The sequence below is a fragment of the Mirounga angustirostris genome, unplaced genomic scaffold (genome assembly GCF_029215605.1).
Source record: "Mirounga angustirostris isolate CCGP_5_RB_7025 unplaced genomic scaffold, mMirAng1.0.hap1 SCAF_4, whole genome shotgun sequence".
NCBI classification, from domain to species: domain Eukaryota; kingdom Metazoa; phylum Chordata; class Mammalia; order Carnivora; family Phocidae; genus Mirounga; species Mirounga angustirostris.
In genome coordinates this window covers 112332491-112620848 of record NW_026991712.1, presented here as the reverse complement: position 1 = coordinate 112620848, position 288358 = coordinate 112332491, and the positions used below count along the sequence as shown (strand labels likewise).

At 42.9% G+C, this 288358-nt stretch overlaps 3 protein-coding genes and 2 long non-coding RNA genes across 13 annotated transcripts; 1 reads left to right on the top strand and 4 right to left on the bottom strand.

Annotated features, from left to right (window-relative positions):
• Positions 1 to 15379: 15379 nt before the first annotated feature.
• Positions 15380 to 118549, top strand: FNBP1L (formin binding protein 1 like). Of its 3 annotated transcripts, XM_045897170.3 has the most exons (16): positions 15380 to 15625; positions 62728 to 62843; positions 83460 to 83513; positions 84738 to 84885; positions 85632 to 85694; positions 91119 to 91223; positions 94714 to 94842; positions 96650 to 96796; positions 98949 to 99152; positions 100539 to 100697; positions 105259 to 105273; positions 107786 to 107895; positions 110420 to 110552; positions 110912 to 111006; positions 112879 to 113027; positions 114844 to 118549. In XM_045897170.3, exons 1-16 carry the CDS (start codon positions 15602 to 15604, stop codon positions 115020 to 115022), a joined length of 1830 nt encoding a protein of 609 aa, XP_045753126.1. In that variant the 5' UTR covers positions 15380 to 15601; the 3' UTR covers positions 115023 to 118549. The 3 variants fall into 3 exon arrangements, with proteins under 3 accessions (XP_045753126.1, XP_045753124.1, XP_045753125.1); XM_045897169.3 differs by lacking the exons at positions 100539 to 100697; positions 105259 to 105273 and having other exon boundaries at positions 15383 to 15625; positions 114844 to 115002; positions 116263 to 118549; XM_045897168.3 differs by lacking the exons at positions 100539 to 100697; positions 105259 to 105273 and having other exon boundaries at positions 15382 to 15625.
• LOC135364151 (heterogeneous nuclear ribonucleoprotein A1-like) lies at positions 48359 to 49636 on the bottom strand. Its single transcript, XM_064588797.1, has one exon. It carries the CDS (start codon positions 49557 to 49559, stop codon positions 48597 to 48599), a length of 963 nt encoding a protein of 320 aa, XP_064444867.1. The 5' UTR covers positions 49560 to 49636; the 3' UTR covers positions 48359 to 48596.
• Positions 118550 to 128873: 10324 nt separating the features above from the next.
• Positions 128874 to 259770, bottom strand: BCAR3 (BCAR3 adaptor protein, NSP family member). Of its 7 annotated transcripts, none has more exons than XM_045897163.3 (12): positions 259640 to 259770; positions 231361 to 231691; positions 203539 to 203578; positions 159316 to 159444; positions 156231 to 156673; positions 152977 to 153080; positions 151266 to 151918; positions 146057 to 146172; positions 142350 to 142521; positions 139519 to 139630; positions 133062 to 133274; positions 128880 to 129547 (listed from the first exon to the last, which is right to left on the bottom strand). In XM_045897163.3, exons 2-12 carry the CDS (start codon positions 231675 to 231677, stop codon positions 129369 to 129371), a joined length of 2478 nt encoding a protein of 825 aa, XP_045753119.1. In that variant the 5' UTR covers positions 231678 to 231691; positions 259640 to 259770; the 3' UTR covers positions 128880 to 129368. The 7 variants fall into 7 exon arrangements, with proteins under 7 accessions (XP_064444864.1, XP_064444866.1, XP_045753120.1 ...); XM_045897162.3 differs by lacking the exon at positions 259640 to 259770 and adding an exon at positions 239380 to 239641 and having other exon boundaries at positions 128881 to 129547; XM_045897164.3 differs by lacking the exons at positions 159316 to 159444; positions 259640 to 259770 and adding an exon at positions 239380 to 239642 and having other exon boundaries at positions 128878 to 129547.
• On the bottom strand, positions 158241 to 159309 carry LOC135364149 (uncharacterized). The gene is made up of 2 exons (XR_010410846.1): positions 159162 to 159309; positions 158241 to 158454 (listed from the first exon to the last, which is right to left on the bottom strand). It is a non-coding gene; the product is annotated as an uncharacterized LOC135364149 (long non-coding RNA).
• Positions 224121 to 231058, bottom strand: LOC135364150 (uncharacterized). The gene is made up of 2 exons (XR_010410847.1): positions 225145 to 231058; positions 224121 to 224891 (listed from the first exon to the last, which is right to left on the bottom strand). It is a non-coding gene; the product is annotated as an uncharacterized LOC135364150 (long non-coding RNA).
• Positions 259771 to 288358: the final 28588 nt, after the last annotated feature.

The window sequence follows — 288358 nt, the reverse complement described above, 5'->3', positions numbered from 1 at the left end:
GAAATAAATCTAATGAAAGATGTTGAAAGCTGATAAAGATAAAACATGGCTAAGAGAAATTAAGGAAGACCTAAATAAATGGGGAGATATAGCCTATTTATGGATCAAAGACTCAATATTGTTAAGATGGCAATTCTCCCCTTATAGACTCAATACAAGCCCAATAAAAAAGGTCAACAAAATTGTTTTTGTAGAAATTGAGAAGCTGATTCTAAAATGTATATGAAAATAAAAAGAATCTAAAACAGTCAAAACAACTTTGAAAAAGAATAAAGTTGGGGAGGATTTACACTACTTAATTTCCAGCCTTATAAAGCTACAGTAATCAAGTTGCTATGGTATTGGTATAAATATAGATAATAGGATAGAGAGTTTGTAATTAGAGCCAAACATAATATGGTCAATTGATTTTCACAAAGGATTAATGCAATTCACTGGGGAAAGGGTAATCTTTCAAACAAATGATGCTGAAATAATTGGATAGCCATATGTGACAAAATGAACCTCACATTCTAGACATGCTATACACGGTTATGTCACACTGTATACACACTATATACAAAAATTAACTCAAAATGAATCATAGAATTAAACATAAGAGCTAACACTTTAGGAGTGCCTGGATGGTGCAGTCAGTTAAGCATCGACTCTTGGTTTCAGCTCGGGTCATGATCTCAGGGTCATGAGATCAAGTCCCATGTCAGGCTCTGCTCAGCTTGGCGTCTGCTTGGGACTCTCTCTCCCTCTCCCTTTGCCCTTCCCCCTGCTTGCTATCTCTCTAAATAAGTAAATAAATAGCTAACACTTTAAAATTTCTAAAAGCAAACATAGGAGAAAATCTTCATGACTTTGGGTTTGGCAAATATTTCTTAAATAGGGCACAAAAAGCAAAAAGACAAAAACCCTACTGTATTAATTATTTGCTATTATGTAAGAATTACCTCCAATCTTAGTGATTTAAAACAATACACATTATGACTTTTGTGGGTCAGGAATCCAGGCATGACTTAGCTGAGCCTTCTACTTCAGAGTCTCTCATAAGACTACAATAAAGCTGTCCTTGTGGCTGTGGTCTCATCTGAAGGCCCATCTGGGTAAGGATTCACTTTCAAGCTCACTGATACGGTTGTTGTCAGGATTCAGTTTCTCAAGGGTTGTTGGAAAAGTCTTAGTTCCTTGCTGGCTATTGGCCAGAGGCCAACCTCAGGCTACATGGACTTCTCAATAGGGCAGTCCACAACAGAGCACCCTGTTTCATCAAAGAATGAGAAAAAAGCCAGAGAGAGGCTACATGCAAGAAGGAAGTCATGGAGTTTTGTAGCAGAATCTTGAAAGTGACGTTCCATCACTTTCCCCACAAGCTTTTCATTAGAAATAAATCACTAGGTCCAGCTCACACTCAAGAGGAGGGTATTACACAAATGCCAGAAGATGGAGATCATTAGAACCCATTTCAGAAACTGACTATCATAAAGAACAAATTGGATTTTACAAAAATTAAGAAATTTTGCTCTTCAAGAGACACTCTCATGGACTGGGAAAAAAATTGCAAAACATATATCCAATAAAGAATTGGTATCTAAAATATATAAAGAACACATACAACTCAATAAAAAGAAGATAAACCAATTTTTTAAAATAGGCAAGAGAGATTTTAATTGTTACTTCACCAAAAAAGATATATGGATGGCAAATAAGTACATGACATAATGATCAACATCATTGTTCATCAGGGAAATGCAAACTTAAAATGCAATGAGATACGACCATATACCCACTAGAATGTTAAAAGTAGGAAGACCGATCATACTAAGTATCAGTGAACATGTGAAGCACTTGGAACTCTCATACACTGCCTGTGGGAACTTAAAATGGGACAATTTCTTTTGAAAACAATTGGGAATTTCTTAAAAAGTTTATCATAGACCTACTATATGACCTAGCAATTATATTCTATTACATTATTTCTATTGCTGCTGTAACAATTTATCACAAACTCAGTGACTTAAAACTATATACATTTATAATCTTACAGTCTTGGAGGTCAAAAGTCTAAAGTCACTCTCACTGGGCTAACTCAAGGTGTTGGCAGGTCTGGTTCCTTCTGGAGGCTCCAGGGGAGAATTAGTTTCTTTGCCTTCTAGCTTCTTCCTTGGCTCATGATCCCATCCTCCATCCTTAAAGCCAACAGCAGAGACTCTTTTCCCAATTTCTCTCTCTGTTCTCTGCTCCACCATCACTTCATCTTCTGTCTGACTAACTCTACTGCCTACCTCTGGTAAAGATGTTTGTGATTACATTGGGCTTACTTGGATAATCAGGATGATTTCCTCATTTTAAATTCCTTAACTTAATCACATCTTCAAAGTAACTTTTGCCATGTAAGGTAACATATTCACAGGTTCTGGGGATTAGGACATGAACATCTTTGGCAAGTCATTATTCAGCCTGCCAAACCCTTCTAGGTAATCACTACAAAGAAAAAAATGAAAGCATATATTCACACACAAACTTTTACATAAATGTTCATAGCAGCTTTATTAGTAATATTTACAAGTAGTTTATTTGTAAAACAAAAAACCTGTCAGTCAACATAAATGGATAAACAAATTGTAGTATACCCACACAATAGAACAGCACTCAACAATAAAGAGGAATTAACAATATATATAGCAACAATATAGATGAATTCAAAATAATTGCAGAGTAAAAGGAGTATGACAGTAAAGAGTACCTACATCATGATTCCGTTTATGGAAAACTCTAGACAATACAAATTTATTTATAATAATCAGAAGCAAATGAATGGATGCCTAAGGACAGAGCAGAATAGAGGGAGGAGAGTTTGGATTACAAAGGGTCATGAGGGAACTTTTAGAGGTGATGGATATATTTATTAACTTGATTGTTGTAATGGTTATATATATATCCCCTTTAAAATGTACAGTTTATAATATTCCATTATACCTCAATAAAACTTAATATAAGCAAACAAAAAACCAATTTATTACTTCTACTTGGATTAAACATAGTATAAGGGGTTGGGGCATTTTGCTAGAGGTGAAACTGTGCTCATCTTGGTTTCTTAGTAATCAAACTGGGTTTGATCAGGAGCAGGGTGCTGAAGAGATATAACCAAAGCTTCCTCTTTTCCAATTTCTCTCTATTTTTCCGTTTTCCATGGAAGTTGTTGAAATACACCAAAAGGGTGGTAGTTATCTTAAGGCTTCTTTAAGAAGACTCTGCCTAGGGAAATTCTTTGCTTTCAAAAATATCTAGTTAATACTTGAGGTTCAAAAGTGCTTATTCTCCCTAGAATTCTCACAGAAGCATTCTCTACCTTTTTCTTCTAGTCATAGCTTTTATCACAGTACATGTCAGATGAATAGTAACATGCCACATAGGCCTCTGCTTTCAAAATCCAACTGAAAAGCTAGAGTGCAAGTAGGATGCTTTAAGCAGTACATTAATCCAAGGTTTTGTACTGAGCACTGCTTATATTCAAAGAACTGAATTACTCATATTTAGTCTATTTCTCCTTTTGGATTTTCATGGTAACAGAAATACATGTTGTACTGCTGCCTGATGTTTGCTGTACTAAGTGGGCTGTAATCTGTAAGGACTATACAGTCTGGCCAAGAGACAGAATAAAAATTATAATAGGGTCATGAAGTTCTTACACAAAGAAATGGAAAATTCAGTTTTATTTCAGATTTAACAATCTTAAATGAATGTCATAATATTTACATCATGTCCTAATATCTGCATGTCCTAATATCACACCTAAATATTTACATCATGTCCAAATATTTGCCTAATATTTGCAGGTAATAAATTGCACAGAAAAGCAGGCCAGCAAACTGTAGCCGAAGTCAATGTTCTTTTGCTCACTGCAGGGACAGGTTTTTTGTTTCTATATAATGCAGCATTCTCGCCATTAGATGGCAGTCAAAACTAATGTAATGATTAAACTCCCCTTCCTTACGTTTAATGATTTGCGTATGTGTAAGTTAACGTTGCTCGGTGGACAAGTTTCTGAAAAGTTCAGTGAAAATTGTAAGACATTGTAAATGATCCAGCATTCCTTTTGGAAAGCAGAATTATTTTGCAAGGTAAATAAGTATCCCCTTAAAGAGATCAGCTTTTTTCTTTTAAAAATTAACTTTCTAAAAATTGATATGTAACACATATACAAAATGCACAAATCTAAGTACCTCCAGTTTGAAGATCATCACAAAGTGAAAACACCTGTATAAACATCCCCCATCTAAAGTGAAAGAACATTACCAGCATCTCAAAAGACCCTCTCGTTCTTCCTCCTAATCATCACCCTCTTCCTTCTCCCCAGAGATAAACATTACCCTGACTTCTGACATTATAATTTAGGTTTTCCTGTTTTGAGAAATTTTATGAGTATAATTATGTATTATAGATTCTTTGTGTCTGGCTTCTTTCACTTAATATTTTTGTTATGTTTGCTTATAGATATACTTCATTCTTTTTCTTTCTGGTAATGTATTTTATTATATGAATATACCTCTATTTATCCATTCTACTATTGAAGGAAATTTGGAGTGTTTCCAGCGTTTAGCTGAATAATTGCTGCTATGAACATCCTTGTACATGCCTTTTGGCCTGCATGTGAATGTATTCATTTTGAATATATATCTAGGAGTAGAAATTTTGTGTCATATAGTATGTCAAATTGCCAAATCGTTCCTCAAAGTTGTAGCAATTCACATTTCCACAGTGTGTGAGAATTTCCATTGTTCCGTTTTTCACCGACACTTGGTATTGTCAATCTTTCAAATTTTAGCCATTCTGATAGACATGTAGTAGTATTTCCTGGGTTTTTTTAATGTGTTCTCTGATATCTAATATGACTAAACACTTTATTTTATTTTATTTTATTTATTTGACAGAGAGAGACACAGCGAGAGAGGGAACACAAGCAGGGGGAGTGGGAGAGGGAGAAGCAGGCTTCCTGCGGAGCAGGGAGCCTGATGCGGGGCTGGATCCCAGGACCCTGGGATCACGACCTGAGCCGAAGGCAGTCGCTTAACAACTGAGCCACCCAGGCACCCCACGACTAAACACTTTTTAATACATCTGTAGACTATTTGAATATTTTTTTTTCTTGAGTAATCTCTACACCCAACATGGGGCTCAAACTCATGACCCCAAGATTCAAGAGTCAGATGCTCTACCAACTGAGCCAATCAGGCACCTGTGAATATTTTATGTGAAGTGCTTATCCATGTATTTTGCCAAATTTTTTATCATGCGGTTTATCTTATTGTTTTGTGGTTCTTCTCATATTCTCGATATGAGTCCTATGTTAGATTTATGTATTTCTAATATAGTTCTCCTGTTCTGGGCTTGTTTTTGCATTCCCTCAAAAGCACTTTTTGATAAATACTAATGAACACTAATTTGCTAATTTTTTCCTTTATGGCTAGTGTTTTTTTGTATCCCATTTAACACATTTCTGCCTATATCACATCAGAAGATAATCTCTTATGATATGTTCTAGAAGCTTCACTATATTAATTTTCACAGTTAGAGCTAAAATCTACCTGGGATTGAATTTTTATGTATTACATGAGTTAGAGGTCAAGATTTATTCCATACGGGTATCCATACGGGTATTCCATACAGGTATCCAGTTGATTGAGCACCATTTGATAAAGTGACTATAGCTTTCCTACTCTTCAGTGCCAACATGGGTGTTTTATGTTCAGATTTTTAAAAGCTATATCAGGTTTGTTTAAAGTAGAACATATCCATATTTAGCAAAGTTCATCATTCGGTAGAGTTTTTCTGGAAAAAGAAAGTCATTAAAAAACCCCATTCAGGGCGCCTGGGTGGCTCAGTTGGTTAAGCGACTGCCTTCGGCTCAGGTCATGATCCTGGAGTCCCGGGATCGAGTCCCGCATCGGGCTCCCTGCTCGGCAGGGAGTCTGCTTCTCCCTCTGACCCTCCTCCCTCTCATGCTCTCTGTCTCTCATTCTCTCTCTCGCAAATAAATAAAATCTTAAAAAAATAAATAAATAAATAAATAAAATAAAAAACCCCATTCAAATCCTTTAATATGTAGACGGTGGCATGGTTTTGACAAAACCTAAACACATTTGATTATAATAGGGGATAATTTCATCATTATCCAAAAGGTATTGAATTATCTGAGAGTTTAAAACTCTCCTTCTTGAGGGAATTTAAAGTAAAAGATAAACAAATTGCTTGAAGTAAAGCAGATTATATAGGCTTAGAGATGATCCTGGTGACACTTTAAAATCTATTAATCAACCTCAAATCTGCCTTGTGACTGATCTGATCCAAACCTAGGAAGGTGTTACCATCAAGCTGGGGAAACACGAACACATCAAACGGTTAGAAAACAAACACAATAATATAAAATCAAATGTTTCATCTTTTACCTCTTCATAGTTGGCTTGGTAAAAGATGAAAAAAAACCCAAATGAACCATGAATACTGTTCCCAGAAATTCAAAAGATTTGTAATTTAAAAAATTTGTTTGGTTTTAAATAAGAGGTGTTGTATTCTAAAATTATTTCTGTACTTTATAACTTTTATACTTGAATGTAGATTAACTTGTTTACTACTTCTTGAAGTTTATGATTGTATATTTTCACAGAAGGCCTTATCTGGCTGTCTTTCTATTTAAGTCTTGCCAAATTATCTCTTGTACTTGAATACATTAAAATGTGTTGTTTGATTAATTATATCATATATCTGCAAGTATAATTCTTTAGGAAAACAACAAAATAGAAAAAGATAAAATGTTTAGAAGTTTGGGAGTCATAATTGAATTGACTTTCTCCATACTTCAAAAAAAGTCTTAAGCTCACTTCCCTTTTGTAGATTATTCACTCTATAATAAACACTTAGGAATGCCTAGGTGGCTCAGTTGGTTAAGCGTCTGCCTTTGGCTCAGGTCATGATCCCAGGGTCCTGGGATCCAGCTCCGCATCAGGCTCCCTGCTCAGTGTGGAGCCTGCTTCTCCCTCTCCCACTCCCCTTGCTTGTGTTCCCTCTCTTGCTGTGTCTCTCTCTGTTAAATAAATAAATAAAATCTTAAAAAAAAACCCAAAACATTGTTTTATAAATAATTTTCAGTTTAAAATTTCTTTTGAATCACATTTTAATTCTAGTTTATTGGCAATTTGGAAGCAAATAAGAATGGGATATAGGCATTTGATGTAGAAGAATCTGAAAATCCTAGAAATATGATTTACTTACATCTATTGTCAACCTTAAAGCTCTGTAGAAAGTGAATTTTGTTTTATTTTTTGAGAACCTTTCATTGTCATTTATTAAATATTAATTGAGTACCTATTCTGTGACAGGAATAGTCTTGAGCTCAGAGGAGACAGACAAGTTAAAGACTTATTTGAATTATCTGTTTAGATGTAGGTACCGAGAACAATAAGAACATACCAAGGAGCACCAAAAACAATGTCAGGAAAGGAAAGAAGAGGGAAAGGAAGATTCACAAAAGGCTTCTCAGTCCCATCACATGTGAGGTGAGTCTTCGAGAATGTGCGTTACCCAGATGGAGAGGAACACGTGCACCAAGGCATGATAGGGTACCCAGTAGTGGAACCACCCAGTAGTGGAACTAAGTGCATTTGGATATGGCTGGAGTTTAGGAGTGAGGGCAGAATGGTGGGAGACAGGGGGTGAGAGAGTCTGAAGCCATGTCATGAAGGTTCTTGCATGCTGACAAAATTCACAGTTCTGTAATATTTCTTTTTATTAAAAATGGCTTTTTATTAAAAAAGGATTTTAATATGATCATCTGGATCCTTGTAGCCAACAAAATATTTAGTATTATCAGGGAAAATTTTGGATCGCCCTCTTCCAAAGAATAAGTGAAATAGCCGTAATGACCTCAGAAAGTACCCAGTTTGGAGGCTGGAGAAGAATCTCCAAGAAGCCCCAGGACTACTCTCAATGGAAGAACACCAGGCACCCTTTTCTACAATATGGGTTTATAGTAATGGCTAGAGTTGTGTTTGTGAATGACATCAAATGCTTTGCATAAACTGTAATGCAGTCTTGTAACTTGTGGCAGTCCTTTCCTCTGAACACAATGGACCAGAAATAGAACACTAAAAATGGGAAGTAAAGTTTTTCCCCTCAGATTATATATTTGCTCATGAAAAAATTCTTTGCTGCCAATTTTGCTGAAATGGAGAGGAAGCATGAGTGGAGAAGAGACACCTCAGGAGAACACCTCAGGCAGTGCTCTGGCACACTCAGCTGGGGGCAACAGATTGAATCCTGAAGAATTGTAGTCAGTCCACGAACACTGACGGACGTTTTTTGGGTAATGGGTAGGATGAGGTAAATTGTGAACAGGTGGGACTGTCTCTTTGCACCAGGCTGGGCAAACGCCTACCATGCCAGGAAGAGTTTCTGGGAGTGGCAGGTCCTTGCTACTCCTGGCCTCACCCACTAGGAGTGCAGAGAAGGCAGGTTACTTAATAGATGTATAAGCAACTGGCTCAATTACCCGCATTGCGTACTCTAGGGGCCAAAAACATTAATTAGGAGTCCATTTTCCTGAGCCTTCAACTTAAACACTGAGCAGTTTCCTGTCTCCCCACCCCTGAGTGTGGACTGGTTTGATTCACTCCCTATCAGTTCTAGACCGAATCTCTCCAGCGTAGCTTGAGGTGAGTCATTCATTTTCTGGGTCTTTCCTGAGAGGTATAAAGGATGGTATTTGTGTGAGTGTGGAGTGTGTATGTTCGTGTTTGTTCTTTTTTTGGCAAATGCCATAGAACAGTATGTGCGTGATTTTGATAAATAATCAGGTGCGCCTGGGTGGTGCAGTTGGTTAAGAGTGGGCCTTTGGCTCAGGTCATGGATCCTGGGGATCAAGCCCGGCGTTGGGTCCCTGCTCACTGGGGAGCCTGCTTCTCCCTCTCCCTCTGCACATCCCCCACTCTGGCTCGTGCTCTTTTTCTCGCGCTCTGTTTCAAATAAATAAATAAAATCTTAAAAAAAATAATCAAAATACGTTGTGGAATTTAAAAATAGCAGACACAACTACATACAAATATCATGGCCCAACCACTGGAAATTTAGAAATCCTGACTTAACAGGCTTCAAGTAAGCCCTAGCCACCGTTATTTTTTAATTCTAAACTCTATTTTTAAATAGGTAAAACATGGGCAATGTAATAAAATTAAGTGGAAATTGTGCAAAAGAAGAGTGGTGAAAAGTGAGACTTCTCACTCCAGTCTCCCCTTTTTCCCCCTACAGAGGAAACCCCTCCCTCCAGTTTCTTATGTGTCCTTTCGGAGGTATTCTGTGCATATAAACACACAGCAAAAAGTTCCTTTCTTTATTAAACAAAAGTGATAGTATCTTCTGCCCACTGTTCCGAACCTTCTAAGGCACACAGTTTTCAAAACTCTCTAAGAAGCAAATTCTTCATGAAAAGCCACAGATAAAAGGTATGTCTCTGTTCTCAAGAAATGCTACAGACACATGTATTAAAAATCTGTTTTTAAAAAAAGATTTTATTTATTTATTTGTGAGAGAGAGTACACAAGCAGGAGGAGCAGAAGGCAGAAGCAGGCTCCCCGCTGAGCAAGGAGCCCGAGGCTGCGGGGCTGGATCCCGGGACCCTGGGATCGTGACTGAGCCAAAGGCAGACGCTTAACCAAGTGAGTCGCCCAGGCATCCCTAAAAATCTTTTACAGCCAATTTTAGGTGTTTACCAACTCCCTCAGACCCATGGCCAAAATTCATGGTTAAGAGTTTCTTATTTCTGGTGTTTAAGATTATCCTGAATACTTAGTGTTGCCAGATAAAATACAGGATGTTCAGTTGAATTCAAATTTCAAATTTCAGACAGACAACAAATAAATAAATTTTAGTATAAGTATGTCCCATTTAATATTAGCTATATCAGAAATTCAAATTTAACTGGGAGTCCTGTATTTTTATTTGCTAAATCTGGCAACCCTACAGAAAATTTTGATTTATAGGAAGCTACTCCAACTAATTCTCTCTAGAACGCCCTGTATTAGAGATGACCTAGATTATAGCTATACCACCAGGCTCTAAAGGATAAAGTCAAATTCTAAGAGTTTAACCAGAAATTGGTTATCTGTTGGCTTATTTCAAAATAAGTGGCTTTAACTTGCTGCTTTATTTAAGGGATTGTTGCAATGCAATGGTCATTAAAATAAAAACTTACATTGAGTTTACATATAGTAGTTTATCTTACTTTCAAAGACCTTAAGATATCTAAAATCTGGGCTATTTTGGTCCTTAAAATGAGCACTAAAATTTTAGCTAATTGGGTTTGGACAGGATGAAGAGAATCAGCCTAGAGGTAAGTTTTCATTGTTGATTATTTAAATCATCTTTATTATCAACAAAAATAATATTAAGCATTGACTCATAGGTAGCATAATATCCTGACATGGAGGATGCAAAATTGTTACGTATGACTTTTTAGTAAATCAATAACATGTTATAGTAAATATCAAATGACAAAGACTTAACAAACATTAGAATCCGAATAGGTAAACAGTAGAAACAAGGATTACCATGATAGGTAGGATTCTGTTACACAGGAAATGAAGGAAAAATTATGTTAGAACCTGGTATCCCAAATGCATCTGAATGGAGTCAATAAAATTAAAATTAATCATTGCATTTCAGAATTGTTCTCCTTGGTAGTTAAATTTTCACTTCCTTCAATGTTAACCTGTACAGGATTTCAACAGTGGTGTTGCTGATGTTTAACGATTCCTTCTTCAAGGGAAAAGACAGCCCTGATTTGTAGCATTCGCCAATTCCATGGTGGAAACACTTTCACTATGACTGCTATCGAGTTAACATTTTTAACAATCTGTTTGCAGAACTCCTGAAAACTTAACAATTGGCTCTTGTGAGCCTGTAAAGGCTGGGTTTATTTCTATAAGTGCCTATGGTACACCCGACTGGATTTCATAAAAAGAAAATAGAGAACGAGGTGTTCTTTTTTGTTAATTGATGTGTGTGTTTTTAAATTTGTCAACACAGGCAAAATCCCCACAAAAAACAGACAAACAAACAAAAACAAATGAATGCTTTAAGAGTTTAATTAATGGAAATTTTGAATGGATTTGGGAAGGTGCAATAATCACCTGAAGAAAACTCTATGTAACTTTTGTTCTACTAGGTCTGCTGACTCTAAAGAGAATTTTATCTAAATAAATACCTAAATGCTTTTAAAGTCACATGGTTCTATAATAACCAGTGGGAAAGAATCAGTCATCACAGAAAATTGGCAATGAGTTATCTCTTTAAACAAATTTATTCCATTTGATTCACATAAGATTTTCTGTCTTCTGTTTTTTCACTTTTTTTGTTAAGTTTCATTAGAGCAATTATATAAAATGCTTCAAATAGATTCAGTAACGGACAGCAGAATCCCCAGAGACAAAATAGTAGGTGGTTTTCTTTCTTTCTTTTTCTTCAGTGAGCCACTTTTAAACTATCCCCTTAAAGTTTTGAATTTCTTCCAACTCTTGGTTAGGAAAATTGGCAGTGCAGAAAAGCAGTGATGACTATTAACTCCTCAGTGCCATTCTTCACTTGGCTGGCATGGATCTGTATTCTGGCATGATCCCGTTTCTGCTGTGGTGCTCCATTCGAAGCATTAAAATGGAGGTGCCAAGTACATCGTCTTGGTATTCCTCCTAAAATAGTGTTAGCTTGATTGTTCTGGCCTACCTATGTTGATAATGATTCTATCTGTGGACACTTGCTATAATTTTAATACATAATCTCAAGATACTTAAATGGCAAGAAAGGAGTTGCTATTGTTTATACTATAGATTTCCTTTCAATAGTGGGAATTCTTTATGATTGGTAACTGTATATCGGTGGAACATTGATACATGTATCTTGAGAAAAGCTTTCCATATTCGAGGTGTTTAGATATAAAGTTTTATTTTTTTCTTTGAAGACACTTTACATTACTAACTTTATTTTCTTTTTAAAGATTTTATTTATTTATTTGACAGAGAGAGACACAGCGAGAGAGGGAACACAAGCAGGGGGAGTGGGAGAGGGAGAAGCACGCTTCCTGCCGAGCAGGAAGCCCGATGTGGGGTTTGATCCCAGGACCCCGGGAGCATGCCCTGAGCTGAAGGCAGACGCTTAACCGACTGAGCCACCCAAGTGCCCCATTCATTACTAACTTTATATATGGAATACTTTTGCAAAAATTTAGTTTTAAGACAAGAGATTGGTTTATGGTTGAAGGTTGATGTATTTGGGCTAGTAAATTATTCTATATTCCAGAATGCAGCAGTGAACAGTTATCTTTTATAATCTGACTTAATAAGGGAATTCATGCAGGGAAAATTTGAAACTGGAAAGGGCATTAGCTAAATGTTTATAACCAAGAGACTGTACAAGGAACTTACATTCGAATTAATACAAGATAAAAACATGCAAAAGAAAATATAACACTTCAATCGCTTATCATAGAGCAGAATTCAAATATATGCCTGAAGAGAAAATGGATTCAATAAAAATTATTTTCCATAATTAATAAAAAGTGTAATAATTTTTAAAATTGCTAATGAGTCTGTGTAATTTGAGCTCTTTCAAATTTACTCAGTAGAGTGGCTGCATTGTAAAACTATGTGGAGAAAGCTAAAATGATATTATTTCCTCAATTCCTTCTTAGTGTTGATTACCTTATAAAATATGTAAAAGAAACAGAAACTCTTTGGTAATGGATTATCAAAATAGGTCAAGTAGCAAAAAGGTATAAGATAATTGGTTTGACGGAATTTTGTATCCCTTAATGATGCAAAATATGACTTGGAGGTAGTAGCATCGGAAATAATAGATTGCTGTTATACTAAAGTGATTTTGCTTTCAAGATGCAAAGTCATGTTTTATCTTTTTTAGAGAGAAAAGCGATGTTTGAACTGCTCACAAAGTGCCTTGTCATGGGTCCATAAAGAATAAATCATATATATATATGAATAATTTAAAACCCAGTGGATTCTGATTATGTAAAAAATCAACATTCTTGGGTGCTTGGGTGGCTCAGTCGGTTAAATGTTCGACTCTTGATTTCAGCCCAGGTCATGATCTCAGGGTCCTGAGATCCAGGCGGCAGGCTCTGTGCTGAGCATAGAGCCTGCTTAAGTTTCTCTCTCTTCCTCTCCCTCTGCTCTTCCGCCCACCCCCTGCCCGCCCTGCCCCCACACTCTCTTTCAAAAAAAAAAAAAATCAACATTTTTTTTTTTTTAAAGATTTTATTTATTTGAGAGAGAGAGAACACATGAGCGGATAGGGTCAGAGGATGAAGCAGACTCCCTGCCAAGCAGGGAGCCCGATGCGGGACTCGATCCAGGGACTCCAGGATCATGACCTGAGCCGAAGGCAGTCGCTTAACCAACTGAGCCACCCAGGCGCCCCTCAACATTTTTAAGAACTACCATGCTAATAATATATATTTGTGTGTGACTATATTTGTGTGTGTAAAGCACCTCTGGATGTTTGTTAGCTAAAATGTGCCTATACTATTTTAGAGATTGGTTATAGAAAGGAATACTTTGGAAGCTGATTCATCTTTATTATTTCTATAGCATAATATAACACAGAACATACTCTTTTGTTGTGATAGTTTTCACTTTTTAATCATTTTTGCCTAAAGACTTTGAAGTAAATAGTGAATTTTAATATAAAATTTTGCAAGTTACAAATACTTATCAAGATTATCAAGTTAAGTTGGTGATATGAATTATATTTAAATTTTATAGCAATGTAGGATAACAGAAATTTTCCCTGAATTTGTTGGCCAAAAATTAACTTTTTGAAGAGAAATGAATTGTTCTAAGTGTGGAGTTCTGTTCAGAAACTTCGGGAGAAGAAAAATGTTCATCTAGGAGATAAGACTTCATGTTCATTTGGGAAATTGTGTAAACAGTGTGGTTAAGGATAATCTTCAATGTGAATGGCAGATTATTTTATTTTTTAAAGGGAAAGCATGAAATTTTGGCTTCAATTATGCTCCACATGTCTTAACTTTTATGACAATACTTAGATACGGTAAACCTTAGTATTGGAATGGTTCTGAATAATGAGACATCCATTTAATAAATATACTTTCCATTACTAATCTTACTTGTAATTGCTAAATGCATTCATGATGTCTAGGGAGTTAAGAGAGAGAGGAGAAATTTCCTTTCAATAGTGGAAATTGACAGGACTGAAGGACTGAAGGACTGAAGCAGAAGAGATTAGGGCACCAGAGCAGGCCGTATAAGGGGAGGAGTTTCAAATGCTGACACTCCGGTTTGGAGAACTTCTTATGTTCAGCTGTCATAACAGAGGAGTACTGTGCTAGTGACTGGACTGGAGTGTGTGTGTGTTTGGGAGACAAGCAATTAACGTAAAGCATATGTTAGGAGTTGCTAAGTGTATCTGGTATCTAATAGTACCCGCCAAACCGGCTGATTGCAGTTAATGATTGCTCAGAAAGGCCGGGAAGTAACTCCACAGAGGAAAAAGGAAATGGTGGACCGGCCTCCAAGATTCCCATATTCTGAGTGAGAGGTGTCTGAAGTTCCAATAGGCTCTTTGCACTACCGGAGAGGAATCTGGTCCGCGTCCAGCCCCCACAGACCAGGTACCCATTCCTCCGCTGGGGCAACCTACCGCTGGGGCAAGCTCGGTTCTCGTTTCCTGCAGGTGACAGCTCGGCTCACATTGGTCCGCGTCTTCCATCTCTTGTTACGGCAACATCCCAAAATGAATGCTGAAAGATCTGCCTCTTTTTATGATTTCCTTACAGAACTTATAAAATTAAAATGTTTTATTAAAAATAGAATCGGGGCACGTTGCATTCACATTTGACGTTCAACGACTACACATTTTGGTTATTCCCAATCACCTTACCAATCAAGACTTTAAAAAAAATAAACACAAATCTCCGACTACGTAAACCCAAGGATTTGTTAAGAGGCATCTGCCAGGATTTCGCCCAGGTGGAGGACGCAAAAGGCAGGAAGGGAGGGTGACTGGAGTTGGCTCATCTAAGGGGTCTAAGGGGTCTCAGGGCAGAGAAGGGTGGTGGGCGTCTTTCCCTTCTCTCCCTTTCCACCTTGGAGACAGCGATGCGAGTGGCGGCGGCGGTGGGATTGTCCGAGACCCAACGGGCAAGCGGGAAGAGACCTAGCAGGTGAACCAGCGGGGTGGGAGACCCTTCCGCGAGGGAACGCGCCCGCGGAGGCCCAGCGAGAGCGGGTCCGCCGCGATCCCAGGGTGCACCGCGCCCCGCCCCCTCCCCTCTCCGCGTCCCGCCTCCCCTCAGCCCGGGCCCCCTCCCTGCCGGCTCTGGGAGGCGGGGACGCGGCGTCGGCGGCGGCTTCTCCAGTCGCGTCTTTCTCACTCACTGGGGAGCCCGGCGGTGGCGGCACCTTCGGAGGCAGAGCGGCGGAGCTCCGAGCCCGTCGGCCAGCCAGTGGGAGGTCGGACAGACTGAGGGCAGATCCGACAGACGGACGGACAGCGGAGCGGCCGGACGCCCCGAGTCGCCTCAAGTTCCGCCATGAGCTGGGGCACAGAGCTGTGGGTGAGTCCGGGTGAGGGGCGGCCCGCGAGGGGCGCGGGCCGGGCAGGCGCCGCTGACCGTCGGCGGCCAGAGCGCTTTGGGTCATCCCCGCCTCTGGCGCCAGGGGAGGGCGGGGGTTCCACTCTTCTTTGTGTGCAGACCCCTCTTCCCTCTCGGCCGGGGTTGAGTGGGCTGCTGGTCTGCGCTCCCGCCTCTGCCGCCGCGGCCGGGCTGAGGGCAGCGCCGTGGACGGCGGGGAGGAGCGGCCCGCGGGGCTCCCGCGTCCGCCGCCATCCTTTCCCTTTCCCTGTCTCCTTCGTCTTCACTTTCCGGACGCCTGGCTCGTTGCCGGGCCGCGCTCCTCTCCCTTTGTATCTCTTCGCCCGGAGGCGGGGGAGGGGGTCCATTGTCCCGAAGGGGCGCTGTTCGCGGGCGGGGAGGGGGCCCGCTGTGGCCCCCAGCCCGGGCGAGGGTCCCCGGGGCGAGGGCGTCGCCGGGCCAGGACGGCGCGGGGAGCCTCGAGGCGCCGCCCACCGCCCTCGCCCCAGGTAGGGGGAGCCTGGCGGCTTTGTTCCGAGCCCGGCCTCCGGCCAGGCAGGCCCAGCCCACAAACCCATTTCCCTCTCCCAGTCTGTGTGCCCCGAATCCGCGCGTGGCCTCGGGGACTCCGGCTGGGCTATCCCCGGCTGCTACCTTGGGCTGGGGGGGAGGGGGGCTGGCTTTTGGAATCTGAATTAAATTGATGGATCGACGGGGAAGCCAATTTTGCCGAAAGGAGCGTAGGGCTTCCCGATGGCTTTACTTCCCCTTCCGCCGTTCTTTATTCCCACTCGTTCTCCCTGTTTTCTCTTTCCTCCTTGCCTTTCTTGGGCGCTGAAGGTTTGAGACAATGCCCAGTGTTTGGCCAAGGTGCGGGTGGACTGAAATAGGTCGGAGAATTTGCTCGCGACGCGGCTAAACAAGGGTGGAGGTGTGGAGCGTAGTGATTTCTCAGGTGCAGCCGAGGGACCCGGGGAGTGGGGGCGCTGTCCCGAGAGCTGCCGGGCTTCAGCCACTCCCCTTTTTATCCCACCTGTGCACGTTTTCCGTGCCTTTTGTTAACGAGGGTCTAGTGAAACCACTGCAGAGAAAGGGGAGAAAGAACTTTTTTATCTCGGTAGGAGCATGTAGGATGCGAATGAAGGTAGATTGGTTAATTGAAGGGCAAAATGTTTTCTTCGGTTATTTTTCACCTCTTAACCACAGATTGGGAATCTTAGAACTGAAAGAGACTTTAGAATTCATCTAGGAGAACACTTAGCCAGCCCAGGAATCTCCTGCAACATTCCGGACAAGTGTTTGCCCAGTCTGTAAACACACCACCCAAGAGAAAATACCTCAGACATTCGTTTCTTAGTTAGCATTAATTGTTCTTACATTAGAGAGGATTATGTAGTAAATGAATTATATAAAATTTAACCCTTTACTTTAGATTCTCAGGCATTATTGGTCTTTTCCCTTTGATTTTGTACATTTTATAATTGATTATAGTGTGTCGTCAATTAAAGTAGATGGATGTAGTTTTATTTTCCATTTTTATAATTAGAAAACATATTTTTTACACACTTAAATGATCCACGTTTCAGAGGAAGCAAAAATGTACTCAGAATATTTTTTTAAAGTACACATAGGAAGAGTAGAGTAATATTTAGATTTAACTTTTAGATTTAAAAAGCACTTTCTATCATACTACAGAAAAACAGTTTGAAGGAGAAACAGTATTTTAGTGAAGATTAAAATGCGATTTTTAAAAGTTTTTTTAAGTTATAATTTATAGTGCATTCAGAAGTGATCAGCAATCCCACAATGTCTCCCGTAATTTGGTTAGTTACTTTCAGCATTTGAATAGTTTCTCAGCAGTTTGGAAAGGTAAACTGTAGAAGAGATGGGAATTTCTGTTAACTAAAAAATGTTTGGTAGCGCTTTGGAAATTATGAAAAAAGCTTTTAAATTAAGTTTCCTCTTAAAATTTAATGCACCATGTTTCAAACTTTTTAGTGGTTTTAGGATTTGAGGGAGAGATTTATTAGAAACTAAATGATAGAGAATCAACCAGTATCATCTGGATGCTTAAACCTTAGGTAAGTAGAAGTTGTTGTAGCGGGCTATTAGGACCAGAAGAGACCTTAGAAAAATTTGATTGGACTTCCTGTTTTTACTGTTCTGTTTTGAATAAGGATATTGTGCTTCCAGTGGATTGTAACAAACACCTATACTGTGCTCTTATCATTGAGGAATTTGAGGTTGGGAGAATTCTCTTGAAATTCTGAGTTTAGAAACCAGTTCTATTATTTCATGTTTAGGATCACATTACTATCCCAAAGGTTTAATTATTGGAACATGTTGTTACAAAAATATGAATGCAGTTATGCACTCAAGCTTAAGTTTTTTCCTTATATTCTTTGGAGTTTCATTGCTATTTTAATGCTTCTTAAGTCTTATGTTAAATTTGAAAATAATAGAGAACCACTTTAGTACTGACTCTGGGGGACAGAACTAATAGTGATAGGCTAAGTCTGTTATGTCAGACTTTGTTGTGTGTGGTTGTGAGGGGATATGAATTAACTGGTACTAGATTTGAGCTGTGCTTCAAGGTATTTCAAGGGTTCCAGATGAGCATTTAAGTAAGCATTGAATGTATGCTAGAGACTTGGTTCTGTGTTCTGGGTAATATCAAACAAAGAGATGACAGTGTCTTCATTTCTTCAGGCTGCAACATAATTATAAGATAGCATCTTAAGTGTTGTTTTTTTTTTTTTTATTATCACAGGAAGAATGGTTGGATCAAAAGGAGTCCAAGTATGAATCAATGATTTCACAAATCAGATTTTGTAATTATTAGCTCTTTTTACAAGGAAGAAAATTAGAGTTGGAGAAGTTATATGTTTAGTCAATAAGTTTTATTTATTACGAGATACTTTTTTGGTGTTTGAGGTGCCAAATTTTGCCAGGAAAAAAAAAATGTGTATTGATTGTGAATGTGTATATAGATATGAAAAAAATATGGCTGAGCACGTTATATTCATATCATGATTTATTCAGAAATTTGCTCCCCAAGGGAAATGAAGTGACTCTTCTGGAAGTTAGAAGGTAGCTTCCAATATCTGACTTAATTTATTAGGTCTTATAAACCTTTTTTATTTATTTATTTAAAAAATTTTTTTAAATTTTTAAAGATTTTATTTATTTATTTGACAGAGAGAGACACAGCGAGAGAGGGAACACAAGCAGGGGGAGTGGGAGAGGGAGAAGCAGGTTTCCCGCTGAGCAGGGAGCCCAGTGTGGGGCTCGATCCCAGGACCCTGGGATCATGACCTGAGCCGAAGGCAGACGCTTAACAACTGAGCCACCCAGGTGCCCCCGATAAACCTTTTTTATGCCTTAGTTTCCTGGTCTATGTGATTTTTGGCTCTTAATTTTAAGAGTATATAATTTAAAAGCCATTGTTATTTTCATTAAATTATTAAGTGCATTTGACAAAGCTCGTTCCCTTTTTTTTTTTTTAAGATTTTATTTATTTATTTGAGAGAGAGAGAGTACAAGCAGGGAGAGGGGCAGAGAGAAAAGCACACTCCCTGCTGAGCGGGGAGCCCTACTCAGGGTTCGATCCCGGGACTCTAGTCTCATGACTTGAGCTGAAGGTAGATGCTCCAACTGACTGAGTCACCCAGGCATCCTGCTCATGCTCTTGATTCAGTGGATACCCCCAGTCTTAACCCTTAATGCTTCTTTATCTTTGTCCTTATAGCATTTATTTAATATCTGTGCTGTAAGTGTACTAGACTTTTGAGTCTTGGGAGTATAGAACTGGATTAATCTCTGTTTTCACTGACTAAAACGATGCCTATAGCTGATCACGCATGTTTTGCCCAATTGAATTCATAGTTCATTACCTAGAATATTGATTACTGATTAAAAAGTGCATCCTGGAGGATGGTCTTTATGGTTCTGAAGGCCTTTGTAGGTGATGATGGATTAAGTGGTCTAGATAACAGTTCAAGAATGTCTAAATAAGTTGAAACCAAGATTATGAAGTTAAGGTTTAGTGTTTGGGTTAAACACTTGTACAGTTGGGGAAGAACTGACCTAAAGGTAGTTCTTTTGACTTTACCTGACTTATAGCTCTGTGATGTGACTGTAAAAATAGCTGGTGAAATAAATCTTAGACCACATTAATAGATTTGTCTAGAAGACAGCAGTGTAATTCCATTGTAGTCCATAGTGGTTAGACTATCTCTGTAATATTGACTTGAGCATTACTTCACATTTTTTAGAAAATCCATGTAGAGGAGATTGACAGTGAAGACTCCTTGTTAATTAAAGTTAATGGTATTGCTTTTTTCAAAGGCCATGAAATTGCTGTAGGAATTTAGTTTAAACAATAAAGTAATTATTGAGTGTCTGTTATGGGGAAGCACTGTGAATGTATGGTGAAATTTATGAAGGTTTGTAATATGGTCCTGCTACGAGGAAACTTAGAGTCATTTTGAGGTGATATTCTTTCCTAACTCCAAAATACTCCTCTATGTTGGTATCACTGTCCCGAAGGTCTTCAGTTGACCAGTCCCTCTGAACCCCCCTTTTTTTCAGAGTACACATTCTGGATAACATCTTTCTTATGGAACTACCACCTTATGTTACAGTTATTTCTTGTACATTCAAACCTTTGGAAAATAGTCATGGTATAAATATTTGTATCTTATGTTCCATTTTGTTGATAGGAATTGTTGTGTTCAATATTGTATTACAGCTATTGTTCTTAGTTAAGGAGGCTGAGTTAATCAAGACACCTGTTTATGCCTCCATTCTATCCTGACTGTATTAAGGTGGAAGCTGGAGAATGGCCTCTAACCAATATCTCTCCTCTGCATTTGCTGCTTCCTTAAACCACTCAGTTCCACTCCCCTTCCCTGCCTTTATTTTGGAACACTTAAGCTATTTCTCCTTCCCCCAGTCTGTAATTGTGAGTTTGGCTGGATACTTACAAGCCTATTTTACGGGGGAGTCTGGGTGGCTCAGTCAGTTGAGCGTCTGCCTTGGCTCAGGTTGTGGTCCTGGGAACAGTATACACGGGACTCCTTGCTCAGCGGGGAGTCTGCTTTTCTCTCTCCCTCTGCTCCTTCCCCTGCTCGTGCTCTCTCTCTCAAATAAATGAATAAAATCCTTAAAAAATTTTTTTACCAACTTTTTCCTATCCAAGAGCCCCTATTTGCAGGCAGAAAATAAGAGAATAGGGCGCCTGGGTGGCTCAGTCGTTAAGTGTCTGCCTTCGGCTCAGGTCATCATCCCGGGGTCCTGGGATTGAGCCCCACAACGGGCTCCCTGCTCCGAGGGAAACCTGCTTCTCCCTTTCCCACTCCCTTTCTTGTGTTCCTGCTCTCGCTAACTCTGTCAAATAAATAAAATCTTTAAAAAAAAAAAAAAAAGAAAAGAATAGTAATGATTTATAATTATGGCACTTGTAGGTGCTGTCTTATTTATTAGTCTTCAGTCCTTAAACATTTTTAGCTCAAGCAGAAAAGAAAAATTCTGTTTGGGGAACATAGTCCTACCTACAGCATATTAAAAACTTGTGGGAAAAGATTATATAAAGGTTTTGTTTTATAGGAAACAAAAGCTGTTGCATGTATTAGTCCAGGCTTTGTAAATCAGATCTAACATAAAGATACTTGGCGTGCGCTTTGGAATAAGGAAGATTTTGCATATAGGTGCCTAAGTTCCTAGAGGGCAGAGATCATGTCTTATTAATTGCTTAATCATTGTCTGATTCATTGCTGTATTTTCCCTTGTCAGCACACCGCCTGGCATAGAGCCTGATGCTACTCGGATCTTTAGTAACTGTTTGCTGGATTGACCTGAGTGTAGTGGTTAGGTTTGGCTTGAATTTTGAGTATGGGATGGCTGAAAGTAGTGATGCAGGGTAGATTGGGACCAGGCTAAGAGGTTGATTTGGCTGAATGCTTGATTTACATTTTTTTTTTTAAGATTTTATTTATTTATTTGAAAGAGACACAGAGAGAGAGGAAACACAAGCAGGGGGAACGGGAGAGGGAGAAGCAGGCTTCCCGCTGAGCAGGGAGCCCGATGTGGGGCTGGATCCCAGGACCCTGAGATCATGACCCGAGCTGAAGACAGTCGCTTAACTGACTGAGCCACCCAGGCGCCCCTTGATTTACATTTATGAACACACACACACACACACAGGTATTATTTATTTATTAGCATATAATAAACTTGATTTTTAGACCATTTAAAAATCCACAGAAGGAAGTTGTAGTTTGTGTTAGTAGAAGGGATTATTTCTTCCTTCTGAATGCTTTAGTGGCAGGAGGAAGAATCCCCCTGGGTTTTAAAAGATGAAAGTTTATTGATTTTATCACCTCTGCAAGAATATTTGAAGGGTTTTCGTTCTTTTAACAATGTGTTATTGGTATTTTTTAAATTGGTATTTTTTAATATTGGTATTTTTTAAATATATGTTACTTCTGCAGTTTGTTATTTATTGGTCTTTTTTAAATATATGTTACTTCTGCAATTTGTTTATACTGTTTTTCCTTATATATGAGTTAGTGTTTTTACTTCTATATCAGTTTAGTTCCAGTGCTTTTTCTGAGGCTGAGAGGTGTTCATTGGGAAATGTAGTAAGTTTTGATCCTCCCAGTTTTGCTCTAATTAATAGCTTCATGAGCTGATCATGCACTAATTTTCTCATATAACAAAAATATTTTGAGGTATCACCTTTAATTGATGGCAGAATGATAGATGCTTTAAAATTGAAAATTGTGCTTAAAAATAATCTGTTGATACAGTTAATTTTAATATTGTCACCTGTGCTTTTAAGCATTTTCCTTTTTTTTCTTATAATAAGTTTATTCTGTGATTACTTTTACAGGATTTTCATTGACTAGTTCTTTAAAACCACCTCTTTTACACCATAGGGAGCTGCTGTAAGGCATTGTAAGATGATGTCTGACTGCTTTTTGTAATGTGGGATTTAGCATTTAGAATTTGGATAGAGCCCAAGAGAAAGAAATCTAGAACAATAAGAATAAAAGTTTTTGTAAAATGTCCCTATTGCATCCAAATTAGTTATTGATATTTGGGGCTTAGGAGCAATTTTTCCTTAAGTTCTTGATGGAAAACTAATCATCAGACTTTCACGATGCCTCATGAAATATGTGAAGTATTACTATTACATATTTCTTGTAGTTTGAAAAAATATAAATGTTTATATAGAGTCAAATTTTCCTGTTTTTTTTTTTTCCACACCATTATTTTGTTGTTTCCAGAGTGAAAGTCATCTGTTTTGTTCCTGCTGTAGCCCTGCTGTATACCTAATTTGTTCAGAAGGAATGGGCATATAATAGGCACTGAATTATTTGTTGAATGAGGAAATCAATGAATTGCTATAACTCATATCATCAGATGTTTTGCATACTAAGGGTATTTAGGCTTTTCCCCCCAGCATGTATATTTCTTTTATCTTTAACTTTAGGGATCCTTTGTTTTTAAGTAGATTCCACACCCAGTGTGGGACCTGAACTCATGACTCCCAGATCAAGAGTTGATGCTCTACCGACTAAGCCAGCCAGGTGCCCCTTTAGGGATCCTTTTTATAATCTGGAAATATAACTGATTGTGCCTATTCATATGAAATTTTTTTCTTTTAGGTCTGGAATTCTCATTTCCTTGATTGAGTACAAATGATTATTTTTTAGTGATGGCATATCTTATGACCCTTTGGATTCTAAAGGTTTTTTTTTATTATTTGAGAGAAAGAGCAGGAGAGAGAGCGAGCACAAGTGAGAGGCAGAGGGAGAAGCAAACTCCCTGCTGAGCAGGGAGCCCCGATGTAGTGTTCAATCCCAGGACCCTGGGATCATGACCTGAGCCGAAGGCAGGCACTTAACTGACAGAGCCACCCAGGCGCCCCGAACCTTTGGATTCTAAAAATGGGAACAGTTAACATTCTCATGTAAATTATCTGAGCCTTAATGAATTGGGAAAACATAAAAGATTGGTTTTTAGTGAGTACAAGTGTTGATTCTGAGAGATTTTTGACAATATTAGTGGTGGTTAGTTGAGATTTTTTTTCCATTAGAAATTATAAAATTCTGGGCGCCTGGGTGGCTCAGTTGGTTAAGCGACTGCCTTCAGCTCAGGTCATGATCCTGGAGTCCCGGGATCGAGTCCCGCATCGGGCTCCCTGCTCGGCGGGGAGCCTGCTTCTGCCTGTGACCCTCCCCCCCTCATGTGCTCTCTCTCTCATTCTCTCTGTCTCAAATAAATAAATAAAATCTTTAAAAAAAAAAAAAAGAAATTATAAAAGTCAAAATTATTGAAACAGCTATGGTAAATAGCTTTTGAATAAATACAAACTATAACTTTTGAGTCAATTTTCTATACTTAGATCACGAACTAAATAACATCTTTTACTGTTTGCCAAGCCTGAATATAATCAACATTTGTTAACTTTTTGAGTCAACATTTGTTAACTTCTTTTACCTTCATTTTTTTTAAGTTTCATTAAGATATAACATTCATACATTAAAGTGTACAGATCTTACATGTACAACATTAAGATTTAAAAAAAAAAAAAAAAACACACTTCTGTAATTCCCACTAAGATGAAGATACAGAAGTTGCCTTCATGCCATTCCCAGTAAGTATCTGCCCAAAAGTAACCACTATTCTGACTTGTATTGCCTTTGATTATTTTGTAGGTTTTTTAAACTTCACATGAATATTATCATGCATTGTATATTCTTTTTCGTCTGTCTTCTTTCATTTAACATGTTTTATGTGAGAATCATCCTTTATGTTTACTTTGTGGTATCCCATGTTATGTATAGGATTTGTATTTTCTTTTTCTGTGTGCCTGGGGTCACTCATAGTCTAGGACCACCTTAAACCAAGTTCAGGGCTTGAAATTCCTTTGTATGGTTGTTGGGTTTTGATTTCTGTCCCTATATCTTGTGCTATGTTATCAAAACAAAGATCCTGTTTTTCAGGATTGGCAAACATCCTCAGGGAAAAAGTATCTTATATGCTTTTTTTTTTTCTTCCCTTTTTGGGTTCTCATTTTTTGCTTGTGACTTTGTAATTCCTTGTTATCTTGGCTTGTCTTTGATGCTTTACATTTTTGAAATATATTTTATCCATATTTCAAAGTTGTTACCCAGTAGAATAGTGATAGGTGATCCAAAAAACCTAGCTTGCTACTACTGGAAACTGAAAATTGTGACACTGAGTTTTTAATTATTTTGCTATTGTATTTTTAATTTCTAAGAGCTGTTTTTTGTTTGTTTTCTCAGTGTACTTCTTTTTTTCTTTTTTAAAGATTTTTTATTATTTGACAGAGAGAGACACAGAGAGGGAACACAAGCAGGGGGAGTGGGAGAGGAAGAGGCAGGCTTCCCACTGAGCAGGGATCCTGACCCTTAAAGACTGAGCCACCCACCCAGCCGCCCACCCCCCCTTTTCTTCTTATTAAAATGTTTGTTTATTCATGAGAGTCAGAGAGAGAGAGAGGCAGAGGGAGAAGCAGGCTCCCCGCCTAGCAGGAAGTCCAATGCGGGACTGAATCCCAGGACCCTGGGATCATGACCTGAGCCGAAGGCAGACACTTAACCATCTGAGCCACCCAGGCGCCCTTTTTTTTTCTTTTTTAAAGTAGTTTCCATGCCCAGTGTGGATCCCAGTGTGGGGCTTGAACTCATGACCCTGAGATCAAGAGTTGAGCTGAAATCAAGAGTCGGACGCTTGGGCGCCTGGGTGGCTCAGTTGGTTAAGCGACTGCCTTTGGCTCAGGTCATGATCCTGGAGTCCCGGGATCGAGTCCCGCATCGGGCTCCCTGCTCGGCGGGGAGTCTGCTTCGTCCTCTGACCCTATCCCCTCTCATGTGTTCTCTCTCTCTCATTCTCTCTCTCTCAAGTAAATAAATAAAATCTTTAAAAAAAAAAAAAAAAGAGTCGGATGCTTAACCGACTGAGACACCCAGTTTTCTGAATGTACTTTTAACATAGCATCCTCCACTTACCTTCTCTTAGGTCTTTGTGTATACCAAAAATAGGTTTTTTGTTTTATTGTGTTTAGTTTTCTTACCCTTGCATAATATTTGTAGCCTCTAAGTTGCTTTGTTTCCCTTTTTGCTAGTTTTGGTTCTTGTTTTTTATGTTAGAGACTTTCTTGAAATATTTTGTGACCCCAGGATCCTGGAAAGATGTCTGCTAAGATTAGGGCATACTGAGGGGCTCCTGGGTGGCTCAGTCGTTAAGCGTCTGCCTTCGGCTCAGGTCATGATCCTGGGGTCCTGGGATCGAGCCCCACATCAGGCTCCCTGCTCGGCAGGAAGCCTGCTTCTCCCTCTCCCACTCCCCCTGCTTGTGTTCCTTCTCTCACTGTGTCTCTCTCTGTCAAATAAATAAATAAAATCTTAAAAAAAAAAAAAAAGATTAGGGCATACTGACTTTTGATATGCCCTACCTATAAGTTTAGGGTTTGGGCCATTTGAAGTTTTTGATCCCTTTAAGGGTTTTTGCTTAATAGTTCCCCCTGGGATTGTTCAGATCTTCTACCTCCTTTCCAGTCCTATTGTGAAAGCTCAGGAGGTGTATACTGTAGTCTTTCTTTTGAAGTCACACTTATCACTGCTGTTTATGGTGCTGGGGGCTACAACTTGGTTTTTTTTTTTTTTTTTTTTTTAACAGGTGCTTAAACAAATAGTTTGTCTTATACAATAAGGTATTGGGTAGGCAGTCACTGGCTTGGATTTAGAACTTAGCACTTTCAGGACTGTTTTAGACTTTCCCTCAGTTGCAAGTTCCAGCTCCAACCATCTTGTCTGTATTTAAGGACAAAAAAAGAAAAAAAAGGAAAGTAAGAAAAAGAAAGAGTAACAACATCAAATATGTCTGCCTCTTTGTCAGGAAGGCAAAAGCTTTCCCAATGTTTCTACAACAAACTTCCCCTTAGGTCTCACTATCCAAAGCTGGGCACATTGCCACCTGAACAAGAGTAGGTTTCTTTAGAAAGGAAGAAAGGGAATAAGTATAAGGTACCCCAAAATAGAGAATTTATGGTGTCCTCAGGGAATTAATGACTGCTTTGTAGAGGCAAACACACACATGCATATTTATTTATTTATGGATATTTGAATAATAGCAAGAGGGTTAAGAAAAGGCAGTAATACAAGTGATGAAGCAGATATTTTAGAGTTGAGGTCTTTCAGGGTCTAACATGGCCCACCATCATTTTAAGAGCTTGATGGTAAAGGGCTTTTGTGTCTTACCTGGAATTTATAGCCCACCTTTTGTTTGCCATACTGTGCCATGTTGATATCACCTGCCAGAATAGATGGGTGTTTTGCATAATGGTCAGAATTGATGGTCAGGGCTTGTGGAAGTTTACCTAACCTCAGGCTGAGTGAAGGAAGTTCCGAACTGCAGGGACTGAGGAAGGGGTAGTGAAAAAGAAGTCCAGAAGTTTATTTTGTGAGGAGAAAGTTTTCCTGGATGTTGGAAACAATAAAGATCTCCTGTAATGACCCAGGTCTCTTAGTCATGTAGATATAATACCAAGCTATAAAATTGACTCCAGGAAGTAAGAGGCCATCAGCCTGGAGTTACTGGCACTTGCTTTTCTATTGATACATCAGAATGGTACATTTCTTACAAATAATGAATATTAGTATATTATTATTAACTAAAATCCAAAGTTTATTCAGATTTCCTTAGTTTTTACCTAATGTCTTTCTGTTCCATGTTACATTTAATTTTCATGTCTCCTTAGGCACTTCTTGTCTGCCATTTTTTCAGACTTGTTCTTGACCTTGAGAATTTAGAGGAGTATTGGTCAGGTATATTGTGGGGTGCCTCTACTGGAATTTGTTTGATGTTTTTATTTGTGATTGGACTGGGGTTACGTGTTTTGGGGAGAATGATCAAGTGCCATTTTCATCACATCATTTCAAAGGTACATACTATCAATAGGATTTATTACTGTTTGATTTTGCTCACTTGGCTGAAGTAGTGTTTGTCATATTTCTTCCCTGTAAAGTTATTTTTTCCCCTTTTTCTATACTGTACTCTCTGGAAGGAAGTCACTGTTGTAGCCCACACTTAAAGAGAAAGGGGTTATGCTCCCTTTTTTTATGATTGGAGTAGCTACATAATTTATTGGAATTCTGCATGGAAAATTTATCTCTTCTCCCCCATTTATTAATTTACTCATTCATTTATAGCAGTATGGACTCAAGGATATAATCCAATGCTGCTTCATTTATTTTGCTCAGATTGTTCCAGCTTTGGCCATTGTGAGTGCTTTCAGTTGGCTGCTGTGCCCCTGTAACACATCTCCATCAGTAAGGACTTTTTAAAAGAAAAAGATTTATTTATTTGAGAGAGAGAGAGAGAGCGCGCATGAGCAGGAGGAAGGACAGAGGGAGAGGGAGATAGGGAAAGCAGACTACCCACTGACAGGGAACTCGACATGAGGCTCGATCTCAGGGTCCTGGAATTGGATGCTCAACCAACTGAGCCACGCTGGCACCCCAATAAGGACTTTTTTAAAGAACAACTTTACTTCCTTGGACTATAAGATGGTCCAGGCTCATCTTGCATATTTTCTGTCCCAGTCCTAGAATTAGCCATTTCTACAAAGGGCCCTGGTTCCTTTTATTGGAGAATGGTATTAGAGACCAAGATACAGGTGGTAGATGTGCTTGCTACTGCAGTTTTATTCTTTTAGTCTCTCTCAGCTGATAAAACAAAGAAATACATGTGTAGGTGCACTGTATCTATAAATAATTCTATACGTCATAATATGTGTCTATATTAAATTAAATATTTAATGATGTCTCCAACAGTAATCCATTTGTATATGTATCCTCCTAGCCTCTTCTTGCTTCTCTGTAAATTCCCACTTGGGACAACTCCCTTTGGTTGCCATCCATTTGCTTAATTGTTCCTTTTCAGTATAGCTGTAGTATAGCAATATCAGAGTTATTAACCTGTAGCCCTGTGGGGAACAACTTTATCAACTAGAGTACAGTGCTTATATGCAGTTCCTTTTCCCCCTAGTTCTACAGACTCTTAATTCTTAGTTACTTACGTCAGCACCATTTACTCCCCCCAGCCCCCTCAGTGAACTTGTTTCATACATTTATAATACAGTTAGATTTTTTTTTTTTTTTAATCTCAGTCTGCATTCTTTCTTGGGATCCTCTGACTTTCTCAATGATTTTTTAAAAAATTTTATAGATAGGGGCACCTGGCTTGCTCACTTGGTTAAGCTATCCTGTTGATTTCAGCTCAGGTCATGATCTCAGGGTTGTGAGATTGAGCCCCATTTGGGGCTCCAGGCTGGACATGGAGCCTGCTTAAGATTCTCTCTCTCCCTCTCCCCTTGCTCCCACCAGTACCTCCCCTGCTCGAAGTCTCTCTCTCAAAAAATAAAATAAAATAAAAAATTGCATACACTAAGGCTATGACTAATAGACTAAGGCTCGTTCCTTGTGCTGTGAATTCTGTAGGCTTTGACAAAGGTATAATGTTATGTATCCAACATTCCAAGATCATATAAATAATGGTTTCACCTCTTAAAAATCCCCTGTGGCCTATCTCACCCCTGTTAGGATAGCTACTGTGAAAACAACAACAAAAAAAACAAGTGTTGGTGAGGATGTGAAGAACTTAGAACCTTGTGCACTATAGGTGGGAATGTAAAATGGTGCAGCTACTGTGAAAGACAGTATGGTGGTTCCTCAAAAATTAACCATGGAATTACCGTATAATCCCGCAATTCCATTTCTGAGTATATACCAAAAGAATTGAAAGCAGGGTCTTTTTTGTTTGTTTTAAAGTAAGTTCTACATCCAAAGTGGGGCTTGAACTCAAGACACTGAGATCACAAGTTGCATGCTCTACCTACTGAGCGAGTCAGGCGGTCTGAAACCAGGATCTTGAGAGAGATTTGTACACCCACGTTTATAGCATTATTCACAGTAGCTAGAGAGTAGCAGTCCAGGTATTGATCAACAGATAAATGGATAAGCAAAATGGTGTGTAGATACAATGGAATGTTATTAAGCTTTAAAAAAGAAGGAAATGCTGACCTTTGCTGCTGAAATGGATGAACCTTGAGGACATTATGGTAAGTGAAATAAGCCACAAAAAGAAAATACTGTATGATTCCACTTCTATGAGGTACCTAGAGTAGTCACATTCATAGAGACAGAACATAGAATGGTGGTTGCTGGGGCAGAGGGGAGGAGGGAATGAGCAGTTATTGTTTAATGGGTATAATTTTAGTTTTGAAGATGAAAAGAATTCTGCTGATAGATGGTGATGAATGTATTTAACACTGAATTGTACAGTTAAAAATGATTAAGATGGGGGTGCCTGGGTGTCTCGTTAAGTATCTGCCTTTGGCTCAGGTCATGATCCTGGGGTCCTGGGTTCGAGTTCCGCATTGGGCTCCCTGCTCCGCAGGAAGCCTGCTTCTCCCTCTCCCACTCCCCCTGCTTGTGTTCCCTCTCTCGCTGTGTCTCTCTCTGTCAAATAAATAATAAAATAAAATCTTTAAAAAAAAATGATTAAGATGGTAAATTTTATCTTATGTATATTTTTACTCCCCTCCACCAAAAAAAAAAAAAACCCTCCCATGTGCTGTTACCTGTTCATCCCTCCCTACTCAACTGATGATTTTTTTTAGTAGACTTCTTTTTTTTCTCTTATTTATTTATTTATTTTTTAATTCTTATGTTAATCCCCATACATTACATCATTAGTTTTAGATGAAGTGTTCCATGATTCATTGTTTGTGCACAACACCCAGTGCTCCATGCAGAACGTGCCCTCCTCAATACCCACCACCAGGCTAACCCATCCTCCCACCCCCCTTCCCTCTAAAACCCCATTTGTTTTTCAGAGTCCACCGTCTCTCATGGTTCGAGTAGACTTCTTTTTAAATTAGCAGTTTTAGGTTCTCAGCCAAATAGAGCGTAAGGTAGAGATTTCCCATATGTCTCTTGCCCCCAGGTATGCATAGCTTCCTCCAGTATCAGCATCTTCCACCAGAGTGGTACATTTGCCACAGTTGATGGACCTACATTTACAGATCATTATTACCCAAATCCATAGTTTACATGAGGGTTCACTCTTGATATTGCACATTCTATGGATTTAGGCAAATGTATAATGACATAGCCACCATTCGGATATCATACAGAGTAATTTCACTGCTCTAAAAGTCCTTTGTGCTCCACCTATTAACTCTTCCTCCTTTCTAACCTCTGACTACTGATCTTTCTTTGAACTTTTCATCACCCTTAAAGCCAGTACCCATTAGGAGTAACTATTTCTCTCTTGTCCGCAAACTCAAGGGACCTTTAGGAAACCTTTAGGACCTTTAGGAAACCACTAATCTACTCTCTTTCACTAAGCATTTGCTTATTCTGGACATTTCATATAGATGGAATCATACAACATGTGGTCATTTGTAACTGGAATTTTTCAATAAGCATAACGTTTTCAAGGCTTATCTATGTTACAGCATATATAATTAAAATTCACTTTTTTCGGGCGCCTGGGTGGCTCAGATGTTAAGCGTCTGCCTTTGGCTCAGGTCATGATCCCGGTGTCCTGGGATGGAGACCCACATTGGGCTCCCTGCTCAGCGGAGAACCTGCTTCTCTCTCTCCCTCTGCCTGCCGCTCTACTTATGCTCTCTAGCTCTCTGTCAAATAAATAAATAAAATCTTTAAAAAAAAAAAACACTTTTGCATTACTCATGTATTCCTAAAGGAGGACCCAAGTGTAAATGTTAGCTATGCTCTCTTTTATGTTTAAGAAACTTTTCAGCTAAGTGGCACTCCACTTGGCTTTCTTCCTTTAGCTCTGACCATGATGGCAGTGCTTGTCATTGTCAAGTAGAAACTTGATGTTGTTCGATCTCAGTAGTTTCGGCTATGAAAGGCAAGGAAAGGTGGGGTCTAGGAGATACTTAAAAATAATGAAAACTTGGGGCACCTGGGTGGCTCAGTTGGTTAAGCAGCTGCCTTCAGCTTGGGTCATGATCCCAGGGTCCTGGGATCGAGCCCCGCACTGGGCTCCCTGCTCAGCGGAGAGCCTGCTTCTCCCTCTCCCTCTGCCTGCCACTCTGCCTACTTGTGCTATCTCTCTGTCAAATAGATAAATAAAAGATATCTTTAAAAAAAAAAAAAAGAAAGAAAAAAAAATAATGAAAACTTCCGTATAATTCATACATGACCTTTTGAATTTTGAATTTTACTGCAGAATTTAGTTAATGTCTGGAACTAAGATAACTTTGTTCTTCAGATCTATTCTAAGAAGACTAACGGCAATATTCTTTTTTAGTGATGCGAGGTAACAAATGCTGCAGTAGTGTTTATTTACTTATTCTTTTGCAGATATAACGTTAGTTGTTAACTGAAGTCACATTTTTGTTTTTCTTAGTATTTTGACTATATTATCTAGGTCGAGTACCTAGATATGTTTTTTTGTTTTGTTTTCCTTTTTTCTTTTCCTCTATCCTAATTGTTTCTTGGTTAGGTAAAATGTTGATCTGTTTCTGCATTCCACTTCTGATAGTCCAGAGGATATTCTTTATTTTGTGGATTTCATACACTTGAACAACAACAGTTCCTCTCTAGTTTCACTCAGCTTTTGATTATTTGGCCAGTTTGTCCTGGAGATCTGATTTATTAAGTTGTGGGGGTGTAGGTTGGTCAGCCATCTGGAGTTTTATAAAACTTTACTGGTGATTGTGGCTCTTACCCTGGCTGAGAAACATTGTTAATTAGCAGACCTTAAAACTAACTTGGTGACCATTAGAATCATCTTGGGAATTTAAAGGCAGTAACAAGAAAACAAACTCCCAAGCTCTACTCTAACCTCCTTGATCAGAATCTGAAATATCTTTCTCCTTTAAAAGCAACCAGAGCTCCCTGGAGAAATAGCTAATTCCAGGGCTGGGGCAGGGAAAGTACAAGATGAGCCTGAACTACATTGTTCTACAGGTAAGGAAGTGCTCAAAGTATGGTGAGGACATGTCAAACAGATCCCAGCTTAAAGGAGCTCCCACTGGCCAAATAATGGGACAATTTAAAAATCAAAATAAATAGGGACGCCTGGGTGGCTCAGTTATTAAGCGTCTGCCTTCGGCTCAGGTCATGATCCCAGCGGCCTGGGATTGAGCCCCGCATCGGGCTCTCTGCTCAGCGGGAAGCCTGCTTCTCCCCCTGCTTGTGTTCCCTCTCTCTCTTTCTCTCTGTCAAATAAATAAATAAAATCTTAAAAAAAAAAAAAATCAAACTAAATAATGATGTTTTGAATGATAATCTATGGAATAAAATGGGAACCCATGAATACTGACAAAAATAAATGAATACATTGAAAGTTTGATGAAAAAGATAATCATAGTTTCACAGTTAATCACAAAGGGAAAAAGAGTACTTTACACTGGAGAGGCTTGGTAGTTATCACCTTAATCAAGTGATCAGTTAGCATCACCAGTAATGGGACTAATTGAAGTCCTGTGCCACCTGATTGAAGGCAGTGAGGAGACTGCATCATTTCCTGTGAAAGATGCTTAATCTGAATCATGGGGAAAGATCAAACAAACTCAGAATTGATGGTCATTATACAAAATAACTGGCTTGAAACCTTCAAAAGTGTCAAAGTCATTAAAGATAAGAAAAGAACTAAGGAACTGTTACAGATTGAAGAACACTGAAGGAACATGACAATATTGTCACATATCATTAATTTTTTTTTTTTAAGATTTTATTTATTTATTTGAGAGAGAGAATGAGAGAGAGCAGGGTCAGAGGGAGAAGCAGACTCCCTGCAGAGCAGGGAGCCCGATGCGGGACTCGATCCAGGGACTGCAGGATCATGACCTGAGCTGAAGGCAGTCGCTTACCCAACTGAGCCACCCAGGCGCCCGTCACATATCATTCTAGACTTGGTCCTATTGTTCTAAAGGACATTGTTGGACCAATTGACAAAACTTGAATGAGGTCTGAGAATTATATGGGAGTATTGCATCATTAACTATCTGATTTTGATGGCTATATTTTCATGTAGGAGAATTTCCATGTTTGTAGAAAATACATAGTAATGGATTTGGGTGTGAGAAAAAAAAGTAAATGGGAGGTGCGAGAAGTAGAAACAGCAAGTACACAAACAGCTCTTTGGAGGAATTTGCTAAGAAAAGAAAAATAAAGTGGGACTAGGTAGGGGAATGGAGTAACCGACTTTCTTGGTTTTTGTCTTTTTTTTTAAACATGGATATTAATGGGATGTATGTTTATGATGAATAGGAAAGATCTAGAGGATTGGGGAATTGATAATGTGGAAGAGGGTACAATTTTAGAATGTACTTAAGTAAGAAATGGCATGGGGTCCATGCACAAATGAAGGAATTGATCTTAGGAGCAGTGACCAAAAGAGCAGAGAAGAAGGTAGAGCACAGGCAGATAGTTTAATAATGTGAAGATGAGGTAATTATAGATTGCTTCAATTTTCCTAGTGAAAATAGAATCTAAATTAGTAGTTGAGAATGAGGAAAGATGGCATTGGAGGTTTCATGAGCAAGAGGAAGTGGCAAATTGTGAAGAGTAGGAGAGTGAACAGACCAGGAAAATGTAGGATTAAAGGTCACCCCTGAAGGCCCTCCTGAGTTTTGTGGTCAAAAATTTAAAAGTGAGACCAAGTAATATGGATGGCTGTTTTTCTCCAGCTTTGTTCAGCTGACATGATATAGGCCTATGGAGGAATTAGACAACTGTATGTAACCAGGATTGGATTTTATCAGAAGTACAACAAAGCAGGAGAAGGGCAAAGGAACTGAGGATGCTTGCAAGGGAATGATTACTGTGATAGACCAAATAAGACTATTTAACATTGACCCTCTCCCCATTGATGTTTTATTATTCATTTAGTACATTGAAGAATGTTTGGGAATCCAAAGAGTTCAGTTCAAATACTGAGTAAATTTAAAAGATTTTACTGGCTTTTTTCCAACAGTTCATGAGTCAGGCAGAATCCAGTCTAGCAGATAGAAAAGGACCTCCGAGGAGCTGTACAAAATGAGACTTTTATAGGCAGAAGGGAGCAGGAACAAGGAAGTTAGCATATTGGTTATTGCAAGGTTACTTTCCTTTAGGGGATGACGGGTCTGTCAGGAAGATTATCTAACTAATGCTGATCAGGTGACTCCTGATCAGTTTAAGATTTCATTTCTGGGAGAGCCAAAACTAATTAAGTCTCAGTTTGGTTATGTGTGACTTAGCATAAGCAAATCCATTTTGAGCTGTCTTGTTTTTAACATCCCCTGTTGCCTTTATCCTGAGGCAGAAACATTAAATGGTATATCTCTGGATATGTTACAATTTTGAAATTGTTGAATTCTCAGATTCTGTTTCCTTGTACTAAAAATGTTTATCATGGAGATAAACATCTCCCTTACTACTGGTTTTCATTATTTAATGAACATTTCCAATTCTAAGTTTTGGCTGCTGTCATCTTCTCTTTAACATCTGACCCAGAATCTCATCACCCCCATTTTTCCGTTCTTTAAAGTTTAATTTAAAACTCTCTTGGCTTTTTCTCATTTATGTGTGTTTTAAACCTGTGAGGGCTCATAAAGGGGACACCCTGTTTCTCTCATGTGTCCTTTGCACCCAGGTCACTTTAGAGCATTCACTGCTGTTCTCTTACGAGTTTTCATATAATTTCTGGGTTTCCAATCTTAAGATTACTAGCATATCTTCTAGAAGAAGCATGGACTAGGTTTCTCAAACTTGGCTCTATTGACATTTGGGCTGGATAATTTTTTGTTGAGGCAGAGTAGGAGCTGTCCTGTGTACCATAAGAGGTTTAACAGCATCCCTGGCCTCTCCCCACAGGATACCAATAGCAATTCCCCCTCCCGCTTCTCAGCATTGAGACATCCAAAAATATCTCCAGACATTGTCAAATGTTCCCTGGGTTGGGAGGGGTTGAAATTGACCCCAACTGTCAAATGTCCCTGGATGGGGAGGGGTTGAAATTGACCCCAGTTGAGAACCATATTGTGGACTGTTGAACTTTTTTTTTTTTTTTTAAGTACGCTCCGTGCCCAGCATGGAGCCCACTGTGGGGCTTGAACTCAAGACTCTGAGATCAAGACCTGAGCTGATATCAAGAGTCTGACGTTTAATAGACTGAACCACCCATGCACTCTGTAGATTGTTGAACGTTTAATAAAGATTGTTCATCTACCTTCAAGTCTGGCATAAATCTAACCTGTATATAATAATTTAGATTTTCAGAAAAAGTGGGATATAAGCTTAAGTTTTGTAAACTTTAAATCATTTTAAGTGAACTGGATGAATATATCTTTAATATGATAGCAGGACATCGATAGATTTTTACTGAGCTGAAATAAATGAAAACAACTTATTCTCAAAGAAATTCGCTAGTGAGTTCTTCTTAAAGCAATTAATTTGTCCATTTAGTTTTTATAATTTAAAAAACTCTGAATTTCTTCAAAGAAATTGCATATACGGGGGCACCTGGGTGGCTCAGTTGGTTAACTGTCTGCCTTCTGCTTAAATTATCCCAGAGTCCTGGGATCAAGTTCCGAATCGAATTGGGCTCCTTGCTCAGCAGGGAGCCTGCTTCTCCCTCTGCCTGCCACTCCCCCTGCTTATGCTCTCTCTCTCTGACAGATAAATAAATAAAATCTTAAAAAAAAAAAAACAAGAAAAATATCCAAATTATAAAAAAAAGAAATTGCATATACATACACATGTATAATGACTGAGCAATAGTCTTTCTTAATGACCCTGAATGCATCTTTTCTATGTTCAGTATAAAGCCACAAGATGGGTCAACATTCAGTATTAACTGATACTTGCTATTAAGAGATAAAGTTTCTACGTAGTCTTTATATTTAATTTTTATAGCGTCTATGTATTATACCTTGACATTAGCAAGAATAAAAATAAGAGTAGAAAAATGTAACTCAATTTGCTTATAGTTAAAAAATTTGACTAACATAAACTCAAATACTAGTCTGTAAAGAAAGCATTCTATTTTTACATATATATTTATATATGTATATTTATATATACATATATAAATTTTTAAAAAAAATTTATGTAGTCACAACATAATGAAGATCACTGATCTAATCTATAATCTATATTTAATCCTAAGGAAGGACAGTCATTCCTTCTCAAAACTTTATGCCATAGATGACAACACATAAAAAGTTAAAAGTCAAAAGATTCTCAAGTCCATTGAGGACTTGCATTTTGGCATATCCAATAAAACGCTTACAGGTGTTCACGGCCATGTTAGCTTGCTTTGCCCACTATTAATCTCATCTGGTAGAATGTTTAAATTGACCTGAAGTTGGAGCACATGCCACCTTTTTTAAAAAAAAAAAAATCAGTTTGCTTAAAATGAGATCAGGAGTTTTGATGTATTGAGTGTTTGATAGAACTTAATTGTTATATCATTGTGTATATGATAACTTCATGAGAATTAAAATAATATCCTTAGTTAAAAAGAAGTCAAAAAGTGGGGTGCCTGGGTGGCTCAGTTGTTTAAGCATCCTACTCTTGATTTCGGCTCAGGTCATGATCTCAGGGTTGTGAGATGGAGCTCTGCATTGCTTCTGGCTCTGGGCTCAGCGGGCACTCCGCTTCCCCTTTCTCTCCCTCCTCCCCTCCGCCTGGCTTGTGTACTCTCTCTCTCTCTCTCAAATAAATAAATAAATAAATAAATAAATAAATAAATAAATATTTTGAAAAAAGTCAGAAAGGTCTGTAAAACTGGAATCAGTACTTGTTCCAAATTAGTCAAAGCAACATATTGAACACTTACCATATATGTTTTACACATACCCATTTACTTTTTTTTTTTTTTTAAGATTTTATTTATTTATTTGACAGAGAGAGACACAATGAGAGAAGGAACACAGGCAGGGGGAGTGGGAGAGGGAAAAGCAGGCTTCCCGCGGAGCAGGGAGACCGATGTGGGACTCGATCCCAGGGCCCTGGGATCACGACCTGAGCCGAAGGCAGGTGCTCAACGACTGAGCCACCCAGGCGCCCATACCCATTTACTTTTAATAAAAACCGTAAGAGGTAGGTAGTATTATTATTCCCTACTTTACAGATAAGGAAAATGAGACACAGAGACTCAGTAGTTTGAACAATGTGCAAAAGCCAGTAAGAGGTGGGATTGGGACTCAAATCCAGATGGTCTGGCTTCAGGATCTGAATTCTAGAGACTGCTCTGCTATTCTGTGTCCTACACATACTGCTGGTGGCAAATGTTCCATCTTGGATTAACTTTCATCTGCCAGCCAGGTCTCCCAAAATGAATTGGTATATACTGAAAAAAATTCACATTAATATAGACATCAGTTGAAGAAAAATGTTTGGAAAGTAAACCTGATATAAAAACTTAGTGTTAACTGTATTGCAGAGTCACTTATTAGGGTCTTACAAAATTATAAACAATTTTGTTCTTTTCTACAACTCTTGATAACTGAGAAAGATCTGTGTATTATTTACTTTTATTGTGAATGTTTTTTTCCACAAGGAAAAGGTCCTTGTTCTGAACTCATGAGTGTGATATATTAAACCTGTTACCCTATCTTGTTTTAAATTGTGTACATTTCCCAGAATCTCAAAACCTTTTCCAAGTGTGGAAGAAAAATACAGTTTAAAAAAATGTTTTTTGTGTTTTTTTTTAAAGATTTTATTTATTTGACAGAGAGAGCACAAGCAGAGGGAGGGAGAAGGAGAAGCAGGCTCCCCGCTGAGCAAGGAGTCCGATGCGGGACTCGATCCCAGGACCCTGGGATCATGACCCGGGCCGAAGGCAGCCACTTAACTGACTGAGCCACCCAGGCGTCCCTAAAAAAATGTTTTAAAGTAAAAATTGACTTTACTCAGTGCATATATATTGAACATTTCCTATGCATAAACACTGTGTCAAGCACTTTCTTAGTTAATCCTTAGGGAGCTTAAAATCACAGGGCTTAAAACAAATGACATTTTCCAAACTTGGGATTTGCTGAGATGGTAACTCTAAGTAACAATACTATATGCCACGGTGGTCCCAGTGAAAAACCTGTATTTTTGCCTTAGTTTCTTCTTGGTTATTTTGCCTGCGTTGAGTGTTTTAATCCCCCTGGAGAACCATGGCCCTACTACCCTTTCCTAGTTCCTGCCAACACTCTAGCTCCTGGCATACTATTGTTTTTAGTACACCTCACCCACTGAGGTAAGTCAGATGTACTCTTCTTAGTACATCTGCCATATAAACATAACTGAATTCCAAGCAGCACTTCCACCGACTTCCCAAAGGATTTCTTCCTGGAGCTTTTGTTGCCTGCATCAACCAGATTGGACGTAACTGTTATGAAGTACTGCCTAAATTATACTTGTTTATGAAGCACTTGGCTGGCTCAGTTGGTGAAGCATGCGTCCCTTGGTCTCGGGGTTGTAGGTTTGAGTCCCAAGTTGGGTGTTGAGATTACTTAAAAATAAAATCTTTTTTTTTTTTAATTTAAATTTTACTTAGCATATAGTGCAATATTGGTTTTCTGGAGTAAAAATAAAATCTTAAAAAAAATTGTACTTATTTATATATATTTTGGACCGATGTTCCCAAATCCAACTGTACATCAAAATTCCTGGGTACGTAACTCCAGAGATTGATTCAGTAGTTCTGGGGTTGAGTCCCGGGATTCGTTATTTTTAAAACTCCCTAGGTGCTTCTTAACTAATGATCATGTTTGGGAATCTTTGCTTTGGACTGTTGATTCTCAAATGCTGGTCTCACAACAAACATTTCACAAATAATTGCATAAAATGAGAAAAATAATACATGATGATTTTTTTAAAAATATAAGTTGCTAATACTAATTTAAAGGACTCTTACTCTGAAATTATATTTTCTTTTGGGGGATTGTATTAAATTATTTCTTTTATAAAATGATGGTAAGTGAAGGCAGTAATTTATGGATTTTATTTTTTAAAGTAAAGACATAAAACAAACACAGTGTTGACAGTCTTTTGTCATTTCCCAAATCTAATCTGAAATTGTAGTGGTCCATGAAATTCAAAAGTCCAGGAACCCCATGTCTTAGACTACTCAACTGCCAGGTCAGGTAACAAACCCAGGCAGTTTATCCAGGGGCCATTTCCCCCAGTTTGCCTTGGCTGTTCACTCTTCCTGCTTTGTACCCCAGATAGCCTCAGAACTATTCCCCATGCTTTATAACTTGGAAACTTGGAAGTGTCTCTACAGTGGGAACCTCATGTTAAAAAATTTAATATGAATAGGTCCTTAACATTTTTTTATTGATAACAGTGATCATTAGACTGTGAGATATATGAATTTTTAGTAATTAAAAAATTTAAATTTAAAAACAGAAATGCAGTCAGCTATATTTATAGGAAAGTGAGAGAGTCAATACTTGATTATAGAGTTGACTATTACCAAGAATTACAGTATTAGGTTTAGGGCCCGAATCCATGCTAAGATTTGGATATTGTACCTTTCAGCTTTTAGCAGTTTTATGAAGGAGAATGAACTTCCCAAGTCAGGTGGACACAACATTACACAGAATTTAGCCATTCAGAAATTCCTGGGGAGTGCTGAGATTTATATAGCAATTTTGAAAAATCCCAGAAATAGTATTTCTTCTTATGGGAAGTTTAATTTTGACTCAGGTTTTCTCTAATTCATACAGTCACATTGACAGGAAATAATTGATGATTCAGACACATACTGAGGTTTGCTTTCCAAAAGGCAGCCATTGAATCATCAAAATTTGTAACTCTTCTAAATCTCTTCATTTCACACTTCCCTAAAGTATGCAGTTCTTCACAGTTTATGATTTTACTGAACTCGGGACAATTTAGCAAGGAGAAATGAGTAAACCTTTATTAGCCATAATACCAATAATACTCATGCACATCGTACCAGCCTGAGTCTGAATACAAATACAAATCATTAATGCTTTTGTCTTTTCTGCAGTGTCAAATGGAAAGGCTCCCAACTTTGTACCCCTCACAAACCGCTCAACTTCTGAGAACCCATTCCTCTCTATACAAAATAAGGATAATACCACTGACTTCATAGGTTTGTGGGTTAAATGAGAATGCACATAAAATTCCTCCATGCTTTGGGGGCACTGGAGTGTACATCCCTTGAAGTATCTTTATACATCCTCACTCATGAACCCCGGGGGCCCTACAAGTCGGGTCTCTCAGGATCTTTTAATTCTAAATCCTCCTAATTTATTTTATTTATTTATTTTTAAAGATTTTATTTATTTATTTGACAGAGCGCACAAGCAGGGGTAGCAGCAGGGAGAGGGAGAAGCAGGCTCTCCACTGAGCAGGGAGCCCGACATAGGGCCCGATCCCAGGACCCTGGGATCATGACCTGAGCCAAAGGCAGATGTCCAATTGACTGAGCCACCCAGGTGCCCCCAAATGCTTCTAATTTAAAGAAGCAGCTTATTAAATCTCTTCAAGTTTCTATGTAATAAAGTTTCCAGACTGTATTTCACGTCTTCCAAGAGCAAACAGTGGTTTAAGGTAGAACTGTGAAAAAAAAAATCATAATGCTGATGATCACTTCTTCTGATGCCTGTTATTAATAATCTTACCTGTGTTACCATAGAATCACTCCCAAATAAATGCTATAGTAGAAGAGGTACATAACCAATAAGTAGCTGAAGCTTCCACTCTTTTGTTGTAGGTGTCTCTCCATATTGTAGAACAGACTTCTTAATTTCTATATAAGCAGTTAGATAGGCCTCAGTTTAAGTAGGCCTATATAAGAGATTTTGGCTAAAAATCTCCGATAGTCACTTGCTGAATACTACTCTCTGAATATTTTAGTGACCGCACGCTTTAGACCCAATCTTCAGCACTACCAACCTGTCAATAGTCATTTGGTATTAATACCATCAGAAAGGAAGACAGTATTGACAGCTGAAATGATTAAGAATTTTTAAGAGGAAAATTCAGGAAACTAATGGACCATTAATTATGGGATAAAATAACAATTCTCAAAAAAACTTAATCAATTTAATAAGTCATACAAGCCTGTAACTGTGTTCTGTGCTTAAATGAAGGCATAGTAAAACTCAAGAGAAATTGAGATTCAAAACAGATTTTACCTCTGAGCTGGGAATACAACAAAAAGTAGCAGACTGCTGTCCATTTATAATATCTTTTTAGCACTTTATTGTATTTCCTTGCCACCTGTGAATAAACAGTCTAATTCTGAATAACTGTTGGTCATTTTCCTCAATCCTTTTCGGAAGTAGAGAAATAAATTGAAAGAAAAAAAAAGGGAAAGTATTTGTATGTAAAATTTCAGTCTATTCCATTTGAATACAAATCTACCAGAAAAACAAGAGTGCTAACCTGAAAGTTTTTTGTTTGCCTTATTTCCAACTTTTCTTAGCTGCTAATCCTCTTTTAATTGTTATTCTAAATATATGATTTAATTTACATTAACAAGTACAAGTCATTCCTCTTCTGTTGACAGTCATTTTGCTGTAGACATTAAAAGTCTAGGTAAGAATTTTAATAGTTCCTCTTTAAATTTATCTCATAGATATAATACTTGTTAGTACATCTTCATGTGCAGTATAAGGTTTACTCCAGTGCTCTTTTAGGAGTAAAAAAGGATCAATCTTAATAGGAAGTTTTTTTTAAAAAGTCTGAAGTTATATTCACTCAGAGTACTATGCACAGTGATGGGTATATGGGAATGAAAGCTAGTATTAACTACCCCACCTGCTCATAAGCCAGTTTTTTTGAGGTTGAAGTAAGAATCCTATAGAATCAATATGAAAAGGGCAAGGTGGCCATGTAAATTTAAAGTGGTATTAATAGTACCTATTTTATGTTAACATGCAAGAGAATTCATTTACTTGACCATTTACCTTTTACTCAGTGCCTACCAGCAATAATATAATTGCATTACATACAAGAAAGAATAAATAGCTAAGTCATGTATGTTTTCTGAATATTCCTGCTTTTGGATCTTAGAGACTCTTCTGAGTAGGTTAATGGACACTACTTTTGTACCATATAAAAATTTACTTTAATATTAACAATTATAATTTCTTGATTCTACGGATTAAGATTTTCTCATACTATTTAGAAAATAAGCCATAAAAGTTCAGTCTGGGCCAGTTCTGCTTCTTCCAAATATAATAGAGCATATATAGATATAGCTAAATTATTTCAGTACTTAAACCATAATTATATGCTAAGAATAGTATGAAGTCACTCTTTGGAGTTATTCCCATGAATATACCAACAACTAAGTAATTCTTCAGATTAGATTAGGGCCGGGAAGCCCATTTGCTCTCTAAATAATATAGTCTTTGAGCATTTACTTAATTAAGTGTACTTTTTTTTTTTTTAAGATTTATTTATTTTAGAGAGAGTGTGGGGGTGGGGGCAGAGGGAGAGGGAGAGAGAGACTCTCAAGGAGATTATCCTCTGAGTGAGGAGCCCTATACAGAGCTGATGTGGCTTGATCTTGTGACCTGAGATCATGACCGAGCCGAAATCAAGAATCAGTCGCTCAATGAACTGAGCCATCCAGGTGCCCCCTAAGTGTACTAATTTGAAGGAAGAAAACAGGAACAACTAAAACATCTGTATCCTTAATTCAGCTGTTACTCAGCTCTATTCCCTTGGACAAATAGCATAATCTTGGCTTCAGTTTTCTCATCTGTAAATAGAGAGGCTGACCTTTGATATCCCTTCTAGACATATGATCTGTGATTAGATTTCATACTTAAATTGTGCTCACAATTTTAGATTTAAGAGTCTGAAATGGGGAAAAGGGAAAGAGGCTAGGATAAAAAGGAAAATGAACTCAGGGGGAAGAAAGCCAAGAAATCAGAGATTATGCAAAGGGATGCTTAGTACTGTTCTGGAGAATGTTCATATTAAAAATTTGACTCTACCTTTTGTTAATCATGTTCTTTGGTCTGAGGACAGAGGAGTAAATGTCTGCTCCAGGGGATTGATACTGTATTATTGGTGTGAGGGTAGAGGAACATTGGCAGGAAGTTGTCCAGGATAGAAGGTAGCAGGGACAAGGATGAAAGTTGATGACCAGAGAATTTGAGCCAGGGCAAAAGAGTATAACATAAAACTAGATTTAAAGTAGTTAATCCTGGGGCACTGGGTGGCTCAGTTGGTTAAGCGTCTGCCTTCAGCTCAGGTCATGATCCCAGGATCCTGGGATCGAGCCCCACATTGGGCTGACTGCTCGGTGGGGAGTCCACTTCTCCCTCTTCCTCTACTGTTCCCTCTGCTTGTGCTCTCTCTGTCAAATAAATAAATAAAATCTTTAAAAAAAAAAAAAGTAGGTAATCCTATTCTGTAATCTCAGCTTTACCCTTAAGTAACCACTGAATGACCCTGAGCTCAAGTTTGAGATTTGGGAAGCAGAGCAGTGCTAAACAAGAGGCTAATGTGAAGCAAGTGAAAATCAGGAGGATCCTCAAATTACAAAGAACTGTGAAATGAGAGGGACGGACAGGTGGGAAGATGGATCATCAATATAGATGCTATGGTATTGTCAGAAATTGTAAAATTAAAGAAGATATTAGATAATTTACAGGTGTAGTCCTTGCTTTGAACATTGTTTCATAGAACAGATATGTCCTGATAGTATGTAAATTTATTTTGGATCAGTAGAATCATTTTAAAGGTATTTTAAAAATTTATTTTAAAGGTCTACAGAGGGGGCGCCTGGGTGGCTCAGTTGGTTAAGCGACTGCCTTCGGCTCAGGTCATGATCCCACGGTCCTGGGATCGGGTCCCGCATCGGGCTCCCTGCTCTGCGGGGAGCCTGCTTCTCCCGCTCCCACTCCCCCTGCTTGTGTTCCCTCTCTCTCTGTGTCTCTCTCTGTCAAATAAATAAATAAAATCTTTAAAAAATAAAAATAAAAAATAAAAAAAATAAAAAAAAATAAAGGTCTACAGAGAACAGTTATCTTGTAATTTAAGTGTCTTGTAAACATGGCATTTATATGTTGAGTTTGCTTAAAGACATAAAACCTGTATGTTGATGCACGTTCAGATATACAAATCTGACCACTGAAAATTAACCATCACTGCAGTATTTAATTATTCTGAGTATTATTCTGAAAATACTAGCCAATGAAGTTAAAGAGAAATTGTGATTATTTAATTATTAACTCTCCTTCCCACTAAATATATATTTTTTTTTTACAAGATTTTTTTTTTTTAAGATTTTATTTATTTATTTGACAGAGAGAGACACAGCGAGAGAGGGAATACAAGCAGGGGGAGTGGAAGAGGGAGAAGCAGGCTTCCCGCTGAGCAGGGAGCCCGATGCGGGGCTCGATCCCAGGACCCTGGGATCATGACCTGAGCTGAAGGCAGACGCTTAACGACTGAGCCACCCAGGCGCCCCCACTAAATATTTTTGCTCACATTATGTCCCTACTGCCAAGCTCAGCACTCTTTCACTTGTTGAATAAATGAATAATAATAGACACCAGTGCCAAGCACTGTGTTGAATGCTTTATATCGTTTAATGTTCTCACTTTGGAGTCCTGTAATTACACCAGTTTTATAGTTGTGGAACCTGAGGCTCAGGAGTCAAGAGCTACTAAATAATACTAGTGTATGTGGGGGGTATGTGGGTGGCTCAGCCCATTAAGTGTCTGACTTTGGCTCAGGTCATTATCTTGGGGTCCTGGGATCCAACCCTGTGTGGAGCCCCGCATTGGGCTTCGCACTCATCTGGGAGCCTGCTTGTCCCTCTCCCTCTGCCCACCCCCCCAACTCATGCACGCGCACTCTCTCTCTCACTCTCTCAAATAGTAAAATCTTAAAAAAAAAGAACAACAAAAAACCCCCTAGTCTAGGTGGGAGATACAAAGAATTATAAATAGATCCTGCACTTAGAGCTTGTAGTCTACTGAAAGCTGAATAAATGCTTTAAGTGAACGCAGGAAACATTAGTAGTCTGCATAGTTACTGAAGTATTGATGTTTGGTCTGATATATCATGTGCTATTTTAATGTATTGATGTGCCACTATTTTTGTTAGTATAATACAATTATTTTGGAATCTAAAAAATCTGAATCATTTGCATCTTGAGATGTAACCGGGTAGTTATATATGTACTCCACATTAGAATTTCAGATTAAACAAAGGTCAGAGTTCTATAATTACATAATTTTCAAGAGGAAAACAAAAATCATTGATAAAGCATAACTCTGTAGCAAGAATAATTGTAATTTAATTCAGAGAATATGAGCATGAAAGTACAAAAAATGATGTATAGATAAATGTGTTGGAACCTCCATCTCTACATGATGAAACTAAAGGAGATAAAGACCAATCTACAAATTTTTTTTGAAGTAAAAGCTATAACTTTCTAACAGTAAAAACGATTTTAGTTCCTGTTAAAAGACAGTTCAAAAGATTTTCTCAAAAGCTATTCATGAGATGAGATTACTTGAAGATTAAAGCATCATAGGAAAATATGTGGTGGTAGCTTGTAGCTATCTCCTCACTGCTCTCTTCAGGCAGAAAGTGTATCAGCAGCTGGAAAACTGCATAAAAATATGCACAACAAAAAAATGTTATTGGCTCTTTCAATGAAAGATTACTTTTAAAAAGTCAAATGAAATTTTATTTTCAGGTGTCATAAGTGATCATCAATGTATGTACTGTTCAGTTTATTTTAGAATATTTTTATTAAATGTGCTAGTTTATGTTAAAAATAACTATGTGTTTTACATTGTTTTGTAAATTTATATTTATGAAAAGTTGCCATTTTGTGATGTTTAGTGTTGTATTTATAAAAATGTATTTGTAGTCTATATTTTAATTTTTTAAAAAAGATTTTAGAGAGAGAGCATACGCATGCAGGGAAGAGGGGTAGAGGGTGGAAAGGGAGAGGGAAAGAATCTCAAGCAGACAATGCATGGAGTGGTATGTGGGCCTTGATCTCACTACCTTTATCCAACTGAGCTACCCAGGTGCCCCCATAGTCTATATTTTAAATGCTTTAGTTTCACTGATTTTTGTTTCACCTGTTTTTTTTTTTTTTAAGGAGTTACTAAATTGTGAACACTTCAAAATACTGGTATTAAAACTGATGTTTCTATGGTAAATGAAGTAAATGCCAAAATAAATAAATACTGGTATTAAAATTGGTATTTTAGTATTAAATAAATTCTGAAAATATTTTTGTAGTAGAAACTACATATTCATTGCATACATTCTTTTGCATGTTGGGTATATTGTGCAATAAAAAGAAAAATATAGAATTGAAAAAAATGCACTGCATAGGCTGTACCTTAGATTTGGGTATTCAGAGAAAAGAGGAATTTTGTGTATTTATTTTATTTTATTTTTCATTTCTTGGTTTTTTTTTTTAAAGTTTATTATTTTTTTGGTAATCTCTATACCCAGTGTGGGGCTCAGACTCACAACCAAGAGATCAAGAGTCACATGCTCTTCTGAATTTGGTTATTTTAGAAGTATATAGATTAAGGTCTTTAAAATTTTGTGACTTTTCTGAAAATATTGTATATCAAGTTTTGTATGTGCCGTTCTCTAGAAATTTATAGCTTATAATGGTGTACTGAATGGTGACTAACATAACATAATTAAAAAAAAAAATTGTAGCTTAAAAAAACCCTTCGAGTGTGACTTACCAAAGAATCACATCATTTGCTTCCTTTGTGCACATAGTGAACTATTCAGAAGTTAACCGGATGTTTTTCTTTCTAATGGCCACTTTTTAATTTTTTAAATTTTAATTCTGATATAATTAACATACAGTGGCATATTATTTTCAGGTATGCAGTGTAGTGATTCAACAATTCTATACGTTACTCAGTGCACATCATGATGAGCTCATTATCAGGGAGCTTCACCTATTTCACCCATTTCCTTCCCCTACCTCCCCTCTGGTAACCATCAGTTCTCTATATTAAAGAGTCTGGTTTTTTGTTTGTGTCTCTTTTTCTTTGTTCATTTGTTTTGTTTCTTAAATTCCATGTATGAGTAAAATCATACAGTATTTGTCTTTTACTGACATATCATTTGGCATTATACCTTCTAAATTCATCCATGTTGTTGCAGATGGCAAAATTTCATTCTTTTTTAAGACTGAATAATATTCCAGTGTGTGGGTGGGTGGGTGGGTGTGTGCGCGCACGTGCGTGCGTATCACATCTTCTTTATCCTTTCATCTATCAGTGGATAGTTGGGCTGCTTCCATAATTTGGCTATTGCAAATAATGCTGCAATAAACATAAGGGTGCATGTATCTTTTCAAATTAGTGTTTTTGTATTCTTTGGGTAAATACCCAAAGTGGAATTACTGGATCATATGGTAATTCTATCTTTAATTTTTTGAGGAACCTCCATACAGTTTTTCACAGTGGCTGTACTGGTTTGCATTCCCACCAGTGGTGTACTAGGGTTCCTTTTTCTCCACGTCCTCACCAACACTTGTTTTTGTGTTTTGATTTTAGCCATTTTTTTTTTTTTAAAGACACATTTATTCAGCGTCATGATCAGACTATTACATTTAGCAATCAACAGCATGGGTGCAAAAAAAAAAAAATATACATTAAAACCCTTTGTTGGAATGCTTTACACTTTCCACAGAACAGAAACTAAAATAACCTGTTATACAATTAGTCACAAATACAGTCCTCGAGTTTTTTGCCCATACACATGAGTATTGTCTAAAACATGTCTTCTTTGTAGCAGCTAGGCCCTGCCACCACTGTGCTTGGCTGAGTTCACAAATCTGTTGTAACCTGTAGCTTCCCTGTCACTTCTCTGGCTCTCCTCTCCTGCTAAGCTTTGTTTCCTGGCAGTAATTAAAACCTTCTGCCACTGCCATAGCTACTGCTGCTGCTGGAACCACCATAGCCACCTTGGTTTCGTGGTTTGGCAAAGTATTGGCCTCCACCACCATAGGGGCCAGAGCTTCTGCCTCCAAAATTTCCTCCTTTCATGGGTCCAAAATTTGAGGATTGATTGTTGTAATTGCCAAAATCATTATAGCTTCCGCCACCTCCAAAGTTGCTTCCATCATTACCAAATCCGTTATAGCCATCCCCACTGCCACCATATCCACCACCACCTCGACTGCCACCAAAGCCACCTCGACCACTGAAGTTCCCTCCACGACCAAAGTTGTCATTCCCACCAAAACCACCTCCACGACCACCACCAAAGTTTCCAGAACCCCTTCGACCTCTTTGGCTGGATGAAGCACTAGCCATCTCTTGCTTAGATAGGGCTTTCCTTACTTCACAGTTGTGGCCATTCACAGTATGGTATTTTTGAATGACAATCTTGTCTACAGAGTCATGGTCATCAAATGTTACAAAAGCAAAACCTCTCTTTTTGCCACTGCCCCGGTCGGTCATGATCTCGATCACTTCAATCTTCCCATACTGTTCAAAATAATCTCTTAGATGATGTTCTTCAGTGTCTTCTTTAATGCCACCAACAAAAATCTTTTTCACAGTTAAGTGGGCACCAGGTCTTTGAGAATCTTCTCTTGAGACAGCCCTCTTTGGTTCCACAACTCTCCCATCCACCTTGTGTGGCCTTGCGTTCATGGCTGCATCCACCTCCTCCACAGTGGCATACGTGACAAAGCCAAAGCCTCTGGAGCGCTTGGTGTTTGGATCTCTCATTACCACACAGTCCGTAAGCATTCCCCATTGCTCAAAATGGCTCCTCAAACTCTCATCGGTTGTTTCAAAGCTCAAACCTCCGATGAAGAGCTTCCGCAGCTGTTCAGGCTCTTTGGGAGACTCTGACTTAGACATGACGGCGGTGGGAGGGGAGACTTTAACGATGCTTACTCGGCGGCGTCCACGGGCAGAAAGGAGTAATCTAACGAACGTATCTGATTTTAGCCATTTTGATAGGTGTGAGGTGATATCTCATTTGTGGCTTTGATTTGCATTTCCCTGGTGATTGCCGTTGAGCATCTTTTCATGTGTCTGTTGGCCATCTGGACGTCTTCTTTGGAGAAATGTCTGTTCATGTCTTCTGCCTATTTTTAGTTGGATTATTTGATTTTTTGGTGTTATGTAAGTTCTCTATATATTTTTGGATACAAACTCTGTCAGATACATCATTTGCAAATATCTTTTCCCATTCAGTAGGTTGCCTTTTAGTTTCCTTGATTGTTTCCTTCACTGTGCAGAAGCTTTTTATTTTGATATAGTCCCAATAGTATATTTTTAATTTTGTTTCCCTCACCTCAGAAGACATATCTAGAAAGAAGTTGCTGTGGCCAGTGTCAGAGAAATTTTTGCTTGTGCTCTCTTCAAGGATTTTTATGGTTTCAGGTCTCACATTTAGGTCTTTATTCCATTTTGAGTTTATATTTGTGTATGGTGGAAGTAAGTGGTCCAGTTTCATTCTTTTGCATGTAGCTAACCAGTTTTTCCAACACCATTTGTTGAAGAGGCTTTTTCCTGTTGCATATTCTTGCCACCTCCTAAAGATTAATTGACATTATATAATTGTGGGTATATTACTGGGCTCTCTGTTCTGTTATCTGTTTTTGTGCCAGTACCATACTGTTTGATTACTACAGCTTTGTAATATAACTTGAAGTCTGAAATTTTGATACTTCAGTTTTGTTCTTTTTCAAAATTGCTTTGGCTGTTCAGGGTCTTTTGTGGTTCCATACAAATTTTAGAATTATTTGTTACAGCTCTGTGAAAAAAGCTGTTGGTATTTTGATAGGGATTGCATTAATGGACATTTTAACATTATTGTATTAAAGGCATTATTATAAAGCATGGAATATTTTTCCATTTGTGTCATCTTCAATTTTTTTCATCAGTGTTTTATAATTTCCAGAGTACAGGTCTTTTACCTCCCTGGTTAAGCTTATTCCTAGGTTTTTTGTTATTTTTGGTGCAACTGTAAATGGAAAATTTTTTTTGTTGTTTTTTCTGCTGCTTCATTATTAGTGTATAGAAATTAATGGATTTGTGTATATTTTGTATATTGAGACCTTAATGAATTCATTTTTCAGTTCTAATAGGTTTTTGGTGGAGTCTTTAGGGTTTTTTATATGCGGTATCCTGTCATCTGCAAATGTTGACAGTTTTACTTTTTCCTTACCAATATGGTTGTCTTTTATTCTTTTTTCTTGTCTGATTGCTGTGGCTAGGACTTCCAGTACTATGTTGAATAAAAGTGGTGAGAGTGGACATCTATGTCTTGTTCCTGATCTTAGGGGAAAAACCCTCAGTTTTTCACCATCAAGTATGATATTAGCTGTGGGTTTTTCATATATGGCCTTTATTATATTGAGATATGTTCTCTCTAAACCTACTTTGTTGAGGGTTTTTATCATGAATGGGTATTGTACTTTGTCAAATGTTTTTTCTGCATCTACTGAGATGATCGTATGTTTTTTTCCCTTTATTCTGATGTGAATGTATCATGTTGATTGGTTTGCAAATACTGAACCACCCTTGCACCCCAGGAAATAAATTGCACTTGATCGTGGTGAATGATTTTTTAAATATATTTGTTGGATTTGGTTTGGTAATAGTTTGTTGACGTTTTTTGCATCTATCTTCATCAGAGATACTGGCCCATAGTTCTCTTTTTTTGATAGTGTCTTTATCTGGTTTTGTTATCAGGGTAATGCTGTCTTCATAGAATAAATTTGGAAGGTTTCCTTCCTCTTCTATTTTTTGGAATAGTTTGAGAAGAACAGGTATTAACTCTTCTTTAAATGTTTGTTAGAATTTACCTGTGAAACCATCTGGTCCTGGACTTTTGTTGGTTGGGAGTTTTTTGATTACCAGTTCAATTTCATTGGTGGTAATTGTTCTGTTCAAATTTTTTGTTTCTTCCTGATTTAGTTTTGGGAGGTTATATGTTTCTGGGAATTTATCCATTTTTTTCTAGCTTGTCTAATTTGTTGGCATAAATTTTTAATAATATTCTCTTATAATCCTTTGTGTTGTTATTTCTTCTCTTTCATTTCTGATTCTGTGTTGTGTATAATTTGAGTTCTTTCTCTTTTTTTTTTTCTTTGATGAGTCTGGCAAAAGATTTATCTATTTTGTTGATCTTTTCAGAGAACCAGCTCCTGGTTTCATTGATCTGTTTGTTCTTTCAGTTACTATATCATTTATTCCTTTTCTAATCTTTATTATTTCTTTCCTTTTACTGGTTTTAGATTTTTTTTTTTTTTAAGATTTTATTTATTTATTTGCGAGAGAGAGAATGAGAGACAGAGAGCATGAGAGGGAGGAGGGTCAGAGGGAGAAGCAGACTCCCTGCCGAGCAGGGAGCCCGATGCGGGACTCGATCCCAGGACTCCAGGATCATGACCTGAGCCGAAGGCAGTCGCTTAACCAACTGAGCCACCCAGGCGCCCTTACTGGTTTTAGATTTTGTTTGTTCTTCATTGTCTAGCTCCTTTAGGTGTAAGGTTAGGTTGTTTGAGATTTTTCTCTTTTTTTTTTTTTTTTTGAGATTTTTCTCACTTCTTGAGGTAGGCCTGTATTGCTCTAAATTTTCCTCTTAGAACAGCTTTTGCAGCATCCCAAAGATTTGGAATGTTGTGTTTTCATTTTCATTTGTCTCCATGTATTTTTTTATTTCCTCCTGATAATTTGGTTGACCCATTCATTGTTTAGTAGCATGTTATTCAACCTATCTATATTTGTGTTCTTTCCAGATTTTTTCTTATGGTCGATAGCTAGTTTCATAGCATTGTGTTTGGAAGAGATGCATGGTATGACTTCAGTCTTTTTGAATTCAGGATCATGTCTTACCATATATCTTCATGAGGACCACTTCTGTTGAATTCCAGGTAAAGGTGTTTAACTGCCTATTCAACATATCTTGGATGTCTAAGGATATCACAAACTTAACTGCCTAAAACCAAAACTTTTGTCTTCCCCTTGACCAGACTTGTTTACTTAATTGCCTGTTTAGTTCAAAGCAAATTTATCCTTCTAGGTCATGGTGCTCAAAATTGATGTCTCTCTTTCACAACCCACACTGAAAACGTCAGAAAATTTTGTTGCCACTGCCTTCAGAATATATCCAAAATCTTACCACTTTTCATTCTGCTCTTCTACCCTGGTCCAAGCTAACCTGATCTCTGGTATGGATTATTGCAGTAGCCTTCTCCAAGTCTCCCTTGCCCAGAATAATTTTTTTTTTTTTTTTTTTAATCAACATAGAAGCCAGAGTGATCTGTTTAATAATCTGAGTCAGGGTGCCTGGGTGGCTCAGTTGGTTAAGCGACTGCCTTCAGCTCAGGTCATGATCCTGGAGTCCCGGGATCGAGTCCCGCATCGGGGTCCCTGCTCGGCAGGGAGTCTGCTTTGTCCTCTGACCCTATCCCCTCTCAGGTGTTCTCTCTCTCTCATTCTCTCTCTCTCAAATAAATAAATAAAATCTTTAAAAAAAAAAATAATCTGAGTCAGGTCATGTTAGGCTTATGCTCAAGAACCTCCAGTGTGTTTTCATCTCAATCAGTGTTAAAGCCAATGTCCTTATGGTGGAAGATAAGGCTTGTGCAGTCTCCATACACTTCCCATTTTAACTTCTACGCTTCCCTCTGTTCATTCATCTGTGGCTTGCTTATTCAACTTCTTACTCTTCCTGGAATACATCAAGCATATGCAGGCTCAGGATCTTAAACATTTTAACAACTACACCTGAAATCGCACTCATTTTTCAGGTAGGCTGAAACACTAAGGCTGTGGATGGTTATCCAAAGTAGTAAGCAGGAGGGCAGAATAAAAGCACATAGGTGTTCATGGTAAAAATAGAGTTGGAGAATGAGGAATTATCTTCTGATTGTGTCTTTTATTCAGGTAGGAAGCAAGGTTATTGGCTGAGAGTGAAATGGATAGAAAGTGGTGTGAATTTAAACTGAAAGAGGGTATAAGATAGTTGGCTGGGATAATGGGATGGGGAATGGGTTCAGGCTAAGTAGTATTTAAGCCTTTTGGGTTGATAAGCACACATTTCAAAGTGTGACCAGTCAGTATGTTGGTTGGTTGGTTCTTCTGCCTGTCTGTCCTTCCTTCCTTCCCCCCCCCCCCCACCTTTTTCCAGCAGCATGAGGAAGGGTTGGTAAAGAGTTAAGTATAAAACCAGGGTTGAAATTTGACAAAGCAAGAGAGGGCAAAGACAGTATAGGCTATTTGCATGGAGTGATTACAGTGATGGCTTATGGAATCCAAGCTGTGTCAAGATGGAAATGCAGACAGGAGGGGGATGAGCAATAGAAGTAATTTGTCAGGATCAGTGGATTGAGGTCTCTGTGGGGTCAAAAGTTACTCTCCCTGGGGCACCTGGCTGGCTCAGTCAGTAGAACATGTGATTCTTGATTTCTGGGTTATGAGTTCAAGCCCCATGTTGGGTGTAGAGCTTACTTTAAAAAAAAGTTACTGGCCTTGGGGTACTGGAGTTTGTGAGTTGGCAGACAGGGTTAGCCATCTGAGAATGAGAGTCTTGAAATTTATTGGAGGAGGAGATGTAGTTATTGCTCATAACAATGGGGATGACCATTGGAATGAGTTGCTGAGATAGAGTGGAAGAGAAAGTCATGAGAAGAAAAGTAAAGTAATGTGCTGTAGGGATTGGAAATATTATCTGTATAGATTTTGAAGTCACTGAGAGCCTAATTTAAAATTTAATTGAAAATTAAAACGTAGGGCGCCTGGGTGGCTCAGTTGGTTAAGTGACTGCCTTCGGCTCAGGTCATGATCCTGGAGTCCCGGGATCGAGTCCCGCATCGGGCTCCCTGCTCAGCGGGGAGTCTGCTTCTCCCTCTGACCCTCCTCCCTCTCATGCTCTCTGTCTCTCATTCTCTCTGTCTCAAATAAATAAATAAAATCTTTAAAAAAAAAAAAAGAAAGAAAATTAAAACGTAATAGGTAAGTTTTCCAAATATACAAGTTTTTAATCTATTTTTTAAAGAACGGGGGCACCTGGGTGGTAGCTCAATCGGTTGAGTGGCTAACTCTTGATTTCGGCTTAGGTCATGATCTTGGGGTCCTGGGATTGAGCCCTGCATCAGGCTCCTTGCTCAATGGGGAGTCTGCATGAGGATTTTCTCTCTCTCCCCCTCTCCCTTTCCCCACCACTTGCTCTCTCTCACTCAAATAAATCTTTAAAAAAAAAACAAAAAACCACAAGGAAACAAATCCAAATAATTATTTAATTTAAAATTAAAATATCCCTGTTTACTTTGGGGGTAGATGTTGTTGACTCTGAATTACAAATTGATTTTTTAGCTCCGTGAGACTTAAAGTTTCCAGTTTCGTATGAATCCAAGAATGAGAAAAGTCAGTTGTGTTAGATCTTAAAAATGTTTTTGGTAGTACTTTGGTATTCAGAAGTGCTGGAGAAACTTTGGCAGAAAACCAGAGCTATAGAGTAAGCCCAAACTAGGACAGCAAAGTCATTATTCTGGTTTTTAGTGAAGAAAGTTTTTTTTGTTTTTTTTGTTTTTTTTATAAATAGTGTGACCCTTGGTGCTTTACCAAAAGTACTTTACTGGGACTTCATTTGGATGCAAGGCTGTGTCAAAGTAATTAGAAAAACAAGGATTGAATATAAAATAGTGACTTCTGAAAAAAATTACATTTTGTGATACATAAAATACTTATTTTTAAATTGCATTAAAGATATAATTTTATAGATAAAAGTAAGGTGACTGAGTAAATTTAGTATTTATTATCACACATCACTATACAGTAGAACCAGTAGAACCTTGGAGCAACATGTAATTCATTTGATTTATGCTGAATAGTGTGGACATTTAGTTGGTGTTGATGCCAACTTTAATTTAGAATGTTTTCCTTGTGTTCCCAAATGAAAAGGTAAAATAACTTTAAACATTTTACAGAATTAAAAAACAATACCTGAAGGAAACAGAAAGTAATAGCTTTCTTGAATTTAAATATAGGATAACATTTAATTAGGGCATACCACTGAGGGGAGAGAGCACATTTCACAGAAGCTGTGTAAGAACGAATGTGTTGGAAAAGGAAGTGAGGGGTTAATGAAGGCAAGGAAATGGAAGAAGTTGGACTCTGCTAGTAATCTAGAGTAAATCCATAGAAATAAGAGCAATGCTAGAGGTAGGAAGAATGGGGGAGTAAAGATAAATTGCCTGTTTTGATAACTGAATATTATTTATTTGTAATCCATAGGTGGTTTCAGAATACTGCTTAATTTCACTTCTTTGGCTTGTTTTGAGCATTTCCTGACATTTTCCACTATATAGTCCAAGGTATTTGCTGGCATGGACTGGGGAAAAATGTGATCTCGGGCTTTGAAACTAAAGGGATTAGAGGGTTTTACCTATGAATACATAAGGCTTTATGATTGATTCTTATTTTTTGACTTAAGAGTTTTCTGCTTTATTTTGTGTTAGTAAAAAATTAGCATTCCTCGATGTCCAGCCATGTTCTCTCATGCTTTTGGAGTTGTTCTGACCACTAATGATGTGACTGCTCAAAAAGGCTGAACAACTTACCAGGGATCTTGTAAAGAGGGTTTAAATAGTCAATGTGTGTTTGTGTTAGGCAGTTTCTAACTTTGAGATTTTTTAATTTGTTCCTTTCATGGTGCTCAAAGCTCCCCAGTGACCCAGAAATTTTTTTCAAACCATCTATTTCTTTCCTGGTGAAAGAAATGCATCATTTTTAGTAATAATATTCATAACAGTTACTCATTTGGTTATTAAGAATGTAAGACTGGCAATGATTTTAGAAGATAATCTTTCTAGCCCCATCCCATTTTGATTGCTAGCCAGCTATGGGCAAATCACTTAAGCATTCTGGGCACCAGTTTTTATATTTGTTTGGAGTCTACGATATTTATACTGTTTTTAAATGTATTGTAATTAATATATCTAGTTGAAAACCCAGATAGGTTATTCAATGGATTAAATAAAATTTATCTTTAAAATAAAGTGTTTCTTCTGCATTTTAAGTGTCATAACATTAAATCTATATTTGACATAAATTCTTTTTTACAGTTTGTGGATTGACAAGGCAAAAAATCATTCATAATGTGGGTATATATGTAAAAGTACTTAAAATTTTCTATTTTAAGACTTCTGTTTTTCAGAGGTACTTTTTTTCAATTCAGATTTTTTTCCCCAAAGTAGTTATTAAAACAGAGAACTTTGTTTCACTTTCAAACATGTGTATCTTGCCTTATCCTGCCTTTTAATGCTGATTGGTATGTTTTTTTAGCTGGCCTTTATTTGGGATCTATTTACTTAATAGGTATATGAAAATCTTAAACATAATTAACTCAATTATTTGGCTGTCTAATTTTTTACTTGTACAGTTGTCCAGTGATATTTTTGAATATTTAAAAAATAAGAGATGAAAAATTTTATCAGAAGAGATTTTATAGGTTGTAACTTAACCTTCAGTAGCTGAAAAATAAAATTTTACTATACTTTCTTAATATTCTGATTGGGCTTTAATACTTTTGTTACGGCGACCAACTCTAAAAATACCTTTTGGTGAGTTAATGTATATAGTCCAAGATTCTGTTCAGTGGAATTATAACATAAATTATTTTGAGTATTGGGGCACCTGGGTGGCTCAGTTGTTAAGCGTCTGCCTTCAGCTCAGGTTGTGATCCCCGGGGTCCTGGGATCGAGCCCCACTCGGGCTCCCTGCTCGGCGGGAAGCCTGCTTCTCCCTCTCCCACTCCCCCTGCTTGTGTTCCCTCTCTCGCTGTGTCTCTCTCTGTCAAATAAATAAATAAAATCTTAAAAAAAAAAAATTATTTTGAGTATTGGAGGAAATAGGAATGACACTTTTTAAACAGTTTGACATAGGTCTTAGATATGAAGTTCTTTAGATTTAATTTTTCTTTGAGAATCCTGAAAGAGCTTGAAAGAGACCTGGGGGGTATGTAAATTTGGACCAGTATTCTTAATTTAATTTGGAAGGTGATTAACTAAAATAGAAAAGTAGAATTCTATGTGGATACAAGAGAAGGTAAAGATCACAAAAAGCAGTAAGACCACATAGTAGATTAAGGAGGACTTGATATAGGTCAGATGATAATGCATAATTTAAAGCAAGGGTCTTCAAAGTAGAGCATACAAGATGATCCACTGAGATAAGGAGAAAAGAGCTTAGAATTTTTACTTATATATGTTATCTAAAAAAGAAGAACTAGGGGCTAGCCCAACTAGGGTGGCTCAGTCGTTAAGCGTCTGCCTTTGGCTCAGGTTATGGTCCTAGGGTCCTGGGATCGAGCCCCGCATCGGGCTCCCTGCTCGGCGGGAAGCCTGCTTCTCCCTCTCCCACTCCCCCTGCTTGTGTTCCCTCTCTCGCTGTGTCTCTCTCTGTCAAATAAATAGATAAAACCTTAAAAAAAAAATGAAAAAGAACTGTAACACTTTACTAGTATTTATTTTTATTTTTTATTTAAAGATTTTATTTATTCATTTGACAGAGACACAGCGAGAGAGGGAACACAAGCAGGGGGAGTGGGAGAGGGAGAAGCAGGCTTCCCACGGAGCAGGGAGCCCGATGCAGGGCTCGATCCCAGGACCCTTTGACCAAGGCCCCCCTGAAGATTTAATCTTAATAGTAAATGATTTGAACAGTGTTTTATGAAGAAATCATACAATCAGTGATACAGCAGTGCACTGACTGGAATTTTAAAAAGGAAATGGGGATATGGTTGCAATTTATTCACTTCATCATTTATTGATAAGCAAAAAAAGTGAAGCCAGAAGTTCACAGGATATTACAGCATATTTTTATTATGGTCATTTATAAAAATGGTCATTATTTATAAAAATAATGTCTTTATAATACAGTAGATAGACTTTTTACAGTATCTTCAAATGAAATGGGGAGGGACCACTGAAAATCTTTGTTTCACACAGGTTTGTTATTCATCTCCTGGGTGTTTCAAATTTGTTGACCATTTCTTTTTTTTTTTTTTTTTTAAGATTTTATTTATTTATTAGAAAGAGTGAGTGAGAGAAAGAGAGCACAAGCAGGGGGGAGGGGCAGAGGGGAGACGGATAAACAGACTCATCCCTGAGCAGGGAGCCTGATGTGGGACTTGATCCCAGGGCCCTGGGGTCATGGCCTGAGCCGAAGGCAGACGCTTAACCGACTGAGTCACCCAGGCGCCCCTGACCATTTCTTTAATAAGTGGTGGTTAGTAATACGCTTTCTTAGCAAGTATTTTTGAGAAAATTTAATCTGTTCCTTCAAGATAAGGAACATTTTAATAATGAGTGAATAGCTACTTTGCTAAAGAAGTTTGAACTGTGGAGAAAGCATTTTGATGATGAATGTTTGGGAATGCTTCCATCATTATATAACTTTGTTGCTGAAAATGATGTGTGTACCTGCAAATATTCTATCTGTAGTACCAATAGGTGTGTGTGTGTGTGTGTAGAAAATAAGAGAGATTGGTTTATAAGAATTCAGTCACATGATTTTAAAGGTTTGGCAAGTCCAAACTCTGCAAGAAAGGCCCGGGGAAGAGTTCCAGTTGCAGTTCTAGCCCAAAGGCAGTGTGCTGGCAGTATCCCTTCTTGCAGGATAAAGGTCAGTCTTTGTTCTGTTAAGGCCTTCAACTGATTGGATGAGACCCACCCACATTACAGAGGGTAATCTGTTGTATTATAAATTCACCAATTTAAATATTAATCTCATCTAAAAAATGCCTTCACAGAAACATCCAGGATAATATTTGACCAAATATATGGGCAATGTGGCCTAGCCAAATTGACACACAAAATTACATCACAGTTTCAGTGGAGTTTGAACTTACATGTTAAAAATACAAAGATGCAGTGCTTTCTGATTAGTTTGTAAAAATAACAGACTAACATCAAGAACGTTTATTAGCCAAATTTTAACACAAACCGTTGCATATTAGTGAATGAGATTGAAAAAGGATTTGGAAAGTATTGTCAGTAGTGAATTTTTTTCCACTTAGATCTTTAGATCTTTGTGAGGTGTCTTTTGTTTCTACAACTATGACAGCCACTAAAAACTAAATGTCGCAGTTTGGAACCAAGGGTTTAGATTTCTTTGCCATTAATTTTTTTTTTTTTTTTTTAAGATTTATTTTAGAGAGAGAGAATGCATGTGAGTGCATGTGTGGGCAAGTGGGGTGAGGGCAAAGGGGGAGGGAGAGGGACAAGCAGACTCTTCACTGAGCTTGGAGCCTCACTCAGGGCTTGATCTCACAACCTGAGATACTGACCTGAGCTGAAATCAAGAATCCAGTTGAGCCACCCAGGTGCCCTGCCATTAAGTATTATACCAAGATTTTAGAAATAATGAAGCATATTTAATTCATTGATCTCACTAAAATTGTTAATATTTTAAAAAGTCATGGCCCAATGACTTTTGTTTGTTAAATAAGTTTAAAAAACTATTTAAAACTAATATTTACCTCATTTTCATTTTTTAAGATTTCTATTTTTATGGATTTCACAATTACATAATTTAATAGTATAGTCTATGTAATTTATAAATAAACATATAATGGGGATATTTGTTTAGATTTTTTACTCATAAGGGTCTGTAATTTTAAAAAACTGAAGATTTTATCTAGAAGATAAAGAGCTATTAATGTAAAATTTGATGAAGAAGCTGGTGGGAAGAAGCCTTTAAAGCATTTTGGGAAAATGAAGGGTGATTGCTTTAGCTTCAGACTTGTCCTTTTTGGGGGAACGTATTTCGTTGAGAGTTTTACAGTTTGAAAGGGAATTTAATTTATACTAGGAAATATTAATAATATGCCAGTTAAGTTCACTGGGCAGTGCATTCTCTTGCTGTTTTCAAGTCTACTTTAGAAGCCAAATGATAATGAAAAAGTTGTGTGAAAGAATAGAATTACAGTAGTAATACCAAACTGTGATAACCAGATGAATTCTATTTCTGCTGTTTAGGTAGAATTTACCTTTACAAGTAGAATTTTAAAATGATTTAAGGTAGGGAAAGGGATAAAGGCAAAGACTTGGAGATGATTTATTTGTAAATAACGAATCCTGTTAAACTATGGGTGATTTAGAAAAAACAATTAGGTAATAGAAAGGGATGATTTTTGAACATTTTATCAACATTATAGACTTTTGTTATGGGAGAGGGAGAAAGCACCAAGTTATTCATCAATCTGGAGATTATTCTTGAAGGATAGGAAATGATGGTTTCTTAGGCAACAGGTAGAAAGGGGTATCATTTGAGGATTGAAAGAGTTCTTCAGGACAGTGATCATGTTTACTGCATTGTAGAACACTTAGTAGCATCATCATAACCCTCTTGAGGTGTGTGTCGGGACTCCCATTTTAAGATGGACAAAGTTTAGAGAACTTTGGTAACTTACCCACATCTGGGCAGAATTTGAACCCAGGTGTATTTGATTTTATTTAGCTTCATTGGGTGCCTGCTACGGTGCCAGGCATGGTATTTACGCCTTCGGAGTTCAGAGTTGAATAATACATCGTTTCTGCCCTCAATAGAGTATGGCAAGTAAATAAGATAGTAATTTTTTAACTTCTGCACAGCAAAGGAAACAGTCAACAAAACTAAAATGCAACCTACGGAATGGGAGCAGATACTTGTAAATGACATATCCCATAAACGGTTAGTATACAAAATAGATGAAGAACTTAGAAATCTCAACACCCCAAAAATGAATAATCCAATGAAAAAAATGGGCAAAAGACGTGAATAGATATTTTTCCAAAGAAGAACTACAGATGGCTAACAGACACATGAAAAGTTGCTTAAAATCACTGATTATCAGGGAAATGCAAATCAAAACTATGGTTATCACCTCATACCGTCAGAATGGCTAAAATCAACAACACAAGAAACAACAGGTGTTGGCGAGGATGTGGAGAAAAGGGAACCTGGAACCCTCTTGCAGTGTTGGTGGGAATGCAAACTGGTGCAGACACTGTGGAAAACAGTATGGAGGTTCCTCAAAAAGTTAAAAATAGAACTATTCTATGATCCAGCCATCACACTACTAGGTATTTACCCAAAGAATACAAAAATACTAATTCAGAAGGATACATGCAACCTGATGTTTATAGCAGCATTATCTACAATAGCCAAATTATGGAAACAGCCCAAGTGTCCATTGATTGATAAATGGGTAAAGAAGATGTGTGTGTATATATATATATATACACACACACACACACACACGAAGCCATAAAAAAGAATGAAATCTTGTCATTTGCAACAACCAGAGAGTATTCTAAGTGAAATAAGTCAGAGAAAGACAGATATCATATGATTTCATTCATATGTGGAATTTAAGAAACAAAACAAGCAAAGGGGGAAAAGGGAGAGAGAGGCAAACCTAGAAACAGACTCTTAACCACAGAGAACAAACTGATGTGTTCCAAAAGGGAGGTGAGTGGGGGATGGGTGAAACAGATGATGAGGATTAAGGAGTGCACTTGTGAAGAGGCACTGTGTGATGTATGGAAGTGTTGAATCACTGTACTGTAGAACTGAAACTAATAATTACATTGTGTGTTAACTAATTGGAATTTAAATAAAAACTTAAAAGATAGTAACTTTTGGGAGCCTTGGAGACCCAGACAGTCTGAGAATTTAGGGCCATTTTCTGGAAGCCATAGTGCCTGAACTAAATCTCAAAGGAGGAGTAAGAGAAAATTGTAAAAAGGTGACCAGGGGAGGGTGTTGCATCCAGGGGAAACCACATATGTAAGGCATTTAGACATAAAGTAGTGTGAATTATGCTAACGAGATTAGCATTCTAAGAAATTTAGCATTTATAACGTATTTCTCTGTAGATCTTAAAGGATGAAATGGGTAGAGACCAGAAGAGCCTGGATTTTTTTCCTTTTTTACCTCATTGCCTGTCTGAATAAATATCAGAAGCTGATGAAAATATTTGTGGATAAAATTTTAGACTTTTCAATGTGTTTTTACCTTCTTTTTCTAGGATCAGTTCGACAGCTTAGACAAGCATACACAATGGGGAATTGACTTCTTGGAAAGATACGCCAAATTTGTTAAGGAGAGGATAGAAATTGAACAGAACTATGCGAAACAATTGAGGTAAGTTTAAGTTTTTTCAGTTTTCAGAAATGAAATTACATTTTTAAGTAGTTGAGTATTAGATAAATGTAAATTCTGTGGGTTTTTTTGGGTCAGAATTAGATTGAATTAGGTAACTGATTTTTTAAGTGATCAATTTAATTATTAAATCATTGCTAGTACCACAAGGAATATTGGCTAGCTAGATCATGAACAGACATCATTCCAGAAACATCTTAAAATCCTAAAATCAGGAAGCAAAATGCTAGGAAAAAGAAATACCTGAGTAATACAGTTTTTCCCTGTAACTTTTTTGCTTTAGTAATCTTTCGAAAGCATTGACGATTTCTTCGGTTTCTCAGATCTTCAGCGTTTCTATAACTTGGAAATCCAAGTGTGTTGAGCTGCATTTCTGTCAAAAATCAGATATATTTCACTGATGAAAGTGATGTTGGAGTAGGTGTTAGAAGATAATAGTTTTAAAGGGAAAATTTTAGCCTTAAAACAAATGGAATTTATCTTAAGATTTTGTTCAAGTGGAAAATCATTGTTAGACTACAATTTGACAGTTTTTGCTAGAACTTAATAAAAATGGTGCTTGAGGGGCAGAGAGAGAGAGAATCTCAAGCCAGCTTCGCACTGAGTGTGGAGCCTGACACATCTTGATCTCACAACCCTGAGGTCAGGGCCTGAGCCGAAACTAAGAGTCATCGCTTAACCAGCTGTGCCACCCAGGTGCCCCAAGTTTCCAAGTTTTTCAGTGGAAGTGAGAAGAAGAAATAGAGACAATGCAGTGATGGCAGTATGAAGTGACAATAAAGGAAAAGTTTAACATTATAAAAAATGGATGAAAACAATGTTTCCAACCTAAAAGTACTTTGTCAGTAAGGGTGTGATGAAAAATACTATAGAATATGCAGTTTAAACAAATCAGGTGTAGCAGGATAAACTTAAAAGGCTATTCAGTCCCTCAGTGTAAAAAAAGCAAGTTGTAGAACTGAATGTACAGCAAGATCTCCTTCTTGTTCACTCAAGTTTGTGTATACAGTTATATATAAAAATTGTATGTATTCTGAAGAGATCTAGAATACACCCCAAATTATTTTACAGTGGTTATCCCTGGGGGATGGGAGTGAGGGGTTGGTAAGGGAGGAAACTTAAAACACTTTTACTTAGACTTTTGAATTACTGAAGGTTTTTCAATGATTGTATATTATTTTTATAGTTTAAAACACTTGTTTTTTTTTTTAAGATTTTATTTATTTATTTGAGACAGAGAGAATGAGAGACAGAGAGCATGAGAGGGAGGAGGGTCAGAGGGAGAAGCAGACTCCCCGCTGAGCAGGGAGCCCGATGCGGGACTCGATTCCGGGACTCCAGGATCATGACCTGAGCCGAAGGCAGTCGCTTAACCAACTGAGCCACCCAGGTGCCCCTAAAACACTTGTTCTTAAGCAAAGAAGATGATATACTTCAAAAGAAAATTCTGTCACAAATTATAAAATAAAAATTGGTAATTTATAAGGTGAACTTCAGCAATCTGAAGTTTTTTTTTTTTTTAAGATTTTATTAATTTTTTGACAGAGAGAGACACAGTGAGAGGGAACACAAGCAGGGGAAGTGGGAGAGGGAGAAGCAGGCCTCCCGCTGAGCAGGGAGCCCGATGCGGGGCTCCATCCCAGGACTGTGGGACCATGACCTGAGCCAAAGGCCACGCTTAACAACTGAGCCACCCAGGTGCCCCAGTCTGAAGTATTTTAACTATCTAGAATGTCTCTGGACTCAAAGGTTTCAGGAAGGCCAAGATTGAACTAGAGTAACATAACTAATCAAATCGCAGATTTCTTTGCCTGTTTTGTGACTGATAATAACCATTATAATTTTCACTTACTTGTCAAAATTGATTTGAATACCACTTCATTGAAGCAAGGATGACTAGAACACACAATTACATGATATAGAAAATATAATTTTGTAGTGAGAAAGTAGGCTTTTTTTAATGTATAGATGCTCTCGATCAGTGATTTGCATCTTTCTTCTGTCCCAGCACACTAAATAAATTTGGCACATTTCCATTTTAACAGTGGCTCTCCAATGTAGTGATTTTCAACAAAGGCAGGATTATTGGAAGGTGTTGAGAAATTCCAGTAAGGAAGAATTGGGAGGAGGCACGTATAGCATGAAACCACTACTCCCTTCCCTCCCTCTACATTGAGATTTGTTCCTTTGGCTGAATACTTAGTAAATGATTGAATTATCAACTGCTCTTTATAGTATCTGTTTATCCAAAGGGAACAAGTTTGCGTTGTTTATTTCCTTTTCTTTAATGGGAAAAATTCTTTTGGTTAACTCCCTCCTGTTTTTGCTACTACAGAAGACAGTATCTTTCCTAGTGAGGCAGCCTTTTTTTTCCCTCCTAAATAATAACTATATTCAGAATGTTACACATTGACATTTTAGATATGTTGTAAGATTAAAATTTGTCAGTCTTTAGTACCTTCAGTTTATTCTTTTTTTCCCCTTCTTTTGTCTGTTTTGATGGTTCTGGTTTAACTTTATTTTGATTTTTGGTATTGATTGATTTTGGTAGTGGCTTGAGGATGGGAATAAATAGATAATAAAGCATCTATTCAGTCATGTTTGGAGACAGATAATTGAAATCATGTCCATTTTAATTGATGGTATATAATGACTTCAGGTTACTTGGTAAAATGCTTTTTGGTTTGCAGGCATAAAAAACTGAAATTGGTCATTCTTTTAATAAACTTACACTATTTGAATGGCAGAGATTGAAATTAGTAAAAGAAGCTGAAGTGATAGGTATGCATCATTTTATATTATTTATTTATTTTGTAAGATTTATTTATTTGAGAGAGAGAGGGCGCAGGGAGCAGGGGCAGAGAGAGACAGTTCCAAACAGACTCCACATTGAGTGTGGAGCCTGATGCAGAGATTGATCCCAGGACCCTGAGATCACAACCTGAGCTGAAACCAAGAGTTGGATGCTTAACCGATTGTGCCACCCAGGTGCCCCATTTTACTTTTTCCTAGTAAAGATAATCACAGTATTAAGTTCCATCATAGAGATTGCTCTGTGAAATTATATTCCCCTACTTCCACCCCAGACCATTCCCTTTTGGTTCAAATGTGGCAGTGTGGTATACCGGAAGAGAAATAGACTGGACGACAGAAGCCTAATAGCTACTTTTATTTTAACCAGAACAGAAATCTCCAAATTCCTTTTGATCTTATGTTCTGTACCAATGCCAAGCCTGGCTCTAGAAGGATAGCTGGTCCTTCTAGAGCTGAGTGACTATAACTTGAATGAATAAATAATTGAATGATCTGTATTTCAGTTTAGTTTAGAAATTAGGATCTCTGGGAGCTCCTGGGTGGCTCAGTCCGTTAAGTGGCTGCCTTCAGCTCAGGTTGTAATCCCAGGGTTCTGAGAATGAGCCCCACTTCGGGCTCCCTGCTCAGCAAGAAATCTGCTTCACCCTCACCCTCTACTGCTCCCCCTGCTTTGTGCGCTCTCTGTCAAATAAATAAATCTTAAAAAAAAAAAAAATAGAAATTAGGATCTCTGGACATATGCTGAACCTTTGACAAAGTACTGCTTTTTATCCATACTAGAGTTTTTGTCATGTACATCATTGTGATGAGGTTGTTCTACTGAGAGCTGTCCCAAATATTTAGGGTAGGTTTATATACCGAATAATCCATATAAAACCAGTTTTTATTTTCTAATTAGTCTTTACTTTCTCATGCCTCTTTATCAGAATTTTCTGTTTCTTTGTCACTTTGTTTAGTTTCACAAGAATCCAGGGAGCTCTTCTTAGTACTGATTTTTCTTTTTTTAAGATTTTATTTATTTATTTGACAGAGAGACACAGTGAGAGAGGGAACACAAGCAGGGGGAGTGGGAGAGGGAGAAGCAGGCTTACCACCAAGCAGGGAGCCTGATGTAGGGCTCCATCCCAGGACCCTAGGATCATGACCTGAGCTGAAGGCAGACGCTTAATGACTGAGTCACTCAGGCGCCCCTTCTTAGTACTGATTTGATGAAAGTGGAGGTTACTTTAATTTTTATTATTTTTCTGGATTTATTTATTTATTTTAGAGAGAATGTGTGCAGCGGGGGGGTGGCGGGGCAGATGGAGAGAGACTCTCAAGCAGACTCCTCCCCGCTGAGCACTGAGCCCTAGCGGGGCTTAGTCTCATGACCCTGGGATCATGACCTGAGTCGAACCAAGAGTCCACACTTAACTGACTGAGCCACCCAGGTGCCCCTAAAGTAGAGATTACTTTTATTCTTTGGTTAGCTGTTGTTCAACTCTCTACAGCTTTGGTCTCCTGAGTTTTTGATCAGCTGCTTAATGTAGTAAACCCTATTAGTGCCATCTGGATAGAGGCAGGAAGAACTATTCCCCATATTTTGGGGTTTAGATGAACTTTCTTCATAGAATTAGATCCTGTGGAAATTCTTTCATTCCTGTCAATCCCCAGTAGTCACTGAGCTTGCCTGAATACATATATCTATGTGTCATGTATTGGATGATTTATTGGCTAAATAATTGTCTTCTTAATTCTAGAATATCATCACCTACTTACTAAAATGTAAACTTCATGGGGTGCCTGGGTGGCTCAGTTGGTGAAGTGTCTGTCTTTGACTCAGGTCATGATCCCAGGGTCCTGGGATTGAGCCCAGCCTCAGGCTCCCTACTCAGTGGGGACCCTGCTTCTCCCTCTCCCTCTGCTGTTCCGTCCTGCCTTTGCTCTCTCTCTCTCTCTCTCAAATAAATAAATACAATCTTAAAAAATAAATAAATAAAATGTAAACTTTACAAAGGAAAGAGATTTTTGTTTGTTATGTGTGTTGCTTATTCCTATTCTAGAACAGTGCATGGCACATAGCAAGCACTTTTTTGTATTTATTGAACACTTACATAGCATTTAATGTCTCGGTACTGTTCTAGTGCTTTTACACATACTAATATGTTTTGTTTTCATAAAAACCCAGTGAGATGTCAGTATTATTTTAAAGATTAGGAAACTGAGTTACAGAGAGGTGAAGAAAGTTAGCTGGATTCAGACTAGCTGCAGAGTCTGGGCTCTTGCTAGTACATCATGCTGCTTCAGTATAGGGAGAATGAATAATTCTCTATTGAGGATTTTTTTCCCTATCACCAGTGCCTAGTACCACTGAGACATCTTTGGGTCTTGAGTATTTTACTAGAGACAATAATAAATTGTTTAAAAACTATATAACATAGTATTTACAACTAACATATCTGTTTATAATGTTACAGTTAACAGAAATTTGATTAAAATGTAAATTAAATTATTATGTACTTCATAAATTTAGGTCTAGTTGTATGTTTTCCATAAAGATAAGAATAGGTTGGGGAAAAGAAGGTTAACACCTTAGAAGTCCTTCTTCCTTTTAAGAAAATTTTTTTCATTAAGGAGAAAAAACCTTTCAAGAAGCCCTATTTATTTTCATTTCCTTCTTGAGAAATTAAGAATACTTTTGGGGGTCCTGGGATTGAGCCCCTCGTCTGCTGGGCTCCCTGCTCCCCAGGGAGTCTGCTTCTCCCTCTCCCTCTCCCTCTGCCCCTCTACCCGACTGTGCTTTCTCTCTTGCTCTCTCTCTCTCTCTTTAAAATAAATAAAAATCTTTAAAGAAAAGAATACTTTTGGGTGTTTTTTCAACTTCATGTAGAAAGTGTTTCTTTATGAGAATTTAAGATAAATTCTTTTTACTTTTATTGTTCTCATAACCTATTGTAAATTGGTGTGAGGGATAGTATAATGTTACTTTAGTTCTCTCTGATTCTTGCCTTTAATATTTTCCTTAACTCTGTTAGCTCTTTTCTCCTGATGACTTAGAGAGCAAACACCATGACAGCAGGAGAACCTTTTCTTTAATGTCACGTAACTATGTTTTCTTGATATGTTTGGATTGGACTTCATGTAGTTATCATTAGCATATTTTAGCTTTTTGATGTTTTGTTTTTTGATTATTGGCATTTTTCTCCTGTCCTTCTTTGTACTTTTTGTGAGCCATTAGAGCTCTATTTTTTTTTTTTTTTAAAGATTTTATTTATTTATTTGACAGAGAGAGACACCGTGAGAGAGGGAACACAAGCAGGGCGAGTAGGAGAGGGAGAAGCAGGCTTCCCGCTGAGCTGGGAGCCCGATGCGGGGCTCGATCCCAGGACCCTGGGATCATGACCTGAGCCGAAGGCAGACGCTTAACGACTGAGCCACCCAGGCGCCCCCATAGAGCTCTATTTTTTATCTCATTTCATGCTGTTATACCTAAAATGCTGCTGCCTGCCCCCAGCCCTCCTAACTTAATTATCATAACACCAAACTACTAACCTCCATTTTTAACAACTGGATTGAGTGTCCATTTCAGTATATATATGCTGCTGTCTTATTTAATCTTCACAAGAGTTTGATGATATTTGTTACCATTGTATTTTTAAGACCTGTAAAGTATTTTCCCTATAGTAAACATCCAACAGTAAACTGTTGAGGAAGAATTCAGTCAATGTGGAATGATTCATTTAACTAGTAAAGAAACTCAGGCTCATCACCTTAATGAGAATCACAAACCCTGATCCTGATTTTTCTGTTAAAATGTTTTAGATTTTTTTTTTTTTTGGATTAAATGATGAAGCAGAACCTAACAAGTAAAACACAAAGCTCTTAGGAAAGAAAACTCAAATCAGTATTAAATATTTTGATAGTAAACTTGCCAATGAAAAGGATTTAAAGACCTCATTATTGTTTAAACAACTACAAAAATAACTTGATAATGGTGTTGGCTGTGTAGATCACTTCATTAATCTCTTGGCTCTTTCATAATGCCTTGAGTAGTTTCATTTCTGAATTATTTTTTTAACCATTTGAATTGTGTAGCAGTGATTAAAATGAGGTAAAATGTTTATTTCATTATTCTGTTTGTATAAAATATAGGTAAATCAGACCGATTTAGCTGCTTATTTGAATCTGGGCTTTGAAGATGGTATATAGTTGTCTTTTAAGAATCTAATATTTAGAAGGGTCATTTTAAGTGTACATTAGAGGTGCCTGAAGTATATTCATACCATTATGCAACCAATCTCCAGAATTTACTCATCTTGAAAAACTAAAATGCTATACCTAATTAACAGCAACTCCCCATTTTCTCCTTCTCCCAGCCCCTGCAATTCTACTTAATGTTTCTGTGAATTTGACTACTCTAGGTACCTCGTAAGTAAAATAGAGTGTTTCTTTTTTTGCAACTGACTTGTTTCACTTAGCATAATATAAGGGTAATACATGTTGGAACATATTCAGAACTTCCTTTTTTAAGGCTAAATATTATTCCGTTGTATGTGTATACCACATTTTGTGTATCTCTATCTGTTAATGGACATTTGGGTCTACCTTTTGGCTGTTATGAATAATGATGCTATGAACATGTGTGTACAGATATTTGTTTGAGTTCCTGCTTTGAATTCTTTTGAGTGTATTCCTAGAATAGGAATTGCTGGGTCATATGGTAAATCTGTGTTTAATTTTTTGAAGAACCATCATACTGTTTTCCTCAGTGGCTGTGAACTGTTTTACATTCCCACCAGCAGTGCCCAAGGGTTCAATTTCTTCACCTTCTTGCCAACACTTGTTATTTTTGTGTTTTTGTTTTTTTGTTTTTTAAGTGGTCTCCTCGCGCAGCATCAAAACCAATGCGGGGCTTGAACTCACGACTCCTGAGATCAAGACCAGAGCTGCTGAAATCAAGAGTCAGGTGCTGAACCAACTGAGCCACCCCTTTGTTTTTGTTTTTGGTAACAGCCCTCTTAATGGGTGTAAGAGATCTTGCTGTGGTTCTGATTTGCATTTCTCTAATGATCAGTGATATTGAGTATTTTTTCATACGCTTGAGGGCCATTTTTGTATCTTTGAGGAAATGCTATTCAAGTTCTTTGTCCAATTTTTAAATCAAATTATTTGCTCTTTTTGTTACCGAATTTTAGGTGTTTGAATATATTTTCTGGATTTTAACCCCTTATCAGATACATGAGTTGTAAATTCTTTCCATTCCATTGGTTGGTTGTCTTTTCATTCTGTTGATTGTGACCTTGGATGCACAAGTTTTACATTTTGATGTCCACTTTACTTTTTTTTCATTGCTTGTGCTTTTGGTGTCATATCTAAGAAATCATTGCCAAATCCAGTGTCATGAAGCTTTCCCCCTATCTTTTTAAGAGTTTTGTAGTGTTAGCTCTTATGTTTAGGTCTTTGATCCATTTTGAGTTAGTCTTTGTGGTGGAAGGTAAGGGTATACAGCTTTACTCTTCCGTACATGGATATCTTTTCTGTTTAATTTTAACACTATATGAGAAAAGATTGGTGGCTGTAAGTGGTGGAAAACCCAGTTTGAATGATAAGTATAATGGCAATAATAACATTTATAGGTTGGAGACTGTAGTTATAATCAAGGTGCTCATAAGTTAGTTACCTTGTAATTGCTAAATTCCATGGATATTTTTAGTACCAGTGTTTTTACATCTCTGTGATGAATTCACGATTTCTTCTTAGAACTTAAAAAAAAACATCTTCAGTGATAGGCTTTTTTGGGTTGTCCGAGTTATCTCTCTTAGGGGTTGGAAAACTTTTCTTTATAAAGTGCCAGATAATAATTTTGGCTTTCGGCACCATATGTCACAACTATTCAGCTTTGCTGCTGTTGTTCATCTCTGCTGTTGTCGTGCAAAAGCAGCCTTAAACAATACATAGATGAATGAGTGTGGTGTGTCCAGTAAAACTTTATTTATGAAAACAGGCAGCTGGGTGGGCCATAATTTGTTTACCTCTGATCTACCTGATTGTTAATCCTTATTGCTCTTCTCACGCAGTTTGTCTTTCCTTCTTAAATGTGTATTTCTAGATTATTTTTAGCTACCTTCTCGTTTCGTACTTTTTGGGTAGCCTCATTCTCATTCATTATTGTTTTAACTGTCTTAGGTGTTGGAACAGATTTGAGGTGGGGTTTGGTGTTGTCCTCCCCCCTCCCTTTTTATAAAGGGGGTGCAGGGCAGAGGGAGAGGGAGAGAATCCTAATCAGGCTCCGTGCCCAGCACGGAGCTGACCCAGGGCTGATCTCACAACTGAGATCATGATCTGAGCCGAATCAAGAGTCAGACGCTGTACTGACTGAGCCACCCACGCACTTCTGGCGTTGTCCTTTATTAGCTATTTGACCATGTCTTAGTCCTGTAGAATAGGGCTAATAATACCTGCTTGTAAGTTTGCTGTAAGTATAAGATTATAGAGTGCTTAGCATAGAGATTGGTAAATAGTATTGTGGGTGACAAATGGTAGCTCTTGTTTTTGTTATTGTCCTGTTACGTGTTAACTGTCACATCTGTATCTAGATCCCAGAAGTTTCTTTAGTGTTCCAGTTTTTACTACATTTCTCTGTTGGACATTTTTATTCAGCTCTTCTGTAGTGTCAGTTAAGAGGCATTCCTCTTCAAGTAAGAGTCTTAACCACATAACAAGAAGTTTGGAAATGGGATTCTAGAGCTTAGTGATGTCAGCGGCATTGTGAATTTCTTGATCTTGGTTGCAAGATGTGGTAGTAGTTTCAGTCATCCTATCCTCACACATCTGTATCCAGAGCAGTAGCAAAGTGTGAAGAAGGGACTTCTTCTGGGGTAATTTTTTCCTTTTTATTATTAAAAAAGTTAAAAAGTTAGGAAATAGAATCTCTAGGACTTGAACACCCTAAGGTGTTCACCTTGATAAAGTGTAGGGTGATTGCCAGATTTTTGGCTGAAATGTCTAGGTTGATGGTAGTACCATTAATATAAGAAAAGAATAAGGTTTATAAAGAGAATAAATTCCATTTTAGACTTGTATTTGATGTACCTGTGGCAGATGGACTGCTGTCCTGTAGCCAGTCCTCCTATAACAGCTTTATTGAGGTATCATTTACATACCATTAAATTCACCCTTTTAAAGTATACAATTCATTGGCTTTTAGTATACTCACAGTTTAGTATACAGTTTAGTATACTCATCACCATTATTTAATTTTAAAACATTTTTATCATAAAAAGAAACGCCTGTACCTATAAGCAGTCATTCCCCATTCACCCCTCCCTCAAGCCCTGGGAACCACTAATCTACTTCCTGTCTTTGTGTATTTGCCTGTTCTAATTAACTGAGTTTTTTATCTTTCTTTTGATACAGTACCTGAAGTAATTAATGTGTAGCACATAGATTTGCTCATGTTTGAATCAATAAATTCATTCATCCACAAAAATGGTTTTTGGTGGCGTTTCAGATAACCATAACTAAGAACCACAGGTAGAGGGTATTTAGTTAGACTTCTTTAATAGGACATAGAAGGGCCTCTGCTGCCCCCCCCATATACCTTTCCAGCTCACTAATTACCATAGTTTGGTTCACGGTTGATGTTCCAGCAACATGAACCCATTCATAGTTCTTCATAAATGCTGTAATTTTTCTCTTCCATGCCTATGCTTATTAGATCTTCTCTATTTAGAATCCTCCCAGTTGTCTAGTTCTTGTTCACCTCTTAAGGGTATGTCAGGGAATCAGAAATTTCAGACTTTCTCCTCTGGGGAGGCCCCTCTATAGAGTCCTCTGTTGTTCTTACCATATTACGTTATGTAAAAATGTTTTATATATTTGATTTCTCTAGGCCAGGGATCTCTGAACTTTTTATTGCTTACCTTTAAAAACTGAACAGTGCATGCACAATTTTTTTATAAATAATGTACATGTACTAGTGCAGTAATGTGTTAAATATTAAAACTTTAAAATTTATTTTTAAAGATTTTATTTATTTGAGAGAGAGACAGCGACAGAGTTAGCAAGAGAGGGCACGAGGTGGGAGGAGAAGGAGAAGCAGGCTTCCCACTGAGCAGGGACCCCGATAGGGGATTTGATCCCAGGACCCTGGGATCATGTACTGAGCCAAAGGCAGATGCTTAACCAACTGAGCCACCCAGGCACCCCTAAAATTTATTTTTAATTGTAGTATAGTTGACATGTTATATTAGTTTCAGGTGTACAACATAGTGATTTAAACATTTATATGCATTATATAATGGTCACTCTGATAAGTGTAATTACCATCTGTCACCATACAGTTATTGCAATATAATTGACTCTGTTGCCTATGCTGTACTTTAGATCCCTGTGACTTATTTTATAACTGGAAGTTTGTACCTCTTAACCCCCTTTACCTATTTCGCCCATCTCCTCCATCCCTTCCTCTCTGGCAACCACCAGTTTGTTCTTTATAACTCTGTTTCTGTTTTGTTTGTTCATTCATTTATCTTTTTTTTTTTTTAGATTTCACACACAAATGAAATCATATGGCATTTATCTTTGACTTATTTCATTTAGCATAATATCCTTTAGGTCCATCCGTGTTGTCACAAATGGCAAGATTTGATGCTTTTTTATGGCTGAGTAATATTCCTGTGTGAGTGAGTGTGTGTGTGTGTACATGTCCCATACCTTCTTTATACATTCATCTATCGATGGGCACTTAGGTAGGTTGCTTTCATATCTTGACTATTGTAAATAATTCTGCAGTAAACATGGGTGTGCATAGATCTTCTTGAATTAGTATTTTCATTTTCTTTGGGTAAATATCCAGAAGTGGAATTACTGGATCATCTGGTATTTCTATTTTTAAATTTTGGAGGGGCGCCTGGGTGGCTCAGTCGGTTGAGCGACTGCCTTCGGCTCAGGTCATGATCCCGGAGTCCCGGGATCGAGTCCCGCATCGGGCTCCCTGCTCGGCGGGGAGTCTGCTTCTCCCTCTGACCCTCCCCCCTCTTATTTGCTCTCTCTCTCATTCTCTCTGTCAAATAATAAATAAAAAAAATCTTAAAAAAAAAAATTTTTTTTGGAGGAACGTCCGTACTATTTTCCACAGTGGCTGCACCAATTTACATGTCCAACAGGGCACAAGGGTGTCCTTTTCTCCACATCCTCACCAACACTTGTTTCTGGTCTTTTTGATACTAGTCATTCTGACAGGTGTGAGGTGATTTGTCAATGTTTTGATTTTCATTTCCTTGATGATTAGTAAAGTTGAACATCTTTTCATGTGTGTGTTGGCCATCTGTGTCTTCTTTGGGAAAATGTCTGTTTAGATCCTCTGCCCATTTTTAATCAGATTTTTTTTTTTTTTTTTTGGTGTTGAGTTGTATGAGTTCTTTATGTATTTTAGATATTAACCCCTATTGGATATATCTTTTGCACATTTCTTCCATTTAGTAGGTTGCCTTTTCATTTTGTTGATGGTTGCTTTTGTTGCTTTTGCCTGAAAAGACAGGTCCAAAACTAAAATGCTAAGACCCATGTCCAAGAGTTTACTGCCTATGTTTTCTTTTAGGAGTGGTTTCAGGTCTTTAATCCATTTTTTTTTTTTTTTAGATTTTATTTATTTATTTGAAAGAGAGAGAGAGAGCACATGAGAGGGGGAGGGCCAGAGGGAGAAGCAGACTCCCCGCTGAGCAGGGAGCCCGATGTGGGACTCGATCCTGGGACTCCAGGATCATGACCTGAGCCGAAGGCAGTCGCTTAACCAACTGAGCCACCCAGGCGCCCTCTTTAATCCATTTTAAGTTTATTTTTGTGTATGGTGCAAATAAGTGGTCCAGTTTCATTCTTTTGCACATAGCTGTCCATTTTTCTCAGCAACATTTATTGAAGAGACTGGCTTTTCCTCATTGTTTATTCTTGCCTTCTTTGTCAAGGATTAATTAACCATGTAAACATAGGTCTATTTCTGGGCTCTTTATTCTCTTGATCCATGTATCCATGGCTCTATGGTATCTGGGTGTTTTGAGCACTATAGCTTTATGGTATATCTTGAAATCTGGGATTCTGATACCTCCAGCTTTGTTTTTTCAAGTTTGCTTTGGCTATTCAGGGTCTTTTTTGGTTCCATACAAATTTTAGGATTATTTGTTTAGTTCTGTGAAAAATTAGTATTTTTCTTTTTTTTAAAGATTTTATTTATTTATTTGACAGAGAGAGACACAGTGAGAGAGGAAACACAAGCAGGGAGAGTGGGAGAGGGAGAAGCAGGTGCCCCGCGGAGCAGGGAGCCCGATGCGGGGCCGATCCCAGGACCCTGGGATCATGACCTGAGCCGAAGGCAGATGCTTAATGACTGAGCCACCCAGGCGCCCCGAAAAATTAGTATTTTGATAGGGATTGCACTGAATGTGGTAGATTGCTTTGGGTAGTATGGCCCTTTTAACAATATTAATTCTTCCAATCCACGAGCATGAAATAGCTTTCCATTTATTTGTGTCATCTTTAATTTCTTTCATCATCTTTTTATAATTTTCAGAGTAGGTCTTTCACCTCTTTGGTTACCTTTATTTCTAGATATTTTATTCCTTTTGATGCAGTTGTAAATAGGATTAATTTCTCTTCATGCTACTTTGTTATTAGTTTATAGAAACACAACAATATGCTAATTTTGTATCCTGCAGCTTTACTGAATTCATTTATTCTTAGCTCATTTATAGTTTTTGGTAGAATCTTTAGGACCTTACTATATATGGTATTGTGTCATCTGTCAATAGTGACAGTTTTACTTATTCCTTACAAATATGGATGCTTTTTATTTCATTTTCTTGTCTTATTACTCTGGCTAGAACTTCTAGTATAAATGTTGAATAAAAGTGGCAAGAGTGGTCATCCTTGTCTTGTTCTTGATCTTAGAGGAAAAGCTGCTTTTCACCATTGAGGATGGTGTTAGCTGTGGGCTTATCTTATATGGACTTTATTATGTTGAGTTATGTTCCCTGTATATCTACTTTGTTGAGAGTTTTTATCATGAATGGATGTTGAATTCTTTTTCTACATCTCTTGAGATTATCATATGATTTTTATCCTTCGTTTTGTTAATGTGATATATCACTTTTATTGATTTATGGATTTGAGCCATTCTTGTATCCCTGCTATAAATCCCACTTAATTGTGTTGAATGATTTTTTAAAATTTATTGTTGAATGTAGTTTATTCATATTTTATTGAGGATTTTGCATTATGTTCATCAGGGATATTGGCTGCTAATTTTCTTTTTTTGTAGTGTCTTTGGTATCAGGATAATGATGGCTACATAGAATGAATATGGAAGCCTTTATTTTTCTTTCTCTAATTTTTTGGAATAGTTTGAGAAGGATGGGTATTAATTCTTCTTTAAATGTTTGGTAGAATTCACCTGTGAAGCCATTTGGTCATGTACTTTTTTTGTTGTGAGTTTTTTTTTATTGTTGTTACTGGATCAGTTAAATTACTAGTAATTAGTGTGTTCAAATTTTCTTTCTTCCTGATTCATTCTTGAAAGATTGTATTTTTCTGGGAACTTGTCCATTACTTCTTCATTGTCCAGTTTGTTGGTGTATACTTTTTCATAGTAGCCTCATAATCCTTTGTATTTCTGTGGTGTTGGTTGTAATTCCTCTCCTCTTTCATTTCTGATTTTATTTGAGTCCTTTCTTTTTTTTTCTTGATGAGTCTGGCTAAAGGTTTATTAATTGTTTATTTTTTTTTGAAGAACTATTAGTTTCACTGATATTTTCTTTTTTTTTTTTTAGTCTCTATTTCATTTATTTCTGCTGTGATCTTTATTATTTCCTTCCTTCTGTTAGCTTTGGGTTTTGTTCTTTTTCTAGTTCCTTTAGATGTAAGGTTAGAGTATTTGAGATTTTTCTTATACCACTATAAACTTTCCTCTTAAAGAACTGCCTTTGCTGTGTCCCAAAGATTTTCAGTGATGAGTTTACATTTTCATTTGTCTCAAGGTATTTTATTATTTTCTCTTTGATTTCTTTGTTGACCCATTGGTTATTTAGTTGCATATTGTTTAGCCTCCACGTGTTTTTGTTTTTTCCAGTTTTTTTCTTGTGATTGATTTTTAGTTTCATACTGTTGTGGTCAGAAAAGATGCTTGATACGATGTCAGTGTTTTTAAATTTATTGAGACTTGTGTGGCCCTAAATGTGATCTATCCTGGAGAATGTTTCATGTGTACTTGAAAAGAATGTATTCTGTTCTTTTTAGGTGGTATGCTGTATGTATCTGTTAAGTGCATCTGCTCTGATGTGTTCAAACCCAATGTTTCCTTACAAATTTTGTGTATACATGGGGTATCTGTTGATGTAAGTGTGGTGCTACAGTCCTCTACTATTTACTCTATTACTGTCGATTTCTCTCTTTATGTCTATTAATGTTTGACTTACATATTTAGGTGCTTGCTGTGTTGGGTGCATAAATATTTATAGTTGTTATATTCTCTTGTTGGATTAATCTCTTTATCATTATGTAATGGGCATCTTTGTCTCTTGTTACAGTCTTTGTTTTAAAGGCTATTTTGTCTGATATAAGTATTGCTACCTCAGCTTTTCTTGTTTGTTTCCATTTGCCTGGAATATCTTTTTCCATCCCTTTACTTTCAGTCTGTATCTTTAGGTCTGAAGTGAGCCTCTTGAAGGCAGCATATAAATTGGTCTTGTTTTTTTTATCTATTCAGTCACCTTATGTCTTTTGATTGGAACATTTAGTTTATTTACATGTAAGATAGTTATTGATATGTATATACTGATTGCTGTTTTAATAGTTTTCTGGTTGTTTTTGTCGTTCTTGGTTCTTTTTTTCTTGCTTTTTTCCCTTGTGATTTGATGACTTTTTTTTTTTTTTTTTTTTTTTTAGTGTTCTGCTGGATTCTTTTCTCTTTATTTTTTGTGTATGTGTTACTGGCTTTGAGTTTGTGGTTACCATGAGGTTCATATATAGCATGCTATGTATATAGCAGTCTCTTTTAAATTGATGGTCACTTAAGTTTGAACACATTCTAAAAGCACTACATTTCTTCCCCTTCCTTTATTTTATGTATTTGACATATATATTTTACATCTTTTTATTTTGTATACCCTTTAATTACTGTAGATAAAATTGATTTTACTGCTTTCGTCTTTTAACCATCATAGTACTTTTATGAATGATCTACCACTTTTACCGTATATTTGCTTTTACCGGTGAAATTTTTTTTTTTCTTTCTTTCTTTTTTTTTTTTTTTGAAGATTTTATTTATTTAATTGACAGAGAGAGACACAGCGAGAGAGGGAACACAAGCAGGGGAAAGGGAGAGGGAGAAGCAGGTTTCCCGCTGAGCAGGGAGCCTGATGCAGGGCTCGATCCCAGGACCCTGGGATGATGACCTGAGCTGAAGGCAGACACCTAACGACTGAGCCACCCAGGCGCCCCGAAATATTTTCTTTCATAATTTTCTTCTAGTTGTGGCCTTTTCTACTTTAAGAAGTCCCTTCAACACTTCTTGTAAAGTCAGTTTAGTGGTGATGAAGTCCTTTAACTTTTGTTTGTCTGGGAAACTATCTCTACTTCAATTCTGAATGATACCTTGCTGAGTAGAGTATTCTTGGTTATAGGGTTTTTACCTTTTGGCACTTTGAATATATCGTGCTGTGGGCTGCAGAGTTTCTGCTGAAAAATCAAACAATAGACTTAGGTGGTTGTTCCCTTGTAACATTTACTTTTTTGTCTTGCTGCTTTAAGATTCGCTCTTTAATTTTTGATATTTTAATTATTATGTGCTTTGGTGTGGAGTTCTTTGGGTTTATCTCCTTTGGGGCTTTCTTTCCTTCCTTGACCTGGATATCTATTTCATTCCTCAAGTTAGGGAATTTTTCAGCTGTTATTTCTTCAGATAATTTTTTTCCCTCTCTTTCTCTTTTCCATCTGGGACCCTGAAAATGCAAATGTTGGTATGCTTGATGTTGCCCAGAGGTCACTTAACCTATTCTTTTATTTTTATTTATTTAAATATTTATTTATTTATTTATTCATTTATTTATTTATTTATTTATTTATTTATTTGAGAGAGGGAGAGGGGCCAAGGGAGAGGAAGAAAATCTCAAACAAACTCCCCACTAAGTGTGGAGCCTGATGCGAGGCTTGATCCCAGGACCCTGAGATCATCACCTGAGCTGAAACCAGGAGTAGGGCCCCTAACCGACTGAGCCACCCACGTGCCCCAGTCTATTCTTTTAAGAATTCTTTTTGCTTTTCAGCTTGATTTCCACTATTCTATCTTCTGGATTGCTGATTTATTCTTCTGCTTCCTCTAGTGTATTTTTCATTTCATTTTTTGTATTTTTCAACTCTGATTGGTTCTTTTTTTTATATTTTCTAACTGTTCAGATTCTGAGTTCATCTACTCTTCTCTCAAGTCTAGTGAGCTTCTTTATGACCATTATTTTGAATTCTTTATCCAGTAGATTGCCTATTTCTGTTCCATTTAGTCCTTTTTCTGAGATTTTGTATTGTTCTTTCATTTGGATCATATTCCTCTATTTCCTTGTTTTTGTCTCTCTCTCTGTGTTTGTTTCCATATGTGAGGTATGTCAGCTATGGCTCCTGGTCTTGAAAGCAGTGGTCTTAAGTGGAAAGTGTTCTGTGGGACACAGTAGTGCCAGTTCCCCCTGCTCACCAGCACCATGCACTCCAGGAATATTCCCCGTGTGGGTTTTGTGCAGCCTCCTGTTGTGACTGGGCTGCAGCACTGCTGGCTGAGAGGCCTGCTTGGCCTCGCTGGCCTGCTGTGAGTGTCCTGGTAGGCAGGGTTAGCTCCTGCGATAGCTGGCTGCCAGGCCCAGCTCTGACTGTTGCAGGCATGCTGAGGGGTGGAAGGCTGGGTGGCTGGGCTCCAAACCCTTCCCAGGACAGGAGTTGCTTTGGAGAGGTACTCTTCTGGCTAGGGTTGCCCACTGGGTGTGGTGAGGTGGTAGTTGCTTTGGGGGATGCTGGTTCTAACTGAGGCTGCCTGCCAGGTGTGGTGAGTGGGAACTGCTTTGGAGGGCTACCTGCCAGAGCGGTTAGGTTGAATGTGGTAGGTCTGCAAGGGAACACAGGGCTGGGTGAGCACAGCTACCAAAGCAGATGGAGAGTTTCAGAACTGGTGCCTGCCAGCTTAGGACCAAGTAGGCTGAAGGAGTACAAGAAAAATGGTACCTGCCAGCACTTCCATTCCTGGAGAAAGTTCCTATGAATCCCTGCCCCTGTACACACATCCTAAAATTAGTCAGTAAATGAAATCCTTTACATGTGGCCCGGGCACTTTTTAAACTTCTGTCTCTGTGCTATATCTCCCAGTGATACAGACTCTTTGAAGAGTCTTGGTTTCCTATAGACTTCTCACTCTCCCGTAGTTAAGTCCTGCTGATTTCCAAAGCCAGATGTTATAGGGTCTTGTTTTCCTATGCAGATCCCCAGAGTGGGAGGGTATTTTATGTGGGGCTTCATCCATTTGCTCCTCAGGGAGGACTTCTGCACCTGTGATATTTCTACCGCTTGTGGGTTGCCATGATGGGGTTTTGGTTCCTGACTGTGTATCTGCCCCTAATATCCTTTTTGACATGGCTTTTTCTGTATATCTTTAGTTGTAGAATAGGTGTTCTGCTAGTCTTGAGGTCATTCCCAGAGTGAGTTGCACTGTATATAGTTATAGCCTTGAGTGTTGTGGGAAGAGAGAAGCTCAGGATCTTTCTTCTCCATCTTCCCCTCCTTTCTAGTAAAACTTTCAGTAAACAGGTATATATATGTAAGGCCTAAGGCTTTCATTCTGTACCTTACTTTACAACCAGTGATGACTGTGAGGTTTTTTTTTTTTTAAGAGATTTTATTTATTTATTTATTTATTTATTTATTTATTTATTTATTTATTTATTTTAGAGCAAGCAGGGGGAGGGGCAGAAGGAGAGGGAGAGCAAGAATCTCAAGCCGACTCTGTTGAGCATAGAGCCTGACTCGGGGCTCAGTCTCATGACCCTGAGATCATGACCTGAGCCGAAATCAAGAGTTGGATGCTTTACTGACTGAACCACCCAGGTGCCCCGACTATGAGTTTTTTTTATTAATTTGGTAAATATTAACCCTTCTCAGTGTCTTGCCTGTTCTTTTCCCCCATTGTTCAGGGTGTTAAGACCTCCTTCTCTTGTCTGTCATAGCACCCTTTGTATACTTTTATCATAGCATTTATTATGTAATTGTAATATTGTAATTGTTGGTATATGCTTATCTCCTTTCAGTAGAGTATAAATCTCTTGAGCATGGGTACTCTCTCATTTCTAATGTTCCCAGTAGCTTGCCCAGTGCCTAGCGTATAGTAGGTAATTATAGAATGAATAAGCTGAATTGAATGGAATGAATCAATGATGATTTGAGAATAATTAAGACAGTGATTCTTTTGAAATATTTATTTGAAAAAGAGTCGGACGTTTAAGCGTCTGCCTTCGGCTCGGGTCATGATCCCGGGGTCCTGGGATCGAGCCCCGCATCGGGCTCTCTGCTCGGTGGGAAGCCTGCTTCTCCCTCTCCCACTCCCCCTGCTTGTGTTCCCTCTCTTGCTGTATCTCTCTCTGTCAAATAAATAAAATCTTTAAAAATATATATATATATTTATTTGAAAGACCAGAGGGCCATTTATTTTATAAATGCCTACAGGTTAAAACAGTGTATCTCTATTTGTGTTGATGGACTAGTTTTTTTTTAAATTTCCAACCCATTGTGTATTAATGCTTTTGTAAAATACAGTAAAATTTTAGCTAGAAAAATGACGTAAAAGGAGACATAAAATATAGGCACCAATTTTTTTATTACTAGATTCAACAGACAAAATTACTCTCAAGTTCTGTACTTAGCTTTTTGTGGATTGGCAACAAAGAGTGTGGACCTTTACTTGTCCATTGACCATATTTTGAGAACTGTACAAAGCACTGGTAAATGCTTTACAAATATTGTCCACTTTAATTTTCATTACCCTGTAGGGTGTAGGTACTGTTACCGCCATTGATAGGAAACTAGGCAAGTAAATTACCCAAGGACACATAGGTGTCACACAAAACAGTTAGGATTCAAACCCAGGTAGTCCAGTCTGACTTCAGAGTCCATGTTCTAGTCTCCTCTGAGTTTGCAAAGGTGAGATGAGGTAGCATTTTAGGCTGAGACTGTGTAGAATGAACACAGATGCAGGCACAGAAAGTTACAAGTATAAATATAATTAATTTGCCTAAAAAAGAGAATGTTAAGGGTCATATAAAAGCAGAGTTATGGAGGATACTGTTCTTTTATCCTGTTAGTGAGTCAGTATCTTGTTTACATGTTACCTTACTTAGTTCATATTAAAATTCCTGATTTGCAAAACAAAATAGTGATGATATTTCTTTGAAATACATCTTTTTGCTGTCACTGAGTTTCATATACTGAAATTTGTTTCTTCTATTCTTTGTACTTTGTTTCTTCTTACCTCTCTTGTTTGATAGCATAATTATCCAAATTATTATGATTACACTCACACACACACAAAAATAACATTTCTTTTTACAGGTATCAGTATTTCAAGAACAAAATGTAAGGATCATGTGATGTTAATGGTAGTAGAGGATTATGTTGCTGTCCTGTTTTATGTCATTAAATTCTTGATATCATGAAATTGGCAACTTTTAGAATATGTTTCAACAGTAGTATTTTTTATACATTAAAAAACTTGGTTTCTTCCTGTAGAAATCTGGTCAAGAAGTACTGTCCCAAACGTTCCTCCAAAGATGAAGAACCAAGGTAAATTATATACCTGTTTATTATTGCATACTGAAATAAAAAAAACATATTTTTGTTATTTAGTAAAATAAATATGCTGTTAGCTCTTTTAATGATTTTTTTTAAGTTTTAATTTAAAAAATCACGGGTGTTTGAACAAGGGACTATTCTAATAATGAATGTTTCAGTGGGCTCAGTTTTCTGAAATAGTTGCAAGTATGGGTTTCCAAGTAAAATGTGGACTGGGACTAAATTTACTTGAGTGATTTAGTCTTCAGAAGAAAAGGGTATTTTCCCCTTACTTTATTTTGTAGTTGTTAGCTTGTTAGATTCTTGTTTTTACTCTTACAGGTATTAAAACAGTTTGGCTGGTTAGCTTAAAGGGATATCAAAAAGGAATGAGGTTTTCAGTAACCTTGGAGCTCTGAATAAAAGTTTAGGAATTGCTTATGAGCTTTTTGGTAATCTTAAGCAGGGATATGTGGATGGCTCTAAAATACAGAAACAAAGAGACTAGCCTTAGAACAACTTTGTATATAATTGTTAGTTTTAGGATTCTTAGGTTTAGTGTTAATGGAGTACTGAGTTACTTGCTTTCTACTGAAAGAGTGTTCGGGCAGTGTATTTAGAGTAGATCTATACATGTTAATATAGCGATTCTCTTTGGTTCTCTGCTTCCCTCCACATGCATTTTTTTACCCTTATTGCCCCATTTTACCCCTCTTTGGTGCCAACCATAATGGCACTTTACTTCCATTCAGGATGTGGGCAGGCATACAAGCAGCTGTGTCCAGAGCTGATAGCAAAATTGTTCTATAGATCAGCCATCGAAATGCATTTGAGTGGTATGATTGGCAGGTTCTGTCCTCGAGAGCAAGCACATCATCTCTGCAACAGGTTCAGCTGCCAGTCCTAGGAATCCAAGCTCATTCCCCAGCTCAGGCCAGTCAATTGGCTACTTAAGAGATTCCAGTATGCCAAAAGAGCCTGCAGGTAGTATTCTTACTATTTTTTGACCCCATATATCCCTTTATTTATAAATTAAGACTACTTGAAGATATCCAGACATACACAACTTGAGTTAAATGCGGTATTCTTTTCATACAAAGTTAATTTGGAGCTACTAGTGGAGAGTTAGGTTGAGTATGTTAAAATTTGTCAAGTGTCAGGCTCAATCCATACCTCACAGAGAATATTTGTAAAGAAAAACACAAATTTCACCATTTTTTAATGTGTTTTTGTCAGGTTTACCTCGTGTATAGCCTTTTTTAACATCCTTAACGAGTTAAATGACTATGCAGGACAGCGAGAAGTAGTAGCAGAAGAAATGGCGCACAGAGTTTATGGTGAATTAATGAGATATGCTCATGATCTGAAAACTGAAAGAAAAATGGTAATTATTGTTCTCATCCAGCTATATAGTATATGAAATATTTTCACGTAATTACTTTGCTTTTTAAAGTAATGTTCAGTATAAACTGATATACTATTTTAATTTCTTTTAGCTAAAATTATCTTAAGCTACTCTTGCTAATTTGTGATCCTTTTGGATTTAAGACCAAGATTTTGGTAACCTATAGCCCATGGGCCAAATCTAGCTTACTGCCTGTTTTTCTTAGTTCCCATGAGCTAAGAATGGTTTGTATATTTTGGATAGTTGAAAATCAGACTATTTCATGGCATGTGAAAATTGTTTGAAATTCACATTTCAGTGACTGTAATTGAAGTTTTATTGAAACAGACCCACACTTACTATGTATTTCCTGTGGCTGCTTTTGTATTCTATCAGCAAAGTTGAATATTTGTAACCAAGACCACATGGCTTGCAAAACTTAAGATATTTATATCTGACCCTTTATAGAAGACATTTGTCAACCCCTATTCAAGACAAATCATGTATTTTTCTAGAGATTATATCTGTCTTAAAGGATATACTTAAAGTATTCAGATAATACTTATTAAATGCATTTTAGAGAGTTTTGCTTTACTAATAGTCTCTTTCTAAGTCTTGATAAAGTTATATAATTAGTACGTTGAAAAAATAAAGTGAAAAATAAAGGTTTTTTGGGGTTTTTAGACTTTTAGTATTTAAATCTAATTTTTTGTTTGTTTTATTTGTTTTTTGGTTATGATCTTCAGCATCTTCAAGAGGGACGGAAAGCTCAACAGTACCTTGATATGTGCTGGAAACAGATGGATAACGTGAGTTATAGTGTTTTCATGCTTATAAAGTTTTATAGACTAGTTTAGTCCCAAATTCTCCTATGCTTCACATCTTTTGAGTTTAATATTTCTCGATGTATTTATTCATATTTGACATTGGTGTAAAGAATATGAGATCATTTTATCATTTTTCTTTTTTTTTTTTTCCTATATGGCTTTATACTTGTACCAACTCCGTAATCTTCAGATAACTCTAAAAGTTTAGGAGTATACTTTTTGATTTTTGCAATAGTTACTATAAAATATTGATAGAGGGTAGGGGTAATGAGAGTATTAATAGTGCCTGGGTGGCTCAGTCGGTTAGGCATCTGCCTTCGGCTCGGGTCATGATTCCAGGGTCCTGGGATCGAGCCCCACATCGGGCTCCCTGCTCGGCAGGAAGCCTGCTTCTCCCTCTCCCATTCCCCCTGCTTGTGTTCCCTCTCTCGCTATCTCTCTCTCTGTCAAATAAATAAATAAAATCTTTAAAAAAAAATAGTGATGCATCTCAGAAGACCATTTGACAGAGATTGAGGGGACCTAGATTCTAGTTCTGCCTTTTGTGATTTCTCTTGATTTCATCTTTAGCATATGAAAAATGAAGACAGTGGACAAGATTATATGAAATGTTTCTTCCAGTTCAGTGATTCTGTAATAATGTAAATATTCCTAGTACTGGGCTCCTGGTCATAGACCATTCAAATTGTAGGAAAGAAAATACTTGATAGTATTTATAGGTAAAATCATAAAAGTATAATAATTATTTACTATAAAAACTTTCCAAGGGTAGGGGCGCCTGGGTGACTCGGTTGAGTGGCTGACTCTTAATTTCAGCTCAAGTTGTGATCCTCAGGGTCCTGGGATCGAGCTGAGTGGGGACCCTGCTTGAGAATTTCTCTCCCTCTCCCTATACTCCCCCGCTCTCTCTCTCTCTCAAATAAAAAAATCTTTAAAAAAACCCCAGACTTCAAGGGTGCTTGCTAATGTGCTTTCTCTTAAATATTCTGGCATACAGTCATTTGAAAAACAAGATGTCTACATGGAATATTGTCTGCTTTCCTTAAAATTCTCTACCAGATGTTCTGTAGTATAAGATTAAGATTCCTTCTGGGGGCACTTGGGTGGCTCAGTTGGTTGAGTGTCCGACTCTTAGTTTCAGCTCAGGTGCGTTGGGCTCCCCACTGAGTGCAGAATTTGCTTCAGATTCTTTCTCCCTCTCCCTCCCCCTCTGCCCTTCCCTACTTCACAGGCTCTCTCTAATACATAAATAAAATCTTAAAAAAAATATATTCTTTCTGAACTCTCAGGTTAGTAAGCAGCTTATTCTTTACTCTTTTACTTGCATATTTTTATTATGGACACTGTATTCCTTGAAAATTATGCAAAAGGATGTTTTTCCATGTTAAATTAATTTAGCTTGTGTTAATTTAGTTTAGGAAAAGGACTTTTAAGTTTGAGATTAGAAAAACCTCATGTATATATGTGTTTTTGGCCTTTTCTTCTTTTTTTTAAAATCACATCAGAGCTTAAAATCACATATTCTAAGAGTAAAGTCCTGCTATATAAATGTCATTGATAGAAGATTCTAGGCACTAGTGCTGATTGAGAATTCTTAGTTATATTAATAGTCCCTTTCATTTTCGTTTTCATTTTCATTCTAATTGGTTTTAACAGGACTTTTAGGAGTGTTTACATTTATTAAATTTTGAATTACCTTAACTAGCATTCTTAGTATCTGTCACCTAATGAATGTGTATATATGTGTGTTTTCATTTACTCATAATAACAGACTCCTACACTTGTGAGTCATTGGTCCCTTTAAAAACTTGGGTTGGCACAAATTATTCCTGTTAATATGTGCTGACTTGCCTTTAGAACAGTTGGCAGTTACTAAGCAAAAGTTAGAGGGGTCATAAGAAAGAAGCATTGAAAAAAAATGTGGGAGTGATTTCTTTAAGTCTAACAATACCTTTAAAGATGAGTTCAGCTCAACTCATATTTATTGAAGGCATCCTTGACATGTACTGAGTCCTGGTACAAAAGTGAACAGTGGGGGGAAAAAAGTGAATAGTGACATAGTCCTTGTTTTTGTGGAGCCTGCCGTCTAGTGAGGGAGACAGACAAATACAATTTTTGTGGAATATGTAGAAATATGTGCAGGATCCCATTTCTTAGTTCTGTATCTTCCTGTTTAATCAAGAAAATGAAATTGCAAAATTCCTAACATTTTTTAAATAATTGAGAGGAGATTTAAAGAAGTGGGAGAGACAGGCTGAATTAGTGACCGAGTATTGAAAATTGAGGAAAATAGTTTAAAAAGACAGTTATTAACCCCAGGATAATGAAAATTTTGAAGGAATGGTGAGAGATTACCAAGACTAAAGTATCAAAGATGCTAGGTCTGTCAGGCAGCTCAGGTAACAGAGCATGCAGATTTATAAGAACAGAGCTCAGAAATGGAGCAATTTCAGAGTTGGTCAGTAGCTCAGTGATGTCACTCAAGCTGCTTCTGCTTTCTCTGTCCACTTTTTATGTCTTGACCATGTTGGCTTTTTTCCTCAGGCTTGTCCCAACCCTTATGGTCAACAGTCAACTTAAGCTGCCAAGCACCACATCCTCATTCAGCTGCATGCGGAAGCAGGAAAAAGAGGGCATCTCTCTTCTAACTGTTCCTTTTTATCAGGGAGGGAAAACTCTCAGAAAATCCCCAGCAGACTTCCTAATGGGTGCCTTTGACAGGATTAGATTACTTGACCATGCTCCCGCTGTGGGGAGGCTGGTAAAGCAAGTATCAGCTAATTCCAACCTTACACTGGGAGGTGGGCTCTTCTAAGAAGGGGTGGGGGAGGTATGTCTGGTTCTAGCTATATGACAGTTTGAGCTAACTCAGAAACCTCTTGGCTACAAATACTTAGATATAATAGCTAAACTGTTTTTTATTGTATTTTTTAAGTTCTTAGAGCTGAGAGAAGGGGAGATCTGTAACTGCTAGAAACTAAGGGTAAACTGGAAGCCAGAGCAATAGGTATATGAGCTGATACAGTGGCATTTGAAGAATGAAGGCAGAGGTGTTGGAGTGTGGTAGTTTATTGGACCTTGCTAAGGGCTTAACTTTTAATATACAGGGACAGAGATGATGTTTTAGCTCTGTATGTTGTAGAGAGTTGGCACTGATACCCCTGTGTAAAGTTTTGAATCTTCAAAGGACTAACCCTCTAGTAAAAGATGGACTATAAGAACTCTGCCCACTGGTCAAGGAAGACAGCAAAGAAACTTGTCTCTATCTGAAGGTCAAAGGAGGAGAGGTATCTTGTGAAAAATTTAAACCTTGACCTGGTAGTTAAGAGGTTTGGAACCCAAATTTGTCCCATTTATCATTTTGTAATCCCCAAGATAAGAAATTGACATCTAACTTGTTCTAATAAGGGGGTTAGGTACATAGAAAATGTTGACATCCTCTGCTTTCTTCTGAGCGATTCTCAGAATACAGGTAGCAAGGGATATGTTTTTCCAGGTAAGAAATTGAGGAGTCTCCTCTGGGAAATCTAACTAGCTTGAGAGAAAAGACTTACAGATAACAATAGTGGGGTTTCTCCAAGGAAACTACCTGGCCATATTACCCTAGAGGAAGAGACAATAATCCTCAAGCCCCACCTGTGGAACTTTCAGTTGGCTTTTAAAATAAGAACAGATAGGCAAGGATCCTCAGACATTTAGAGAAAACAACTAATGTAAATACTAAAGACCAAAACTAATATGGGGGTGGGAGGTGGGTAGCAGCCTTGAAGAAACAGTGACTGTGAAAGGAAATAGAAAATAGCAAAAACAAGCAAAACATTTGCAACGCTATTAATACTGAAAGGGAATAGAGAAGATACTACATCTGTGAAATAGGAATAAGATGCTGTCAAAGGAACACACAAAGAACTTTAGGATAGCAGAAATTAAAAACTCACTTGGAAAAAATAAAATTGAAGAAATCTCTAAAAGTAGAGCAGAATGATAGAAATTGAAAATACAAGAAAAGTAGAGGGTTCATCCTATAGGTTCATTTTCAAAATAATAAGCATTCTAAACAGAGAAAACATTGAAAATGGACAGACAAAAGTAATTCAAGAAAATTTTCCCAGAACAGAAAGACATGAGTTTCTAGATGGAAAGGATTTTCTAGGTGCTCAGCACAGTGGACTCACAGCAAGACATATCTTCATGAAATTTCAGAAAAGTTAGGGGAGAGAGAATATCCTTACCAGTCTCCAGAGAGGAAAACAAAACAAACATGTTTTATGCAAAGGATCAGGAATCAGAATGGGATCTGGAAGCCAGAAGATAGTGGATTAGTTAGTACTTTTACATTTCTGAAGGAAGACAGTTTCCGACAGCATCATACCCAGCCAAATTTTATCAATTAAAAGTGATGGTAGAGGTATTTTCAGCCATGGAGATGTGAGAAGTTATCTCCCGCAAATCTTTGAGGAAGCTATTGCTAAATGTGTTCTAGCAAAATAAGGAAATGAACCAAGAAAGGGGAAGGTGTGGAACTGGGAAATATGAATTTCAAATCAAAGGGGAGGTGAAAGGAATCTTTGCAATGATGGTGAAGGGAATTTTTAAGGAAGCAGCTATGCAATAGGTCTAGTTTGTATAAGCAGTCCAAATTTCAATAGGTCAAAGCCTTTGGAAGAGATTTCATTAAGAAAATAAAATGGATAGAATTCTGAATATGTTTGAATTAACTGAGGAGAGATTTTTAAAGAACTGTGCACACTAGGGTGGAATTAGAAAAAAAATACATTGAAAACTAAGCAAAGGTAAAAAAAGAAATTAAGTCCAGGAATTAAAAAAAAGAAGTATGCCTGGGAGGAAATATGGTACATATCACATGGCTCTGTTGTGAATAGCTTTTACAAAGTCATAGTAATTTGAATTAAGTAAAAATTTTAAAGGCCTGGTTCTGGGCTAACGGTATTCCTGAGATTCCTGGAAGAAACAATATGAAGCCACTTTGGAGGCACATTTCCACATTCCACCACAAAAAAATGAAACAAGCAAACACCAAAACCAACCAGCCAAACAGACCTACAAAACCAAACACAAAACACCAAACAAACCAAAAAAGTCCTGCTGAAGGTGAGCTTATAATAAAAAATTACCAAAAACTGTGATTTTTTTTCTTATTGGCAAACGATGAGGTATATTATAAATATTAACTCAGTCATGCCAATGTTTTTTTTTCCTTGACAGTCTATAATGTCTGATATTTAAGTCACATGGATTGATTATAATACTAACATTTCTTTTCTAATTTAGAAAAATTTTTAGTGTGTAATTCTATATAATATACAGTGGCAGCATTTTAAATTTATTTTTTAATGAGATAAATTAATTTTATTTCTCAGTGTGATATTTTAATTTTTTAAACAGAGTAAAAAGAAATTTGAAAGAGAATGTAAAGAGGCAGAAAAGGCACAACAGAGTTATGAAAGATTGGATAATGATACTAATGCAACCAAGGCAGACGTTGAAAAGGTAAGAAATAATCCAAACTGACTTTGATATCAAAATATCATTACTTGCATATGGAGGGTAGTTACAATATTTGTATTGGTAGTTTCCCCAAGAGAAAAACTATGTCTGAATCTAAAATATACAAATATTTGTGTACTTCAAATCACAAGTTAGTCTGAGAAAGTAGTTAATATGTGTCACTTTATTGTAATGTCTTAACTGCATTCAGAATGCATAGGAAAGACATGGTTGTTATTGAGAATAAGTTTCTATCCTATTCCAAAACAGAATAGAAAGTCTGAGGTAAGTTGATGGTGTGTGCAAATGGGAGTTGGGTAGTGTGCTTCCCAACTTGACACAAGGCAAAACAAGATAAGAGTGTCAGAGGTATGTGATGTTAGTTGTTTATGTATTTGTTTCATTCATTCATTCATTTTGGGAAGCTGAACTCTCTTGTCACTAACTGATCTGCGTCAGGTATTCTGTAACATAACTATTAGTAGGATCAGTCCTGTAACTGCTGCTGCTTAGGTTTCCTTCTCCCGTGCTGTATGCTCTTTATCTTAGAACATTTGACATAGTGATAGAGTTGAAATGTTGGTATTTTGAAATACAGGTGAACCTTACTCCACATTTTTGTATATACAAAGGCCCACCATTTGTATAGTTTCAGTTTAGGATTTTATAATTCTCTATGGGATTAGAGCAAGAAAAAAGTAAAAAGGGAGGGAGGAGTAATTTATTTTCTGCATTCCATTTTCTTTACCACTTAAAAGCTATAAAATTATATAAAATCCAGATTTTGCAAATACCTTAAAGGCCTTCTAGTATAACTTGTGAGGCTTTTATTTTTTTCTACCTGATTTTTAATGACTTTAAACCTCTAATGATGGTAAGTTCCATCTCGTTAGAAATACACAGTCTTAAGGCAGTTTGTTCTTTTTTCTTTTTTCCCCCCAACTCTAGCATTTCCTTATTATATTGATCTCACTCATCCCTCTGTTTAGTTTTAATTTCTTTGAGGTACCAGAAAAGTATCAAATCTGTTATTTTCCTCATTATAGCTTTTCAGATATTTGTAGCAGATTCTCTACCCTTAGATAAACCATTGTGTTTCTTTATTCTATGTAGGAAATAGCTTCAAGTTACCTTTCATTGTAACTATTTTCCTTTGGATATCTATTAATTTGTCAATGTCCCACATAAATTATGTTACTTCCGATTGGATGTTAATCTAGGTATGGTCTTATCGGTCCTGAGTTTGATTACCTCCCTTGTTTTGAACACCAAATTTATGTTAATTATGGCCTAAATGTGTATCGACTTTTTGGGCAATTACATTGTTTGGATGGACTCCCATTGAGTTTATGGTTAACCCAATGTTTTTTCACATATGGTGTGGTATGAGAAATGTGTCTCAGAACTTGTACTGTTGGTATTTTAAATGCATATGTACATCTCTGTCAGTTACTAGACTTAACTCTGCTGTTTAGATTTTTGGATCCTGATTTTGATCGTCCATATATTCATTTCCTTCCTAGCATCATGTCATGCACATAATGTGTTATCATTATTTGATAAAAATGTGGACCACAACAGTTGGAAACAGCACTGTTTTATACATGGGAGACATCCTTGCTGGTTGACACTGGTTCCAACTCCTTTGACCAAACATTGATTGAATATATAATTTATGTACTAGACAAGTTAAGGAACTCTTTAACTAGACTCTCATTTAACTTATTTTTTCATTTGATCTGTAAAGATATCTTTAGAGACTAATTAGACATTTTGAAATCCAGATACAACATGTTTAATAGTTTGACCTAACTTAAGAATTTTAATGTTTATAGTTTTTTATGCTCATTTGTTTGTAGTCTCCTTACTTATTAGAAAATTTGGAAAACTTTGAGGATTTGCTTTAGGAACTATAGAGTAGAGGCATTCTGTTGTAAGTGACCAGGTAGGGAAGGGAACATAGTTTCAATTGAGCAACTACTGATAAAAGTTAAAAAAAAAAAAAAAAAAAAGTGAAGAGGGAGCAAACCAGTTACTGATCTTCCTTAAGAAAAGGAAGGCAGTCACACAGCATGAGTATACCATAACACTCCTGAACTGTAGACTTAGAAATGATTAAGATGGTCAGTTTTATGTTACGTGTATTGTGTATTTTACCACAATTAAACATTTAAAAGATTTTTTAATGCAGTGTTAAAAAAGAGAGAGAAGGCAGTTAGTGTGAAGCCCACAGTACGCCAGAGGAGAATTCAATTGTATTAGCTTTCTAGCCTTATACTTCTACATACCCTGTGGAACCTTTGCCCTAGGCTTTGGGAATCACAGCCAGTGACTTTAGAACAGAAGCGGTTTCTCCTGACAGAACCATTGTGGGTAGGGAATAATTTAGAATACTGTATTCCATCATAGTTTGTGGGAGCAGGGAGAAAGGGGGAAGAAATAAATGAATGTGTACTTAAGGTCCCAGGTTGGAACTTCAAATGTATTTTTCTGTAGAAATATTTTGGGCTGTGGTGTTTAGTTTCCGTGGCACTTAAGTATTGTAATCAAGTACACTGTGGATTAAATGCATTTTTGTGGGCTTATTTGGTATCTTGGCTACCATGTAATTCCATAGGTCAGTTTGTTTTTGAGTTCAGAATAACTAACTTGTGGACCTCCTTTTAGAAGGTTAGAGACTACATTTGCAGAAAATGGAATTAAAACATTGAAGTTTATTCACAATGTGCTTTACAATTTCCAAAGCACTGTCGTATAACATTTATTCCTTGGAACACTGAAAAATTGAGTTCAGTTCTTATTTTGTTTTTTTCTTATTACTTTAGAACAACTGAGAAATTTATTTAGATTCTCCTTCATTAAATCTAGAATTAATGATTTTACATTAAATTTGTATTCTAACATTCTTATCAGTGTAGATGATGCTAACCTGACTCAGTCAAAAAGCATTTCTGTAAGACCTTGAGATGAATAGAACTGTATTCTAAATAAACATTTTTTAAAGTACTTCTGGTTTTGTATAGAGATGGAAATCATTGTTGAGTATTACTTTATCCAAAATTAACATTTCTATCATTTGATTTCACTGTGGTTCTAGTTGGATATAAGTGGATTATGTTTAAAGGAATGTTTCACTACTAACTTTAACTGTCTAAAATATTTCTGTACTGTTTTTCCCTTCTGATTAAGAGCATCCTATTTCAAGTCAAGCCATAATGTTGTCATTTATTTAATTTTTAAAAATCTGGATTTGGTAAGGAGAAACTTTATTTGAACAGATTGTTGCAAGGGGGAGGACTATTGCAGTAAGAGAAAGAGAATGTTGCAAAGGTGAGTGCTCTGGCCAGAAGATCTGCAAGCATCTCCTTAAATTTTAAATGATATTAATAGTTAGAAAAAGTCTAGTTTTAGTGTAACTTTTAGAAAAGCGAATTAGCTATGATTTTTTCGTTGTTATTTTTGTTGGTAATGATCTGGACCAATTTGTCTCTAGGCCAAACAGCAGTTGAATCTGCGTACACATATGGCTGATGAAAATAAAAATGAATATGCGGCACAGTTACAGAACTTTAATGGAGAACAACACAAACATTTCTACGTAGTGATTCCTCAGATTTACAAGGTAAAGTTTAGGTATATGAAATTAATGTACTTTTAGAGTTGGAAGAACTGTTTTTTAAATGTAAAACTTAAATTTCAGGAATCAACCAGCATGTTTCTAGATTTACTAGTCATCAGGATTAGTGATACGAACTTCCTTTATGATTATAGATTTGAAAAGTAAATTTTTCCTAACTTTGAAATCACAAATTTTCCTATAGATTTATTATTAGTGTAATAAACAGTCCACTAAAGCAATGACATTTTCTAGATAAAGCTTAATACCATGTCACTGAGCATTAGGCCATAGGGGGGAATTCAGTGGAATTGTACATTGTAATCTGCTTGACAAGAATTGGGATGTAGCTTTTTGACAGTATACCAGAATCATTGGCATTACTCCACGTGGCAGAAATAACTCTTATGAAATGTATTCGCTAGCCCGGTTTTTATCTGCTTGTCTTCCTAGCTGCCAGATCATAAATGTAATTCAGGCTATAAGTTTGCTTACAAATCCCATCTATTATCACTTGATGATAAACAGTTGCCAAACAGCCTGAGATAAAAACACAGAATTTACGTGATGGTTAAGTTATGTTACTGCTTGTTCTAGAAGGACAAGAAATTAGAGAAAAGGTTTTAGGTGAAACGGTGTTCAAAGTAGTATCTGGGAGAGCAGAGCTTATATGGCAAGAGTTGTGAGCCCAAATATATTTTCTTTTTCTTTTTAAGCAAATTAGCAGTACAAAGGGAGCATAGTTTGAGGTGGTGGCCTAGAGTGGGTATCATATTCCAGTCATTTAATCCAGAGTATCTAGCCTGCCAGTCCTCACTCTGGGTGCTTTTCTAGGCTCTCCAGCTAAGCCTTCATGTTCTGGGGAGACCTTAACTTGGAGATGAACCACTTTCTGTGTTTGGGGGCTTGATCCTTTTGTTTGGACCTTGCTGTGGAGCAGTCTTGCCATTTTGTAATGCTGGGAGCAGTTCCTTTGTGAAAATGTGGGTGTCAAACCCACAGGCTTCGGGAAGTAATTAGGAAAAACTGGTATGAAGGCTGTGGGAGTTTGGGGATTTGAGCAGTATAGCTGCTGCTTAGGAGGAAGAAAGGCTTAGTAGTATTGGCAAATATTAAGTGTCAAAAATGCCGTTAAGTTATTGGCTTCACTTGTCACAGCATAATTCTTAGTGGCATATGTTAGTGAATTTTTGAATTGTGGGGATTCCATTATAATGGTAGTACCATTTTCACCATATAGCTTCCTGTTTTTCGTCTTGTGTCCCCAATACTTTAACAGTCACTCTGAGCTGTAGATTGACTGGTAGGTCTGAGTACCTGTTGGTATTCAGTCAGCTGTGGATCCTTAGTCCAGCCAGATCTTACCAAAGTAGTCTGAACTAACTTAAGGGCTTAGAAGTCTCAGATTTATATATGTTATAGACCAGTTGCTTTAAAAGGGGCGGGGGGGGGGGGGGGGCATCAGAATTCTCTTTTCAAGTGCAGCTTTTCCTGGACACATAGACAACTGCTCTGACTGAAGAATGAAATGTAGAGGTGGTAAGAGGAAGGGAGCTGGTAGCCTGTTAGGGGGTGCCTTTAGAATACTTGAAAACCAGTGTCACCTGGTTTTAAGATGTGCTAAAAGGCTGGATTTTTTTTTCTTTTGTTACATGACAAGTCTCAAGTTTTAAGTATTGTAAGTCTGTAGCACTGAAAAGATATTAACAACAGTGTAACTATTTCTGTAGAATCCTTAATTTGGAGGTGGGGTTTGCTTCAGCATGAAAAGAAAATTCAGTATTCCCTTTTTTTAAAAATTTCTGATTGTTAGCAACTACAAGAAATGGATGAACGAAGGACTATTAAACTCAGTGAGTGTTACAGAGGATTTGCAGACTCAGAACGCAAAGTTATTCCTATCATTTCAAAATGTTTGGAAGGAATGATTCTCGCTGCAAAATCAGTTGATGAAAGAAGAGTAAGTGCTATATAATTATATTTGAATAAATGTATTTGGTTTAGGTATGCAGCTGGAGTTGGTGAAATGAATTGGGAAAGGGGTGAAATAATTGATGAATAGCTGATTCTAAATTATATTCTTTAGAAGTCTGGCAGTAGATTGGATTCCTTTGGGCTTTTTTTTTTTTTAAGATTTTATTTATTTATTTGACAGAGACACAGCGAGAGAGGGAACACAAGCAGGGGGTAGTGGGAGAGGGAGAAGCAGACTTCCCGCGGAGCAGGGAGCCCTATGCGGGGCTCAATCCCAGGACCCTGGGACCATGACCTGAGCCGAAGGCAGATGCTTAATGACTGAGCCACCCAGGTGCCCCTCGTTTGGGCTTTAAAGATAGCCATTCTAAACACTAAAATTCTAGTTGTTCTGAAAGAAAAGAGTTCTAATCCTTCTCCTCCCCTCACTAAATTTTCAATTCTATTCCAAGAGTATAACATAACCTGTGAACTGTGGGTTACAAACTGTATTCTTACTCTCGTGAAAATTAAGAGAAAGAAACAGATCTAGAGTTACTGTAAGAATTGCTTTTAGTATAAGACTTGGCACTTGAAGCATGGGTAGTGTGTGGAATAATGGCCCATGGGAAAAAGGAAGAAGGGCGTCATGAGTAGAAGGAACAGCATAGCCCTGCTCCCCTTGGGGAAGAATATCCAGTCACATTCTGTCTTGATTAAGGTCTAGCAAGACTCTTGTACCTGGTCATTTCTCAGTAAATGTTGATAGAGTGACCAGAACGGATGGTTGGCAGAAACAGAGATAATGAGGAAAGAACAAGAGAAGAGAACCAGTGTTTGGGGAGTACCAAATATGTACCATATATTTTAGTCTTCATAGCAAGTTGGTTTATTATATTAATTAGCATCCTTCCTGTAACACATAGAATTCTAACTTAAATTTTAAAAATAAAAGGATTTTGGGGGTGCCTGGGTGGCTCAGTTGGTTAAGTGTCAGACTCTTGGTTTCGCTCAAGGCTCAGGTCATGATCTTGGGGTCCAGGGATCAAGCCCCAGACCCCTGGCTCCATGCTCAGTGCGGAGTCTGCTTGAAGATTCTCTTCCTCTGCCCCTCCCCCCCACTCGCCAGCTTCCCCCCCAAAATAAAGTAATAAATCTTTAAAAAAAAAATAAAAGGACTTTTGGGTTCTTTAATTGGGAATTCAGAGATCACATTTATATTTCAGTATGGCTGGATCCAAGATTACAAATATAGTTATGTCCCTTCTCCTTTCTCATTCTTCTTACCCTTTAGTGAATGATTGGTAGGGGTGGCATTAATGACAAAACTGAGGTGTGACGTGTGGATAACTTTTGACTAAATGACAGGCAAAATGCACAATTAACAGAAATAGGCAATAAAAGAGAAGTGGTTAGGGGTTGGGTTGGGAGGAGTTTGTAGAGATAAAGTATTCTGTTTGAAAATAATGAGCTTAAGGTGTCAGTAGCTAACGTTGGGATAGTGGTAGGTATGTCCAAAGACAATATATAGTAGTTATGTGAGTTTTAAAGTTTTAGGGAAATCATACTCTGTATTTTTTAAGTTGCCTTTTATATTTAATACTGTTTGTGAGATCTTTCTCTGTTGCTTGGTTAACATTCCCGAGTATGTCTTTAAGATATTTTGTTTATCCTTTCCCCTTTTGGATGAATGAAAGCCTTTTGTACTTGTTTCTTACTCTCTTTTACAATTAGATGTCCTTTCCCCTGTTCCAAAGATCATCTTCTTTGTAGATACCCTGTAAGCAAAAAGCCCTTTTCCTTTGAAACTTCTTAGAATTTCTACATGAGAATAACCTCTTCCTGTATTCCTTTTGTCAGTTAGATCTTACTTATCTTGTCCTCAGATGAATTTCAGTGGGTTGAAGCTATGAAATAACATTCATGAATATTACAAATTAATAATGTGTTAATTTGATTATAAATTAGTATCTTTATTGGGATTAAAATATTTAAGGTTTATTACTAACCCACAGGGACAAATTATTCACTTTATTAAACCTTTAATGATAACTATAGAATTATTTCCTTTAAATTTTTGTTTTCTTGAATAAAGTTTTAAAAGCTAATGGTATTAAAAATAAATAAAATGGTTTTAAAAACATGTTTCATATGTGTAGGACTCTCAAATGGTAGTAGACTCCTTCAAGTCTGGATTTGAACCTCCAGGAGACTTCCCATTTGAAGATTACAGTCAGCATATTTATAGAACCATTTCTGATGGGACTATCAGTGCATCCAAACAGGAAAGTGGGAAGATGGATGCCAAAACCACAGTAGGAAAGGCCAAGGGCAAGTTGTGGCTCTTTGGAAAAAAGCCAAAGGTAAAAGTCATAAAATTCTTCTATGCTAATAATTTTGTTTTAGTGTGTCATTTAAATCAATGTAGGTGTTGATTGGATAATGGCTTACTATTAATAGAGAATAAGCATTTTTATTTGAGTGATTCAGTTAACTTTTCACTTATTAGAAACTGTTTTGTATCTTAATAGTAAAAATTATTTCTGGATTTAACATTTGAACACTACTTGATAAGTAAAAATATTAAATAGTTGTTAATATCTCTTGAATTGTATGCTTTTGAAAGTTCACTTGTTCGTAGTTTCCAATCAATTTCTAAGGAATCATTATGATCTAACTATAAGACCACTAAAATTGCAGTTTCTCTATTAGAATGAATGATTGACCATAGCAATAATAAATGTCACATTAGGTCTTACAGGTTATACCAATAAGGTTATTTTTATCATCCATGTGAATATTTAATGGGAAGGGCTCAATGTTTGTGGTTATTTGAAGTTTAAAAAGTCTCTAGTTTACTAAGAGATCCTCACTCTTCTTGTTGGAATCCATTTTTTGATGTGTTGTATATGTTAGATAAATCTAGCTCTGCAGATGAGCAAATGGAATAGATGAGTGCTTAATCTTACCAATTTAGTGATTATAACAGTGTCTAGTTTGAGAATAGATATGTACTTTTAATCTGATATGCTCTATTAAAATACACGATTGTAATTCATTTTTCTGCTCTTGACACAAGAATGTAGATAAATTTAACTCAAATTATAATATACCTATAAATATCTTTAGAAGTGCACTTAGAATTAACTCCATTATTCATGCTTTTAATATTTTCCAGGTGAGAAGTTGAGAGGTGAGACTTAAAGTAGATAGGAGAGCTTAGAAAAACAAGGACTACTCAGTTTTTTTTAAAAAATGAAGTGTAATGAAGATGAAATAGAAATGGTCTGAGAGAAAAACCACAAACGTAATGAAATTTGTCTATTTGTGATAATAATCAGTTGCAATTTTAATATTTTAGTAGACTTACCTGTTTAGATAACTTTACCTGTAGCTGCCACCTTTATCTCTGACAAGTACAGGTTAAGTATAACCAGTTAGGTAGTGCTAATATTCTAGAAACCAGAAGAGAATTTTTTATGTAGGTCATATTGCTCTAACATTATAATTTGTGTACTCTATATTTTTAATGTCAGCTTGTAAAAAGTGATCAAATGAAACGGTACATTTTTAAAAGTAAATTTGACTTTTAAAATGACAGTTTTAGCAAGACTATGTTAATTCTCTTATTTTTATAGAAAACTTTGAGATTTATTTTGTGAAAAGTATGTTGCCAAAAATAGAATTTTCATTTAGGAAAAAACTATGCACATTTGGCTTATTGATTCCTTTCTTTATTTCCATATTAGCCACAGTCCCCACCCTTAACCCCTACTAGTTTATTCACATCCAGTACTCCTAATGGGTCCCAGTTTCTCACATTCTCCATTGAGCCCGTGCATTATTGTATGAATGAAATAAAAACAGGGAAGCCCAGAATTCCTTCTTTCAGAAGCCTCAAAAGAGGGGTAAGTTTAATAATGGGTTAAAATGCATGATGGCCTATTGTGTGTGTAGTGTGGCTTTTAATACTCTCCACCCTCATTATAAGGCTCTCTCCTGTGAATATGTAGTTTAAAAACACCACAGAATTAAGTATAGCTGCCCTCAAGTTAAAAATAACTCCTCTTTATAACATTTGAAATGCTCAACCATAAAAGAATGGTATTATAAAGAGGGTGCTGGGTACAATCATATTAGCTATTTTTTTTGTTTATGTGAAATCATATGTCCACCATTGTCTTGTAATGTATTTACATTTTTAAGACTTTCAGTAATTTGTCACTGGAGTTACTCATGCAATAATTTGTCACTAATAATGACTTCTGCCAATTTATAAAGTATTTTGTTGACAATAAAAAAAATCAAGTTCAGTTTTAATTGCCCTACTTTTAGAAGTATAAAAACAGTTTCCAGTAGTTAAAGAATTAAAGATAGGCATGTTAAATATCAGGATTGTAGATCAAAGTAAGGTAATACATTAGTAGGTATTTTATAAATTAAAAAGCCTATAAAATACTAGATATTGAGTAATGTTTACATGGAATTTGTGTTCTTGAACTAAAACAAAGGTATTTTTTACCACAATTTTTCCTTTTAAAAAAAAATTGGCCAGCCTTTGATGTTTACTTAAATCTAAAGATATTCTCTGCAAATGAAAAATTTTAGAATAGTAAAAAGCAAATATTAAACCATTTTTTAGCAACAGCTGATTATACTACTGATAAATATTAGTGTTATTTCATTATGTTAGTAAAGCTAATTTCTCATATTTGAATTTAAGGTTGTGCTTGTAATATTCATAGCTCATAATTTAGATATATTTATGAAACTTGAGCATTTGTTTGGACATATGAAAAACATAGGTTTGAAAGCCCACAGGTGAGAACTCGAGTCTATCAGTGCCATAAAAAATCTAATCATTAATGGTGATATACTGTAGTTGGGCTCACTGTTGTTCTTGCTGCTCACTCTTCCCCCACTGTCCCTCCTCCTCCCTCCCTCTCTTCCTTCTTTCTCTCTTTTTCATGTCTTCTCTTTCCTTCTCTGTCTAGCCTCTTTCCTTCTCATGTCTTCTCTTTCCTTCTCTGTCTAGCCTTTCCTTCTCTGGTTTTATTACATTTTGTAGCCTTTTCTACAAATTGCTTTAGTTGAGTTTCTCTTTTGGCCACATGTAGAACAAGATATATTTGTTTAGGGCAAGATTACATTATCCTCTGCATTTTCATTAAAACAATATGACAAACCAAAGTGATGTCAGTAATGCAGCAGACATGTTCTAGTGTATGGTGTCCTTTTTTGGACTTCCTTTTTTCCTATAATGTCATGAACATTTTTACATCTGTCTTACCTAATTCTGTGTGAATGATGATATAGGAAATTAATGATATTCTGAAAAGTCGCTAGAAATAAGTCTGTATTATACTTACAAGCACTACAGGTACCTGTGTTCATTTTTAAAAGCCCTTAACACTTGTTTGAAGGACTTTTAAGAAATCATATTTGGGATTTCTGTTGCTTGAGTTATGAGGGTAGAATTCCCATCTTTATTCTGAATGATGATTTAGGCTTAATTAAATATTATGTGTTACATAAATCATGAAAAATTACTATTTATAGCTATTGTTTTGTAATTGTGTATGTATCTTACACACTGAGTCTACCAGACCCAGTTACAGTAATCTACATGGTATAGTTACAGAGATATGAAATAAATGTAGTTCTGTGAAAAAAGTTAAGGAAGTTAAAACTGTGAGCCCTGGAGAGAGAATTTTAAATATGTGACTCTTCATTCTTACTGAATAAGTTTATAGGTGGAATTTTATAAACTGTATCTGCTTAGTCATTATTTGTCTTATTTACACTTACTGCTTTAATTTTAAACATTAGTACATTGTTCGAGGGGGGGGGGGTGGGGGCAGTTCCAGAAGGCCAAAGTCTTCCTCCTCTTGTTATTAGTTATCATACCAAAGGAAAAAAGCAATATGCAAGGTAGACAATATGATGGGTAAATGGATTGTAGGGGATTAGAGGATAGAGCAGAAAAGAAAGTTTATTACAACCTTGGCTTTGAGAAATTTTTCATTTTGATTGGTATTTGGTAGTTTATCAGATTCTATTTCAAAATTAACCTGTAGAGATATTTTTCTGCCACTGAAGAATTTTCTCAATGTAGAAAAATCCAAAAAGAAGAGAAGCAAGTCAGTCTGTTAAGCTTACAAAGTAAGTCTTAAGGTTTCTTAAAGCTGATGAGTTGTACTAAGTTTGCTACATTGTTTTCCTAAATACCTACTTTTGGCTTTTCTAAGAAATTATAATTTCTTTTCCTTTCCTTTTTTTTTTTTTTTAAAGAAACCTAGTATGTATAGTTCCTAATATTTTTAAGGATATGAGAATGTTATATTGGACTGATGTTTTTGACCAGTAGACTTTACTGAGGGCTGGTGGTGTATAATTTCCTTCTGTGACATCAAGATCTAACCATTAAGGGGTATTTGGTGCACACCTAAAATTAACTACTTCATATAGAAACAAATTTATTTTACTCTATAACTATTTCATTTGAGATTCTGCGTAATTCTTTTTTGGGGGAAAGATTTATCTAGCAATAGTAAGTCCATGTTTTCTGTCTAAATTATTCATGGTCTGAAAAACCAGGAGTCATATTTGTAAGCTTTTATTTGTTCAGAATACAGTTATCAGGATTTTCCTATCTTTAAATGAAATACATCTAATAATTATAATTGCCTGATTTCCTGTTTAGTTCCTTTGTGTATTTATTAAGGTGTGGGGGTATGTGAAATATTCTAGTTATAGGTACGTGATAATTGTTTATGAGAGTAAGATATTTATGCATTGAACATGAATTACTTAAAAAATATTTTAATGTATTTCTAATATTTTTACAAAGAACTTGAGTTTTTTGTATCCCCAAATCTACGGTTATTGAACTATAAATTAATTTTCTAATTGGAAACTAGATTAACTAAAAACAAACATTTGATACTTCAGTTATAATCATCTTAATGTTTTCTTTAAAATATAGAAACTGGAAAAATAATTTTTATTTCACTTAGAAATTTAGCTGGGGAAAATTTATAAAAGATAAATTCAAATAATTCACATATTTTGTTTCTTGTGCTCTGTATAATTTTGTATTAATAACATTAAAGAAGATCGTGAATATCTTTTAAAAATTTAATCCTTTTAATCTTTTTATCAGGAATTTTGTGATACCAAAATAAGTTGTGGTTTTGTTCCCTGAAACTACTGACAGTCTAAAGAATGTTAAGCTTAATTTGGAAAGATAATGGATAGTAAATGTCATCTTTCTTATCATCATAACCATCAATATATATAGCTAATTCATTGGAGATAAGGGGTAGATATTTTTGTCAGTTATTTATTAAAGTTCAAATTTTTTATGTGAAATTCTACCTGACACACCCCCCACCACCACCTTCTTTAAAACATCACGATTTAGAAAATAGGAAAAAATAAATTTTAGAGGTTGCGAACCAAGCACAATGAATGTGAAGGTTAACTTTGTAAAGTTGTATTGCATATTATGGATCTCAAGGGGTATGTGTGTGTGTGCGTGTGTGTGCATAAGCGTGCACATGTGTGCACACGTGTTTACTGGGGATGCTTGATAGATGCGATGTCAGTTGCAGAGTCCTGCTAACCCACGTAATGTGGGTTGTATATACTAGTGGTATATATACTGTATGAGAGCACTCTGGCTATGTCATTTCATATTTTCAGAAAGAAATTTTATCCAGTTTTCTAAAAATTGGCATTATATTTTTAGTGTTGCTTATTGAGCATATGGATTTCAGAATAAAATTTGAAAAATAGAAGCTCTATCTTCAAAAACAACATTCACCCCATATAGTTGTGTCTGTTAGGAAATATGTATGGGAAACTTGAATCTGGGTGACTCGTTTATTATTTTGATAATGTAATTTTCTTAAAAAAAAAAAAAGCCTTAAAACTAAAGTAGAAATGTTACCCTTATCTACCCTTGACATATTTAAATTCAAAATAGTATTTTGAACTATAAAAATTCCTATGATGGTGTTTTGTTTAATGCATTGGGAAGAGCCTTTCATTTTTTAATACTTCATATAAGATTTCTTTTAAATGGCTCATATTAGATCTTTATATTCAGCTCTTCAAATATTAGTATTTTGAGAATAAAGAGCTATATAAGTGAATCCACTTAAGGAAAAAATTATCTCTTAAAGAAAATAAATGATTACTGATCAAATGATTTCTATTTACTTTTGAGTTTTAGTTGCATTTAGAAAATATCTGCCCATTATCGTCAGTGTATTTTTTTTTTTTTGCAAGTAATTTACTTTCCCCAAAATGTGCTTAAAATTGTTTTTCTGGCATAATTGTTTGGATTGTGAAATGTTCATATTTATTTTAATACTGTAAAAAAAAAGTAGAAGTTATTGCATCTTTGTATTATGATTTCATGTGAATAATTTACCATTTCTTTCTGTTTTCCATTGAACTATTCAGTGGTCGGTGAAGATGGTAAGCCTTATGTGCTGATCTATATACTGTGCCAACATTAAATAATTTCAAAACATTGTTTTTTTTTTAATTCAAAATAAGTGGTAAGGTACAACCCTACATTTTCACCTTGTATGCGTCTTTTCTTTTTATAATTTATTCCATAGTCCAATATATGCCAGTACTTCTTGATGTCATAAAATTCAAAAATAATGTGATTAACTGTAATCAACCCATTAAGTTCTTAAATGTTATTGAGTGGAGTCTTTGTCATGTTACAGAGAGTAAAATTATAGTTAATCATTATTTTTAAAAGTTACATGATAGAACAAAAGTTCATATTTTTACAGAATGAAAATTAAAAACGATTTTTCTTTTAAAAAGATTGTATAAATTTTTATTCGTAGTTTACCACAGGAATCATTAGATTTTCAAAACAGAAAGAAAATTTCCTACTAATTTCATTAGAGAGTCAGTGCTTTCTTCTTCTATACTACTGAATGGGAATAAAAGCACACATAACCTAAATATTTTGTGTATGTGTGTGTGTGCGCACACGTGCGCAATATATGTATGTGAGTGTATGTGTGTGATGGTCCTTTATACATTTGAACACATTAATGGAACTACATTGTGAAGACCTAACCCCCAAATCTTTGGGTGCTTGCATAGTTTCTTATTTTTGGAAAATAGACCACTCTCTTTCAGACCACTTTTTTTCAGACTTGCAGGCTAGCCTTTTAGAAATTAATTCCCTTGTAGTAGGAAAAGTTGTTAAATGCCTCAGAGGTGTTTATATCCATAGGAAGTAGAGTGTTTAGTTCTCATAATCTGTAAAAGAACAGGTTATAATGTCAAAATGGGATATCAGAAATGCCTAGGTATTATCCACTGTTAATAAATTTGAGAACAAGGTTTAATTAGGGATAAGTGGAAATCTGGAAGGTTTACTTATAGGTAATTATGAGTTTATTGTAATACTACCAAAAAACACATTGAAATATATTTCTTTACTTCAGTAAATAGTTTTTCAGAATTTTAAGAAATATTTTTAAAAATATAAATTATGCAGTTTTATCTTTGGCACATATATGATAGTTTTCAAAACCTGTACCAGAAATTAGATTAAATCTGACAACTTACATTAATAATTGACCACTAAATTCCCATCAGAATTAGGAGATTCTGCCATTCATTTATTTAGGTCAGATTTAGTTGATTGACAGATTCTTATTTCTGCTACCTGGTAGATTAAAAAACAAAAGCCACTTAGACAAGATGCCCTGCTTTATTTAAGGCAAGCTTGTTAAATATCCATAATGTGTAGGCCACTTGGGGAAAATTCTGGAGATTCTGTTTATTAATTAAATGTTACCTTTGGTCCTGGCTCTATCCTAAAAGTGAGTTTTTTAAAAGTCAGGGAAGCATTTTATAGATGGCGAAATAAAGCTACTTAGCATACGTTACAGGCATAAGTGGCCCAAAGAGCAAAGATGCGTTTCATTTCAACAGTACTTGAAAAATTGAACTGGTATATTCCTAAAATCACCAAAAGAAAAATGTCATCAGTTTTTGGAGTGTATAAAACTTATGTAAATATGGGTTTATAGTAAATGGAATCAATAGTTGCTAATATTGGCTCTGTTGTGTAAGCTCTAATAAGATAAATAAGAGTGACATGATTAACATTTAAGATGAGAAAGACATAATTTGAATCAGAAGTTTACATCTAAATACTAGTGCTTTTTCTTGAATGATAGTTTCTTGACTATTAAAACATTAAAAAATTTTCAAACATCAAGCATTCCTAAAGAAGGATCCCATCTTTTTTTGGATTATATCTTTCTTTCAGGAATAACGGAGGAATGTTATTAGGTTGTACAAAAGGATAATTGAAAATAAACTCCTTATTAGAACAATTTCTTACATTTCACACAGTGGATAGTTCTACCTTTTGTTTTTTAATAATCACGTAATGTTTGGTTCTAAGGAGTGGCTTAATAAATGTAATCATTGGAAGACTATGCAATATTAAACTGTTTCACCAATTAGATTATCTTCATGAGGTAAGTTGCTTATTTGTATAAACTTTTCATATTTGCAATCAACATTTGCAATATTTGATTTGGCAATGTGATGTTACCTATAAAACAATAATTTGTATAGGTGAGAAATGTTATGTGTTTCCATTTTGTTGTTGTTGCTGTAAGAAGGTTCATATGTATTTATTTTAACTGCCAAGACCTGAAAATAATGTGTTAGTGGTCATTACCAATTTTCTTTATCTGGTTATATTTTTACCTGTTCTTTTTCATGATTTTATAAACTGACTGGAATTTGAGCTCTTTCTTTTCAATACAGTTGTTTTAATTAACATACATATCTGTTTAGATCTCTTCTTAAAAAGGGTTGTTTGGGGGCTAATTTGAAATTAAACTTAAAATTGATGTGTATTTTTATTTTATAGTGGGTGTATTTAAAGAATAAAATTTCCTGAAGATGTCTTTTATAATGATTTAGATTCCCTTTTCAGGGCCCAGCATTAGAAGATTTCAGTCATCTGCCACCAGAACAGAGACGTAAAAAGCTGCAGCAGCGTATCGATGAACTTAACAGAGAACTACAAAAAGAATCAGACCAAAAGTATTTTTCCATTAAGTCTTTTCTACCATATTATTCCTGAAGGGGTCGACTTTGAATAATGTGTTTAAATGTGATGTATAAAAGGTTTAAAAATCATATATCCTAATTGACATATTTTTTGAGGGAAAAATAAACTCCTAAACTTTGAAAAATTTTATGGTTGCCGTATCACAGATCAAAATGAAATGTTAGTTTCTTAGGTTGCAGATTACCTGTTGGATGCCAATAGTCTATATTTATGCTTTCCCTAATATTACAAAATAATTTGATGATTCATTAGCAAGAATAGTTTCACCAACACTAACCATCTCTTATACTTTGATCCATTTCATTTTGCTCCGATATATAAATTGAGTTCAGTAGAAACCTAAAGCTATAATTATTTTGTTTGCAGCAGATGTGTTGGCAAACAATACTTGATTACTTATAGCATTGGTTCATAGCTGTAATTTTTTCCAATTTTTAAAAATTTTACTTACTCGACAGCACAAGTAGGCAGAGTGGCAGGGAGAGGGAGAAGCAGGCGCTCCGCTGAGCAGGGAGCCGGATGTGGGGCTCGATCCCAGGACCCTGGGATCATGACCTGAGCCGAAGGCAGATGCTTAACCGACTGAGTCACCCAGGCACTCCAATTTTTTTCAATTTTATAAAAGTTTCCTTTAGTTCAATTTTGTTTTCATGAACAGATAGTTATGAATAAAGGGTTATTAGAGTGAATCGGTGCCCTACTATCTGATTTTATACTGAAGATAAAATTGGAGCTTAAACTGTAGCATGAGTGATTGAAGGTTTTGGGGGGGGGGGTTGTTTTTGTTTTTTTGCAGCTCAGGCAGTTTTATTCCAGATTTAGTGTTTTGTTTTTCTTGTTACTGTAGTATAGTTGACACACAATGTCACTTTAGTTTCAGGTGTAGAAGTGATTCAATTTTGATCTTAAGAATTTTACATCAGGTATGATAGGATGCTTAATAATAAATATTGTAATATAGTCGATTCTCATTATTTGTAGTAGTTATGTTCTATAAAGTCACTGTGAACACTGAATTAGTGAAAACTAAAATGGAAAATAACAAGTTTAGGCTCCATTTAGCCTCTGGTCACATTTTCATCAACTGATTGATTATAACCTTGTTTTTTTTTTAAGATTTTATTTATTTGAGAGACAGTGAGTGGGGGGAGGGACAGAAGGAGAGGGAGAGAGAAATCTCAAGAAGACTCCCAGCTGAGCATGGAGCCCAACACAGGGCTTGATCCCAGGATCCTGAGATCATGACCTGAGCTGAAATCAGGAGTCGGATGCTTAACCCACTGAGCCACACAGGTGCCCAGATTATAACCTTGTTTTATGTGTGTTTCTGTTTGAGGACACATAATTTAATATATACTGTTGATTCATTAACTTTGAACTCAAGGCCAATAGTGCTATAACTCATGTGTGAACAAAGCCTATCTAACCACATACATTTTCTTCATAAGGCACCTCACAGCCCTCTTGCACTTGGAAACACTAGACAATACTTCACTACACTTAAGGGCTTATTTTAAAAAGAAAAATCAACAAAGAGCACAAAATTTAAAAAAACATGGCAGTAGACGGACCACAAAAAGGATACTTGTTCAGGATGTCTAGAACTTAGGAAAGAAAGAAGACTGGAGATATTTGAGTATCCTCTGAAGATAATAAGAGTCAATTGTATCTCAGTAAAACTAGAAAAAAACAAGAAGAGATCATTTTCAAAAACGAGTGTAGGATGAGGTGAGAAGAAACCTTTGTCATTTCATGTAACACACATTTGAAGTTTGAACAGAGGTAGGGAAGGAGATGAGACAGAGGTGAGAAGGGAAAAGAAAATGTAACCTCCAGGAATGAAGAAGGAAAAGAATATTAAGAGTGTTAGTCAATAATGTCAGATGTTAGAGGGAGTCACAGAGTGCTGATTGAGGTATAACCAGCAGTGATATGATAAGAAAAATGAAGAGGAGATGAATGAACTGTGAGAGGGGCAAGTGAAAGATGGCATTCCTATTTCTAGCATGGTTGAGTGGGAGGACAAAGATGCTATGATTTAAGATGAGGCACACTGGGGAATGTATGGCTACATGGGGACATAATGAATTTGATTTGGGACATGAATTTAAGAATATTGAGGAATATTTTTCCAGGCCTTGATTAAACCTATATATACAAAGGCACATTAATATATATATATACATACACACACAATATACATATATACAGTATATATACTATATGTATAAAATCTCATAAATGAGAAGCAAGAGATGAGAAATCTGTTTTTTTATTCTAAATATTTTAAAAGACTCCATAAATCCCTAACTCTATATACATTATCATCTTTATGCAGATTATCTTTAAGCAGGTAATGTTTGATTAAATTTAAAGAGATAGGACTCTTTTAAGATTAGCTTACGTGAGAGTCCCCAAAATCAAATGAAACTCTTATATCTGGGAATTCATATATGAAGTGAATATTTAATTCTGTGACTTCTTTCCCATTTCCAGAGAAGCACTCAACAAAATGAAAGATGTGTATGAGAAAAATCCACAAATGGGGGATCCAGGGAGTTTGCAGCCTAAATTAGCGGAGACCATGAATAACATTGACCGCCTGCGAATGGAAATCCACAAGAATGAGGTATATTTATTGTTTTGCAGTTGTCTAAGAATCATTTTTATAAGCTTCATTATGATAGATTGGTTTTTGCTACAAGTTCATCTTAAAATTTTTATTTAATTTTAGGGTTTATGATCTGAAAGGAATCATTAAGGTATATAATCTTTAGAATTAGTTCCTCATTCAAGTTTTTCTTAAGTATGTAAAAGTAAACATGCTTTTCTTACCAGCTGTAAAGTTGATCGTTGATCAAAAATAAATGTTTCCCTTCTCCAAGAATTATATAATTATAAAAACTTAAAGCACATTTTAAATGTAGACTATCTCAGGAGCTTTTAAAAATATTTGTTGAGCTCAGTTTTACTTATTTTTTTCCTAAGGCTTGGCTCTCTGAAGTTGAAGGCAAAACAGGTGGGAGAGGAGACAGAAGACATAGCAGTGACATAAATCATCTTGTAACACAGGGACGAGAAAGGTCACTTTTTGCGTTTTATTTGTATTTCTTCTTTTCCCTCAAATTTTTCTCACCCTTTTGTCCTAACAGTTCTTCCCTGATTTAGCAGGTTTGGCTTTTAATAAATTAGTCTTATGAACCTAAATGGTTTTTCTGTTTCCTTAAGTAGCTACAGGTAAAATATGAAATTTCCTATTTGCTGGTCTGTTCTAGATTGTCATGCAGCCAAAAACAGGGGTCGGAGCAGAAAATTCATGGAGCTACAGTCTGCAGGCATAGGCTCCTCCGACCTGGGAAGATTCCAAGGTTTCGATGGAGTTGGGTGGCTTATGCCAAGGAAAAATTTAACTGTTAAGTTGCTCAAAGTTTTGTGAAGGAAAAAAAGAAATCTGTATTGTTAGTTTGAATCAGAGCTTCCAAAAGGCATTTTGCTAAGTTCCCATGTTTTCATACCATTTATGACATTTCCCCCTCTGTGTATATGTCTTCCCCCCTCCCCCACTAAAATCCAACAAATTAGGATTCTCCTTAGAGAGGATTTGAGAGATCTAGTATCAAATCTTGGTTTACTACTTAATTACAGTATAATTTGAACAAGTTCATTTTTAATAATCTGAGTCTCAGTTTCTTAAAATATAAAATAGAGATTAAAATACCTATCATACAGGGTTATTAGTAATAAATGAAATAATGTACATAATCACCTCACAGTAAAATATCTGGGAATAGTACGTGCTTGGCAAATACTAGTTCTTCCTTCTCTTTTCTTACGTTACCACTTTTTGAAAGAATACCTATCTTTAGTATATCAAGAGGTACTCACAAATATACTGCTTTTTTGTTACTGGGAAAAACCTAGATTAAAGTAATCTAATCTCTGGTTTGTGTTATCTAAGAACATGGCTTCCAGGCATACTGAAAGTGCTTTTAATTTCTAATCATACAGATTTGCCCATTCTCTTATTCAGTCATTTGATTCTTCAGCAAAATTGTTAACATTTTTCTCTTTAAAAAAATTTTAAGTAAAACAATACCTTTGGATTACCTGCTCTTTTGAATTTTCTGAGTTTTACTGACTTCCTTGTTAGCATGATTAATTGGAAGTTAACTTTATTAGGAGTCTTTTTGCTTTCAGTGACAGGATAAATACCCATACTGGCTTAAACTAAGAAGGGATTTTATTGGCTTGTTTTAGGAAGAGCTTGATCTAGGAACTCAGAACTATTTCTCTCCACCTCACAGTTCTGCCTTCCACTGTGTTGGCTTCATTTGAAGACTTCATGTGATGGTCTTCCAAAGTTCTGGGCTCATATATCTCCAGGTTCAAGTCCAGTGGAGAAGGCAGGGAGGGAACTTTTCTTCAGTCCCTAAAGAAAAGTCTCCGTGGGTCTATTCTACCTGATTGGGTTATAAGCCTACTCGTGAACTGTTCACTCTGGCCATATAAGTGCTGTGCTGAGACGGGCCCTCTGGAGCCAGGACACAACTCTGCCTGAAGCCTGGGAACCGATTATGGGTGTGGGTGGGTCCCCCATGGAATTTTAGGGTTCTTTTGCCAGAAGAGGAGGTGATAAATCCGGGATGATGGAAGACAAGTGTCCCCTATATTTTCCCCATTTTATCTCTGGGCCCAGTGATACTGAGACATATTTATTGAATGCTTGCCATATGGCTAGAACAGTGTAATTTTTTAATTTCAGGAAATTCAACAAAGAAGCATTTTGTATTATCAACAATTTATGTATATCATCATGATTTAAGAAAAGGCTTAATTTGGAACTGTGTCATTGATATTTAGTTCTCTGAATTGATCCTGAGGAGTTCAACTTGTAGATAGCATAAAAATTTCCCATGTTTGTGATACTTGATGAGGTATACTTTTATGTTTTATAGTCCCGAGGGAAGTTACACTGATGATGCAAACCAGGAAGTCCGTGGGCCACCCCAACAACATGGGCACCACAATGAGTTTGATGATGAATTTGAAGACGACGATCCTTTGCCTGCTATTGGACACTGCAAAGCTATCTACCCTTTTGATGGTGTGATTTTCTTTTGTATTGATAAAACTGGTTCCTTAAAGTCTACCACTGAATCATGCACTTTACTGTCCTTAGTTATATAATTCATTGTCAGCAAATTGTAATACCAGCTCATTAGTATGAATATTTTTGTTTTAACTATATTGCAAATAGAGGTTTTTCTTCTGTACATGACACTGAAAGAAAATTACTTGTGTTATCAACATCCTAGTACAGATTTTAATTATCACCTTTGGTCGATACAGAATTTAATTTCCCCCAGAGATCTTACTAATACTACATGTTCTCATCACAATTGAAGCAGCTTGAGTGTAGCTCAACCTAGGAAGTGGAAAGCTAGTAGATGCCACTTTAAGCTCTTCCTTGTAACTTGCTGTCATTGAGAGATAGGTACAAGGCACATGGCATAGCTGAATGTCCCTACTATATCTATACTCTGTAGGCCATATTTTCAAGTGAGAGAAGGAGAGAATGTGTCACTTCTGACTACACCATCCTTCTGCTGTGATGGTTGGAGAACAGTCCCTGTGAGGGAAGGAAGACATTGTGGTTCTCTCTTGGAGATTTTTTGTTGCCCTTCCCTCTCTTGGACTGTGAAAAATCTTTTTCCTCAATTCACAGAGGAGCAGAGTAACACTTTTATAAACCATTTATTATAAAATGGTATATGGTTTAAGGTCCTTCCCCACCCATCCATTGTATTAGTTTTTTTATTTTTTATTTTTTAAGATTTTATTTATTTGACAGAGACACAGTGAGAGAGGGAACACAAACAGGCAGAGTGGGAGAGGGAGAAGCAGGCTTCCCGTGGAGCAGGGAGCCCGATGCGGGGCTCAATCCCAGGACCCTGAGATCATGACCTGAGCCGAAGGCAGACACTCAACGACTGAGCCACCCAGGCGCCCCCATTGTATTGGTTTTAAAGTTGAGTAAAGGGGTGCCTGGGTGGCTTAGTCAGTTGGGCGTCTGCCTTCGGCTCAGGTCATCGAGCCCTGAGTCAGGCTCCCTGCTCAGCGGGGAGCCTGCTTCTCCTTCTCCCTCTGTCTCCCGGCTCGTGCTCTTGCTTTCACTCTCCATCTCAAATAAATAAATAAAATCTTTAAAAAAAAATAAAGTTGAGTAAAGCTTTTAGTTACTCCTCATTGTGTGAAATAGTATTAAATAAGATCTTGCTATAATGTTACCTAGAGAATTTAGGGTATGTTAAATGAAGATTCATTTGTGAAAACTGTTAGTGCTAATTGGGTTGGAAGTAGTTGGCAGTGGAGAAGAAAAAGAGCCCTGAGTCTGATGAGATTTCGAAGAAAGTTCGTGCTTTGTGGCTGTGACTATTCTACCTCCACCATCACCAGAGTTGAACCTGTGTTTTTCTTTGCTCCCTCTCCAAACTATATTCTTTTCTTCTGTCTTCCCACCCTCCCACAGTCAGTAATATTTTCCTGATCCACACCTCATGAATTTTTTAGATAGCAATGCACTCAAATTTGGGAAAGGAGTTGGAGTAGTGAAATAAAAGAGTATCCTGTCAAATTATATAATGTCATTGTAGCTCAGATACTTCATCTGTTACATGGGGGGGGTGATATTAATGCCAGTTTCCCAGGGTTATTGTGCATTTCCAGTGACATAATGTATGTGAAAGTGTTGGATAAACTACAAAAGCATTATGGAGCTGTTGCTAATGAGAGTCAGTGGGCTCTTGGTTCTAGGTACATTGAAATCTAGTAGGGTATCGTGTCGTTTTGTGTGTTGTATTTGTAACTTTTATTTGAAATTATCACTTAATTATGGTTGTGCTATTAAAACTTTCACTTAGGACATAATGAAGGTACCCTGGCAATGAAAGAAGGTGAAGTTCTGTACATTATTGAGGAAGACAAAGGTGATGGATGGACAAGAGCTCGGAGACAGAACGGTGAAGAAGGCTACGTTCCCACGTCATACATAGATGTAACTCTAGAGAAAAATAGTAAAGGTGCAGTAACTTACATCTAAACTAACCAGGCAGCTTTGTGACATGTAGAACATAGGAATGATAACATAAAACGAAAACACATTCACTGGGTGGGAAAACATAAGAAAACTTAGAGGCATCCAAGATACATTGTTCACTATGTGAGCTGAGTGTAGGCTCGATTTTAAAGATGTGAATATTACCACAAGAAACTGTTCTCGTGATGTTTTACCATTTGAGTGACGTCGGTGTGAAGCTTAATTGATGCCTTTTGCTTTATGTCCTGCTTAAGTCTCTGTGACAGATTTGTGTTTTTCTGCCTTATAAGTCCTAGAATTTGATCTGTTGGGCAGGAATCCAGATATAGGAAGCCCTCCTCCCCCAACACACTCTTTGCTCCAGAAAACACAGTGACTGTAAGTGAATTCAAATAAGGAAAACTGCTCTGAAAGCTAACTCCCAAAAGAGTGGTTTGGCCTAGGAGTTTGAATTTTTGTAGCTACAGTTTCCAGGGAGAAAAGTAATAGTTGGCTAATTGAATACATTCATTTTCATTTTTCTCCCTATTCTTAGCTTTGGTTTCCTAAAGGAAGAAAACACCTTGAACATAAATCTGTTTTAGTAGTAGGCTAATTAAGAGACCTGTAAAAAAAAATCAACCTGGTCTAGCTCTTATGTGAATAAAATGGGTTTTTTTTGAGACCTGAAAATATTTTCGTCTAGTGTACTGATTGTTTTCAATAACATACAGACTTCCTTCCAGGTTAACACTTGTATTTTTTCATCTTGAAAATGTCTTTTGGGAAATACCCCACTTTCGTGATGATTTAGCATTTAGCAATTTATACATAGGAAAATAGATTCTAAAAGAGGAAATCTTGAGTGGAAGGAAAGTACTGGCAAATTTTACTTTGAAAAGAAAAAACTGCTTTGACTGACTGGGTTGCAGGACTCTATCTGTACCACCGTTTAGGACATTTCCTCATTTTAGCTCAATCATCAATTCAAGATTTTTTCCAATTAATTTTAACAAGCATTTCTTGGAAAATATTGTATAATAAAGGATTGTGCAGTGCTGGTCGTGTGGGGAAGTAAAGTGAGGAAGCAATTAAGAGACTGGTCCTTAATTTTGCTCATGTCCAGATTTTTCTGGTGTTTTCACATAGCTGACTATTAAAATGATTTTAGACATTTGGGACAGACACTTTAAACTGAACACCCCTTTTGGTCTTACCAAAGGTCTTCAGTAATTGTTCTTTTCTTTTTCCTCCTGGACTACAGGTTCCTGAAGAGGGTTTCTGAGGAAATGGGCAAGATGTTGAAGGAGGTTACATGCAGCTGCTTTTAGGGGGAGGGTATTAGAGTTGTCAGGCTCAAACAGAGAGTGAGAGAAGCAAGTTGCATGAGTGCATGCAGACATTTTTTTTTTTTTTTTTTTTTTTTACTAACTTCATTATCGTTTCCATACATTGTTTTAAAGAATCATTGTAATACCAATCCTTAAATTCCTCATTCACAATTATTCACATAAAGGGAAAAAAGCCAAAAATGGCTAACTTTTTTTCCATTTCTTTTACTGATGTTTAAATCAGAAAGAATGCAGAGCTATCATGAAATGTGTCTTACATTGGCTGTCCCAGCAGGACCGTCTATACCAGCTCTGTTTTAATTGGCTTTTAGACCTGTTGTCTGTTAGAACCCTTGCCATTTGTCAGTGTCTGCCTGCGCCACCTCTGTGCTTGCTTAACATCCTGTTGCATGTCTAGAGCGATCGGGCTCGCGTTTTCAGGCATGTCTTTATAATCCCTTGTTCTCGTCAAGGTCTTTGTTTTGTTTTACATTTGTAGTGCGAGTCACTTTGTCAGACACCTCCAGCACTAATGTTCCCATCCTAGTATTCGCGTACGCTGCTGTAACTTCCCCACTGCAAACTCCCAGTTTTGGCATTATGAAGTAGGAGTTTGTGAACCTCAAGTATTTATGGTAAGAAAAAGAAAACACCTCTGCTCTAGCCTACAGCCCAGTTGAAAGAACTCTGAAACATGACACATCTTCACCTCAGTCTGAGAAGAATCTATAGTCAGCACTGAAATCCTGGCATAATAAACACACAAGATACTCACCACCTCAAGACAAAGGACTGTTGTCAGAAGTCAGCTGCTTCCATTCAAATGCTGCCTTAAACTAGAGTGCCTCAATCTGTTGATTGCCAACACTACCACTACAGTATCCCACAAAGGGCTTTATGTGTCAGCTCAGTGCGACCTCCTTTAACTCGGCAGCGCTGCTGCGGATGCCGATGTAGCCTTGGTAGGTGGCTTTTAGAGCTCTACCATGTTTGATGGTGCATCTTCAAATTTATGCATCAAGCTAAAGACATGTCCAAGTCCATTTTACTTTACTCCGTGTTTTTATGAGAAGTTTTATGGACCCCCCCATTGTGTTTTAATTTGGGGTGACCATGTTCTTATTTGATTATTACAACGATAGTCTGTTTCCAAGTGATGCTTTTGTTTGAACCAGATAAAATTTAGTGAAACTTTGTAATGATCTATGTGCACTTTTACTTGTAAAATGGAAATTTCTGTATGTTTATACTTGTAAATATAATTGTCGTTACTGCCCCTGTTGCTCATGTTGTCCTGCCTCACATTTGTGATTCTGTTAATGACTTGTATCTTAACTAATTTCTTAGTGGTGTTTAATAGGAGTTGGGCATAGGTTCGGGGGGGTAGGTATTTGTACCACAGAAGCTTCATTAATTTTGTTCGTTACTGTTTTGAGGGAAGAAGGAACGTGAAATGGTCTGTGTATTATTGGATTTTAAGCAATATTTTAGAAGCTGTGCGACTGCTTTAATAATTTTTTCCCCAGTGTTATTTGAATCGTACTACCAGTTATACTAAAGCTGAATGACAATTGTGTGAAAGTTAATGCCTTCATAAGATCAAGTACACCCCAGTTACACAGCTGACATGTAGTGTATTACCTTTGAGGCTAGTAAACTATAAAGTTTAGACTTTGAATCTCTTTACAGGGTTATTTATATAATGTGACATTATTCAATACTGACAGACTACATAAAGTAGTTTTAAAATCTAGTGCTATTTTTATTTTAAAGTTTAGCATTGAGGAGGAAATGTGATCTGGCTGTGTTTGTCCTCTGTACAAAGCCTGAAGTGCTTGTGTTTTTTTGGCTGACAGCCACAGAGGGCAAAGTTTAAGGCTTTCTTGTAAGGACTAACTGTTCTTTTCAAGCTACTGTTTGTTTTTCTCAAAGCAGGATTTGCTTCCGTAGGAGGCAAGGTCCTTCACATGGAATAGTGCAACCTGTACATGGGGAATAGTGCAACCTGTACATGGGTTATTACAATAGGACAGACATTTGTACTTGCACAGTTTAAATCATTCTTAAATTTTGAACATGTGAATCGTCCAAAAGAAATCTTTAATTTTTCAGTAATTTTTACTCTTTTTGTGCACATGTTGATTTAATGGTAAATGCTTTGTTTAAGATCGTGTTCTCTGTTGAGAATATTTTCACAGAATAAAACAATCTTTTCATGGTCAGTTAAGGTGTGTATGGTGTGTTATCTCTTATTCCTATGTGAACTAAAGAGAGGTAATGATTTTGTTCTTGGTTGTGCTGAATTCCTGATGATACAAAGTAAATGACAAGTTCCATAAGTGGAAGCATCAGTGTTGGGTGACATTTTTTGCAAAACAGTTTTGGAAATTTTATTCTAGTTTTAATTTCTTTCAAGCTTTCCTAAAGGTAAGAAAAGTTAACTGTTTCTTTAGAGTAATTTTAAATTGAATGTAATAATTGCATTTTTTTAACCTTTATTTTACCATAGCTGTGTTACACAGACTTGACTTACACCATCTTATCCTCTGCATCCATAAGAAGTGTCCCTGTACCACCACATAGCTTGATCTACGCACATGCTGGTCAGCACTTACTGTGCTTCTGCTTGAATTCCTGGTCAGCACCTGTATCTTCCTGGCATGTCAAAGCATGGAAAGGCAATGTTTGTCACAATAGTGTCACATCTGTCATTTTAGGAAGTTTTAATTTCAGAAGGCTCAGCTTTTTAAAAGGACAAATATGAAACCATGACTATTAACTTCTAGAAACCCCAGAAAATACTATAAAACTCTGGGTTGGTCCTGAACAATGATGGGTTGCAGTTGTTGTGATTAAAATTTAGAGATCCATGCCAAGCTTGGAAGTAGGGACACATACAAACTAGCAGGAAAACAGTGTCAACAACAACAACAAAAAACAATGAAAAGGGCTTTTACTATCTGAATTGAGATCAGGGAAGTCAAATCCTACTTGCTAGGGAAAGATAACATCCTTATAACAATATTAACAAGAGAGGATCTCCAGACTTGTTGAAAAGGATAGATTTTCTTTGTGAGAAGGTATTTCCTTCAGATGAAAAAAATACTAAAGAAACACCAAACCTCTTTCAGTGAGCTCATATACTTCATATACCCATATACCTGGGGTCAAATATATTCCCAAGTAGTTACTGTGAATAAGAAACTACAGAAAATATAAGAGGTGCCGAAAGATTAGGGGTGGGAAAATACAAAATGTGAACAGTAAATTCTGGAAGTTTGACAACTCATAAAAATACTGGGTAATTTTGTCAACATTTAGGAGAAAATGTAATGGGCAACTGACTTAGATCCTAAGAACAAGCCACATCAAATTAGCCTCATTCCTTTCTTTAGATACAATTGGGAAACTCAAGAGACATAAGTGTCTTTATTTCAGCACAATTTCAAGTCCTGTCAAGTTCAGGACTTGACAGGATTTCTTACTCATTTTTGTAAGATGGTGATAGCATTGTTGTACAAAATGGGAGCTTGCAACGAGCTGATATGGTAAACTCAGAATGTCAACCCTGAGGAAAACTTCTTGTGGACAATATGTATATATTATGAACCATACATAATAAATGTAAGTCTGTCACCCAATTTAATAGAAAATTACCATCTTCCTCTCCTTCAAGGATAACCACTCTCCTGAATTTCTTAGTTTTTGTTTTCTTAGTTTCTCTTACTGTTACCACAAGGGTGTTTTTTCCTAAACTTGATTAGCTATCCATGTTTTTGAGTAAAGATGTCATACTCTGTATGTGCAGGCCTGATAGCCAGTGCACACTGATAAAGCCATGGTTAATGCTAAATACTGAAGTGTTTCCATGCCGATTGGTAAATGGTAATTCCAGAAACTAGTAAAATCAAGTTCCAGAACATGTGGTTTCTCAGAAACCACACATGATAGTTCATGATGTATTTCTGGTTTGAGCAATGGGGACAAAGCTGAAGGGCTTACTATAGATTACTATTATTTCAGGTTTGGGGAAATCTTTTCTGGTGTTGTAAGCCCTTGAGTGGGAGAGGAACCTGGGCAACCAAGCTGAAGAAGATCTCTTGTTCGTCCTCCCAAAGAAGTGCCTCATCCTGCTCAAGGGGAGATGTGTCTAACCTCTGGTAGCAGCTAGGAAGATTGGGAGTGTGGGTAGACCCAAGAGTTAGGGACATAGCCCTTTGTGGTGCAGTGATAGCCCTTTAGATGGTTTTTTAAACATTTTGACAGCTTATTTTGTGGTGGAGGGTGACCTGCCTTGTGCACTGAAGAGGTGTGAGGAGAGTGACTGTAAAGAATGTGCTCTCCCCAGGTGATAGCACAACTCGTGCTCTTTTCTCCCCCATCCTGTCTGTAGACCGGAGTATCATGTGTGTCTACCCTCTTCATCTCTACCAGTTTACACTCACTGGCCTGACCAAGCTGCTCCGTCTCAGGGCCGGCAGAAGCTCTGGCAGACTTGCCCTGTTATTTATTCTCTTCGCTTATCCCCTTCTTTCTTTGTCCTGAATCATCCGACCAGTCATTGGTTCTTTCTTGTTTGGCCAATGTGGGACCCAGTTTTGGGTATGGAATGAGACAGACATAAAACACAAGTTCCTCGTTCTGGTAACCAAGATCAATCCCCACCCAGCTAGTACTCTTTAGCTCCCCCCACCCCACCATTCTTTCCTCTTAACTAGGAGTTCTTACCACTGGCTCTTGGCATGGAGCCAGCACCCAGATGGCACTATCCTGTCTGATGAGGTAAGATGGGGGTCAGCTGCATGTCCCTTCTCTTCAGGGGCCAAACAGCACAGTAGTACATTAATGACTATCAGTTGAATGGGGGAAGTCACTGGAAGAGTTTGCAGCCCTGTGTCAAATAATGGTATCATTTAGCTGGGGAGAGCCATGTCAAACAAATTGTATCAACCAAGCTGTTCGAAGTGCTTTGGGAATTAGTGGTTGCTGAATGATTTGTACTACTTTCATCACTTTAGATTAAGTTTTATTACGTAGTTTATTTAAAGAATAAAAGGGATTATTTTACTTGATTTGCACATTGACATATTAACTTATTGGTTCATATATGATTTATATATTATTAACATCCCACTTTTAAATATTTTGAATATTGCATGGTATCTTCTGAGACTTGCTTTTCACTCAGCGCTCTTAAGATTTATCTGTGTTTATGTATAGTTCATTTTAGTATAGTATTCCATTATATAAATAATATATCCATCCTCCTGTTGATGGACACTGGCACTTTTTCCTGATTCTTGCTTGTGCTATGTACATCCATATGCATGTTTATTGATAACAAAAGTTATGTGTCGCTAGTTTGTAGGTTATATTTATCTTCAATTTTTATCACATTTTCCTTCAGAGTGATTGTAACAGTTTTACACACCTACAACTTGTATATAAGGGTTACTTATGCTCCATATCCTGGCCAACAGGAGTTAGACTTTTCCAATTTTTGTCAATTCAGTGAATGAAAATGGCATTTCATTGTAGTCTTAATTTGCTTTTCCCTGTGTATCGAAGTTGAGAATCTTTTGTGTTTCCTTTTCTGTGAAAAACCAGTTTATATCTTTTGCCCATTTTTTGTTGATTATCTTTCCATATTCATTCATCGGAATTCTTTATGCATTAAGGATGCTAATTAGTTATCTTGCTATGTAGTATAGCTGGTGACTGGCTCAATTTATAAGGAGGTTGCAGTCAAGGTGTTGGCGTTGCAATCACCTCAAGGCTTTGTGTGGACCTGGAGAGTCTACTTCCAAGATAATTCACATGATTGTTGGCAGGTCTCAGGACTTTGTCATGTGGACATCTTCATAGAGATGCTCAGAACATGGCATATTCCTTCCCCCAGTGAAGTATCCAAGAGAAAAAATTCAAGACAGAGGCTGTAGTTTTTATAACCTAATCTCAGACATAATATACCATGACTTCTGCCGTATTTACTTAGTGATGCAGAGCAAACCTGGTGCAGTGTAGGAGGGGACAACAGAAGGGTATGAATATTAGGTGGCAGGGAACAGCAGTAGCCAATGTTGGAGGCTGCATTTATGATATGATATCCTTTGATGAATAGAAGTTTGTTTTAATGTAGACTGATCAATCTTTTATAGTTAATGCTTTTTCTGTCTAGTTTAAAAAATTCTTCTTGATTCAAAGTAAAAAGGATATTCTGGATTTCCTTCTAAACGTGTCATGGTTTCGTCTTTCACATGGAGGTTGTTAATTCATCTAGATTTTATTTTGGTGTATGATAGGAGGCAAGGGGCCATTTTCCTCCCCTTTTATTTGCTTAACCAATTGTCCAAGAGTTACTTATTTAAAAAGTTACCATTTCCCCCACTGATTGCCAATGTTACTTCTGTCACATCAAATTGCCAATGACAATTTAATTACTATAGCTTAATAATGAACTTTTATATCTGGTAGAACAGATTTCCCCCCTTCATACATTTTATCTTCCTACGATGGTCTTGACTATTTCTAGCCATGTAAATTTTGGGAAAACCTTATCAAGTTAGCTTGAACAATCCTGTTGGATTTGGGGATTACATTGAGCTTATAGGTCATTTTAAGAAGTAGTATCTCTGATACCAAGTTTTAAAGTCTAGGAACATCATGTTCCTGTTTATTTTTCTAAAATGTTTTTCAGATTTTTAAAGTTTAAAAATTTCTTCACCAAATTCTTGTACATCTTTTGAAATTCCTAGGTATCCCATGTTTTTACGAATGCTTTAACACCTTGTTATAAAATACACATTCGGAGAAATGCATGAAACATAAATGTACAGTTTGTTACTAGAAAGTCAACACTTGAGTCAAGAAATAAAGCATTACCAGCACTCCAGACACATACTGCATCCCCCTAATCACACCCTGTTCCCTCATAATTCTGACCTTTTTATATGGACTTTAAATTTTTATGTGTTTTTATACTTTTTCTTATAAAGAGTATAGGTTTTATTTTTTATTTTGGGGGGAGAGAGAAAACTCAAGGGGTGGGGAGGGAGAGAGACTCTTAAGCAGGCCCCATGCCCAGCACGGGGCCCAATGTGGGGCTTGATCTGACAACCCTGAGATCATGACCTGAGTTGAAATCAAAAGTTGGATGCTTAGCCGACTGAGCCACCCAGGTACCCCAGGTGGTTTTATTTTAAATCTAGATGGCTATCTCTGACTTTCCACTGGCAGGTTCAGTCTATTTGTATTTATAGTGGTTATTGATAAGTTTGGAGTGTTTTCTGACATCTCTGTGCCTGTTATTCATCTCACTTTACTGTCTTTTTACATGTTTTTTGTTTTCTCCATTTTTTCCTCTACTAGTTTGAAACTGACCCCAATTTTTATTAATAGCATTTACCCTTGACATTTTACATACTTAAAGCTAATCAGTATCTTTAATCCTCCTACTGATTAGAAGAAAACACTTTATCAGAACTCTAGTAACTGATCACCCCATTCCTGGTTTGTGCTGTTTTAATTGCCTTTTTAACTTCACACAGTAGAAGTCTCAATATACCTAAAAGATAACCCATTTCACTGCTCAGCAATCCTTAAATCTCCACCCTTTCTTCTGGATGAATTGCTTCCTCCCCACCCCACTTTCTTTCCTTCTGGAGCTCTGATGAGATGCTTTGGGTCATTCTGTTTTGGTCCTTTAAATCTTTTCATCTCTGTCTTCTACTTTTCCTCTCCTTGTCTCTGTGTATTCTGGGCATGGTCTTCAAAGTTCATTAGAGCTTCAGTTGGATCTAATCTGGGTTTTTGCTGTTGTTTTTTGTTTGGAGAGAGAGCATGAGCATGGTTGGGGACATGGAGGGGCAAAGGGAGAGCGCGAGAGAGAATCCCAAGCAGGATCCATACCCAGTGCAGAGCCTGATGCAGGGCTCGATCCCATGACCCTGAGATCATGACCTGAGCTGAAACCGAGAGTCAGACCCTTAACCAACTGAACCACCCAGGTGCCCCAAGATCTAATCTTCTGTTTAATATTAGCATCCATTGAGTTTTTTGAGTTTTTAGTTTATTACACCTTTCTAAAGGATCTACTAAGTTTCTCTTAAAATGTGATCATTTTTAAATACTCATTTCCTGTTTGGGTTCATTTTTTTTTTATACACAACCATATATGTTTGCATTCAAAATATGATAATTCTAGTATCTGAAGGTATTGAGGTTCTAAATCTTTTCTCCCCCAGCATTTTATTCATGATAGCATTGCTTCTGCTTGATTTTATATTCATATATAAATATATATTTAGTTTCAACATTATTTTTTTCATTTTTAAATTTATTTTATCCGTATGAATACTGGATGCTTTCCTGGTGAGAGTATAGGTTTATCTGCTAGGCCTCAGGGATGCCAGCAACCTAGGACCATTGTAAATCAATTTGGTTTTGGGTTTTTACTCTAGATCTATTTGAGGATAGGCTTATAGTTGCAAATCCTCACTAAAGACCATTATCATTACAATTCTTTTCTTGTAGCTGTGCATAAAAGAGGGCTATTTCTTGGTAACCTCTCTTTGCTGGCAGATGGTTGTTTGTTTTGTTTTGTTTTGTTTTGTTTCCGCCTAACAACAGGGACTCTTTAAGGGTCCTTACTTAATGGAGATATTTCACGCTTGGCTCACCTAAGACACCTTCTCCCATTCACTGAGGTGATGTCAGTATTTGCCTTAGGGGGCCACCCAGGTTTTTAAATTCTCTTAGGGTTTATATTTGCTGATCCTTTTGGTAGGTGAGGTGGGGTGGATAGGATTATTTCTTGGGGATTTCCCTTTCATTCTGTCAAGTTTAACAGTGCATTAAAAGGTAAGTTTATTAACATTTATTGATTTAGTTATAATGAAAGGGCTTTCCAAGAGCACCTAAACCACCATATTTCCAGAGGTAGAATTGTCCTTTTGGGTTTTTTTGTTTTTTGTTTTTTGGGTTTTTTTTTTAGCAAATAAAAAATAGTATTGTGCTGGCTCCTTTAAAAGAATGGGAGAGGGCCTCATGATCCTAGGTCACATTAATGGAAATACAGAGACTCAGGATTCAAAACCAATATTTCTCTTAGAATAAATAGACCATAATGAGAGGCTCATACTTAGTTCTAGTAGGCATATTTAAGATGGAAGGAAAGTGCTTAAATTATAGTGTAACTTATGTAACCAATAAATTGTATTTTGTCAAAGGCTATTTAACATCATGGAGAAATTTTTGTAACTTGAGAGAAGTTGGATATTCTGTATGATACCCAAATTATTTAGAAAACAGGAAGAAGAAGTAAATTGGTAAGTGTTTGCACTTTGTGGCAGAGTGATTGAAATTTATTATTTTATTTTAAAATCTTGTATTCCAAATTTTCTACAATAGAAAAAAAATGGAGGGGTACTGATAAACTAGAAAGTATCTCCTTTGTGCAGCCAAAAGCCTAGAAAGTAAGCCTAGAAAACTCATACCTAACCAGCTAGAGGAAAAGGTAACAATTATTTTTATTGGAGCATTTAGACCATTTACATTTAATTATTAATAGGTATGTACTTAATGCCATTTTGTTCATTGTTTTCTGATTTTGTAGTTTTCTTCTCTTGCTCTCTTGTGATGACTTTAGTGTTATTCTTGGCTTTCTTTCACTTTATTTCTTGTGTATCATAGGTTTTTGGTGTGTGGTTTCTATGAGATTTGTATGTAACATCCTAAGTATATAGCCGTCATATATGTAAGTTTATGGTCACTTAAATTTGAACACATTATAAGAGAACTTCATTTTTACTCATCTGCCCCCTCCCATGTTTTATGTATATGTTGTTATATTTTACATATTTTTATTTTGTGAGTCCCCCTTAACTAATTGTTTAGATATAGTTTTACTACTTTTGTCTTTAACCTTCATACTAGCTTTATAAGTGATTACTACCTTCTCTGTATGTTTGCTTTTACTGGTGTCATTTTTTTCTTTTCATAATTTTCTTCTCATTACTGCCTTTTCTTTACCACTTAAAGAAGTCCCTTTAACATTTCTTGTAAGGCTGGTTTAGTGGTGGTGAACTCCTTTAACTTTTGTCTGGGAAACTCTTTGTCCTTTAATTCTGAATGATAACCTTGCTGGGCAGAGTATTCCTGGTTGTAGCTTTTTCCCCTTCAGCACTTTGAATGTATCCTGCCACTCCTTTCTGGCTTGCAAAGTTTCTGATGAGACTTCAACTGATGGACTTATGGGGTTTCCCTTGTATGTTACTAGTTGCTTCTCACTGCTTGTAGAATTATCTATCTTTAATCTTTTATATGTTAATTATTATGTGTCATGATGTGGACCTTCTTGGGTCTATCTTTAGAACTTTCTTTGCTTCCTGGACTTGGATGTGTATTTCCTTCCCCAGGTTAGAGAGGTTTTCAGTTATTTTAAGTGTTCTTCCCCTTTCTCTCTCTCTCTTCTCCTCTGGGACCCTTAGAATACTTGTTTACCTCATGTTGTCAAGAGATCCCTTAACCTATCCTGATTTTTTCTTTTCTTTTTTTTTTTTTTTGCTATTCTGCTTAGGTGCTTTCCACTACCTGCCTTCCAGATTGCTGATCCATTCTGCTGCATTCTCTAATCTCTTGTTGATTCCCTCTAGTGTATTTTTCATTTCAGTTATTGTATTCTTTAACTCTGGTTCTTTTTTATATTTGTCTCTTTGTTAAAATCCTCACTGAATTCATCCACTTTCTATCCAGTCCAGTGAGCATTTTTACAGCCATTACTTTGAACTCTATCAGGCATATTGCTTATCTCTGATTCATTGGTTCTTTTTCCAAGGTTTTGTCTTGTTCTTTTGTTTGGAATATATTCCTCTCATTTTGGTTGAGTTTCTATTTTGTTTCTATGAATTAGATGGAACAGCTATTTCTCCTAAGTTTGAAGGAATGGTCTTGTGTATTGTTGTCCCCTGTGTAAACTGTTGTGTGCCTGGTGATTTTGGTTGGCTGGAGCTGTGGCTGGCACAGGCTAGGGGTCCTGGGCACTCTCTGCTAGGGCTGCCCTGGTGCCATGGCCAGAGCTGAAGTGGGTGTGGGCCAGGGTGGTCTCAGGGTTTTGTGTGTAGAGGGCACCTGGCAGGATAGCTGAAGCTGAAATTAGTGCAAGCCTTGGGTTCCAGGGCACTCTGCAGAGGGTGCCCTGGCAGGGCAGCTGAAACTAAAGTGGGTGTAAGCTTGGGTGTCCCAGGGTGTTCTGCACAGGAGGCGCCCTGGTGGGGTGACTGATCCCAAGTGGGGTGCAGTCTAATGTCCCAAGTCATTTCACACAGGGGGCACCCTGAGCCATAAAGGGCATGAGCCAGGAGGTCCTGGAGCATGCTGCCCTAGCGAGTCATTTGGAACCAAAGTGGCATGGGCCTGGAATGTCTCACCTTGCTGAGACAGCTGGAGCCATAGGGGTGCTAACCAGGGGTGTCCAGTATGTGGCACACTGAGGCCACTCTGGAGCCATAGGGGTGCTAACCAGGGGTGTCCAGTATGTGGCACACTGAGGCCACTCTGGTGGGATGGCTTGGGCTGGTGTGGGCTAGGGGCAGGGGCTTGTGGAAGCAGTAGGCTGCTCCCTTCCACGCTATAAAGGTGGAGGGAGAATGTAAACAGTGTCACCAGCTCCTCTGACCAGAGAGCATTGCAGCGGCTCTCTTGCCTTTTGGTGGAGTTCCAGGGCTGGACCTTTTATATTCTAGTTGCTCTTATAAACTATGGCTTTTATCTGCACCCCAGGCATTTGGGGCTGGTGTGGGCTAGGGGCCAGGACCATGCTCTATCTGCACTGTCAAGGTGAAGGGGAAACAAACTGTGGTGCTCACCAGTCCCTCTGACCCTCTCGAGTTCCAGCAGCTCCCCCACTATTTGGCAGGGTTCTAGTTGCCCTTTTAAACCAGGGCTTTTCTATACCCCAGGGCCAACAAATCTGCTCGTGGTCCTTCATTACCATCCCTCCCCACTGCAGTTTGCAGCTTTGGGAGTAGGGGTTTCCTTTGTTACTGTGTCGCCATCCCTCTTGCTGTTCTCTGTGTGGTCTATCTTTTGCTGTAGAAGCTATTCAGTCAGCCCTCACTTCTTTAGGAGGATGTGCTTTATAAATAGGAACAGATTTGGTGTATCTGTGGAAGAAGTGAGTTCAGGGTTTTCCTATGTTGCTATCTTGAACTGGAAGCTCAGCAGTCGGTTATTTTCAAATGCATGAAGTGATGTCATGAAGTATACTAGCATCTGGGTACTCACTTTATACCGGGTGCTGTACTGCACACAGATGATGAGCTTAACTTGACCAAAGCCCAACTGCTAGCAAGTACCACAGCTTCACTTTGAACCTAGGTCTTCTAGAGCCAGGTCTACCTTGTATCACTATTCACTGTCTCCCAAGCCACAAATATTAAATTTTCCATATCATTCTCATTAATTTTGGTTTATTATTAGGATATAGTATCTAGGGAAGAGGATACCCCAGGGAGGTAGGAGGTGTAATTAATTATTGTACTATGAGTTATTTAATATTAAAGAGACCAGATACAATTATTTCACAAAAAGATATATTTTCATATGACTGTTTACATTTTTCATATTTAAAGAATATCATACAACTGATACCTTCCATAATGTTTCATGCTTTTAAACTCTTTTCTATTTACACTTATCTGACAAGGAATTTAAACTAAAATGGTCAAATACCTCAGAAAAAGAAAGCAACCAGCCAACATAACTAGGTCTTCTCTTAAAATAGCTAGGTCTTCTCTTAAATTTGCTGATCAACATTAGCAATAGTTACCTTCATAATAAATTATCATTTTAAAATCAGTAGTAATTTTAAACAATTCATAAATAAGTGTGCTCTGTGTAATTTACATGTTTAATATCCTGTGGATACTAAAAGCTTGTATACTGTCAGATTTGCACATTATTACTTTATCAAATGATAAGCCTTCCCACAGAGGAAACTGGAGAAGCTTCAAATAATACCCTAAGGTTCTCTGGAGAGTTATCAAAGCTCTGCCTGCTTTACAGGAGGAGGTTCCAGTTTACGTGAGAGGGCAGTTAAAATCTGGCTGAATTTCTCATATCTCTCTGTCTGATTCACTTGTGCACCTTTGCTGCCCCACAGCAATCGCATTTGAAATTCAGTCTTGAAGATTTCACTCATTTCTTCATCTGGTTGAAAACCTAATAAAAAAAGAACAGTTACTTCAGTTTTCAAACGTAATGTCAGCAATAGACTAAAAACCTACTTGCTTAAAGTCGGATCAAAATGAACTTCAAAATGCCCCCAAAGAAAACTATAGGCTCTGCTTTATATAAGAAAAGGGCAGAGCCCAGTCCTCAAGGACCTGAGCACCTTTGGAGAAGGAATACCAAGTACTCACTGAAACATGATAGAATAAAATTTGTGTGCACAAGCCACTGTGGGAAGGAGTGTTCAAAATACCTTGTTTTGTTTTTACAGCTTTATTGATGTATAATTAGTGTCATGATTCACCTATTGTAGCTGCAGTTTGATATATAATAGTAAGCCTATACAAGTTATACATCACCACCACCAGTGTTAGAACATTTCCATCACCCTAGAAAGTTACCTGGTACGTCTTTGCTTTGTGTTGCTATTGTTTGTTTTGCCTTTTCTAGAAACTTGATATAAATGGAATCATACAATGTGGACTTTTTGGTTTCTTTTATCTAGCACCATGTTTTTGAGACTATTCCATATTGTCACAAGTTATCAATTCATTCCTTTTTATTGCTGAGTAGCATTTGGTTATACGGACATTCCACATTTTGTTTATCCATTCACCAACTGATGGACATTGGGATTGTTTCTAGTTTCTGGCTGTTATGAATGATGTTGTAAACATCTGTATGTAAGTGTGTGTGGACATGTGTTTTCATTTCTCTAGGAGAGGAATTACTGGGTCATACGGTAGGTATGTTTATTTTAAAGAAACTGTCAAACTCTTCCAAAATGGCTGTACCATTTTATAGTCTCACCAGCTCCAGTTTCTCTCTAAGTTGCCAAATCTTAGTATTTATTGTCTTTTTTTTTTAAGTAGGCTCCACGTCCAGTGTGGAACCCAACATGGGGCCTGAACAGACCTCAGCTGAAATGAAGAGTCAGACACTTAACAACTGAGCCCCCAGGTGCCCCAATATTATCATTCTTTTAGACAGTATGGGGTATTGTCTCATTGTGGTTTAAATTTATATTTCCCTAATGACTAATGCTTTAAATGTCTTTCCATATAGTTATTTGTCACTGGCAGATCTTCTCTGGTATATTGTCTCTTCAAATCTTGTTTGTCTTCTCATTGAGTTGTAAGAGTTCTTTACATAGTCTAGATATAAATCCCCTATCAGATAAATGTTTAGCAGATGTTTTCTTCTAGTCTGTGGTTTGCCTTTTTACTTTCTTAATGGTGTCTTTTGAAGAGCAAAATTTATAATTTTATCAAAAATTTTTCTTAATGGTTCCTGCTTTTTGTGTCCTAAAACAGCTTTGCTAATCCAAGGGCAATGAATTTCCCCTATGTTATCTTATAGGAGCTTTACACTTTAGCTCTTACATTTGGACCTATGATCCATTTTGGATTGATTAGTGTGTATGGTATGAGGTAAGGATCAGGATTCACTTTTTTTTTTTTTAAGATTTTTTTTTTTTTTGGAGAGAGAGAGGGTGAAGCCAACTCCCCACTGAGCAGAGAGCCCGATGTGGACTCGATCCCAGGACACTGAAATCATGACCTGAGCTGAAGGCAGACACTTAAACAACTGAGCCACCTAGGCGCCCAGGATTCATTTTTTCTTTTGCCTAGCATATCCAATAATTCCAACACCATTTGTTGAAAGACTATATCCAATGAATTACATTGGCACCATTCTCAAAAATATATGGACAGCCATATATGTGTGATCTGTTTCGTGACTCTTTTCTGTAACGTAAGAGAAGATCTGTCTACTTAAAGCCAAGGATATTCAGTCAACTATTTGAGAGGTAGAAAACTCTAGACAGAGAGTCATACAGGCACATGGTTCTCATCCTTGGTTCCTGCTGGATTAATCTGCTCTGTCCTTAAATCTATTTCTACCATCTAGATTTATAGGATCTTTGTGAGAAAATAATAGAAGCCCTCCACTCCACCTTTCCCTGTGATGCCAGAATATCTTTGACAGATAACACACCAGAGGCTCGACAGTGTCTTCCAATCATTCAATTAATATGCTTTGAGTCCCTGCCTTGGGCTGGGTATATGTTGGTGTGAAAATCTCTACCTTTACTGGGTTCATAGTTACTTCCAGCAATGGAAACTTGCTACATAAACCTGTAGCAGGATTAACTGAGAAATGCCATTAGATACCTTTAAAGTGATTTGCTGTAAAGCAGCTTAAAGCCCTTTTCTCAAAACCCATCCTAATATATTGGCTTAGGCAACATCTAACTAAAATAGTTATTAGCTTTGTATAAGCAGACACTCTAATATCTGGGGAATTGAAATTAGGTGGTTTATTTTCTGAATCCTACACTGCCAACCCTAGAGAACTTTCTGAGATAAAAATTGAAAGAGGTATGTAGTTCTTAAACCTACAGCAGATAGAGTGTAAACTGTTCAGTCCCAAATTCTGGTTCTGGAGCAACAACTTTGTTTTAGGATGAAATAAATAGGCCTCTCCTGCCCTATGTAGTTCTTTCTTAACCTTGTGGGTGAAACTTTGGGCCCTTGAAGAATTTTAAAAATACAATGAAGAAGGGGTGCCTGGGTGGCTCAGTCGGTTAAGCGTCTGCCTTCGGCTCAGGTCGTGATCCCGGGGTCCTGGGATCAAGCCCCGCATCGGGCTCCCTGCTCGGCAGGAAGCCTGCTTCTCCCTCTCCCACTCCCCCTGCTTGTGTTCTCTCTCTAGCTGTCTTTCTCTCTTTCAAATAAATAAAACCTTTAAAAAAAAAAAATACAGTGAAGAAGAGAAAATAATCATTCCTGATACCACCTTGGGTAAAGCCCTCCTCCTCATCTTGCTTCCTAAATGATCTTTTTGCCTGCAAGCCTTCAGCCCTCCCACAAACAGATGCCATATTTAAAACATCAATCTGACCATGTCATGACACTATCCCATGTTTAAAACCCTTCACAGGCTCTTCCTCAGCCGGAGTCCTACATGGAAGGCCTTCCCACCTATATCCACCTCCTTCAGCCTAGTTGGTCATTCCTTAAGACACACTTTACACTGATCCAAACCTAAGTACTGGTGGTTTATACTTTTCTCCCAGCTCTCTCAGCAGTGCCTTTGCCTGTATTGGACCCTCTGTTGCTAAAAGCAGGGGAGCTCACCTCCCAATGTGGGAAGAAACAGGAATGCAGATAAATGAATGCATATAGAACTCTAACTCCTTATGTTAGCCCACCTTCACATAGCTCCAATCAGAAGTACTCATGGTAGGCAAGCTGACCGATTCCTTCCTGACCCTCTCAGTTTATTTTATGCCACTGACACAACAGAACACATGGAAAAGGAGAAACAGGATTCTCAAGTCACTTAGGGACAAGAGGAAATAATGATCAATCATAAGAAAGGAAATTCCATGCCTTAATCTTTCCTACTTTGTCTTTTCCTAACTGAGAGCATCCATGCTCTTTGTTCCTTCATTCTAATTATTATGCAGAGTAGAGAGCAGCTTACAGAAAACAGCTCTTACCTTCCAGGATCCTCTCAGCATTCATCCGGTAGCTGTCTGCAGTTTCTGCCATGAGCCGGGCTGTGGCCAAGTGGTTCAGCATAATCTCACAGCTTTCGTCATTTTTTTCCCACATGTCAGTTCCTTCAAAAGTGACAGCCTGGCGCTCCATCAAGGTCACAAGAGGCATCAATAGTGGGACTGATATTTTGTTGGGGGGAACACACGTAGACTCTGAAAAACGGGGTAAAGTTTTCCATGTTGTATTTTTTTTTTTCAAAGTTAAGCAGAGAGAGTTCCAATTCAAGATGGTGACATAGGAAGAGCCTGTGCTCCCCACCCCCAGTGGACACACTGAATCTGCAGCTAAATATGGAACTTCCTCTGAAAAAACCCTAAGAACTGAGCAACTCCTACACAGTGGGTAAACAAGGCCCACATCGAAGCAGGTAGGAGAGGCCAGGACCCAATCTCGCCATAAACCTCAATCCTGGCCCTATTGGGAGAGAACTCAAAACTTGGAGCTTTCTCCCTGAGGAGTGAAGGGTTTGAACCCCACATGAGACATCCCAACTTTAAAACCTGCACCTAAGAGATGAGCCCCTAAAACATCTAGCTTTGAAAATCAACCCTGTCACATCCATGAGACCCACAGGCTGTAACAAACTAAGAAAGCCTCTTAAAGGGCTTGTGCACCCACTTGCACCAGGGCTCAGCACGGAGGCAGCGGACTGAGAGGAGCTCATTTGCTAATCTTGAAGTGTTGGTCTGAGGTGCAGGCTAATTTAGCACACATCTAGGGGCCCGCTGGCTGGCAGGCACCATCTTCATGCTCTCCCTCTGCCAAACTGCACAGTGCCAGTATCTTCAGAGGGAAGCTTTTACACACATTTGGTGCCTCAGTTTTTGCGGGTGCTCCCCATGATACACTCTTGATCACCTGGCTGTGAAGGCTAGGGGAACTGTGATCCTGTGTCTCACAGAACAGTAACAGTTGGAAACAGAGTTCTAGGCAGGCACCCCCAGGGCGCTGCAAAGACAGCAGACTGAAACACACCCCAGTCTTTCTGTGAAGAAGGCCTATTTGCTTGTCCTGTAGCTTTAGCCCGAGAGGCAGCCTTCACTTTTGGCACACAACTGGGGGCCTACAGAGATGCTTTCAGGTAATATAGGCTGGTGGGCACCATCTTTGCACTCTCCCTCTGCCTTGCTACTGCTTCCTGATACTGCCCAGAAGGGAGCTAGCTAATACACTTGTTTGAAGCTTTTTTTTTTTTGCAACTGCCATCCATGGGACACCTCCACATCACCCTGCTCTGGTGGCCAGTGGGGCTTATGCTTGCATTCCCACAGGACTATATATATTTTCATAATTAAAAAAACTAATGCCTGAGGGTCTGGCTTCCAACTGGCCTGAATCTAGGTGCTGGCTGAGACCCTCCCCTTTGGGACATTGACAGGTCTTGGCATATCCTCAACTACTGGGAGCCATTAAAAATACAAGACTGCTTAGACAATCACAAAGATTAGGGAGACAACCAAGAACTAGATCAGAGTTGAATAAGGTTCATTTCCTACATGAGGCCACTTCTTCCAGCCTGGGAGAGGTGGCTGTTCTATCTTATGCACAGAAACCAACACAAAGAGTCAAGCAAAATGAAGAAACAGGAATATGTTCCAAATGAAAGAATAAGAGAAAACCTCAGAAAAATCCTTAATGAAATGGCGATAGGTAATTACTTGATAAAGAGTTCAAAATAATGGTCATAAAGATGCACACTGAATTTGGGAAAAGGATAAACACAGCGAGAACTTCAAGAGATAGAAAATATAAGAGTACTCAATAGAAGTCACAGAGCTGAAGAAAACAACTGAACTGAAAATTATAGTAGAGTTTCAATAGACTAGATGAAGCAGAAGAAAGGATTAATGAACTCAAAGACAAGATAATGGAACTCATACAATCAGAGCAGCAAAAAAGAATGAAAAAAGTGAAGATAGTCTTCTTAATGATGTTCCATAAGTCCCTTAAACTAACATTTGCATTATAGGGGTCCTAGAAGAAAAAAGATAAGAGACTGAAAACCTCCCTAAGGAATAGACCCGGATCCAGGAAAGCCCAGAGAGTTACAAATAAGATCCACACCAACCAAGACACGTTATAATTAAAATGTCAAAAGTTAAAGAAAAGGAAAAAATCTTAAAAGCAACAAGACAAAACAACCTGTAATGTACAGGGGAACCACCATAAGACTCTACCAGCAGATTTTTCAGCAGAAACTCTAGAGGACAGAAGGGACTGGCACAATATATTCAAAATGCTAAAGGAAAAAAGATTCCAACCAAGAACACTCTATCTGGCAACACTATCATTCAGAATTGGAGGAGAAATAAAGAGTTTTCTCAACAAATAAAAGATAAAGGGGTACATTACTACTAAACTGGCTGAATAAGAAATGTTAAAGGGACTTCTGTAAGCTGGAAAGAAAGGGCATTAATTAGTAACAAAACGTAAAAATACAAATTTCACTGGTAAAAGTAAATAGACAGTAAAAGTAGATTAATTACTTATAATGCTAGTATGAAGGTTAAAAGACAAAAGTGGTAAGCCTAACCACAATAATTAGGAAACAGATAAAAAGATGTAAAATGTGGCATCGGAAACAAAATGTTGTGGGGAGTAAAAATGTACAGATTTAGAATGCATTCAAACTTAACTTGGTATCAACTTCAATAATAGACTGTTATAAGTTGTTATATGTAAGCCTCATGGTAACCACAAAGCAAAAGCCTACAGTAGATACACAAAAGATAAAGAGAAAGGAATCCATGCATAGCACTAAAGAAAATCATCAAGCTACAAAGGAAGAGAACAAGGGAAGAAATGAGCAGAGAGGAAGGATAAAATAGCCAGAAAACAATGAACAAAATGGCAAGAAGTACATACCTATCAGCAATTAAATGTAAATGGACTAAATTTTCCAATCAAGACATACAGTAACTGAATGGATAAAAAAAGACCCATCTTTATGCTTCCTACAAGAGACTAACTTCAGATACAAGAACACACACAGACTCAAAGTGAAGAGATGGAAAAAGATAATCATGCTAGTGGAAATCACAAGAAAGCTTGAGTAGCTATACTTTATCAAACAAAATAGACTTTAAAACAAAGACTGTAATAAGAAACAAAAAAAGAGCATTACATAAAGAGGTCAATCCAACAAGAGAATATAACATTTGTAAATATTTATCTACCCAACATAGAAGCACCTAAATATATAAAGCAAATAGTAACAGACCTAAAGGAAGAAACAGACAACAGCACAATAATAGAAGACTATTTTTAAAAAGATTTTTAAAAAAAATTTATTTGACAGAGAGACAGCGAGAGACGGGACACAAGCAGGGGCAGAGGGAGAGGGAGAAGCAGGTTCCCTGCTGAGCAAGGAACCTGATGTGGGGCTCGATCCCAGAACCCTGGGATCATGACCTGAGCCGAAGGCAGACGCTTAACAACTAAGCCACCCAGGCGCTCCAATATTAGAAGACTTTAATACTCCACTTACTGGATAGATCATCCAGACAGAAAATCAGTATGGAAATACTGGCCGTAACAACATGTTAGACCAGATGGACTTCACAAATATATACTACAGAGTATTCCATCCAAAAGCAACAGAATACAGGGACGCCTGGGTGGCTCAGTCTGTTAAGCGTCTGCCTTTGGCTCAGGTCATGATCCAGGGGTCCTGGGATCGAGTCCTGCATCGGGCTCCATGCTCAGTGAGGCATCTGTTTCTCCCTCTCCCCCTCCCCACTGCTCATGTGTTCTCTCTCTCAAATAAAATCAAATAAAAAAAAATCATATGATCAACTTAGTAGATGCAGAAAAAGGATTTGACAAAATTCAACATCCATTTTTGATTAACTCTCAACAAAGTAGGTATAGAAGGAACAGACCTCATATCATAACATAATAAAGGTCCTATCTGACAAACCCACAGCTAATACTCAAGATTGAAAAGCTGAAAGCTTTTTATCTAGGATCAGGGTCAAGGCAAGGATGCCCACTCTCACCACTTTTATTCAACATAATATTGGATGTCCTAGACAGAGCAAATGGGCAAGAAAAAAATAAAAGGCATCCAAATTGGAAAGAAGTAAAACTGTCACTATTTGTAGGTGACATATTATATATAGAAACCAAAAACTGTTAGAACTAATACACAAATTCAGTCAAGTTGCACAATACAAAATATACAAAAGTCTGCTGCATGTCTATACACTAACAACAAACTATCAGGAGAAATTAAAAAATCCCATTTGCAGTTAAATGAAAAAGAATAAAATACCTAGAAATAAATTTAACCAAGGAGCTGAAAGACCTATATACTGAAAACTATATGACACTGATGAAAGAAATTGAAGAAGACACAAACAAATGGAAAGATATTCTGTATTTGTGGTTTGGAAGAGTTAATATTGTTAAAATGTCCATATTACCTAAAGCAATCTACAGATTCAATGCAATCCTTATAAAATTCCAATGGCATTTTTCACAGAAATAGAAAAAACAATCCTAAAATATGGGGGAACTACAGAAGACCCCGAATAGCCAAAGGAGTTTTGAGAAAGAACAAAGCCAGAGGCATCATGCTCCTTGGTTTCAAACTAGATTCTAAAGCTATAGTAATCAAAACAGTATGTATTAGCATAAAAATAGACATCTACACCAATGAAACAGAATTGAGAGGCCAGAAATAAACCCATGCATCTACAGCCAATTTATTTATGACAAAGGATCCAAGAACATACAGTGGAGAAAGGACAGTCTCTTCAATAAATGGTCCTGGGAAAACTGGAGAGCCACATGTAAAATAAAGAAAATGGAGCACTATCTTACACCACACAAATATCAACTCAAAATGGATTCAACACTTGAATGTGAGACCTGAAACCACAGAACTCTTAGAAGAAAACATAGGCAGAAGCTCCCTGACATTTGTTTTGGTGATGATTTTTTTTTCTGACACCAAAAGCAAAGACAGCAAAGGCAAAAATCAGTAAGTAGGACTACATCCAACGAAAAAGCTTCTGCACAACAAAGAAAACCATCAACAAAATGTAAAGGCAAACTACTCAATGGGAGAAAATATTTGCAAATCATCTATTTGATAAGGAGTTAACATCCAAAATATATAAAAAAACTCACATAAGTCAACAGAAAAAAAAAAAAAAAACCCGCAATGAAAAAGGCAGACGATCTGAATAGACATCTTGCCAGAGGAGATGCAGATAGTTAACAGGTACATGGAAAGTTTCTCAACATGAGGGAAATGCAAATCAAAACCACAATGAGCTATCACCTCACACCTATTAGAATGGCTATAGCAAAAAGCCAAGAACTAGGAAATGTTGGCAAGGATGTGGGGAAAAGAGAACTCCTGGGCACTGTAGGCAGGCATGTATATTAGTACAGCTACTATAGAAAACAGTATGGAGAGTCTTCAAAAAATTAAAAATGGAACTATCGTATTATCCAACAGTTCCACTTCTGGCTATTTATCTGAAGAAAACAAAAATACTCAAAAAAATATCTGCACCCCACATTCACTGCATTATTTACAATAACCAAGATATGGAAACAACCAAAGTGTCCACCAATGGAGGAATGGATGTGGGATACTTAAATATATAACTATACACACACACACGTACGCACACGTGCACACAATGGGATATTATTCAGCCATAAAAATAAGAAATGAAGTCCTGCTGTTTGACAAAATGAATGCACCTTGAGGGCATTCTGCTAAGTGAAATATGTCACAGAAAAAAGTGATCTCACTTGTATGTGGAATCTAAAAACGCAAAAACAAAAACCCCTCAGCTCATGGAGATAGAGAACAGATTGGTGGTTGATTGAGGCTGGGAGTCAAGGGTGGGCAAAATGGGTGGAGAGGGTCAAAAGATACAAATTTCCAGGTGTAAAGTGAGTAAGTCATGGGGGGGTAAGGTATAGTGCAGTGACTATAGTTAATAATACTGCACTGCACGTTTGAACATAACCCAGAGAGTGGATCTTGAGAGTGCTCATCACAAGAAAGAAAAATTTTATAACTGTATATGATGTGGATGTTAATTAGCTTGTGATCATTTTGTAGTATATACAAATATTGACTCATTACATCGTCCACCAACAACTAATGTAACGTTACAGACATTACACCTCAATTAAGAAAGGTAAGCATGGAGTAAGGTGACTGGTAGCCCGTGTCCTGTTTTAGCAACTGTAGTTCTTCTAGAAATGACGCTGTCATCTGATGAAAGCCTGATGATTCATCAACAGTCCCACAGATAACTCTGAGAAATGTCCTGCGAAAGCTTTGATCAAAGCAGAGCAGATTGGACCTAACGGTCTCACAAACACACGAGGGGCGGCCACCACGCCCACTTGTGCTGACCCTGTGCTCACCTCGGCCTTCGTGCAGGATCTTGCTGAAAGGCTTCAGCTGTTTTTCATAGAGGATAGCAGTTTGGGTATACTGGTGCCTCAGGGCAGTCCACGTTTTTTCTAACCTTGTGATCTGGAAGAAAGGAAGGTGTTACCATTTTGGAAGAGGCTCTTTTTAAAATCAAGTCACAGCAGTTGAAAGCAGTGTACAGAGAGAGGCTAATCCCCGCCCCGCCCCTCCGCTCTGTATTGTTCTAATGGCCCATCCCAGAGCCACCAACTCATCAGTTTCTTGTATGTGTCCATGTATCTGTGCATACACACATATATATGACTTTTAAAATAAAAGGCATATCATACCTTACACATTTTTCAGTTTTCTGCCTGGAAATCATTCAAGTACGTATAAAACAGCAAAGAACAGCCTTATTTTGTTAAACTTCTGTATGATGTTCCAGTTTATGGATAAACTAAAGTTTACCTAGTCTCCCATAGAGAAGAGTTTTACAAATTTTCTTCCATTATGAAATTACCTTGGGAAGATTTTGCAAATGTGTATGTGTGTGAAAATATTTGGAGGATAAATTTCCAGAAGGAACTACTGGGTCAAAGAATACACGTATTTTAAATGTTGATGGGAACTGCCAACTGTCCACAGAGATTATAATGATGAAAGCATGTAGGAATTCATCGCCTAGCATTTTCATTTCCTCGTAATAATGTCTGAGACACACAGAAGATTGCCCAGACCACACGACACCACCCTACTCGCTCCTTTTCATTCTTTCTTTTAGAACAGTTTAGTCAATGCCGACATATGCCACTGACTCTGACCGCCCCCAGACAACCTCCACCTCCCCCATAAAACCAGCCAGCCCGAGTGTCTGAAGTTTCTTTTACATGAAACAAGAAAGAGGAAGGGCACGAATATTTGGGGAATGAGCGTCAACTCTCTGTCGGGTATTTGAAGAATTCCATTTAGTCCTCCAATGCCCCATGAGGCAGTATTTTGGCCTCATTTTACAGACCAGAAACCAGAAGCTCCAAGTTTTATAGCTGGTAAGTGACAGAGAAGAGATTGATTCCCTTGGCCTCTAAGAGCTGCGTCTTCCCAGAGGAAGGGGAGAAGCAACTGGCGCCAGCAGGTCTGCTGGGACGGAAAGGAGGCGACTTGTCTTCCTCTGGCCATCCTCCCCCACCGCCACCCCATGTACCTCTCTCTTCTCACTGTCCCTTCTCTTCCCCTCCCTGAAGCACCTGCCTTTCCCAAAGCAGCCCTGGCCTCTCATCTGGGCCCATCTGCTGGGTGCTCTTTCTTGATACTAGGAGCTGAGAAGAGAAGGCACGTGAGCCTGTTGAGTAGAGGATCACATGGGGATGATGACACACAGGAGTGATGTGATTGCCCTCAGCCTTCCCTGGGTCTGCCACCTCCCTCCCCCGGCAGTGCCCTAGCTCACTGGGGGGGGGGGGGGAATACCCTGGAGGACTGCATGCCCTCCTTGCTGAGATGCCCCAGCAGGGAAGAGTCTGAGGCTGCTGGAGGCGAGGGAGCCCCGCGCACAGGCACATTAAGGTGCCCTGGGAGAAGTCCCTAACCCGAGTGTGAGGTCATGGATGGCAAGCACACGATCCCACAAACCTCCTCTTCACTACTCTCAGAGGAAGCTCTGGGCTGGAGGGCTACATGCAGCTTAGCCTGGTGCCTCGGCTTTCCAAAATTAGAGGCCGTTTGGGATAAGAAGAAATAAACATGATGCAAATCAAAAACACTTGAATGAAAAATTATAACCCCTGTTATTACAGGAGTCAGTCTATCATGAAAATACAGCTGGATTTGCTTATTTCAAATATGGATTCTACAAAATTCCAGTACATTAAGGAGTTTTCAAACTCTTAGGATATTGTAGTTGGAATTGATTCCCCTCAAAATTTCCTGGTGAAGGCCCTAAGTTGTTCAGCTTGTCTTTAAGGTGACCTTGCTTTAATGCCAGGAAATGAGGTTCCTAACATGCTCTGACTTGCAGGACATGTGACTGCGGGGTCTTTTCAGTGAGCGCCTCCCAGCAGGCTTTCAGAGATAGCCTGTAGTTAGCAAACAGCCAAGCTAAATGACCAGTGGTTCTGGTGTTACCGGTTGCAGACTGCATTTATAGGACCGGAGGACCCTGAGGGCGAGATTACAAACATCTAGGGCTTGTGGGGGAGAACAGAAATGGGAACACTGACTCTGGGCAATCAAGATGACAGAATGACTTTCCTCTATAAGGTCCGTCCACTTGATTTTAAATACAGGCTTTCAGGTTTGACACTCATCCTAAAAACAGCCCATCCAAGCAGATAAATTCAAAGTGCCCGACTTCAGAAACTCTAATTAGGGGGTTAAATGGCAGATGGGCCAGAAATCTGAATTTTTTAACAGAAGTCTGTTTTAGGTGACCCGAGGAACATAATTTTGAGACAAACCACTCTGGGTATCCTCAGAGATAAGCTCCCCAAATGTCTGGTGACGCAGATGGAACAGTCTCTTTTATGACACACACTAGCCAGACGTATCTGCTAATTGGCTCTTAAGGAAAACCAATCGTTCTTGATGATGGCTTTTCTTAAAACACCAAAGAGAAAGTGTGCACTGTCGACAACGATCCAGTTTTTAAAAAAACAGAGCCGAAACACTCAGGACACTGCTTTGGGTTGCCCCCTAACCAAAGCTGCTTTCACCAAGATTTAGTCTACCTTTCGAGATCGACTAAAAGCATGGGTGGTTTGCTAAGCCTGGGCTTGCAGACCCCCTTTCAGAACTCTTAAGGCCACACAGGCGCGCAGGGTGCACCGATCCAGGGGCGATTTACCTGCGGCATTTCCAGGGCTTTCATGATGGCCGAGAAAGAATAGAGGTCCCCCATGGAGTCTTTCAGTTCCACCGCCACCTGGATGATCCTATTGAGGGTGGCCGCTCGGTCCTCCAGAGTGCCCGTGCAGCCCAGAATGTCCACTGCGATGCCGATGGCCATTGTGTTGTGTCTGGGAGGGAGGGAGATCAGTGGTCAGGCCCAGGGCAGACAGGACCAGGGGGAAAGGAACGCAAACCAGCCTGGAAAAGGACTCGATTTGCGCTGTTTGCCGTTTCGCCTTGTGATGCGCTGGCAGCTCAATCTGGTGGCCGATTTCAACGGCAAGACACCCCCCCGCTCACAGGCTGACAGCAGCAGGGCCTGGGCTAGGCCTCAGAGGGTGCCCTGTTTAGAGTCAGAAAGGACAGATGCCGTAGGACAGGGCCACGTTCGACCCTGCATCTGGAGCATGAAGAGGCCCTCCTGGGGTGAAGCTGCTCAGAAGTACACAGGACTCCTTGTACCTTGCACCACGAGAGGTCTGGGGAGACCCCCGGTCCCTCAACATGCTGGGGAATCCCATCCTCAGGGAAGCCCTGGGCCAGCTCCACTGTGCACCCCGGACTGGGGAAGGGAAGGAACGGAAAAATGAGAGCATATGCTTGACCCAAGATGACAACATGGGTCTTGGAACTTAAGAAGGAATGAGGAACTAAGAATGGAGAGTCTGTGGCTCTGGTCAAGAGGCCAGAAGGTGAATGGAGATGTGGACAGAGACTGCATGGCTGACCGACAGGAATTTCCCTGTCATGTTAGACCCTAATAAAAGAGATCCTGTATCTGCCAACAATCCTCCCTTTTCTCATCCTGTACTACCCGGGTCAAGCTCACAGACCCACAACAGGAAGCAGAGTGATCTTTTCTCCACATGACAAGGGGACTAATATGAACGGGGTCGCAGAGCAGTCTCCACTAACGGCAGGCGGCACAGACCGCGATCCTTTCCTTCTCTCTGTCAGGACAAGCTAATTGACTGCATTGGGCCACAATGGCCTCCATGAAGCTTCCCTCAGGCCGTCGTACCAGTACTGGAGGCGAAGCCCCCATCCACAGGTATGGTTACCAAAATACAACATGGCTTTGACACTCTGGGGCATCTTGTTCTCAAAGTTCACAGCCAAGGATGTCACTCCAGGGCGCACTCCTCTCTGCCCACAGAGGCCCACGGTGGTATGATTCATCAAGTGGCTAGCCCACCGCTTTCTCTAGCGATTATGAAATCCGTGATGAGCTCAGCTGTCTCCGAGCGTGTGAGTGTGTGTTTGTGTGTGGGGGGGTGCTTCCTCGCGGTGAGCACAGGTTGTCCCCTAACTGCTCCACTCCTCCATATCTTCACTGTAAAAACGGGAGCAAGGGTTGTTGTGAGAGAGAGGGTGTGCGGGTGTCAGAATCACTAGAGTGCCCGTTGCCGACAGGCCCCTAGCAAATGGTGGTTGTGACCACAGTTGTCTCTGCACAACTTCCTCTGCATCCTGGTCCGTTCTGTCAGTCTGTCTCTATCTACCTTTTTTCTCTCTTCTTCCTGAGGTCTTCATTAATGGATTCTAACAAAGTATATTTGTATTGCCTGCTGAATTTATTGAAGAGTTTTCTTGCTTATTAATTTCTTGCTAATTAACTGCTTAACACTAAGTGTTAAGGTTGAGCTGAGCATTTCCGATGTTTCTTTTAACTGACAGTAAACTGGCTTCCCGTGTTGCCATCATTTGATTCTTCTGTTCACTGCTTTCTTCCTGTGTTTTAAACGGCCCTTAATAAAAGACAGGTTCTCTACTTCTCTGGCATCATGTCAATGGTTAATGGAGTAATTCTATCCATTCATTCAACCGCCCTGTGCCTAAAACCTCCCGCGTACAGCACTACAGGAAAAACTACTCAGCATGGCAGGTCTGAGGCAAGAAGAGGCACTGAATGTTACAGAAAGGACATCTCCACTAAGCAGGCCTGGGATGGGTGAGGTGGTAAGTTAAAAATAAAGGGTGGTCTGTATCTGATTCTCAAACACAAGAAGATGATGTCATCTGACCCTTCGAAATGGCTATCACCTTGGCCTTTATTTAGTACACAAGCTGGAAGGAAGAAACCCGCTCCCCAGGCTCTAGCAGGCAGGTCCCCCAGGTCAGCCCCGGCCAGGAAGCACAGCAAGGAGAGAGGCCCCAGGGAAGTGGTGATCAGGAGAAAGAGGAAACAGATGTAGACAGGCGAGGAAGTTGGAACACAGCCCTGAGGAGCCCCCAGCTGGCCGACCTCCGCCTGGGCCTGAGTGCACGTCCAACATACCCAACGGCAGGGATAAAGTAAGGCCTGGAACTTGGGGGATTTGCGCCGACATGCCTCTCGTGAGGAATGGGGCTGCGTGGCGACACGGCTCACCTCTGTTGAAACGGTGACCATGGCCCAGCAACAACAGAAGGCAAAGCTAGTGGAGCGGAGAAGCAGGCCCCTGGGGCTTGGGGAGGGGAGAGGGTGCCTGCAGAGAGAGGCTAGAATCTAGGAAAGCCTGTAGGAAAAGGAGGAAAATTCACACAATTCTCCAAAGGCATTAAACAATAAGGATGCTTGAACAAAGCCAAGGACCATTTTCTAAACTCCTGCCTCCCAGAAGCCTTTCATTCGGCATTCCGGGTGTTTTCTCTCCGCGGCTGGGAACCAGAGTCACGGCGGTATGGGGGCCAGCTCATCTGCTTTCTGACCAGGGAACCTCGAAAGCAGCGGATCCCCCAGGCTCCCTGAAATGCACCGTTTACTTTCTAGGGGCTGACCTCCTAGGACTGTGCTGTCCACCAGCCACATACGGCTATTTAAACAGTAAAATACAACAGTGTGTCCCTCCAGTGCCACATTCCAGGCTCTCGATAGTCCCCTGTGGTTAGTGGCTACCGTCATGAGCTAAAAACATTTCAGCCGCCACAGAAGGATGGCCTGGACAGCGCTAATGACCTAGAATGTCCGTGTGTCCATTACAACCCATGTTTGTGTTATGACAATTAGGAAATTGGCTGGAAAAAAACAGGATACTTAAGATAACAAGACAGTCTTGCCCCAAATCAACGGTCTTTTCACGTGTGTCAAGTCCAACGTCCGCGGCGATATGGGCATCTCGTCTAGCACTTCTTTTAAAAACAGGCCTCGCTATTCCTGTCGTTTTAATTTCTAGGCCTCCAGCGCTCCGGCATGTGGGTTTCTGCAGGCTTTTTCGGGAGACTGGGAGAAGGGGGCAGTGACGCCGCAGAGGCGGGGGGGCCTGAGCGCCGCCGTCCCCTGCCCGCCTCTCAAAGCAAACACTGTTCAGACTCTGTTCTTCCCAACCCTTCCCACGAACTCCCACTCACTCCCAGTGCGATCCTGAACTCCGGAGACACAGAGCAGCGGCCGCTCAGGGAGGTGGGGCTGCAGGTGGCCAGGTGTCCGCCCCGCCCGGGCCCAGGCCGGCGCAGGGGTGACTTGGGCTAGCGCCGGCCAGCGGCCTCTTCTGTCCACTCCCTCCTGGAGCAGGGACAGGAGCGTGTTCTTTGTGCCTGGACTTCCTCGGTGCTATCTATTTGTGCCTCTCCAGGAATTCTGCGGCTAAGGCTTCCGGGAGAAGGGAAGGGCTCGGGCCGGGTCGGTCTGTTCCGGAAGCTGCTGCGCGACGGGCCCGAAACGCAGGGGGCGGCACTGCTCACCTTTCAATTATGTCCAGGCGCAGCTGGTGGCCATAAGGCAAGGTGACGAGCTCCAGCCCTGAGCTCACACCCATGCTCTTCCTCATCTCTTCCGACACTTCAAGTATCCTCGCGACCTGTGGGGAACACAAGCTGAACCAGACTGGATCGGGAAGTGGGCTCGCCGTGAACACGACCGCAGCCCGTGGAATGAAACGCACGGAACTGGGGTGGTGTGGATGCACTGGCCGCGCTTCGCTTGGGGCAGCAGCGTCCCCCCACACGGTGTTTTAGAGGAGATCTCAAGGATTCTAGGACACCCCTGGAATCTAAGACCAGGAAGGAGAGCACCTAGCAGGGCCCGCAGAATCCGCAGATCCGGAGTTTCTGGCCGGCCGGAGAACGGCGTCGCCCTCCCAGCTCCTGGCCACCGCGGGCCGGGACAGCGACTGCGGGCCGAGCGCCCGCGCCTCTGCTGCCAGCCCTGCCGGTCGTGTTCTCACTTGATGGCGGGGCAGGCTGCCAAGACCCTTAACTACCCCTCTCCTGGGCTCAGTCAAGGCACCGTACGTCTGGAAACCTTTAGAAACATGTAGAGCGATTTGAAACCCGAGGTCTCAAGCACACCCACTTCTCCCCCAGGAGGCCTTCCTTAAAGAAAATCTTTGTCCCAGCCAGCTCTCCCGTCTTGCTTCTAGTGTGTAATCCCAGGCCATCGGCACCAGGTCTTGGCCGACCATTTGTATTCAATACACGCTGCCTCGAAATGTTACAGCCGACTCACTGCCTCTCGAGCACCAGGCTCATGACGCTCTGCAGCGCATTGGCGTCTAACGGTGCGTCTAACGGAGCCTGGACGCGTGGCCGGCACGGGACGATTCCTCTCCTCCATCTGCCGGAGTTGTCCTCGACTATCATGATCCCAGGCGTCGCGACCGTCCAGATGTCTTCAATAACAGGCCACAAAAAACATCTGAAGTTTGGCTGATAATAATTATTAACGCTGACCCTTAACCTCTGTGGTTGAGCAAAGGAACCACTGTCAGCCCTGAGGAAACGGACCTGAGGGAACTGGCTATCCAGGGGCAGACTGCGAAGCAGAGTGCAGGATTCCTACTATGCTCTCTGGGCCTCAGTATCCCCTTCTCTAACTCAGCTGCTAAGTTCGCCTTTCCCAAGGACTTTGCAAAGGATCAAATGACTTTAAAGCTATTTGAAAATACGAGTTGTGAACCACTGGCATGTACAACAGGGAAGAATTTCCCTCTGGAAAGGGATTTACACCTTGACCGTGGTCAGGCAGCCCAGATGGATACCCCAGCCACCTGCGGTCACACACACTCTGCTTGCTTGTTTAGACAGCTGCCCATCAGGGGCTCCAAGCCCAGCCTCTGGGTGGTGGGCACCCTCCAACTCACACTCCGTCTGTGTAATGAGATTCAAAGGCTCATTACACGGATCCAGTTTTGTACCGGAAGCACTAGTAACCAGAGTGATCCCTGCTCTGAGAGAGAAGCCTCCAAGTCAGCGTTCCTTCAGTGCAAACACGCAACCCCCTGGTCACATTCCTGGAGGTTTGCCAGGATATGCCGACACCTGCTTGCCCCAAAGCTGAGCTAGGACAAGGGGATTCTGAGCTCATGCTGCAGAACCTGGATTTGAGCCTCTGGGAAAACACCCAGAGCCATGCAGATCAGAGATAGAGAGGAGGGATGGACACTTCTGGAGCATTTACTATCAGACGGACCCGGCACGCAACATCAGCGCTCCCCGACGAGGCATTCCAGCCCCCCTCCGCTCTTCTGATCTCAGGTACCCTCGCTCTGCAGGATCGCCAAACTGCCCAAGGGAGCTGCTGCAGTGGTTTGTGGGGGTGTCGGCGGGGCCTGGCCCTCCTCCCAGCTGCCAAGGGATCTTCTGAACTGCAGAGAGACTGCCTGACTCGGCCCACCATCTCTGCTGCCCTCAGCACAGGACTCTGATGGGCCCTATGCACTTAAGGGCCTGTCTCCCTCACTGACCTGCAAAGTGCTTTGAAGCAACGACCCGGCATGAGCCCAGGAGGAGAGACTTAGCATCCAAGGAAAGACCTGTGAGTCCCTCCCCTCCCCCACCCCACCCCCACCTTCACTGCGCACACAGCGAGGCCTCCGGAAACCAAACCCTTGACAGCAGAGTCTCTGCGCACCCGCTGCTTGCCACCCAGAAGACCGGGGTTTTCGCATCTTCGTCTGGTCAAATCCTATTCAGCCTTTAAAACTCATCTCAGACATCCCCTCCCTGATCCCCCTCCTTCCCCCATGTTCAAGACCCTGCTTCAGAGGCCCCACAGCTCCTGTGCCTTTCCCTGCGGAGCATGTCCCACCTGGGCTGTGGTCTGAAGTCCTGTATCACTGTCACCCCCCACATCCCCCACCACGGCCCGGCCCAGCCCAGCCCACAGTAGGTGCTCAAGCAAGGCTCGATACCCGACGCTAACACCTAGCCTCATTCTGGGCCAGGCATGGTGTGTGGAGGGCTCTACATAAGTTATTTCATTTGGTCTTAGTCCTCACAACCACCTGTGTAGCTGGTATGGTTCTCTTCCTTTTAGAGTGCGGGCAGAAAGAACCAGAAAGTTGAGAGCCTGAGTTAGACTCAGCGATGTCATCCCCAGAGGCCAACTCTTACCTACCGGGCCCCACTTCTAGATACCGCAACAAGTGGGTGGGAGACAGGCTGCACTCTGGGTGAGGCCAGGGCGGTGCCCACTTTCAGGGTGAGAGGGGCTCAGTGGATGCCCACCCCAGCCATGCCCAGGAGGGGCCGGACACTGCAGGACGGGCAGCCTTGAGGCACTCAGGACCACCCACTGTCATGACGGACTTCCTGGGCATCAGCCCCGGGCTCTGCACGGGGTGGGAACCAGCACTTGGGCCCTAAATGCTGTCCAGTGTCTCTTCGTAGCTTCTGAGTGGCCCTGTCCTGGTGGTCACTGCATGTGGAGTGGGTAACAACAGCCTGTCTATCTCCCTCAGAGACGCTGACTGCCTGCATTGTTGGCAAAGCCCTAAAGTCAGTGGTTCCAGGAAGAGAATAAGGAAATGGCAGTGGACTCAGGAGGGAGGGAGGAAGACTAGAAACAGCCCTGCCCTTGGAGACTGAAGGTGAGCAGAGTCAGGTGGACTTCTGCTCCGGGTCTCCTCCTCGCTGCCAGGGGGCTCTAGTCACCCCTTCTTCCAGGGGTGCCTAAAGGCAAACAGGGGGGCGCCTGGGTGGCTCAATCATTAAGCGTCTGCCTTTGGCTCAGGTCATGATCCCAGGGTCCTGGGATCGAGCCCCACGTCGGGCTCCCTGCTCAGCGGGAAGCCTGCTTCTCCCTCTCCCACTCCCCCTGCTTGTGTTCCCTCTCTCGCTGTCTCTCTCTGTCAAATAAACAAAATCTTTTAAAAAACCCAAAAAATAAAAACAAAGGCAAACAGGGGAGATGGGCCCGACCAGGAGGACAAAATGCAAAGAAAGAAACCAAACAAGAAAAAGGGCAGGCTTCATGTTCCTTCAGTCGAGAACAGATTTGAGCTCTAGATTCATGGCTGCCAAGGTGGTGGGAACGTTCTAGACCCTCCTGCCAAAGGGTAGTCAGGCATTTCACCTCTGCCTAGACCCTCCTAGATCCTCCAAGCACTGAAGACACAGGGAAGAAGGATTCATTTCCTCCTGGGAATTAGGCTGTTCTGTCAATCCCGATCCATGTTTCTACGAGGAGCTTCCTCTCTCTGGAGAACTCAGGCGGACTCACACCAGACTCCTGGCCTGTTGGCGTACCAGGGCCCAGGCCAGGAACCAGAACAGGAATCTTAAATCCTCTTACTGCCCAAACGGGTTTAGCCCGCTTTCACGTGAGGTAAGCACTTAATATGACCTGTGAGCCCTGCCCAAGGACACCTAGCCCACCAACGTGAACAAACCCTTGTTCTTCAGCACTGCCCCTCTCCTGGTTCTTTCCCCAGGGCGAGCCCCCCGCCTCCCGCCCCTCCAACACACACACATGGGGACCATCACCCAGGCCTCTTCCAGGTGCTGGGTTTGTGGAGCTCAGAACAGCTAGCACCTGCTTCAAGTTCCTCAAGGCTGTTTTGAGAGGCCTTCTGTCCCCCTAAGAGGCCCATCAACTAGGGACTTCCCAGGGGGTGCTCAGAGACTACATTTCCTGCCGTGAGTCATGACCCAGGAAATTTATTTAGGAAAATTCAGTTCCTAGACAGGCCCTGAACTTTGAAGGTTATTGACTAATGAGCTACAAATGAATAAGGGGTTTAAATCTCACTAAGGCCTTACCTGTCACTCCAAAGCACAGATCTATCTATAACTGAGAGGTAGGTTGAGCCCCTCCCAGCCTGAGACACTTGCTTTCTAGAAAGATCTGTCTGAAGGATAACCTTGCCATGGGGTCACTTATGAACAAAAGCTGCCCATATCTAAAAGAAACGCTTCCTATCAAAATTGATGATGTAAACATATATTCAGTCACACGAAATGATAGTCATGCTATGTTGTTTGGTCAAAGACACTGGGTTTAAAAGAGTATGTTTAGAAAAAAATACAATAAAACAGAATCATCTGTTTAGGCCTGTGGTAAACACATCCATGCGCATGAAATTATTTACATGTATCTGTTTGCAGAGCAAATGTTAACCACGGTGATCATCAGGAAAGTACACTTTGTGTAATTTTTTTCTTTTCTCTTAAACTGTATTTTATAATTTTTCTAAATTGACCAAGTATTACTTGTGCAAAAAATCAAGGGTAAATTTAAAAATGTCTATTCTTAAGTCCATCTTAGTAACAATAAATATGTGTTGAGTGTGTATACGTATATATAATGCATCATGTATAATACAATAAAAATAACCTGGGCTCTGTGACGCCAGAAAGTACATTTTCATCTACAGTCCTCTTTCCTTGGACTTGGCTTTCCCAGTTCTGACGGAGCTGAGGCCAGGGAGGACCCTGCAGCTGGCGGGAGAGGCCTGCCATCCCTCTGCCCGAGGGGAGTTCTACAAGCTTCGAGCCCGGGCAAAGGTTGTCCCAGGCCTGTGCTTCCCACCCTTTAAATACATCCCCGCCCAGGTTATCTTCTGACTTTTTCTCCGAGCCACACATTTCAAGGGTGAGGTGGAGCGAGGCCAGCCTGCCAACTCCTTCCAAACGTTCCGAAGCCAGAACAAAACCCACCTGCCTGGCCACTTACCACGCAGTCCGTGCTCAGCATGTGCTGGGCAATGACCTTGGGGTCGTGCTGAGTGAACAGTTCTTTCGCCCGCTTCAGCAGTGCTGTTTCCAGGGGCTTGTTCTCAGGAGGAAGGAGCTTCGACTCAAAGTCATTGGGTCTGAATGAGGAGGCCGTCTCCAGACGGGGCGGCACAAACTTGGCCTCATCCTCCTCCGGCCCCTGGTCCATCTGCACGGCCGGCGCCGCCCAAGGCCCTGCCCCGTCATCGTCGAGGATCAAGTAGTTGGTGCCGGAGTTCCGGGGACCCGGCACCCCGTTCTGCTTGGCCGTTAGCAGCTCCACGTAACTGTCCTGGGCACAGAGGGGGGGCCTTGCCCCCCTGTCGCAGCCCGCAGCGAAGGCTGGGTTCAGTTCACAGTAGTTGGCGTCTGAGTTGAGCCAGGTGGATGGAGACGCGGGAGCCTTGAGGAAGGGTGCCTTGCAGGGCTTGGGCGGCGGCTTGGGGCATAGCTGGCTGTCTGAGCCCCTCAGGGCCTCCCCTGCCCTAGCGTCCGAGGAGACCCTCCGAACCAATGCCGGGCTCAGGGTGGGCTCGCTGCCCGTCCTGAAAACCGGTGAGTTTGGGCGGGGGCTTGTGTCCACCCCCGGGGACTGCGGGGGCAACTTACAGCCTGTGGAGGAAAAGAGAGGGTCAGGAAAAGCTCAGCTGCGTGGGGAACACAAAGCAAAACTAGAGTGACAACTCCTCAGCTCTCCATTCATGCCCTTGGGTTTCAACTTTCACTTCCCAAAGATAACTCGGTAGGACCTCCCCACGCCCAGTCTAGCGCAGTTCAGAGCATTTTGAGGGCTGGCTGGCTGCACCCCACTTCTGGGGGGATTCTAAATCCCAGTGACTTCCAGCAGCTGGGCTGCAGTGTCATTTTATGGTCAGAGGAGGTTAGTCCAGTCAGAACAGGACAAGACATGGCGCCTGGAGGTCAGTGAGTAATCTAGTCTTGCCCTAAGGAACAGAAGTCTTTAGTCACATAGAGTGAGGGCCTGAGTCACTCTCACAGCCAGGGCGGATCCAGCCAGCCTTGAGGGAGAGCCAGAGGCACCCCAGGAAGGGGGGACAAGATGCTGAGCTAACCCACATAGAAGTGGTTCACCAAAGGGCATTAGGAAAAATCACCCTGTGGTCCCAAGGAAGGTCAGTTATAAAAATAATGAACAACCATCCATGGCTCACTGACACAGTTGCTTAAGAGGTCTGCCCACATCCCACAGCTCCTCGTTCTCTGGCTGCGAATGGAGAATGGAGAGGAGGAGGGGTCCCCCAGGAAGCCCAGCACTGAGCCAGCCCCCTCCACCCAGGGAGGGCACAGAGAGAGCGTGCCTCTGTCATAAAGGCTACCAGTTAGCGGGTGAGCGTGGGTCAGAAAACCTGGGTTCAAATGCTGGCTTCACCGTGGGCCGGACGGGTAACTCTGGATGAGTCATTTCACCTCTGTGCCTCAGTGTCCTCAGCAAGAAGAAGGTAATCATTCCCCCTCTGAAGGTTTGTTATGAGGCTTAAAAGCTAGCTAGCACCCATAAAATGACCTCATCTGGATACAGTTGCACAAACCCCTTACCCTCCAGCCTTGTGTCGTCCCCACATCAGGGGACCAGACAGAGCAGGGAAACAGCCTGAAGGAAATCAGGCTAACACTGTCACCCTCCTCCCAGAAAAGTCCCAAAGACCTACCAAGTGGCAGGTAACTTTCCGACTGGTGCGCTTTGAGGGATAAGGCTCTTCTGTCCTGCATGTGATCCAGGGAGGCTGGCTGGCTACCACTCTTCTCTTTATTTCTGAAGCATAAGATAAGTAGAGCAGAAATGTGTCATTAAATCGTAAAACCTTTAGGCAGCGTCATGGAAAGTTTTTAAGAGAAAAGACTGCTTAGAAGGCGAGTGGTACAGCACATCCCAATAGTAATGTCCACTGGAGGAGGAAATTGCTGCTGGGGGCGGTTAACACAGGACTGTACTCTGGGCTCCATCCCCGCGTCCCCACGACCAACCCAGTCAGGTCCCAGGCTGCCTCCTCTGAGCCCTTCCAGCCGGTTGAGCAGAACAGAGCAAAGATTTCATGATCCTCTCAGGAAAATCTGATGAACTGGAATGTGTACTTTTAACAGAGCTTAAAATTACTTACAGACCCAGGAGCAGTGACTTGTTTAACTAAAATGCGTTTTCCACCATGCCTCGTGGTGTCAGTTAGGAAGGAGGCTGTGGGGCAGTCTGCATTTCAGCGCAAGTCACCATGTCCCCCAGACAATCCGCAGGATCACCCAGGGAGCCAGACACTCTCATCCTCCTGGAAGGACGAGGGCCACACAGCCGGCCTCCTGCTGAGCTGGGGAAGTGCCCAGGCCTTCACTAAGCCGGGCGCTGGGAGGCACAGGGTGCAGCCCCCGCATGGAAGCGGAGAGATGTCACTCTCCACACAATTTGCTGGCACCCCTCTGCTTCCCTGCCTATTCAGACTGGGAGTTTCTCTAGCCCCCACAAACAGAATCTCTTCTTTGCTAGAAGAGACTGCACCGCACCAGTCAAGTTGTAATGAACTTTAATCAGCCCTCCCACAAGCTTAGGTTATAGAAATTGAAAAGTTCTTTCCTACCTTTGCAAGCACCAAAGGAAAAAGCAAACAAACCCCCCCAAAAAAACCCCAAACGCCCAGCAACAGAGAAATTCCAGCAACCCCTCAGAGATAAGTCAGGGCAGAGGGCAAATTCCAAAAGGCAATGGCTTCGGCCAAACGGTATTTCTGCAGTGATCTTCAGAGCAGCCAGACTCCACTGGCCCAGAACCCCCACCTGGGGCGCACCCCGCCAGCCGGCCAACCAGCGGGCCGGACGTCAGCGAAGGTGCGGGCGCCCGAGGGCGCGGGGGGGAGGGAAAGGGCAGGGCGCTTGGCAGCAGGAGGCGCTTCCCTGCGGAGCCCACCCCACCCCCACGGTTAGACATTCCCGGCCCTGCAGCTGCCCAAAAAGTAGCAGGGCTTAAAAAACTCTGCTTTCACTGGGCAATCAGGCTCTGTTAGGCCTGCCTCATTGACCGAGAGGCTTTCTCAGTCTGTCTTTCATGTCTTATCTTTAAAAAATAAATTTCTATTCTAAATCCGGGTCCCTGAGGGCAGACCAGGAGGCAGGCCTTCCTGCCCAGCACCGCACTGGGCAGGGGTTCTGGGCATTGCCCAATACTCCCTGGCTCTGGTCAGGACATTACCTTTTTCTTCCTCCGTTGAGCAGCCAATCCCCACACTCACAAAAGAAACAGAGGAAGAAGTACCCCTTTAATATTTTTAAGGGATCTCCAGTCCGTTCTTATTACTAAGAAAAGGAGAATTTCTATGTATCAGTTCTTGCCTCCCTCCCTGCAACTGAGTCCTACATTCTACTGCCCTCCAGAAAATAATATTAATTATGATTATTCACACCTACATAGTCCTTTGGCATTGTTCTAAGCACTCTGCAAGTCTTCGATCATTTAACCCTCACAAACCCCATCATTCCAGCTGGGGAAAGTGAGGCCCAGAGAAGGTAAGTAGCTTGGTTGGTGGCGGACCAGCATCTGTGGCCAGGCAGGCAGCGTCCACAGCCAGACTCTGACTAACAGGGACCCGGAGCTCTGTAGCAGCACATGGCCTAGTTTGTATTACTCAGACTCCTGTGTTTTGCTTCTGAATTTTTGCATTCTACCAATTACAGTTCATGACATTTCCTCCTGTCCAGAAAGAAAACCAGTGAGCGCAATAAAACATGTAGGTTTAGGTGTGTAAGTTTAGATGCCAGGGAGCCAGAGAAGGGGGGCTGTGTTACCCAGGGACTGGAGCTAATCTACACCCTGCCAGGCCCGCCTTTTCCCTGCTCTCCTTTTCTGGAATGGGCAGAGAGCAGCACGGACACCCAACTCCATGAGAGACGGGTCCTATGCGAAGACAGCACGCGCCACTGGTCATCGAGGGCAGGGCGCCTCAGCTGGGCATCCAGTTCTCTGGAATCTTCTCTCTCCCACCCCCAGGTTCAGGGCACAGCCCTCCAGTCTCTCAGTGTCTCCCATCTTAGGAATCCCATCTTCTCTCACCGAGTCAACCACCCTTTCCATGTGGACTAAGCCTTCAGGCTGAACCCCCTCCCAAACCCCCAAACTGTTGCTGGACACTGGCACTCAGAGATAAGCCTACAGTTGAGTTTCCTGCAGATGCAGCAACTGGTTTTTCCTCTGAAGTCCATCCCCTCTGAGCCCTCCTGTGGTCTCCCACTGGCCCTTCTCCAACCTTCCCCCCACACACGAGAGTCCCAGGAAGCCAAGGTCCCAGGCTCTCCCTCTACTACCCCTGTACAGCCTGACTCTCCAGCCTCATTGACTGGTCTTCCTGCGCCAAGCTCCCTCCCTGCCCCTGCAACCCATCGCCACCCTGCTCTATTCTCAGGACATTCACCATGTCATGTCTCTGAGGCGCCCTCAAACCATTTAGCCCGGCTTTAAGGCCTCCATGATCTGGCTGGGGTCACCTTCCTGAGCCCGCCCCCACCAGCCCCTTACGTGGGCCCTTTGCTTGAGGCCCACCGATCTACCCACTCGAAGCAACTCTCATCCTCTCCTACTGCTCCACGCATGCTCACGCTGAGCCCCCACCTGGAATGCCCTCCCCTCTGCAGGGTCTGTCCAAATTTCCCCTAGGCTTCAGACCAGCCGGAATCCTCCTTTCTGCACAAATCTGCCCTGGCCAACCCTCCCCTTCCTCAGCAGCTGCCTCATTTCACGTGGGCACCAACTCAATCGGGAACTCATCCCTCATGACAGCTATTCCAGTAACACTTGGCATTCTCAGCAACACCTACTGTTCCTCGGTTCCCGGGTGAGCCCCTCATCTGCCTCACTGAGGCCGGGCCCGTCCAGAGCGGCCCCGTCGGCCCCAGCACCCGCACCCCCGACGGGGCCCTGACCCACCTGAGGAGGTTTCCCTTGGGCGAGCTCTGCTCCCGGGCCTGGACGCCGCCCACGGTGAGGCTCAGCCTCTTGCCCACGTCCGGCCGGCCGTCGGCCAGGCTGCCGTCCGGGGCCCGGCCCGGGGAGGTGCCGTAGCGCTCCTGCAGGCAGCGCAGGGGCACCGTCCTGTTGATGGGCTGGAAGATGATGGCGCCGCTCTGCTGGGACACGGGCCGGCGGTTGCCCACGTAGCAGCGCACCAGGCCCGGGATGGAGTCGAAGCTCTCCGTCTCAAACTGGTACTGCACACGGCTGTAGGCCTCGCTGAGCCGCAGCACCGTCCGGTGGATCTTGAAGTGCTGAGCCAGGTTCTTCCACTGACAGGTCAGGACGAAGTTCCCGGGGCTGGACAGAGAGTCACGAACCAGGAAGTCGCCATCCCGCTGCACGAGGTTTTCTGACACCTTGGGGACAAAACGGTGAGCGGTCGGAAAGGCAAGCGAACATTCCTTTTCAAAGCGGCACCGCTCTCCGCGTCTCCGGGCCAACGGAGGACAACGCTACTCTGTCTCTTCCTCTTCAGGCAGCTCTTGAGTTTTTCAAACGTCAGGTTCTCAGAAGACCCCCTCCTGCACCTAGAACTAGTAGCCGCCCACCTACCGCGCGCTGAGGACTACTGTGGGTGCCGGGCCCCCGGAGGGAGGGAAGCGGGCCAGCGTCCCCACCGGCGCGGAGCTCCCCCCAGTCTACCTGGGCGAAGGCAAGTAAGCGGCAGGTGTGGTATGTCGGGTGTTGTAGAGGGAAGGAAGAAGTCAACCGGCAAGGGAGATAAGAAGTGCCTGGGAGGGGACGAGGGCTGCTCTCTGAGACAGGGTGGTCAGGGGGGTGTCATAAGAAGACGACGTGTACGCAGACCTGAAGCAAGTAAAATGACAGAAAACAAAAGAAAGGAGAAAAGGCATGGCCAGGGAGCCTGATCCCTCCCACCCCCAACAGGCGGAGGAGCAGGTTTTGTTGGCTGGGAGGAGGGGTCCACACGCAGGGGGAGGCCAGGCACTGTAGAAGCGGAGGCCTGAGTGCGGTGCTGGGCACACCACTCGCTGGAGGGCCTGTCACCAAGTCAGCTCCGTGTCTCATCTCACTGGCGGATTATATATTTGCATACGTAATCTATGCAAAGCACCAGACAGTGCCTGGAACGTGGTAGGTGCTCAAAAATTGTTAACTATGGAGATGCTGATGTTTATAGCAAAAGGAGGATCTGTACTGTGTTGGAGATGGTCGTTCCTAGAGCCAGACCGCCTGGGTTTGCATTCTGGCTCTACTGGGTGACTTTGGACAAGTTACATCTCTTTGTGGTTTAGTTACATCACCTGTAAAATGGGGATAATGTCACCTATGCAGTAGCTACAAAGATTTCATGGAGTAAAGTGTTAGCTGTAACTACCATTATTACTGTGCCGTTCGACAACCTGAAATGATGTGTGGCCGAAAATCTATACGCGTTGCAAGTGGGAAACAAAGTTTATGCTCACAATAAAGAGAAGGATGGTGGTGACGGTCATCAGTTTCATAAAACTTTGACATTTCTCCCAGGATATTCCAACATTGGATCAGTTTGCGTAGAAGAGTGTGCTACCATGGTTACCTTAAAATTGTATCTTTGCCTTAAAAATGTGTTTTCACACAGAAATTCCATTTCTTGGGACTGAGCCTGAGGAAATAATTATAAACATAGTAGTTATCTTAAAGGATGTTGGTGAGGGTGCCCACCAAAGAGTGGGGCATGCATACAATGGACATACACACAATGTAGGATGGTGTAGAAGACTATCTTACGGCAGAAGAAAATGCCTAGAACGTATCATTAAATGAAGACAATGGGCTGCAAAAGTCTATGTGGTATGATCTCATACTTGCAAAGCCTGGGAGGAGGAATTATATCAAAATGTTCAGAGTGGCTATCTCCAGGAGAGAAAATTATGGGTGAGAGTTTCATTTTCTTCATTTTATACTCTGTATAGTCTACAATTTTATTTTTTTTTAAATATTTTATTTGACAGAGAGAGACACAGAGAGAGAGGGAACACAAGCAGGGGGGAGTGGGAGAGGGAGAAGCAGGCCTCCCGCTGAGCAGGGAGCCCGATGCGGGGCTCGATCACAGGACCTTGGGATCATGACCTGGACCGAAGGCAGACGCTTAACAACTGAGCCACCCAGTCTACAATTGTGAATCAATTTTAAACTAAAAAAAAAAAAAAAAAAGGAAGTTAGAATAGGGATTATTTGATAGTGCTGAGAAATCTGCTACACTAAAAAAAATTGTCACAATATGATGCCCTTCCCCCCATCCCCCACCCATCCCCTTTCGGTCATGTTGTCCTGGGTGAATGACTGGCCAGATCAGGTTACGATAAAAGCCCAAGAGAAATTCTACACCCTGATTCTGCACTTACATTTTTCAGTTTCCATACTCTTAAAAAAAACCACTCACACCTATCACCCCAAAAGACAATCACACAGAGTACATTCTAGGCTGGGGGGCTGGGGTCGCTGGTATAATTCCTCTACTTCCTAGCTCCTGCCAGGGGCCCAGGCAGGGGAGGGATGGAGCATGAACAGTCACCAGCCCCACGAGGGCACTGGCCGCCTTGCTGCCCTGTGCCACCCGCCCTGACGATAGGCTCTCTTCCTCTGAAATCAAACTACTGCCTTAAGAGAGAAGCTCCAGACGGTAGGAGGCTGCCGGCAGCCGGCCAGGAGTTCAGTGATCTGAACCACAGGCCAGCCTCGTACCTCCTCAGATGCTCCCCCTGCGGCTACGGCCTCGGGCCCGCTCCAGCTTTGCAGACCGCAGAACACCGGCCTTTCCTCCATCCACCTCCCGGGCCCGGGGACATGTGCTTTGGGTTCCTGACCTTAGTTCTTCCCAAGGTCTTCTTGGAGACAGACCTACGTTACTACAGTCCGCTTTATTATATTTGCTTTTAGCTGAACTGGGGCTTGCTCCGCCGGGGGGGTGGCGCTGGAGGGTGAGCCCGCGGGGTGGGCAGTGTGGTGGCGTGTGAGGCTGGCCGGGCGCGCACTGGCAGGAAGGCGCGGGTACCTGGCGGGGGATGCGTCCATGGTACCAGGCGTGGCTTCGCAGGTCCTCGCTGCTCAGCAGCAACTCCTCCTCCAGCTCCTTCTTCAGCCGCTCGGGGGTCCTGTCCATAATGTGCCTCTCCTTGGAGAACTGCAACACAGGATCACCGGTGACGTCCCCCCGCCCTGCCCGGGACGGCCAGGCCCGCCAGCTGGAAAGGCCCGCCCGCCTCGCGGTTAGCTGCTTGGCTAATCAAGCCAGGATATGCCAAAAGCCTCGTGCAGGTAGGGAAGCCTGGATAATGATTACAATTAGCTGTGACCTTTCCCTTCTCCGGCTGCAAGTATGTAGTAACATTTTCAGCTACACACGGGGACTATGAGAGGAGACGGGCGAGCTGTTCCTGTTATCAGTGGGCTCCGAGAGCCGCTGAAGACAAGGGGCGCTGGCGAGGGGGCGCCACAGAGAGATGAGCAGGGAGGGAGGCACTACTCAGCCAGGGGACCTTCCTCCTTCTCCCCGGGGACTATCCGCACACGGAGCCAGGAAGGACAGCCGTCCTCGGATGGCCCATGGTCCGGAGCCGGGAAGGACAGCCGTCCAAAGCGCAGTCCCCAGGCTGATGACGGTAATGGCCCCGAATTCTTTGCTACTGGCAAACTGCAATCAGGAACTGAGTTCACCTTTAGAAACATTCAGAGCAAGCGGACAGAAGAATTTTGTCTCTTGAATCTAACAACACAAGTCTGACTCTGTGTATTTTGTCTTTTTAATTTCATTTTTCTGATATTTCATTTTTATGACAGATTAGAACTTGAAACTTGAAAAACTGGTGTCTCGCCTCTGAGGGTTTGAGAATCGCGGATATAGGTCGCCGCACGGTGGCCGGGGCGGGAGTCCGGGAGGGCCACACTGGCTCCAGGTTTCATTTAGAATCCACGCCCACTTTCATGGGAGCTGAACTTGGACACCTGCCTGGTTCCCAGCAAAACCAGGCTCACGGATCACTGGCTGAAGGTCATGGGAGCAGGAAAACGCTGGGTCCTTGTTTTCCCAAGTTCCCCAATTTGGCCTCAAAAGCCTCTAGGAATCACCGGATTCTCATCCCACTGCTCTGCACCTCAGCCAGGGAAGAGGCTGCACCCAAGGGAAAGGAAACAGACTTGGGATTTTTACAGCCCTCAAGTCTCTGTGGGCACACTGGCCCAGGAGGGCGCCGGCTGCAGAGGATTCAGGGCCGCTCAGAGTGGGGCTCTGGTTTCCCAACTGCTCACTTCTCCCGCTCCACTTTCCCACCACCCTGCCCCACAGAGTGGACTCCTGCACCGCAGAGATGCCCACGTGGGCCATGCCAGCTGCCCACAGGCGTCCGCAGCATCCCACATCCATCAATTATGCCCAGTCACATCTGAACACAGCTCATTGGGAAGACTTGAGTCCAGAATGCAGATTGTCAACTAGGCCGCATTCACTGATAGTTTATTATCTGTCTTGCCTCCCACTGGATTTTAAGTTTCACGAGAGCAGAAACCCACCTGCCTTCCTACTGCCCTGCAGCAATGCCTGAACGTATTAGGCTCTCCTCGGTCACTGAATGAACCAATACCCCAAGATGAGGTCTCTCTAGCCTTTTCTTCGTTACAGAGCTTCTCCTCCTCAATCTCAAACTATTCGAAGCCCCATGTCAGCTGAGCATGTTGCCACACAACTAAAGGATGTCATTCCCCAATTTTCCTTGGCCAAGGAAAGGCGCACTGCCGCTTAGTGGGACTTCTAAGCTGAGATGTGACGGCTGGAACTGTGGCGCCATCTTGGACACGAGGAGGGAGCTGCATCCTCCAAATGGGGCAGCAGAGGCCCCAACAGGCCCAGATCCCTCACAACGGTCCCAGATTGCCCACCTCCAGATATTTCGTGTGATCATCTGTCCTGTTTGAGCCCATATTTTGGTTGTTCCTGTTACTGGCAGCTGAACTAAAATCCTAACCCATACTATGACCCTAGCTTCTATTTGGCCACCCTGACAGTCTTTACGCAGAGCCTGAATCCCTTGTACTGTGCCCTGGGCCCACTTCTTCTTGGCCCGAGCTCTGAAAATGTAGTCATCAGGAATCATACCCCCTGTGTAACCCTCCACTCAAACTGTATTCACCCAGACCCAAAAAGCTGTTCCCTTATTTCTCTTTACAGCCAGTCTCCTTCCTCCCTGATGCCCAATACCCAGGCCACTTCCCACCATCACCCCCTCTCTCTTCTTCTCAGCATCCTTCACAAATAGCAAGATTTCTTAGCATTTTATAAACAACAATCCTTCATTCCAGATTTTGAAATAATACCGCTTTATACACTTGTTACCAGAAATATAAAATCTGCTATCTTGTTACTTTTGCCCTACTTCCTTAGAGGAAAATCCACAATTATTGTTCTCCCCCCACTGTGGACTGTGGAGATGGGGCATGATAGGGCACTGCAGGAAAGTACCAAGGGAGGAGAGAAAAGGGGGTCAGAAAGATTGACCCTCCCTTGAGATGGAAACTCAGACTTCAAAAACTGTGCCCTTCAGCTCTTGCATAATTTGTGCAAAGTCAGGAGGTTACACAATTGACTAGATTTATAATTTGGGGGAGAGGGGAGAAGGAGGAAGAGAGGGAGGGAGGGAGACAGATCCAGAGCAAGCAAGCAATTGCAAGCAAGGGCTCTTCATTTCAAACCACTGAGAGCCGGTTCTACTACATTAAAAAGAGCCAGGCTGGCCTCCGGAAGCCTCCACCTCAGCAGATGATGTGGGCAACATCTCTCAAACAGCTGAACAAGGCAATTCAAAAGTCACCCACGTAGGGTCGCCCTCATGATTACGTTAGTAGTTATTTTGGGGGTGAATGCCTTCTAGAACTTTCACATACTCTTTAAATCACACACATTAATGCATCTTCTAATTATTTTTCCGAAGTGCCTGTAATTTGTGAGCCTTGCCCTTGCCAACTACGATTGTGCCACTATATGTAAGGACTTTGATGGGCTGTCAACTTCATGGTGGGTGAGGGGTGACCATGTAGGAAAATTTGGCAAAATGCATCCATTTGCATCTTTGAGAGCACTGTGATGGACATTTGTGCTCCCTGGGGACCAAGCCCGACATTCCCGCTTCACAGGATAGGTCACATGGGACTGTGATGTCGGCAGAATTCTGTCGGCTTGCCCCCAACAACCAGAACTTCTGCTAACAGTGCGCCCCTCCACTTAACTGCGGCCATCTGGGCCGAAGATGAATTTCCCCCTGAAATGCAGCCATTTCAGGCATGGCCTAGGCTAGTTCTGGGGTCTTTGGGGCCGCAAAAGAAATTCTAGCAATTTAGGGTAACACACAGTACCACTGCCCTTGGCAATGGCTTTATCTCTTCGGTGTCCTCACCGGCGTGCTTTGAAGTTCTGACTGATTCCACTAATGCCCTAAGAAGCCTCCTGGCCTTCCTGAGATTACCTTCTGAGGAAAGAGCAGAAGAGAGAAGCCCCTACTCCCACAGTTACATGCATCATTATCTTATGCCCGGCCCAGAAGTATGCATGAGACCAGCCGAAGAGGAAGTACAGGTCCCCGCCCTCCAGCGCCCTCCCATTTCGGGAGAGTAAAGAGCACACAACCCCTCATACCAATCTGTCCCCGCTCCTAGAGGCTCATCTCCCAGCTCATCTTTCCCAACGCTTTCCCGTTTGTTTCTGCAGACATCTTATGAACGCAATGTGCCTCCAAGACTGGACCCGAGTCATTCTCAGTCTTCTGCGCGCACGGGCCAGCGGGCATCTGTGACAGAGGGCACCGTGGCACCCAGAGCCGGTACCATATAGCTGGGCTCTCGCAGCAAGTTTACACTGAATGGAAAGCAGTCCTGACTGGTCCTTTGCATTTTATGTTCTTCAACCACCAGAGAGACAGATAGCAAGAAAACCCATGAATAATTGCTACCTCACCCAGATGCTATAAATGTTACTAACAAGCACATTATAGTATACACCTTCTCCTCCATGCTCAGGTTCTCTAACTGCTCTCCCCTGAACTGGAACTTCATGCCTAGAAGGCAAGTCTGATTCTGCGTTACCCGAGCTCCTTATGTTGAGGAGAGGAGGTGGCAGTGGGTGGGCTGGAGGCAGAGTCCAGTTTCTCTAGCCCCCAGCGCAGGCTCCGGATCCAGCCATGCTGAGCTCCCCCACCCCCCACAGTAGCTGGGGTGCACCCTCCAGAGAAAGCGGAGCTGCTAGGCTTTAGATCAAGAACATTCTGCCCGTGAGCTCTGCCAGGTTCATTCGAGTGACCAGATCCACCCACGGCCCCCAGGAGAGAAAGATGTGGGCGGGCCCCACGTCTCCTACTCCGAGGCTTTGCCTGAATTGGATCTACCAGAAATTTGAGAGTTCTCTCTGGGGGAGGAGAGGGGTGCAAGAAAAGGGGCTATGGACGTAAATTAAGTAATCAGAATACCTTGAGCAGGAAAGAGAGGTAACTACTATAACATGGTTTCCCACTCACTTGGCTCCACTTCCAAAATTTCATCTTGTCCCAGTCATTAGTTCTGGGGGCTGAGATGAGGGAGGTGAGTTGATAACTAGGGCAAATGCAGGGAGTGGATGAGGCCCACACCTGTCCTACCAAACTGAAGTTTAGTTAGAAAATTCATTCGTTACCGGAATTGTTGCTTTTCAGGGAAATCTGAGTCCAGCTACCTCCTTCCTGCTGCCAGCCTCTTAATAACCCGGACGCCACAGCACAGTACGTAAGCACGGCCAGCCCTCTCCCTCCATCCACGGGCCACGTGCCACTGACTGGCTGTGTGGCTTTGGGTAAATGACTTTACCTCTCCACAGAGCCTCAGGCTCCTGGGCTGCAAAATGGGGATGATAGTACGTGACGAGATGTTAATCAGGATGGAATGGGTCCATTTGGGGAAAGCACTCACAACATCCCTGGGACACAGCACGGTTAACTGTTATCAGAGACACACCAGAATGCTACCCATCTGGTTACAGGAAAGAAACGCTTCACCCCAGAGGTGCTTTCAGTCTGATGCACAGATGCGTAGGGGGTGGGTGCCTGGGAGGGAAGCAGTTAAGGAAACCAGCCGCGTGTCCCCGAGCTGCCTCGCCCGCCCGCCCGCCCGCCCACCACCTCTGGTCCGGCTACACCGCCAGGATCAGTCCGAGCTTGCTGCAGCCTGCTCCTAAAATCATGCCTATCGCTCTGAATCTGGACTGAACGTCTCTGCAGCCCCACACAGCCCCAGCAAGTCTGTTCTTGACTGGCTGCAACAGCCAGAGCCAGGGGATGGTCGGAAAACACATTCTGGACGTGCCGAGCCAGTTCCACAAACGTGCTGGGAACGTTGATTAACACGGAAACCCACATTTCAACAGCTCTCCCAGAAAGAAAGAGCTGTTCCAGCCCAGGAGGAACAGAGCGCGGGGTCTCCTCTCGCAAGGGCTGCCTGACATTGGCGCCTGCATTTCAAATCAGGCGCAACAATGGGCCCGGGCCTCCTCAGAGGAGGTCTGCGCTCCTAAGTTTGGGGACGATGGATGGTATGCACACAGTAAGCTGTGGGAAAGCCCCAGAGAAGGCGTGACACTCATTTGCATGCAGGAGGCAGCAGAGCCGATTAGAAAAAGATGTCATCTGCATTATAATTTTTATTTTACTCTGTTCCTACCTCTAAGAGAAGCTTCCTGGTTCCCATAGAATTGTAAATTGTGCAAATCACCTGGGAAAGACTGGAAAGGCACCACTTTGTGGCCATCAACAATCATGGCCAAGCAATATGCCAACGTATTTGCTGGCAGGGGATGACACCCTGGGCCCTACCCTCAGGAGGGCACAGTGCTCTCGGAAGACCACACGCAGAGCAACCGTTGAAACTCAGCCCTGAGCTCTGGAGACACACTGCCCAGAACTTATCCCTGCCCTTCTGCTCTGGAGCCTGGGCAAGTTACTCCATCTCACTGGCCTTCGGGTTTCCCTGTCCCAATGAGAAAAGTCGCTGTGGCCCCATGTCGGGGGGAGGGGGGTGCGCCATGGGACTAGAAGCATACAGTTGCTGCACCTCACACTGACCCACCATGTGCGGCCGACTGGTGGAGAATGAAATCCGCGAGCAGAGAGAAGAGAAACAAGAGATGGAGGGTGTCCCGGCAGCACGCACGTCTAAGCCCCAGCTGACTCCAACCACCAGCAAACTCCCCTTGTGACCTAAGCTAGTTTGCCCTGGACTCCTGTTACCTGTGCCAAAGGGGTCCTGGTCCAGAAAGGCAGGGATCAGATGGAGGGGAGTCGGACACTGAGGGGTTAGACCTTCACACTCCAGATAGTGAGTCACCGAAAATCTCTGCCTAGATTTTCAACAGGCAACAGGTACAAAAAAAAGATGCTTTTAGACAGATCAATCTGGCTGCCGTGGGCAGAAGGGCCCGGCTGGGGCCCAGGGCACAAAGCCAGTTCGAGACTTTTGAAATGTGCTGATGATGGCCAAATTTCTATCTCTAGCCCTTGGGGTGGGTGCTGGGATACTGACCAGAATCCACTCCAGAACTTGGATGCCGATATAAATCAATGGAACCCATCTCTGCAAAGCCCGCCCTTCTCCCCCTTTCCTGGTCACTGGCCCCTCTGCCCTCATTACCCAAACGAGAACCCTCAGAACAGGCTCCATCAATCAAGAACCTCCGGATTCTACCTCTTACCAAATGCATTCTAACCCCCACTGAGGTTACCGGGTTCTGTTCTCCCTGAACTTCTGCAGTAGCCTCCTAACAACCTCCCTACCCGTCTCTGCTCCTACACTCTACCACCCACTTATCACAGCTTCCCGGCTGGGAGATGTTAGTCAAGGGGTGCCCCAGCGAGGGCTGACAGGAGACCCAGAGACTCTTCTAGCACCCCCACAAAAAACCGGATGGGCTCCTATGCCTGGTTTTTACTCTCCCAGGGCTCAGACCTGGTTCCGGGGGGACAGAGACCCCTAACCTGCCCTGTCCTCCTAGACCCCTGAACTCCGAATGCATTTCTTTTAACCCCAGTGAAGTGACCCACCCCCTTTGCAATATACTGACGCCGCATACCGGGATCCATGTCTGAATCCGCTAGAAGGCCTGGATCACAAGAGGGCTATGGATGCCTATGTGAGGACAAAGTAACTGGCAGAGGTTTGACCGGGGCGGGGGAGGAACGGGCCAGGGTACTGCCGTTCCGCAGTGGGAGTCCATGAGTCGGCAAGGTCACCCCCGCAGAGGCTCCTGGCAGGAGTCCAGGCTGGGCAATGGGGAGAGGACAGAGTGGGAGCTGGATGAGGCAGGCAGGGGCCTTGAAGGCCTAACTAAGCCAATCTGTTCTTCTCTAATCCACTAATGACAGCTAGCCAGTGAGGCAGTGTGGTCGGCGGGACATAAGCTCTTTGAGGACAGAGGCCAGGCCACATTTGCCTTTGGCTCCCCGAGCCTAGCCTCGTGCCTGGCAAACAGCAGGTGCCCAGTAAACACTTACTGACCGGAGCCAAGCTTCCTGTCACCGGATGGGGAAAAAAAGAGAGTGTGGAGGTCAGTCAAGAACAGGTGACCCTGGCCACCTTTCTAGACTTTGCCTACCTTGCTTCTGTACGCGCCAAGAGGGTAAGAGGTCTCACTCCCTGGGACTCCCTGATCTAAGGCACAGAAAGCATGGGCACCAGCACCCGGCCTGGTGCCCGGCAGGCGCTGGCTTGAAACTATGTAGAATTTGCAAGCCCTTTCCAAGCAGGCTGGTAGCCACAAGAATGGAAAATAACTTAACTGGAGAATTTGTTTTTAAAGACTTATGAAATCCATCGGAAGGTTGTAGAGATAACTGGCGTCTGAGACTTGAGTTCTGATGGAATAAAAAAGCTAGAAGTTGGAACAACCGATTTCTCCTTAGGCATGGGGGGAAGGGGGAGAGAGAGAGAGAATGAAGAGGGAGGCAAGCTTCTGGGCTATTCTATCCCAGTCAGGAGCGGCGAGCCAGAGCACCCAGATTCTACCAGCTCTCAAACAAAAGCTTCCTTTCTTCTGCCCTGGGCGGTTTATTCAGTTGAGGGAGAGGTCAACAACAGTCCAGGCCTCTCATCAAGTAGCACCAAACAATTCGATTCTGGAAATCGAATCCAGAAATTATGATCACAAACAACACCGTAAGTGTGCCTGGTGTTGTGGATCATCACACAAAATTGGTTTATTTTCTGAGCGAAGCCTGCATCCTCCTGCGAGCTGCTGGGAAACCCCTCAGGACGTGCCTTGAGTGGGACAATGCAGGAGTCCAAAAGGACAGACCCTCATCTCGAATCCACCGAAGCTGTAATGCCCTGGAGCCTGCGTCACTGCAGTCCCGAAATAAGCACGAACATACAAAGGGACTGAGCTCCCACTCTCAAAAAGCACGCACTGGATAACCGTGACACAAAGCATTCTGAAGCCTTGCTGAGGCCGCCACACACAGGACCGTCCTGCAAGTAAATCTGCCTAAAAATGAGATTCTTTGGAGATGTCAGGCACTCGGTGCCTTTGAGTCCCTGCCCTGTGTTGAATTTCAAGCAATGGACTAGTTTATAATCAAATTCCATAGTATATCAGGGGCTTTTTAGAAGATCGGGTGCTATTTTTTACCACTGAAAACCTGCATAAATTGATCAGGAACCCACAGGATGAATAAAACCCAGTTACTCCTGCCACTCTTAACCCTGCCCACCGGCCAAAAAGTAAAAATCCAGTTCTCCCCGAGCTTTAAGCCCAGCAACCCTGAGCAGGACCCCTCAGATGTTTTCATCGGAGGCAGAATGGAAGGAAAGAAGGTAAGCACTGGTGGCAATCTTCAAGCCTTGATATGAAACAATTTGTATATTAGGTTCTGTGTCACCTTTTATCGACACTCACTTTCTTTTTGGCTTGCCTAAAAATATTTTGTTATACTCCAAAGATAAATGAAGAAAGGCTTGAATGTTCTGATGCAGCTCTCCCGCTGGGTGCTAGGCTAGACAACCAGCATTTCCGTGCTAATGACTGTGATTAAAGCCAAAGGCTTTAGTTAAGTAAACAATTAACTTTGTAAATAAAAGCCCAAAGAGGGGGAAAAAAATGTCAAATTAAAGTTTTAAATATCCCATTTAGTAGACAAAAGCAAATGGTGGCATGGGCAATTGGGCATTTCAGCCTGGTCCAGCCCAGCGCGTGGCACACGGCGGCCTGGCCATCGGCTCTGGGACACGTACAGCACGCAGCGGCACTGTATCCAAGGAGATGCCCCTCACACACAGCCACGGAAAATCTCCATATTGATTGCAACGGCTGCCTGGCAGATGGCAAGAAAGTCGTTGCGGAGAGGTGCCTTATTCGGATTCACGCGCAGGTGCTCTCTGGGCTAGAAGGGAGAGACCCCGAGCATGTCCCCACCTTTTAAGTGTTGGGCTGTTGATAAATGGGGACCTCTGGTCTCACCGGGGCCCCTTCCCCTGAGCCTGCTCCTTTCAATCCTTACATTAAAGCTCAGTGAAACCCGGGGCTAGATTTGCTGGGAGACGCGGGCGTGGCTAAGAATGACTCCGTGGCCTGATGGGTCACAGCCTCTTTGAGGGGACAAGACATCTGAAGAGCAGCAGTTTGGTGCAGTTCTCAGAGTTCTCTAGCTTATGTGAGGTCAGCGAGAGGTCTAGCCCCTTGTGAGAAAGGAATCAGTAGCGAAGACAGCTCATAAAATCTCAGAAAGTTTGAGCATTCTGAAACACTTCAATTAATTTGATGTTGATGTTTAAGTACCTTGATGACATAAATTCCTCCGTTCCGAATCCTAGAAAGAATCTTATCTTCGGAAAAGATTCTGCAGATGGCTTTTGATGCCATTTTACCATTTTATAATTAAACCTGTATAATTTATCACAGTTAACACCAGATTCTTACTCCAGTGCCATTAAAAACAGATTTGCAATTTGCTGTTAAATTAAGATGCTTCGTTTTCCTATCACATGTGATTTTTCTTTTCATAGACAGACGATGATGTGGGGGCCATCACACTCTGGCGCAGACAGGAAACTGCCATCAAACCCACCGGAGAGCCCAAATCCAAGAGATTTCCTTTTTGTTCATTATCAAACCTTATCAAACACTTATCAAAAGAGGCTCATAAACCATGAATAGGTAATATGAAGAGAACATCTGCGGATGTTTGGAACTCCTTTGTTTATGAAGGTTCTGAGAAATTTCCATTAAAATTCTGCTTTCCATGTGTGTGAATGAAAAAGACTAGTTCATTTTAAATTGTGCAGGTTGAAATCTTAACACGGTGCACCCCCTAGGCACAGAAGTAACTTGATCCCCCTCAGGCTTAACTCATTGCATTAGGCTCCCCATTGTGATGGGTGCCCGTAGCTCCCCTAGATGTTCAACCCCTGTTGCCTTTTATCCCCCATCATTCTCCACGCCTTCCCATCCTGCAGGGTCATGACGTTATTGCTTTTGACGCTTGGCTTTATTTTGATGGAACACCAGGGGGCTGAAAATTATTTTTTACAGGAGAGTGATGAGTTTAAAAACTGTAGGAGGAATTCGAAGTTGGACAGCATGCGGCACGCCCCACACCAACCGATGTGGCTGTCTCCTTCACGATGGTTACCTACACGGGCGGGAAATTGCTCCACACGCTCCTTACACCGTAAGATCTCCTTCCCCCGCTGCCTGCCCCAGTGGCTTTGCCCATCGTGTTCTTACCCTCTCGACAAAGCACCCATGGACTCACTCAGTGCTCAGCTCGAAGGGGGGCTCTCATCTTTCCCTGGCAAAAGATAAGCTGAAACACAATCACATTCTCAACAAGCCATTTGTTAGCATCTTGCCCTACTGAAAGCTGGGGAGGTACCTTCCCCTCTCGATCAAATTGAGATGATGACTTCCTGGGGCAGCCTGCAGAGAAGTGACAGCCAAATCATCCCCATGAGGCAGCCCTGTTTTCTGATTCCTCCCAGCGAGAAATCGGATGGCCACACTTAGGATGAAGGCTGAAGGTCACCACTTGCACTTAATCGTTTAGTGGGTCTGTGAAATAAAAGGTTTCGAATAAAAGCAGAGTACCAATCAACCCATGACAACCCCCGTCCACTGCTTTGCTCCCTTTAACCATGTCCTCAGCTTCCAAGAATACTTCTCTCACAGGGCCGGCACACAGGCTAAATGAGACAATGAAGTGAAACATTAATCACTAGGTCTGGCAGTGAGATTCCATTCAGTAAGAGTAGTCCTTCGTTAGCATCTATGGGGAAAGGAGAAACAGAGACTACCCTGGCTAAGGCAGACCCAGGATAAGGGTTTGGAGACCAGCTGACCGAAGTTCAGAATGCAAGGAGGTGCAAGCCAGAAATCTTTCCCGCTGGTAATTCAACCTTGTTAATTCATCTCGATCCAAATTATGAGTGATTTGGTGGAACATAGCTGTTCTCCAAAACAGATGTCCTATTTGCTCTTCAGTAGAATATCAGAAAATCAAAGTCAACTCAATTCAAATATAGTTGACCCTTGCACAACACACGTGAGAACTGTGTTGGTCTACTCACATGCAGAGCTTTTGGGGTAAATATAGCACATTGCTCTAAATGTACTTTCTCTTTCTCATGATTTTCTTAATAACATAGCTTACTTTATTGTAAGGATGCAGCGTATAATACATAAAACACACAAAATAGGCATTAGTTAACTGTTTATGTTAGGCTTCCAGTAATCAGTGGGCTCTTAGGATTTTTTTTTAAAGATTTTATTTATTTATTTGAGAGAGAGGGAGATAGAGTAAGAGCGAGCGGGGCGGGGAGGAGCAGAGTGGGAGGGAGAAGCAGGCTCCCCACTAAGCAGGGAGTCCGATGCGGGGTTCGATCCCAGGACCCCAGGATCACGACCCGAGCCGAAGGCAGCCGCCTAACCAACTGAGCCACCCAGGCTCCCCTCTTAGTAGTTAATTTATACATGAACTTTCCACGGAGGGGTTGTTCAGGGTCAACTGTATCATCCTTTTCTTAATTCACCTTGAATGAATGAGGCACCACTGAATAAACAAAACGCATCGTGGTTGAAAGACACTAGGAGATGTAATTGGAAGAAAAGTGAGATATGCCAAACACATGGAGGAAAATCCAAAGATTCAGAAACCTGTCCAGTGTGGGGTGTAGAATAAATGCCTTTTTCCAAATTTACCTCTCCAAAAGCATGCCATGACTAACAACTGTCTCAGACATCTGTGTTAGGATAAAGCACATCATATGTCAGGGTGAAGTACACAGTAGGTTCTCAGCAAAACCAAATGATTCATCGCAAGATGGGTTTTGGCCAAGTATTGACTCCACCACTTCCAACAGACAACTCACACGTCATTTTAAAGGTTTATTTCTCCCAGAGGAGCTCAAAACACTTGATACTCACGTATCTCACTTAACAAGCTTTTGAAAACCACAATCACCATGCTAGAGCTCATGGCAGAAACGGGCAAACAGCAGCTGAACTTCAGAGAACCAAGACACATAAAACAATACAACTCAGATCTGATGAATCAGTACAACATCCCTGGAGTTCAAAAGGTAGTAAGATTTCTATCTCCCAAGAGAAAACCTCACCAAGGCCCTGAACTTTCATGATTTGCTCAGACTTACAGAATAAGGGATTGACTAAAAACTAGAATCCAAGTCTCCCAAAGTATATAAAGAACTGGAAATGTTTAGTCCATACCACACAGACTTAAGAGAAACGCGAGGGCTGTGTGGAAATAGCTGAAGGCTTGGGCTGTTGCCATCACAAGATGATGGTCAAATATTCTTGGTTTAAGTCCCTAGGGAAACTAATCTAGAATCAGCCCCCCAACACGTACACACAGTTTTATTTCTTTTCTTTTTTTTTTTTTAAGATTTTATTTATTTATTTGACAGAGAGATAGAAGAGCACAAGCAGAGGGAGTGTCAGAGGGAGAGGGAGAAGCAGGCTCTGCACTGAGCAGGAACCCGATGCGGGACTCGATTCCAGGACCCTGAGACCATGACCTGAGCCGAAGGCAGACGCTTAACCATCTGAGCCACCTAGGCACCCTCACACAGTTTTATTTCTAAGTGTTCACTCATACCAGCCAATTTGGTTTAGAACAGACATGCTCACAATAATGCGAGGGAAGAAATGCATCTGAAGGGCTATGATGCCCCCTTAGCTGTAGAATAATGTAGACACTGCAAGGGCACAGACTGACTCAATGCAAGGTAGGACCTTCTAGCAATTAGAGTTGTTCACGTGCGGGGTGGGGAAAGCAGTGCCTCAAGGGCACAGCCCGCTCCCGTGTCTAGAAATGTCAAACATAAGGGTGAAATAATTTCCTATGAAGATTTAGGGCAGGAGGACCAGTGAGAAGGCTTCTACAGAATTTCAACCAAGAGATGGCGAGGCCTGAATTAGCACAGTACTGGTGGTGGTCAGGGAGGAAGAGACAGACGACAGAAATGTTCAGGAGTAAAATCGTAAGACATAACTGATGAGATATGAAAATAAAGAGTGGGGAGAAGAGGCATGGGAGCTCCTGGAAGATGCTGAGCCACCAACTGCCAACACAGAAGCACAGAGGGAGCGGGTGTGTGGAAGAGGCTACACAGCCGGAGGTGCTTGTGCGAGTGGCTCTGTGGGGAGAAGGGCTGGACTGGGTGCGAGCTGGGGAATCCTCGGAATGAGGGGGAGCCTATCTCAACTGCCACCTAGGAGATGGGATGTTGAGCGCATATCAGAAGAGGGCCAGGGGACGCTGGATTTTAAGGGGCAGGCCAGATGGCACGCCTGGGTGGCTCAGTCGGTTAAGCGTCTGCCTTCGGCTCAGGTCATGATCCCAGGGTCCTGGGATCGAGCCCCGCGTTGGGCTCCCTGCTCAGTGAGCCTGCTTCTCCCTCTCCCTCTGCCTACTGCTCCCCTTGCTTGTGCTCTCTCTCTGTCATATAAATAAATAAAATCTTAAAAAAAAAAAAATTAAGAGGCAGGCTAGAAAGAGAAATTGAAGATAGTGTCTTAGTCTATCGGAACTTCTGTTAAGAAAAATACCATACAGGGAGTGGCTGAAGCCACAGACATACATTTCCCACAGTTCTGGAGGCAAATCTAGGATCAAGGTGCCGGCAGACTAGGTGTGTGGCCTGCTTCCTTGTTCTAGAGAGCTCTTTTCCCACATGTCCTCACCTAGCAGAAGGGGCAGGAGAGCTGCCTGGGGTCTCTTGTAAGACCACTAATCCCATTCATAAGGGCTCCGCCTACCACCTCCCAATACATCACACTCGAGGTTAGGATTTTGACATGAATTTTGGGGGGACACAAAGATTTAGCCCCTTGCAATAGGGTGGGAGTGGTCAGGAAGGATCCAGGGGAATAAGTAGAGTGCGGTGTGCTAGCGGGCAAGCGAAGAGACTTTCAGGAAGGAAGAGCCAATAATGCCAAGTGCAGCAGAGTTCCAATATAATCAGACTTGGACGGCATCCACTGGACTTGGCAAGGCTGCTGGTGGGGTGAAAGAGGCTGAGGGGTCATTGGGAAGTGAGGAAGCAGAGACTGTGTTCATCAGTGTTTGGGTGGAGGAAGATAGGGACCAGAAAATGAAGACATGGAAATAAGTAGTATTTTTAGACTGAGAAAGACTGAAGCATGTTTACAAACTAAGAGGCAAGTGGTGGAGAAGGACACACTGAAAGTCCCTGAGGAAAGACCAGTGGAGAGGAGTCTTTGAGGAGAGGGTGGTCATGGGCAGAGGTGGCCAGGCCAGCCTTGGTCAGGGAGAGGGACACCTCATCCTCCGAGGAAGCGAGGATCTGGATCTGGATATAGCTGTGGCTTGTGGGGTCAGGGATGGGGACGGGAAAATATTGTGCCTGATGGTCTGAACTGTTGCTGTGAAGAAACAAGATCTGAGTGTTTAAAAAGGGCTTAAAGAGAAGGTGGAGGGAGGCAGACCAGAGTGAGCTGAGCAGGGACAAGCAGAGCTGAGAGGAGGTTTCAAGGACATAAGCATGAGCTGGGGGAGACGCTGGTTATGATCCTCAAGCTCATGCTCCCTGCAAAGGGACCAAGCCCCAGACCGTTCCCCGCTCCCCATCCACACTGTTCACTGGCCCCGCTGGTCTGCATGATCCATTCGCCCACCATCTCTCCTTCCGCTCCTCAGCTGCAGCCTGAGGTCCAGTGTGTGAGGCTTGTGTATGCGCTCTCTCTCTCGCTCTCTCTCTCTCTCTCTCCCCCATGCCTCTTCCACCTACTGCTCCTTTAGCAGCCGCTCAGTGCTACCTCCTCCAGGAAGTTCCCTGACCCAGGGCCCGGCGTCGCACCTGTGGGCACCGTGGAAAGAGCCGCGTGCGCGCCCATCTCCCCAGCGGACTCGGAACTGCTCCTTCAGGGCCGGAGCCTGCAGCGTCTCCCCAGCGCCCGGCGCCCAGCAGCCCCTCAGCACACAGCCTGGGCGTGGGGGTGGCGGTGGGGGTGGCGGAGGAGCAGATGAACTCTAAGTAGGAGGCTGGCTCACGGGTCTCTCAAACTCCGTCTTATTGCGAAACCGGGATTCTAGCTTCTGGGTTCTTGGTGCGGAACTGCTTTTGTAATGGCACCCGTGTTTCAGAGCGGACACTGAGGAGAGCTGTTGCCCATACAAACTAAAAGATTGATTGTAGTAGCTCTTTTATAAGCCAGAAGAATAAGCCGTGACATGGCCAGAGCCAGATTCCAGCAGTAGCCCCTGGGGCTGTGGACACGCAGTGGAGATCCAGATGAGGACAGAGATGCTGCAGTCCAAACCCATGAGGCACCCCTCCCCATCCCTCCCCTTCCCTCCCCTCCCCTCCTATCCCCAACCAGGGCAGCCCGAGTTTTCTCTGCTGGCCTGGAGACATCCCAAATATGCATCAGCTAAAAGACCCCAGAGCTGTCTCTGACATCTTTAAACCCAGTGACAGGGCCCTGGGTCCTCCACGCACTGCAGACCTCTCACAGGGCAGAGCAGGAAGATCTCTGTGGCCTGAGCACCCTGACTCTCCAGGGTCCTCCCCGATGTTTGGTACAGGTCCCTTTCTCTGTGGTCCTGGAGGTGATAAACCCACTCATAGAATTTTCCCAGGATCCCAGTCTCATTTCTGCTTCCCACCCACGTCTCTCCAACAAAAACAAGGCCTCGGCCAGGATCCAAGCTCTGGGGTCTGCGGAGAGGGGATGCTGGGACCCAGCCACCATCAGGCATGTCCTTCCTTTCCCAAATGCTGAAACCAGATCCCCCAAGCTCCCAGATGCCAATGGAATGCATTTAGGTCTCTTTACAAAAAAGCTGTGCTGGGCTTTTTTTTTGGGGGGGGGGAGGGCAGGAGAGATAAATGAGCACCTAGCAGCTGCCACAAGGAGGGGCTGAGTCACTTTGGAAAGCCATCTCCCGAGTGGCTTTTTCCACCTTGCACAGCTCATGCTGATGGTGCGTCGGCCCTACTGACTACGGCGGCTCAGGCCGTCATCAACACCAGGATGGAGGCCTAGTGCCCAAGCTGTCGCAACAGCAAACACACCAAGGGACTGGCCACAGGGAAGGCAAGCGGGACCTTGGTTGGCTCTACCATATTCACACAGGAAGGCAGTTTCTAACGAAAACAAGTTCCAGGAACCCAACCCCCTAGGGATGGGCAGATGGGACACCTCGGGCTGCAATGTGCATTCAGAGAGGCTCCAGATCCTTTTTGTGGGGGCAAAGGAAACGACTGAAAGCAAAACACAACACAACTGTAGCAACAGCCCGATTTCAGCTCTTCCCACTATAGAGCACTTGACGGCCGCAAGGATGATCAAATCTATGTGTAGGAGAGCATGTGCTTAAAACCCACTGCCTTCTAGCCATGTCTTCTCATTGGCAAGACCACAGCCACTGGACTTAGCGGCTGGTTAGCCGAGACTCAGTGGCTCATTCATCCACTGACTCTGTATTCCAACCTCTCTGTGGAGGGTCCTTCAGAATCGTGGCTATTCTGTACTTGCAAGGTACCTCCCACCTCTTGGGTTAAAACCACACTGCTCTTCCTAGGGGTGGCCATTAGTAAACTGGCAAAATTCAGCTCCTTTCCCCCTGTCCCCATACAAGAAAAATCAGAGACACAGGGACAAGAAGAATTTGTCTGTAGGGGTTTGTTCTTACTGCCAGTTCTAGAAATGGGATCTACTGTGCTTCTCACCAAATTCCTTCTGGGGTTCACGAGGGACCTCAAGGTGGTCCTGCCACCGCTTGCAGGAGGATTACCCATTCTCCGAAAAGCAGCTCGACATCCCCCCTGAGGCCTCTCCTGAAAACTGAGGTTGGCACTGTTTTTCCCCAGCCACATTGTGCACTGAAGTATTGATATATACAGTATCATCTCATTTTAGGTTTCAGTGCTCTTAACATGGTATCGTAGAACAGACATTGCGCTTGAAGCCAGATGAAGGCAGAACCTGGTTTCGACCCTTGGTGCCCCACTAAATGATTCTGGGTAGGTCGCTTTTCTGAGTCTGTTTCTCCTCTGCGGGAAGGGGTAAACTGGTGCCCTGCCAAACCTGGAGCACTCATTTTGAGACTTCAGTAAGACAATGCACTTGCATTCCCTGTGAAAGGACGCACAGGGAAGCTGGAGAGACTTCTGCAAATGTAACAAAATGACACCGTGACCTAATGCTCTTGTAGCAAGTCCTTCAAAGCAGGGGGGCTGGGCCTCCACTGTCATTTATCAACTCCCCCCCTCCCCCAACAAAGAGTGCTTATGCATGGATGGGCTACTACATTCCACGTTCAGGGACTTTTGAACTTGAACATGCCCCAGTAATGTTATGGATCAATAATATCTTCACTCCAAACTCTTTTCCATTGGGCATAAGCAAAATAGCCTCTCCTTTTCTCACCCGGGATGTTAAGGTCATGACCCTCAATATGGCTGAAACATCTCATCTCTGGCCTCAGCTCCCTGGGGGCCAGCGAGGACTGCATACCCTTAATTCTCCTCTCCATCTTTTTTTTTTTTTTAAAGATTTTATTTATTTATTTGAGAGAGAGAGAATGAGAGACAGCACGAGAGGGAAGAGGGTCAGAGGGAGAAGCAGACCCCCAGCTGGGCAGGGAGCCCGATGTGGGACTCGACTCCGGGACTCCAGGATCATGACCTGAGCCGAAGGCAGTCGCTTAACCAACTGAGCCACCCAGGCGCCCTCTCCTCTCCATCCTTGCCACCCCCCACCCCGGTCTCACTCCTTTCCGGGGCCCTTGTATGCAAGTCCACACGAGGCCCCTAAATACATTCTAAATTCCAGCAAATCTCTGCAAGTAAGATTTTATTCCCTCCAAGTGCCAGTGTGATGGTCTCCTATGTAATGAAGAAGCTTTTATATTTTTAGTTTTCTTCCCATACAACAAACACTATTAATAACATTCTAGTTTCTCCCGAGATGATATGGATTAGACCAAATGGAAAGTTACCATGGCTACCAGAGTGTTATTTTTGGTTTGAGAAATTCATGCCAAGGGAAGCAGCATACACGGTCAAGAACTGGAGCTTTATTTCCGCTTTGCTATCAGGCAATCAATCACAATTTAATTTTGAAACCCTAATTGCAGCGGAAACTAATTATGAGCGGCAAGACCTGAAACCCCTAATTAAAGTAGGAGTCAATAAAGCGATTGCCATTATCACTGGGGCGACTCTGGCAGGGAGTTAAGCCCAGGAGGACTTTCTCTCCCAGGTAACCACCGAAGGGAAATGGGGCAGGGAAGCGCACTGTGAGGCTCCATGCAGGACCTGAGGTTGGGTCTGGAAGCTCATCCGTGTCTGGTGAGCGAGCAAGCCAGGTCCTCTCTCTGCGCTAGGAAGATGCACCAAACTGGGGGCCAGGTGAGAAGCCCCAGGTGGAAAGGAGGTGTTTCTACGACCAGTCAACCGCCAAGAGTGGTCAGGGGAGGCCAGGGAAGGAGGAGCTAAGGGGAGGGGGAGGCCAGGGAGGGACGGCTGTACCCCCATATGTCACTGTGGCCTTTCTGTGCAGGCCTTGAAGGATATAACAGCAGAGGAACAGGGACATCCACACAGAACCTCGTCACTCAGACCCAGATATTTAGCGGCTGTTTGCTCACATACCAATGCTGAGTTGCACTTTTCTGAATTAGCAGAAGGCTTATGGCAGGACTTCTATTAGAGTGAAAACCTACTGCCAATCTGAAGCACCCGGTCCCTTTGGGACCTCCTGGTCTATCTTTGACAGCTTTAAAATACCATTAATGGAATGACTTCATCTACCGGACGTTAGAATGATCCATATTTAGGCCAGAAACCACATGGTCCTCATATCACCCCACTGGGCTCCAGGACAGAAAGGGGCTCTTCAATCAGGGAGGAAACACTTTTAAACTGATGATTAATTGCTCATCCCCCTCCAAACTCCTTGACAAAGAGACAAAATGAACTTTGCTAAATGGTTAGAAAGCTACTCTGAACACTCCAAAAGGGCAGTAAAATCAGAAGAAACCTAACCTCTTCTCACTCAGTGTCTATTTTTCTACAAAGGGCTCTTTCTCCCTTTAATAGGTTTTTCTGTTACATCTCCCTGAGAATTCTTTTAAGCATTATTGAGAAGGAAGCCGAACATCATAATGCTGCTGTAGCTTTTTCAATTGCACGAAGTCAGTCAGTCCCTTAGGAGACAGAGCTCCACCATCTGGGTGGGAGGAATGTCATGAGACTTCAGATTCCTATTTCTCATGAATAAGGAAGGTCCGTGGTCAAGCTAAGGGCCGACGGGATTTTTTCCAAGGCAGACAGACCCACAGATCAAGGAGAGCCTGTATTAACCTTCACTCTTAGTGTTGTCACTGGCAGGCAACATAGAACACAGGTCTTGTCTTGAATCAGTCCAATGAGGTTGAGTATTTTCATCAAAATAGTGTGTTGACTTACTATGCAAAACCTTTGGTGTTGGTGTCTTGTAACAAAGGTTCAAAATGAGAGCAGTAAAGACAAGACCGTTCCAAACACTGAAATGTTTTAGAACCTGGCTGAGATAGGAAAGGCGGTATTTGGTGGCTTCTGTAGGTTATATACATTATTGACATAATGCCCCAGCAGGCTCAGCAGAGAGAGGGGCTCAGCCAGCTCACAGCCACAGCGAACAAGGGAAGAGAGATACAAAGAGAGAAGGAAGAAAAATAGGTCCATGTTACCAAGTTACTTTGGTACAGAATTTCCACCCAAGGAGACTGACAGAGCTTCTTCCCCAAACGCAGCCTTGGAACCCCCTTCTGTGCAGCTGGGTTCCATTTCCAGGGGAGGGAGGCACATCACGAGGGGCTTAGCCCGATCTACCAGCCAAAGAAAGTGCCTCTGTTTTTACAGCCAGCAGGCTGCAAACTTTTTCTGGTGCCTGTTGGAAGCCCAAGGCTTTCAAGGCTCCCAAAAGAATCTCCAATGCATCTTATCTCAACACCGCACGTACCTTGGCTCCCAGGAACGGCTTGTGGTGATAGAAGCAGCATAGGACTGCCGACAGGGCGTGGAAGGCATTGCAATCCTTAGGCATCTTTCAGTGCCCGGTCCCTGGACCACACACTTTCCTTTTTCTAGGGTTAAAAGAAATGGGGCTTGCGCGTCAGAGCCCCAGCCCGCCACGGCAGCCCCACTGCTCCCGCCTGCAGTCCAGCAGCCGGCTGGGGGAGCGAGCCGCTTGCTCCTTCTCGCGGGCCAGTCTGGGACTTCTCCCCTCCGCTGAAGCCAATACGAGCCACTCGTTCAATTCTGGCAGGCTGATGTCCAGCCTGCCGGGCACACAGTGCCAAAAATCCTCATGTGACCAGACTTGCTTTCTGATGAAATTCTAACCTCTCGTAGAAGAGCTTTGGGCTTTAGCTGTCCCCTCAATTTAGAGACCCGGAAGAAATCATTATCCCCCTCAAACAGCCTGTCCTTCCCAGGGCTAGGGCACCAGGCGACCAGCTCCTGGACGCTTGATCTGTGCTCATTACCCCAGCAGCTAAGGGTTAAGGAAGCACACATCACACCACCTTGTGATGAGACAAAGGCTCCCTTGAGAAAAGGACCTAAAAGGTGACTGGGGCGTGACTTTTCCTTAGGACCAATCCTAGAAGTCCGAGGAAACGGAGGCAGGGTCCCTGTCCCCACTCTCCCAGCCCACCCGCAGTACTGTTTATTTTTCATTAGAATGCTCCTGGCAGCCAGTTTGCAGCTGATAACGTTGGCCTAGCCATCACTGTGGGCAATAGGGTCTTCTGGTGTTTAATCAGCAGGTCTGTTGGCAAACGCCCTGGGCGCCCCATCCCGTCCCACCTGGCCGAGCCGTCTGCTGGGAGGCTGGGGGTCAAGCTGTACACCCTCTTCTGACTCAACTCTTTGTCTCACTTCCCTCCTTCACTTCGAATACTCCGTTCAGTTGTCCTCTCTGGCTAACCCAGATCCAGCACTCAGACCAGGCGGCCCACGCAGCAAGCCATTCTCCTGTTCTAAGAGGCCCTTGCCCCCACCAAGAGCCTCCCGTGTCCTGAAGGGGAATGCTTCTCTTCTTGCATTCCAGTCAGAGTGGATGCTCAACAATTCTGGTTTTTATCAAACCCCGGTTTCTGCCTATAGCTCATCCTCTCCTGCTGGTCCAGACGTTACCTTTCTATGGCTTCGGCCACTCAAAATTGGAATGTGTCCTGAAGCTTTCTGAAACTTCACACAGGCAGAAACTTGTAATGAGGACGAAACAGAACCTATTCAGTCCAGAAAGGAACAACACCAGATGAGGCATGAGGGAAGTATGAGAAATATCCAACAGGATTAGTGTCAAATCCTCAGGAGGCCTCGGCCTTTGGACTAGGTCAAGTCGGCCTGTAAAAATAGAGACTTGTTTGTTCAATGCCTGGAGCAGCCTCTGTGCTTTAACACAGCCTGAAGGGGCAGAGGGGCAGCCTAATAAATACATAGGATGCAGGGACAGAGCTACAGAGGGTCTGTCACCACAGGAATGATGGGGGAGGGGAAGCTGACTTCCTCTGTGCTCCCTCAGTCCCTCTCTTCTGTCATTTTGAAGGCCAGATGTGCAGTCCTGGGGGCTCCTGGGTCCGGGGAAGTCTACCCAAGAACCTGGAAGCAAGCATCAAAGGTGGTAGAGTTCACAGGGCCCTTGGAGTTGGTCCAGTTGGGGTCGATACAGTCCTCCAAGATCCATATACTGTATCCACGAGCAAGCATTTGCTGTTTGCCCTGATTTCTATTAGAGAGGGTTCAAACAGAGCAGTCAGGGCCCATGACCTGTGGGGATGACTCATCCATGAGGCCTACAGTCAACAGGTAAGGGGCCCAGTTTTCATCTGCTCATCCCCTTTGGCAGGAGACGCGCTCCACCAGGCTGAAAAACTCCCATGAGGCTACAAAAAAGCGCCATCCCCAGCGTGGGACAAGGAAAGAAAGCAGCTCCTTAAATCCCCCACAAAAATTCAGAGAGATTGCCCAAAGCCTCTGAACTCCTCCTTCCCCCCAGAAAGTCTGAATTGAAGTATACTCCTGAAAGAAATATGCAAATAATTCAGACTTGTAAATGACCGAGAATTATGTCATCAAGTGCTCTGGGGCCAAGGTAAAAGCAACACAAAAGATCCTCCGGTCACTGTAGAATCATGGTTCTTGTCACTTGAGGCTTTCTCTGTTTACTCTAAGAAATGTCCCCCAAATGCCCAAAGAATTGCTTGTCAGGATTAAAGAATGGGTTAATCTTATTAGGTAACTGTTTCCTAAGCACTTTTTTTTTTTTTAAGATTTTATTTATTTATTTGATAGAGAGAGCGAGAGAGTACAAGCAGGGGTAACAGTAGAGGGAGAGGGAGAAGCAGGCTCCCTGATGTGGGGCTCGATCCCAGGACCTTGGGATCATGACCCGAGCCGAAGGCAGACGCTTAACCATCGGAGCCACCCAGGTGCCCCTCCTAAGCACTTTTTAAAAAAAGATTTATTTGAGAGAGAGAGAGAGAGAGTGAGCCTGAGTGCACACACGCCTGCGTGTAAATGGTGGAGGGGCAGAGGGAGAGAGAGAAGCAGACAGGCTCCGACCCTGAGACTGTGACCTGAGCTGAAACCAAGAGTCCGATGCTCAACCGAATGAGCCACCCAGGCACCCTGTCACTTTTTAATTTTTTTGTTCCTCACCAAAAATAGTTTCTGAAACTGCACTCAAAGGTTTTAATAAATTTCTCCTGAAATGGCCAAGGAGGGAGACTAAAATAACGTATTGTTGTTGCAACTAAAGATGATAATTGCGTGAATTTGCAAAGTGCCCTTCACTGACTTGTTATGTTTTTCAATATCTGCATCTACACTGATCAATTCTCCCATGTTCTCCTGACAGTGATTATTCTCTTCCAGTTACAAAGAAACAGAAAACCAGGACGGCATGTCACTCAGCAGAGAACAGACAAAGGACCAGGGACTCCAGCCTGTGATTGCAGAACCTGGTATTGTAATCACACAGAAACACAAATAAGAGATTTTTTAATGTCTTTATAATTAAACCTGTTACACAGCCCCATAGAAAGGCGGTGACCTGGGGCAGGGGGGTCACTCTCTGATGATTTGGTGCATGTGATTTAGGACCAAATTTGGATTCAGGGTTTTCTACACACCGTGCTCTTCTCAGGACAGGGGTTGGCATCTCTAGCGCAGCCCCAGGGACTGATGGAGAGGGAGTGGTGCTGGATAACCCACAAAACTCTGGGGAAACTGTGCTCTCTAGCGCCCCCCTCTGGCCTCCTGGAAGACTTGTTCCTCTGCACCAAGGGAAACACCTGTGAAAAAAGCCAGGGCAGGGCAGCCAGGAAGACCCTTGAGAGAGATTTCCATGCCTTCAGTCAAATGCTGCCCACCCCATCTGGGAAGAGGGTTAAAGCCCACCAGAGGAAGGTCCCTGCTCCATGCCATTTTTTCCTTGGGCAGCCCTAATACTAACCTGCCCTATTTAGTAACCATGGAAACGGGAGCAGCCTGCCGGCTATATCCCCGCAGATGCGTGCTTCCTGTTGGCAACAGCCCTTGGGTTGAGAGAAGCTGAAAGTGTGCAAGAGTCCCTCTCCCAGAGAGCTACAGTCCTCACTAGAAGATCCGGCTCCCAGTGAGGCAGACCCTCTCTTTGACCTGGCACTGGGGGAGAGGTCTGTGGGAGAGAAAGAGGTGCCTACTAGGTATTTGCTTTTACCTGTTTTCAGGGCAACCGGGAAAACAAAGCTGCCAATACTCTGCCATTCTCCTCCCCAGAGCCGGCCCAGAATCAAGGCATCAAGCCTTAGGTGCACTGAGGTGCTCTTGGTCACTGTCCCACAGTTCAAGGACAGCACGCTGTCACCAGAGGGCACCGGTCTAAGGCTGCAAGGCCTGGCTCATCCCTGCCCACAGGGACACACTCAGAGCATCAGTCAAGGGATGAACACTAGCCGTGGAGGTCAAAACAGCTCAACCTCTCATAGCAACCACTGAGACTCCACCTCCTCAGCAAGATCTCTCTCTCCCGGCTTTTTTGCCTCCACTAAACCCCAGTGATCAGACTCTCAGTGAACAAAAACAGCTTTAATGAGCTGGCGGTGGGGGGGGCGGGCAGGTAAGACCGATCCTACTACCACTTCCATTTCCCCTGGTGTCCTAGGAAGCAGGAAGATTAACCTGGATTGGCCCAATCCTAAATATCCAAGACCACCCTCTGCAGGTTCGGCCCTTTGAAAAGCAGTGAGGCAAATGCCTGGGAAGCCCTGGGCCAGGGAAAGTGTGTTTCTCTGCAACCCTGTCTCCCAAAGCTTCCCAGGCACCTGGCCATCTGCATGATTCTGAGCACAGTAAAGCCGGAGGGCGGCGGGGTGCTGTGGCTCAGGGTACCTACCCTCCCATAAAAGCCACAGGACCTCAGGGCTTAAGGAGGTCTCCCAAGACCACTGAGGGTGAAGAGAAGCTGTCAGGGAGGAAGTCCGCTTCCCCTCACGCCAGACTCAGCAGCTGCATAAGCCGCCAAAGACCGCTGGACACATTTTCCTATATGCACATGCAGTTTACGTCTTGCTCAAGGAGGGAATGCACCCTGGACTCGGCAGGAGGCGGCCGCTTTGTGTACTGCTTTGGACAAGATGTTCACTTGCGCCCGGGAGTACAGAGGGTGCACTGAAGAGTGTTTGCTGTGCACGTCTCCATCTGACAGTCCCCCAGATTCCTCACAGTGGTGAGAGTACGGCTGCCAAGTGGCCTCTGTCCGGAAGCAGTATTGATCTGCCTAGCGCATCGAAAAAGGAACAAAGGGCAGTACTCACAAACACACTTTTCTCTACTGGGTCTTATGCCACCCCTCCCCCGCAATAAATTTCCGTTTCTCTAACTGGCTATTAAAATTGTAGAACTGACCATGTGGAGCTAAATCAGGTGAGGGCCCAGCCTGGACTTTGCTTTCTTGCTCTATCACACACAATTCCATCCCATACGTCCCCCCAACACCACCTACTTCCTGTTATCACCCCAGAAATCCTAGGTTACACAAGCCCTATTTTCTGTTTTTAGCATTAAGGCAAAAATGAAAAGAACAAGCATGGGGCGTAACTCCAGCCTTTCCACCGGCAGGCTCAGAAAGTCTCTGGCGGTCTCCGTCTTTCCTCAGAGTCCATGAAAACCATCAACCCTCCTCCCCTAGCAAAGAGCACATACTGTAATGTTTTATGTGTAATTTTAGGGGAGCCCTGGGAGTCTTACGCATCCAAGATGACCTAGCCTCTGCACGCTTCCTTCCATTCTACCCTCATGATGTGCGCACCTCACCCAGAGCAGGCATTTGCTTTTCTGGTTATTGTAGCTCCTACGTTTTCTGCGCTGTGCACTTTTCTCTTTCTCCTTCCTTCCACTTTGGTAAGTGTGAGCTATCTAAGCAACTAATAGTGACCACAAATGCCCCTCAGACGCCCCTCCCATGCAGAGCTGCAGAAAGGGGCCGAGGGGCTTCTGCAAAGCCAGAACACCAGGAAGGCTCACCAGCTGGGACCAGCTGCACTGTCTCCCATCTCCACCGCCCCTGGCTCTTCCATCTCATAAGCCCATTTCTGCAAAATGACATCTTCCAAAACTGAGTTGTGAGACACAGATTTGCATGTCTCAGAAGTGACGCTCAAGGTAGCAGGTTAGAAGGAGAGCCAGGGTGGGTTCAAGTCTTCACTGAGCCGCTAGCAAGCTGGGGGACCTTGGGAAATTTCTTAACCTCTCTGAGCCTCAGTTTCCTCCTCCAATTGACCAGGTCTTTGTGAGGACCCGGTGAGATAAACACATAAAGAGCTGGGCACTCAGCATATGTGAGCTTCCCCTCCCCACTGGGTCCTCCTGCAGGGCATACGCCCTGTCTCACCCACCTGTCAGGCCCCGGAAGCCATGACCCCCGCCAGAGCGCGGCCAGCTCCCACCTGAGCCGCTGACCGGCAGGCTGGTACCGCAATGACTCTTGAATCTTAAACGCCAGGGAACGATGAGGAGTTTAAGAGTTGTTTCAGTCTTAAAATATTTTTAGCCTTTAAATTTTAAGATCCCATATTAAAATTGCACATATGGTTTTAATCACACTTGCTCAGATGTCTCAGATGATTTTCTACTCCGGAGCCGCTGTCCTTTGGAGAGTTGTTTGTTTTAACAGGCAGGATGTATGTCCACAGCATCTGCCTACTTGGCCCTCACCCAGGGGAACTCCTGGTCCATCCACAACTACTGAGATCTCGATATCGCACCCCATCCCAGCCAGTCTGACTGGGGATCCCGTAGCCCCCTAATAGGATCTGGGTTGCACCCCTCCTTCTGCCTTGCCCCCACACCGAGTTGGCTGCTGCAAAGCTGGGCTTCAGCCTCCATCCTGCCTGGATGTCCTGCCTGATGCTCCTCCAACCTCGCCCCCTTGCCTAGTCTTCCAGGGTCTTGCCCTAGGACTAGACCTTCCACAGGAGTCTAGAGTCGCCAGATGACCACCTCCCATGTGCCTGACTCCTTCATTCTTCATCGGCCCTATTACCGGCTCCTCTGATACCAGCCACTTCTAGAATTAGAACAGGGCCGGGTATAGATGCTTAGATTTCCAGTGTCCACCCAGACTCTGCCTTCCACCTCGATGTCCCTTCCCCTCTTTCAACCCTAGCAGCAGGAACTGCCAGAGTTACAGTGCATTCTTCCAATGCCACTCTGTGCCCTTCTTCCACCTTAGAGAGGCTACCAAATGTCCAAGTGCACGAAACAGGCATCGAGGAATGCCCGAGAGGGCTGGAATCCTGGGGCACGTGGTGGGGTCGGCCCCAGGTGAGAGGTGCAGGCAGAACCAGCTGCACTCATTCCAGCCTTGAAAGCTGGCCAAAGTGCATCAGGAAATGAGCGCATTAATCCCTTCTGTTTTCACGCAAATTCCAGCCACCTAAGTGAAATATTTCGGTGGAAAAATATCTTGTTGTCATGGCTATAAACTGATCGTGGGCCTTATCATCAGTGACATACTGGAGCATTCTGCCTCCTGCCCAAAGAGCTAGGAGAAGCAGGCCAGGCCACGCGTTGTTAAGCTGGGGTGGAGTGGGGCTCCCATGAGCTACTGGAAATTGCATGCAAACGGTTGGGTGAGTATCTGTTCACTGAGGTGAGGAGAAATGGCTTTTACCCATTTCTCAAAGAGTGACGTGACCTAAAAATCCCCACTGATCCAGAAGGACTTTCAGTGGTTCTTCAAGATGGGGCTTCTGAGGGTCCTACCTGATCTTTTGTTCTAGTGGGAGAAGAAGGAGGGGAAGACCTCGGTCACCGGGGACATAAGCAAAGGCAGGTGGAGGCTGCAGCTACCATAAGGTCGGCCCCGCAGGGCTGAGGTCGGCCAGAGGGGCAGACAGGAAGCCTTGAGGCCTGCAGTACTGCCTTCCTTGCTGCCGTCGGAGCAGCTTTAAACACGTGTGAGAGGAAGGGAAGCCTTCCCCCACTGGTGCCCGGGCCTTGCTTGTCCACCCCACTCAGTGTCACGGCTGAGCTGAACGCAGAGGCGCTGCAAGGTGGACTCGCAGCCCCCCTCCCCCACCACAGGCACAGGGCTGCGTTCGTCACAGGCACCCCGCCTGCCAGTGGGAGCTGCCCTCACCCCCCTACCCCGTGCAAGGCCCCCAGGAGCCAGCATTTATACAGAGAGCGTTCACCGTAGTGTCTTCTTTAATACTAAACACCAGGACACACGGACTTTTATCTCCTTGTCACCTGTGAGATCAGACAGTACTCAGAGTTAATCATTAAACCAATGCTGAATCCGAATGGCTGGATCGATGGGGGGTGATAATGGAAGCATGGCTACCACCTGGTTGCCTGGAGTACCTTATCTTGTGCAAATCCCCAAGGCACCAGCCCCGCGGAGGGACAGACAGCCTTAGCAACAGAGGCAGCAGGTCTCATCCAAAATATCCCATCAGAGATCCTCATTCATTACTGATGGGAAAGGGCAGGACATGGACAGATGGATGCTGAGGCAGAATCTGCAAAGAGCCAGGAGGTAGCAAAGCCCTAGAGCACCAGGGACGACTGCAGCGCTCAGGGACCGCCTTGGTGAATACAGAAACACCATCTAGGTGTACTTCTCTAGGAAAAGGCCGACTCACATGGAGTGTTGCATGGAAAGGACCATATTGATTACCAGCCTGTTTCTTCACTTCCTGAAGTACTCAGGTGCCAAGCACAATGCCGCCTACAGAAGTGACATCCAGACTCTGGTCAACACTCCTGGTGCCCAAGGTGGGACAATGGGCTCCTTTTGTCAATGGCTCAAAGGATAATACAATCCCTGGCCTTGCAGTGTGTACCCAGAGGAGTGGGAGGGCAGGAGGGAGGAAGGGAGAGTTACCAGGGAGAGCAGCAGGAACCCACCTGCACCAATCTCTAAGAACACCACAGGAGCCTCAGGGCCGGCGTACTTGTGACAGCAGATGCGGGAATTTTTCCAAGGCCAAACTATAAGGGGAATCCACGGCCCCTCTGCTCTGTTGCCCACGACTTCTCTGCAATGGCATGGATCTGACAATTAAACTGGGAGGCAATGGGTATCCAGCACATAGGAGAAAACCAGAGAAAGAGTAGTACAGGGTTTGAAAAGGCCAAAAAGAAAGTACCTCTGCACAACCTACTACTCGTGTGTCAATATTTCACATATTTACCCCAAGTAGACAGACACAATTAGAAATATAGCCCACTATACTTCTGATCCTGAAAAGTCAGGGGAAAAAAACCGATGTAAATAGCAGACAGTGGTTATTACGTTTAAAAGCTTTACCCCGTGGCATGTACATTCATACTTGTTTTGGATGTGTGAGCCAATCAGAATTCTGAACACTGAATGGTTCAGGAGTGGACATAATGGACCTAAGTTAGACAATCAGAGTCCTTCCCTGGGATTTTTCAAACCAGAGCAGAGGAAGAGGTCTCCTTTCCCCCATGGGCCATAAACTTGAAGATGAAAAACTAGTGCAGCCTACGGCCATGTGCCCCCACTATATCCACACAATGATCGGAGTGAATGTAGCCAATGTGCTGAGAAGAGGATACAAGGACTAAGAGTGTGGATGGCCTTCCTTCTCCAGAATAGTCATCAAGCCAGGCTACTCCACCCCTGTCCTTGCCAGTGGTAAATCTCCTAGTTCACATCATCAGTTTGAGAGTTTACTTTACCAGTGTGAGATTAAGTAAAATTTGAGATTGAGACAGAACACATTGTGCTGGGCTCTACTGGAGTTCATATGTACGAGAGATGATCTATCTGAGAAATGCTCAAAAAGAGCCAACATAAACTCATGTTACATGAAAACATGTATAATGCACACCCATTAATAACAGGCCTGTTCCCTCGTGTTTCAGTGATGGGTGGAAATTAATGGTGCTTCATAGCCGACTGCAAGGATGCTCCATTAAAGAGTTGCCTTGAGTTCTCAAGGAAGAAGCAGACATGAATTTGCCTCCAGGAAAAGGGAGAGGGATTCATGGAGTCGGAATGTCCTGTGCCACTGAATGGAGGTGTGAGTTTTGCTCCCACACCCAGCACCCCTCCCAGGCTAGGGGAAGCCACGAACAAACGGCTCATTCAACCCTGCTCGTGCAGGCGACAGCACCCTCTTAAGTTCCTGGAGGACATTTCCAAAGACTACTGTGTTCTGTGGAAAGACAGAGGACCTAATCCAGAGGTACTGTCTGAGACAGTCCCTTATTAAGGCCAGATGGACTTTACCAGCGACAATTGATTACCTGGGAGGGCAACTCTCATGATTCTTTGTAGGTCAAAGAAAGGGAAATTTGCATTATCCCCCAAATATATTCAAATCTTCCCAAATTTACTCCTTATGTAGTCCTTTGGTGAATACGGCCCAGAAGGAGCCTCGGAGCCCTGGAGCCCCGGTTCTTGGTCTGTGTGGCCCTACAAGGCTTCCTTCACCTACTGCTATTGCTTTATTTACCCCAGTGAAGGCCCTAGCTCCAACACTGAAGCACTCATTAAAGTGACCCGTGTGCTTGTCTGTCTGCTTCAGGACTTATCGTCTTATTCATTGTCAACACTCCAATGCCCAGAAGGATTGGGGCCAATGCCTGAACAGGACAGGGGCCAGAGAACGTCTGGAGAAAGCACAGGGATTGTGCATCTGGGCCCACAAATACCTTGGAAAGAAGATGCACAAGAAGCACAGATGCATATTTCTAGACACAGTTCTTATGCATCCCCACTGCAAAGAGATAGGGACCCCCCCAAATAGTTCAGAACCACAGAGGTCTAAGACATGACTTGCCACACGAGGATTATGATCCTCATTGGATTAACCAGGCTTGCCATATCTGCAGCTAGATTAGGACTGGTCCCTTCTTCAGCCCCTCAAAAGCATCCCACTCTCCACTGTGAGCTACCTGGGTTCCCAAATGGAGAGAGGCTCCCGGAACACGTGACTCCCAACTCCTACTACCTGCACGAGCAATCCTTGAACGCTCTGCAAACCAGGAGATAAGAAGATGCAGCCCTGTCCTGCCCGGGCTTGTTCCAGCAAAGACCCAGAGAAGACAGAGGGGAGGAGACTGGGCCACGATGGAGTCAGTTGGCCATGATGGACTCAGATGCTTCAGAAAAACACCCACCTGGTCCTGGGAAAAATGAGAATCCAACTGGATCCTGGTGGTCACAGGAAACAGTCCATCAGCTTCATCATTGCTTCTGAACAAAACGCTCTTTTGAGAGTGTGAATGGGGGCTTTATGTAGTTAAGTTCTCATCCACGGGCTAATAAATATGTGAAATGCCCTCTCAGACCAGGTTCCTGCAGCCTGGACACTGAGGTCATTCAAGAAACAATTAGATGCCATCTGGAGAGATCTGGGACTCAAAAGGAAATTGCCTCGCAGGGCCAAACAGCATGTTCTTGTTCCCAGGGTCTGACACATCCTTATCGTCACTGACATAAAGGACGGATGGAGCTTGGCCAGCTAACCCACACTAGGAGCACAAAATGGGCAAATGTGGCAGCAATTAATAAAAGGTTAAGGACCAGGAGAATGTTCATATTCAGTCTGCCTCAAGTAAATTTATCCCTTAACTGCACTTTCGCATCCAAGCTGAGCATCTCTGCCATAAACCAGACCTTTGCCTCACCAAGCTTTGGGTTTTCACGGTTTTAATATAAAGCAATCAGAGCAGAACAGCAACTGTTTCTGCACCAGCTCCTCACAGTGTACAATGAGCGACTCGATCATAGGAAACAGAGTATTTACTGAGGCCTCACAATGCACTCAATTGTAAAGAATAGGCCCTTATTTCTAGGATAGATTCTCAATCTTTTCTCATTTTTTTTTAAAGATTTTATTTATTTATTTGAGAGCAAGAATGAGAGAGAGAGAGAGCATGAGAGGGGGAGGGTCAGAGGGAGAAGCAGACTCCCTGCCGAGCAGGGAGCCCGATGCGGGACTCGATCCCGGGACTCCAGGATCATGACCTGAGCCGAAGGCAGTCGCTTAAACAACTGAGCCACCCAGGCGCCCTCTTTTCTCATTTTTTAAATGAAAATTTAATGTCTCTTCTGTCTTAATAATCAGTATTCTTAAATGTAAATGTTATTGTTTTAAAAAACCCCACTTAGCTAGAGAAAAAATATGGATTTAGATCAACAGGAGATGATGATTCCTGTTCTAAGTGTTTCCGCGGCTTTATAACAGCTCTTAAGTAGCAGGAGCCCCTCTTGGACAGTGATGTTCAAAGTGCAGCCTATGTGCCTGCAGGGGCCTTTCAGGGAGTCCATAAGGCCAAAACTATTTTCGTAACAATACTGAGACATTTTGGGGTGCCTGGGTGGCTCAGTCAGTTTAGCATCTGCCTTCGGCTCAGGTCATGATCCCAGGGCCCTGGGATGGAGTCCTGTGGCGGGCTCCCTGCCCTTCTCCCTCTGCCTGCCGCTCTCCCTGCTTGTGCTCTCTCTGACAAGTAAATAAATAAAATCTTAAAAAAAAAAAAATACTGAGACTTTTTTGCCTTTTTCACTGGGTTGACATTTCCGCCAATAAGGTGAAAGCAATGATGGGTCACACTGCTAGGACCTTAGCACAAAGCGAGGGAGAGGCACCACACTGGATAAGGGGTCACTGTATTTCTTAACTACCATTTTTTTAGAAAAAATTTATGTTTTAAATATTGAAAAAACAATTTTTAAGTATTTCTCTAAAAAATCGCCAGTTTCGCTGAAGAAATCCTTGCTGACGCAGTAAGAACTACTTGCTTTAAATCACAGCTGGACCCTTGCGTCCACGTCTCGAGCGTCCACGTGGCCCTTCTCCGGCAGACCCAAGTACAACGTCATCTTGAGGGAAAGCAACCGTGTGCTCAACTAGCTCTGCTTTTTTCATGGAACACCATTTCTACTTCAAAGAATGTCTGACAAACTGTGGTTATTCAGATGTGGGTATTTATCTGGCAGGCATTTTCTAAGAAAGGAACAAAGTGAGCCTGTCACTTCCAGAACAATGGACAGTATTTGTTGCCAGGGATGAGACCTGAGCATTCAACTGAAAAATCAGAATTTGGGGAAACTTGTATTCATGACCATGAGCTTGACAGCTTCCCGATACTTTAGTGATTTTTCTGATAAGTGGTAATAATAAACAGAAGTGAGTTTTTAATATTGTATAATGAAATATGTTAACATTTTGAATATCTGCACAACTCAGAAAACCAGTATTTCTAAAATGCCCAATGCATAGTGGTACAAAATCACACATGGGTGTGTTCTAGGAGACCAGACACTAAAGAGATTTGCAAAAATGTACAATGCCATTCTTCTCATTAAATTTTGTTTTGGAAAATAATTAGTTTTTACAAAAATAATTAGTTATTTTTAAATGAGTTAACTAAATATTAAAAAACTGCTATATTTTAATTTCTAATACAATAAACCAATAGTTAAAACTCATATAACTAAAACTCTTTGGTGTCTCAATAATTTTTAAGAGTGAAAAGGGGTCCTGAGCTTAGTTTAAGAACTTTGGCTCTAATACACCCGAGCTACTCATTTTACATAATTTTGATCGAACCTTAAGTTCTTAGCATATTTATGAAGTAGACTAACAGAGGGCTATTTTTATTTTAATAAATAACTCTACTATAAAAACACTAACACTTATAGAGAAAATTTGGAAACTGACAGAAATGTGAACAAAAACTCCGTAGTTGCCAGGAAATTAATTTTGACTTACTACTCAGCACTCAATCATGCTACTCCCAGTTTGTCTCTTACAGAAATTCTCACAAATGTGCACCAAGCTGTCTGAGTTGCAGGTAATGCCATCTCTCCAGTATTTTTTTTAAGATTTATTTATTTATTTGAGAGAGACACACACAGACAGTGCAGGGGGGCAGGTAGGGGCAGAGGGAGACTCTCAAGCAGACACCCCCCTGAGCCCAAAGCCAGGTTCCATCCCAGGACCAGGAGATCATGACCTGAGCCAAAATCAAGAGTGGGCTGCTTAACTGATTGGGGCACCCAGGCGCCCCTTTCCAGTATGGTGCTTCGCTCCTCTGTACTCCCATGCACACCCAACCCGGCAGGAAATCCTAAAGACTCTGCCTTCATATGAGACCAGAATGTCCCTTCTTCACCACCTCCAATGCGGTCACAGGTCCAAACTATCCTGACTCACCTGGATAGTCCCCACGGCCTCCCAACTCCTCTTCCTGTTCCCGCCTTTGCCCCCCAAAGTCTGCTAGCAACATAGAAGCCAATGTCATCCCTACATGGCTCCCCACTTCACTCCGCAAAAGTTACATATGGGACCCATGCAATCTTCCCCGTCCCCCTCACCACCCTCTCACATCAGCTTCTGGTACTCTCTCTTGCTCACGTTCACCCTTGCCTTTCCAGCCCCTCTGGCCTCATGGCTGTTCCTTGGTGGAAGAAGTGAACTCTTATCCCACTCCGCCTGGGCACACACGACCCCATAGGCTCAGGGTCTTCCCCCTTAATCTCTAACATGCTGACAATCTGTTTTCTGCTTCACCTAATACCAGCTTCCTTCTGGCCATTTTTTTTTTCAGCTGTCAGATCGCAATTCACATATAACTTTTTCCAAGGAGGCTCTTTGGTTACCACAGGTTAAACTTCAGATCCATGCCAACCCCTCTCGCACAAAATCTACATACTGTGTCACAGCACCTTAGAGCTTTTTTCCCCAAGAATGTAAGACAATTTACTCTATTAATAAAATGCCTTAACGATTTTAATCTGTATTCTATAAAGCCAACAAAAACCATATAAAATATACTTTAAACACAGCCCTTGGTTCTGAGGTTGTGAATATAATGTTAATAACTTAATATCGAAAGCTCCCAGAATAATTAGACATAACTGCAGTCAAACGCTGCACGAGTGTGACATTTTTATTACCACTAGAGGGCAGAATTTAACAGCAAACGAGTCCAATGCTAACAAGCCTGGCCACCCATTCGGGAGCTGAAGAGTTACTGGGACCCTATAGCTGACAAGATCTCCTGAGGAACTAACAGGTCTGAGCCAGAGGCTCTCAGAACTACACCTTTACAAAGTGTATATACCTCTGCCTAAATGTGTGAGTATTTAAGGTGATAACAGTGACCCCACCATGTTTGTCCTATACCAGGTTGGCAAGAGAAGGTAGGCTGCGGTTAGTTATAGGAACTTCCCTGCTTTCCTTAAATAAAATCACTGAGGAATTTCTGGAAAATTTTTAGAGATGGGAGTGTTACCTGCTTTGGGAAACTTCAAGATCTTTAGAAAAACCTCATTCCTTCTTCCTTCAATTTAAATGCTCTTTGTATCTGGTTTTACGTGGTCATCAGTCAGCCAGCCAGTCACTAAATACTAAGAAGACAAGAAAAGGTCCTTGCCCTCAGAACTCACATTCTAACGAGAAGAGGTTTTGGGGGGTTTTTTGGTTTGTTTTTTAAATAAACAAATAGAATTTGGGACAAGTGCTCTAAGGATGATACACAGAGGAATGAGATAGTGTGACTTGGTGAGGCAGCTCTTAGCAGGGGGGTCAGGGAAGGTCCCTCTGAAGCAATGACATCTGAGTCAAGAAGGACCAGCCACACAAAGAACTAGGGTGACAGTTACCACATGAGTATTTACTGAGCGCTACCTACATGTCAGGCACTGTGCTAACAACTTTACATGTATCAACTAATTCAACTCCTACATTCTCCCATCTAGTGTTAAGGAAATTGAGTGCCAGAAAATTTTGGAAACTTGCCTGAAGTCACCCAACCGAGACATGGCTAAGTTAGAGCTTTGTGTCTATGTTAGTTCTGGGGCTGCCCTAACAAAGTACCACGGATTCGGGGGCTTGAAAATAGAAATGTATTCTCTCAGTTCTGGAGGCTAGGCGTCTAAAATCAGGGTGTCAGCAAGGGCTACATTCTCCCTGAAAGCTCCAGGGGACCACCCTTTCTTGCCTCCTCCTAGCTCATGATGGCTGTAATCCTTGGTGGTGTTGGCTTGTGCACACATCAACCCAATCTCTGCCTCTGCGGTCGCATGGCATTCTCCCTGGCTGTCAGTGTCTCTGTGCACAAATTTCTCTCTTCTTCTAAGAACACCAGGCATTGGATTAAGGCCCACCCTAATCCAGTGTGATCTCATCCTAGTGTGATCGTATCTGCAAAGCTCTTATTTCCAAATAAGGCCACATTTAGGTAGTAGGGGGTTAGTACTTTGCTATGTCTTTTGGGGGAACACAATTCCACTCACTTTAAACCACTCAACTTCAAAAGCAACTTCCATGCCAGGGCAGTAGGAAAAGCCAGCAGGGAGGGAGGGGTACAGTGACTAAGGCAGACGGTAGTAGATGAGGTTAGGGGTAGACAGGCCACACGCAAAGGGTTCTAAGGTCCAATGATAACATGGAGTCTAGTCTGACGCCATAGCTTCCATTCTTGCTTGCATGTTCGTTTTCCAGTCTCTTTGCCACCTCTCCACCTGCCATTGCTTGGGATCTCAGACGTGTCCTCCTACTTGCAGTCAAGGATGAAGGCTGCAGCACAGAATACAAATAGGAATCTAGCCTTATTCCACTCACAGGCCAGACAAGGCTCCTTGGAACACTTCTAGAGGGCAGCTCCAGGGTTGACCTTGAGTCAAACCATCAAGTTCAGGAGGCCCAGGGAGAACTGACTTCTGACTTGGGACACCGAGAGAACTCACCTCAGGCTGCCCTGGCAGAGCAATCTGGCCTGAGGACATTATCCGGACAAGCCCCAGGCAAGAACAGTCACGATTCAAGCCACTGTGCTGTCCCCACCTGCCTTTCAGCCAGCAGAACTGAAGACGGCAGATGTGACAGGCCCAGTGGGGCGCCGCTGCTCACCGCGGACAGGTCCACCCCTCAAGCTGCTGAGAAGTGTCCAAATCGTGCAGTGCTGCCACAGCATCATCTCTGTGATTGTGCAAGGTCTCACAACCTGCACAAGGGCTCACTGCTGTGTCATCAGGCGAGATGAAAGTGACGTCAGTGACGCAAGGTAGCACCACGGAAGTGTTGGTGTGAAAATTTTTGCTGGAAGCCCACTACGCATTGCTAGGAGGTAAAACAGGGACAGTGTATATGCATATAGTCTAGATCAGGGGTCCACAAATCTCTTCTGTAAAGGGCCAGACAGTAAATACGTCAGGCTTTGCTGCCCATTCTGTCATATCTACTCAACTCCATGGTAATGGTGAGAAAGCAGCAATACGTAAATGAATGGGTGTGGCTGTGTTTCAATAAAGCTTTCTCCATGTTGAAATGTGAATTTTTGCAATTTTCACTTTTTTGTTTTAAAGATTATTTATTTATTTATTTGAGAGAGAGAGAGAGCACGAGAGGGAGGAGGGTCAGAGGGAGAAGCAGACCCCCCGCTGAGCAGGGAGCCCGATGCGGGACTCGATCCCGGGACTCCAGGATCATGACCTGAGCCGAAGGCAGTCGCTTAACCAACTGAGCCACCCAGGTGCCCCCACATTCTTCTTTTGATTAAAAAAAAAAAAACATTTAAATTGTAAAATCCATTTTTAGCTTGCGCCGTACAGTGACAGGCGGTAGGCCAGATTTGGTCTCCTCCAGCTGTAGTTTGCTGATCCTCCCAGTCTAATGATATCCCCAAATGCTCATCAATTAATGTAATGTCACTGCGGTAACAAGGTCTCCAACTGGAAGTTTCCTGTCCTCCCTTAAAATATTCACTGGCTTCTGGCAAGATGCCAGGCACTCTTGTGAACTCTGGAATTCCCCCGGCTTCCTCTCCCTCACCTCCTCCAGTTAAGTCCGCATGGAGCCGTCAACTCACCTAATAAAGTAGCTCTTCATTCTCTAAAGGGCCTCCAGCCCCCGCCCTGACTTTCCATGCCCACTGCCACTATCGAAGGTTAGGCTTGCGATAACACTTGGCTCCCATCCCTCGCTCCACTGAGCAATTACTAACACATGGTATATGCTCCCAACTATCTGTTGAATGAGCCAGGGCAGCAAAATATCCACAAGCTCGGCACTTTCTCCGTGTGATCAGCAGTCTGAGGTGGCCTGTCTCAAAACCAAACATTTCCCCTACGGGGGTGGCAGCACTTAAGGGCTAAAATATGATAAGGTTTTAGTTTGCTTTTTAAAAGTCAGGCTCACTGAGGTATAATTTACATACAGTAAGAGTCACCCTTTTGAGGACCGTCCTGTGAGCTTGGAAGCAACCACAATCAAGGTATTTCTATCATTCTAAAAGTTCTTTTGTTCCCTTTTGCGGTGGACCTCTCCCCTACCCCCTTTCAACTACTGATCTGTTTTCTGTCACTAATAAGTTTTTATACGCATCCCACAGTCCATTCCTTTTTAGGCTATCACGCCACTGAAGGGTGCACTACAGTTTCTCCATTCACCAGTTGAAGGACATCTGAACTGTTCCCGGTTTTTATCAATTATAAATAATGTCACCATCAACGTTCACATATGGATTTTGAAATGAACACACATTTTCATGATACGATTTCACTTCTTGTAAATGCCCACAGTTTGAAAGCCCCTGCGGGAAAGGGTTCCACCGCATGAGGGACTGTCCTCCACCCCTATTCTTCTGTCTTCCCACCCTGCCTCAGCAATCTGTTTTTAAACTGCAGTAACATTAAACCTCCCAAGAAGATCTGCAGAGACTGTTTTGGGGTGGAGTGGGAGAAGCCGGACGGACGGGAGCTCTCCCCGCTCCTCTGAATGTGAGCCCCAGGGCTGTTTCACATTCACCACGGGCAGCCTTTGATCTTCTGGTCCCACCGGGGACCGTGCTGGCTCTGCGGATGTGCACACTCGGGCAAAACCCTGCAGAGCCAGCCAAGCGGGCCGTTATTTGGTTCATATAACTTGCTAAAATCGCGCGGAATGTACAGCGTGCCGTTGTTTTTGTAAGTCCCTTTCATGACTTTGTTAGCTGGCTAATTCAGAGCAGACTGGCCTGTTTCCCCTGCTGGAAGAAAAGACTTTCGTCAAAGGCAGCTATTTAACCGAGGCCATGGCTGCGGCCATCTTGAGCACAAAGCGGAGCTGCAGCCTCCCGGGCCCCTCTCCCAGGAGCTCCCCAACGCCGGCAGGCGCGCTTATTCTTGGCGCTGGAATTCGCATAATTACTCCTCTTTTAATCTGCGGGGTGACCTAATGTAGCCCCAGCCCGGCCGCAGGAAGAGGCCTTGCTGAGATCTGAGCCTTGGGCAGCCTGTCACATCTGTAAGGCCCTCTCAGAAAGAGCATTTCAGTGCATTAACCCCATAAAGGACTGATTGCCAAGGCACTTTGGCTCCAGAGCTGCTCATGCGCACTGGGGGGGCGGGGGGGCGCGGGGAGGGGACTGAGGCGTGGGAGGTGGGGGAAGGAGCCGACGGAGGCGCAGGTCCCCACTCAGGATAATGGCTCAGTCCTGTCCCTTTCCCAGCCTGCGAAGGAGCTCAGAAACTGCAAATCATTTCATAAAAGCTCACAAGTGGTTCTAGCAAGAATCCACCCAGGCTGCCTATAAAAGAAAGGATATTTGTTCACTAGGAGGCTAGCCAGGGACAAAAGGCTGCATTCCGTCTTGACACTTGCTAACTGCGGTCGCCTGGAGAGCAGGCCTTTGTCCACAGGCGGGCATGGTGCTGTTTACAGCCTGGCCACGAAAAGGGGCTTGCCTACATCTTGGCTAATTTGAAAAACAGTCATCCCGATTTCCTTTTCTACTTGGCTTTATTTTCCAATTTATCTTTCTTAAGGACATTTAAAAATGCAAAATCTATAATAAACATTTCTTTTAAAAGAAAAATTACCCAGCTCTGCCCCAATTACCACCTCCCCTAAAAAAATGTATTTTTAAACCATTCCCAGAAAAGAGATGCTTTATTAAAATAACTGTAAGGCTCATATGTGAAGAAGCTAGAAATAATCTTCAGTCTACAAGGAAGATACGTATAAAGGGGGAAAGGACAAGAAATAATATAAATTTATAAAATTTGGTGTATGGGGGGGCAATTCTGGAAGCTTAAAAAAGTAGCCCCAGGAAAAGAGTGAAAAGAATGATAATGAGTGAAAATGAAAGTTGGTTTCCTAGGTTCAAGAAGGGGTTACAAAAGTGAAAGCATAATGGATGGTAAGAGCACATGTAGGAGTGCTGAGGTACATCCCAATTTTTTGAGGTAATATGACAGACGGGCAGTTATTAGCTCTCACATCCTTGGTCTTAATGTCTGAGACACATGTTCCAATCAATATGTCACTTCTGCTCAGAGTGACAGATGATCTAGAGTGATAGATTAAGAAGCCCTTCCCGCTTGCTAAAAAAACTTTCCCCTCCAGCCTATCACAGGTATAGAGGATCCTAAAAATGTTCAAAGGACACTAACCCATCCCCTGATGTTCTAGTTGTGAGAAGATAGAACCCACAGAAAGAAGGTGGCAAGTCCACAGTCACAGAGGGTGGACTGGGCTCCCCTCCCTGAGGGTTCTTCAGGGTTGTGTAACTTGGAGTGTGCTATTGGAATGCCATCTGGAAAGGTTAACACACTGAGCTATTATCACTTATTCACATTTTAGTACAATTATTTTATCAAATGTTCTAAGCTGACACAGGTCTAAGAAACGACACTGAATAAATACATTGTAATGGGGTAAAAATATGGCAAGAACCGAATGGGGCAGTGAGCAAGTAAAAAAGCCCAGAAAATAAAGCCCTCCTCACAATTTTGCCTAGGGCTATTTCCTCCAAAAGCTATTTCCTCTGTTTAAAAAAAAAAAGTTTTTATCTCCCATAAGGTATGCTAGGTACGCAGAGGAAAATTCCAGAGCTGTACACCACTAAGCAAAGTCACAAATGACTAAAGGAAGGTGGAGCAGCTGTGGACATTTCTGCTTTCCAACCTGGAAGAAGTGGTTTCTTTCTGGTGCAGCGAAAAAGACAATCAATGGTATTTCATTACAGAAAAGGACCCCATGATTACACAAAACAGTTAAAATCAGAATTTCAAAATGATCATGTTTTGAGCTACTGTGGGGGCCGGGGAAGTAGGGAGAAGTGAGGGCTCAAAAAATAAGGCAAAAGTAGAAAAAGAAAAAACAAAACTCCCCTCTCTAACAGTCAGAATTAAAGAGACACAGTGGCGAATGAGATTCCAAAATCCTTTGGCCGGTTTGGAGCTGCTCTAACTTTCTTATCACATCCAAACACGGAATTCAGCGAGTAGGGTTTAGGTGCTGTGGCGAGGCTCCAGCGGAAAGGGAAAGAACCTCTGTCAGCTGGGGGGCTCCCCCGCCTGCGCACATTTCCCTCCATTACCCCCCAACTCCGCCCCCCCTTCCCCCCCCAGCAGAGGAGCTCCTGGTAGCCTAGCAAACGCAGACCAGACTGGTCCCCTTTCACGCCGAATTAATGCCATTCCTTACAAACTGCACAGGGTGTTAGGAGGACACAGAGTCCAAACTGGACAGAAGTGAATTTTGGGTTCATTCTCTACCCAGCTCTCTCCACCACAATACTGCAGCCCCAGCGCCTCCCACCCCCAGTGCCTCAGTTCCCCCAGGCCCACGGAGGCGCAGCCAGTCCCAGATAGATAGATAGATAGATCCCTCCCTCTCTCCCTCCCTCCCTGGCACTGGGAAAACCAGGTGAGGATGGTTAGAAAGTCTCCCATGGGAAGGAGAAGGCATTTGAAGACAGAGATCCAGAGATCTCCATCAGAGATCAGACTACCCCCATTATGAGGTCCCTAAAAATGTGCTCTTTTGCATCTTGTTTTTTTAGGCTGATAAATCTGACTCTACCAGAAGGGGACCCCACGTGATGTAATGAATTTTACAAAGAATCTCTACTTTTCTACATGCCCAAGAGGCATTAAGTGCACCAAGAGCTTGGAGGGAAGTAACAGCTCAAAGTCAGGAGGCACCAAACTGCATCCCAGTTTGTCTATAACTATCTCACCTCCCTTGATTATTTTCTGTCACCCTCCAAATCACTAGGCACCAGCTGGCACCGATTTACAAGGCCTTCATGACATGGACTCGTCAGCCAGGCTCGAGAGGGCGGCCAAGTCTGAGAAAGGCTAGGATGATCCTGCACGGGCCCAAGAAGCATGACACATGGGTCCATTTAGACCTTGAGGTCAAAGGCCTCCATGAACGTGCTTTCAGAGCTTCAGTGATCATAGAAGCAAACGAAAACACCCCACATTCGCCCAACAAATCCCCAAACCATCCCTCCAAACCAGGGGCAAAATGAGGATAAAATATATATATATATATATATATGCACATATGCATCCGGGAGCACAGAGAGTTCATTTATAAAGCCCTGACTAGATTGAGACAAGGCTGGGAGCAAAGAGTGACCTTCAGAACACCTCAACAGGACCTTGGAAAGAAGTACCCTCCAGCCACCAAGGGCGGTCCCATCACCTCTCACTGCTGGGGAAGACAAAGACTGCCGAGCAAGACAGACACCACTGAGAACCCCAATATCTCTTCTTACCCAACACAACTCAACTTAGAATGACCGACATTCATGAATGCGACACAACAGCTTCAAGAATACTAAAACAGATCATTCCAGAATCTATGCTTAGCTTTAGAATTCATCACCGGATTATCTTAAAGGCTTGGACAGTGTGAAAGGAAAACCAGGCTACTGGAGTGCGGGAGCCCGCAGCGAGCCCGCAGCGGCAAACAGCCACTTTCGGAAACACGGCATGGGTGGCTTTTAAAGGGCTGCTGTGATTTACACACTGCCTGATGCTAGGGCACATTTTTTATGTCGTGCTCAAGTCAAATCACAGTCTCTGTGAACAGCACCCCCCGAATGCTTTGCAGCGTACAACCTGCATAAGAAGATGCACCCAGAGGCACCTAGACATCATTTATAAAGCTCTCTCGTGATTCTGACATGACAGCCATGCTGGCTTAGGATTGTACATTTGCTGCACTGATAACTACAGCTCAGACATAGACTGGGAATGAGAGGGAGGAAAAAAGAATACCCGCTTCCATTCCAACAAGCTTTATTACGACTACTTCAAGCCACTAAGTGATTCTACTATAGGTTTCTCCTCTATCATCCATCCTCTGGTCTAAAGAGAGAAAAAATGCCAACAGGCACACGAAAAAACAACAGTCGAAAAACAACACGAAAAAAAAAAAACTATCTATCCAAATACTCCCAAACTGTGACACTGCCCTTGGAATAAAGAGGATGGAATGTGGCTCCTGGGACGCAAGCACCTTCAAATATAACACATGCCATGATTTGTCCTAAAAGTTAAGGACGTATGTTGTCATAAATCCAAGAAACGAAGTGTGACAAATCAGAGTTCTCTTTTCTGTAGTAGGTATCAGATTTCAGTTCTCAAAAATAAAATAAAGCAAACATAAACACCCCCCAAAAATGGGGGTGGTGGTGGTGAAAAGCATCTTTTCTTTCTGCTCAGAAGGAAATCATTGTTTCAGAGTATTGACTATTTAGAGGCACTGAATGGCAGCCCCACTGGAAAGCAGCATATGACCACAGCTCCTGGTCCTAGATGAGCTACTACACAGGGCAGTGGCTGTCGGAACGGAAGGCTGACTCAGAAAACCTCAGGGAGCCTGCAGTCCTCCACTGAAGATAAACTCAGGCTCACAATTCATTATCCACTATCCCTAAAAGCCAAAACACTCTGAAAACTGAAAAATTTTAAGTCATTTGGCAGCAAAACAAACCTGACCTCTTTTGGTGGCAAAGCATGAGCTGAGCTACATAAAATCATTTGTAGTCTATTTATCCCACTTTGTATGAATATTCTTCCATCTCACTGCTAAAATAATGCATTTGAGTCTGGAGTGCTGGCCCAGCTAGACCCCTTTGAGGATGTTGTATATGTGTACCATATTACCTTTCAAAAACAATTCTGAATTTTAAAACCCATCTAACCCCCAAGGGTTTCAGATAGGAGGAAAAAGACTGTAGACCTATAATAGGATGACATAAGACCCCTACAAAAGTAACTGAAGGCCTAAGAGAGTCAAATTACACCCTGGTTGTTCCAGTCTGAGCAGCTTCCTACACAAGCCAGACTGCAGCATTATTTGGCAACACTGTGTTAAAAATGGGAAATCTATTACACAGGGTCCTAGTTCCACCTTAAATCCTGGTTTCCTACCTTCACATATTCCAGAGTTGGGTCCAGAAGATGCTGATCCCTGGAAAGAGAAAACATAAGTATGAGAACAATTGGGAACAACGCATTCTTGTGCTGAGTAAAATGTATCCAATATCATGTTCACTCTCTTCTTCAAATTATTAAGATGGGCCCACCTCCCAGGCAATACTCACAGGAGACAGATAAGGAAGTCAGAACAGATACAGATCAGGAGGGGGTAGGACACCACCATAATCCGTCTAGAAGCTCCACCTGCTTTCTCATCAGAGTCAGGCTCCAAACGTTAGACTAGTTCATGTGCTAATTCTAGATTCACTTGAGCAAAAAAATTAGCCTAAAAATCTGAAGCACATAACAGCAAGGAGGATGCCCAAATGAGGGAACCTCTGGACCAGACAGCTGTGTTATGTCCTCTTTGACAGAAGAAAATGGAGGCTCACGCAGGCCCAGCGGCTACCCGAGGTCACCCAGTCGCGGGGGCAAAAGATGGAATCTGTAAACCCAGCTCTCCTCCTAGACCACGTCCTCCTCTTTTTTATAAAAATCACTGCCTTGATTAACCCCCACCCCTGGTGTCAAGCAGAGCAGTTCATCCTCATTTTCTTTGGTGCCCCAGTACTGTTCTCTCCCCCATCTAATGTCTGCTCGTGTCTGTCATAATATGACATTGGGATTAACCAGACAATTAAAAGTAAACAGCAGCAGGTGGCCCTAAGGAGGCTGACTTCTCACAGAAACGAAGAGAATCGACTAGGGCAAAGGAGAGGAGCGGGAGACGTGAGAGCAGCCGTTTTCAGTGCTGGCAGAGTTATAGCGAGGTGCCCCCTCAACAGAGGATGTGAAAAGACAGCGAGCTGCCTTGAGAGACTTAAACTTCAAAAACTCAACACATCCCTGCAGAGACGGCATCATTTTGAGAGGACAGAATGGCTCTAAAGCCTGTAAGAATAGTCTTCTCCGTGGAGAGGGTCTTAGTGTATCTACAGAAAGTACGGGTGCCTCACAAGTCCCCCCAACGAGCAGCTTCCTCTGCAAGGGTGGGCTCGACCCCCAGAGATGGCAGCACTTCTCCTCGGGATAAGAGATGATTCTGGTCACTGCCGGAGCACAAGGAGTCCCAACCCCACGGCTCAGGGATACCACCATCTTGTGGAAATGGATACAACCCCCAAAGCCCACGCTTGGCTTGGTGTGACGGTCCATTTAGGGCTGTACACGGAGCCCTGCACAGAGGCAGGCTGTCATCCAAGATGCTCCTCTCCATGTCAGTGGATGAGGTTCTGGAATGAGTCCCTAATAGGGACAAAGGATCTGAGAACAGCATAAGCTCACCGTCCCTGGGCGCATTCCCATCAAAGAGGGTTATAAATCAGTCTGTCAAAGCCTTACAACTCTTTGCCTTCAAGTTTGTTTATCAGGCATCTTTTCCCAAAGCACTGGAATCTGTCCTGTGCCTGGTCACCACTTCTGCCACACGCTCTGGACACCGTGTCGATGTCATCAGGCTTTGCATCCGTGGAACCACCGGTAGTGATGAAAAACTTTGTCGGCAGCACTTTGGCTGTGCTCCCTTTTAAGTTCTTGACCCCCTGGTTTTCTACTGAATTAACATTTCAGGTGTATAGCCATCCAGTCTTAGGCTAATCATCTGGCCCCAAGGTCTGGCCCTGGGAGGGTAGGAAGATGTTAGAACCACTGAAAGGCTGTTCTCATCTTCAAATTTCTTTTTGTGCACATTTAAAAATGTGCATTATAGGGCGCCTGGGTGGCTCAGTTGGTTGAGTGACTGAGTTCAGCTCAGGTCATGATCCTGGAGTCCCAGGATCGAGTCCCACATCGGGCTCCCTGCTCAGCGGGGAGTCTGCTTCTCCCTCTGACCCTCCCCCCTCTCATGTGCTCTCTCTCATTCTCTCTCTCAAATAAATAAAATCTTAAAAAGAAAAAATAAAATAAAAATGTGCATTATAGACCTTCATAATCCAAGTATTAATGCATGGATAAACAGGATAGGTATGGGGGGCTGAAATCAGTGGTTCCCAAATGTTTTTTGGTCTCAGGATCTCTTTACGCTCTAAATTACTAAGGACCCCAAAGAGCTTTTGTTCATGTGGGTTATATCTACTGATTACTGATATTAGAAATTAAACAGAAATTTTCAAATATTAGTATTTTATATTTTATATAAAATAATTTTATTACAAATAGTTATTTTTTCTTAAAATAAAAATTTAGTGAAAAGAGTGACACTGTCTCACATTTTTGCAAATCTTTTTCACATCTGGCTTAGAAGTACAGCTGAATTGTCATATCTACTTCTTTTTTTCTTTTTAAAGATTTTATTTATTTATTTGAGAGAGTGCACGTGCATGACCAGAGGGGACAGGCAGAGGGAGACGCAGACTCCCTGCTGAGCAGGGACACAGCCCCTCCCCCCAACACAGGGCTCGATCCCAGGACCCTGAGATCATGACCTGAGCTGAAGGCAGATGCTTAACCGACTGAGCCACCTAGGCGCCCCTCTCATATCTACTTCTGCATTCAATATGTTATGTCTTGGTTTAGAAAAAAGTCCATCCTCACATAGATATGAAACTGGAAAAGGGCGGGGTATTTCATTAGACTCTTCAGGTAATTATGGCTATTCTTCTTTGATACACACCAAAACTGAACAAGTGGTAATTTCTTAAAGGCTAGTTGTAATGCAGCCTCTTGGACCACGCTTCTTACTCTTTAGCATCTCTCTCCTGCACTCTGATTGGACCTTTTATCCATGTGTGATTCTGTATCCACTGTCCGGGGAAAATACTGGTTCACTGAGTTATGCAGATATTCTAAATTTTGACACATTTCATTATAATATAAAAAAAGAATCACATTTGTCAGTATTGTCGCTGATCTCATCAGAAGTTATTAAACATCGGGAAGTGTCAAGCGCATGGTGGAGGATACAAATTTTCCAAACTTCTAATTTTCACTTGAAAGCTTGAACTTTTTCACTGGCAGCTAAAACACTGTCAAATATTTTCCTTGAGCTTCATTTCATTCAGTTTGGGGAAAGTATTTGCCAAATACCAAGACCATAGAGTCATGGTTTGTCATTTTAATTCTCCCTTTTTAGGTGCTCGGATGTCATTCTTTTAGTAAATTCTTTTTAGAATTTTGTTCAGGATCTGCTCTTCTCACCAGATTTAGCTCTAAAATCCTTTTCCTTTCACCTCTGAAAGCTGAAACGTTCCTTTCTTCCTTTCTCTAGAGATGTACCTAAAAACTCTCTGGGCTAGTTCTCTCAGAACAGAGCCTTCAAGCTCTCTTGGGAAGAGGTGGGATAACCAACAGGGCCAAGCACTGGGCCTGGTGGCTCCTGAAGTAGCGATGGTTAGCACGGTCCTCACGCAGAGACAAGATCTCCTAGAGGCAGGGCAGCCTGTGCTCTCCCATCCAGAGAGCCCAGCACCAAAGAGCCTGGGGTCTTCTCCAAAATGCCCCCCACCTTAGATGAACCTCCTGTATTCCTCTTCTTTTTTGTTGTTTTTAAAGTAGGTTCCATACCCAGTGTGAGGCCAACACAAGGCTTGAACTCATGACCCTGAGATCAAGGCCTGAGCTGAGATCAAGAGTCGGATGCCTAATCGACTGCGCCACCCAGGCACCCCTCCTGTGTTCCTCTTCGATCCTCTACCACACACTTCTCTGGGCAGAAGAGAAGGAAACGGGGAAGGCTCTGGTGAGAGATAAACCTGAAGTCCCCTTTCGACCCTGCCCCCCAAATGAATTCTGCTAAGGGAGCCTTGTTCATTCTGCTACAAGAGCAGAGAGGAATCCAAATATCCTAAAATTCTAACTCAGGGCTCCCAGGGTGCCCTAGAGGATCCTCACGTTCTCATCCTTTTTAGACAGGCAAGGAAGGAATACAGGATCGTGTCTAATAAAACCAAGAGTGTGTTACAAGTCCAGAAACTTTAAAAATCATTGCCCTGAACTAAATTATGTTTATTTTTAAGAGCTAGCTCCAATTTTTATTTTTTTTCAATTTTTTAAAAAAATTATGTTTAAATGCAGAAATGCTGTGTGTCTCCTTTCTCAGCCTCCACTTCATCCCAGCTGGCCAAAGAAGATGTGAGCTAGAAAACAGAGCAGTTGGCCCTGTAGCCCTAGCCTCTAATTTGAAATAGAATATCCAATTATTCATACAAGTCTGTGCACCAAACACTCCTTAAGCCACAGATTTATATTCTCCAACAGAGATCACTAGAAAACAAACAGAGGAACTTGGCAATATAAATGAAAAGTTTAAAAAAAAATTTTTTTTGCTTATGCAAATTATGAATCCCCACCCTTGTGAATCCATGATGTTTTGTGTATCTCCCTTTACAACTGGTGAGGTTGGCCAACAGCCACGGCCCCTCTGTCAGGCATCGCCCTACAGCGCATGGTCCACAGACCGCAGGAAAGCAGCAGAATGAAACTGGACCCTCCTGTTATTTTGTTCTTATGTTTATTACGTTTTAAATAACATCACTGTGTTTACTCCAGTTAAATCAGTCTTTCCAGGGTCCTGCTTTCTTAGGTTCATTCTGAGGGATGTGTAGTTGGGAGTCACAGAAATTATGTATTTACTATTTTAGTGTTTCTCATCAGTAACGAGGTTAATAGTGACTCCCTCTTAAAAGGACACTTGATCTACACGTTTGCTATTTTGAGTTAAGAGGTTCTCCATCTTGAATATACAAGCCAAACTTCACTACCAGATCTTTTCTGAATGCTTGGAATACAGATGAGGAATGAAGTACCTTATGTCTGTCTTAAATTATAGAATGTTTTAAATGAATGAGTGATTTGACATCTTGAAATATTATGGAATAAATTAATGGCTAACAGTGTTGCCAAACAAATGTCCTTCTGGATATAACAAAGAGAAATCATTTGTAATAAGAGGATTCTTTCATGCAATAGAGGGATGTGAGAAACTAGATCCAACTGTTCCAGACTGAGTAGAATAAAGGTTCCCCTTAAACTCCATGCACACCAGTAATCCACAGAGTGGGCACCCCTCCTTTGTGCCCATGGCATGGTATTTGCATTCTGGTTCATTCTACTGTATATATTTATTTATATAAGGTCTCGCCTCAACAAGGTGAGCAACCCAAGAGTAGTGGTGAGTCTACTTCATTCCCAGTATCTCCATAGTTCTTGCATTCATCCCACAAACATCATCAGGCATCTACAACATGCTTTGCTGTCCGCCAGACAATGGAAACAGAGGAATCAGGGACAAAGGCTCTGCTCCCGGAGAAGCTGCAGGCAAGTGGGGAAGACAGATCAACAGACCCAGCACAACTCAAGTTGGTGTCAGTGGGAAGGCAACACCATGGAGGGGCCTTTCAGGCAACCTTTGAGCTAAGGTTTGAGGGCTGGGTAGGGACTCACTGGGCGAAGAAGCTGAGAGGGAGGTGGTGATGAGAAATGTCCAGGCAATGGGAGAGGCATGTGCAAACACATGGGGACATGGGACACCATGGTGCACTTGGGAAACCACAGCATTCAGGAGTAATTCCACTCTGCTTCCATAGTCATTCCACCAACATCTCTCACCAGGACGCCTGCAACACCTTCCCAGCTCCACCATCTCCACAGCAGCCGGCATGATCCTTCCCCAAATCAAAATCCTCTAATAACTCCCATCCGATCAGAACAAAACCGTGGAGTCCTCACCAGAGCCTCCAAGGCCCTGGTTGGCATGGTCCCCACCATCTCTCCAACCTCACTGGGGTAGGCAGAATTCTAAAGCTTTTCCTCCAACAAAAGCCCCATCCCCTGGAGAGTCAACCGAACACCAATCTAAGTCCTGCTGTGAAGGGATTTTGCAGATGTAAGCCTCAAGTCAGCTGATTTCAAGATCTGGCAACTATCCAAGTGGGCCTGCCGTGCAGAGCGAGGGGGCTTGGACATGAAGGAGCCTGTTGGCGGCGCAACGTTATAACACGACCTGTGACAAGGCCCATGGCATGGAACTTCAGGCGGCCTCTATGTGGGAGCTGCCCCCAGCAGATTTCCAGGAAACAGATCTCAGTCCTACAACCACAAGGAATTGAGTTCTGACAACAACCTGAATGACTGTGGAAGCAGCTTCTTCCCCAGAGGCTCAGATGGGAGCCCAGCTGCTGACATCTTGAGTTTGAGACCCATAACCAAGAACCCAGCTGAGCTTTGTGGGACTTCTGTCCTACAGAAACTGTGAGGTAATAAACAGGTGTCAAGGTACCATGTTTCTGGCAATTTGTTACTCAGCAAAAGCATACTAATACACTCATTCCATCCAAGGCCTACTGACTTTTCTTTCTGGTGCTCAAACATGCCAAGCTGGTCGCTGCCTCTGTGGCTTGGCATTTACTACTGTTCCTCCGCCTACAACATTCTCCCTGCAGTTCTCAAAGGCTCACTCCCTCACAACATTCAGGTCTCTGCTCAAATAACATCTCCTCAGAAAAGCTTTCCTTAAACACTTACCTAAATAAGCACCACCACTACCCTCTCTGGCCTTATCTGGCTTTATTTTTTCCCATATTATCTGATATTATATGAAATGTTTATTTGCTCATGGTCTTTTTTTCTGGAATATAATCCTGCAAGACTGAGGCTTTCTCTGCTTTATTCACCTTGGTATCCCCTGTGCTCTTCACACAGCAGTTGCCCAGTAACCATGTGCTGAATTCATGAATAAAAGAACAAGTAATGGAAGCACAGGGTTAGGGGAGGCTCAGGAGTGGTGGGGGTTTGGGAGATCAGGGTGAAGAGAGGCAGAGCCAAGCATAAGGGGCTTGGATGCCATGTAAACATGTCTAGACTTAGGAAAGCAATGGGATTTGTTGAAAAATCTTAAGCTGCAGAAGAACCAGAGATTTGTGTTTTAGAAAAATCCCCCTGCACTGGTGTGGAAAACAGATTCGTGGGGGGCAAGACGGAGTCAGGAAGACCAAAGGAGAGGATGCTAGAGAGGTCTAGGTGACAGGGTGAGGCTTGGGCTATAATGATAGAGGGAGTGGGGATGGTGTACAGATTTAGGAGACTTTTCTAAGTGAGAAAAGACAGATGGTGGTAAATGACCGGCTTTGGTGGGTGAAAGGGAAGAGAGAAACAAGGGCACTTGCTGAATTCTTTCTAAGGGAACTAAGTAGATGGTGCCTATCACATCTCAATATGCTCATTAAGAATGAACTAGCAAAAACCTTTGCTTCAAGCACTATACTACACAAACTTTTAAGACTAACCCGGGATCTGAATTATCTATAAGACTTTGCTCCATTCCCACCCTTTTTCCATGGTTAGCAGTGCACATATGATTGCTGCCATTCAGCTACTGAATGTCTCAGATAAACTCCCTTCCTTTTCAACTGGTAAGTTACTTTCAGAAGGGTCATTCACATTTTCCAAATTATGAACATGTAAATCTTTCCCATAAAGTATGAGGAAATATAACAAATATTTAAGGGATCCCCTCACAGGGACAAAAATAGTTAACTCAGGAAGGAAACAGAGAACAACAAAACAAGATAGCTGTGTAGATACCAGCTGAGAATACCTGTTTTACATAATCCTTTGGTCTTCTCCATCAGCCCCACCATCCTGTGAGCAACCAGTGCTTGTTTATGTCTTTTCCATGGGACTATACCCCCCATGAGGGTAGGGGCTACTTCTGTCTTGCTCACCAATGTATACTAAGCCCTTAGAACTGTATTTATCACACAGCAGCCAATTAATAAATAAACAAGGACAAGAATGGACAAATGAAAATTTAAACCACAAAAAAACCACCTTTGTATATAGTCCAAATAGAGCCTCAGAAAATTAGAAATTTCTATTCTGGGACTCTGATTTGCTTAATACGGGAGACCAGATACTCTGAAAACTAAATGATAAATTACAAATATATTTTTAAGTGCATTGTGGAAGTCACTAGAAAGATAAGTCCTCAAGAAGCACAGACATATAAAAAACAGATACAGAAACAGAGAACAAATCAAGAACACAAAACATGAACAACAAGAGGGTAAAAAGCAAAGCAGGGAGGGTAAGCCCTGGGTCCACAGAAGTCAGCAGCTAACCACGAAGCCATCAGAATGGGACTAAACCACCCTTACAAAAAGAATATGCAAAAATAAATACATACATAAAAATTAAGAAGGTAGCATGCTCTCTAGCAAGGGGAACCCAAGAAGGAAACCTACTGTCTCCACCAGAAATTCTGATGGGAAAAAATGACAGTAATAAGAGTCTCCCCTAAGAACTTGTAACTGCAGATCTGCCTTCATGTTGGTTGGGATTCAAATTTATACTACCTGCTTTGACAGAGAATCCAAAACTGAGAAATTAAAGTTTCTGGGTTGGTGGTGCCATTAGTAAGGAAAAAGTAAATACTTTCTGGGGGGAAAACTCTGTCAGCAGAATGCCACTCAGGATATCCACAAATGTGGTCAAACATAAATTTCCTTTCAGAAATAACCACATATACAAGGAAGCAAGCCCCAACTACTGAAGTCAGCAGAAAGAACAATAGACTGAGATCCTCAAAGACTTCAGATACTGGAATATCAGACACAGGCTATAAAATAACAACGTATGATTAAAAAAAAAAAGACGGAATCAAAAAGTGATCTCAGAATAAACAGGCAATTATGAAAATGTTAAAAACTGATTAAAATATATAGTCTGCTACATAACAGGTTAAACATGACCTAAGAAAATATGACAAATCTATGAAGAAACCATAAACAAATATAAAAAGACACTATGCAAAACACAGCACAGAGAGGAAAGGTGATGGGAAACATAAAAGCGATGTAGAAGGTACAATGAGAAGGCCTAATTACATTTAACCAGAACTCCAGAAGAAGAGAATCAAGAGAGAGAAAAAGCAATCGTCAAAGAAATGATGATGGGAAATCTTCAAAATAAATGAAAGATGCCCATTCTCAGATTCAGGCATCCCGATGCATCCTATGCAGTATCAACAGAAATACATTCTCACCTTGACACACTGCAGGGAAACTACAGACCCTCAAAACCAGAGAGAAGATGATAAAAGCAGCCAAAGGGAGCAAAGGAAGGTTGCCCTCTGAGCAATGAGGATTAGGTCGGCAGCGGGTCTTCATCAGCCAGAAGGGAAAGAAAGTGAGCTCAAAATTTCCTGCCCAGCGAAACTACCAAGAACAAGGGTGAATAAAGACAATTTTAGATAAAGACAGAGAACACCATTTGGGAAGAATGAAAAGGATACCAGAAGAACAGCTTAAGATTTAAGAGTGAATGATGCACACAGTAACTGGTCAACATGTAGGTGACTCCAAACCAGCACGGATGGTTCGGACGAATGAGTCATTTGTCGAGTCAAAAAAAAATACCAAGTGCTGGCAAAGAGATGGAGAAATCGGAACCCTTATGCACGGTTGGCGGGAACATAAGCGGTACAGCTGCTCGGAGGAACAGTATGGGGGTTCCTCACAAAATTCAAAATAGAACTACCATATGATCCAGCAATTCCACTTCTGAGTAGATACCCAAAAGAACTGAAAGCAGGATTTTGAAGAGATATTTGTGCATGTGTGTTCTTAGCAGCATTCTTCACAGAAGCCAAAATATGGAAGCAACCCAAGCATCCATTGATAGAAGAATGGATAAACAAAACGTGGTATACATATACAATGGAATATCACTCAGCCTCAAAAAGGAAGGAAACTTTGACACAGACTACAACGGGACTTTGTGCTAAGTGAAGTAAACCAGTCACAAAAGGACAAACAGTGTACAATTTTATTTATTTATTTAGATTCTCTTTCTTTTAGAGAGAGAGAGCATGCACACACAAGTAGGGGGAAGAATAGAGGGAGAAGGGCAAGTAGACTCCACAATGAGCGCAGAACTGGATGCAGGGCTCGATCTCATGACCCTGAGATCCTGAGCTGAGCTGAAATCAAGACTTGGACGCTTAACTGACTGAGCCACCCAGGTGCCTCTGGACAACTTGAATTACATGAGGTGCCTAGAGTAGTCAAATTCAGAGACAGGAAGAAGAATAGTGGTTGCCAGGGGCTGGGGTGTGGGGAGGAGACACGGAGTTGTTCCATGGGTACAGAGTTCATTTTGCAAGATAAAAAGAGTTGGGGAGACTGGCTGCACAACAGTGTGAATGTACTTAATATCATTCATTAACTCATCACTCATTAACTGTGCACTTAAAAATGGCTAAAATGGTAAATTTTGTATTATGTGCATTTTACCACAATTTTTTTAAAAGACAAACTAATGGGACACCAAAGGTATTGTTTTACTTTATGTTTTATAAAGTAATTGTATTTAAAAAGTGACCACTAAATGAAAAGCAGAGTATTTTAAAAAATACAAAATAAGGCAATTAAAAAAAACCCCATAGTTTAAAAAAATGTAAAGCTAGTACAGACATACAGAGTAAGAGGAAGCTATAAGCCCAAATACTGTGCATCACTAAACACAGTAACTGTTAACTAGAGTAAACTCACAAAGCAGATTTTCAGAAGGCAGAATACAGCACATACAGGATACAATAAAAGTGGTATTTTGAAGGAAATGTACAACCATAATACTTATTTTTAGGGTAAAAAAAAGACTGAAATTAAGTGTCCAGCTTAAGTTAAAAGAATAAACATAAAATAGAACAGAGATAAGGGAGAGAAATTAAATATAAAACAATGATACAACAGGGGAGCAATAAATAAAGCCTTGCTCTTTGGAAAGCCTAATAAAACAAACCTCTGACAGATGTCATCTGGGGAGAAAAGAGAGAAAGCACAAAACAATACATGAACGACAAGAGGGCATAACCATAGACAGAAGAGAGCCCAGGGGCGCCTGGGTGGCTCAGTTGGTTAAGCGACTGCCTTCGGCTCAGGTCAGGATCCTGGAGTCCCCGGATCGAGTCCCGCATCGGGCTCCCTGCTTGGCAGGGAGTCTGCTTCTCCCTCTGACCCTCCTCCCTCTCATGCTCTCTGTCTCTCATTCTCTCTCTCTCTCTCAAATAAATAAATAAAATCTTTAAAAAAATAAAAAAAAAAAAAAAAAAAAAAAAAAAAAAAGAAGAGAGCCCAGGAAGAGAATCCTACGAACACCTTTATGCATGAACAAATTCCTAGAAAAATACTAAGAGACTCAAAAAGAAACAAATCTGAATAGCCCTATAACCACTTGAAAAACTGAATCAGTAGTTCAACATCTTCCCACAGGCCTCAATGGTTTTACTATCTAGCAAGTTCTGCCAAATGTGGGAACTGTTACTTGAAAATGATATAAATCAGGCGCCTGGGTGGCTCAGATGGTTGGGTGTCTGCCTTCGGCTCAGGTCATGATCCCGGGGTCCCGGGATCAAGCCCCGCATCGGGCTCCCTGCTCCTTGGGGAACCTGCTTCTCTCTCTCTCTCATTAAATTAATAAATAAATAAGTAAGTAAATAAATAAAATCTTAAAAAAAAAAAAAAAAGGAAAAGAAAAAGGATATTTTAACTTCGATCCCCAAAGCAGACAAGGTCAATACAAAGAAAGTATAGGGTAATCTCGCACATGAATAGATATTTTTTAAAAAAGACCCTAATAAAATATTAAGAAACTAATTCTAACAATGTATAAATATACACCATAATCAAACCAGGTTGATTCCAGGAATATAGGATCAGTTTAATAGTGAAAACCTATTGATACAATTTACCACATTAACATGTTAAAGTAGAAAAATCATTTGAGGCATCTAATTAATGGAAGAAAAAAGTACTTTAAAAAAAAAAATCATCCTTCCAGGATCTTAGCAGGGAAAAAGCTAACTCTTCACAAACGAAATACAGAAGGATTTCCATAACCTGATAAAGGGTATCTACGAAAGCCCTCAGCAAGCATTATTTTTAATGGCAAAGTATTATAATCATTACTAAAATCAAGCCATCAATCAGAAACAAGACAAGGATGTCCATTCTTACTTCTGTGCACCACTTGTCCTGAGGTCCTAGCACGTACAGTTAAATAAGAAATAAAAAGGTATAAGAACCGGAAAAAGGAGAACAAAACTGTCATGATTCACAAATGCTCACTGTCTACTTTAGAACACAAAGAATCCATGTAGACCTTATAAGGAAGTAGAGTAAAGTTCCTGGATATGAAGCACTGTGCAAAAATCTTCTATCTAAAACTTACTGAGGGTTGGGGCTAAAAGGCTTGTATGTCTAAGTTGGAGTTCTTGTTCTGTGGGTGTTGACTGATCACAAATGAACTCATTCCTAGAACACCTAACTGAAATGCAAGACAAAGAGATATGTGGGACCAGTAGGTCAAGTCTCTCCGTTTACCCGAAGTAGTGGGGCCGAGGAGAAATCACTGCACCCTCGAGGTCTACTGGTTTACATTCTTAACCAACTCATGACCAGGGCATGCCCCACAATCAGGGAAGGTGAACCCAACAACTGGGACAAAGTTTGCCCTCCATTGGCAACTTGGTGGCTGCAGCCCATTTGCATGTGGATATGGCCTTGGAATCTAGAACCTTCATCTTCCATTCTCCATCACAAAGTACCATCAGCATCTCAGGGTCTTGGCTAGGAAGAAGTGGGGATGGAAGGATTGCAGGAAGGAAGAGTTGGCAACAGGCTTTAAATCTCCTAGGATTCTGTGTCCACTGGACAATATTTCTTACTAGATCATGTTCTTTTAGGTAAAATTAATATGTGGAACAGTCCAGCATTCTCATTTTATATTTTATTGGATGATATCCATGGTGCTAAGCCTTGCCCATCTCACCAGCCTCAACTCCTCGCCTTGCTCCTTACATTCCAGTAAATCTAAATTGTTTAGAATTCCCTGAACCAAGAGGCTTTGAGTCCCCACCATCTTCCTGTTCATTCCCACCTTCTCTGACCACTCTTTCCCCTGACCCCTACACCTCAAAGAATAACATCTCCCCAGAATTCATTTTTTAATTATAAAACCTTATGACAAATAATTATAATTCAATACAATACATGTACTCCTGTCCATCTCCTTTACTAGACTATGAGCTCACTGAGAACAGGGACTATTATTTTATTTTATTCACCTTTGTATCCCCAGGGCACAGTGGCTTGCTAAGTGTTGGTTTGAATGAATGAATGAACAAGTGTGTGTGTGTGTGTGTTGTGTGAGCACGTGTGTGTGTGCATGCATGTGCGTGTTTCCTCTCCACTGTGCAAAAGGCCTAGACCCCAACCCTTCCCTTTGCCACAAATCCCTGGGTTCACCAAGGGAAGAATAACATTGGAGGGAGAAAAGCTACAAGAGGAAACAAGAGAGAAATGTTTTTAACTGATGGGCCTCCACATTAAGGAGCTAATTTAGCCACAAGCCTGTGCCTGAACTGTGGTGGCCTCAGGCAGAACCCTCTCGACTGTGGATCGTCGCTGCTGTCAGGGCTGTGCCTGGCTCCCCAGCCCAAAATCAGATGTTTTCAAAGTGACATCGAGGGGCTGGCTCTTCCTGCTGAAAATGAATCTCTCTGGACATGTCTGAAATGCCATGTTTGAAGTTCATCAGGGAGAGCACCAAGAGGACAGAGAGTTTACTACAGGGCCATGTCCATCGGCTTCTGGGAAAATGAGAAGAAATGGATGCTTCGAACAGGGTTGGCCTGGTGAGTAGAGAGATGGTGTCTCTTGGAAAAATCTCAAACTAGTACGTGATTAGATGGACAGGTTCCTCACTGATGCTGGGAATCACATAATTGTCCCAAAGAGTAGGAAAGAGGTACTTTCCTACTCTAGGCAGGACATATTATGTATATAGTCTTTTTTTTTTTTTTTTAAGATTTTATTTATTTGTCAGAGAGAGTGCACACAAGCAGGGAGAGTGGCAGGCAGAGGGAGAAGCAGGCTCCCCGCCAAGCAGGGAGACCAATGTGGACCCCTGGGACCCTGGGATCATGACCTGAGCCGAAGGCAGATGCTTAATTGACTGAGCCAGCCAGGCGTCCCAAGTCTTTGCTAATTTTAAAAGGGATGTAGCTTTAAAAACAGAGAACTATAACACTTCTAGATGTGCACCTAGGAAAATATATTTGGTTTCATCACCTTGCAAAATAAATGAGAAGAGAGTCACTTTCCCACATCTCACAACATATTTATTGACCTTATTTGTTAAAGTCGACTTCACTAGGAGTTGACAGGATTAAGGTTGGTGCATATTTTATAATTTCCTCCCAGGGTTAACATATGACATGAGAAGTTCCTCTTCACTGGTACATTAAACCTCAGGGATATTCCTTAATGATTAAACCAAAAGATCTGCTTCAGAGCAGAGGAGTGGCCTCAGCAGAAGCTCACTGCTCTACGGGAATACATTTTCCATTTCTGGTTGTCTAGAGCTAAAAACAATTTGCCAGATTTGTGATCTGGGCAGCCAAGAGTGACCACTTCCCTTCGTCTAAATGTTAAACTTCAATTAATGCTCTTAAAATCACATTCGCTTCTTTGACAACCATAACACCCTGCTGACTCATTCTGAGCTGCACTTATCCAAATCCTGCATATATTTTTCACACGCAGCTATGACCCAAACCCCACACCCTGACTTTGTTTTTGGACTCTAGTGCAAGTCTTTGCCTCTCACTAGAGTCTTATCCAATTAGATTGGGTCTACTCTTTCCAAATGCCAAGATCTTTTTTGGATCTCATTTCTGTCATTTTGACATATTTTTCTTCTATGATTCATGTCATCCACCAATGTGATCTGTGTGTCAGTATCATTGTCTAAACGATTTTTAAAAATTGGTTGGAGTGGGCCAAGGCATGGGTCAATCAGGACACAGCCCACAGCATGCTTCATCTACTACCACCTGGCCCGCCTCTCACCAGATGGCTATGACCAGTGATTGACATCTGCTTACACACCTTCTCAACCTTCCTTTAACCTCCCAACAAATAACCCAGGAAGGAAATTAATCTGGCATGACTTGCTTTTGGCAAAGCCCTGCTAATATACTAATCGTTGCTGTTTCCTCCACCAAGTATGCAAAACTCATTGTCCTAATAATCTTTTTAAGATATTTCCTGAGATCAGGTCAACTGTATCATTTTACAGGTTAATTTCATCTCTCTAGTTCCTTTCTTGAAAATTGAAATACTCCTCTGTCCACATCTTCCCTGTAGTGTGTCTGCATTCCTCCGAGGTTGATGGTCTGGGTCTCAGCCTCAAGCTCCCTCCGTCTTCTGCGGCCTCGGGGCTTTACATTAGAGCCTCTTGCCATGGCCTCTTCTGCTCCAGGCTGACAGTTCTCTTTCTTTACCCGCATCCTACCCTTTCCAGTCAGAAAAGTCATTTCCTTGACAAAAAAATGCAAGCCGGACAGAGGCTCAGCAGTTTGGTTGCTCTCCTATGCCCCTCTCTCTGGTTCTATTGTTCCAAACATAATTTCTGAAAGCCCTTTTTGTTACCCTTAGCATTTTTCACAATCCTCTGCTCACCCTGCACTCTGTTTCTTTTATAGCCCGGAGCCACCCTCTGATATAGCCCTTGGCTGCAGAGGTTGCAGGGCCCAAGCTTTCCTGGGCCTGGGTCCGAGGCCAGGACGGCCCAGAACAAGTGGCGGCACAGAGCAGGCAGGCCCCATGGGAAGGGTTATCTAGAAAGCACCATCTTCAACCACCCAGTCAAGGATGTGCATACCTGGAAACGTGATACCTGGAAATATGTTAAGGCCAGAGGTCAAGAAAAGCAGAATTGTTTATAGAACTAGGGAGTGATATGAAGGGCTATCCCATGGATGGGAAGTTAGGTCAGCGGCAAAGAAGATGGCAAGAACAGATGCTGGTGAGGTCGGAGGGTTCAAAAGGGGCACCCCTCTTCCCTAGGGCTGTGAACTCCTCACACAGACACAGCCCCTGGTCTGCCTTTAAAGCTCTACCACCCAGCACAAAGGCAGGCACACGGGCCATGTTCTACGTACCCGTGAGTGAATTCAGAATGGCCCTGGCTCATCACGACGCATTAGGGGGACCCAGCCAGACAGTCCTGCAGACACAGCCTTAAACCAAGAACGACCGGGATGGTCACCTACCTGTTCCTCCTTTGAACTGTGTTGGGCGCGCTATTTATGGTTGTCCTCAACTGTGTTTCCCTTGCAGAGCCTCGGGCTGTGCGATCAGCTTTAGCATTTCCTTCAACTTTGGGAATCTTTCTTAAGGCCCAGGGTACACTCCAGATGAGGACACATTTCCCTCCCTGGCTATCAGAGAGTCTAAGGCCTGGGTACTTATAATAATACTCCTGCTTCTTTCACTTCGGCAGCCAATTCCTGCTTCTGTGAGTCCGTTTCTACCTCATTTGAAAATACAGCAATGCCTGATTCATGTGTTCATGATGTATATTAAAAGAATGGCAATTAAACCACCTCCTCAGGCAGATTCCCTAATCATGTGAAAAAAGGCATCATTTAAATATCCTACATGTTACACTCTGGTGAGTCTATACAGGAATCCAAGGCTAAGCTAGTTGATAAAAACTTGACACAGTCAGAGGTTAACCTGTGCTCAGCAGAATTCCAGTGACAGCATTAAGCTAAAAGCCACAGCTCAAATCTTAACTTGGCAGCAGTCGGTCAAACGGAATAGAGTAAGAATAAGAAAAACCGTATCACAGCCAGTGTGTCTCTTGGCAGGCAGAGAGGGTCTGGCATCAGTGACTCATCAGGCTTCAGTCTGTCAAACACAGCACTTTTGATAAAAGCAGATGCTTTGTTTGGCTGGTGTCTATTTGCCCTTCCTCACTCCCCCAGCCCCATCCCCCCTCCCCCGCCCCGCCCCCAGCCGCTCCTCATCCTCTCTAAAACAGTGTGTCTGTCAAGGTTTCTTCTCAACTAATTGAAAGGCAGAATAAGAGTGGTGTGGCTTTGAGATAATGTCCTCAAGACCTCTAAAAGGAAAGATTTCACCAAGCCAGACATACAACACATGCCCTCAACCTGCCTTCCAGGGCAGGCAGCCATCCTCAAGGCGGGCTGCCCACCCAAACCTTGGAAAAGCAGCCATCACCCCTTGGGCAAAAGATGTCCCCCATGGTCATCCATTTACCTCCTCTGTCCATAGAGTCATCAGGGACCATGTGAGACCCCCGTAGGGAAGCATCATCACTGTGCTGACACAAGCCCACAGAGAGGGTAGCCCTGGGGACATGTCTGCTTTAATTAAATCAAAAACGTTTTATAAAGAGACTCAAGTAATGAAAAAATATGTTTTGTTTTATTATATGCTTAAAAGATTAGATCATTTCCTGTTGAATTTTGTCTCTCATCTTAAGAAGAAAACCCTTCCTTTGACTAGTACCCCTACGCAGCTCCTGCCTCATTTCTCTGCTCCCCTCCAAACCCAAGGCTCAGCCTCCATGGCTGGCTCCTTGGAACAGATGTGGTGGGGTTCCCTCAGGGCTGGGTCCTAGAGTCCCTTTCCTTTATGCTTTACACAGCTCTCTCCCTTGGTGAGGACATCTGCTTCCGTGGGTTTAATTTCACGTCTATGCAGACTCCTAACTTTGTAACTTCTAGCACAGATCTCTCTCCAGAGCTCCAGGCTCATAACACTGACCGGTTAACGCCTCCACTTGACATGCGTGCCTCTTGAACTTAGCACACCCCAAACAGAAGTCTCAGTCTCTGCCATCCACCAAACAAACGAAGCCCTGTTCCCCTCCCAGTCTTTCCAATCTCAGTAAATGGCCCCACCTCATACACCCAGTTGCCTGAGCCATGCCTGGCTGTACCCCTCCCTCACCCCACATCCCACCTTCAGGAAGTCCCATAGACTCTACCTACCAAATAGATCTTGCGTGAATCCACCCCCTTTTACCTCCTCCACCACTGTCCTAGCACAGACCTCCGCCTGTTTCCCATGCTTTTGTGACCACTTCCTAACCCCCCCTCCAGTCCCTCTGCCCCATCAATCTCTTCTCCACAGAGGCCAAGTGATATTCTAAAAACTGAATCAGATCACATTATTCCCTTACTTAAAACCCTTGAAAGGCCTCCCTTTGCCCTCAGGAGAAAACCTAAACAACTCACACCAAGATGTAGACCAGTACCATCCAACAGAAACACAATGTGAAAACCATATGAAAAAATTTTTTAAAGATTTTATTTATTTAACCACTTTTTTTTTTTTTTAGATTTTATTTATTTGCGAGAGAGAGAATGAGAGACAGAGAGAATGAGAGACAGAGAGCATGAGTGGGAAGAGGGTCAGAGGGAGAAGCAGACTCCCTGCCGAGCAGGGAGCCTGATGTGGGACTCGATCCCGGGACTCCAGGATCATGACCTGAGCCGAAGGCAGTCGCTTAACCAACTGAGCCACCCAGGCGCCCAAAGATTTTATTTATTTAATTGACAGAGAGAAACAGCGAGAGAGGAAACACAAGCAGGGGGAGTGGGAGAGGGAGAAGCAGGCTTCCTGCCAAGCAGAGAGCCCGATGTGGGGCTCGATCCCAGGAGCCCAATTCTTCGGTAAATATTTATTGAATTTATTTTGTGCCAGGCATGAAGCTGGGTACCAAGTGCCCACAGAGATTGAAATAGGTACGGGCCCTGTCCTTAGGCAGTGCCCAGTTTAGGGGGCATGCAGACAAATGTGTCAATAAATACAGAACCACAAAATGAGGAGATCCAAGAGTTTCTTGGATTGGGTGGAGGGAAGGCCTCACTGAGGGAGGGAACATTTGAAGATTTAATATAAAAAGAGAATGTAAGGGGCGCCTGGGTGGCTCAGTCATTAAGCGTCTGCCTTTGGCTCAGGTCATGATCCCAGGGTCCTGGGATCGAGCCCCGCATTGGGCTCCCTGCTTGGCGGGAAGCCTGCTTCTCACTCTCTCACTCCCCCTGCTGTGTTCCCTCTCTCACTGTGTCTCTCTCTGTCAAATAAATAAATAAAAATCTTAAAAAAAAAAAAAAGGAGAGAATGTAAAATACTTCACTTCATTAATATTTATTATGTTACTATATATTAAAATGGTATTATTTTGAATAAAATATTGAAGTTAATTTTACCTATTTCTTTTTAATCAGTACTAGAAAACTTAAAATTACATTTTTTCATATGTGAATAAAGATGTGGTGTGTGTGTGTATACACACACACACAGGAATATTACTCAGCCATCAAAAAGAATGAAATCTCATTTGCAACAACATGGATGGAAGTAGAGGGTATCATGCTAAGCAAAATAAGTGAGTCAGAGGAAGACAGTTATATGATTTCACTCATGTGGAATTTAAGAAACAGAACAAATGAGCGAAGGGGGAAAGAGTCTGTCTCTCTCTGTCAAATAAATAAAATTTTTTTAAAATATTAAATAAATAAATATTTACTGAAGAATAAATAGCGAAGATAGTAATATTAAAGTACAAGAACAAGTGGGAAAGGGCTGGGTCCGTCCACCGAAGACAAGTCTCTGTTTTGTGCCTTCGTATAATGAATGGTGTGCTGATCTTTTTAGTGCAGTGCGGGGCTATTATACCTGTAAGCATGAATGGTGGCCAAGACACACTGCTGAGGGCAGACCGAGAGAGCAGGATTCCAGCCAGACTCCGTCAACACGTGGGAAACCTTCTGCCACAGAAGCTGCAGGCATTGAACGTGGTCTCAGGTTATGCACAAGGATTAGGAGACTCTAGGAGGAAGGACGGATGGAAACCTACAGCTGAGCCCCTTCTCCATGCCAGGTTCCGTGCTAGGCACCCTCACGTGGGATTCTACCTGATAGCTTATAGCTGCACTTTGAGGACGTGGAGAATCAGAAAGGTAAAGCAACTTACACAAGGTCACAAAGCTACTGGGTCTGGTTGCTTGGATCAGCGTCAAGGTCACTAGCAGCATTCTTTGATATCCACGACTACGTCAACATCCCGGCAAAGGCATCAGCGGCCTTCAAGCTCAGGTGTCACACAGCAGAGTCGGCGCAGGAGGAGAATAAAGCGCTGGTGCTCAGGTGGGAGCTGGATGCAAGGATGGGACCCGCCTCCCCAGACTCAAAGAAGCCAGAGCCAGGCGCACGTGCGCAAGTCGGAGCTCTGCCCTTCAGGGCAGCCTTCGTGTTCAGGGACCAGTGAGTGTGCACAGCAGTCCTCAGAGGGAGGCATTTTCACCCTCATTTCATAATTTAGAACTTGCCCCGGTTCACACACGTATTAAGTGGCAAAACAGGGATCTGAACGGAGACCTCTGGGTTAGGAGCCTCGTGTGTTCTCCTCTTCACAGGGGTTATTTTAGCTTTGGTTACTACATCTGCAGGTGCATCTGGAGTCACAGACAGTCTGGAGGCACAAAGGCTGGGTCCGTTGTGGAAGGTCTGTCAGACTTCTATAATTTGTTTTTAATATATATTTTTTAAGATTTTATTTATTTATTCATGAGAGAGAGAGAGAGAGAGAGGCAGAGGGAGAAGCAGGCTCCCAAGGAGTAGGGAGCCCGATGCGGGACTCGATCCCAGGACCCTGGGATCATGACCTGAGCCGAAGGCAGACGCTTAACCATCTGAGCCACCCAGGCGCCCCTTCTATAATTTGTTTTTAAGATTTTATTTATTTATTTGACAGAGAGAGACACAGCGAGAGAGGGAACACAAGCAGGGGGACTGGGAGAGGGAGAAGCAGCCTTCCCCACCGAGCAGGGAGCCCAATGTGGGGCTCGATCCCAGGACCCTGGGATCATGACCTGAGCCGAAGGCAGACGCTTAACCGACTGAGCCACCAAGGGGTCCCAGACTTCTATAATTTTTAAATAACATCAGAATCCTTAAAACAAGAAGACCATGCGCTTGTCTTTGGGAGCTCTAAAAAGAGACAGCCTGAAATTCTACAACCAACCCTGCAGCTAGTCTCCTGGGGACAGACTGCGTGAGATGGCAGCACCACAAAGCTCGCAGCCGCGGGGGGGGCTGTGGCCTGCCTGCTTCTCAGTCCTACGGGCCCCATGGAGGAGTCTCCTTCCCATCAAAAACAGCACTGACAGCTTCTCCAGCCTGGATCCTCCGGCCAGGCTGCGAAGGCTCCCAAATCCACATGTGTTAAGAACACAAGTAACTTGTAACCGCACAGTACCTTCTGTTTACAATAAGTTTCTACATATACCGAAAGGTGTGGAAAAACTCTCCGAGTTTCTGTCTCTCAGAAGACTGAAAACCTGACCTTGCCCAGACAGCATGCAGGAGGCCTAAGAAACCCTGATTTATAGGTCCTGGGGGTGGGGGCAGAGAAGATGTTGAGCAGCATCACTCAACAAGGACTGCTTTGTGTAATTCTCCCATCATTTTCTTGGTTGACATTTGCACTCACTGAAAAAAAAAAAAAAAAAAAAAACCTCTCAGTTTTCCCCAGAACAGCTGAGAATGCACAGATCCCAGCCTTTAGGTTCAAATCATCCCTGTCAGTAGAGGATTGAGGACCATTGTCAGGCAGCTGGTGGACCTGTAGGAATTTCCCAGTCCCTGGGCTCTCTCAAACTACCCCACCCCCCTGGTGCTGGTGGGGGCGGGGGGCGGGGGGCGGGGGGCGGGGGGGGAGATGCCCAGCAGGGGCTGAGCTCACCTCTGACCCAGCTGCTCCCAGCTCAGCACACCAGGGGCCACCAGGGCCTGAACATGCACCATTCCTCAGAATGCACTACCCCATGCCAACAGCTGCATTCAAACACCAAGGGGCACTGCAAAATGTTAGTAAAACGCAACTTGAAATTTCAAAAATAAAAATTCAACAAATGGACTATAATTTGCCTGGAGACATTCTTGGCTATTAAGCGATTGTTACTCTGCTAACTCAATAAATGTGCCTTCTATTAAACGGAATCTATTAAAATAGTACATAGACTTTTGCACCTCTAAACCCAACTTTTCCTCTGTGCACGAAAAGCTTCCAATTTGCAGAGAGCAGACATGCCTGTGTATAACTAAAAGGCAGATATTTGCATGTGGACCTTTACCTTGTAGATCCCTCTGATTAACTGCAAGCTAAAGGCTGACTGATTTGCATGTCTGGGGAAACATCTTGCTTTGTTAAGGAGAAAGCAGTAGTTCTAGAACTTGGTGGTTCTCAAGAGGAACAAATGAAATAATTTTTTGGGTGAGGGCAGTGATACAGCCCAGAGTTAGATATTTAAATCAGTGTTTTGAGGGGCGCCTGGGTGGCTCAGTCAGTTAAGCCTGGGCTCAGCTCAGATCATAATCTCAGGGTCCTCGGATCGAGTCCCACATCAGGCCCCTTGCTCAGCGAGGAGCTTGCTTCTCCCTCTGCCTGCCACTCTCCCTGCTTGTGCTCTCTCTGGCAAATAAATAAAATCTTTTTAAAAAAACCAATCAATCAATCAATCAATCAATCAATCAGTGTTTTGAGAAGAGTCTGCACAGACCCTGTGCCTTCCACTTTGCTTCTACTTACAACAGCAGATGCTGCAACACGGTAGGTAACTTACAGCCCAGGAAAGTATATGGATTTTAATTTGGGATAATTCTGCCGACTTTCTGGCCCCCGTCAGTTAAAACACTTGTGACTAGTCAGTCAGCTCCGCTCATGCAAACTGATGAAACATCACCATGTCCCACCACATGCCCCCACGGCGCAAGGGGCCGAAGGAATTGGGCACCCCGCAGCTGTTCCCAGGAATGCATGCCTCCACGTACCCACAGGCAGGAAGAGGACCCGCACCGGCCTCCCAGAGCTGATCCTTCGGCTATCCCGACAACACAGACATCTCAACAACAGGAACCGGTCCCTCTCAGCCCAAGGAAGGTCCCAGATTCAAATAAAAATTCACCCTTGAAGATAAGTGAATCAAAGGGACAGCAGTCAAACAAACGCTAATGTCGGGAGGAAATCCTGTCTGCAGACCTCTCCTGCAGAACAAAGGCTTCTTCTGTGACATCAAGCAGCAGGTTTAAGAGCGCCCTGGCTTCTCGCTTTGGCCACCTTTCAAAACCACAAGTACATCCAAGGGCAGCCAAGACAACAACAAAAGCCAAGAGATACAGTCTCCAAATGAGGAGAGACCAACTCTCCCTTCCAGGCTTGCCTTCTGCCTGGCTCTTGGTGGCCAAGACTCCGTTTCCCCAAGGTGGGTGTACAAGGTGCCCTGGGTTCAGACTCTGGGGACTGCAAGCTTTCCCTGCAAGAGGACAGCTCAGAAGATGCCTGCAGCCGAGGTCAACCTTCTTGGGAGGCTGTGGAACAGAGTGTCTGGGGAAGGCCCCACAGTACTCTCTGGGTTCTCATCCTAGCTCAGTCCCACTAGGGTCTGATCTCAGGTGCCTCAACAACCCTGAACCACTTTATCGGACTGTGAATAAGAGCAACAGTACGGCTGCTACTCATGATAAAATCTGCCATGTCCCTCGCACAGGCTTAGGATGTTCACACAGGGTAATTTATGAACATAACCTTGACAATATTTTGAAAACTATAAAATGTAAGAGAGAGTAATTTTTGGGCCTAGGACTCATGTTTATAAGACAGCTTGGTAATACAAATTTTTAGGTCAAAGGGGAGACTTCCTCTGCTTTGCCTGGGGTCTTCCACAGGATGGATATTCAATTAATATGCAATTATAATAAGGGTGACTTTTTAACGATTAATGAGCTAAATGTTTGTTAGGAAAACAGCAAACTTGCAATTTATCAGAGTATTTTACAAGACAGAAAGGTGTTGTCTGGTGGGTTTCCCTCTGAGTGTAGGTGGGGTATACAAGAAAAGTGGGTCTGGGCTTTCCCAGATGGCCCCACTATCATCATGCCAACACCAAATAGGACAAAAATGGAAGGCTTTCAGACTTGACATCCGGGCAAGTCACTGTCAGCTGAAATTAACCTTTGAATTCACTATGAAAAGTAGCAAATAAGGCCAAAAAGTTTACCTCAAACAAGCCAAAAAAAAAAAAAAAATCAATAATCTTGTTAAAAGTAGACCTAACTAGTCTCACTCCCTGGGGTCAAAGATCCAAAACTCTTAACTTTTAAAAGCTCCCAGCATGGGGCGCCTGGGTGGCTCTGTCAGTTAAGCATCTGCCTTCTGCTCAGGCCAGGATCCCAGAGTCCTGGGATCAAGCTCCTTGTGGGGCTCCCTGCTCAGTGGGGAGTCTCTTCTCCCTCTCCCTCTGCCCTACCCCCCCCCACTTGTGCTCTCTCTCTAATAAAATCTTTAAAAAATAAAAATTAAAAGCTCCCAGCTTCCAGTGGTGAGTGAGCAAGAGCAGAGGGTGGCTCGTGTTTTCATAGCAACTGAGCTGTAAGAGCGGAGTTAGGATTAGAAATGCTCCTTCTCCCTGATAGCAGTTCTTTTGAGGCGCCTTCGGCAGCCCTCCCTCTCCGGAGCCCCAGGTTCTCATTCATACCTTTTGTCCCTTACTTTTCACACACACAAGCTTTATGCGTTGATCCTGTGGCTTGTTCCAAAAAGGAACTGAGGCAAATAATCTTACTAGGAATATTTAAAAGGATGAAAATAATGATTCAGGTACTCTGAACTCCTCAAAATTGGGAACACCTCAAGATAGTTTTTAAAGTGTATTACATGGGGCGCCTGGGTGACTCAGTCGTTAAGCGTCTGCCTTTGGCTAAGGTCATGATCCCAGGGTCCTGGGATCGAGCCCCGCATCGCATCAGGCTCTCTGCTCGGCGGAAAGCCTGCTTCTCCCTCTCCTACTCCCCCTGCTTGTGTTCCTTCTCTCGCTATGTCTCTGTCAAATAAATAAATAAAATCTTTAAAAAAAAAAATAAAGTGTATTCCATGAACAAATTATAGGGGCATCTGGCTGGCTCAGTCGATAGAGCATGCAACTCTTTAGGGCCGTAAGTTTGAGCCCCATGTTGGGGGTAGAAATAAGTAAATAAGTAAAATAAATAAAATTACTCAAAAAAAAAAAGGTAAATAAATAAACTTTAAAAATAACAAAACCTATTAATAAGACCAGGGAGCAGAATGGGATTTTAGGATCCTTTGACATGACCTTCTCACTCAGCATAATCCTGAAGGATATGCGTTTGTTACTTCCTGTATTCGCCTTTAACAATGAGATATTTTAAGTTAAGGGAAAAAGTTGTGAATTTGGATGAATGTAGTTCTGAATGATAAACAAACGTAATCCAGTGGTGCTTGTTAAATCTTCCACAGCCTGGACTTCAAACTCAGGACTTGCGCCCACCTCCTGATAAGATCTTCTGCAGAGATCTGACCTCTGATCAAGTCATTTTCAAATCAAAAAGCTTTGAACTCCTGGCAGGTTGACGGCTTGGATCTTGGGTGTTTATCAAGAGCTTCCTCAAGATTGAAAGGGTGACTCCATTGCCAGCCCCGGCTCCCCAGAGCTTCCCCTTCGTGAGAGCTGGCACCCAGCCAGGACCTTAGAACTTCAAGGAATGGGTTTATGCATCACCTCCATAGGGCACATAGTAGACACGTAGCTCATTACAGAGCTTAACTTACTAAATAAAAAGTGGCTACAGTAAGTCACGGAATCACTGGCTCTGACTCCACCTTGCGCAGCCTGGAATGAGTGCTTGTTTTTGGCTGTCCAGAAGCTTTCTCTTTGCTGCCTCTTGACCTTCACAAGAGGGAATGATGACCGTGCCCCTTCTCATCCCTACCTGTTTAATGCCAGTAACTCAATATGAACAATACTGTGCACAGGTATGCACCTCCACACTGACCTGGGCCCCCAGCAGGCTGGCTGCGAGCTCTCCACGCTGGGGGGTCACCCACCTACACTTTGCAGAGCAGGTGCAGGGCTTTCTAACACCCAGGACACCCTGGGGAACCTTCTGAGCTGACGTCAGAAACATTTCAGGGCTCTCCGATGCTTTCTACAGAGAATATGTGGGCCTCCATTTATTTTCTTCTTGTACGACTACAATTATGCACCTAAAACGAATTCTGACCTCCTACCCTCCTAGCTCTCTCCCAACATCTGTACTGTCCGCCTCTCAACTTGCGACACTGCAGCCACAGGCCACACCAGCTTCGTTTGGGGTTTTTTCAAACATGCCAGACTTGTTCCCAACCCCAGTGCTTTGCACTGCTCTCCCTATGCCTGGAACAACCTTCCTCTGGTTCTTCCCATGGCTGCCTTCTCTCATTATGCAGGTCTTAGCTCAAATATCATCTCCTCAGAGACCTGTGCACGTTATAAAAAAGATACAAGCCTAATAAACCTTCAGTCTGTCAAAATTTCCTCTATAGCACTTAATATAATCTGCAATTAACTTGTTCATTACCTGGGCCCTTCACTAGAATATTAGCTCTGGGAAGACACCATGTCAGATGCCCCATTGCTATTCTGTTAGTTCACATACTTCCTCATCCTATAAAAGGGCAAGAGCAGATTGCTGGAACGATTTGGTTGCCAGAACATCTTGAAGGTCGGGCCAACCCTTAGTTCAGATACTAAGAGGGACTGGGCAGAATTTTCTTGGTGAAGCACCGGTGTTTACAAAATCAGTGTAGGTGCTCAATATATAGATATTGAACAAAGAAATGAGCTAGCATCCAAGTGGCTTTCTTTGCTGCAGGGTTGGACAAAAAGAGACACCAGGAGATACAACAGAAGGAACCAGCCCCTTCTTGGCCAGATAACATCACAGATTGCTGATCTTCCCCAGCAGGAAAGGGAAGTCAGTTTCTAAACCAGCTCTAACAAGCAGAAACTAGTCACAGCCAGGCCCAATACAAACCCGGACAAGAAGCTTTTATAACCATAAGGCTTATTTACCCAGATCCCTTGTGGGTAGGAGGAATCAATCCTTGTTCTAAAGTATTCTGAAGCTGACCCGATGATGTAGCCATACCAAATTTTACTTCAGCATGTTGGAGAAGCAGCTCCTAATTTATAGCCATCTTGGCATCTCTACAGAATTGGGTGGACATAGTTCAGAATCTGATGTTATAATAATAATAAAAAAAATGCCCTTGTGCTTCCTTTTGAGGGACTTAGTGATATTATGGGAAGTTGGCTGTAAAAATACTCTCAAATACTAGATACTAAGAAATGGTTAAAGTTTTTAGGTGTTACAGTTTTTTATGTTATATTTTTTAAAAATAAGAGTACTTATCTTTGAAAGACACATACCAAAATATTTACAGAGAAAACAGGGGCTGAAATTTACTTCAAAATAATTGCAGAGGAAGGAAAGTGGGCGGGAGTACAGACAACACGGGACTGGGACTGGCCCAGGCCCAGAGTGGCTGAAGTGGGGTGGTGGGTCTTTGGGAGTCAAACTATTTGCTCTACTCTGTACAGCTGACATATTCCCTAACAGAAAGGCTTTTTTTTTTTTTTTTTTTTTAAAGATTTTATTTATTTATTTGACAGAGAGAGACAGCTAGAGAGGGAACACAAGCAGGGGGAGTGGGAGAGGGAGAAGTAGGCTTCCCGCCAAGCAGGAGCCCGATGCAGGGCTCGATCCCAGGACCCTGGGATCCTGACCTGAGCCAAAGGCAGACACTCAATGACTGAGCCACCCAGGCACCCCCAGAAAGGCTTTTTTAAAAAGCCCTTTAAGCCAAGTCATTTTCACTTGTGGAATTAAAGAAGTTACCTGAAGGGGCACCTGGGTGGCTCAGTCTGTTGAGTGTCTGACTCTTGATTTCGGCTCAGGTCATGATCTCAGGGTCGTGAGATGGAGCCCCACACTGGACTCCACGCTGGGTGTGAAGCCTGCTTAGGATTCTCGCTCTCCCTCTGCACCCACCCCATCCCCTCCCCGCAGGGTCTCTAAAAAATAAATGAATAAATAAATAACAATAAATAAATAAAGAAGTTACCTGAAGGTGAAGGTTTCCCCTTTCCAGTCTTGCAGGGGGTGCTCCTGGATGATGGCCGGGGTCAGAGGGGAGTTCTGCCGTGGGGACTTGGAATGGGGCAGAGTCCCCATGTGACTGAAGTTATCACAGGACCTGATGGGAGGAGGGCCTTTTTTCTTCCGTGGGAGGGTACCATGTATAGACACGTCTTGATAGGCATCTGTGTGATGCTCAGCCGGAGGGGACTTGCTGCTCAGAAGGTCCATGGACGAGGCTAGAGGGAACTGGTGATTCACCGGCATGTTTCTGGGAAGGCTCACAAATTTTCCCGCAGCCATGATTCTCAACTCCTCTAAGGGGAAAAGAAAGAGCAAAGGCATGAATCTTAGACCATCATAAGAACTGACTTCCTACTCACAAAAGGAAATGGAAATGTACAGTTTAACAAAAGAACAGGTTCGTGGAGCATTAACAGACAAACAGTGCATGGCATCACTGGTGAAATTTAATACAAATGGGAAGTTTATTCATGTCCCTTTTTTGATCCTACAGAGGAATTCTCCTGGGTTAGCAACAAATCCCCGGATGGAAAAGGGCAACCATGTTTCAGAGACTCCAGAGGCACATGAACCATTTTATTATTTCAGAGGATGCTAGCATGGCAGATGCACTGAAACTGATGGAAAAGCATGACTAACAAAAAAGACTATTGAGGAAGTACTCAAGGTTTCGATATAAGTGCATTAGAGAACACAGTATAAATGTTAATTAGCTCATGTCTTTCCACCACCGTGTACGTGATAAGAACAGGTGGAGATTACTGGAATTCCTCAGCTGCTAGAAGGCCTCCAGTGCCAGATCAACCCCTCAGTTGTGCTACCCAGGGCAACGGGGCAGAATTTTTCCGGCAAAGACCTGGTGCTTACAAATAAATCAATGTACTCTAATTAACGAAGACGGGCCAGGGTCAGGGGTGAGGAGGTAGGTCACTCCTCCATACATCAGTGGACTCAGCTGCAGAGGAAAGCCACTGGGGTGAGGGATCCACGTACACTGTCCCCCAGAGGGGTCGGGAACCCGCCTGCCACCAGCAGGGTTAAGCAACACGCGTGGTGCCTGTGTAGTCAGGGAAGAGTGGGAAGGAAGAGAAATAAGACAAAAAGGGGGTAGAGGGGAGAGCATGGAAAGAAAAGGAAAATGTGTACTAGGTCGTATGCAAAAGCAGACCCAACAATTATGCCCAGTTATGATCACTAGTAGAAACGTTCGCCCCGAGCAAGAGACAGCACCCACTCACCTCCCTCCAATAAACAAACTATGGTTTTGACCTAAGCCAAATTATGTAAGTCATTTTTAAGGCCAACGTGTAGAGAAGAAACACACGCCTGAATAAAAATTAGAACTAGTCCCTGGAGACATTAAGGATCCAGAATCTGTCCCACCCGCCAGGGCACCAGACTGGTCTGGACAACACAGCAGCACAACTCCGCCTGCCTGATGCACTGGCCTCCCCGAGATTGGGGAGCAGAACATTCCTTTGCTCTGCAGTCTGTTCCAAAGCCCCGCAGCCCCCATTCCCCACAGGCCACCCTTTCCACTGCAAAGACGACGGCTCGGAGTGAAAATCATCACTTAATAGTACCCCTGCAGAGTCAGTTCCACAAAGGAACTGGGGCCTTGGGACACCGCTTGAAGACAAGCAAGAACACTGCTCCAGAAGCTCATGGGTAGCATGCAGATCCGAGATAAAGGTAGCGCAAGGGAAACAACAGACAACAAAAACATCCACAATCCGTCGCTTCACCTGCAACAGACAGAAACACAAGCGCTGGGGGCTGGAGGGAAGGAAATCCTTCACTCAAGGTATATAATCCTAAGGCTGTCCTCAGTTCTTTCCCAAACCTGATCATTCTGGGGCCTGTCTGCTCCACATCTGTGACCACACAGAAGGCCTGGCTCACGGAGGGCGCGGAACAATAAGGCTGTGAGTCGCCGTGTGGGCCGCTCCCGGGTCTGGCCAGTACCGGGCACACGGTCAGCACTTACTCAATGTTAGTCATCATTATCTAAAAAGAAATCCAAGCTCCCTGGCCCTCCCCGCCTGACCACCAGTGATGTAAGCCGACTAGGATTCCCTTACCCTGCGCGCGCGCGCACACACACACACACACACACACACCCTCTCCCCCCCACAGCTGTGAATGCTTGCCTGTCCAAACTGTCAGCACCCTCTTCAGAGAGAGGCCTAGATCATTCCAAAGAACCTGCTGGGGAGGCCCAGGGCAGCCCACAGAACCTCCTTCTATGCAAAGGGCCATAGTGTTGATCAACTATTTCCAGGTTATTATGATGGGGTAAAGACTGCCCCAGCTCCCATGTTTCTGGCCACAGGTTTCCTCTCTGCTTATCCAAGATCTCGATTTCAAGATTGGGCCAAAGTGCTCAAGAATGCCCTTCAGCAAGTTTCCCATACCTCAGTTTATTCTCTGAGTTGAGGGTTAACACCTGCCCTTCCTACTTTCGATTCAACAAATATTTAAATACTTCCTCCATATAAGATACTCAGAGAATCAATGCCGTATAAGCCCCAATCCCTGACTAGGAACTCTATCCTACGACTCATCAATAGGGACCCTTCACATGCTGGAGGGAAGAATAATTACTTTGAACAAAATGACTTGAGGAGGATCTCAGAGAGGGCAATGCTGGAGACGAAGCATTTTGGAGGGATTTTGAAAGGTCGAGAATTGTACGGAAAAGCCTTCTGAGAGGATGCTAGCATGGCAGATGCACAGAGGCAAGGAGGTGCCTCCAAGGGCTCACGAACTACAAGCTGGGCTGTGTGGCTCGCATGGAGACGTCAAGAAGCATTTCCCAGAAGCCCAGCTTAGGACTGTATCATGAAGTCTTAAAACTGTGTCGAGGGGTCTGGACTGGACTGTAGGTGCTAGGGAAGATCTGGAAGGGAGCGATAGAAGCCAGTCTGTGCCCAGGTAGGTAACTCTGGTGCTTCTGGAAAGAAGGGAGGCAGGCAGGCCAGTCAAGCTGTTGGCCACAAGCCAGCGAGGAAGGATTTCAAACTCTGTCCTCGGGCAGTGGCCAGGCAAAGGAGGGACAGAGGGAAAAAGGAGGAACTCAAGGCCACACCCACGGGAGGACAGTAGGATGCTGTAACATGCTGAGTGGTAAAGAAGAGGACTCCTGGGGGAGGGAGGCTGACAAGCTGGCCACTGAGCTGGGGAGCGTGAGGAGCCAATGGGGCAGTTCAGTCTAGGAGGTAAGATACGGGTATGTTCACTAAGGAGCCAGGACAGGATGTAGATTTTTAAGAATCATCAACATAAAGGGAATATTTAAACCAGAGAGTAGATCCCTTAGCTTGTTATTATCAGCTGTGATAACAGATGTGAAGGTACCTCTTAAACTGTCAGGAACCATACAATATCCATGAATTATATCCCTGCTCTCTCTCACCATGGCTGCACCTGAAGGCGGGGGCGGGGAGGGGGGGGCAGTCCTCAAGCTGGTTGCATGTAAGAATCCTCTGGGAAGCTTTTAAAATCCTGGCACCCGGGGCGCCTGGGTGGCTCAGTCGGTTAAGCGTCTGACTCTTGATTTCGGCTCGGGTCATGATCTCAGGGTTGTGGGATCGAGCCCGGCATCTGGCTCCGCGCTCAGCCTGGAGTCGGCTTGTCTCTCTACTCCTCCCCCTGCTTATGCTCGCTTGCTCTCTCTTTCTCAATAAATAAAATGCCAACACCCAGCGAAACCAGAACCTTCGTGGGTACAACCCTGGCTTCGATCTTCTGAAAGCCACCAGTACTGTCCAAAGTGGAGCCAGGGATGAGGACCACCGGCTAAGCAAGTCTCTTTGGTCCCGAGCAACTTACACTCAGATTTGGCTACCCAAGGAACAGAACAGAATGACAATGAGGAGGGGGCAGTAAATAGAAGCATCAATTCATTCTTCTCTTCACCACACATATATGTAAGGCCTCCTACATGGTGGGGCACTGTGACTGGTATTGGGGACAGTGTCAAACAACAGTACTCACGAGGTTACTACTCTGTGGTGGAAGCAGACAGACCATGTGCTGGTGATTCCCAGTGCTACTGGAGCACACAGAGTGGGGCCCAGGGTCTAGACCCAGCTAGTGGCCAGAAAAGGCTTCCCTGCGGATGCGATGCTGAGCTGAATGATGTGAAGCAGAGTTTAATAACTGGAGGGAGAAGATTATTCAAGCTGAAACCTCCAGAGAAGTCTCAGCTGCAGACAAATTGGAAATATGTAAGTCGGGCTCCCCTCTACAACCCACTGCCCCTAAATTGGGACTCTTCCCCCATTAAAATCCAGGCTTGCCCTATGTGTACTCACTTGGAAGACTGGCTCAACCTGGGCCCTATGTCAAGCTTGAATCAGCCTAAGAGTGGCAGAGGTGGGTGCAGATCAGAGACAGAACTCCTAAAAAATATAGCTGAAAGTGGGGCATGGGGTAGAAGGGGAACCATAGGTGGAAGAAACTCATTTACAACCTTACTACAGGGTAGTCCCTGTATTTCCTACTTGAGCTTTATTTGCTTTTATTTTTTCCAGACTCTAGAAACCTAAGGCAAATCCAAGGGATAGAAGTACATGGTGTGTAGCTGGAATCTAGGTTCAAGGTAAGTATCTTTCATTTTCTTTTGAAGATTTTATTTATTTGAGAGAGAGGGAGAGCACGAGTGGGGGGTGGGGAAAGGGAGAAGCAGACTCCCCAAGGAGCAAGGAGCCCAACTTGGGGCTCCAGGGCTCGGTCCCAGGACCCAGGGTCACGAACTGAGCCAAAGGCAGACACTTAACCGACTGAGCCACCCAGGTGCGCCAAGTACCTTTCATTTTTGAGAGCAAAGCCACTTAACCACATTTTACTCCACAAGGCAGAATCTCAGAGTGTTATATGTAGGTAGGATCTCAGAGAATCAAACCCAGAGAAAGGAAGTAAATGCTCATTCACTCAATATATATTGTCTGAGGGCTTACAATGTACCGGGGATGAGGACATAATAAACTTGACAAGGTCCTGCTCTCATGGAGCCTAAGTTGTGATGGGGTAGGATGGTAGGGGAGAGTTTGGGGGGTGGTTCCAGTCAACCCACAGACAAGAAAACAAACCAGATAATATCCCAGCGTCAGTGTCCTAAAGAACAACAAACCAGGATGAAATGATAGAACATACTGGTTGGGACAGAGAGCTAGTTTAGATTAGGGTGGTGTGGGAGGGCTTCTCTGAAAAGGTTCCTGAAAAAAGAGAACCAGTCAAGAGAAGATGGGAACGGAGTTCCAGGCAGGGGACTGGGCAAATCGAAGGTCATGAAGTGGGTATATGTAGTTGGAAAAGCATGGTGAAGACTAACCCCAAATCTCTACTTCCTGGCTCCCAGGTTTTCTCTACTTGGAGATGCTTCTGTCTCAATGTTCCTAGCCATTACGTACTTCTTATGTACTATGTGATTTTTTTTTTTTTTAATCAAACATGGTATGATTCAGAACCTAGGCTTTGAAGTAAGACATTCACAGGGTCAAATTCCTACTCTGCCATTTACTTCCTAGCTGTGTGGCCTGGAACAAGTTACTCAACCTCTCTGACAGTTTCTCATTTGTAAAAAAGGATTTAAAAATACCTCTTTTGTGGGGTTGCCCTGAAAAGTAAATGCGACTGTGTACGGAAAGCCCTTGACATACGGCAAGCACTCAATAAATAGCAGGTCTCCTCCCAGCAGGTCAGGGACCAGGTCTGTCTTGCTTGTCATCGTATCCCTAGTACAAAGCTCACAAAAGAAGTCACTGCTTCTGGGAAAGACTGCAGCCAGGAAGGATGGGGAGGTGAATGTTTTAACTCAGAGCCACGGACACATAGAGGCACACTGAGAGAGCCTGTATGCAGTCTTTAAAAGAAAAGCCCAGGTGAGACTTTGGCCACCTGACGTCACCTCTCTCCACCATGCAGGTAAACAGACACAGTGTCCTGATTCAGTCTAATGCCAGACCTTGGAATATATACAAAGGTCAAAGATTCTGTATCTTGACATGAAGATATGAGACCTTTGTGAATGGTCAAAGAGCTGAAATCTCAATAGGGACAAGAGTGAGCCTGACAAACTCCCAACCTCTGTGCTACCTTCCTGGTCCTGCTCACGTGCTGTGCTTCGAAGTGCTCGTTAAGAGCGGCCCAACCCACTCGCTCTGCACAGGTGTCCCCAAGAAACGCATGAGCACGTGCGAGTCAAGGCAGAGACAGGCAGGCCACTTGTTTGGATTTTTCCAGTTTATTTCTAAAATGAGCTATTTCCAAGTTAAACTTACAGATGGTCACCTAATGTGGGCATTAAAAACTTTCTGTCTTATTTGAAACTCTGGAAATGTAACTGCCTCAGCTGACCAATTATGACCCCAACAGAGAATTTTTCATTTGGATATGTAGTTTTATAACCCCTCTGCAGAGTCAGACAGGAAGAGAAGAGGAACCGCCACACATTAAAACTTGGCTTATGCACTTAGAATGAAGTTTTTCTTCAGTGTAGAAATTAAGAGTATCCCTAATTTCGAAGTAAATTTATGAAGTCTAGCCAAGTGATTGAAGTATGAATAATTCTTCCATGGATTGTATTTCAAGCAACACAGCATAGAATTTACATGATAAAGTTCTTAAGCTTAGCATTCATTTGACAAGTAGTCCTTTCTATATGAATAGGAGATTGAAATCTTGGTTAGTCATCTGGAAATGCCAGACTTCTCAGCAGGTTTAGAGAAAGCTGGAGTCAGAAGGTGAGGGAGCCCCTGGCATGGCAAGCCTTTTACATTATACTCCATACACTCCCCTGCACACCCCCATACAACCGCTTGGCCTGTGGCTTCTCCACTAAGCACGGATGCTCTGCTGAACCCCCTCTCCCAGCACCGAGGCCTCTCCTTCCTCCTGCCTCTGTCCTTGGCAACCTGCAGGGAGATTACCCGCTCTCAAACTGACCTTCCCTCCGCCGATGTATTTTCCTTGGACAGATCTGTGTAGCCTTGGGAGATAAGAGTCAAGGTTTAAAAGAAATCTCTGAACGCTTGGCTCCACTCTCTATCCCAGCCAATGGCTTTGGGCGAAAGCACAGGCGAGGTTAGGCAAACGCTCTTGCCCCTTCGCACCTTTCTTCAAGGCAGTTAACACCAAAATCAGAGTTTTCCACCCCAGCCACGAACCACCGTGTTGCCCAGCTGCTTCGGAGCCCCCTCGACCGCTCCCAGACAAGCGTCTACACCTGATCAAACTTTTAAAGTGGTGGCAGCCGCTGCCGCTAGGGAAAGAGGGGCTGAGATCGAACGTCCTCCAGTCGCGTCCACCGTGCCTCTCTTCACCTCCCCTCCCCTCCCCTCCCCTCCCCTCCCCTCCCCTCCCCTCCCCTCCCCGACGCAGAGGGAGCGACACAACCAACTATTCATTCTTTCTCAACAAAGGCAGAGAGGGAGGGGATGTTGTCAACAGTTACTGGGCAGGCTCCTTCGCTTTCTTTGCAAAGTTTCCAAGAGATTAGTGGAGAAACTCGCCTCCTCCAAGCCCCGGGCTTCCAGCGGAGCCCCTAGGCCCCCGCGCCCCCCGGCCCCCGCAAAGAAGGACGCGACGAGCCGAGCAAGGGCGGTGGGCGGAGCAGCCGGGACGCGCGGGGGGTGGGGGTGGGGGTGGGGGTCGGGAGAGACCAGCGCCCAGGAAGATGTCGCTCGAGAACAAGGAGCAGAGATGCTCCCCGCTGGACGCTGAGCGGCTCCCGCCGCGGGCCACGTCTGGAGGGTATCAGCCAGTTCCGAGGGCCCCGAGGGCACAAGCGGCGTCCGCACTCCAGCCACTCCCGCCCCTAAACGCCAACTCTGCTGGGGGCAGGGGGAGCGCTGGCTCAACTTTCCCCCTACCCTAACTTTCTCCAACAAACTTCCCAGCCCGTCCTCCCAGAGGAGGGGGGAGGCCGAGGCGCCCCGGGACGAGCAGCACCCCCGCGGGACGCGCGGCAGACACTCACCTCCCCGCGCGGCGCTCGGTGCCCGGGTTCTCTGGCTAGGGGTTCAGAGGCGCCGCTCGGCGGCCCCTCAGGCCGCGGCTGCTCCGGGGGCACGGGCCGCTCATGGTCGGCGGGGCGCGCCCGCAGAGAAGCCCCGTGAGCGCGGCTCACCCGTGCGCCGGGCGGCTCCGGCGGCTCCCGCGGCTCCGGCGGCTCCCGCGGCTCCGGCTCCCGCCCCGGCGGCTACAGGCGCGGCTCTGAGCCCGCGGCGCGCGCTCCAGCCCTCAACTGGTGATTTGCGGCGCCGCGGCCCCACCCCGGCGAGCCGATTCGCGCTGCCTCGCGGAACCCCCCGCGACGTTTACATGGCGTGACCTGCCTTGCCCTCCTCTGCTGGGTTCTAGAGTTTGGTTCTCCTCGTATCTCCCCAAAACACCAGCCTTGAAGTGCAGATTGGCCACTTGCTCGCTGTACCCCTCCTGAGGGACAACCCTACCTATTCCACTCCTCCCCCTTCCCCGCGTTAGGTAACAATCCAGCAGATCGGCTTTGCTGTCTGCAGACACCTGGCTGGCTTGCAGTTTAAAGGGCTTTGATGAGACAAAGATCCAGGTAACCACAAATAACCAAACCATGGAACAGGCAAGTCAGTCACAGCCACCTGGACAAACTGAAAGCAAAGTGGGAAGTGGAATTGGCATTTCAGTACTAGGTAGGATTTAGTGGGGTAAAAAATGGAGCCAACTGGAGGTCTCACACTATCAGGTATCAAGACCCATTATAAAGCTACAGACCTAGTAATTGGCAACAAGAATAGACAAACTGACCAATAGAATAGAGAGTCCAGAAGCTGATCTACATTAAATGGTCCCAATTTATGTCAGAGATGCTACCCTGAGGCATTGAGAGAAGACGGTATGTCTTTTCAGGAAGTGATGCTGGATCAACTGATACCCACAGGCAGGAAAAGGAAGAATCTTGACCCCAACCTCATACCATGTCAAAAATAGTCAATTCCAAATGGATTTTTAAATCTAAATGTGAAAGAGAAAACAATAAAACTATTCGAAGTAAAAATCAAAAAAACATCTTCACCACCTCGAGGTAGGCAAAGACTCCTTAAACACATACAGTACTAACTATAAAGGAAAAAACTGATCGTTGGACAACATTAAAATTAAGAACTATTCCTCAGAAGACACCTAGTGAAAAGTCAAGCCACAAAGGGAGAAAAGATCATTGCAACAGATGTATCCAATAAAGGACTTGTACACAGGATCTATAAAGAATGCTTACAGACCAGCAAGAAAAGGGCAGAATATCTGACTGAAAATGGGGAGAATATTTGAACAGCATTTCTCAAAAGGGGATAAACAGGCATTTTTCAAAACAAAACGAGAAACATATGAAAAGTTTCTTAATTACTAATCATCCCAGAAATGAAAACTGAAGTTGCAATGTCTCACTTTACACCCACCAGAATGGATAAAATTGGAGAACTTCGAACAACACTTTACAGACCTGTTTGGCTAAATTAACATGTAGCCTATGACCCAGCAATTCCATCCCTAGGTATCTTTTCTACTCAACAGAGATGTGTGTACATATTCACCAAAGACATGTTCAAAAACGTTTATAGCATCTCTCTTTATAACAGCCCCAAAGAAACCACCGAAATGTCCTTCAGTGGGAGAGATATAGGCTCTGGGTAATAATATACAGTAATAACAACTACTTCTATACCCAACAAGACCATGACTCTCACAAATAGGATGTTAGTGAAAGAAGCTGAACACAAAAGGATACATACTACATACTTCCATTTATGTGAATTCCAAAAACAGTCAAAACATATCTATGTTGTTAAAGGTAAAGATAGTGGTTATCTTGAGGGTTGGGTTATCTTGAGGGATAGTGGTTATCTTGAGTGGGTTATCTTGAGGGTTGGGTTGGGTAGTGGTGGAAAGGGAGCCCAGAGGGGGCTCCAGATGCTGGTAATATTCTGTTTCTTGATCCAGGTGCTGGTTATATAGATATGTCTATTTTATAAAAATTACCTGTCCTTCATTTTATAAAAACTAATTGGTTTGTGCATTGCTCTCCTCGCATGTTCTACTCCAATAAAAATGTTTTAAAAATTGTGCCATGTTGGGTATTTTTTTTAGAGGGGGTAGGGGCAAAGGGAGGAGAGAGAAACTCAAGCATGCTCCATGCCCAGGACAAACCTGGGGCTCAATCTCACCACCCTGAGGTCATGACCTGAGCTGAAATCAAGAATTGAAAGCTTAACCGACTGAGCCACCCAGGCACCCCTATGTTGGGTATATGTTATGTCATTTTCATCCCTTTAAGAAAGAATTATTGGCAAGTCTGTAAGATTCTAAGTACAACATCTTTAAGAATGAGTTTCTACATTTTCCTCATAGGTGTTTTTGTGGGTTGGTTTTGATCTTCCCTACCTCATGAGAAGCACACACTTTTTATTTTTGTTGAATTTTCCTGAAATGTTTAGTGCAGTGAATGTCAGACCAGCTGGTATGTATCTCAACTGAATTATCAGAAATACACTTACTTTCTTCTGCTCTGAAGTGTCACTGAAAACAGTGATAAAACCTATATTGGATTTTCTTGATTTTCAAAATTCCCTAAGCACCTACTATATGTAAAGTTTCTACTTTTTTTTTTAATATTTTATTTATTTATTTGACAGAGAGAGAGATAGTGAGAGCAGGAACACAAGCAGGGGGAGTGGGAGAGGGAGAAGCAGGCTTCCTGCCAAGCAAAGAGCCCAATGCAGGGCTCGATCCCAGGACCCTGGGATCATGACCTGAGCCAAAGGCAGACGCTTAACGACTGAGCCACCCAGGCGCCCCTAAAATTTCTACTTTGTGGAGCATGATAGGGAGGTAGCAATAAAGAAAGACTAGACAACTCACATGTAGAGAGGCCTTGGGTAAGTCACTGTTTCTCTCAGTCCCTCCATTTCCTCATGAGTGAGTGAGTGAGTGAATGCATGTGAGGAGTCAAGGAAATAACAAATGTGAAAGTGCCTGGCATATAGTAGTTATCATTAACTATACTCTAACTCCTGACACATTCTATGTGTTCACAACACCCCTGCGAGATAGGATGCATCTTTAGCCCCATTTATATGGGGGAAAACAGACTCGGAAAGGTTAAGTAATGTCAACCATAAATCCATTCAACAAATATTTGTTGCATGCCTACTATGTGCCTCATCCATAGTGAGAGGCAGAGTCAGAATTTGAATCAGGTGTTTTAACTTCAAGTCTAGTGGTCTTTCCACCACACAACTACTTTCACACTTGTATCCCCAGTACCTAGCTCATAGTAGGTGCTCAATTCATTAATGGATGGGTAGTAGTATTTTTAATATACAGTTGACCCTTGAGCAACATGGGTTTGAACTGCGCAGGTCCACTTATATGAGGACTTTTTTTTTTTTTTTTTTGATAGAGGACAGTACTGTAAGTGTATGTTCTCTTCCTCAGGATTTTCTCAGTAACATTTTATTTTCTCTGACTTACTTTATTGTAACAATACAGTATATAATACATGTAACATACAAAATATGTGTTAACTGTCTGTGTAAGGTAAGGCTTCTGGTCAACCAGAGGTTATTAGTAGCTAAGTTTTTGGAAAGTAAAAAATTACATAAACTAAATTTTCAACTGCACTGTCAGTGCCCCTAAACCTTGCATTGCTCAAGGGTCAACCATAATTTTCTGATTAGGTAATATCGAGAAATATAGTGGTATACAATGAAAAGTGCCCTTCCCGACTCTGTCTCCCATCTGCCCAGTCCCCCTCCCACCATAGTCAAAACTGCTATTAACATCATGTATGCCTTAGCAGAGTTTCTTTAAGTGTATGTGTGTTATCCCCAGCCCCTACCCAGGAAGTAACATACTATACCCACAGTTCTACACTTTGCTTTTTTTTTCCACTTGACAGTGTATCTTGGAGATTTTCTCATAGTAGTGCATTGTACTCCTTTGAAGAGATGTGCTATAATTTATTCCATAAGTGCCCTACTCATGGACATTTAAGTTATTTCCAATCCTTTCCTATTACAAACAATACTGCAATGAATAATCTTGTATATATGCCATTGGTGTGTCCAAGTATACACATAAAATAAATTTCCAGGGGTAAAATTCCTGAGTCAAAGGGTATATGCTTTTGTAATTTCAATAAATGATGCCAAATTGCCTTCCATTGGGACTGTGCCAATTTATACCTCCCAGCAATATAAGAAAATGTCTATTTTCCCCGCATGCTGAGCAGAAGATCTATATTAAACTTGTAAATTTTTGTCAACCTTCTAAGTAAAATGTGAATTTTAGTGCAATTTTAATTTGCATTTCTCTTATAATAAGTGAGGCTGCTCATCTTTTCATGTTCAGTGGCCATTTATTTTTCCCTTTTGGAATTTCTACTCCCGCTTTTCTATCCATTTGTAGGTCAGTAGGGAAGTCAACTCAGCTTCCAAAAGGTCTGTGTGATGGCTGCCAACTCAGTTAGATTGGCTAGAGAAGTCACTGTAGGAGGTCCATGGCTGGAAAGACCCTTAAATACTTACCGCATGAGTGAGTGAGCAAAAAAAGAGATGCAGTTCTTGAATACAGAGGCTCATTCTCTATACAAGCTACGCCTCGACCTGATGGTCTACATTTGAACTACCCGTTTTGGGACTTGCCTCATCACCAAACCCTGGACACGTCTTCCCCAGTTACTTTCTTAATTTAATGACCAGCTTTGCATGAATAAGCTTCTCAATTTAACAACTGAAAGAGAATACACCAAAATATCTCTGGATAATTATGGAATTCCAGATTATTTGAATTTCCACATTTACAAAGCTCTCCTTTTCAGGTTTTTCTTTCCCAGGAAACATGTATTATTTTTACCATTAAAAATGTCACTTAGAGGGGCACCTGGGTGGCTCAATCGGTTAAGCGTCTGCCTTCCGCTCAGGTCATGATCCCAGGGTCCTGGGATGGAGTCCCACATCAGGCTCCCTGCTCAGCGGGGCGCCTGCTTCTCCCTCTTCCTCTGCCCCTCCCCTCTGTTCCGCACTCTCTCTCTCTCTCTCTCAAATAAGTAAATAAAATCTTAAAAAAAAAAATGTCACTTTGGGGCACCTGGGGGGCTCAGTTGGTTAAGCATCTGCCTTCGGCTCAGGTCATGATCCTGGAGTCCTGGGATTGAGCCCCGAGTCGGGCTCCCTGCTCAGTGGGGAATTTGCCTCTCTCTCTCCCTCAGCCCCTCCCTGCCCCGCTCTCTCTCCCACTCGCTGTCTCTCTGAAATAAGTAAGTAAAATCTTTTTTTTAAAATGTCACTTAGAAAACAAATTCATAAGGCCCTAGCTTATGGAAAGCATCACTAGCCTGAGGAGATAGGAAGCCGAGTATGTCATCAGATAGCATAGCACAGATACAGAGTGAGAGAAGCCCTGGCTCAGCAGAGATCCCCTGTGCTGTGGAGCAGAGAGAAAGGAGAGCTGCAAAGCACTGGAGACAGACTGTTGATGCTGGTGAAATAAAGAAGAAGGGGGAGTTTTGGAAAAGAAATGCTTCACTCTGGAAATGAAGAAAGAGGAAACACATGTATGTAAAACCTAGTACAATGGCCACTTGGCTGCCATCTTGAATTATGCTGGGAAAGGGCTCAGTCTAGATGTTGCAGGTTGCCCCAGCCTGGGGTGGAGGGGAGCCTTTGCCAGCATTGTCTAGTGCAGCAGAAGGAACCTGGAAAGTTGGAGGAAATGAAGGGAACATGAAGCCTGCCAGCTCCCCTACACAAGAGGGGTCAAACTGAAAGAAAAACCTGACTTGTTCAGATGTACTAATTCAATCTTTGATAACAAAGTTGGCTTCCCAGATAAGTGGGTGTCAGCCTAATAGAATGGCTTGTGGGATGTCGGTAGGACTCGCTCTGTCTTAAAAAAAAAAAAAAAAAAAATCTTCCTAACAATGTTATCACTTAAAACTCCATGATTAGCTGCTCATTCCTTTGTGTTAGGCACCAACCTCCCTCCATAGTCCTCTGTTCTGTAAAACAATGTTGATCCTTACTGGATGACCTAATAGAACATTGGCTCCGAATGTGTCCTTTGCCTGGCAGCTTTACTTTGAGGAATCTGTCCTGCAGAAATACTCACCTGTACACACAAAGATATTCACGGCAGCACTGATCGAGGTTTAAATAAAAAAGGGTTTATCTGCAGAAGGATGACTAAATTACAGCACGTCGAGTCTATGGCGCACACTCTGCAACTGATAAGAATGAGGTAATTCTTCAGGAACTGATGCCGAAAGGTATCTGAAATATCACTAGGTGAAAAAAGGAAATTGCTCCATTAACGTAAAAACAAGCTTATATATTTGTGTGGGTTTATATGTGTCTACATGTACAAAATGTGTGAAATAATTTTCTTTCTTTTTTTTTTTTAAGATTTATTTATTTATTTGGAGGGAAGGCGCAGAGGAAGAAGGAGACAAAGTCTTAAGCAGACTCTGCACTGAGTGGGAAGCCAGATGCAGGGCTCAATCTCAGGGTCCTGAGATCACAACCTGAGCTGAAACTAAGAGCCAGATACTTAACTGACTGTGCCACCCAGAATATTCTCCCATCAAACTGAGAGGTGAAATTTACAGGTGAGCAGGCGGGGACTTTGCTTTTTCCTTCATGTTATTCTAAACTGTTTGAATTTCTTCCTTGAGCACTGACTGCTTTCATAATTAATGATAATTTACATAGCGCTTACTATGTGCCAGGTACCATTCTAAGAGCTTTATGTATATTATTAACTCTTTAATTCCAACAATAATCTTATGAGGTGGCACTATTCTTATCCCTTTTTATGGATGAGGGCATGGTCCCTGTCCAGGTCACACAGCGATATGAAAAGGTGCTGAGCTTTGAACCCAGGCCATCTGGCTCAGGCTTGTGCTCTGAATCACTAGATTATAGTTACTGAAAAAAAAAAATGATACAAACAAACAAATAGCACTGCTTTTAGAGTCAGACATATCTGCATTTGAATCCCAGTTTTTGCTGATTAGCTCCATGATTCTTAGCAAGTGTCTTACTTCTATGTCAGTTTCCCCAACTGTAAAATGGGGATGATAGACGCATATCTCATAAAACTGCTATGAGAACCACACAAAATACATTCGGTGCCCAGCACTTAGTGAGCGCTTGTTAAATATAGATTATTTCCTCTACTGAGATTAAATTACCAGCCCTTTAGTGAATTTTAATTTAATTGGCTGTTTTCTTGATTGGCTGTCTGGAAGCATCTGGTGCTTCCGGGGTAAGCAGAGAAGGGGGACTTGGGTATAAGGGGGAAAGTGCTAAATTAACCCTTCACCTTTTGCACAGTTTTGCCTGAACTCAGTGCAGTTAAGAAAATAAAATTAATGGGGCACCTGGGTGGCTCAGTCGGTTAAACATCTGCCTTTGCCCAGGTCATGATCTCAGGGTCCTGGGATCGAGCCCCGCATTGGGCTTCCTGCTCTGCGGGAAGCCTGCTTCTCCCTCTCCCACTCCCCCTGCTTGTGTTCCCTCTCTTGCTGTCTCTCTCTCTGTCAAATAAATAAATAAAATCTTCAAAAAAAAAAGAAAATAAATGAAATTAATAATACTTATATGGGTTTTTAAATCATTCTGGGGTAAAATATCATCATCCCCATTTTTTGAAAGAGGGTCGTGTGGTTCAGGGTTTTGCCCATGGGCAAATTAAATAACAGAACAACAGAACTGAACCCATTAAACAACGGAGCCGGGGCCGAAATGTAGATTTTTCTCGGTCTACATTCCCTCCTCTTTCCTTACTGCCTGACTAGGTGTGGGGATGTCATGGCTGAGAGGTGGTGGCGGCAGCCTCTCAGAAGGAGAGCCCTATAGTGACGATGACAGTATGGGAGTGATCAGTGATGTGCCTCTGGGGGAGATGATCCATCAGTTCACAGGCTGCTGTAGCTGACTGGGGACAATGGCCTCCTCCACACCTCAGAGCTGAAGTTGATTCACTGACAAATATGACAGACCCCCTCCCTATGGGGTCCACACAGCCCAGGGGGGCAGATTACACTATCCCTTTCTCTCAGCTGTTTATGGTGCTTATCTTTACAGTAGTCATCATTCTACAAAACAGGACACACACCATCCTGGAGGACACTGGTGACCTCAGCAGGCAGGTGGCTGCCGGGAGGGAGGGAGGCGGTAGAGGGTTCAGAGTGGAGCCTTGCTCATTGCTCCCAGCCTAGCAATCTCTTGACTCTGCCTGATCCTTCCTCATTTTCCACTAGAGAGTACAGAGGTCAGGCAGGAACCAAGGAAGGAAGTTCTGTTTGTGAGGCTCCAACCATGCCGCCCGTTTTTTCAGGCTCAGTCGATCCCTGCCAGGTGGGGGTTATTACCATTCTCAGAAGGAAGAGATGCAGAATTCTCAGCCTTTTTCCCCGACAAGACATGAATGTTGTATAACTCACTCCCAGGGGAGCGCCAGGGGTGTGCAATCCCAGGGCAGGATCCCACAACTTTCTCTTTCACTCAGGACACCTTTTGCTGGCCAAAATGTGGATAATTATTAAAGCTGGGGTTTGTCACACTATTTTCTTTACTTTTGTGTATGCTTGAAAAATGTCATGATGGGGCGCCTGGGTGGCTCAGATGGTTAAGCGTCTGTCTTCGGCTCAGGTCATGATTCCAGGGTCCTGGGATTGGGCTCCTGGCTCAGCAGGGAGCCTGCTTCTCCCTCTCCCTCTGCCTCTCTCCCTGCTCACGCTCTCTCTCTCTGTATCTCTTTGTCTCAAATGAATAAATAAAATCTTAAAAAAAAAAAAGAAAAATGTCACGATGAACAGTTAAAATTTAAATTTAAAAAGCCCTTTGGAATGCAAGTGCATGAAAGTGATGTTATGATAGAGAGAATCTTGTGTCTGCCAGTGATTTCTTAAATACGTTGTTCACTGTATGCAGGATCTGCAGTACTGCGTTATCAATAACGAGATGCTTGCCACACACCTCAATACCCAAGTGCAAGGGCTGGGATAGCAAGTTGGAGGGCTGGGTGAGGTCATCAACTTGGTCCTTTCCTCTTTGGTTCCTTCTTCACATGAACCCCTTCCTCCTTGATACACACACAGCTCAGTTGGTATGGGACACTCCTCTTGGGTGGTGACCATGTGGAACTCCTTTGAAGGGTTTCCTTGACAGTACCAAGATTACCAAAAGGTAAGGACACGGTCAAGGGCCCCTAGAATTAGTATAGGTGTCTGCAGTGAGGGGCAGAGCCAAAGGTTCTATGGGAGGAAAAAACAGCCTGAATTCAAATTCGTAGCTATGTTCACCAGCACTAGACTAAGAGCTTTACATACATCATCTGGATCAATCACTTCAGCAACCCAGACAGGTGAAGCCCATTTTATAGATGAGCAAGCAGAGGCCGAGTAACCAGCCAAGTTCACATAGCTAAGATGTAGAGGCCCCTCAGCTGGACTTCCTGACGCCACTGCCTACATCCCCTCCCAGCATGAATCCCTGTTTCTTAGAGTGAGCAGGAGAGTTTGGGTTGAGGTGCTTGAAAATGGCATGAATTGTGAGCTGGGTTAGCTCAGTGCCCAGTACTTGGTGGGCATTCGATAGATATTTGAGAACTGGACTTTTGAACAGTGGTGGGAGTTTCCAATGGGTTGGGGATCACAGTCTGGGCCTCCCCATACACTTGAACTTCCCCCATGGCAGGAAACCACATAGATGGGTCACAGGTGCAAACTGTGAAGTCCTGGGCGCCTGCCCCCAGCCCCCACTCTGTCCTCAGAGCACTTCTACCCAGCCAGGGGTCTGGGAACAGTAGTCTCACCATCCCTGAGGGGGGCTTGTCAGAAGTGCTGAAACTCTGCTCAGTGTCAAATTTCTGCTCCACCCCAGACCAGCTGACTCAAAACCCACATTTCCCTAGCCTCTCAGGTGATTGTGCATAAGGCCCTGCCTTGGCTCAGCAACCTTCCTAAAGGGGAATGTGCCAGTCATCATCCTCGTCATCACCAGGCAGCCTGAGGAAAATCCCTTTTTTCTATTGTAGATTTCCTATCGTAGATTTAGGGGGGCTAAGCTGCTGCCCTAATCTCCTCTTGCCTGAAGGACCCGTCTGAAATGAGAGTGGGAGGCGGACTTCTTGGTTGTCAGCGTTTCCAGGAAGTTTAAACCCCTGTGTGCTCCCCATGTGACCTCGTCTGTCTCTGCCTTGGGGCTCATGAACTTGGAAGGCATAAGAAGAGCTCTTCCTCACAGGGTGACCAGGCAGTGACAAATGTGCCACATGGAAGGAAATTAGTGAATAATCCTTGCATATTTTGAAGTGAGTCACATTGGCCTTTCTTAGACACGGTACTCCAGATGATTACACTCGGAGTTTCTGTTTCTTGATTCAGAGTATACTATTAATGAACATCTAGACAGTGTTCCCCAAAGTACAAGGTGCTGGGGACAGCAGGTCAGGTGGTCCCTGACCTTAAGGCACTTTATACAGAAATAATACTATACTGTTACCACCTCTGGTAACAAAGCTAAATAAAGGACAGGTAAGACGCCTCTGTGAACAGGATCTACAGTGACTGTGGTAACTGCTGGGGACAAATTGTCAACTGTGGCTCCAGGGACCTTTCCCCCCTGCACTCTTCCTCCCCAGTCCCTTGCTCTGGGCTCTCACTGCAGAGTGTAGCCAATACACTCAGTCACGTAGTGACTGGCCCTGCCCATTGCTCGAGCACCTACTACTGGCAGTCCGGGCTTCGTCCGTCTAATCCTCACAGTAGCACCTAGAGGTAGATATTATGCCCATTTCACAGAAGAGGAAATTGAGGATCAGAGAAGTCAAGTTGCCCAAGGTCACATGCCTAGAAAGTATCAGAGGACTGGAATATAGATCTGACAGACATTCTAACCTCACCGGCCTCCTTGTGGGATTTCAGGTGAGGGATGCATCTCAAGTCGGGCAGGGGTGGTTGTCATACTGGTGGCCATCGGCCCCACTGATGTATCTCTCTGGTGCCAGCCCCAGGACCCAGAAGTGCCCTGCTTGAATCACCAAGGGGTGAAAAGAGCAAACTTTCCAGGCCTGGGAGGGTCATCTAAGCCCATACAATTTTAGAGATGGTGTAAACTTCTTAGAATGGCTTGTAGCTTTTTATTGGCTCTGTGTGGAAACAGAGATGAGGTAACTTAATTGAGCCCCTCTGTGTTTTGAAACTCAGTGACAAGTTGTGGCCAGTTGCTCTTGGGACCCACCAGGACAAGAGTCAGACAACAAGGAAGAGGAAGAGAGGCAGAGGAGTTAATGCAACGTTCAACCATCCACCTACTGACAAATGAGACAATTCAGAGGAGAGACGATCCAAACCCACATCCACGAATGATTCAGCTCCTAGTGCTCCCAGGCACACTCTTTAGTCTTCCCCACCAGGACCAGAAGCTGAATCTGGTCCAACTCTGTCACGTAGGAAAGAAAGGGGAATCCTTGCTCACCATCCAAAATAAGCCCTCTGGGCATGGATTTTCTCCACCCCTCTTTATGGCCATTTTCCCTGGCCCATCTCCCACTGCTTCCTTCCCAGGGTGTCTTCCAAACCCTTCCTCTACCCATTCTTCCCTAAATACCCCTTCTCCACCCTGATATCAATGTTCTCCAGCTTGCCTGATCCTGAGAATCTCCTGGGGAACTTGAACATGCAGATTCCCAGGCTCGTCTCCTAGAGGTCTAGATTGGAGAGATCCAGACAGAGACCTGGAGAATCCGTGTTCAACAAGACCCCTTGTGTCCTTAGGATGCCAGGTGTTTGGGAGCCCTTGGACTGCACTTCCCCTGTTGTCAGACACTCCTCTGAACCCAGCCTGGAGCTGGCTGGCCCTCAAAGCCACCTACTCCTGTCCTATGACAACACCTCTGCTGTCAAAGCCACACTGAGCTCCGGACATGGTTCTCCACGGTTCTAAAGCAGCCTGCTGCTTGAGCTTCAGTTTCACATCCAAATGGTCTGCTAAATGTTGCTTGTGACACACACAGTTCAAAATGAGCACATCCCAAACCTGACACACCCCAAAGCCAGTCCTCCTCTTACACTTCTGTATGTGAGGCAGGTTGCCTGAGCTGGGACCCTGGGAACCATCCTGGCTCCTGGTCTCCATCACTGCCCCTCACATCCAACTACTCACCAAGTCCTGGGGACTCTGTGCCTCAAAAGTCCTCAACTCCATGCCCTCCTCTCCTTCCCCAACTGCCGTTCCAGTAGGGCTCCTCCCCCTCTGTCACCTGGACTCTCCTGAGTGGCCTGGCTGGTCTCCCGCCCTTCCATCCTGCCCCTCTCCAGTTGGTCTTACACCCAGCCACCTGAGCGATATTTCTAGAACACGAGCCTGATCCCATCTCTCCACCACTTAAAACCCCTCAAGAACATCTTGCCACCCACAAGCTAAAGTCCAAACTGCTTAGGATGGCTCCCCTTACCTCCTCACTCATCCCACGCCTCCATGTCATGGCTCAATTTCCCCTCTCCTTCATCCAACTGCCTCCTATCCCGCCCCCACCCCCAGCCCAGGCATCACATTCCTCACAACTTCTTTGCTGGCTCTACACAGCTGGGTTAGTGCCCCTCAAGCATGTTCCTATAACAGCCTACATTTACCAGGTTACATGGACAGATTCAGCTATTAATTAGGAAGAACGTCTGAGGATTGCTTTACAGCCTCTCTCCACTCCTAGTAGTTACCACAGTGACCAAGAGCTGGGTCTCCTTGTATCTACGAATATGTCTGAAGCCAGCTCTCTCCTCCTTCTGCCTTTCAGAGTGCCGCACCAGGACCACCCAGGGATCGGCCCACCTCTATCTCTGCTCCTCAGAGGGAGTGGCCTCTCCTGGCTATTGGCAAAGCTACCAGAAACTTGGCTTTGAACCATTTGTGTCTAACAGGTGGTCCGGATATTCTGGCAGAGATGGTGGGTTTAAAGAGAGGAAGAGATGGAATCATAAAATACCATGTTTTTGGGCGCCTGGGTGGCTCAGTTGGTTAAGCGACTGCCTTCGGCTCAGGTCATGATCCCGGAGTCCTGGGATCGAGTCCCACATCGGGCTCCCGGCTCAGCGGGGAGCCTGCTTCTCCCTCTGACCCTATCCCCTCTCATGCTGTTTCTCTCTCTCTCTCTCTCTCTCTCTCTCTCTCAAATAAATAAATAAAAATAAAATCTTAAAAAAAAAAAATACCATGTTTTCAGACCACCCTGAACCCTAAGGGCCAGGCCCTGGCGAGGGACTACTATACTTGTGGAGTCCAGGTGGGAGAGAGAATGCTGATCCACATACCTGCCCCCTCAAGAAGCTGGAGATGTCAGAGCAGGCTATCAGGAGGGCTATTTCCAAGCCAACCTGCCAGTCCTCAGGGAGGAAGGGTGAAGAGCTAAGACTGGTGCTAGAAACCCCCGGACTCCAGGGTGTATACTACCATCATGAAGGGAAAAACTGCCCAGCCTCTGCAGGAGCTCTGTGGATAGACAAGTTATTCACACTACTACAGGAGATGGGGTAAGTCTCCACCTGGGCCCAGATTGCTGAATAATATCAGAAAGAATATTGTTGGGGGTGCCTGGCTGGCTCAGTTGGTTAAATGGCTGACTTTTGATTTCAGCTCAAGTTGTGATTTCAGGGTCATGAGTTTGAGCCCCGCGTTGGGCTCCACACTGGGTGTGGAGCCTGCTTAAGATTCTTTCTCTCTCTCCCTCTGCCCCTCACCCCACTACTCTCTCTCTCTCTCAAAAGAAAAGAAAAGAAAGAAAGAAAGAATATTGTTGAACTGGATTATAGGGAGCCATCTGACCCAGCCCTAGAACTAAGGGGTCACAAACTCCTTCAAAGAAGGGCTGGAAACCTGATAGTGCCCTGCTATCTTTTGTAACCTAGCAAAAGCTGGCCATGCTATGGGAAGGGAAGTGGAGGCAGGAGCAGTATGTTCAGAGGAGGTAGCAGAAGCAGCATGGCCAATCCAGACCATTTAAGCAGAGAATGGAAAATAGGGCTGCCATGTGCAGTTGTGCAGTTTGTTCACTGCAAAGGTTGCTCAGCTGAAGGAGGAACTAGAGGCTGAAATCTAGCCTGTGCCCCCATTTCCCAAGCTGCATGTCCTGGTACAGAAGTGCATTTTCTGGAAAGAAGAGGGCCTGTTCTAAACTGTAAAAAGGCACCATTTGGGATTGTTGTGACCTTGAGGGAGAAGACATTGGCAGCAACAGTGAGAAGAGCTTAGATGAATGCAAGAGAAGCCCAGGATCTGGCAGAAGATGACAAAGGCTTTGAGAGCCCCAGGGACACTACTGGGTGGGAGCTCAGAGTTTCAGCCTATTGATATGGCGCCCAGGCCCATGATTATGCCCTACTCCTCCCCATCACCCCCTTTACCACCATCCCGCTCCCTCCCAGCCCACCCCTGGCCAACCAAGGCCTCCATGGCCAGAGGAAAGAAGGCCAGTATAGCCATGACTGTGGCTCCCATCACCTAAACGCTAATGACTCATTCCTGAATGGGGTGGAGGATACCTGGTAAAGAGAAACAGTCTCTCCAAGCCCACCGTGTAACTACCACCAGTCTCGGCTATTACCAGAGACAGCTGGAGAGCTAGGCCACCAGCCTGTGGCTGAATGCCAAGTGAGAAGGGGCTGATGAATTTCCCCACTTTGTTCCTTTCCCAGTTATAGCTTCACCTTAACAGCATCCACTCCTGGTGACAGCTCACAGGTTGTAACCTGCCAGGGACACTTCTAGAAAGATTATAGCCTTGTTCAGGAAGCTAACAGCACACAACATAAAGGAACCTGGGGCCTGCCTCCTGCCTTTTCTGCTTGGGACAGAAGATGGGCAGGCAGGTGGAGGACCCTTAGGCACAGATGCAGAGGGGAGGCCAGGGTGGGGAGAACTAGCTTTTCTGGGCCCTGATATTGTGCTGTAAGTACCTGATTGTATTTAACTCTCCAGCAACCCTGTAAAATAAGTACCATTCTCTCCATTTTATAGATGAAGAAATTGAACCTCAGAGAGAATAAACACCCCTGGCCAGCTGGTAAGCTGCAGGGCTCTGATTTGAATTTCCTGGTCTTTCTGGCTCAGACACATGGGGTTTTTTAACCCAAAGTATGTCACCTGCAAAATATCTATCTCCCCTGGGGAGAGAGGAACTCAAAATAGTGAAAAGGAACAGAAAAAGCTTGCCGAGTTTTGCTTCAGCAACTGAAGCCAGTCTCCCTACAATCTTCTCCCTTCCTGCTCCTGCTTCCAGGCTATCCTCAGGGGAAAATTACCCTCCTCACTTCCCCCACCCTACATCTAAGGATTTTTATTCAGGTGAAATAATTGTCTTAAAGCAGCACCTGGGAGGGAGGGGAGAAGGGTGGGTAGAGAAACTCATGAGCTGATTAAATACGAGCCAGCGAGGGAGAACCTTCTTTCCCTCCAGCCAGCTTCTCAACCCACTACTCAACCAAAGCATTACCTCTCAGGCAATAACCACCAAGACCCACATTTTGATAAAATGTGAGAGCAGGAAGGGGCTGTTAGCAATAATAGCAGTGTTTACTGAGTGCTTTTTATGTAATAGCCAAGTACCAGTCCAGGGATATTACACAGAGACCTATTTAATACACACACACACGAAGTATAAATGGGGAAACTGAGACCCAGAAAGGTGACAGAACTTGCCCAGAGTCCTCCAGCTTAGGAAGGGGACTTGGAATCAAACTCACACAGCCTGGCTCCTAGATGCTGCCCCTGCCTCCCAAAGGTTGTCCCTCCTCACTGTCCCTCCTGCCCCCTCCAAGGGCAGAGCCAGCAAGGTGTTGGGTCTTCTGCCTGGGACCCAGGGCTCATGTCACACCCCAGGGGCTTGGCACACTCAAGACTCCAGGAGCGTGCTAATTGCACTTCACTCAGCTCAGATTTCAGATCCCACCTAACGCTCCCAACTAGAAAAATCTTAAATGCCTATTTATTTTTCTGACATCTGTACTGTACTTGAGCATCCCTGCTGGGCTCATAGAAGGCTAAACAGAATTTCCATTAGATTCTTCCCATTTCCCCTCCGCAGATACAAACAGAAGCAAGAGGAACAGTGGCACCTCCCATCTCACACACCCAGCAGTGCTTGGCAGCGACCCTAAGCACTCCCTGCAAGGCCAGCAAATATTTTGATAATCTTTCCCCTACAGGATTCTCCTGTGGAGAACACATGGACACAGTCAGGCACGATCTTTCAGCAGATTCCACAGGAAGAAACACTACATCCGTGGAGGGGACTTTGACTCTCAGGGCTTTAAAGGGAAGGGAAGCAGGTTTGGAGGCAGGAGCTGCCCAGGGGTTTGGGGTCCCTCCGCCCCCACTGTGGAGCAGGGGTGGGGGGCTGCTGTGGGCGTTGTAGAGTGGGAGGCAGATGGGGTGGGGGTTCAAAGTCCAACCTGGGCTTGAGGACTGGCTCTGCTGCTTGAGGCTGTGTGACCTCTAGCGAACTGCTTCACCCTCTCTGGCCCTCGGGTTCCACACTGTGAAGTGGGGATAATAGGAGTACTCACCTCTTGGACTGGCCCGTGGGAATTAGACACAATAACATTAGCGAGGCATTGGGCATGCAGTGAGTCACGACCATACACACAACTGTCATTGTGAGATCCTTCACTTTCCTTGAAACGAGCTCATGGGGCGTGTTCTCCACTGTCACTGGTCCCCTTTATTTAGCCTCCTTTAGGGGACCTGTGGCCCCCCATCTGAACCAAAATGTGTCTGTGGGAGGAGAGGGAGAGCCCTGAAAGATGGGTTGCCCACGGCCACACGGTCCTTCCCCTGGAGCTGAGGTTTGAGGGCCCATCCCGTGTCAGGTCAGCTGGGTAATGAGAAAAACCCCACAGATTCCTAGCATGGGACATTTCTTCACAAAGGCATATACCTTTGAAAAAGATAAAACAAAATTAATAAACATTTATAAAAAGCAGAATAACCTAAAGCCACTGGGAAAAAAGACGGTGCGGACTGCACAGCCCTTGGTGGAGTGCAGGTTGGGCAGGACCCCGGGGGCCTGGTTGATGTGGTGCCTCCCCCCTAACCCGCATGTCTACTTTCTAGTCCCACCCCCAGGGCCTCTTGCAGAAGACGAATTTGCATCCATTTCTGGTGTATCCCACAGGACACAGAGGATTGCCCTGGGGCCCCACATTCTCCTAGTGACTCACCGGTTAGGCAGTGGGTACCTGAGGCAGAAGAGCCACTTCCTGGGTCCCTGAGCCACTGGTCATACCTGCCCAATAGCCACCTTCTCCTCTGAGGGCACCTGAGTCACCCATGGGGGCAGGGCAGGACCTGGCCCCAGAAGGGGCTGGATGAGTGTGGCTGAAGAGCCCAGGCCATGCACAGACCTGTGGTTTGGGATAGGGTAGCATGGACACACTGCTTATCCACAGAAGAAACCGAACCCTCCTGTAAAGGTATGGACTCACCCCACCTGAAACTTGAGGAGAGACATTTTCATATGGGAAGGTCTTGGGGCCAACCCCCAAATCCTTGTACACATCCCACTCCCCTGTGACAGATCCCTCCTGAAGCCGTGTGCTAATACTTCCCTTAATGGGTCCAAGAATCCTGCTTGGCGTTATGGGGAGAAAATGTGTGTCTAAGGTGTAGGGGGTGTGGGGTGGAGGGGAGGCGTGGGTATTCATGTAGGGAGGGAGGACGTTGACAAGAAATCCAAGCCTACGGGCCAGAAAGAAGTCTTAAAAACAATGGCAGCCTGACTGTCTCCTCTCTGTTACCCCAACCTATCCCCTCAGGCCCAGGGTCAGAGGAGGTCTGGAGGCCAGCTTTGCTCAGTGCGCTGACCTAGCTCCCGCACCTGCCACCTGGCTTTGAGCAGAGGAAGTGGCTCCCGCGGCTACCAGGCCCTGCAATAAGTCCGAGGAGTCCTGGGCTCAGGCCCAGGGCCGGTAGAGCGGGGCCAGCCATGTACCCTGTCCCCGATCGGACGGTGCCGCGCCAGTCCCGGGGCCCCCTCAGGGGCAGACGTGAAGCCAGAACACTCCATTAAGTCTGGAGGTCAGATGACAGCCCGGGGCCTGCTGGAAACCGCGCACCGGGCAGCGGCACAGAACCGACAGGGTCGGGGCCTCCCCGGAGCCCTGGGCGTCCGATCCCAGCACGCTTCTGCTGCAGCTACTCCCACAGTTCGGAGAGGCCTGCTCCCACCTCGTCTTTAGTTTCAGGAACACAGCCATCGCGCACCCTCGGGCTTTCAGTAGAGTCAGAGTGGCGGCTACCCACGCACTTCGGAGGCTCCAAACCTGATGCTCGTCAAGGCCCGAGCTGGGGCTCCGGAAGCAGACACACGGGCCCCGGAGACCGCCGCGGGCATCCCAGTCTCTGCGGTGATGGATGAGAACACAGATGCAGAGAGGTAATCGCGCGGAGCCAAGGTCACGCGACTCGTGAGGAGGCAGAGTCCGGATTTCGGCCTGGCCACCGGGCTCTGCGCCGGCCGCCTCTCCACAGGGACAGGGGCCGTGGCCCTGCGCTGATAGGGAGTCCCGGTGAGACTTAGGCGGGAGAGCGACCTGACCTGACCGATTGCACTTTTCAGTAACCGATCAGCTCCCAGCGGGGAGAAGAGACCGTAGCGTCCAATAGTAGCATGACTGCGACTCTGATTAGCACAGCAGCAACTCTGTTTTTACTTTTCCAAAAGCCTATCAGACATTGAATTTAAATTAAAAAAAAAAAGAAAGAAAGAAAGCCTATCAGACACTGCGCTTTTATTTTTCATGGTTTATCTTCAAAGTCTTTGGCAGCTAAAACAATACATCTTTACTTTTCTAAGAAAAACTCCAAAACTCAATAGACACACCCTCCAAAATCACTGAGGATAGGAAAGCCAGTTTTTGCCAGGCTTACCTAATTCCATTATAAAGCAAATTTTCTTTGTAGTCTTTAGACTGTTGTCGAATTAAGCCAAAGATCTTCCTAAGCTGGGAAGTTGGTTCTGGCCCTCACCCACGGTTGTTTCCACAGCTAGGAGAAGGGGGGCAGTGGGAACTCGGGGTGTGGGATTTATGTGTGGAGGAGAAGTTCATGGACTATACAGAATTTAAGCCTCTGATCTTTTAAGGATCTTCTAAGCCATTTGAGGGGCAGGCATTAGGACTGCAGTGATAATCACGGCTCCCCAGACCTATCTACCCTGCGACACTCACTGACTTTGGATGTGGTATCTGTGTGTTCCAGGTTCTCCTGTAACAAAAAAATAAAGGCAAACGGACAGATCTCCCAGGGAAAGATGCATGAATGTTATTTCACATAAACCTCCAAGCTCCTGTAAACAATTGCCTAAGGTGCCTATATAAAATCAACTTTTTTTTTTTTTAAGATTTTATTTATTTGGGAGAGAGAGAGATTGGGGAGAAGGGCAGAGGGGGAGGGAGAGGGACAAGCAGACTCTCTGCAGAGCACAGAGCCTAACTTGGTGCTCAGTCTCATGACCCTGAGATCATGACCTGAGCCAAAGCCAAGAATTGGAGAATCAACCCACTGAGCCACCCAGGCGCCCCTAAAATTCAACTCCTAACTACCTCTAGCAAATTCCTATTATTTCCTCAGACCTCCTCAAAGAGGAGGTGATGGGACTAAGGGAAAAGGGGGCTCACCTAGCCTTTCCCTTCCAGCCACAGCTACCTTCTAAGCCCAGAGTGTGGTGGCCTGCTCTGGGGTGCGGGTTCGAGTCCAGCTTCCCTGCCCTGACAACCTTTCCCTTATGTCAGGTTGTCTAACTTCCGTGTGGCTCCCTGGCTTCATCACTAAAATGAGGATAATTATTGTTAACTATTGTCCTACCCCACAGTGCTGTTGTGAGAATTAAATAAGTAAAATAGAACAATGATCATCACCAGCTATGACATCATATTATCATTACTAGAACAGAAAGGATAGGAAAGGAGGTGGCCAGATCCAAAGCACAAGACTCAAGGCTACAATGAATAAGGACTCAGAGTTACCCAGGCAACAACCACCCTGGAACCTCTGTGGGTTAGCCAGAGGATTCTCCCAAGCTCCAGGCGCTGCCCCAGAAGCCACTCGGTAGGCTGGATCAACACCATTCCACAGCCCGGGCCAGTTTCCGCTGGCTCAGCGCTGCCCTACCCCCCAGGGCAGAGAGCAGCGGGGCGGGCCGCTTCCTACCTTGCCGGTCCCCTGCCTCCCTGAGGCTGGTTTGGGTCAGAGGCCGCTGATCCTGTGGCTGAATGCAAAGCAGAGGCCTTCTGGGTTTGGTGTGAGCAAGTTACTGGAGCTCGGGCAAGGCTGGGGCTGCCTCCTAAGGCTGGTTCTGCCACAGGGTGAGTAACCTGGGTCTCAGGCTGATTGGACCTGGGTCTGCGGCCTCTCCCGGGCTGGACTTCCGGGCTGCAGAGCCAACACTGCCCATCCCTCCCAGATGCTTCTTTGCCTGTTGTCTGAACAGCTGACAATTTAATTCTAAGTAACAGTGACTCACAGGACAGTGGTTCCCTTTTTTGCCAGAGCAGTCTTCTGTAAATTAAGCGTTTCTCCTAGGTGGAGAAAAGTCTTTACTTTTCAGTAGACAGAGTGGGAGGCCAGCAAAGTGCTGTGATTAGAAGCACAGACATGGAGCCAGATTGTGTTTCAATCTGGGTCCACCACTTACAAAGTGGTGTGACCTTGGACAAGTTATTTAACCTTTCTGTGCCTCAGGTTCCTTATCTGCAAAATGGGGATATTAGTAGCACCTACTTCATAGGGTCATCACGAGGGCTACATGAGTTTAGAGCTATGTCTGGCTCATAGTAAGTGCTTCTATCAGTGTCTGATAAATAAATGTCTAATAATGGAGAACTGGTTATATAAAATTCATACAATGGAATACTACACAGCCACTAAAATCTCTATTATAGAAGAATAGTAACATGGAAATACATTTATCATCCATTACCCGGTGAAACAATAGGCTCTAAAACAAACTACAGTATAACCATTATTGTTGAAAAAAAGAAAATAAATCTATATACATTGAAATATGTACTAAATGTACACCAAAAGAATGTTTTTCTGTCTTCCAAAATTTCTGTGTTCCGTGTGTTACTTTAGTAACAAAAAACCATAAGAAAACAATACAAATTATTCAGTAATAAAATACAGTAACAATTATTTAAATTGTAGTAGATGTGCATAATCCAGATCAAATGATCATTCTTTAAAATGAAGATGATTATGGGGCGCCTGGGTGGCTCAGTTGGTTAAGCAACTGCCTTCGGCTCAGGTCATGATCCCGGAGTCCCAGGATCGAGTCCCGCATCAGGCTCCCTGCTCGGCAGGGAGTCTGCTTCTCCCTCTGACCTTCCTCCCTCTCATGCTCTCTGTCTCTCATTCTCTCTCTCGCAAATAAATAAAATCTTAAAAAAAAAAATGAAAAAAAATGAAGATGATTATATTATTTCTAACAGTCTCGAGCCTAGATCATTCAGAGCTGAGGCTGAGGGGCACCTGGTGGTTCAGTTGGTTAAGCATCTGCCTTTGGCTCAGGTCATAATTCCAGGGTCCTGGGATTGAGTCCCACATGAGGGTCCCTGCTCAGAGGGGAATCTGTTTCTCCCTCTCCTTCTGCCCCTTCCCCCTGTTCATGCTCTCTTTCTCAAAAAAAAAAAAAAAAATTTTTTTTTAAAAGGAGCTAAGGCTGAAAGATAACCACTACCGCATATATAAATTGTTAGCTAAATGTTATCATCAAAAAGAAAACATAATGTTACATGCTTATAGGGCTATGACATACTGTTTTGCTTCTGGAAATAATCAAAAGCTAATCATACTAACACAGCCAGATTTAAATCTTACCTAGGCAACAGGTGACCCACATATGTAAAAAACAAAAAAGCAAATGACCATGTGTAAAGCAATGGATTGAGAGTGCTTTGCAAGGTGGTGAGTGAAGGGGACATCAGGCCAGTTGCATGCATGGACAGGATGGGGTGGGGTGGGGGAGCGTTCCTCCAGCCATAGAGTCAGAGTTTTCAAGAAGGAAATGGAACTTCAGGCTGCTAAAATAAAGGAAGGAGATAAGCATCTCCTTTTACCGCTCATTTGTGTAGAACTCGAATGGAGAAAAGAGTAAGTCAAGAACAACCTCCTGAACCATGACCTTTGGTAATGAGCAGACTTCTCTACTCTGTCACCAAGCCACTTCTCACTCTGCTCCAGGGTCTTACAAAACAATAAAACTCCAAACACGCCGCATGTGAGCTCTGATGGATGGGGCTGATGTGAAATTGAACCCTCAGTGTATCAAAGAACAAGCACTAGGATGAATTCCCAAACACCATTTTAGCCTCTCTTGCAAGGTGTCTCATCTGGTTTTGCCTGGTTTTCTTGTTAACACCAATAGTTTCATACACCCTTTTCCCAAATCCAGCCGTGGGTCCTTTGCAAGTTGTCGTGATCTTGTTCATCTCCATATTTTTAGCCCATAAATTCTCACCCAGTATCCTGTTACTCTCAAAAGATGTGAAGAGCTTTGAAAAGAGAATAAAACACTAGCTGCAAATTCTGAAATGTGCTGGCTGAATGAAACTTTGGACTGACAGACACTGGTTTCAGTTCCCACTTTGGGCTTTCCAAATGTTGCTGCTAATAAAGTCCTTCATATTACTCACTTACTCACAAACCACACTGATATCCACATGGAAAGGGTCATCCTAATAATCCTCCAAACACCTGAACTGGCTGGAATTGCTTCTTTCTTTCCAAAGAATCGTGGGGTCCTGGGGCTGCTTCGGCCCCTCCCAGGGCTGTGCCCAGTGCACGGGCAGGACGAGGTTGGCAGGCTGTTTTTTCAGCAAGAGCCAACAGTGATTAGAATACCCAGGTGCTTTCTGTTGATGCTTTGGGCGATCAACCTCTAAGCTTCAGGCTTATAAAAACAGGGGTCACAAAATTTGTATCAGAAGGAGAACTGATCGCACATTTGAAGAAGGCAATGAAAAGAATCACTAGAAATGCCACAATAACCTAAAAAAGTCTTCATTGTGTTCAGAGAAGGGAGGGCAGGGAGCCTAGATGAAGTCAGAGTTTTTTCCCTTCCAAGAGCATTTGGTTCAAAGCCACAGAGAAGAAAGGAAAGAGGGGGTGTCCACAGGCAACTGCTGGGGCACATGTGATAACAGGAGGCCTTCCTGGGAGGGGGTTGTCTCCCTCGTCCCCTCACTTGCTCTGTGAGCCCAAGAGTTGGAGAGGCTACACTGATTTACAGCCTCATTTCTTTCCCCTTCTTTCCTATCCTCCCAGTCTGTGGTCTATTCAAAGCACACTCAAGGGAGAGAGAAGCCAATGAATCTGCCGAACTGGGAAGTGGTTTTGAGCAAGCACTGATATTCTGACACACACTTTGTTTTCAGATGGGTCCCCGGCGCTTCAGTGGAGCAGGGCTGGGATGTGTGCAGGTGTTTGCAGGGGACCCCGGAACACAGAGCCCTCTCTTCGCATAGGCGACCCTGATAAGGATGTCTCCAACTACTGGCATCAGATTAGGATCTACAGCGCTGAGTGCTCAAAGGCAGCTCTCCTCTCAACTCTCCCCTCGAACAGCAGGGATTGGGCACCTGGGTGGCTCAGTTGGTTGAGTGGCCGACTCTTGATTTCGGCTCAGGTCATGATCTCCGGGTCCTGGAATCGAGCCCCGCATCAAGCCCCATGTGCAGCTATGCACTCAGCAGGGAGTCTGCTTGAGATTTCCCCCTCTCCCTCTGCCCCTCCTCCTGCTTGCTCTCTCTCTCTCTCTCTCTCTCTCTGAAATAAATAAATAAATAAATCTTTAAAGGAAAAAAAAAGAATGGCAAGGAGACAGGGGAATAATCTCCTGGAATAGATGCAGAAAGAGAAAAAAGAAGTCAGTTTAGATACAAAAGCTGTTTTGTGTGTTTTTTATTTCTATTTCTCATTCGTGGATTTTAGATTGGAGGAAAAAATTCTTTATCTGATCAATGCAACCCTCCTCTGTAAGGACCAGAGTTTTGCTCCTATAACATAATCTCTGTGGAATTTCTCTGATGGAACATCAGGTAATTCATTCACATCTTGATGTCAAATATATATATATTTTAAAACAAGAAAAAATATGTTAACTTTCTATATAGTCAGGTCGCAAAATGAATAGATCTGTTCAATGTTCTGTTGTCTTTGCTTTCCCTCTGCAAATGTTTTTTGGGAAACACTCATACCTTTACACTCTTTTTTGCTACTCAAAAAAGGTTAGGCTAGCTTGACCAAATCCATAAAAATCCAGGTGCCCCAATACTTTTAAAGCAGTATAAATCCATTCCTGGCGGGACAGGGGATAGGAAGGTGGATGATGAGACCCAAGAGAGGCAGGCCAGAGTTGGCCTCCCTTCCTGCCTCTGAGCCCTTGTTTCTGTCTTTGCACCTGCTGGAGGGGCCAGTCCAGGAAGCCAGGCAAGCATGGCTTTTTTTTTTTTTTTTTTTTTTTTGCTGTGCCTGGCATAGCTGGGGCTGGAGAAACCTTCCCCCTGCTGGGACAGGTACCTGCCACCTCTTCCTTGGCCCCTCCAAAGGTACTTTTGAGTACAGAGAACTAAAACTCAAAGTCACTAATTTGGAGAGAACTTATCCTTGCAGGGCTAATCAGAGAACTCCTGCAGAGCCTGAGGGGCCCACTGAGCCCTGCCCCAGGGCAAGCACATCTCCAGCACTTGAACTGTGATTCTCACCAATCTTCCCTAAGGATGACTGTTAGGGTCCTTTCCGCAGGTCACATGCAGCCCTGAGTGATGGTGGTGAGTTCAAACCCCTGAACCGAGACTGCTTTCCATGGCAGCCCTAGCTGTCCCCCAGTCCCATTCCTGTCCTCCTTTCCATCTCTCTGTTTCATCCAAGCGTCTGTTCCTGTCCTTGAACACTACACACCAACTCCTGAGTTTTTCAGGTTTTCTGGACACCAGTGTCTCTAAGAGCCTCCTACTCCCTGGTTACTTCTCCACCTGCCTAAGTGCCATTCTATAGACTTCCTAGGCTCCTCTGCACACCCGCTCCCTCTTCCTCCTCCCGCCTGGCCCCGACACTGCACTTCTCTCTCTCTTCAGCCGCCTCCCCTCTTCCTTCGCTGGTTCCTCCTCCTCCCTGCCACCGTTCTCTCTGTTCCACACCCTTTCCCTACTCTCTCCCACTTCTGCCACCCACCATCATCCCCGGCCATCACTGGCCTCCAGGGTCCGGGGCTGGTGTCACAGCAAGATGAGGAGCCATCCCCACTGAGGATGGTCTCCAAAGGGGTTTTCCTAGTCTGATAGTTACAATTCATAATGAAGGCCACAGCAGGACAATATTCCTTAGGACTGGGTTGCTACCTTCTTCTTCCCACTAATCTAAGAACCTAGGCTTCCTTGGAGTCCCCAGGGCTGGTCCCCTAATCATCTGACTTCTTAGTAAGACCCACAAGGCCACGCTTGCTCTTTGAACCCTTGCCACATTGGTCTTCCTTCAGTTTCTCAAATGTGCTATATTCCCTCCGCCCGTAGGACCTTCGGTCATGGTAGTCCTTCTATCTGGAACATTCCACCTCCTTCCCCTCTTTTATCTATTAACTCCTTTTGTTACTTATCTGTTGCTGTGTAACAAATTAGCCCCAAACCTGCCAGCTTAAAATAACACAATTTTACTATCTCATAGTTTCTTTGGGTCAGGAATCTGGGAGCAGCTTAGCTGGATGGTTCCAGGTCAGGGTCTCTCAAGAGGTTACATTCGAGCTGTTAGCCTGGGTTTCTGTCATCTGGAGCCAGAGGATCTCTTCCCAGCTGCCTTACTTGGTGGTTGGTAGACCTCAGTACCTCCGGGACTGTTGGTGGAGACCTGAGTTCCTGTCACATGACCTTCACATGGGCTGCCTGAGTGTCCCTTGAGCACAATCACTGGCATAAAGAGAACAGACATGCAAGCTGGCATTTCCCGGAATTAATGATCAGAAAGAAGGGAAGGAGCCCCAAACAGAAGCGTCGGTCTTTTGTCCTAATCTCAGAAAGGACATATCATCCCTTCTGCCGTATGTTATTGGTCAAGTAGACGAATCCGGCACAGTGTGAGAGAAGACCACACATGGTGTGGATACCAGGGTGTGGGGGTCCTGGGGAACCATCACGGGAGGCTGACTTCATTATCACTTCCTTTCCCTTAATATATTATTTATAGGATTTTGTGATTAAAATTTGTCTCCTCCATTTGACCATGAGCTTCTTGAGAACTGGTATCTGTTTTGCTCATGTATCCTCATGTATCAGTTAGCTTTTGCTGTGAATCAAACTAACCCAACACTCTGTGGCTTAAAAAAGCATCCATGTGTTAGTTCTCAGGTTTCCGGCATCAGCTATTGGGTGAGCTGGGGGCTGATGGGCCTAACATGGCCTTGTTCATCTGCCTGGCAGGTCGCTGGCCATTGGCTGGAAAAATGAAAGTGAATGGGCCACGTGTCTGTCATTATTCAGCAGGCTAGGCAGGGTGTGTTTGCACGGCAGGTGTAGGGGTTCAGGAGTAAGAACGTAAAGGGGCAAGTCCTCTTGAAAGATTTAGTAAAGCTCCAACAGCACTTCCACCACTTTCTATTGGGCAAGACAAGTCATGAGGCCAGCCCACATTTAAAAAGGGGAGAAAACAGACACAACCTCTTAATGGGAGGAGCTGCAGAGTCGCACCGCAAAGGGCCATGGATAACAGGAAGGGGAAAATACAGCCGTTGTTGTAAACAATTTACGACAGCACCCCATAGTATCCCCAGAGCCGAGTACAGTGCCTGGCACACTGAAGGGACGCAATAAAAAGAGTATTTTCTAAATGAATGAGTTTGAACATTTTATCATTAGTTGTCTTTATTTTGCTTTTGGCTTGTCTCACTTGCTGTTGGGTAAGCATCTTGAAGACAGGGAGCCTATCTTATTCATGTTCGTGACCCCACAACATTGACATGCCATCGGGCTTCAGTATTGATGAGTAAATGTAATGTCCACTCTTCTCAAACTCTCTGCACATCATGATCATTTTGCCTTCCTCAGAGCTTAGAGCCTTCCACAGCAGATCCGTGTGGGCTTTGCAATGCAACAGACCACGGCTTGGATCCCGAATCTGTCGTTTACCAGCTGTGTGACCATGGCAAGTCCTTCATCCAGCTGAGCGCCAGTTTCTTCTTCCACAAAATGGGAGTGCCTTCCTCAGAACCGCTGTACGGTTTCAGTGCAATTGGATGTGTGAATGCTGAATCCAGTGGCGGGCACTGCATAAATGTCACCCCCTTCCCTTTACCCTGATGCCCCGCATCACCTTGACATTGGGCCCCTCCTGCTCTGGCCCTGGCTATCCTAGCCTGGCTCAGGCAGGCCACGCCTGTTGCACACTCCCCGGGTCCCTTGAGCACAGTCACGGGCATAAACAGAACAGCTAAGCCCCATCAGCAGTGCAACTCCGGCTGCCGCAGATGGGCAGGAAAACTGTCCATCGTAGGTGATTTTTGCCACCACCTAGACAAGCTTCTCTCATCCCGAAGCCAGAAGATCTGCATCTGGTGCCCCTCAGGTGTTTGGAGGCCCAGCTGCCTTCTGTTGTTCTGTCCTACCACCTGTTTGGCCCCCAGTCATCCTAAAAGTGCTCACTGCTCGGGCCCATTTAAAAATCCTCTGCAGGTTTCTTCTTCCCAGGTTGGCTCTCTTATATCATGCTCTCCCCTTTCTTTCTTTGCACCTTCTTCTCCCCTTTTCCCCTGACCCTTTACTATTTTTGACCTTTTTTCCTTGTCAGGTAGCATGTTAAGCACTCTATGCTAATTGTCCTGTTAATTCTTACATCCAACCTAATGGCATAAGAATTATTATTATTACTCCCTGATGAGGAGACCGAGGCTCAGAGAGTTCACCTGACTCGCTCACAGCCACACACTTGGTAGGTGGTAGGGCCAGGATTGAACCTGGGTTCTTGCCCCAAAGCTTATACCCTCTCCCTCACTTGATACTCCCTTCCCTCTGTTCGTCTGGTTGTGCTTCCTAAGGCAACTTCCTATAGAATGTTCCTTCTCCTCTCTGTATGGCTGGTCTAGAAGTTCTTCAAAATGACCTCCTTCCTCTTCAGCTCCTCACTTTCCTTTTTCCCTAGAGCAGCATAGTTCAATAGATATTTCTATAATGATGGAAATGTTCTCTGCGCTGTCCGTTATGGTAGGTACTAGACATTTGTGGTTTTTTGAGTACTTTTGATATGTGGTCAGGATGACTGAGAAATTGCATTTTAAATTTTATCTAATTTTAATTAATTTAAATTTAAATAGCTACACGTGGCTATTGGACAACACAACATTACAGTCTCATCTTTGTGCAATTTCTACTGGAGGGAGGATGGGAATAGAGGTGAGGAAGGGTACATGGGAGAGAAAAGCAACTTGAGGAAGCCACAGAGCTATTTTCTCATGAATATTAACCTCAGACTAAGTTTCTCATAAGGAAAAATCATTTAATAACATCCAGATTCCTGGTCCAAGATTCTTTCCTGGACCTCTGCCTCCTAATCACCAAATTCCTGGTGAGGTCATCAAGAATGCCAGGTTTTGGAGGTATGTTGAGGCTTTCCAGAGGGACAGCCTTCCTGAGCAAAATGCAGATTGAGATGTACTCATTCCAGTGAGAAGTCACTGAAGTAAGATTTCCTTCGTCAGTGTATTGTTGCTGAAATCAACATGCCATCAATATGACCGTTGGCTTGCAATTTACAATTCTGTAGAGCTTTCCACTCTATAGAATTTCTGGAAATGCAGATTTAAAAACTCACAAGCAATGGTTTCAGAAACCCCAAATGCCATTTTTTGTGTTGAATCAAGACTGCTTCTAGGAATTGTACACAAAGAGACCTCAGAAATGGTTACTTGATGAATCTGATGAGCCTTAGAGTGCCTGAGTGGCCCAGTTGGTTAAGCATCTGTCTTCGGCTCAGGTCATGATCCCAGGATGCTGGGCTCGAGCCCCGTGTCATTGGGCTCCTTGCTTAGCAGGGACCCTGCTTCTCTTCTCCCTCTGCCTGCCACTCCCCTGCTTGTGCTTGCTCTGTCAAATAAATAAAACCTTAAAAAAATTGTTTAAAAAGATAATCATGCGCTTTCAAAGATGAACAAATTTCTATTGGAAAAATGTGCCCAGCTTCTACAAGCAAAAAAATCATTCTTTTACTCATTTATTCATATAACTATCCATCTATCCACCCACAAACATTTTCTGACTTTATAGGAAGTTCTAAAATGCAGGTGGGGGGGGCACCTGGGTGGCTCAGTTGGTTGGGTGCCTGGGTGTCTGAATCTTGGTTTTGGCTTGAGTGGTGGTCTCAGGGTCTTGGGATCGAACCCCGGGTTGGGCTCTGCACTCAAGGTGGAGTCTGCATGGGATTCTCTCTCTCCTCTCCTTCTACCTGCCCCCCCCCCGCCACATTGCTCATGTGCATGCGCATGTGTGTGCGTGTGTGTGTTCTCTCTCTCTCTCAAATAAATAAATATCTAAAAATAAAATAAAATTCAGGTGGGGAAGGGGGATGAAAGAAAAGAAAGACAAATAACTTATAGATTCAACTTCTTTTTTTTTTTAAGTTTTTTTTAAATTTATTTATCTGAGAGAGAGAATGGGAGACAGCATGAGAGGGGGAGGATCAGAGGGAGAAGCAGACTCCCCACTGAGCAGGGAGTCCGACGCGGGACTCGATCCCGGGACTCCAGGATCATGACCTGAGCTGAAGGCAGTTGCTTAACCAACTGAGCCACCCAGGCGCCCAGATTCAACTTCTTTTTAATTTCAAAAGTAAATAAGTAGGTTTTATGCTAGTAACCCAAAGGACATATAGCATTGAGTCCCTGCTCTTAGTAATTTCTACCAGGTATCTTTTATCTATCTATCTATCATCTATCTATCTATCTATCTATCTATCTATCTATCTATCTATCATCTATCTATCAAATATTATCAAGCCCCTTTCATGCACGGATTGTCTGTTTAGTTATTATCACAGAATTTTGAGGTTATAAAGCATTTTAATTGTATTTTTATTATGAAAGTTACCTCAATAAACTGCAACTTATCTTTTCACATATCTGCTTCTCCCTCCAGAGTGGAGGCCCTCGAGGGCTAGGATATCATATTGACTGCACTGTCCTCACTCCCTAGAGCACTGCCTGGCACATAGTGGGTGCTATTAAATGTTCCCTGAAGGAACATAAAACCACAGAAATGTGGTACTTGGATAGATCCATGATTCCCCCCAACCAGCAATCTGTCTCCAACATGGAAGTCAAAATCCCAAAGGAATCTGAAACAACTAGCGCTGAGGTCAGCCTCCCATGAATTCATTGACTCCCTCCCTACCTGATTATATGTTCAGTTTCTAGTGTCTTAAGGGATAAGAAATTCTCTAAATGTATTAATCACAAATAGGATCCCATTTCTTTTTCCTTTTCTTTCTTTTTGTGCATGTATCCTAAAACCTCATCAAGTTCAAAAGTTGTTCTCCATCTACTTCTAACAACACAATATTTGGTGAAGACTTCAAGATTATAATAGTCTTATCCATGACTTTCACAGTTTTATTAACATTTTTTTTTTTAAGATTTTAAGATTTTAAAATTGGGGCACCTGGGTGGCTCAGTTGGTTGAGCATCTACCTTAGGCTCAGGTCGTGATCCCAGGGTCCTGGGATCAGGCCCAGCATCAAGCTCCCTGCTCTTTTTTTTTTTTTTCTCTTAAGATTTTATTTATTTATTTGACAGAGATCACAGAGGGAGAGGAAGAAGGAGAAGCAGACTCCCCGCTGAGCACGGAGCCCCCTGTGGGGCTTGATCTCAGGGCATTTCTGGTTTGTAGTTTTATTCAGTCTTAACCCAATACAGAATTGCAGTGGCCAGCACGCAGTAGGCATGCGATAAATATTTGTTGAGTGAGTGGCCAAATAAATAAATAGAAGAACAGAGGCGCCCGCTGTCTTTGTTCTTTGGCTAGGTTGTAAGTTCCTCAAAAGGAAAAGCGAAGGAAACAAGGCACTATCTTTGGGATTTTCACCTACCCCAGTGCAATAGGCGGGTCATTTTAAAGGTGAGGAAATAGAGGCTCCGGAGAGAAGCCAAGTTGCCCGAGATCGCCCCAGCTGGCCGGGGCTGGGGGGGCGCCAGGTCCTCCATACACCTGCCTTGGCTTCAGAGCCACAACACCTACTGCCTCCCCAGTCCTCCCTGAGTGCCTGAGCTGGTGGCTCACCATTCCTTAAACACCTCAGAGAGCTGAGCTCGGGGCTGGTCCACAGCAGACACTCAAAAACTACTTATGGGGCGCCTGGGTGGCTCAGTCGGTTGGGCGACTGCCTTCAGCTCAGGTCATGATCCTGGAGTCTCGGGATGGAGTCCCGCATCGGGCTCCCTGCTCAGCGGGGAGTCTGCTTCTCCCTCTGACCCTCCCCCGTCTCATGCTCTCTATCTCATTCTCTCTCAAATAATAAAATCTTTAAAAAAAAAAAAAAAACTACTTATGGACTTGATTGATTTAAATAAATGCAGATGGTTTGGCTGAACCAGGGCAATTAACCTGACAGCACTTCTCTCACATTGTGGACAGATGGAAGCTCTTTGGGAGAAATTTAAAAACCTGGGCCGTCAGAAATCCTTAGCTCTTCCTCTCCCCAGCTAACAGATAAAAAGCTGCAGGCCCGACCTTGATGGTGCACTTTTAAAATTCTGTCAGAAGCAAACATAAACACGTTTGGGTAGCGCTCAGTCAACTGACAATTATTCGTGGTGAGGAAGCCAAGATGGCCCCTGCCAAGGATGTTGACATCTGCCAACACTGTCCGGTTTCCTTTGGACCGAGAATGTCAGCATCATTCTGCAGCAGGGAGACAACTGCTTCACCTCGAGCAGAGGCCTGCAGGCAGGGAAGATGCGGGAAGAGCCCAGGACAGGCTGTGGGAGGGGGAAGGGCCAGGAGCAGCCTCCAGGAGTCAAACTCTACCATGGCTTAAAACACTCTGGAAACAATGGCTATTTAAATGCTCCTTTGGTCGTGAAAATGGCTATAAAAATAGATCTGACCTTTTGTGTTTTTCTAATTTTGCACCATGTGTCTATATTACCTATTCAAAAGTAAATGAAAAGAAGGTTTTTTAAAGTTCTGCATAGTCTTACACCCAGAGCTTGAAACAGAGTAGAACTGACTTGAGAGCACTGGTCGGGGGGGGGGGGGGGGGGGGGGGGCGTGAAATGATCTTAGTTCCTACTCTGCCACTTAGTTTCTAAAATATACATTCCTCCTGCTTAAAATTCTCAGAAGCTCCATCACCCACAGAATAAGTTCAAACTCCTCAGCTTGTCCTATGAGACCAGGAGTGATCTAACTCCTGCCTACCTGTCTTAATGTAGGATTCCCCAGGCGAAGACCCTTCTGCAAGGGTGTGGGTGCAAGTAAAGGTGTGGGATCGCTTGCTAAAGGGCAGCAATTTCTAGAGCATGGGAAGGCAGTGGTGGCGTGAGAGACAAGGAAGGAAGGGCTGCCAGTGTGGGGTGCATTATGAGCCGTTGATGGCTCTGGGAAACTTTGGGTTCAATCCCTCGGGGTCTGTGTAGACACACCTTAGAATTATCTGCCCAGGGCACGGAACCTGGGGGATTCGTTCACCAGCTCCCTTCCTCAACGGTTGTGGGTTGGCCTGAGGACATTGACTCCTTAGCCCTTCTCATCTGCCTCATGTGAGGGCTGAATACACTCTCAGGACCAAAGAACCCTCAGGCAGGGAGATGCGGATGCTTGAAGTAGAAACTACAAATGGGCTGGACAGATCATAAAAATGTCCGCAAACGTCCACAGTACCTTGCAGCGCTTTCCATCCAGAGGAAGAATCTACTTCTCTACCCCTTGAATCTGGACTTGCCTTTTGGCAAATAGCATGCAGAGCTTGCAAAGTTGTAGGAACTCTTGGCCTAGATCCCCAAAGACCTAGGTTGCTGAAGGATGAGAGAGCAGATGGAGCAGAGATGAGTCACCTAGCTCAGCACATTCGGGGCAACCAGCCCCCAGTCAAATTGCCAGCTGACCAGGGACACGTGCCCTAATGAGCGTAGCCCAGCCCAGAAGGACCACTCAGCCTACATGGCTAAGCTCACAATCATAAACTAAATAAAGTTGTTGTTGCTTTAAACTGCTAAATATGGGGGTGGTTTGTTACGCAGCAGAAGCTAACTAATAGAGCATTTAAGGGAGCTGACCAAAGCTGCAGACCAAAGCTATAAGCTCTAGTGTAGGCTGAGGGGCCCCAGTAGCTTCCACCACACTGCCTCTGTTAGTTCTCTATCACTGGGCAACAAGTCACCCTAAAACACAGCAGCCTAAAACAAACTTTTATTATGTCATATGGTTTCTGAAGGTCACACCTGGGGAGGGGCTGAGCTGGGTGGTTCTAGCTCAGGGCCTCCCATAAGGTTAGAGTCAAGATGTCGGCCAGGGTAGCAGACATGGGAAGGTTTGCCTGGGGCCGGAAGTTCTCCTTCCAAGCTCATTCATGTGGCTGCCCGCAAGTCTTGGGTTCCTTACTGGCTGCTGGCTGAAGGCTTCCGCTCTTCACCCTGCGGGCCGCCATAGGACTGCTTGCAGCAAGGCTGTATTCTCTTGGTCCACACAGACCAGCTGTGGAACAACGTAGGAGAGGGCTACCCAAGGGTGGGAATACCAGGGGTGGGATCACTGGAGGCTGCCTACCCCGCTATCTTTTCTCCCTCATCCAACCACGCCCTGCCCTCTGCCGTTCCCTCCACCCTTCAAATGACTCATTCATTCCCTGAATGCTTAATAATGATAACAGCTATTATTGTTTTTGTAAGCCCACTAAGTGCCAGGCACTGCGATCATCAGCTCATGTATAAAAGCCACATCCTTTCTTCATCTGTGAGCCCTTGTCCTCCTGGGAAAGATCCCCTGTGATACTGTGTTATAATAAGAAATATATACTTGGTCTTCATTCTTCATTCTGGCACAGGGCTCTCAGAACCTTTGGAATTTCTGAGTGGTGGGGTCAAAGGAGTGTTTTCTGTTATGAATAATGAGCCCCCTTCAACCGTACCTGCCTTCCCTGGAGGGCACTGCCTTCACGTCCCCAGTCCCCTCCCTCAGCCACAGTGCCTGATAGAGAGCCAAAGTCACTGCAGGAGTCACTCCTGCCACTCATAGGCAAAGATCTTAAAACTTCCACCTGCCTTTGGTTGTTTCGGCTTTTGTTTTCCAACGAAAGGAACTCAGAATCACTTTTCTTACAAGAAATGAACAACAACAAGAAAAGGTAGAAAGCAAGAGGACATTCTGAGGAGCAAAAGAAACACACCCCTTCTCAATGCCACATACACTGGTTCTGGGACCTTCCCTCACGGAGGAGAAGAAAACAAATGAAGAAGCACGATGGAACCCAAGTCTCTGTGCCTGTCCCTGTGCTCTCGAGGTCCCTGCGTCAGGGTGTTGAGCAGCTACAGTGAGCCTGAGCAACTCCATGGGCACTGCTGGCTGAGGCCATGCCAAGCCCTGCTGGTGTACTCAGCACACTGGCCCTAGCTGGACTGGCCGCTCCGGAAGCCTCAGAAGTTCAAGGATGCCTCAGGCTAGAAAAATGTTACAGGCATTTAGGTGGGGCAGGAAGGAAGGGTAGAGGAGGCTCCTCTGAAGTCAGCACAGTAGGGGCCTGCGGTGAGGGGAAGAGGGATGATTACTCAGTTCCTGCCGTGCCCTTCAGACTGCAGCCCAGGGCCAATGGCTCAGGATCCTGAATGTCCCCTCCCCTGGGAGCCCTCCTTGACTGCGCACAGGAAGCATTCCTCCATAGGAGCACACGTGGCCTCAAACTGTGATTCTCCCTTTCACAACATTGACATTTTGGAAGAAACCTACAGGCCAGTGGGCTAGAGACCTTCAGAACAGAGTGCGGACCTCAGTAAGTGTTTGTTGATGTGGGGATGATGGAGAATATCTAAGGCGAGGCTCCTATCTGTGCTCTGGGAAGGAGAGACACCACTCACCAGGCCCGTTCTGGTGGTCTCCCCTTAGGGCCTGAATGCAGCTCTCCCACAGATGGCCGCCGTGCCTTCTGAGCTTTGGAGTACGGCGACCACTCAGCTCTGGAGAACGCGGTGCGGTAAAGTAGGGAGGGGGCCAAGGATTCCTGGGGTTCACATTCCATCTCCGAGCACACAGCTCGAGAAGATAGCAAAAGTACCCACCACGAGGACTTGTGAGGACGGAAGGAGTCACTACACACGTGAGCACAGACCTGTGTCTGCCATGTAACAAGCACTCCGTAACATCAGCTCTTAGTATTTGCCCTGCCTTCCCCAGATCACAGAAGCAGAACTCCAAACTCTTTCAGGGACTACCCCAAATGTGTGTGGGGGCAGAGAGGGTGCTGGGGACAAGCTCAGCCCGGGGCCCGTGAGGGAGAGGGCATTCCTAGGCCAGTGTTGAAGGAAAGACCTCCATAAGGGACGGCAGTCGGGGCGACCTTGGCTCCATGGGCCCGACCCCATGTACTTATGAGCCTCCCCAAAGCCCTGCACCCTGGCTGGGGACTCCAAATGACGGCCTGCTTGGATCTCGGGCCTGCCTTTCTGTTTCTGGCCTCCTAGCCTTTGCTGCGATCCTCGGGGACAAGCTATTTTAGGTAGCAGTCAAAATAAAACTGAGAGTAACCCAGAATTCTTGGCAGCCAAACAATACCATAATTATGTGCTTTTTAACTTCAGAAATCAGGCAGCTGAAGCTGACTCGCCGGGCTGTGTGGGGTGATTTGAGGAGAAGAAGCTTCCATCCTTTGCTGAGTTACCTTCACACAACCCTCCACCACAGGTGGCCACCAGAGAGCCATCAGGCTCTGAGGGGGACACTATTTCTTTTCCAGGGAGTCAGACTGCCTGAACAACAATACAACTTGCTTTCACACTAGACGCTGGCAGGTTGGAAGGGTGACTTACTACTTTCTATATCATAAATCCTCCTCCCAGCAGTCCCGGTCCCAGCGCCTGGTGGCCATGAGGGAACAGAGGAGGCTTGTGTTCAAGGGCTGGATTTTCAGGGCAGGAAATCACCCAGAGGAATGTGTTTGTGCTTTGATAGCCGACAAGGGGCGCATACCCCCTCTTCGGGCAAATAGGCCCCTTCGTCTTTGCCAGGAGCCAAGGGGGAGGGGAGAGGATTAGTCACACACAAGAGTGACAGGATTAGGCCCCTGAGAGTAAAATCCTTCACTCCAACCAGAAAGGGGAAAGAGAATGGGGGATTCAAGTAGATGGGGGGAGGGGTTTGCGATTCTGTCAATAAAGGTCACTGCTTGAAGAACAAAGAGGCAGCCGTGATTGGAGGCTTCGGGCACATCTTTAAGCTCCTAGGCAAGATCTCAGAATGCAGGGGAAGAGAGAAAGAAACCAACAGACCCCAGGTCCAGGGGCAGCCCCAGAGGTGTGACTGAAAAAACACAGTCTCCCACCAAACACTCACTTGGCCCTGGGAACAAGGGGCTTCTGGAAACGTGTTGCTCTTAGCAGAGTGCTAGATACTTGCCAGGAAAGTTGACCTTGCAGGGAGAATGGAAATAGAAAAACATACCCCAGGGCTCTCTGGCTGAGCTGCCCTATCGATATGGAGGCAAACAGACACCTTGGGTGGTGACAGACCCTCTCCATTCCCTTGAGGGGAAGGCCATCTGGTTTCAGGCACTCTGCATGGCAAGGAAGTGATATGTGGGATGGGCCCTGGGCTCCTACCCTCCCCACCAGGAATGCATATGGTTCCACCGTTGTAGTTGAGGGGTTTGCCCTTTTCATGCCTTCACGGGCCCTTCGTTTACCTCCTACCTGGGGTCCTGAGACCCAGTCTTCCTGACAGCTCTCCTGGGAGGAGTGCCTATCTTTATGCACCCCGGGGGTGGAGGTGGGGGATTGCATATCTTTAACAAGGATGTGGACTTCCTGTTTGGTTTTAGTTTGTTTGATTTTTATTTTTGTCTCAACAGCCTGAAACATCTTTCTCCGCCACACAAGCCAAAAGAAAACAAGCCCTGGGAGGTTGACTGTGGGGACTGAATATGCCCAGAGAAACAAACCTGTCCCAGGGACAGAACCTTGATCTTGGACTGGGGACAGGCAAAGGCAAATGAGGCTAAATGATCGCCAGTGAAGGAGGCCAGGGGTTCTAAACAGGTGGGACTGGAATGCAGGTCCCCCAGTGGCTCTTCCTGGTAAAGGGCAGTGGGTTTTCATGCTGGAGGGGCTGCCTTGCTCCAATTTTTCATCTTGTGTGGTCCCTAATTGGAAAGGGAAGTCGCATTCCAGTGTGAAAAAGAAGCCACTTGGCTACCTCCCTCTGGGGACTTCATGGCAGGGCCTTTGTCCCTTCAGACCTGGAGGCAAGGGCTGGCCCTCTGTCCAGGGCAAAAGGGGCTTTGGACCAACAGGTTGGGTGGCAATAAAATGAATAACGAGGGCCAGAAACTGATCCCATCAGGCCTCGGCTGGTGCTTGGGGAGATCAGGCAGAGTGAAAAATAAGGGAAGCCTTAGAAAGGGGAGTGGGGTCCCCTGGAGTTCAGAGGCCAGTTGCTGATGGCTGGGGCTCCACCAGAAAGGGCTGCCATTCCCCCAGGCTCATCGTAAGTGGTCTTCTGAGGTCCGCATCCATTATTGGCCCGTAGTGCCTTCCAGGCTGCTCCCACTTGGCCAACACTAACCTCAGGCCCAGGTACACATGGGAGCCCTTGTTTGCCGGGTCATTTAGAAACTCCCAGGAGGTAGACCCCACCCAACTCGTACATGTAAGCAGAGCCTGCAGAATTCAGAAAGCGGCCTTAAAGTCTTCCTTATGCGAGGAGGTGCATCAGGCTGTCACTTTCCAGAACGTGCTTGCCTCCAGTCAGCATGGTGAGGCTGCATCTACAAGGGCGACTGGTTGTCCAGCATGAGCAACCCCAGGGCCCCTCCTGCCACCCAGCCTCGGTGGCAGAGGACTCTCTCCTCTGAGAAGTTTTTTCTAGTGGGTGTTTTAAGAGGGGGCCCTTTCTGTGGGATGAGCTGTAGGAGAGGACTGCAGAAAGTGATGGAATGTCCTCTCTGCCTCACATATCCCACCACAGTGCTTCTCCTACCCCTGACCTGCCATCTGTACCTGAGTTTGCTGGGGCTGCGGGAGGACTTCTCAGGAATTTCTCCCCACATCCACCCACCTGCAAATATCTCTGAGAGGAGCAAGCCCTCCAAGCTGTTCTTAGCTGATACGCCAGGAAGCGACTTAGTGAAGGGCTCAAAGGAACCGACCAGCAAGGGAGACACTATGAGGCCTACTTTTTTTTTTTTTTTAAAGATTTTTACTTATTTATTTGACAGAGAGAGAGAGAGATAGTGAGAGCAGGAACACAAGCAGGGGGAGTGGGAGAGGGAGAAGCAGGCTTCCTGCCGAGCAGGGAGCCCGATGTGGGACTCGATCCCAGGACCCTGGGATCATGACCTGAGCCGAAGGCAGACGCTTAACGACTGGGCCACCCAGGCGCCCGAGGCCTACTTTGTTTAAACACCACCCCTTCAGAGCTTTCTGTCCTGCAATCCACTTCTTCCCCCACACTGCTCTTCCTCTCTATCCTGTGACATTCATTGCCTTCTAGCACACTACTACATAGTTACCTCTTCATGCTTGCTGTCTACGTCCCACCCAACGTAAGCTCCCCGAGCACAGGGACTTTTGCCACTTTTGTTCACCAGTATGTCCCAAGTGCACAGAACATTTCCTGGCACCTGGTAGGCACTCAAAAATACATATGGAGTAAATGACTTTAAGATAGGATATGGATGCACGATGGTATGTGAAATACTAGATGAAGCCTCCAAAAATAAGCATAGGTATGGCCTGTGATGGTCTTAAAATGGCCCAGCCTGCCCTGTAATTCCTTTGCTGATGAAGCTGAGAATCTTTCCATATGTTTACCAGACATTTCTGTGGGTTTGTGTGTGGGGGGGTGAAATGCCTGTTTTTGTCTCCTGCTCATTTTTCCTCTTGGATTGTTTGTCTTTTTCTTTTTGATTTATAGGAATTCTTTATATGTTCTGGAAACCACTCCTTTCTTGACTATATGCATTTCTCCCAGTTTAGAGCTTGTCTTTTAATTTTCTTTATGGTGTATTAATTTTAATATAGTTTAATTCATTAATCTTTTCTTTTAGGATTAGTACTGTGTCTTACTTAAGGATGCTTTCCCCTTGCCCGCAGAGCTCATAAATAGATTTTCTAGTATTTTTTTCTAAAAGTTTAAAGTTTTGCCTTTCACATTTAATTCTTTAATCCATTACGAATTGATTTTGGGGTATGAGGCAGTGGAGATCCAATCTTTTCCCTTATTAATCCTCAATTATCTTATCACATATTGACCAATCCCTCCTTTTCTGAGATTTATAATACCTCTTCTGTCATATATCAAGATTCTATGTGTTGCCAGCTGTTTCTGGTCTCTCTGTTCTGTTCCATTGGCCAATTCTTCCATTGCTGCATCAATACATTTAATCTTAATTGTTATGGTTTTATAATAAGTCTTGATATATGGTAGGACAATTCCCTCCTCCTCCTCCTCCTCCTCCTCCTCCTCCTCCTCCTCCTCCTCCTCCTCCTCCTCCTCCTCCTCCTCCTTCTTCTTCTTCTTCTTCTTCTTCTTCTTCTTCTTCAGAAGTTCTTGGCTATTCTTAACACTATATTTCATTTACATTTTAGAATTATCTTGTAAAGTACACCCCAAAATTCTGTTGGGGTTTTGATGGAAATTGCACTGATTCTATTGATCAGTTTAGGAAAAATTGATATCTTTATGATAGTGAGTTTTCCTGTCCATGAAACAGATTATTCCTTTATTTTTTTAGATCTTCTTTAACACCTTTCAATGAAGTTATAATTTTCTCCACATAGTTCCCTTACTTTTTACTATCATCTGGGATATGTCTTACGATTGATGGCATTTCGCTATTACAACTGAGTCTTTTTCTTAGGGTACATCTTATTATTGATGGTGTGCTAGGTTGAAATATGTACTTCTGTTACTTTGCAAATGGTATCTTTTAAAACACACACTAAATTTCTAACTTTTTGTAGGTGGTGATGAAATACAACTGATTTTTGTATGTTGATTTTATATCCAGCAACCTTGCCAAACTCTTATTTTTCTAATAATTTATAATCTGTTGTTTGTCCCTTCTACTGACTCTTGTACATGGTAGTTTTGTTTCCTTGTATATTTGTTGATCTTTAATTGTGAGCATGTTTGCTTGATCTCAATCCATGGGAATCCCATGGGCCTAAAGTGGGGGTGCTTTCTTTTAGAGATAATTTGCATTTGTTTCTGTCTAGATTCAGATTGATGCTATTAATCTGGGACCACTTAAGCCCCTTGAGTTCCCTGGTTCAATGTGGCAGCCTTACCTTTCTACTTGACCAATGCTTACACTCCCAGACAGGCTTCCATATTGGCACTTATTCTCAGGTCAGCTTTTACTCTTGGATGCAATTTTGGATTCATCTGCTACACTTTGGTGAGAAAAGGTTGGAAGAGAACTTAAAGAGTCACCGTACTTCTTGTAAGCCTAGCAATGTATTATACTTCATCTAAGAATTCAGGACCTAATGGTGCCTGGGTGGCTCAGTTGGTTAAGCATCCGACTTGTGATTTCGGCTCAAGTCATGATCCCACAGGTCATGAGATTAAGCTCTGCATCCTGCTCTGTGCTCAGCGGGGCGTCTCCTTGAGATTTTCTCCCTCTGCCCCTCCCCCTGCTCAAGTGTTTTCTCTCTCTCTCTCAAATAAATAAATAAATCTTAAAAAAAATTCAGGATCTAATAGTTTTATAATGGGAGAGTCCTTCAGCATATCTATGGTCACCAACTCTTGCCCTTCGGAGAGCAGGTACATTTTATTTATTTATTTATTTATTTATTTATTTATTTATTTATTTTAGATTTTATTTATTTATTTGACAGAGAGAGACACAACGAGAGAGGGAACACAAGCAGGGGGAGTGGGAGAGGGAGAAGCAGGCTTCCCGTGGAGCAGGGAGCCCGATGTGGGGCTCGATCCCAGGACCCTGGGATCATGACCTGAGCCGAAGGCAGACGTTTAACGACTGAGCCACCCAGGCGCCCCGAGCAGGTACATTTTAATCCAGACTATACACTCCAGGTCAAACTACCAAATTAAGAAAAAAATTACTCTTACAAAAGTAATACATGTTCACTATACAAAATTTGAAATAAACAAAAAAAAGTACACAGAAGAAAATTTAAATCATCTATAGATACATTCCCATCCCAGGGTATAACATTTTTAATATTTGAGTGCGTGTAGTGGTTTGAGCGTGGTCCCCCAAAAGATGCCCATCCAGAAACTTTAGATATTATGATTATTTGGAAAAAGGGTGTTGGTAGCTGTAATTAAGTTATGGATCTCAAGAGGAGATCATCCTGGCTTAGTGTGGGCCCTAAAACCAATTGCAAGTCCTTGGAAGAGGAGAGACGAGCCAAATAGACATGGGCAGAAAGGCATGGGAAGACTGAGGTAGAGACTGGAGGTAGGCAGCCACCAGAAGCTGACACAGACAAGAAAGGATTCCCCCCGGAGAGCCTTTGTAGGGAGCATGGCCCTGCTGACATTTAGATTGTGAACTTCTGGCCTCCAGAACTGAGAGAGAATAAATTTCTACTGTTTTAAGCTGCTCAGTTTACGGTCATTTGTCACAGTAGCCCTAGGAAACCAATACAGCGTAGATCTGCTATAGGTCAAGTTCCCCCAAAAGACAGATTTGAAAACCAAGATTTGCATACAGGTAGTTGTTGGATAGTGCCCTCAGAAATGATGCCTGCAAGGCTATGAGAGAGGTGGGATTGGGCAGGGGGAGAGATGAACGGAGATGTGGTTGTCACAGAGGCCTCGGCCGACCCGGGAGTCCTGAAGATGGCACGGCCTTGCAGAGTTGTCTCTAGCTGAGGCCAGGGAGCCAGACCTCAGCACTTGCACCAAGTAGTCATGCATGTGGGCGGCCCCAGGGGAGGGCAGCTCTCTTCAGAGGAGAGCAATGTCTGGGGAGCGGCCACCACTCCTATTATGTGGGGAAATGAGAACCTTGGTCCTAAAATGAGGAAATGGGGATGCATCAGCTTGCACTGAATAGCCTGCCAGTCTCATACACATTGTAGTTGTAGCATTTAATTTCTGAAACACTTGAACTTTAGTTTCTACATAAATTTAGCAGAATATTTGAACTATAAATTTATTATTAAAATATCACTGAGCTTTATGTGTTAAAGTCTACAGAACAAGCTCATTTTAAGGAAGTAGAACTATTCCACATGACTCAGTTATCATGTGATTTTTCCAGGAAACCAAGTTTTCTTTCTATATATACCTCTCAGTTCCAGACATCCTGGCCTTCTTTCAGTTCTTCCAGATGTCTCTCTTGACACTGGTTTGTTTTGGACGTGCATACTGTTCTCTCTGCCTGGTGAGCTTTTCTCCCCCAGCCCCTGGTGTCCCAACCTCCCATCCACATGGCTCCTTCACGCTCATCCCTCACATCTCAGCTGAAACACATCCTCACAGAGAGGCCTTCACTGATGCCCCCTAAATGAACTCCCCCGATAACACCTCAAACTTTCCTTCTTATTCCTCATCACACTTGTGATTGCTGTCTCATCAGTTCCTAGCACTGGGCAGACAGCAGGAGTGCAAAGATATTGTCGAATCCTATGTAATCCTCCTCTGCAGTGGCTGGGGTCTAGATTCAGTCTTCTTTCCTGCAACAGGCCTTTAGCACCCAGCAGGGTGCCATGGACTTATGGACACTTGCTAAACGGGGTCTGTGGCACCAGCCCGGCAAAGTCCATGCATCAGGCACCACTGGCCTTCTAGAAAGTGCTGGAGGGATCTCTCCTACAGGAGAGTCCAAATAATAGATGTGATCCTCCCTCCTCCAGAAGGTGGAGCTTAGCTTTTTCCTCCATGTCCCCTGAGTGTGGGCTTGCTTTCCAGGAGTGCAGTATGGAAAGAGGGGACAGGAATGGGACAGTTCACATCAGCGATAAGTTATGTTGAATATGTGTACGCTTGATAGATTGTGATGAGAATGGTACTTCACCTCTGTGGTCTTCCTTCCCAAAACTTAGAACCTTAGTCTAACTATGACAAAAGCATCAGACAAATGCAAATTGGGGGACATTCTACAATATACCTGACCAGTAGTCCTCAAAACTGCCAAAGTCTTTTTTTTTAAGATTTTATTTATTTGTCAGAGAGAGAGACAGAGCACAAGTGGGGTGAACGGCAGGCAGAGAGAGAAGCAGGCTCCCAGCTGAGCAAGGAGCCCAACGTGGGGCTTGATCCCAGGACCCTGGGATCATGACCTGAGCTGAAGGCAGACGCTTAACGACTGAGCCACCCAGGCGTCCCTGCCAAAGTCTTTTAAACAAGGAAAGTCAGAAACTGTCACAGGCCAGAGGAGACTAAGGACAAGTAAATGCAATGTGCTCTCTTAGAGGGGATCCTGGAACAGAAAGGGCATTGCAGGAAAACGAGTGAAATCTGAATAAAAGGTGCAATTTACTTAATAGTAATGTACCAGCGTTGGTTTCTTGGTGTGACAAATGTCCCCTAGTGATGTAAGAGGTTAACAATAGAGGAAACCAGGTGAGGGGTATATGGGAATTCTAGTCTATCTTTGTTATTTTCCATAAATCTAAATCTATTCTGTTTTTTTAAAAATCTGGGAGAAGTACAACACCAATTCCATGCCAGGGAAAAGCCTCTGGGCCTGCTTACTCCTCTAATGGGCCAATTTTATTGTGGGGTGGGGATTGTGGGGAGGCTGGAAAGGAAGGAGGTGCAGGGTCAGGGACTCAGCGATCAAAACATGTCCTAAACGAGATGACAACATCAGTGGGAAGCCAGTGTCTTACATAAATAAAGAGCAGATATTAAAATATTGCTACCTGAATCCAAGCAACTTTCTCTCCCTTTGACACAGCGAATGACTGAAAGCTTCCAAAAGGAAGTTCCAAAATCCACACTCGATTCCTCAGGTCAAGCGTAGACAGCATGAACACCCAGCATCTTTTCACAAACAGTCCTATCCGGGACTCCCCAGGGGAGCAGGCAGTGAGGGCCCAGTGCTCTGAGGCTGGGCTTTGGGAGGCCTTCTCCTCGTCCACCCCACCTCACCTGGGCGAGGAAGGCATGGAAGACTCTGACACCAGGGCCCTGGAAGTGGGCCTGCCAGGCAAACCTGTGCAACAGGTCCATGAAACACCTGGCATGTAACTTCTTCCAAGGATCCAGGAGATACTCTGCTCTCCAGGGAAAACGACAAAGAGAAAAGGAAAGAAAACGAATTAGCATATTTAGAGAAAAGAACAGAAGTTCCCAGAACCAGCTTCACAGTAGGAAGCCAAAATTAGCAGGGCAGGCGGCCAGGACAGGACCCTGGGGGTAGAACCTGTTCCAACACAAGGAGCCTGATGCCCGAGGAACCTTGTAAGGCCCGCAAAGCTGGGGACAGAAGAGTCAGTGTTGAGAGTTGGGGGTGGGCAGAGAACGAAGAAGGAAGACTGAAAAGGAAAATCTGTTTGGAAAGACATGCTCTTTACAAAGTGACTTTGGCAGTGGCCATGGAGTTAGAAGGGCATCTCCTAAGCCAGGGCCCTGGTGATGGCCAGGCTGCCCGTGTCACCCTCCGGATCTCGGCCTACGGCTCTCCACGACGTCCTCTTGCTCCCCACCCCCCAGGAGACTGTCCTTCAGCCACATCATCTGCTGCACAACCTTGAACCCCAGAAAATGTCCGCGAGGGAATAAAGAGGTCTCCCTTCCCCTCTGGCCTGACTTCTCCTTGGGTAGTAACTCCAGAATCTCCAGATACAGACCGGGCCCTGCCCAGTGGGGCCCCTCCTCTGCCTGACCTGCAGCAACAAGGTCCCTTCTAGACAAATACCTGCTACACCCGGGCAGTAGCCGCAGAGGGAGAAGGGTTTGCTCTGTATCTAAAACCTTCTGCCAGTGGGGTTAGTATCTGAGGCCCCTGAAAAGCAGCACATAAATTACAAAATTGAGACCCGTGCAGCATTTTACCAGGTCTTTATGGGAAAGGAATTTGGGAATACAATCTTCATTAGACTCTAGGTTCTAGGTCGCTTTAAAAAAGTCTCCAAGGATCCAGGCACCAAATGAGATACTTCCCCTACCTGCCATGACCCACTCCAGCCCAGTTAGCCAGACTCACCCAACTTCCCATTTAGAGGAGGGCCTTGGAGGAGATGAAAACCCTAGGTTCTCTCTTTGTTTGTAAAGATTCAGAAGGGGCTTTCTACCAGAGAGACAAGGAGACTCCAGTTCATGAAAGTTTGATTCCGTCCGATAAAGCATCTCAGAATAACTGAAGGCTCTAGAACACTACCATGTGATTCTTGGAACAATTCATGGTTCTAAGGGATCTGGAATGGAGATGTTACAGGGGTGGTTATGAAGTGGGATCATTCAGAAACATAAAACAGTGAGAAGACATTTACAGAGAGCCAGGAGATGCCTGATGTTTCCCCTTGCCCCACAGTCTTGTAGGTCTTGGGTCATTTATCCAAGAAATTTTCATTATCCAAAAAATGTAATTTCTTCTTAAGAGGAATATGGAGTTTATCAAAATATCTTGGATGTAGATACTGCTTTTGAGAGCACTGAATGTATACATGAAAAGTAAAGAAGTGGAGGTAATATGCAGTAAAGATACAAATTGATCTGCTCATATAAAACCTGCTTTGGACCTGTGAAACCCATCTGGACCAAGGCTGAGGTCAATACAGTTCATACGAAAAGAAAGAGTGCATACGAAAGAGAGCTCCCAAGCCAGAATAACTGAAAACTTTTCGAAGCACATGAAGAAGTCCATTAGCATAAAAGTAATTGCCCCCCCCCAAAAAAGTCCCTGAGAAATAAGCAGAGCACAGAGGATTTCAGAGCAGTGAAAATATTCTGTATAATACTATAACGACAGATACACGTCATCACTATGCATTTGTTCAAACCCATTGAATGTATAACACCAAGAGTGAGTCAGAAGGTAAACTATGGACCTTGGGTGATTAGGATGTGTCAATGTAGGTTCATCCTTGGTAAAAAATGTGCCATTCTGATGAGTGGTGTTGATCATAGCAGAGACTCTGCATGTGTGGGACCAGGAGGCAAATGGGAGGTCTCTGTACCTCCCTCCCAATTTTGTTATAAGGAGAAAAAGACCCTAAGCCATAAGCGCACTGAAAATTCCAAATACTTCTTTTCTAATCCCCCCTCCCCAAGCAGTGGGGGCCCCTCCTCCGACTGTTACGACTGTTGCAAAACAGCCTGTTGGGCACAGGACAGGAGGACATTGGTCTGGGGGCAGAGCGGAGCTTAGAGGGAGACCCTCCCCCAGCACTGCACTGGGGTGGCAAGGATTATTAGCAGCCCACCTTCCCTGAGAGGACCTTTGAGCCCCTCAGATGAATGTCACCACAGACCAGCACCCTTTCCTCTCCGCAGAGACTCCAGCACAGCTGGGTGGGGTTTGTGTGTGTGTGTGCATGTCCATCCCTTTCCAGACCTCCTTTGCTCAGAGCCCTTGGCCCAATGGGTGTTAGTGTAGTTTAACTATTACTCAGATAATGTTTTTTTCTTTCAAGCATTAGGCCACACAGGCAATAGACAAGTTAATCTGAAAAGCAGAACTTAAAACTGAAGTCTAATCTCTGAGGAGTAGAAACCAGTGGGTTTTCTCCTGAAAATTTGGCCTTATGTTATGTCTACAAGAAGTGGAATTGGGTCTTCATTGGAAGAGAAAGCTCGAGATTACTGAGGTGAACAGGGTGGCTGCCTCCATTAGCTGGCAGAGAGGCTGAAGACAAATAACAATAACACATTTGTAATTACCTAGTATCTTCCGGTGGAGTTCAAAGCGTTTTAAGGGAGGGGACAGCCACCCCCCACCATAATGGCAGAGGAGGTGATGGCTTCCCGCCCCCAGGTAACCCCTGTCTATGAGCTGGCGGGTCCCACCTGGCAGCTCGCTCATGCACCAATGACAGGGCCAGAGGCCTGGCTCTGCCCTGTGCTACCAATCAGGTGACAAGCCATCTTCGCCATCCAGTGACCCCTCCAGTGTGCGGGTGTGTCCTCCAGCCTCTGTGCTCCGCCCTCCCAGCCTGTGTGAGCCCCTCCTGCTGTTTCTGTAACACTGCCTGTCCCTTCCCATAAAAAAAGAAAAAAGAAAACCAAAGTGTTTTATGGACCTCACATGACTGATCCAATATTTGGGAGGTATGTAAGAAGTGGGCAGTATAAACCCATTTCTGAGATGGGAAAGCTTGAGGCCCAGAAAGGTGAGGTGTTCCCTACACTCTGAGGCTATTATATGTCAGGAGTCCAAGAAAGCATTCCTAGGTTAACAATGACCATTCTCTGTAAGAATTATTTTTTACTCATTTTGATGTTAATTTTAAAAAATAAATATTTTGTGGGGCACCTGAGTGGCTTAGTTGGTTAAGCGTCTGCCTTTGGCTCAGGTCATGATCCCAGGGTCCTGGGATCGAGCCCCACGTGGGGTTCCCTGCTCAGTGGGGAGCCTGCTTCTCCCTCTGCCCCTCCTCCCTGCTTATACTCTCTTTCGCACTCTCTCTCTCTCAAATAAACAAATAAAATCTTTAAAAAAATAAAACGTTTTGTAACATGTGGTTGACCGCCTGACAGCTAAGCGCCACCACAGTTTCAGGTACACATTTGTGTTTGTATTTATAATCACATCATCTAGAAGTGCCTGCATTTATCTTCCAGTGTAGTGTTCCTCAAACTGGGAATGCGTGGATATATCTTTAGGGTTCATTGGATGCCCTAGTTTGGGAAACAACACCCTATGACACACAGCATTCCTGTAGGACCTGCTACATGGTATGGCTGAACCTTAGGAAAGAGCCAGAGAGAAATGCAGGGACTGCAAAAGGGTGGTTCCCACAGTCAGAAGGCCAAAGAGGAGGCACATGAGTTTGTGATCTGGCCTGGGCTGACCTCGGAGGAGGTCAGATGGGGTAGGCGGTGGGGGGGGGGCATTGTGTTCCAGGGTAGGGGTTAGGCTTGTAAACAGGTGGTGGCAGCCTTACAGCTCTGCATGGGCCACCCAGGGGCCAGCCGTCATGCGCAGAGGCTGGGACACCAGGCAGGGGAGGGCCCCGGTGAAACAGGCAGAGCCAGCTGTCGATCCAGCAGAACTCAAGGCAAGTCACGAACCCAAGGCAGGAGTTCGGAGTTATGACTGGGCCCACCTGGAGGGGCTTCAGAAGAGTGGGCACACACAGGATACCCAACCCAGGCACCCCAGGACCAGGCTTAGTGCAGCACAGGGGTGGTGTGGAAGGTTTTCCACCCAGCTCACTCTTCCTCAGCCTTCAGGTATCAGGACTTAAATGCCAGTTCTTCTGGGAAGCCCTCCCTGACCCCCAGACTCACCTCTCGGCCAAACACCCACAGCACCCTGCCCTTCGCTGTAACCTTCCTTCCCTTGGCGGTTAGCGGCTCAAGGTTTGTTCTTATAACCGGACTGTGAGCTTCCTGAGGGCAGGGGCTGTGCGGGTCCGAGTCACTAATGCATCCCCAGTGCTAGAAATCCAGCAGGGCTCCACCAAGTATTTGGTGATGAAATAAAAACAATGGGGATTCCAGGTTTGGTGCATCTGAGTTTCTAGAACACCCTCTGGCTTGGTCAGAAGTGATCTGGACTTAGGCACCCTTGCCTGAGGCCACTGTGTCTCATGCCCAAAGCTGA

Excerpts from the sequence above, each read along its gene's own strand:
- FNBP1L (XM_045897170.3), top strand. The coding sequence starts at position 15,602 with ATGAGCTGGGGCACAGAGCTGTGG. Across the intron at positions 62,844-83,459 it reads AACTATGCGAAACAATTGAG|AAATCTGGTCAAGAAGTACT; the intron begins GTAAGTTTAAGT and ends TTCTTCCTGTAG. Across the intron at positions 85,695-91,118 it reads GCTGGAAACAGATGGATAAC|AGTAAAAAGAAATTTGAAAG; the intron begins GTGAGTTATAGT and ends TTTTTTAAACAG.
- LOC135364151 (XM_064588797.1), bottom strand. The coding sequence starts at position 49,559 with ATGTCTAAGTCAGAGTCTCCCAAAGAGCCTGAACAGCTGCGGAAGCTC.
- BCAR3 (XM_045897163.3), bottom strand. The coding sequence starts at position 231,677 with ATGGCTGCGGGAAAATTTGTGAGCCTTCCCAGAAACATGCCGGTGAAT. Across the intron at positions 142,522-146,056 it reads CGCCTGGACATAATTGAAAG|ACACAACACAATGGCCATCG; the intron begins GTGAGCAGTGCC and ends CCTCCCTCCCAG. Across the intron at positions 133,275-139,518 it reads GATCCTGCACGAAGGCCGAG|AGTCTACGTGTGTTCCCCCC; the intron begins GTGAGCACAGGG and ends CCCGTTTTTCAG.